At 42.7% G+C, this 288358-nt stretch overlaps 2 protein-coding genes across 6 annotated transcripts; one reads left to right on the top strand and one right to left on the bottom strand.

Annotated features, from left to right (window-relative positions):
• The first annotated feature begins 74550 nt into the window (after positions 1-74550).
• NFKBID (NFKB inhibitor delta) lies at positions 74551-103710 on the top strand. The gene is made up of 8 exons (XM_033962910.1): positions 74551-74684; positions 74880-74985; positions 85529-85675; positions 85896-85950; positions 91136-91293; positions 92163-92279; positions 96676-96840; positions 103575-103710. The coding sequence occupies exons 1-8, from the start codon at positions 74557-74559 to the stop codon at positions 103638-103640; spliced, it is 942 nt and encodes a 313-aa protein (XP_033818801.1). The 5' UTR covers positions 74551-74556; the 3' UTR covers positions 103641-103710.
• Positions 103711-114471: 10761 nt separating this feature from the next.
• Positions 114472-278638, bottom strand: NPHS1 (NPHS1 adhesion molecule, nephrin). Of its 5 annotated transcripts, XR_004536509.1 has the most exons (31): positions 278508-278638; positions 267831-267936; positions 263365-263562; positions 255296-255418; positions 252068-252199; positions 251057-251138; positions 246971-247074; positions 243843-243964; positions 237092-237263; positions 234720-234877; positions 225889-226030; positions 221965-222089; positions 220358-220526; positions 213122-213251; positions 208718-208890; positions 203980-204120; positions 198864-199004; positions 193630-193751; positions 186209-186374; positions 185661-185817; positions 173990-174141; positions 164722-164833; positions 160476-160657; positions 156282-156338; positions 148572-148694; positions 147525-147549; positions 138003-138114; positions 133450-133564; positions 123734-123891; positions 115907-116064; positions 114582-114719 (listed from the first exon to the last, which is right to left on the bottom strand). XR_004536509.1 is itself a non-coding variant. In XM_033914958.1 (30 exons), the coding sequence occupies exons 2-30, from the start codon at positions 267910-267912 to the stop codon at positions 114585-114587; spliced, it is 3810 nt and encodes a 1269-aa protein (XP_033770849.1). In that variant the 5' UTR covers positions 267913-267936; positions 278508-278638; the 3' UTR covers positions 114472-114584. The 5 variants fall into 5 exon arrangements, 3 of the variants coding, with proteins under 3 accessions (XP_033770849.1, XP_033770850.1, XP_033770851.1); XM_033914958.1 differs by lacking the exon at positions 115907-116064 and having other exon boundaries at positions 114472-114719; XM_033914959.1 differs by lacking the exons at positions 115907-116064; positions 251057-251138; positions 252068-252199; ... (2 more) ...; positions 267831-267936; positions 278508-278638 and adding an exon at positions 250260-250297 and having other exon boundaries at positions 114472-114719.
• Between the last annotated feature and the right edge of the window lie 9720 nt (positions 278639-288358).

Below are 288358 nucleotides of genomic sequence, written 5' to 3'. Positions count from 1 at the left end.
GTAGAAGGACCGAGGTTGAACTAGACACTAGAAAATGACATGGGATTATTTCCCGCAGTTATCCGCGGGGACGGGAACGGTGATGAATTTTGTCACCGTGTCATTCTCTAATCAGTATCACCACTCGGCAGAGCTCCGTTTCGCCACCTTCTTCAGGAGCGGAGATTGCTGGACTTGTAAGGGCAACAGAATATCATTCAATCCGTCAGCACCGTCCACCAAAGCGTGAGAAAATCAAACCATCGCATCGGAGGAAGCAGAAAGCATAATGGTGTCTCGGGAGTTTAAAAACGCCCAGAGGATCCAGCGATGGTTTGATTTTCTCACGCTTTGGTGGACGGTGCTGACGGATTGAATGATGTTCTGTTGCCCTTACAAGCATGATTTTCCAGCAGTCTCCGCTCCTGAAGAAGGTGGCGAAACAGAGCTCTGTCGAGTGGTGATATTGATTCTACAGGCAGCACATCCTTCTTACAAAGATTTAGCTAAGTATCTGTGTGCAAGTAGTTCCGGATGAAATTCTACATACAATATTATGAATTACTACAAAGAATATGAACTTTTAATAGAATAGAATTATTTTTGACCCAATGTACGAACGTTGTGAACTGCATATTTGTTTATTGATCTATTGAGTCTAGAACTTTCCATTTCACTGGGCATCGATTTTTATATGAACTGTTTTTATTGGTTTTTGCACTTAGTTTATTTAATAGTATTATGAAATTTCTATTATATTTCAGACCATTTTTATGAAACACATGTTTGACAACCTTCTGGCAACACAAGCAGCAAAACTCAACCATACCATCTCCAATCTGCTGACAACATCGGACGACTTCAAAACATTCCGAAAAGAAATCAAAACCCTGCTTTTCAAAAAATTCATCCAAATATCTTAACCATTCTTCACCTACCTCAAGATATTACGTCCCCAAATAACCCACCTAAACACCTTCCAAGCAAACAGACCCCAAAAATTAGATGGTAATCTTACCTACTCTAACAATATTCTCTTTGTCCATATCACACAGTTCGGCACTGTCATTTTACTATCCAACCCCTAAATCCCCTTAGGAATCTATCCAGCTATCTCTCCTCTGTCAAAAAAAAAAAAAAAAAATTGTATCTTCACTGGAAAATGTCCAGTCAAATCTTTTGTAATCCGCCTTGAACTGCAAGGTATAGGTGGAATAGAAATCCGTAATGTAATGTAATGTAATGTAAGTAGGATACAGTTTATTGTACTGTTTCGGCATGAAATTTTCATCAGCATTTGCACTTGCACTTTAAGCTTTTTAAGGCGCGCTTTCAGCACTTCAAGGACTTCTAGCACTTTTACTTTATGAAGTTTTGGGAGTCAATTTATTCTTTTTGTCCTAGTAATTTTTCTAGTTTTATGAATTTCTCTCCTGGTGTGAATGTTTGCAAGTGATTCAAAGTACACACAGGACAATATGATGTATGAGGCAGTTCTTATTTAGGCTTATGTCTGGTGCTGGTCACCAATGAGTTACTGCCTCAGCCAAAAATCCCTCGTGTTTAATCTGAAGGGCTCATATTGATGTCCTTTATTTAAAGTTTTTTACACCAAACATCCCCCCCAGGAGAACAAGAGTGTTAGCCAATTCTCATTTGGATTATAGCTCGGACATTATTGGCAGCAACAGGGTCCAAAGGGAAAAGGCCGTTTCATGGTACAAAACCACTGCTTCAGGGCCTTACAGCAGCAAATCAGGCTAACCTACAACGGAAAAAATTCCTGTCAGTAAATGTTCCAAAACAAATCAATAGGGAACAAGAGTAACTTTCCTTTATTCATGGTTAGACGAACCAGCTGCCACTTACTACCGCACAAACACATGCTCCAGAGCGGTGAATAAAACGCATCATACACTAGACAGGCCAATCAGGGCAGAGGGAAATGCTCATATACAAAACATATAATGAAAACCTAGGCACTACTATAATTGATTTGAATGAAGAATATTATCATATATCAGTCAGCATCAGCAAGATGTTATCTTACCGATTTGCCAAACTTCATTCTATCTGGCTTAACAATATTTTCAGGTCCTCAGCGGGCCACCACACACTCAAACCATCTTTACGCTCCCACTCGTCATCGGACCAAGTATACGTATTATAAATATTTTAAATAATTTTTTAAGAATTTTATAATATATGCTATAAGTACTTAGCTTGTAAATTCGACTCTAATCGGGAGGGTGGAAACATCAATCGCCAACATGTTTCGCCCGTAGAGTTCAAAGGGCTTTATCAAGGCTCCCTCTCCCTAAATAAATATAAAGCACATCTAAGTCTCCATAGATATCCCTATCCATCATATATTTCTTAACACACTTTAAACCTTTCAACAATAATATTCTGATTTACTCTTACCATTCACAAAGCTATCTCCAACCATTACATCCAAAACGAAATGGCGGTCACGCTCTTGATCAGCTGATTTATACGCACCCCAGACGTCGACGTCCCAAAAAAGGGGGGGCGTCAATGTCTGACGTCAAAATAAACTTGTTTTATATATATATATATATTTATAAGTCTGTGGTGTTAACATCGGACCAAATGGAAGTTTTGCAATTTGGATTGGGGTATGTCATCCAAGAAAGACCTGACTTTTTCCAACTTAAAATAGCATTTCATAAATTTATTAGAAAATTAAATATTAAGTTATTCTTCCAATCCAATCCGGAGATTCCAAATTATGATGATTTTTCTATCATCAAGAAAGAATCAAAATGGGTCCCCCCAGGATTGATGGACCCAATACTTACTACCTTTAAGGACTTAGTCCTTGATGGGATAACTAAGTATGAAAGATCTGTTAAATCCTCCAATATCCAATACAACCTTTCTTACCGACATCATCAGGCGTTATGACAACTTAGGGATATGGACCATATAATATTATTATTAAAGCAGACAAGGGTGGTGCTATTGTGATTCAGGATGTACAACAATATCAAGGGGAAGCAGAACGACAACTTAGTGACACGATAGCATATAAAGTGTTACCTGAGAACCCTACGGTCCCGTTGATAAAGGATATTTTCAATTTTATCACTCAACATTATGAACTGGGCCAGATTACCCTAAAGGAATACCAATTCCTGTTGGAAAGATATCCTAGGACCCCCCAGAATCTGCTTTGTTCCCAAAATCCATAAAAGTATCATCAATCCACCTGGCAGACCCATAGTTAATACCAAGGATAGTCTGCTAGAACTGCTGTCCAAATTTTTGGATATTTTCCTGAGAGATGAGGCTGTAAAAGTTAAATCGTATCTTAAGGATTCTTCTCACCTCCTTAGGACCCTCCAGGATGTAATTGTCCCCCATAGAAATGTAATTCTAGTTACGCTTGATGTGGTATCGTTGTACACTAAGATACCCAAAATGAGGCATTATCCATTATTGAAGAGGTGATGAATAATGGGGTGGAACATCTAAGAATACCTACTCCTTTTTTGATAAAGCTGGCCCAATGGGTTTTAAAGAACAGTTTTTTTGAATACAAAGGGACTTTTTATCAACAAATATAGGGTGTGGCTATGGGTGCCACTTTGGCACCCTCTATAGCCACACTTTACATGGGCAAATTTGAGACGGAGATAGTGTATCCCTCTGAATTTTTTCAATTCTTCCCCCTATGGAAGCAGTTCTTGGATGACATTTTCTTCCTATGGGAGGGCACAGAGGAGGGTTTGAAAAAGTTTTTTGTCTGGATTAATTCTATGAATTCTAATTTGCAGTTTGTTCCCCATTTTAGTATAAATGAGATTGAATTTCTAGACATACTTATAAGCAAGGAACACATGAAAATCGATACGACCTTGTTCAGGAAACCGGTAGCTCGCAACACCCTACTTCATTTCGATAGTTTCCACCCCTATCATTTAAAACATAGTCTCCCCATAAGCCAATATTTGAGAACACGGAGGGTGTGTTCTACGCTAGATGAATTTAAAAAAGTTGCTAAGGATTTAGAAGGACTGTCCCAAGAGAGAGGGTACCCCAAAAGTTCTATTAGGCAGGCCTATTTACGGGCACGGTATGCTCAAAGGGAGCTGTTACTTATTGATAAACCTCGAGTTCAGGAAGAAGGCCGGTTGATTTGTGTTTTGCCCTATTCTAAAGCTTTAGGGGTTTTGATTTCTCTGATTAAACAACACTGGCATATACTTATCTTGCATGAGGGTTTTTCAGAGCTCCCTTTATTTTCGTACCGTAGGGGTAAGACTATTGGACAGGCTCTTATTAAATCAGATGGTAAAGGTATGAGGGAGATACTTACTGGACACACTATATGCCACCAATGCCAGTGGTGCAGTCTAGCGTTGGAAGGCCCCCAATGGGTTGACCCTCAATCAGGTTACACGGTCAAGGCTAGGGCTAACACGACCTGTAAGACAGCTAGACGGAAGAAGAGAGAGATAGGAAGGGAAGGGAAGACATGGAAACATAGATTTTGAAATGAAAGCAGAAAAATTGAACATTAAGTTAATGCCAAAGATGGATGCAAGGCAGAAAGTGAAGACGGAGAGAAAAACAGTCAAAGGACAAGAAGGCCCTGGAAACATAGTTGAAAGCACAGAAAAATAAAGTCACCAGACAACAAAGGTAGGGAAAATGATTTTATTTTCAATATAGTGATTGAAATGTGCCAGTTTTGAGAAAGAAAAGATATTAAACTTTAAATGTGAGGGCTGCAGAAAAAATAGAGTACTTGGAGGGCCGCAGAAAAAATAGTTAATGTCTTATTAAAGAAATGACAATTTTGCATGAGGTAAAACTCTTTATAGTTTATATATCTTTCCTTTTAACTGTTAAAGGAAAGTTTTATAAACTATAAAGAGTTTTACCTCATGCAAAATTGTCATTTCTTTAATAAGACATTAACTATTTTTTCTGCGGCCCTCCAAGTACCTACAAATCCAAAATGTGGCTCCGCAAAGGGTTTGAGTTTGAGACCAATGGTCTAGTAGCACCTATCCCTTCTCCTCCCTTTCTGCCAGGTTCAGCAGCACCTCTTCTCCCTTCCCTTTCCCTCTCCCCTTGTCCAGCAGCACCTCTCCCTCTCCTCATGTCCAGCAGTACCCCTTCTCCCTTCCCCATGTCCAGCAGTACCTCTTCTCCCTTCCCCTGGCCTTTCCCCATCTCCAGTAGTACCTCTTGGCGTCTTTGCTAGGCTGGCCCACCTCCGACGAAAGAGGAAGTTGTATCATCAGAAGTGGGCCAGCCTAGCAAAGGCCCCAATGCTGCCTGATGAACCATGGCTAAACTAACACTAGTGGCAGCTGTATGGGGAAGTTAAAAGCACACAGTGAGCTGCTTCTAGGGAGAGGTACTGCTGAGCTGTTGATTCCATCAGGCAGTCTCAGGGCCTTTGCTAGGCTGGCCCGCCTCCGATGATGTAACTTCCTCTTTTGTCGGAGGTGAGCCGGCCTAGCAAAGGCCTAATGCTGCCTGGTAGAATTGCCAGCTGAACTAAAGCTAGCGGCAGCTGTTAGGGGAAGTTAAAAGCACATAGTAAGCTGCTGCTGCTGGTCTGGTAGGGAGGGAAGGGAGTATGGGAGAGAAGAAGAAGAAGGCAGGAGATACATGATGGCAGAAGGACGTTGGGAGACATATAGCGCTGGTGCCTTGTACATGCAATGGCAGACGGATGTTGGGAGACATACAGTACAGCGCCATCGCCATGTACACCCTGATAATGGTGCGCGTAGCCCCTAGGGTATGCATGCTGCGTGTTGAGAACCTCTGCATTAGCTAGATTGTGAACCCACCAGGACAGACAGAGAAAAAATGCTTGAGTACCTGAATAAATTCATGTAAATCATTCTGGGATGCCCTGGGTGAACGGTATAGAAAACTGAATAAATAAATATCCCCTTCTCCCAACAAACACACCTACCCTGCTTTAGACAGCTCTTTGTGTCTCTGCACCTCACACACTCCCCAGTCATTCCCAGAGCAAGATGGCCCCTCTTTAGGCATCCTCCCAACAGCTATAACAAAAATAAAGGTACTTAATTATATACAGTAAATATATGAAAAAACATTCAAATAAATACCCAACTTTGATAAATCCAATCACACCACTCTTTTCATATATATGCATTTTATATAATAAATCATGCATTTAATACATATATATTGTTTAAGTTGTCACCCAAAAATGTTTCATACATGAAATTCATCGATATTTCAATTATTTTAAAGTGCTTGTGTAAATTTGTGCCATTGCTTTAAACATAATTATACCAATACCAAGCACTAAGTGGCATTGCATTATTCCTTCATAATCCTACTGTTCACTTATTAATGCTGTCCTTCATGAGTTATAATTATCCATTAAACTTTCTCTTTATATTGTACATCTGTTGGCTGTGATTTGTCCAGTTTATTACACTATGTGCAAACCCATGATCAAATAGTGAACTGGTAACTTGAAACACAGCTTTGAAAAAGTGGGCAGGATTTTCAACTGTATAAGGGAGTGGACAGGGAGCCAATGAAGCAACTTCAGGATGGGGTAACATGAGCTTAACAACACCGGTGAAATATGAGGCGTGCAGCAGAATTCTGAAGGGGGGAGAGATAGGACATTCGATGAAACTGCAGGGAAATACTTTTAAAACCAATAGGAGGAAATATTTTTTCACTCAGAGAATCGTTAAGCTCTGGAACGCGTTGCCAGAGGTTGTGGTAAAAGTGGATAGCGTAGCTGGTTTTAAGAAAGGTTTGGACATATTCCTGGAGGAAAAGTCCATAGTCTGTTATTAATCATGGGAGAAACCTCTACTTGCCCTAGATCGGTCATGGAATGTTACTATTTGGGTTTTGGCCAGGTACTAGTGACCTGGATTGGCCACTGTGAGAACGGGCTACTGGGCTTGATGGACAATTGGTCTGACCTAGTAAGGCTATTCTTATGTTCTTATGAGGGAGAAATGGATTAGTGGGAGACCTGCGAGAAGCATGTTGCAGTAGGCCAGACGAGAATTGACAAGAATATGGATAACTAGTGTTTAAGCCCATTAGATTAACGGGTGCTAGAATAGATGTGCAGACTTAACAGTTAAACAAATTTACTGAAAACTTACCGTGTTGTCTGTCTCCTTGGCCGCTGTATGTCTGGCTGCTGTCTGTCTGTCTTTTTTTGCTGTCTGTCTGCTTGGCCACTGTATGTCTGTTTGTCTTTTATTGCTGTCTCTCTCCTTGGCCACTGTATGTCTGTCTGCCTTTTATTGCTGATTGTCTCCTTGGCCACTGTATGTCTCCTTGGCCACTGTATGTCTGTCTGTCTTTTTTTGCTGACTGTCTCCTTGGACGCTGTATGTCTATCTGTCTTTTTTGCTGTATGTCTCCTTGGCCACTGTATGTCTGTCTGTCTTTTATTGCTGACTATCTCCTTGGCCACTGTACGTCTGTCTGTCTTTTATTGCTGTCTCCTTGGCCGCTGTCTGTCTTTTTTTGCTGACTGTCTCCTTGGACGTTGTATGTCTATCTGTCTTTTTTGCTGTATGTCTCCTTGGCCATTGTATGTCTGTCTGTCTTTTGTTGCTGACTGTCTCCTTGGCCACTTTATGTCTTTTTTTGCTGACTGTCTCCTTGGCCGCTGTATGTGTGTCTTTTTTTCTGTGTGTCTCTCTCTCCTTGTCCGCTGCCTGTTTTGTTTTTTTCTTTCAATCTCTCTCCCTGGCTCCCTGTCCTTCTGTGTGTGGCTTTCACTGCCACCTTTTCTGTCAGTCTGTCAATGTCCCATCTGTTTGGTTCCCTGTCCTTCTGTGTCTTCCACTGCCACCTTTTCTGTCAGTCTGTCAATGTCCCGTCTGTTTGGCTCCCTGTCCTTCTGTGTCTTTCACTACCACTTTTTCTGTCAGTCCCGTCTGTTTGGCCCCTGTCCGTGTGTGTGGAGATGGCAGGGGGATGTCGATGGAGGTCCGTGATGTCGGGGGAATATTGAGGATGTAAATTATCTTAGGGGAGATATAAATTATTGCGCGCCTTCTCCCACCTACCTTTTTTTTTTTTTTTTTTAATCAAGCAGCAAATGGCAACCGGCACAAAATAACCACTGCTGGGAGAAGTAAACCACCACTCATAGAAAATGGAATGTGCGCACCTCACACATCATAAGCACTGCGCATGCATGCGCTCGCGCACACTTTACCAACTTTCTGCTGCCCTGTATAATTTCTCTGCTGGCTATGGCGCGACAGATGCACGGAGCCACAAACATTGAAGTGCGCATGTGCACTAAGGGTATTATTATTATTGATGGTCCTGGCAGCATGTCAGAAGGGAAACTCCAGATTTTAGCAGCGTATAAAAGAAGTTTTGGTGGTTTGTTGGATATGAGAAAAGCTACTATCCACTTATTGCAATGCGCTGTCGCACAAATCTCAAATGCACTCTTGTACAACAATTCTTAGAGATTAACCGGGATCTCAAGTGCTCACAGCCATAGTATTGAGATATTTTTCAAAGTCAATGGCCGATACCGTGAGCTATCATTGAACCCTTATGTATTCTCTATTTTCTCTATCTTTTTATTCTGTGCATTTTATTTTTTCTTTTTTACTGTTATAAAATATATAAATATATAAATTTTTTGCTTTGCTGTTCCATATAGTGTAGGATCATAGTAACATATAGTAACATAGTAACATAGTAGATGACGGCAGATAAAGACCCGAATGGTCCATCCAGTCTGCCCAACCTGATTCAATTTAAATTTTTTTTTTTTTTTTTTCTTCTTAGCTATTTCTGGGCGAGAATCCAAAGCTTTACCCGGTACTGTGCTTGAGTTCCAACTGCCAAAATCTCTGTTAAGACTTACTCCAGCCCATCTACACCCTCCCAGCCATTGAAGCCCTCCCCAGCCCATCCTCCACCAAACGGCCATATACAGACACAGACCGTGCAAGTCTGCCCAGTAACTGGCCTAGTTCAATCTTTAATATTATTTTCTGATTCTAAATCTTCTGTGTTCATCCCACGCTTCTTTGAACTCAGTCACAGTTTTACTCTCCACCACCTCTCTCGGGAGCGCATTCCAGGCATCCACCACCCTCTCCGTAAAGTAGAATTTCCTAACATTGCCCCTGAATCTACCACCCCTCAACCTCAAATTATGTCCTCTGGTTTTACCATTTTCCTTATCTTTTTTTCTTTATATTTCTCCTGATGTCTATTCACTTCAATATTTTGTTCTCACTTCCTTTACTTCAATGTTCTACGGAAGATCTCCGTTTCGCACCCAAATTTTACCACGGGGCTTCGTCAGGAAAGCGGTAACTTTCACTACAGAAAAAGTAAATTCAATTAATATTCTCTTTAAAAACGGGGTTCAGCCTTAGCCCCCACCTCTTTATTTCTTTGCGCTAAACTAAGTAATGTGGTGATAGCTATTGGGAACAATTTTTCTCTACTACATCTTATAAAATATATGTTCTTCTTTACATTATACTCTAAACTTACTTATATATTAAATTACAAAACACACTGTTTTTCAAAAGCAAGACTCTACTCTTCCGTTTTACACAAATTCCCTCTACATCCCTTTCGCATCAAAGTTTCACAATAGTTTATTGAGTGGATATGAGAAAAGGACAGAGATGAGTCAAAGATAACCCCAAAGTTGCAAGCCAATGAAAAAAGGAGAATGATTGCATTATCCACTAAACTTCCTTTCTAGTTCAATTTAATTTAAAGGGTACATATTAACAGATTCAGTGCCCTCAAGTGGCAAACATAACAAATACCACTCCTCACAGTGACATTTTCAATTTAAAGGATGTATCGCCCTTATGTGGCGAACCTGTTGAACTTCAAAATCAATAAAATTTCCTATGATGCCCAAATGCATAATATCATACAATAGGCCATTCAATTTCTCTATTTAGACTATGTGAATACACTGTCTTCCATGTATAAATAAAACATTGTTCTATATAAACCAAAATACATGCATAATCTCCCCCTTCCCCTAAATAAATCAACCTGTAGTAATATCACAAAGTGTAATTCTGATAATAAATGGTCTTGTTAAAATGGAGCCTCCATTTTAACATGGTCTAATGTTGCTTAAATATTCAACAATTCACTTTTTTATCTTGCATTTCGTTTTGACCAATATAATATATCCCACATGGGCATATTATGCAGTATACCATCCCAGAGCTACTGCAATCTGTTCGAGCCTTCAAATGAAATATATCATCACTATGTGGAATAGGAAGAACTGCAGTTTCTAATGCATATTTACAATAAGCGCACTTCCCACATTAGAAGTGACCTGGGAATCTTTCATATATTTAACATTTCAGGTCACGGTAGAAACCTCTACCATGGCTTAGTAAAAAAGGGTCTATGTTATTACAGTAATATAATATGATTTAGATGAGTAAGGAAGCACACATGTAGGTTTGTCATCACCTCTTTTTTCTAAAAACATATTATTCTTTTCTCATTCACTACCCAAACATTAAGCTCACTTAAATGCTCTTTTTCTAACATTCTTTGGGATAACCCCTTTCTTGAAATCTGTAGGACATTTTCCTAGCATAATAATTAAACTCGTGATTATCTGCACATATTCATCTGCAATATTCACATATTGGGCACATGGTTGGGTTGGGCCCATGTGCCTCAGGCCCCACCCCCAGGAGGGACCTAAGGCTCCCGGGCCTATTCTGATTGGCCCAGGCGCCTTAGGCCCCACCAGTAGGCGGAGCTTTGGGACGGATGGGCCAATCCGGCCTCATTCCGTCGTTGGCTGACTGCCGGACAGGCGGGTTTGGCTCCCGTCTGTCCGGCCAACTACACAAAGGTACAGGGAAGGGGGGTGGGGGTGTCGTGGGGGTCAGCCAGGGGGGTCGCGGGTCGGCTGGGGAGGCGGTCGGAGGTTATTGGGGGGGTGGTCATTGGGGGGAGGGGGGTTTGCGTCGAGGGCAGGAGGGCCTGGGATCCCTCCTGCACGTAATGTAGTGTGGGGTGGGGGTAGGGGGTCGCCGTGGCCAGGAGGGTTTGGGCTCCCTCCTGGCCTGAACAACTAGCGGGGGGGGGAGTCGCCAGAGCCAGGAGGGCTTGGGCTCCCTCCTGGCCCGATATTGTCGGGGAGTTGGGGAGTCGGCGGGGCAAGAGGGCTTGGGCTCCCTTTTGCCCTGATCGTGTCGGGCAATCGGAGGGCAAGAGGGCTTGAGCTCCCTCTTGCCCCGATCATGTCTGGGGTGCCGCGGTTGGCTGGGACAAGAGGCTTGAGCTCCCTCTTGCCCGATCGTGTCGGGGGTGCCGCGGTTGGCTGGGGCAAGAGGGCTTGTGCTCCCTCTTGACCCGATCGTGTCGGGGAGTCGGGGAGTCGGTGGGGCAAGAGGGCTTGACGTCAGAGAAAGGGCGGGACCGCCAAGAGGAAGCAGCAGGACACCGGTAGGAGCTTCTACATGATGGGGGGGGGTCGGGAGGCTGTGGGGGTGTGAGCGGTCCTTCAGGGTGGGGGTGCAGGTGCGTGCGAGCGGTCCTTCAGGGTGGGGGTGCAAGTGGTCCTGCGGGGGTGTGAATCGGACGTCGGGGGGGCATCAGGCTTTCAGGGTGGGGACAGGACTTCAAGGGGGAGAGGAGAGTCGGGGCGGGCGAAAGGAGAGTCGGGGTGGCCAGAGGAGAGTTGGGGCGGGCGAAAGGAGAGTCGGGCGGCGACGGGAGAGTCGGGCAGCATGCGCGGTATATGGTTGTGCGCGGTATATAAAAATTTCTGTACATAAATTTGTGTTTTCCGCGCGCTATACCCGTGTGCGCGTTTTACACGGGTGCGCGTTATCTATGTGAAAATACGGTATTCCAGTGATTTTTTTTTTCTTTATAAGCAATTCAAGATATTTAATATCATATAAGAAGGAGAGCTAATACAACTAAAAATTTAAAACCAGCATAAATATTTGCCAAAATACCCTTAGGTTTCAGAGAGTGTTCGTTTATATAAGAAGCATGACTGGACGGTAAATTCTTTCTACAAGAAGGGGGCCTTCCCCTTTTTTGGAGTTTCACATCTCTGAGCATACCTTATAAAATTGGATCACTCTGTGTAGACAGGACTCTTATTAAAGTCAGTTCCATTTGCATTTCACCAAAGATGGATGTAGGGCAAAAAGTGAAGGAGAGGAAGACAGCAAATGGATAAGGCAGCCCTGGAAACAAAAGGAAATGCAGACAGAAGGAAATGCAACCAGAGATCGGGAAAAGATGAGTAGAAAAATAAAATCACTAGACAACAAAGGTAGGAAAAGTGATTTTATTTTCAGTTTAGTGATTGAAATGTCATTTTTCAGAATTTACATATCCTGTCTATATTTTGCACTGTTTCGGAAGAAATGCATTTCTTTCTATTTCTCCTAGTCTGGCATCTCTCCCTTCCCCTCCATGGTCTGCTATCTCCTTTCCTTCTTTCCTTTCCCTCTCTCCCTCCCATGGACTTGGCATATCTTATTCCTCTCCTCTCCCTTCCCTGGTCTTCCTTCTCCTTCTCCCCAATTGGGTGTAGCAGCATTTCTTACCCCCCCCCCTCTTCCATGTCTCACACAGCCATCGGCAGTGCAGCATTCACAACTCGCTGCTTCTGCTTGCTTCAGGCCTTTCTCACTGCCGGGTCCTGCCTTCATGGAAACAGAAAGTAGATGGGCCCAGCCCTGGAGCCACGGCCAATTTTTGGGGAGAACACGGTCCCTATGGCTACCCCTGTTACAACACCTATGTCTCTTTATAACCCCTTCATCCTGTGGGGGTCTGGTAGCTCTCCCTCTTCCTCCTCCCCTACTACTGATAATACTACTCAAAATTCTTATAATCATATGTAGATTATTTATTCTTTTGAATTTGGATGGCAGCCTTGCTATTGAATATTGACCTCTTTATCCTAGCATGATTGGAAAAAAAAGAATTGCTGGCAAGAACAATATACTCTACTTCAGCTTTATACTGTAGGATCAAGTCACACTGCAGAAATGTTTCTTAGCTGTGATTAAGTAGCATATGCTTCCGTAGCATTAGGGCGACCTGATTGAGCAGCTCATATGCTTTATATAGAGTTAGGCTTTTCCTCTGGCATGCATGCTAGTACTGTAAGGCATCTATCCCCATCTTCCTCCCTGGTCCAGCTACCGAAGTCCTTCTATCTAAAAAGATGAGACCATGCAGAGAGAAAGACCAGGGCAGCTGGAAGCAGCGTGTTTTTAGCGTTGCCCACTATTCACTGCTGGGCGAGGACAGTAGTGGGATGGGAAGGGAAGAAGGAAAGCTGCTGGACCTGCAGGAGGGAAGGGAGGGAGGGAGCAAGGAGCCAAGGTGTGAAATTGGGCCCCGTAAGCATGTGAGCAGGAGAAGAGGCCCGCATGTGTGTGTCACACGCTGAATGCTTGTGACTTCTGAGAAACCTCTGGCACATGACACCAAGTTTCATGCTGCTTTTTCTGAATAGCTGTTATTAATATTACACAGGGTGGGCCAAAAGTTGTTATATAGTATTTATTATTATTTCTTATTATACAGGTGTCACAACATTTGTATGAAGTTTTTGTATCAGTTAACATTGTTTTGTTTTTACTTGATTATCGTTCAGTACTGTATTATACCTATTCAATACCTGTATAATAAAAATAAATAATGAATAAATACTGTCACAAGACATAAACTAAAGGCTCAATAGCTGAGCTGAAAAGAAATACTGGGCGGCTCCATTGAGATTATAGAACAACCACACTGCCATCTAGAGGCTCTGACTTAGAAAGGTTTAGGCAAAATCATTTCAGCCATCGTGGATTCTATCTACATTAAATGCTCACAGCTGGATTGCAAAATAATAGGCATAGATTATATCATTTTAATTATCTATTCCCCACATTCTATAACAGGGCATCTAAATTTAAGTGCTATTTGCACACTAAATATCACTGCTGCTGTCATTCAAGAGCATAAGTGTACATCACTGTGTCGCAAACATTTTTGAGTCACACACTAAACTCGGTGCTGCAGCTGGAGGGCCTCCGGCATAAGCAGATGTTGACAAGATGACATCACATGCTTGTGTGATACCATCACGACATCTGCGCATATGCGGAGGTCTTCAACATCATTTCCTGGTCAGTTTTCATTAAAAATAACAACTGAATATCATCAGCAAATAAATGAAACTCTATTGGCCTCTTTTACAAAGCCGCGCTAGCCGCTGCGCTGCGCTAATGGCCCGGAAGCCCATAGAGATTTAAAGGGCTTTGGGATTGTTGCCACGTGGCTTTGTAAAAGAGGTCGTATGTTCCAATTAGCCCACAATGTGACAAGTGGAACCAGATACAAGTTGAACAGTAGTGGTGATAAACAGGATCCTTGAGGGACCTCCCTTATTAACCTTCTTTCACTAGACATCTGTCCATCCCACTTCACCAACTGACTTCTGTCTTTCACATAGGACTCAAACCAATCCAAAACTGTAGATCCCAACCCTATCTGGGATGCACCGGGGAGGGGCCTATTGGTGGAATCCAGTCTGATGAGGATGTAATACATGTGTTTTGGTGATAAAGTTAACTACAGTTTCTGTCAACTCAGGAACAGTAAAACTCTTTAGCTAGGCTGCAGCAGCATGAAGAACAATTTTAAAAAAGAAACAATGAGGCCTAGTGGAGGCTTCCAGCACCAGTTTATAACTGGTTCCAGACATACCTTTCAAACAGACAAGTTTCACCCATAACCCTTCTGAAATACAGATTGAAAGGGAAGAAGAGCCTGTATATCTGAAATTCTGGCCTCTGCCATCCCACTGCTCAGGTAATAGGCCTGATGGGCCACCGTGGGAGCGGACCGCTGGGCGAGATGGACCTCTGGTCTGCCTCAGCGGAGGCAACTTCTTATGTTCTTATGTCTGCAGTGGCAAGAAAGGATGGAAACTATGTGCTTTTGTTCACTCACCCACTGCCTTCCTAACACCGTGACCGCATGCAAACCAAAATGAGGTGCGGAGCCATAGCTTTGTGTGTACCAGTGGTAGCTTTTGCCTGTCCTGCCTCCTGTGATATAATTTCCTATTTTGGAGGGGCAGAACAGGTAAGAGCCACCAGCAGCACACACAAAGCTATGACCCTGCACATCATTTTGGCGCTAGCTGCCATGATATGAGGGAGACAGTGGCTGAGTGAATGAGCAGATGGCAGAGAAGGGAAAATGCAGTTTCCATTTCTTCTTGTCACTGCCTTCCCATGAGCAAGTGGCAGCATGGAGGAGAAGGCAGTGGTGAGTCAGTAAATGAGTGAGTGGAAGTGTCAATGAAGGAATGAGTGACCGGGGGATAGGAAAAATATAGAGAGAAGGGACAATGTTGGTAGTAGAAGAGAGAAATGGACACTGGTAGTGGCTTATGGGGGAGCTAGAGAGAGAGGATGAGGTGATGCTGAATAGTGAGGGATAGGAAGAGAGAGAGAGTGGTGGGAAGGGAGATAGAGGAATGATGCTGGATGTGGGGGGGGGAGAAAAATGGGTCAATGTTGGATGGTGGGAGGAAGGATATGGGGCAGTGCTTGATGGTGTCAGCACAGGGGCAATGTTGGATAGAGAGAGAGAGAAGGCTGATTTTGGATAGGGCGCAGGGAGACAAACAGAAGATGCTGCAAAGCCAGAAGAAGATAGAGAGAGACACACACACACAGCCAAAGAACATACTACATGACTGGGAGAAGAGAGAGACACACACACATATAGAGGAGATACTGCATGAATGGGAAAAGAAAAAATACTGCATGGTTATAGGGGGAGAAGACAACAAAACCAAGACAGTGGGAATAATTTTGAAAGAAATTAACCCAGGATAAGCAGAATAGTCACTAATCAATAAAATATATTTAACAATAAATAGAGTCTTCAAAGAAGTCATTAATAGCTTAAAATATCAGTGTCTATTTTGCAAATCCTGGGTTGATTTCTTTTGAATTTATCCCCACTGTTTTGGTTTTGTTTTTTATTCCTATGTGGTTTGCTTCCAGTTTGTTTGTTTGTTTCTCACCTGCCCTTATCCAGGGCGAGTTACATATTAATGTACAAAATAAAAATTTACATTTATCGTACAAAACGCTTCAGAGACACACTATAACAAATTACATACTTACATATCAAAGCAAATTGCATATAACATACACGTCGCATCAATGACAAATATCATTTAAGACCAAAACTAGCCAGACTCACACATACATCAAAATATAAAATTTCATAAGTCATACAAGATGCCTCAATAACAGACATCAATAAACCAAATAAAACAAACCAGACCATCAAACACCTCCATGACCAGCACTCAGCATTCAAGAGTCATCACTCCTACTCCCTCAGTTTGCTTGCTTTGCCTTGTAAGGGGGAGGAGGGGAGAGAGAGAGAAATACACAGCGAGGGGAGATATTGGGAATGGGGAAAGATAGAGACACATAAAAGGGAGAGAGAAGAAATGTCAAATGGACAGAAGACCCTAGCAAGAATGTTTAGAGAAAACAGAGGAAAGCACAAATCAGGTAATGGGACCAAACTGATTAGAAAAACAAAATGTCCAAACAACAAATATAGTAAAAGTAATTTTATTTTCTCTTTTGTGATTAGAATATGCTAGTTTGGAATGTTCATCTGCCAGAGCTGATCAGAGCTCAGGGATACCCAAATTAAATCTCTCAGGGGGTAGGTACTTGGCATGAATGTAATGTAATGTAATTTATTTCTTATATACCGCTACATCCGTTAGGTTCTAAGCGGTTTACAGAAAATATACATTAAGATTAGAAATAAGAAAGGTACTTGAAAAATTCCCTTACTGTCCCGAAGGCTCACAATCTAACTAAAGTACCTGGAGGGTAATAGAGAAGTGAAAAGTAGAGTTAGAGGAAAAATAAAAATAAAATAAACATTTTAACAAGTCAGCATTGATCTAAATACTTTGGAAGGTAGAAGAGAGGAGAGAAAGGAATAGAAGCAGAAGGGGGAGCCGTTGAACAGTAGAATTCTGGAGAAATTTAAATGATAGAAATAGAACAAAACAAAGACAAAAGGCAAAACAATAGATAAGATTAAAGATAAATCATAAGCTGGAAAGAAAAATAAAATGAAGAAGTTGGGAAACACTGCTGTAGAACAGCAGGGGAAAACAGGCAGGATAAGCTTATGTACCCCATCTACCAGTGCTCCCTTCTTTTCCTGCAGCCTATTGGCTGGCTGAAGGGGAGGCGGGCACAGCTATAAACTAGTAGAGACCAATAGGAAGGAGAAAAGCAACAGAGACACATTGAGAAAAGAAAAAGACTGAGTCACATAGCTTTATTGGCATGGCAACTTATTGTATGTGCTGCCAAAAGTAGTACATTTTGGCAGTTAAGATAAAAAGATAAGCACTGGGACTGAAAAAGAGGATGAGGTGAAGGAATTTTTAAGGGGGTTATTGGAAGGGAGAGAAAATTCTATCCTAAGAGCTGGAGGTAGCAGAAAGCAGCTGTGAGAGGAAGAGAGGAAAGTGACTGGGCATGCTGATTAACCGTTCCCCTTAACTATATCCATGACATCCTGTTTGTCTGTCTTGCCTGTTTCGATTGTAAGCTCTTTGGAGCAGGGACTGATTTCTTATTCTTTGTGACTTTGTGCAGTGCTGCGTGCGTTTGGTAGCGCTATAGAAATATACCCACTATAAGAAAAGAAATAAATACTTCTAATTCATCTATTCAGAAAATTGTAAAGGAAATTATAACATCAAAGAGACTTTAGTTAAAGATAATATTAACCTAAGGAAGAAAATTGAAATGCTTGAAAGCAACTCATGTCGTAATACTTTAAGGTTAATTAACTTTCCAAGACTTGATTTGGTAACACCTAGAGATATGCTTAAGAGATATCTAGTGGAAATTTTGGAGATATCTGAAGAATTGTTACCACCACTCTCACGGGTCTATTATTTGCCTGATAAAGGACAAAACCAACAACAAAAAGAAAAATCTTCAGACCAAGAACCCTTAAATATTTCACAAATCCTAGAGACATCTGAGAAGGACTTAGCATCATCAGCCACTATGATTATTACTTTAGCCTTACCAATTGATAAAACATGGTTGTTAAAGTTTTACTTTAAAAACAGACAAAAAAGTTTCCTTGGTCACAAAATACAGATGTTTCCAGATTTAGCAAGGGAGACGCAAAAGCACCGCCGTGAATTTCTTCTTTTGAAACCTGGGGTTATATCTTTGGGGGCAACTTTCTATTTGAGACATCCATGTAAATATATTGTGAGTTACCGTACTGTTAAGTATGTGTTTTTTGAACCATCTCAATTGACAAACTTTGTGGCAATATCTCGTCTGAATGGAAGTAATCTTTGAGCCCTATAATTTGATTATTGATGACCTCATTTCAGTGCTATAGCTTTCAGTTTCTTGTGTAATTATTGGCATTTTCCTTTATGTTTCGCCATTTTTGATTCTTGGATCCTAAGTTGAGGACTTGAGCATAAATAGTAAATTCTATTAACTTATGAGCTTTATTTATATTGTATTTAATATCCATGCTATTATTGCTTTCTGTACAAGTGTGATACTTGAAATTTAAATTGAAAATCAATAAAGATTTAAGAAATTAAAAAAAAGAAATATACCTACTATAACCTCCCCAACCCTGAAATGTCCTGTCTAAATTAGATTGTAAGCTCTTCTGAGCAGAGACTGTCTATTGTATGTTAAAAGGTACAGCATTGCGTACTCCTTTCAGCGCTATAGAAATAGTAAATAAACAGTAGTAGTAGTTATAGTGGTAGTAGAAACAGGCTGTGAGGGTGAGAGAAACCCAAAGAGCAAGGGCTGTGGTGGCGAATGGAGCTGGGAGAAGGAGACATGATCTAGAGAGGACAGTGGCGTACCTAGGGTATGTGGCACCCGGGGCCCATCATTTTTTGACACCCCCCCCCCCCCCATGTAAAAAAAATTTTTTTTTTTTTTTTTTTTGCAATAACCATGAAATGGAATAAATGGTCAGAATAGAAACAGGCAGTGAAAATTTTCTTTTATTGAACCTCATATATGTAACCATTATTCCAAACATAACATAACATAAATTATGTCTAAATTGTCATGACATTAGAAGTACATATGGAGTAGTTGCAGATGAGGCTTGGGACAGTTCTGATTGTGTTAGTTCGGTTTTATGTGTTTTTTGAATAGAAGGGTTTTTATTTCTTTTTGAAGGTTTTGCAGTCTGTGGTTGATATCAATTGGTTGTAGAGTTGGGGGTCGAGTGTTGCAGCTCGAATGGCTAGGAGGTTGTCGAACCGTTTTTTTCTTTTGACGTTTTTGGTTGGAGGGTGTGTGAATGGTGCACAAGTTCTCCTATGTCTGTTTGAAGTGGATTGAATTATTTAGCTGAAGAAATTAGTTACCCCCCATTCCACACACATTAATTCTCTTCCATTTTTGTTCCCATTATAAAAAACACATTGACACGCTGCCACCATCACCACTAGGAACACCTCACTGGGTAGGCCAGCTATGCTATAAACTTTATAAAACACATTATTATATTTTCTTATAAAGCACATATTTTAACTGACCTCTCTGACATCCTCAGCCTTTCCATTCACAAAAATAGAAGGAAGAAAAGTTCCCATTTCCTGCTGTCTCATGTCCCCGGCCTATACAATATTTTTTTTCTGCAGACCCTTCAAAAGTCTGACCAAATCCTCGTTTCACTTGCATTATAAAGTACTGAGGATGCCATCTCTCCCCAATCCCAGGTCCTAAAGTCTAAGACAGTAGCGCAAACTAATGCTGCCAGATACAGGAAAAAAAAATTTTGATTCGATTCAGCCCTATTGAATTGGTTTTTCAATTCGATTTTCCTGCCCAGTTGGGTGATTTTTTTTCAAAACTCCTGGTGGGTTTTATAGCTTTTTCACCCCCTTTGGCTTCTCCTAACCACACTGGCGCTGTGGTGTAAATAAAATAAAGAAACAAAAAGGACTTTTCCTCTTTCTGTTAAATCCTAGCTCACGTTTGCAGTCCAACACCAGCTCTGGCAGGATACACATTTCAAATCTGACATGTTATAATCACAAAACAGAAAATAAAATTAATTTTTCTACCTTTTGTTGTCTGGTTATATTTCAAATCTTGTTGGTCCAAGGCTCTGGTTTTCTTCTGATAACTTGCTTGCCAGGGTCTCCTTCTTTCTGCATGCTAACCATCCATCTGCCAACTCTGTCCTCCCTTTCCATTTCCCTTCCCTTCCCAGGAAGTCTGGTATCTTTCCTTTCTTTCATCTCCCTCCACAGATCCACCTTTTCTTAAATACCCTTTCATCCGGCATCTCTCCCTCCTTCCCCACCATCCCAGAGTCCACCATCTCTCCGTTTCTTTTCCTAATTACCCTACTATCCAGTATCTCTATCCCTCCTCCACACCATCCCTTGTGTCCAATTTCTCTCCCTTTCTGTTCCTTCCCTCCCTAAATCCCATGGTCCATCATCTCTCTCCCTCTCCTCTATTTTCAGACCCATTATTTCTTCCCCCCCCAAAGTTTGGCATATGCATGTCTCTTTGAACACCCCCTTCCCTCTGTGTACTTCTAAATCATGGTCCCCCCCCAAAGGCCTGTCCCCCCTTAAAGGTCTGCCTGTCCCACCTTGAAGGCCTGCACCCCCCTTGAAGGCCTGTCCCTTCCCCTTGTAGGCCTGTCCCCCCCTTGAAGGCCTGCCTGCCTGTCCCCCCCTTGAAGGTCTGCACCCCCCGAAGGCCTGCACCCCCCGAAGGCCTGTCCCCCACTTGAAGGCCTGTCCCACCCCCTTGTAGCTTCTCCCCCCCTTGTAGGCCTGTCCCCCCCTTGAAGGCCTGCCTGCCTGCCTTTCCCCCCCTTGAAGGCCTGCACCCCCTTGAAGGACTGCACCCCCCCCGAAGGCCTGCACTCCCTTGAAGGTCTGCACCCCCCCGAAGGCCTGTCCCCCCCTTGAAGGCCTGTCCCACCCCCTTGTAGGCCTGTCCCCCCCTTGTAGGCCTGTCCCCCCTTGAAGGCCTGCCTGCCTGCCTTTCCCCCCTTGAAGGCCTGTCCCCCCTTGAAGGCCTGCACCCCCTTGAAGGCCTGCACCACCCCCCTCGAAGGCCTGCACTCCCTTGAAGGTCTGCACCCCCCCCCGAAGGCCTGTCCCCCACTTGAAGGCTTGTACCACCCCCTTGTAGCTTCTCCCCCCCTTGTAGGCCTGTCCCCCCCTTGAAGGCCTGCCTGCCTGCCTTTCCCCCCCTTGAAGGCCTGCACCCCCTTGAAGGACTGCACCCCCCCCGAAGGCCTGCACTCCCTTGAAGGTCTGCACCCCCCCGAAGGCCTGTCCCCCCCTTGAAGGCCTGTCCCACCCCCTTGTAGGCCTGTCCCCCCCTTGTAGGCCTGTCCCCCCTTTAAGGCCTGCCTGCCTGCCTTTCCCCCCCTTGAAGGCCTGTCTCCCCCTTGAAGGCCTGCACCCCCCTTGAAGGCCTGCACCCCCCCTTGAAGGCCTGTCCCCCCCCCTTGTAGGCCTGTCCCTCCCCTTGTAGGCCTGTCCCCCCCCTTGTAGGCCTGTCCCCCCCCCCTTGTAGGCTTGTCCCCCCCTTGAAGGCCTGCCTGCCTTTCCCCCCCTTGAAGGCCTGTCTCCCCCTTGAAGGCCTGCCTGCCTTTCCCCCCCTTGAAGGCCTGCACCCCCCTTGAAGGCCTGCACCCCCCTTGAAGGCCTGTCCCCCCCCCCCTTGTAGGCCTGTCCCCCCCCTTGTAGGCCTGTCCCCCCCTTGTAGGCCTGTCCCCCCCTTGAAGGCCTGCCTGCCTTTCCCCCCTTGAAGGCCTGCACCCCCTTGAAGGTCTGCACCCCCCCAAAGGCCTACACCCCCCCCTGAAGGCCTGCACCCCCCTGAAGGCCTGCCTGCCCCCCTTGAAGGCCTGCACCCCCCCCCCGAAGGCCTGTCCCCCCTTGAAGGCCTGCCTGCCTGCCTGTCACCCCCCTCCCCCTTGAAAGCCTGCTTGCCTGCCCGCCCGCCCCACCCTGAAGGCCTGATGCCCCGACCCACCCCGAAGGACCGCTCGCCCCCCTGGCCTCCCCGCACCACCTATGAACAGCCGCAGCAGGATCGCGAAGTCAGCGTCAGCGATCCCTGCGCCACGGTCCCGCCCCTCCTCTGACGTCAGAGGAGGGGCGGGATCGCGGCGCAGGAAGCAGCGCAGGGATGCTGACGCTGACTTCGCGATCCTGCTGCGGCTGTTCATAGGTGGTGCGGGGAGGCCAGGGGGGCGAGCGGTCCTTCGGGGTGGGTCGGGGCATCAGGCCTTCAGGGTGGGGCGGGATCGCGGCGCAGGAAGCAGCGCAGGGATGCTGACGCTGACTTCGCGATCCTGCTGCGGGCTGCTTCACAGATGGTGCAGGAAGGTCAGTGGGGCGAGCGGTCCTTCGGGGGTGGCGGGGGACTGAACGGCAAGGCCGGGAACACCCCCTTAGGGCTGGTACCCGGGGCGGCCCGCCCCCCCCCCGCCCCCCCTAGGTATGCCACTGAGAGAGGAGTAGAAGAAGAGAAGAAAAAAGGGAGCACAAGCTGCAAAAGAAAGAGTATCTAGAAGAGATGGAGAGTAGCTGTGTGAGTTGGGAAGGCAGGGACTGAAAAAAAGGTGAGAGGAGAGGTCATATTGGAGAGAAAAGATATGAAAGTGAAGAAGGGTAAGACGGGACATGAGAGGATGAGACCAGAAGAAAGTGAGATGAGAGAAAGTAGAGAGGCAGGTTTTGGAAAGGCAAACATATGAAGAATAAAGAAATGAGAGAAGATCGGGAAGAATTTATAAAAGAGAAGAATAAGCAGAGACAGATGATAGAAAACTACAGATACAAAAGTTGGAAATTTGTTTAAATTTAGTAAAGGTTTCTGTGCTAGCAGAGCAGGTTCAAGGATGGGAAGTAGCTGGTATTTTGTCCTTCTTCTAGCCCTATGGTTACCAGGATAAATAAGTTATTTTACTGGAGGGAGTTGCGGCTTATATGATACCAGGCTCTGAAAAATTTTCTAAAAACCACTCCTCTGACAGCTCTGTATGGGGTTTAACCTATAGTGAAGTCAAACATTGAAAGAGGAATGGAGAGGAAAATCATTTCTCTTTTTCACAAAAATAAAACAAATCATCCCTCCCCGTTACATCTCATTGGTCACAGAAAGGATGGATCATGTGGCACATTACGCTGCATCGGCACAAAGAAATAGCATGGCAGAAGGAAGAGGTGGCAGGAGAGATAGGTGGAGTTTGGAAGGGTGCAAGAGGTACTTTGCCTCCAAACTATATGTGTTTCTTGGTTTGGTTTTCCTCTTGAATCAGCTCTTCCTTTTTCACTCCTAGGCCCAGATGCACTAAAGAGAATTGGTAAGACCATGTGAGTCTGCTCCAATCCGATTTTTGGCCAATTCAAAAAGAGCTATCTTTATAAAGATGCATATGAATCTTAGATTAGATAATTTTTTTTCTCTTTTTATGATCCTCCTACTAACTCTTAGATTAAGCTTTCTTTTAAATATGTATTTTAGACCAAATTTCACAAAAAATCAATGTTTTGTTTTTTTTTACCCTTCCTAATGTTGTTCTTCCCTAAATGTTTTTTCTTTTGTTTTTTTATTTTAAACAAATGTAGTTTATCCTTGTATTCCTTATGGATATGTTTGTATGTTTATTGTTCAAATGGTTTTATTTATTTCCCCGAATTTATTTTTTGTTATAAGCATTGAAAATATTTGATATTGCGTTTAAATCAAAATCTCAATAAACTTGAAACCTGAAACTTAGCTATTCATGCACTAAAAAGTTTGCAAGCAAATGATTCACGTGGTGGAGATTTGTCGTAATCCACAACTCTGCCATCCAATTCATCACTGTGAGAGTGACTCTCACACATGCACAGAGTTGGCAGGAGAAGCCCGAACAGGAGAGAACAATATCTGCCCCATTAAAAAAAAAAGAACAAAAAAGCCACTCACCCAGCCGATGACTGCCCTTCCTAATGAACAACGATGAATGTGGCACCAAGAATCCCCCCATGCTAGTGAAAATTGAAAGGTGGGATGCCTCAGATACCCTGTCCTCCCTGCCCTTTCCACCATCTCCCCATCTGCCATTATTAATGCACATAAAACAACTTCTTCACACACAAAACACAGACAGGCTTTTACCAACTATAGAACAAGGTATCACAGAACACAGGATCACAAATAGTAGTTAAACTGGGAACCCCCAAGAAATTAAACTCAGGAAGTACTACAACACTGGAGAAATAAAAAACAAACTGCACTTTTTTGTACTGAACACACAGGGGTCCCGGGTCCCCCAAAATTAACCAATTGCTATGCTATGGCTGATGGGAATTACAAAGTCCTGCCAGTTGAAGACCACCTCCTCCAGTCTGGCAGTCAGAAATCTCTAAGCTCTGAAGCTAGCAGCAGTGTCCCTGAGCTGCCATCAGCTGCAGAGCTTGGAGAGTTCTGGCTGCCAGACTGGAAGAAGAGGTCTTCGAGGCAGAGCTTTGGAATCCCCACCAGCTTAGGTATTTATAGCTTGCATTTATGCAGGGGGTATGTTGGAGGGTGGGGAGAAAAATTGGTGCCCACTCATTATGGGCTCAGGGTCACTACCTGCCCTTCCTCCCCCCACTCCACCCCTACCCACCCCCATTAGCTGTCTGGTAAGCCATTGAACACAATACAAAAATCTGTGATAAACATATCCCAAAGCTAACATATTTCAATTAATAAATTTAAAATATAAGACTTTTGTCCTTTGGTGTCTAGACATTTTATTTTTCAATCATGTTGGTCTTATTTTGTGTCTTCTGCTTTCCAGTGTCTTCTGATAATTCCCTTTCCAGTGGTTGCTGTAGCTTGCAGATCTAGGCAGTTTACAATATTAAAATAAACACAAAATCAAAGCATGAAAAGAACTACAATTAGTCAAGACAACAAATATAAAAAGAGAGAGAGAAGAAGGGGAAGGTATAGGGTTCCTTCATGATAGTGGGAGATATCCAATGGGGATTTGAACACTTGTGTGAATAGCCAGATTTCTAAAGCTATTTTAAAGTTCTTTAGTGAAGGCTCGACACGAATATGTAATAATAGAGAATTCCAAAAGAATGGGGCTGTAAAGAAAAAAAACAACAACAATACACTAAGGCTGGGAAGAACCAATCTGTAATTATTACTAGAGCATAGAATACAAGGTGGTGAGCATGGAATGGTAAGAACAAAGTGATATTGTGGTAAACTCATCTTAGAAATATACAAAAATGAAGGCAGATAAAGGTGGCCTATCTAGTCTGCTTAACCAAGCCATCTACTATCCCTTCTTCTCCCTTAGAGATCCAACATACAGTACTTGTCTTAAGCTTTCTTGAATTCAGATACACTATTTGCCTCCACCACCTTCACTGGGAGGCCATTTCAAGGATTCAAAACCCTTTCTATGAAAAAGTATTTTTTGAGGTTACTTCTGGAAGGAAACTCTGCAATGAGAGGGCATAGGATGAAGTTAAGAGGTGATAGGCTCAGTTGTAATCTAAGAAAATACTTTTTTACAGAAAGGGTGGTAGATGCATGGAACAGTTTCCCAGAAGAGGTGCTTGAGACAGAGACTGTGTCTGAATTCAAAAGGGCCTGGGAAAGGCACGTGGGATCTCTCGGAGAGAGAAAGAGATAATGGTTACTGCGGATGGGCAGACCAGATGGGCCATTTGGCCTTTATGGGCCAATCTCTCAGGCCCCACCCCCTCACTTTCTTCCCCTTACTTTTCCTCCCCTTACTACCCTTTTCTTCTGTAACATTCCCCCTCATGCATTTGTAATTCGCTGAATGTCCAGTCTTCTTTCGATGTGAACTACCTAGAAGTCGTCTGACTATGGTGGTATAAAAAAAAATAAAGTTATTATAATGTTTCAATGTTTCCAAAATGTTTAGCAAACAAAAAAGTTTTCAGAGCTTTTTGGAATAAAGCAAAAGAACTTACATTTCTTATTGTAAGCGGTAAAGCATTCCAGAATTCGGTTAATTTAAAAGCAAAAGAATGACTAAATCTCTTGAAGGTTCTGTTTTTACCACTAAGAGAGGGAAATGTAAGTTTTAATTTTTGAGAACTTCTGGCGAGATGAGACCAATGCACATTCCAGTCTAAAGGAATCAAAGTGATGAAAATGCCAAATAAGATCTTAAATGCAAAATAAATGCACTCTCTCTCTCTTGCATCCCTCCCCCATACAGCATTCTCTCCCTTCCTCCCTTTCACTACCATATCCAACATTTCTGTTTCTTTCCCATTGTCCATCTCTCTAGTTTGTGCCCTGGGTCAAACTCTATCATCCATGCACCATTTCTCCTTTCCTCCCTCCATTATATTATGCAGCATTTCACCCTCTCCCCTCACCATGCATAATCCCTCCCCCCCCACAATGCTAGCATCTTTCCTTCCTCTCACACCTTCCCTCCCCAAATGCCAGCAACTGTCCTTCCTCTCACCTCACCCCTCTCCTTCCCTTGTGGCAGCATCTTTCTTCCTCTCATCCCTCCCATCCCCATGCCAGCATCTTTCTTTTCTCTCACTCTTTCCCTCCCCCTGTCCTAGCATCTCTCCTTCCTCCCCCTCCTTGTACTCTCTTCTCCCTACTAAGGCTTGCTTCAGGGGGTTGTGGCTTCAGCAGTGATTTCCACACACTGCCTGCCACTAACCTGGAATCCTCTCCTCTTCTGCAAATAGGCTTCTGGGTTAGCAGTAGGCAGCATATGGGAATTGCTGCAGTTACTGTGACCCAATGAAGCTGACACCATCGTTGAAGGGGAATTCTATGTGAAAAACTCTTTGGTTAAATTAGGGACTTTATTTTATGTCTTTTCTCCTTTCTCCTGTCTTGTTTCATATCCTCACTACACCTGTCTTTTATAAATTGATCATTCCTTTTTAGCTTTTCCAACCCTTTTTTTCTTTCTGCCTCTCTGTCCACTCAATTTTCAGCCTTCTTTTTACTTTACAGCTACCTTTCTCATGCTTTCCCATTTCCTATCTCATGCCTTACTCAACCTCCTATTCCCTTCTGTCTTTCATCTACGCCTCATTTTCTGTATTTTCTATCCTCCTCTCATTCATCTCCTTGTCTACCCTCCCACATGATTCCACAATTTCCAGTATCTCCCCTTCCTCCATTCTTGTAACACAGCATCTCCTGTCCCCTTCCCCCTCATGCCTGCCATCTCCCTGTTCCTTTTCCTCTACCATATTCCTGTTCCCTCTCTCTTCCCTCCTGTCCCTCTCCCCACAGTCCATCATTTCACCTCCTCTCTCTCTCTCATCCCCCTCATGGTTCAACATTGCTCCTGCTCTCTTTCTTGCTGTTCTTTCCTCCTCTCGCCCCATGATCCAGCATTTCACCCACCCCCAGGTCCAACATTGCTCCTTCTCTCCCTCCTTCTCATCCCCTGCTCCAACATATTTCTCATTTTTCCTGACTGCCCTTCCATCCAGCATAGTCTCCTCCCTGGGCTTGCCTTCCCTGGGTATAACATCTCTGCTGTTCTCTTATCTCCCTCCATCCCATTGTCCACTATCTCTCTCTTTCTCTCCCTCCATTGCCCCAGGTACCAAAAACTTAGATTGTGAGTGCACTAGAGACAGAGAAAGCACATATAATGTGGACAGGGAGGAGAGAGAGAGGAGAAGAGATGCTGGGTTACAAGAATGGAGGAAGAGGATACATTGGAAATTGTTGAAAACACATATAATGTGTACAGTGCTGAGTACATCCAGTAGCACTATAAAAATAATTAGTACTAGAAAGAAGACCAGGAAGGTAAGATGAGGGGAAAAGAGGGAGAAAACCTGGACAGCAGGGCAACCTGGAGCTGTGGGGCACAGGCCAGCTGCCCTTTTTGCCTGCCCACCCAATGCCAACCCTGAGTATTATCAGCAATCTATAAAAGTGAACTAGAACATGAACTAGAAATTGTTACCAGAAAGTTTGAAATATTACATGGCATATTGCAAGTGCCAAGAGGGAAGAGGAAATTTAGATCACCTGTTCTCTACAGTGGTCAGTTTGCTGGGTCCCCAGGTAATAGTGTAAATTATTTGCTGTAAAGGTTGTACTGAAGCTCTACTGCACAGCAAAGTTTACAGATGGAATTCCTGCTGGAGATTCTTGTCCTTTGAAAAGAGAAACAGCTTGACCAACCTCAAAGTAGAGAAATGTCAGTTTAAACAGATACAGCAGCCCTTAGACAAAGCCCCAACATCTTCTGACCTGCCAGTGACAAAACCACCTCTAGAGTGACTTTGGAACAGCTGTTAGTACCTGGTGGCAGTGGCGTACCAAGGAGGGGGTGTGGGGGGCGGTCCGCCCGGGGTGCCAAGCTCTGAAGGGGTGCTCCCGGTCCGGTTTCCCCCCCCACCCCCCGTGCCGGGTGTCGCGTTTGGAAACAGCCTGCAGCAAGATCGTGATGCTAGCGATCTTTACCTGCTTCGGCTGTTTTCGCCGCCACGGTCCCGCCCCTCCTGTGACATCAGAGAAGGGGCGGGACCGCGGCGGAGGAAACAGCAGAAGCAAGCAAAGATCGCTGGCATCGCGCGATCTTGCTGCAGGCTGTTTCCCCAGGGACTGAAGCGTGGAGGCCGGGGGAATGAGCAGTGCTTCGTGGTGATGGGGCTGAGCGGTCCTTCGAGGTAGTGGGGGGGGGGGCAGCAGGCCTTCAGGGTGGGGCGGGCAGGCAGACCTTGTTGAGGGGGGGGAGACAGGCCTTCAGGGGGGGACAGGCCTTCGGGGGGGGACAGGCCTTCAGAGGGGGCAGGCCTTCAAGGGGACAGGCAGGCCTTCGGGGGGGTGACAGGCCGTCGGGGGGTGCAGGCCTTCAAGGGAGGGCACAGGCCTTCAAAGGGGGGACAGGCAGGCAGGCCTTCGAGGGGGGTGCAGGCCTTCAAGGGAGGGCACAGGCCTTCAAAGGGGGGACAGGCAGGCAGGCCTTCAAGAGGGGTGTAGGCCTTCGGGGGGGGTGCAGGCCTTTGGGGGGGTTGCAGGCCTTCAAGGGGGGGACTCAGGCCTTCAAGGGAGGGGACAGGCCTTCAGGGGGGCCAGGCCTTCAAGGGGAACAGGCAGGCAGGCCTTTAAGGGGGGGACAGGCCTTCGAGGGGGGTGTAGGCCTTCGGGGGATGCAGGCCTTTGGGGGGACAGGCCTTCGGGGGGTGCAGGCCTTCAAGGGGGGGACAGGCCTTCAGGGGGGGCAGGCCTTCAAGGGGAACAGGCAGACAGGCCTTCAATGGGGGGGACAGGCCTTCGGGGGGTGCAGGCCTTCAAGGAGGGGGGACAGGCCTTCAGGGGGGCAGGCCTTCAAGGGGAGCAGGCAGACAGGCCTTCAAGTGGGGGACAGGCCTTCAGGGGTGGGATGCAAACATTTAAGGGGAGGACAGGCCTTCAGGGGAGGGGGGGGGCCCTGGGGTAGAAGTACACGGAGGGAAGGGGGAGGGGTTCAAAGAGACGTTCATATGCCGGACTTTGGGTGGGAAGAAATAATGGGTCTGAAAATAGAGGAGAGAGAGAGAGATGATGGACATGGGTTTTAGGGAGGGAAGGAACAGAAAGGGAGAGAAGTTGGACACAAGGGATGGTGTGGAGGGGGGATAGAGATACTGGTTAGGAGGGTAGTTGGGAAAAGAAAGGGAGAGATGGTGGACCCTGGGGTGGTGGGGAAGGAGGGAGAGATGCTGGATGAAAGGGTAGTTAAGAAAAGGTGGATCTGTGGAGGGAGACAAAAAAAGGAAAGATGCCAGACATCCGGGGGAGAGAAGGGAAACGGAAGGGGAGGACAGAGATGGCAGATGGATGGTTAGCACGGAGAAAGAAGAAAGAAGGAGACCCTGGCAAGTAAGTTATCAGAAGACAACCAGAGCCTTGGACCAACAAGATTTGAAAAATAACCAGACAACAAAAAGGTAGAAAAACTAATTTTATTTTCTGTTTTGTGATTACAATATGTCAGATTTGAAATGTGTATTTTGCCAGAGCTGGTGTTAGACCGCAAACGTGAGCTAGGATTTAACAGAGAGAGGAAAAGTCATTTTTGTTTCTTTATTTTATTTACACCACAGCGCCAGTGTGGTTAGGAGAAGCCAAAGGGGGGTGAAAAAGCTATAAAATAAACCCACCAGGATGTTTGAAAAAAACACCCAATTGGCTGAATCGAATCGAAATTTTTTTCCTGAATCTGGCAGCACTAGTTTGCGCTACTATCTTAGACTTTAGGACCTGGATTGGGGAGAGATGGCATCCTCAGTACTTTATAATGCAAGTGAAATGAGGATTTGGTCAGATTTTTGAACGGTCTGCACTCTGCAGAAGAAAAATATTGTATAGGCCGGGGACATGAGACAGCAGGAAATGGGAACTTTTCTTCCTTCTATTTTTGTGAATGGAAAGGCTGAGGATGTCAGAGAGTTCAGTTAAAATATGTGCTTTATAAGAAAATATAATAATGTGTTTATAAAGTTTATAGCATTGCTGGCCTACCCGGTGAGGTGTTCCTAGTGGTGGTGGTGGCAGCGTGTCAATGTGTTGAGAGGAAGAGATGATCTGGGAAATTCTGCTGAGCAAACTCCGGGCCCATTTCCACCCCCTAGTTAGTCCACTCCACTCAACTGGTTCACACACTGAGTGGGTCTTTGGGTGTTGTTCCTGGGTAGTTGTTTTGGGATCTCTTCCAGTGGTTTGTCAGTATCTCCTTCTGGTCCAAGGAAGGAAATTTTGCTAACCTTAGTACTGATCTACAGAATATGTTTGTAACAGCGCTGCTTGTGTGGCATTAGTCTATGTAGTGATCGAAAGAAAAAACCAGACCTTTGCACATTTTTGCACTATATGTGCATTTTTGCACTATATGAGGAGATTCACATTTCCTGCACAGCTAAGTCCGTGTGAAGTTACCTTGTGCTGTATTTGACATCTAGCAAAGTCTCTGTTTGGAAGGAAAGATCTCAGCTTAAAAATGAAGTGGCCAGAAGTTATGGTAAAAGCAGATAGTGTAGCTGGTTTTAAGAAAGATTTGGACAAATTCCTGGAGGAAAAGTCCATAGTCTGTTGTTAAGACATGGGGGAAGTGTCTGCTTGCCCTGGATCGGTAGCATGGAATGTTGCTACTCTTTGTGTTTTGACCAGGTACTAGTGACCTGGATTGGCTTCCATGAGATTGGGTTACTGGGCATTGAACCAATGGGTTACTGGGCAATGAACCATTGGTCTGACCCAGTTAGGCTATTCTTATGTTATGTTCTCATCTGTAGGGGCCTTTGTTTTCACTTCTTATTTTAATGTATTTTTTTTCTGAGAACTTATCAGTGTTTTTTATAATGGGAACAAAAATGGAAGAGAATTAATGTGTGTTGAATGGGTGGGGGTAACTAATTTCTTCAGCTAAGTAATTCAATCCACCTCAACCAAACATAGGAGAACTCAGGCAACATTCACACACCCTCCAACCAAAAACGTCAAAAGAAAAAAACTGTTCGACAACCTCCTAGCCATTCGAGCTGCAACACTCGACCCCCAACTCTACAACCTATTGACCTCGACCACAAACTACAAAACCTTCAAAAAAGAAATAAAAACCCTTCTATTCAAAAAACACATAAAACCGAACTAACACAATCAGAACTGTCCCAAGCATCACCTGCAACTACTCCATATGTACTTCTGATGTCATGACAATTCAGACATAATTTATGTTATGTTATGGTATGTTTGGAATAATGGTTACATATATGAGGTTCAATAAAAGAAAATTTTCACTGCCTGTTTCTATTATGACCATTTATTCAGTTTCATGGTTATTACAAAAAATATTTTTTTACATGGGGGGGTGGGGGGGTTGTCAAAAAATTATGGGCCCCGGGTGCCACATACCCTAGGTACGCCACTGTCTGGTGGGATCTCTTTAAGAAAGGCATGGCATTGGCTCAGACGGGGCAGGTGAAATTCACTCCTGGGGAGTTTGGTGCCCCTGTGATCTGATAATAAAAGGCAGCTGGCTAGGTTGGCAGACATGACAGCGTGTACAGACTTGATAAAATTACAGTAAAATGTTTCACAGAGCCCTGGACGAGGTTTCACTGTTCAAGAGCTACAGGTTTAGCAAAGATGTTCTAGTTCATTGTTATTTTGAGAGAAGTTCCCCTAACTGCTCCTTTCTTTAGAATGTTGCTCTTCAAAAGGGTTTCTCTTGTGGTTTCTGAACCTGATAAGTGTGAGAGTTTCAGCTTCACTAAAAGACTGTTCTGGCCAAAGGCAGAGCCTTCCAGCTACTGGAGTCTCAGATTGGGAGGGGGGAGGGGGCATTGGATATGTTTGGAATTGGTTCATCTATAGAGTTTATGAGGTGTGGTGTGGTGTTGTTGTTGTTTTTTTAGTATTGAGGCAGGAAATAGATTCCCCCAGTTTGAGCTCTCTCTTTTGAGGTTTTGCTTTTGTGAAAGGGGAGGAGTGAGCTACAGTTCCTCTTCATTATAAACGGGGGATTACTCTCAGTGTGGTTTTCCAATACAGCACAGCTCCTCGGCACAATCTCCGGCCTTTCTCAAGACTAGACAGACGAGCCCAGGAAGGGTGGCCAATCACAGTGGGGACAAGCACAGCCGGGAAGGCACCCAGCCTGGCATGCGCTTGCCAAAAGGTAAGTGGAGCTTGCACCTTCTCCCTCAGCCAATGGAGGGAAGGGTCAAACTACAACCAGCGCCCAGGGCTCCGGTTAGAGCTCTCTTGGCAGAACAACAAGATTGAAAACATTTAACATATATTTCAAAGTATTTCTTAAGGCTGAAATGAATAAAGCCACGGCAGTATTTTTATTGGTAGTACGTAAGCAGCGTGATATTTGTTGTCTGTCTACCAGAGAGGAAGATAGTTTCTTTGCTACTATATGTATATGAAGCAGAGTTCTCCATGTATAGAAGACTAGGACAAAAAGGTATTGACAGGCGAGCTCTATATTAATCGCCTTGGCATATTTGGAGGATCATTTGGGCATGGTCTGTATAGACTGGTAAGCTGTCTAAAAGCAGGGATTTTTTGGTGTTGTATATCAAGGACTAGGGCATAGATATTTCTAAAGACAAGAGAGCTGTATATTAGTCACTTTTCATTGTATAAGGAGGGACTGGTACAGCCTGGTCCTCATAGACAGACACATATGAAACTCTATTCATTGTTGTATCTATAAGAGAGTGAGCTGTAGAAAGGTTGTTTTGGGGTTGTTGTTGTTTTTTTAACTTTCTATACAGAACCAGAATGGAGTGGATCCCGTGAATATGTGAGATACAGAAAAGTGGGTTTTTTTTTTGTTTTTTCAGTTTACTGCATATGGTGAAAGGAGAGAGTGGGCTTTATAGGCACAATATTTATAGAATAAACCATTGAGATGTATTGCTAGCTATATGTGGATTCAGTGGTGGGATTAGCAGGTGCATTGGCAGAACTGTGGAGTCTCAGTAGGGAATAAGCAGGATTGCTGCAATGTAGAACTGAGGTACAGTGGAAAGACCGAGCACTGAAATTCAGGAATCAGGTGGGTTGGCAGAACTATGTATGTAGGTTTTGACACTGGATTAAGATCATCAGTGTAGAATGAAAATACAATGATTACAATGACAGAAGCTAAGTACAGTGTACAATGTTCCTTGGTGTCAGGCATTACTTTCAGTGGATATGGAGAACTAGAACTGAACTGTATAAAGGCGGGGGGGGGGGGGGAGGGGGTTAATGTATGTAGAGGATCAGGGTAGTACAGGTGAGTTGTAGTTCTACTTTTCAGTGTATGTGAAAGTTCAGGACAGCGAAGTCTACAAACGTGTCAGTTAAATAAAGGCATTTTTTTTCTGTTTATGGAGGACCAAGAAAAAACGGTCTCTATGGACAGGTGAGAAACCTACAAAGCACTTTTCATCCTCTATGAAAGACCAGAAAAGTATGGTCTCTAAATAGAACAGCTTTATAGAGACAGTTATTTTTGGTGTATACAAAGGATCAGACCGGGCAGTTTCTATAGGCAGGTGAGATGTCTATGAAAGACCAGAACAAAGGTAGTCTATAAACAGACCCGCTGTGTAGAAACAGACTTTTCACTCTATATGAAGAACAAGAACTCAGTGCTTTGTGGTGAGCTCTTTCAAGACAGTTTTTTCACCTGGCTAACTCTCCAAGTTTGGGAATCTCTTTTCTTTGTGCACAGCAGGGGCTACACATTAGTGAAACCCATCACTGATGTGAAATTGGCATGGTATTTTTCTCTATATGCAAATTGTCACATATTTCAGGGGAAAGGGCCAGTGCTTATATGACTGTCCCATGAGACAGTCAGTATTTCATCATTGTGAAATAAGTGGGAGCATCTGTGCCCTGGGTTTTATCATAAGTGCAAAACTTACAATAAGCCTTTTATCTTCAGCATTTTTAGGCTGCTGGTTTCCCACATCATCTTCTTTCTCCATCATTGTGTGCAGGCAGTTTTTCTGTTCAAAGGGATGTATATGATGACTGAGATCCATTAAAGGTGTATGGTCCTTATCTGTGGATTTTTAGCAGTACTATAATTCAACCTTTCTAACAGTGCTGCATGATCTAGATCAGTGGTCTCAGACTCAAACCCTTTGCAGGGCCACATTTTGGCTTTGTACGTACTTGGAGGGCCTCAGAAAAAAAAAGTTAATGTCTTATTAAAGAAATGACAATTTTGTATGAGGTAAAACTCTTTATAGTTTATAAATCTTTCCTTTTGGCTAAGTCTTAATAATAATATTGTAATTTATAGCTAAAGAGACATACGATCAAGAAACTTTTATTTTACTTTTGTGATTATGATAAACATACCGAGGGCCTCAAAATAGTAATTTAATTTAATTTAATTCTTATATACCGCTAATAACCGTGAGGTTTCTAAGCGGTTTACAAAAATGATGCATTAAAAGATACAATAAATAAAAATAAATAAGATAGGTACTTGGAAATTCCCTAACTGTCCCAAAGGCTCACAATCTAACTAAAGTACCTGAAGAAATAATTTATGAAAAGTAAAGATAAAACTATAAAGACAGAGGTAGAGATAGAGATAGAAATGAATATTCCAACAAGATGGCGGCCAGTTAGGTCATCTTCTGTGCTGTCTCCCTTGTCCTGCTTTTGTTTTTGTTTTATTTTGCCTTTGTTGATTTTTCTTTTAAATTTCTTTTTCTTGGTTTTTTGTTCTGTCTCTGCTGTTTTCATTTGGGACTTCCAGTTTCGTTGGTGTTTGCTTCTTTTGAGCTCACCTACCGATTTCCAGTTTGACAGTTGCTCCGATCTGGCAGCTGAGGGAACCTAGCGGGCTGCATGTGGCCCCCAGGCAGCGAGTTTGAGACCACTGATCTAGATGGTGCTGGTGTAAAGTAAGGGTATTCCATCTAACTATACACATAGCCCCTTCCTTCCTGCCTGCCTTCTGAACACCCTTATAATAAAAATAATAACAGTTTATATACCACAGGACTGTGAATTTCTATGCGGTTTACAATGATTAAAAGATGGTACAAGTTGAGTGAACTTAGCAGAGTTAAAAGCTAGTGATTAACAGCTCTAGGGATCAGTTATTGTGGAGAAAGAATTGTACGGGTCAGCTGCCTAGAAACTTCAGGAACAGATATGTTTTTAGGCGTTTCCTAAATTCCCCATAAGTAGTAGGTGTAAGCAATTGTTCTAGATCTTTACCCCATAGTGCTGCCTGATGTGAGAAAAGGTGTTGATGATGTCTTTTGAGTTTATATCTTCTAACTGGAGAGGAAACAAAGTTTAAATGTGAGTTTCTCTTATGTCTGTTGGCTGAGAAAGAGAAAAGGACAGTTATATATTTAGGGGCTTATCCTTATCCCCCTCTCCTCCCAAAATAAACCCCTAATATCCCAGCTAAAGGCCTGGGTTCGTATAGCCTTCTGCTAACCAGAAGTCTTATCCTAAGATTTTTAATTTAAGCTGGCAAAAAGGCTGTCCTAACTTGAATCACTTAGCTCTACAGGTAGCAACTAAGGGCTCCTTTTATCAAGGTGCGCTAGTGGGGTTATCGCGTTGGACATTTCATCACGCACTAACCCCCGCGGCAAGCCAAAAAACTAACGCCTCGTCAATGGACGCATTAGCGACTAGCAGGGCAGGTGGCTTAACACGCGGTATTCCACGCATTAAACCCCTACCGCAGCTTGATAAAAGGACCCTTAAATGTTTGAGGTGATGAGTGGTCCAGTGGTAGATCAATCCCAGCGCTGCTCCTTGTGACCCTAGGCAAGTCACTTAATCCTCCATGGCTCCAAGTACAAAATAAGTATTTGTACATTTGTAAACTGCTTTGAATGTATAACCACAAAAGGCAGTATATAAGTCCCACCCCCTTTCCCGTCTCCTTATCTCAAGAAAGATATAGTGGCGCTAGGAAAGGTTCAAAGAAGAGCGACCAAGAAGATAAAGGGGGTGGAACTCCTTTCGCATGAGGAAAGAGTAAAACGGCTAGGGCTCATCAGTTTGGAAAAGAGACGGCTGAGGGTAGATAGGATTGAAGTCTACAAACTCCTGAGCGGAGTAGAATGGGTACAAGTGGATCGATTTTTCACTCTGTCAAAAATGACAAAGACTAGGGGAAACTCAATGAAGTTACAGGGAAATACTTTTAAAATCAATAGGAGGAAATTTTTTTTTTCACTCATAGAATAGTTAAGCTCTGGAACGCTTTGCCAGAGGTTGTGGTAAGCGGATAGCGTAGCTGATTCTAAGAAAGGTTTGGATAATTTCCTGGAGGAAAAAGCCCATAGTCTGTTATTGAGAAAGACATGGGGGAAGCCGCTGCTTGGCCTGGATCGGTAGCATGGATTGTTGCTACTCCATGGGTTTTGGCCAGTTATTAGTGACCTGGATTGGCCACTGTGAGAATGGGCTACCGGGCTTGATGGACCATTGGTCTGACCCAGTAAGGCTGTTCCTATGTTCCTTTCCCCTTACTGCTGCTATATAACTGCCAATGGTGTGGTGGCACTGAATATATGTGTGTGTTTTTGTATCTTACTGACAGTTGCAATTGTATTTCAACCTAGATATTCTCTGTAGTTGTGCTACCTGTCATGTAGAGTGTATATGAACTTTCAAGACCATGCTGGGTACCATCCTTAGAGGCACATTGGAGGAAATGGCCTATCACATATCTGAGCCCTGGGGTCCATGTGGTCTGAAAATCTTTTGAATAATTCTTTCATTGCTCATTTAAAAATGTAATGTAATGTAATGTAATTTATTTCTTATATACCGCTACATCCGTTAGGTTCTAAGCGGTTTACAGAAAATATACATTAAGATTAGAAATAAGAAAGGTACTTGAAAAATTCCCTTACTGTCCCGAAGGCTCACAAGCTAACTAAAGTACCTGGAGGGTAATAGAGAAGTGAAAAGTAGAGTTAGAGGAAAAATAAAAATAAAATAAACATTTTAACAAGACAGCATTGATCTAAAAACATTATCTATAAAGGATCTAGCCCCCCCCTGAAGATAAACGAGGACTGGATAGGTCTTGAATTCCAGGCAGCAAGGATGGAAAGAGATCTCATTGAAAAGTTCAGCAGTAGTAACCTGTCTCTCCTGGTAATGTTTCAGGCAAGTATGTCTCTGAGGGCCTAGAGAGGTTGTCCCTCGAATGATATCATCGGAGGAGACAGTAGGGATTTCCCAAAGACTGACAGGGTCAATGAAATTCTGCAGCCACTGACTCATTTACATGCCCAGCTGTTTCCAGGTTAACCCCTTATTTACATCTGCAACTAGAGTCCTGCTGAGGGATTCCCTCCTCCCACACAATCACTCTCTTTTCTCTTTCCTCTTTCACTTGTGGACAGGCAGGGAGTTTTATTTCCTCTTTTACAGTTTTCTTTCCTGTCATCTGTAACGAGCAGAAGTAAAATGCATCTGTGGAACTTTAGAACCCAATGCTGTATTTAATGCCTTCATTCGCTGAATTCTGTTTGCAGCCTGTATTGTACCTGCTCTGCGTTGGGGGCAGTGTATGAGAGGGTACTGGAGGAGGAGTCTACTGGTTAGTGCAGTGGACTGGGGAACTGGGTTCAGCTTCCACCATTACTCCCCATGACCCTGGGCAAGCCCACCCAACCCTCCAATGCTCCAGGTACAAAATAAGTATCTGTCTATAATATGTAAACCACTTTGATTGTAACCACATAAAGACAGTCTATCAAGTCCCATCCCCTTTCCCCATGTGAGTGGAGCTGTCACTGCTATAGTCACCTGTTCTGGGGTAGGCACTATATGTGAGTGATAGATGCCTGGGTTGCTGCTACCTCTGCTTGTTGTGAAGTGGGAGAGTGTACATTAGAGAATGACACGGTGGCTGTTACCCACGGCTAGCCAAAACGGGGAATGAAAAGAAGTGGTCAGTCGCGGGTATGGGGAGAAGGCCATTCACCGTCCCTTGGAGCGGTGAATGGCCTTGTCTCCGCAGTGAAATGAGGGAACTCGCGCAGTCACCGATTGTGTGGTCCAGCAGGCCCCCCCTCCCTTCTTCCTTTCAACCTCCCTCCCTGCCTTCCTTCCCCTCACCTTATCTCCCAGCGGCGCGAGCGAGCATTTCAACTCATTGCATGTGGCTGCCCCCAACCTCTCCTCTGACAAAACAGGAAGCTGCATCAGAGAAGTTTGAAGCAGCCACGCGCGACCCACTTAAAGATTTGTGCATTGAAAGGTACTGAATTTTTAAAGCTTTTTCTAGGAGGGGGTTAGGAGGGGTCTGCAGGACTACCAGGGTATTTTAAAGCTGGAGGGGGGGGGGCATGAAGGGATCGGGAGGGTTCCACATCTTCAATGTGGAAAAATTAGAAAAGCTTAAAGAGGGAGCCTAGATTGTAATTCTTCATGTGCAAAATGAAGAGCTCAAATAGGAATATAGTAATCCGTTAGAAAAAAAAGTCTTCTGGTCTCAACAATAAAGTTGTAACATAATGCTAAAAAGACTGATTTTAGATCTATCTGGCAGACTGTAAACAAAATCAGTGGCAACAGTGGCAGTGCACTAAGACAGCTGGCAAACACTGAAGTGATTAAAAACTTAACATAAGAACATAAGAACTGCCATCTCCGGATCAGACCTTCGGTCCATCAAGTCCGGCGATCCGCACACGCCAGGTGTACACCTGTCGTAATTTATAGTCCACCATATCCTTATATGCCTCTCTTAAGGAGATATGCATCTAGTTTGCTCTTGAAGCCTAGGACGGTCGATTCCGCAATAATCTCATCTGGGAGGACATTCCAGGTGTCAACCACTCTCTGAGTGAAGCAGAACTTCCTGACATTAGTCCTGAACCTGTCCCCCCTTAGCTTCATTACATGTCCTCTAGTCCGTGTCAAATTGGACAATGTAAATAATCTTCTCTGCTTATTTCTGACTCTCAAAATTTGTTTGCCTGGGAGGGTCCGATCAACATTTGACAATTGTTTTTAATTTTGACAGCAGAAGAATACTGCCTTTAGTTTATTCTGATGGATCATTTTCATTTCAAAGGGAGCACATTTTGTATGTCAGAAATATTTCTAAGTGGGAACTTTCCAATGCCATAATATTAAAAAGAGAAGGGGGTATGTAGCCCTTTCATACACTAGTAAATAGTTCTTTATAATGCAAAACTTTCTGTTGATAAACATTTAAAAACAAAGCCCTGCCAGCTGAAGATCTCTTTCTCTAGTTCAGCAGCCAGAACTTTGATTTATAAAATGACAATTGCACAGAATATTGTTTTATTTTTATACTTTAATAAAATAATTTCAATATAAAACTATTCGAGGCTTCTGCGGATAGGATCAGATGGTTTGTGAGGGCGGGGATGCGACGGGGATGGGGGACCAAGCTCACGGGGATGGGGCGGAGACGGAGACAACGTTTTCCCCTGTGTCATTCTCTAGTGTACATGAAAGAAGTGTAGACAGTTGTATTCTTATTTAGAACTATTGCATTGTAATTCTTCGTTCTCAACACCCTTGTTTCGCACAAACAAACTGCCCACCTAAACTCATTGACGCCATGTTTGTAACAGCTCTTATGCATATTCTGAAAAATTGGAAATCATCCTCGCTACTTGACTACACCTTTTGGTGGAACTCTCTGAGCATGTATCACAAATTTGAATCTTATGCATATGAGAAAAACATGATTTCTCGACTCTCCAGAAACATGGTGCGAAATAAATCACCTTGGTCATTCTTAGATTCATTTGTTCATTCTGACCAGTAGACACTTCTGCCTCTCTATCTCTATCTATCTATCTCTCTCTTTTTCTTTTTCTCCTTCTTTCTTTCCCTCTCTCTTATTTCACTCTCCCTGCTTTTCTGCCTCTCTATCTCTATCTATCTATCTCTCTCTTTTTCTTTTTCTCCTTCTTTCTTTCCCTCTCTCTTATTTCACTCTCCCTGCTTTTCTGCCTCTCTATCTCTATCTATCTATCTCTCTCTTTTTCTTTTTCTCCCTCTTTCTTTCCCTCTCTCTTATTTCACTCTCCCTGCTTTTCTGCCTCTCTATCTCTATCTATCTATCTCTCTCTTTTTCTTTTTCTCCTTCTTTCTTTCCCTCTCTCTTATTTCACTCTCCCTGCTTTTCTGCCTCTCTATCTCTATCTATCTATCTCTCTCTTTTTCTTTTTCTCCTTCTTTCTTTCCCTCTCTCTTATTTCACTCTCCCTGCTTTTCTGCCTCTCTATCTCTATCTATCTATCTCTCTCTTTTTCTTTTTCTCCTTCTTTCTTTCCCTCTCTCTTATTTCACTCTCCCTGCTTTTCTGCCTCTCTATCTCTATCTATCTATCTCTCTCTTTTTCTTTTTCTCCTTCTTTCTTTCCCTCTCTCTTATTTCACTCTCCCTGCTTTTCTGCCTCTCTATCTCTATCTATCTATCTCTCTCTTTTTCTTTTTCTCCCTCTTTCTTTCCCTCTCTCTTATTTCACTCTCCCTGCTTTTCTGCCTCTCTATCTCTATCTATCTATCTCTCTCTTTTTCTTTTTCTCCTTCTTTCTTTCCCTCTCTCTTATTTCACTCTCCCTGCTTTTCTGCCTCTCTATCTCTATCTATCTATCTCTCTCTTTTTCTTTTTCTCCTTCTTTCTTTCCCTCTCTCTTATTTCACTCTCCCTGCTTTTCTGCCTCTCTATCTCTATCTATCTATCTCTCTCTTTTTCTTTTTCTCCCTCTTTCTTTCCCTCTCTCTTATTTCACTCTCCCTGCTTTTCTGCCTCTCTATCTCTATCTATCTATCTCTCTCTTTTTCTTTTTCTCCTTCTTTCTTTCCCTCTCTCTTATTTCACTCTCCCTGCTTTTCTGCCTCTCTATCTCTATCTATCTATCTCTCTCTTTTTCTTTTTCTCCCTCTTTCTTTCCCTCTCTCTTATTTCACTCTCCCTGCTTTTCTGCCTCTCTATCTCTATCTATCTATCTCTCTCTTTTTCTTTTTCTCCCTCTTTCTTTCCCTCTCTCTTATTTCACTCTCCCTGCTTTTCTGCCTTTCATATATCTTTTATTAGCAGTTACACATACCCTGGATTCTTTTTATTAATCTGGTTGTAAGTAAATGATTATAGATATGGACTTTTTCTATACCATTGTGTCTTATTCAGATTTTGTGTGTTTGAACTGCTTTCTGTAAATTTCTTATAATATTCAATAAAAACTATTGAACTAAAAAAAAAAAAAAAAAAAAAAGAACTATTGCTGGTGTTTTTATCAGAGTGATCACGGTGGTGTTTCCCAGAACACGTCAGGCAAGTGCTGTGGCTCTGTCTAGCATTTGCCATTCTTCTAGGAAAATGTTATTGAATTTTTGTGAGATCATTTTTCACATAGAGTTTAAGTATGCCATTTAATCTGTGGCTCAGTAAATCGTATATCAGATCAGCAAGCTGAATCACTGAGCTCAAGTGATGCAAGATGTCTCCTACCTGTGCACGAAAGCCACCTCTGTGGAAGATATTGAAAAGCAGGAAGCCAGATGTGCCTGTGTCTGTCTGTCTTCTGGCGCTCTTTATTTCAGCATTTGTTTCCACAAGTCTTATCAGTCACTTCCTCTTTACAGTATCTGAATGTTCCTGCTGTGGCTTTCTCTTGAATTTCTTATTAAAGAGACAAAGACCTTAATTGAACTTATAAATTAATAATATTTTTGTTTTAATACCACAAAAGGTGAATATAACTTTATAAATGCACCAAATCCCAGAGCTCTCCTGTCCTAAAGGTCACAGGCTCAATATACTGTATTTACAGTATGTTGGTATCCAGAGTCCTTTAGTCCCTTTTATCCATGTGCCCATCCCTTGAGTCCTCAAGTGACAGGCTCTGGATCCATGTACCCATCCATCCCCTGACCTCCCAATCTTTAGCTCACAGGTTTTATATCCCTTTGCCCATTCTCTGTCTGTCTGTCCAAATTAGATTGTAAACTCTTCTGAGCAGGGACCATCTATTGTATGTTAAATGTACAGTGCTGCATATACCTTTCAGCGCTATAGAAATGATAAATAGTAGCAAAAGTAGTTCTCTCAGACCTTTGTTGTCAGACTCTGATTCCCTGTACCCATCCCCCAAGCTCTGGGTCCTTAGATGACAAGCTCTGGTTCCCCATACCCATCCCCTGAGCTCTCAGCCCTTAGGTGTAGCAGGGAGGAAGGTACCTGGGATGGTGGTGCCTGGTATTTCCACACCATGTGTCCCCCACACTCTACCCTGCTTCCCCACCCCCTCCATATACCTCTTCAAATCTTTGCCAGCAGTGAGCTGCATCTCCTACCTGCTGTTCACGCCTGCCTCAGCTCTCCCTCTGATGTCACTTTATGGTCCCGCAACCAGGAAGTGACATCAGAAGGAGAGATGAGGCTGGCACAAGTAGCAGGCAGGAGATGCTGCTCGCTGCCAGTGATGATTTGAAGAGGTGAGTGGGCAGAGAGGAGGAGCAGTGCCAGTACCCCCTCCCAGATGGCACCTAGGACGATCCATCACCCCTACCCTTCCTCGCTGAGCCACATCTTAGTTGACAGGCTCTGGTTCCCTGGGCCCATCCCCTGAGCTTTCAGTACTAAGGTGTCAGACTGGTTTTCTGTGTCCATCCCCTGAGATTTCAGTGTTTAGGTATCAGGCTCTGGTGTATGAAAGGGCTACATACCCCCTTCTCTTTTTAATATTATGGCATTGGAAAGTTCCCACTTAGAAATATTTCTGACATACAAAATGTGTTCCCTTTGAAATGAAAATGATCCATCAGAATAAACTAAAGGCAGTATTCTACTGCTGTCAAAATTAAAAACAATTGTCAAATGTTGATTGGACCCACCCAGGCAAACAAATTTTGAGAGTCAGAAATAAGTTCCCTGTATTTTATTCATTCATTCATTTATTTAATTTTTTTTTTTCTATCCTGTTCTTGCAATCTCCCCAAAGAGCTCAGAATGGGTTTCAGGTTCATGTACATAATACACTGTTAACAAGTTATAATTTGTTGTAGTTACAGTAAAAGTTTATTTGATATATGGTTTTATCCTAACTCGACACCTACTAGGGATCTAATATCAATATACATAATATGTATACAGTTTACAGGTTAGATTTGCTATAGTTACAGTGGGTGTAAATAAGGGTGCCTTTTTTTACTCCCGACACTCCAGCACTGTATCGGCAGGCGCTCCTGCCCTTCCTTCGCTGGACAGCTGCAGCGAGGATCTAGGACCAATAAACATTTCTATGTAATCTGTCAGTCATGGCCAGGGGAGTTAGGTGCAGTGGTCTAAACCCAAACTGGTTATTATGAAATAATTTATTTACCTCCAAGTACTGCTGAAGATACATCCTAACCTAAAGCTTAATCACTTTACCCAAAAGGACAGGTTTGAAATTAATTGAAATTGACAGCAATCAGCTGGATCAGCCCTAGATTTTTTTTAGTATCTTTTTCAGGGTATCTAGCATCAAAACATCCTATTTATGTATTTATCTTGCAATGTACTATGACCAGAAGACTGTGTTAGTTTTCTCATTATTATTTGTTGCTTCTATCCTTGAGTATCGATAATATTTCTTATTGTGATATGATGTACTGAAGGGAGCTGTCACTTGGTTTTTCTTGTTAGGCTTCCTCGGAAGCCTTTGTTGTATATTTTCTATTCTATAACTATGAAATCAATAAAAATATTTTGAACAAAAAAAAAAAAAAAAAAGAAATCAAAACCCTGCTTTTCAAAAAATTCATCCAAATATCTTAACCCCTCCTCTTTTACCTCCAGAAGATTCACCTACCTTCAGATAACCTTCCCCCAAATTACCCACCTTAACACCTTCCAATTAAACAAATACCATAAATAGATTGTAACCTACCCTCTCTAACTGAATTCCATATGTATTTTTCATACAGTTCTTCACTGTCAGTTTAATTTCCATCCTATAAGTTCACATAGAATTTTTCTTTTTTCAACCATCTTTATTTTCTCTTCTTTATTAATTTCCAGGTACTTTAGTTAGATTGTGAGCCTTCGGGACAGTAAGGGAATTTTTTAAGTACCTTCTTACTTCTCATTTATAATCTTAATGTATATTTTCTTCAAACCGCTTAGAACCTAACGGATGTAGCGGTATATAAGAAATAAATTACATTACATTACATTACTGTAACATGATGTCAGATAAAGGCCAAATGACCCATCCGCAGCATCCACTATCTCCTCCTCTCCCTATTGGCTAAGGCTCTTTACCCCTGCATTGTGATGTCATAGAACTTTATCGCTATAGAAACATGATGGCAGATAAAGGCCAAATGGTCCTTCCGCAGCATCCACTATCTCCTCCTCTCCCTATTGGCTAAGGCTCTTCACACCTACATTGTGATGTCATAGAACTTTATGGTTATAGAAACACTGTAATTTAATTTCCATCCTATAAGTTCACATAGAATTTTTCTTTTTTCAACCATCTTTATTTTCTCTTCTTTATTAATTTCCAGGTACTTTAGTTAGATTGTGAGCCTTTGGGACAGTAAGGGAATTTTTTAAGTACCTTCTTACTTCTCATTTATAATCTTAATGTATATTTTCTTCAAACCGCTTAGAACCTAACGGATGTAGCGGTATATAAGAAATAAATTACATTACATTACATTACATATCAATCATCAAATGATGAGTTTACAATAAGGCCTAGATAAAAGTGCAATAACCTGACAAGGAGGCAACTGGACTTCAATCAATTACAGGTATCATTGCAACTGTTTTATCAAGGGCACAAGTGCTTACCAGCTCATTAGTGGTGATATCAAAGACCCAGTATTTCTCTAGGCAACCGGAAGCCTCTCCATTTTTGATTGAAATTGAGTTGCAAAATGTGTTTGCTGATAGGAGTCGGTCTCTCATATTATATCTATTTTAAGAAGTCATAAGAACATAAGAATAGCCTTACTGGGTCAGACCAATGGTCCATCAAGCCCAGTAGCCCATTCTCAAGATGGCCAATCCAGGTCATTAGTACCTGGCCACAACCCAAAGAGTAGCAACATTCCATGCTACCGATCCAGGGCAAGTAGTGGCTTCCCCCATGTTTTTCTCAATAACAGACTATGGACTTTTCCTCCAGGAAATTGTCCAAACCTTTCTTAAAACCAGCTACTTTATCCATTCTTACCACAACCTCTGGCAACGCGTTCCAGAGCTTAATTATTTTCTGAGTGAAAAAAAATTTCCTCTTATTGGTTTTAAAAGGATTTCCCTGTAATTTTCCCAACTCAACCCTCCCCCCATGGCCCCAAACCCCAAGTGACCTCCAAGACTTACTTGCAGGTTAAAATTGGCATTACTGTCCCCTAGGGGAAATCAGATGGGGGAATTTGAGACAAAGAGAAGATCAGAATGGAGGGATAAAAATGGAGGGTGGTGGATTGGGTGGCACTACCACCTATATACCTATCATGTTGTCAGTGCACAGGTTGTGTTACATGTCTAGACCAATAGTGCAGAGGTCCTGAGCTATCTGTCAAGGCATGTAATATGGTACCAAGGCAGTAATTGTCTTCTCTGTGAGTGAATGCAGGGCATGCCTCCTGCATTAACCATACAAGCTTTGCAATTACCTCACATTAACTTTTGCTGTTAATATGCAGTAAGTACTAAACCCTTCCGCCTTTACTAAAAGAGCCCCTTAGTTGTTTATGCTGTTCCATAGTACTGTAAGAAATTATTTTGTTGTACAGTTATAGAAAGCAATGTAAAAATGATATAAAAATATGGACCGGCTCAGCTTGTCCCTAGTCTCCTTGGACCCATCTAGTGACCCCACACCTTTAATAAAAAAAAATCAGTAGGAGGTGAAAATGAGCGAGTTCTATCTTCTAAGGAAACCCCTGATGACTCGGCTAAAGCCATAGGCAGGCCTTTCCCTCACTGACAGAGTTAGTTCTTCTTTACTGCTGGGCTGATGACTCATGGCCCAGATAGGAGTTTAATTTGCTTATGGGTAATAAAAGGATATCAACAGGCAGAGCAATTGTGTACAATAATAATAATAATAACTTTATTCTTCTATACCACCACAATCCGACGACTTCTCGGCAGTTTACATTGAAGAGAGCTGGACAATCAGCGAAGTACAAAATACAAATAGCAAAAGTACAATATTTCTTAAGGATAATCAGAGTAGAATTATTGCAATTATTAAAGAATTATTACATTTTGTAATTTCTATTTAGGAAATAAACCTATCAAATAGTATAGTTTTAGGTTTTTTTCCCGAAAAGCGCCGTAAGTCAACCTGGCTCCACTAATGTAATTACCAAACCAGGACTGCTGTTTACTTGCTTGAAGCATAAAAGTCCTATCCAAAAATAACCTATAACTACAACCAGTAATTTTTGGATAGGCAAATAAATTACAATTTCTGGTTCTCCTCGTGGGGTTATATAGCACAAAATGAGACAGAAGATAGGTGGGGGCCAGTCCCCAAATCAACTTAAAACAAATACAAGAAAATTTGAATATTACTCGTGCCTCCACTGTAACCAGTGCAGCAATCTATAGTAGGGACTGACATGATCTCTTTTCTTCTGTCCAAATTCTTAAACTTTTGCTGAATAGGTCATTGAGGTATATTGCCACAATATGGGAAAAATGGGGGCAAATGCAAGGCTGGCTGGAAGTACATTGGCTGAACTATATGGTATGTGGCAGGGAGGTGGGGGGGGGGGGGGAGAGAGAGAGAAGCCCCAGAATGAAATAATGGGAAGTTGCTGCAGTGCTGAACTGAGTAGCACTGGCAGCGCTGCATGGGAGAGGCTCAGTACTGCAGCTGCAGGGGATGTTATGGGCAGGAGTGAGGTACATTTGCAGAACTATGGGAGCTCAGTAGTAGGATAGCAGAGGCTGCTGCAGGGCAGCAGTGAGGTGACTTGGCAGAGTTGTGGGTCTCAGGAGTTAATCAGTGAAAATGCCATGCAGAATTGAAATGCACTGGCTGAGCTGTATTGAAGGAACTCCATACTGCAGTTGCAGAGTTAGGTAAATTGGCAGAGTTAATGTATATAGGTTTCAGGCAGTGGAGTAAGACCATCAGAGTCTGGAATGGAATGAAAATAAAATAGAGACAATCAGATGCCCAAAGCATGGCAGAAGCTAGTGTAAATTTCCTTGGTGTCAGAAATGAATTTTTATTGAGATTTATTAACCACTTTTTTTCATGGAGAGATTCACCCAAAGCAGTTTACAATACACTGAATAGTAATCAGATTGTAACAGCACAAGCAGGGTTTAGGTTTGGGTCTGTGCCCATGCAGCCAGACCTAGACTTAACTGGTAAAGAAAAACTCTTCATTGATCCAAAGAAATGAAATTCTGCACCCTGTTACTTCACATGGACAGGTGTACAAGTAGTAGTCTCTTTGTTCATGAAGCAAAAGTCCTGGTATTTCTTAGGTCTTGTGACTGCCACGCCCAGACATAGTCTGTAACAGACCTCAGAACAAGACTCATAGGTTATTCGGCAAAGGAATAGGTTGGCTTACCTCAGCCAATCAGAGTCTCTAGGGATTGTAGTCCAGATGCATAAAGGAATCATGTTTTCCCTGGGCCTCCTGACCTGGCTCTGGCCCTACTTTTTTATACTTCCTGATTCCTGTCTCCATGACTCCTCCTTCTAATCTAATCTAAATCTTGGATTTATATACTGTGTCATCTCCCCAAAAGGAGCTTGACTCTTTTCACATCAAAATCAATAATCGAAGTGAAAGTAGTTAGATTAGAGAGAAAATAACTTATTAATGAAGACCCTCATCCGACATCCTAGAGAGAAGATGACTAATTTTCCTTAGGACAGTTTTCTAAGAACTGTTGAAATAACAATGTTTTCATAGATTTACAGAAAATCTGGAAAGAGAGAAGAGTTCTAACACAAGAAGGAATCCCGTTCCAAATCATTGTAAAAGTATATGAGAAAGATCGAGTAATATTACCAATAGATTTTATTCCTTTTAAAGATGGAAAGGATAGTTTAAATTTCTGAGTTTCTTGAATCAGATATCTGATTATTCAAAGATAGAGGAATCAAATACTTCCCCTTAAGGAAAAGCTTTCTAGATTAAGGTAGCTCTGAAAATGTGAGGGAGTATCCAGCAGGGAGAGTGGTAGCATCTTGTAGACTTCCTCACACACCCTCCCCATCAGCTCAACTATACCTGATTGAATGTCTGCCAGATAAGGGTCCACCGCCCATGATAAAAAGCCAGTATTCACATTCTCTTGGCCCGTTTGATATCACATTTCAGAATCAAAGTCCTGTAGGCAGAGGAACCACCTCATGAGGCGAGCATTGGAGTTCTTGTGGTGAGCCATCCACAGAAGGAGAGTGTGGTCCGTGACCAACAGAAAGTGTCAACCTAGTAAATAGTACTGGAATGTATCTAAGGTCCATTTGACAACTAGGGCTTCTTTCTCAAAGACTGCATAGTTCCTTTCTCTGGGTGAACAATTTGCAGTTATTGCTCCCCTTGCGTTTCCTGAGCCATGATGGCCCCAAGTCCCGCCTCTGAGGTATCTGGCTATACCACAAAAGGTCAGTTGAAGTATAGGCCAACCAGCACCAGCTCCCAGCTATGAGGTGTCATCCTTCAAAACTTGAAATGCCTTGTCCAGCTCCAATGACCACAGTACTTTATCTGGGGCGTTCTTCTGTAGCAGGCGGGTCAGGGGTTCCGCCTTGTCTGCAAACCCTGGGATAAATTGCTTGTAATATCCCATGAGCTCTAAGAAGACTCGCACCTGCTTCTTGGTCTGGGGAACTGGCACATTGGTAATGGCTTCTACCTTCTGGGGTTTCACTAGGCCATGCCCAACCAAGTACCCTAGATATTGACCAACCTGTCTTCTAAGAAAGCATTTCTTTGGATTGGCCATCAATCAAGCAGTCTAGAACTGCTTCTATTTGAACAAGATGAGTCCTCCAGTCTTAGCTTGACTAAGAACTATGTACTGTATTTGTGCTTTTTACATATTTGTATCTCATCACTGAATGTCCAGTTCTCTTATTTGTAAACTGCCTAGAACTCTTGGGTGTTGGCGGTATAGAAAATAAAGTTATTATTATTATTAGCTATAGACAGCTGTCATCTAAATAGGTGGTTGTATAGTCCCTTAATGACCTGAGGAGGTAATCAATCAAGTGTTGAAATATAATTCATTATTTTTTGTATTTTTACTTTTCTATTGATGATGGAGCTCCTTTCCTTTTGTTTAGTATTATGTAAACCGCTATGATGATGTTTTGAACAGCGGTCTGTAAATGCCAATAAACATAGTGGTGGCTCCATGAAAGCCAAAAGGTAGCACTGTAAACTGGAACAAACCCTGAAGTGTGGAAAAGGATGTCTTCTCCTTGGCAGTTAGAGTAAGGGGTCTTTCCAATATCACTTTATCAGGTCCAGTCTAGAGATGAACTGGGCACCAACACAATGGGGGAGGACTAGCTACTTGCCAACTCTTCAATAACACCCAGTTCCAGCATGCTGTCGAGTGGCTGGGATCTAATAGGGCCTTTGACTCCTGGCTCAATGACATCATGAGTTCCAAGGTGAGTCCAGCCTGGCTTCCCTGAAAAAAAACACAGCTTGGTTTTGCAGTACCAACTATTCCAGGTCATCTCTCTGTGGAGGAGAAAGCTGATCAATAAAGGGAACTTGTAGGGGTTCTGGCTCAGTCATGACCTCAGGACCAAAGTCATCCCTCTGGACTAATGCTGTCAATACCAGAACCCATTTCTTTAATAGACTGACATGGAAGTCCTTCACCTTATCTGTCTTGTGAGGTTGGGTCACCTTGTAGTTAACTGGTCTGGTCTTTTCCACTATTTCATACGGTCCTTGCCACTTACTTAATAGCTTGCTTCAGAGGATGGAAAGAGGGCTAAGACTATCTCCCAGCTGGAAGGCTCTCTCACACAGGTACTTTCTCAGCATCTTGAAAACTCCCTTACAAAGGTACTCTTAAGTATTTTCCCTATCTGTCCCAGCAGATTCACAATCTAACTGTTGTATCTGGGGCAATGGAGGGATTAGAGAGAATTACTTTCAGGACAGAAGAGCTCAGGTTTCAGGGAAGTGTATTACAAAAACATAAAACAGAAAGGGTGTGAGGTAGCTGAACAGCATAAGAAATTGAATTTAAAAAATCAGATGAGACAGAAAGAGAATTAGAGAAGATGAATAAGACAGAGAAATTCAGAGAATCTGGAGATGTGTATTAAAAAAAATGTAAAATCCACTACTCATATAGCTAGGGCTGATCTTATTCTTGTGCCCAAAACTACACAGTTGGATTACCTAGCAAAGCCATTTTACAAGAAATGGTCTGCTAAGATAGGGGTCTCTGCTCTATGATTCACTCTGGGGTTGCCCCCAGGATTCAGACAAGACATCTGTAGGTGGCAGAAGTTTGCATTTTCTATTCATGCACCATTATGAGTTTGTCTTTGTGTAATATTCCTTCCTGTTAAGAATGTGGTTCTCGTTCCCTGTGTCCTTCAGTATAAGTGGCAGCTTCTATATCCCTGCCTCCATCCTCTGAGCTACCCTTTTCTCAGGTAATAAGTTTTGTATTCCTGTACCCACCTTCTGATCGGATGAAAGTGTGGGAAGACTCTATATCACTGCATCCATCCCTCATTCCTTCAGCCCTGCAGTCTCTTTATCCTTGCCTCTATCTCCTGAGCTATCCTGTCCTCATACCCATCTTGTGATCCTTCCAGTCCATACCCTGATCAAGTTTCAAGTTTAATATTCATTTGATGAATCGCTTATAACAATATCTAAGCGATGTACATTTTAAAAACCACAAGGATGTGGTAATACAATTAGAGTAACAAAAAATTTTAAACAAAAGACAAATAACATTGGACAGACAAGAAAGGTTGGGGAGGAGGGGAAAAGTTACAATTTTTATATTTAGAATTTAACATCAATGGGAAAATACATTGGGTAGTAGCGGGTTTTAATAGAAAAAAAGAATATGGAAACCTGAAGTATTACTTTTCATGCATCAAAAGCATCTTGAAATAAGTATGTCTTTAAAATTTTCTTAAAAGAGACAAGGTCTGTTTCATTTTTAATAAAATTTGGAAGAGAGTTCCATAATGTAGGGGCTTTCACGGAGAACATATCATTGCGTCGTGTGCCTATTATTCTAAGCGATGGAATAGAGAGCAGTTGTGATGAAGAGGATCTTAGGGAGCGAGATGGTCTGTATGGGATAATCATTTTTGCTATAAATTGGGGTTCGTTGAAGCTCAGTGTTTTGTATACCAAAAATAAAACTTTAAAAGTTATTCTATGAGTTATGGGGAGCCAGTGTGATTTGATAAGTAAAGGAGTGACATGGTCGAATTTTTTTGCATTGTGAATTAACTTGACTGATCTGTCAAGTTCTAGAGGTGACATGGTCTGATTCCTGTGCCCATCCCCTGAGCCCTCTAATCCTTGAGGTGACAGCCTCTGTATTTCTATGTCCATTTTCTGAGCTTTTCAGTATTAGAGAGAAAAAGATGGCAGAAACATGATGGCAGATAAAGACCAAATGGCCCCTCTAGTCTGCCCATCTGCAGGAACCATTCTCTCTTTCTCTCTCCAAGAGATCCCACATGCCTATCCCAGGCCCTCTTGAATTGAGTCTTGCCCATGCTCCAATTATTCATCTTGTAGTAACCTAGAAGTAAATAGTTCAAGTTCTCTGTCCTGCAAATGTGAAAAAATCCCTGGTTTAATTTGAATAAGAATATGTTTGTCTGCCACTGACCAAAGCCTTGTCAGTAGCAGAGAGGCTTTAATTAAGGCAAAGTTAGGCACATTCTTAGTTATTTATAATTGCTTTTTTTTTCCCCCCTCTTCATATTAAATGTTAGATCTGAGTCATGACCTCTGCCCTTAACAGCATTTTGGCTGTGATTTAACACTGTGTTAAATAGGTTTTAATGCTCTGCTGCCTGACCCCGTTGGAGGGATGAAACTATGTTAACCCTGACTAAAAGGAGAGGATGAAAATTGTTCAGTACTCTCAGGATTGTGCATGTGTGTTGTGTGCCAGTTTACATCTAGTCACTAACTACCAATGGTCACCAAGCCTCAGAAATTTTAAGTTAAGACACTTTCTTCCTTGGTTGGAGACTGTCAGCATTTCCATCGTCAGAGAGCAGACGAGGTTCTGAACGTGGAAGCAGACATTTTACGTAAAACAGTGCAGAGCACGAAGTGACTAAAGTAGTTCCTAGGTTGGAAAAGCAGAAACCTCATAGCATAACGGAGAGAGGCAGGGCACGCTATGTGTGATGCACTGCTCTCTGAACTGCCTCCTCCACTTCCTGCCTTCCACCCATCACGGACTGTTGGCTTCACAGCCTCTCACCTGTTTCCGTGCAGAAAAACTATGTCACTCCTTCTTCCCAAGGTGGAAAGGCAGAAGGGAGGTGGTCAGGAAGCCTGGTTATTACACACACAGAATTTGTAAAACACCGAGGATGTTTCCAAGAATATCTGCTTATAGAAGAGTTATTTTTAAGCACCACACAGGTAAGTAAAAAAAAAAAGCTTTTAAAAGAATCGTGAAAACCGTATTCTTATGTCATGGAAAAACTGTAAGGAGGATTCCACTGAGAAAGTTCCTCCACTGAGCATTTCCTTTGGTGAGAATATTCCATTTAATGGAACAGCCCTGCAATACAATTTGGTTTTATGGAGAGTGCTTTTATTTTTACTTCTTTAAAACATGGCTAAGCTGCTGTATAAAAAAATTTCACAGCAATTTACAATTAAACAGAATTAGACATTGCTATAATGTATCCAGAATGAGCACAATTCTATATAGTAACAGTAAAACACAATAACCGACAGGCCATTCCACTAATTCACAGTAGGATCCACTCATAAGCAGCAAAGATGTCTGTAATCAAACTGAACCCTCAAATCTGCTTTAAGATCATTCCACTTATATTGCTTGGACAATCTACATATAGAAGTTTTTACCAAAAAATTCATTCCACATGTAGAATGCTCTGCTGAAATAAGCTCTATATATGGAATGTTCTGTTACAAAAAGCAGTCTGTTTAGAAGAAAGCAATTCTAAATACATTTCATTTTACTCCTCTCCTTTTTTCTGTTTCTTTTCCCTTCTGTCCGATGGAGTCCAAAGAAATGTATATGGGTACTGGATCCTGGTACGTGTCACATTAGGGTAAAATCTTGAATTGAAATTCTTCCATGGTAACTATGAAAATTTAACCTGTGTCAAGTTACATAGAAACACAGGAACTTAGAAACATGATGTTAGAATAATAACTTGTATTGAAAAACTTGTACTGTAAAGATAACTGGCAAATTGTAACCTATAAACTGTATATTAAGTATACTGGTATTAGACCCGTGGTATACAACAAGTTAGGATAAGATACTTGTATCAAAAACTGTACTATAATTACGGCAAATCATAACCTGATAACTGTCTTTTATGTATGTTCAACCTGTAACCTGTTCTGAGCTCGAGGACAATGGAATATAAAATGAATTAAATAAATAGAATAAATAAATATTCCTCTTCCTCCTGTTCATATTTCCCTTTCATGATCTCCTCTTCTTTCTCCTCTGCGGAGGAGAAAGAGGAGAAGGCCATGAATTGCTTTCTTATAAACAGACTGCCTTTGTAACAGAACATTCCATACTAGTATTTTAGCCCGTTACATTAAAGGGTGCTAGAATATATGTCTGGCTGTCTGGCTGTCTCTCTCTCCCTCCCTCCCGCTGTCTTTGTTTCTGTCTGTCTCTCTCTCTGGCCACCTTTGTCTCTCTGTCTTTCTGTGTCTCTCCCTGCACCTTTGTCTTTCTTCTTTTCTTTCTGTCTGCCTTCCTCCCGCTGTCTGTCTTTCTTCCCCCCCCCCACACTTCCATGTGCAGCAGCAACAGCAGCATTCCCTCCCCCTCTATGTCCCTGTGCAGCAGCATTTCCCCCCACCCTACTTCCCTATATGAATGGGCTTTAGAAAGGTGGATGTGATGCCCACGTAGCAGTGCATACTGACTGTGTAGAGAGGTCTGTGTTGGTGTCTCTTAGGGAGCACATGTCACTGTGCGTCCGTTGCGTTTAGGAGCACGTCGCTCCGTGTGCACGTGGAGCTGCGGCGCTTCTGCTGGCGGCCGCGGGGTGGCACTGTGACCCGGGCTGCGGCCAGGCTTCAGGCAGGGCCGCGGCTCCGTCGATCAGCGAGCGAGACCTGGCCGGGCGGCGGCGGGCTGGGCCTTGCGGCGCACGGAATTGCAGAGCGGTGGCTGCTGCAGCTTCCAGCCCAGCCCCGAGATGTCCGGCAAAATTGAGAAAGCAGAATAGTCATCGGTAGTGTGGGGCAGTTGTAGGCGCGCATGCGCACTCCTTCCTCCACGGACAAACGGATCAGGCAACACGCAGGTAGGAGTGCGCATGTGCGCTTAGCATTTTATTATATTAGATATAGAATTTATTTCAGCAGAGCATCCTACACATGAAATTTTCTGGCAATTAAATTATATATGTGGATTGCCCGGGCAATATAAGTGGAATGATCTTATAACAGATTATGGGGGTGAGCAAAATAATGCACAAAGAATTAAATACAATAAGAGCAGAATATTGTAGTACCGGTACTACAGAATGAAACTAGCAACTACCGTATAAGAGGTTGATGATCCCTTGATGGAATAGCATCACAGTTCTGGAATTAGGGCTCTTTTTATCAAGCAACAGTAGAGCCTTTTACCGCAGGACAGTAAGGTAAATGCTCATTCAGTTCCTATGAGTGTTGGAGCATTTACCTCACGGCCCACAGTAAAAGACTGTACCACTGCTTGATTAAAGGAGCCCTTACAGCCTGTTTTACAAAGCCATGCTAGCAGCTGCCACACGGCAACAGCCCCGAAGCCCTTTAAATCTCTATGGGCTTCAGGGCCGTTACCACGCAGCAGCCGCTGGTGCAGCTTTGTAAAACAGGCCCTTGGCTTCCAAAGGTACTTAGAATAGAAATGAATATTTTTAGGAACATGGTTTTTCCCAATCACTAATCATGTTCAGATGACATGAGAATCAGAATATTTATATTTTGGCATAACTTCCATGTAGAAATATGTTAGTTCTGATCTGCACCTGTTAGGGAGAGATTGGATTTTTGTGGATGCAAAGTATGTTTGCATTTAACTCATAAGACCTACCATACTGTATCAGCCCAAAGGTCAGTGAGGGTCATGTATACAGTATGTCACATATGCAAGCATCGTCCATCAGGTGTGCTCCAACTGAAAAAAAAAAAAAAAAGTTGAGAAAACCTGCCCCAAGATTATTTGGTTTTTATTATTGCTAATTTTTTATGATAAATCTTTGATTTTTTTTTCTGTCATCTTCAGGAAATGTGCATCTCTGATGCCTTTTGTATTTTGCATTTATCTAGATTTCAAACAAGACAGGTCTTGCTGCCCTGCCCCTCAGACAGTAAAAAAATTACTGGAGCAGAAGCGTCAACGTGAGATTAGTCCTGGATATGCAACTACCTCTCAGGTAAGAGATAGTCCTCCTCCCCCCACAAACGCTGTCACTGGTTGTTTAGATTTACACTCAGATCCAAGCCAGGACATTCAATGAGGGGATTCTCTCCAATCATCTTCACATACAAGTAAATTAGCAAAAGGATTTATTTCCCAAACAGTCAGAAAACAAAGTTGACTGCAGCAAAGAAAGACCCACGTACAGGCAGTCGAAAGAATTGTGCCCTTCATACCCGTTCCCCAATTACAAGGCTTCAAATGGGGGACGGAGAGTCTAAAAATCTTAGTCATTAAATAAGCAGAACTTTAGAGTCTCAGAGAGTTCATTTAGTCTCATGAGTCCTGTCCACAACAAAGTCTTCATCTCCCATAAAGGAGCAGAAGGAAGCCACCTTCTCCTATCTCTGATACTTGCCTCTTCCTATCTGTCAGTGCAGCAGGTGGCTTTCACTTTACAAATCAACATTTAGAAAAATATAAGAACATAATAAGCTCCAGTGTTTTCTCTATCAAGCTTGATAAATCTTGCTCCTGTTAATATATTATTCTTTCCTCTTCTCTACTTTTTTTCAAGACGCCAACCAAAATTCTGGATAAGATCCATTTTCTTCCATCTTTAATTGTTAAAAACAACCGCTTTTTAAGAAGCAAACCACCTCCCCTCCCCTATTCATTCTTTCCCTTCCCCTTCCTACCTATCTTTTATTTTTATTTTTACTTCAATGTAGTTTTGAATCTTCCCCTTCCCCAGTCCATATCTTTGTCTTTGACTGTTTTTTTTAATGTTACCCTATTTTACTTTTACTTTTATTTTTATTATTATTTTTTTAAACTCAAACTTTAATCATTGTAAACCATCCAGATATTTGTTTGATGGTCGGTATAGCAAACTGTAAATAAACTTGGAAACTTAGCAGAGCTCCCCATTCAGGGAGTCTCTGCAGAAGAATCAGTGGCTTGTTCAGCTACGGGAGGTAGATCGAGCCAGACGGAGCGCCATGGAATTTCTTCTGATGGTGAGCATTTTTACACTCAACAACCTATATTTTGGGAAAAGCCCTCTCAAGTGACCCTGGAGTCCTTATAGGACCTGGTGGCAAACTTTGGTAAGACTATTAGCCCCAATTTCCAATATATTGAAGGTAAACTGGTCGAACATACCAAAGAGCTTAAAGATTTAAAAGAGGACATGTTTGTCTCTAATTCTTCAGTTCAGAAGCTTGAACAGGACTTATCATCTTTTAAATAACTTCAAAAGTCTCTAATTAAAAACAATGTGAATCTTAGAAGGAAAGTAGAAATGAATAGGAGGGAATAGATTTAGTAGATAAAGACAGACTGTTCACACTCTCCAAGGTAGGGAGAATGCAGAACTTAACAGATCTCCATCCCTACAGGAGAACGAGAGGGCACTCTCTAAAGTTGAAAGAGGATAGATTCCATAGAAACGTAGGAAGTTCTTCTTCACCCAGAGAGTGGTGGAGAGCTGGGACGCTCTTCCAGAGTCTGTTGTATGGGAAAACACCCTCCAGGGTTCCAAGACTAAGCTGCACAAGTTCATTTTAAACTGGGACGTATGCAGGTGAGGCTGGACTCATTTAGAGCACTGGTCTTTGACCTGGGGGCCACCGCGTGAGTGGACTGCCGGGCAGGATGGATCACTTGTCTGACCCAGCAGCAGCAATTCTTATGTTCTTATGCTTGAGAATAACTCACATAATAATAACCTGAGACTGATTAATTTTCCTAGGCTCACCATTTCACATTGCACCACATATAAAATCTTGCTGCTGGCTTTTAAAATCAAATATACGCGTTCACTAGCTATTCTTGATAAACTTATCATTCCTTACTCTTCTCCATGGACCCTCAGATCAGCTGACCAGAACTTACTAACTGTCCCCCCAATCAAGGAACTTTATTACACTAGAAACACTATTAGTTGGAGCAGTTCAGCCATAGCCCCTTTCAGTTCCTTGATTACCCTTGGATGGATGCCATCCAGTCCCGGGGATTTATCATTTTTAAGCCTATCAATCTGCCTGCATACCTCTTCTAGACTGACCGTCAACCCTGTCAGTTTCCCATCTTCGTTTCCTGCATATAGCCTGTCGGCTTCCGGTATGTTGTGTATATCCTCTTCAGTGAATACAGACGCAAAAAATGTGTTCAGTTTGTCGACAATGGCTTTGTCCTCCTTTAGCACTCAATTTATTCCATGGTCATTCAACGGCTCCACCGCTTCCTTTGCAGATCATTTCCTCTTAATATATCAAAAGAACGGCTTGAAGTTTTTTGCCTCATTGGCTAATTTTTCCTCGTAGTCTCTTTTGGCCCCCTGCTTTGATGCTGTTTGTGCTTTTTCCAGTTTTCATCCGTTTTTGACCCTTTCCATTCCTTAAACAATCGCTTCCTTCACTGCTACAGTGAGCCACACCGGTTCCTTGTTCTTTTTCCTCTTGAATCCCTTGTTGTTATGCAGTATATAGAGATTTTGCTCCTCGGTGACTGTGTCCTTAAAAAGGGACTATGCTTGATCTAGTGTTTTTACAGTGTTAATCCTCTTCCTAATCTTCTTCCCCACCATGAGTCTCATCCCTTTGTAATTCCCTTTTCAGAAGTTCAGTGCCGTGGCCATCGTTCTGGGTCAATGTTTTGCCCCCGTGTCCAGGTTGAAGTGGATAATATTGTGATCACTGCTTCCCAGCGTCCCTTCTACTTTTATACCTTGCATTGGTCCTCATAGTCCATTTAGAATTAAGTCCAGAACTGCATTTCCTCTTGTATTTTCCTTGACAAGTTGTTCCAGGAAGCAATCGCCTACAGCATCCAGGAACTTGGTCACCCTACTCCAGTCTATCCCCGGATAATTGAAGTCACCCATGATAACTGTGTTGCCTCCCTTGAAGTTGCGTTTAATCTCGTCTGTCATTTCTCCATCAGTTTCTTTGGACTACCCTGGGGGTTGGTAGTAGATGCTGATCTTCATTTCCATTCCATTTGTTCCTGGAATTTTGATCCATAGAGACGCTACCTTTTTCATTTCCAGCGTGTTCTCTCCGGTAGACTCAATTCCCTCTTTGATGTATAGGGCTATACTCCCACCTTTTTCACCTACTCTGTCTCTGCTGTATGGCTTGTATCCCGGTATCACAGTGTCCCAGATGTTTTCCTCGTTCCACCATGTTTCCGTGGTGTTGATGATGACAAGGTTATCTTTTTGTGCCATAGCTTCCAATTCCCCCATCTTATTCCGTAGGCTCCTTGCTTTAATGTACATACACTTGAGTTTACGGCCTGTTACTTTCTTGCATTTCCTTCCCTCTTGTGTCCCTTTCGATCCGTCAGGATTTCTATCTTGCCTATGATCCGGTGAGTCTTCCCCGCTGTCTTCTTGCATGGTATCCTCTGGGTATACCGTTTCCCGAACCATCGACTCTTGGTCGACTGTCGGCTTTCCCCTTCTTCCTAGTTTAAAATCTTCTCAATTTCTCTCTTGATATTGTTTGCAAGTAGCCTCGTTCCGTCTCCGCTGAGGTGGAGTCCATCCTTCCTGTATAGCTTGCTCTTCCCCCAGAACGTGCTACGGCTGGTAGCGCTCTAGAAATAATAGTACAGTAGTAGTAGTAGATCCTCAAAAATGTTTCAGGGAGAAATGGAAAAAAATTGTTTAATTGGGTAATGTTGAATTATCGCCTGCGGATTAGTTATAAAATTGTTTTTCTTTGTATTCTGCTTCATTTGATCTTTGTATTGTCACTGTCCTTATAGTTTGGGTCTCAGGAAGTATAGATAGTTTTTCTTCTTTTTTTTTTTTTCATTGTTACTTTTATTGCAAAGCCAAATTGTCTTTTCCTCTGTGTTACATAAGCAAGTGGATACTTGTGAATTGACAATTGATTTGTCAACATATGCATAAATAAAAATACATTTAAACAAATTTTTGCCAGCTGAAAAAGGTCAGTTTATTACAGGAAACTGGCCAATGGAAGTCAGTACACAGATTAGCACAACATGACATTGCAAATCAGCCTGTGTGCCTTTTTATATAGTTTACAAAGAAACATTTGTGATTTTTAATTATAGCAGAAAAGCTACTGTCTTATCAGTTTTTCTCTTTTCAAAGCTTATTCTTTGTCATGTATACCATTATTTCTGAATTCAAGCTTTCATTTTTTTCCCTGTTTCTAATGTATTTCTGTGGCCTTTAGGCCAACTCCATTTAACATTTGACTAGAGGCAATTTTCTCTATTTTCTTAATAGTTCTGTTTCCCATGGACACTGGGGCCTAAATTCACTTTTACTTTACTTTCCAGTTCATATAGTCTGCAGATACTTTAAAAGCTCAATGCGAATAATACAAAGAGACTCAGAACCACCCAGGAAGTACAAAAGTACTGCTAAAAAAATTAACTACAAGAATAAATAACAATCAATGCAGCATGCCCTAAACAGAAAAGTTTTGACTGCTCGCCTAAATAAAAAATAATAATCAGTCAAACCTCTAACTTCTGTAGGAAAAGAATTCCAGATTTGAACCATGCAATGCAATAGAGAAGAGTTAGCATATTTCAGGTATTAAATACCTTTTGCAGTAGGCCAATTTAATTTCATTTGATATCAAAAACTGTACTGCAAATTAATGTGAGGTAGTGAGATGATATCAAATAAATATGCAGGGGCCAACTCATTTAAGAATTTTAAAAACAATTATACAGACTTTGAATTTTACCCAAACCTCAACACAGGGGTCCTTAAAATATAGGTAGATAGATATGAGGCAGGTTTGAAAAGTCTGGTAAAAAACAAACAAACCACAAGTTAAATATATTGTAAATTTTGGCAAAACCTATGTTTCCGATAGGTTGAAAAAACTGGATGCTTGCTGGACTATGTTGTGAAATATAACTGGTTTTTTAAAATATATATTTGTTTAACTTCTTGTTGTTTTTTTTACTGAACTTTTCAAACCACCCTCGTAGTTATAGGTATATGCCTGCGTTCAAAGATCTGTCAGTGATACGCTATAATGAGCAGCTTCCAAGGCTAGCTACTTATCGGAACCTCCCCACAGTGTATCTCAGTCCTCGTCTAGTTATTTTTACTGTCCATAGGACTACATTTAAGGATCAGACAAGATCTCTGCAGAGCAGATTTGCTGCACAGTTATGAGATGATCCTACTAAAGATTTAACTTATGGAAAGGAAAAGACTTTCACAGAGAAAAAAATGTACAGATTAAATGTTGTCCACTGAACACTATGGAATATTTTCTCCATCCCAAAGGCAAAAATCTGCACACCTTTTATTGTGCAAAATTTGTCTCCATCCCAAAGGCAAAAATCTGCACACCTTTTATTGTGCAAAATTTGTCTCCTTTTATTGTGCAAAATTTGTCTCCATCCCAAAGCACCTTTTATTGTGCAAAATTTGTCTCCTTTTATTGTGCAAAATTTGTCTCCATCCCAAAGCACCTTTTATTGTGCAAAATTTGTCTCCTTTTATTGTGCAAAATTTGTCTCCATCCCAAAGCACCTTTTATTGTGCAAAATTTGTCTCCTTTTATTGTGCAAAATTTGTCTCCATCCCAAAGCACCTTTTATTGTGCAAAATTTGTCTCCTTTTATTGTGCAAAATTTGTCTCCTTTTATTGTGCAAAATTTGTCTCCATCCCAAAGCACCTTTTATTGTGCAAAATTTGTCTCCTTTTATTGTGCAAAATTTGTCTCCATCCCAAAGCACCTTTTATTGTGCAAAATTTGTCTCCTTTTATTGTGCAAAATTTGTCTCCATCCCAAAGCACCTTTTATTGTGCAAAATTTGTCTCCCTCCCAAAGCACCTTTTATTGTGCAAAATTTGTCTCCATCCCAAAGCACCTTTTATTGTGCAAAATTTGTCTCCATCCCAAAGCACCTTTTATTGTGCAAAATTTGTCTCCTTTTATTGTGCAAAATTTGTCTCCATCCCAAAGCACCTTTTATTGTGCAAAATTTGTCTCCTTTTATTGTGCAAAATTTGTCTCCATCCCAAAGCACCTTTTATTGTGCAAAATTTGTCTCCATCCCAAAGCACCTTTTATTGTGCAAAATTTGTCTCCTTTTATTGTGCAAAATTTGTCTCCATCCCAAAGGCAAAAATCTGCACACCTTTTATTGTGCAAAATTTGTCTCCTTTTATTGTGCAAAATTTGTCTCCTTTTATTGTGCAAAATTTGTCTCCTTTTATTGTGCAAAATTTGTCTCCTTTTATTGTGCAAAATTTGTCTCCTTTTATTGTGCAAAATTTGTCTGTTTCCAAGTTGTTGGAAATTAAATATTTAGGGCTCCTTTTACTAAGCTGCGCTAGCGGTAACAACACCATTGAGCTGGCATTAGTTTTTACGCATAGCATGGGGGTTAGCATGTGCTTTTCGACAGCATGTGCTGAAAATGCTAGCACAGCTTAGCAAAAGGAGCCCTAAGAGTTCCTTTTACAAAGCCATGGTAGAAGTTCCCACTGCAGGCCGGCAAGGTAAACGTTCTACTGCTCATAGGAATTCTATGAGAAACTTCTACCACAGCTTGTAAAAGCCATTGATAAGTAGAAGGTGGACTGGTGCAGAACATTGCTTCAGGGTTGTATACTTTGTTGCTACGTGCTTCAACCTGGCCCTAAACTATATCATAGAATTCAGATGCTGTGTAAGCCAGAGCCAAGAATTAGTAGGGTGGCCGGATTTGAGCCAGATAGTGTTGTTTTCTCCTCCTTCCTCTTCCTCCCCAGATTTCCTCTTCCTCTTGCCCAGCAAAATGATGCACAAGGGAAACAGCAGCCACAAAGATCAGAAGCGCCATTTCTTCTGCATCATCATGGGAGCCACTTCACACTGTTCTCCCTCTTCCGTCATGGTGACAGCAATGTGCAGACACTTTCTTTTGCTAGTCCGGAAATGTTTGCACAAGTCTTTCAAATTTTCTGCCATAATGGAATAGGTAGAGTGCGGTGGAGGGGGCGGGGGGGGGGGGGGGGCAGAGAGAGGAATGAACATTTTTGGTGCTGCTTAGGAGGGGATGTCTTTGGAGAGCTGAGCCTAGAGTGGGGCAGGAAAAGAGGGAATGAGCCTTGCAAACATTACATAACATAACATCATACTTCTTAACCGCGTAATCATGAGTTCTACGTGGTTTACAAAAGATTATAAATTAAAAACAATTTAAGAATGACAAAAAGAAATTATTTGACCAAGTATTTTGAAAAGAGATAAGTTTTCAGTTGAGTTCAAAAATATTTATAAGAGCAAGCTCCAAGCAATAACAATCAAAATCCTCTGTCATGTGAAGCTGCTTGGAATGCTAAAATATGGTCCAGAAATTTCTTACTTTTACAGCCCTGTACTTACAGGAAGGTGAATAGGGCATAAGACTTTCTACTATTTTTATACGATGCTAGAGAGAATCTATTAACCATATAAGACGGAGCGGTACCATACATAACCTTATAGCAAAAGCAACCCAACTTAAACAAAACACGAGCCTCCCTTGACAGCCAATGCAATTCACAATAAAATGGAGTCACATGATCATATTTTTTTTTTAAGACCGTGGAGCATTCTAACCTGCTGTATTCTGAATCAGTATGAGTTGAACCATGTCTTTCTTGGGAATTGTTAAATACACAATATTACAATAGTCCAATGGTCCAAAATCTGGAATACCATACAATCTATCACCAACTGCTCAGAAGAGATTTCTATGGACATTATAATCCTTCGATCTCAACAGCCCTGTTGTCCTCCTAAACTCATTGATACCATGTTTGTGACTGCTCTCATGCATATTCTGAAAAATTGGAAATCATTTTCGTTATTAGATTATACTTTTTGGTGGAACTCTCTATGTATGTACCACAGATTTGAATCATATGCATGTGAAAAAAAAATTTCACTCCGTAAATCCATGAATTGGAAAAACAAAAAATCACCCTGGTCATTTTTAGATTTATATGTACATTCTACTATGTAGACACTCCTGTCTTCTCTTCTCCTCTCTTTAAATTTTTATTTATTTTTTTTCTTTCTCTTCTTTTTTCCTCTCTCTTTCAATTTTTACTTTGTCCTATTTCACTTTCTATTGTCATACATCACCACAAACAAATCCAATACTCTGAGCTTTTCTTAATAATATGGGCCTTTATAAATAACTATATATTAATGCAAAATGTTATACTACTTTTATGTATTTGAATTGCTCCTTGTATTTTTTAAAATACTGAATAAAAATTTATTGAATTAAAAAAAATATTACAATAGTCCAAAAGACTCAATAATAAAGGTTGTACCAGAAGTTTAAAAGCAGAAAACTCAAAAAAAGGTTTCATGGTACGCAAAGATGAGAATGCCTGAGATGTAAGAGAGTGGTGATCTGAGGAGTCGTGATTGAGAGTGAGGCATCTGTGAGATGAGGAAAAGGAATGGCAACGGAATCCTTTGAGAGGAGACAGAATGGAGAGGAAAAAAAAAGAGTAGGAGGGTGAGATTAGCCAAAATGGAAGAATAGAGGAGAGACTCAGACGTCACATCCATCAAAAGAACCACACCCACTCTCACTACCCATGCAATGACATACACACATCTCCAAATTTACTCATTCAATTAAACATACCTTTCCCCCATTCACTCACTGACATTCTTCCCAGTTACATATTTGCAGACATTCTCTACTCAAAAAGCACTCTGCACCCACTCATACCCTTACCCACCTACTCAGACACATCACACAGTCATACACACCCCTATGATTCCACTCTCACCCCACCCCCGTCCACAGCTCCCAAATCCAACCTGCTATCCGTTGCACCTACAGCTACTCCCAAAATGCAAGTTTAAAAATCCTAAGAAGGGAGATTGAGGCCTTGGGAGATTCAACAGGCGGCACCTGAATAGGTGGCTAATCAAGGGCCTAAGGGCTCCTTTTACGAAGGTGCCCTACAGGTTCTACCACACGCACCGGATTAGTGCATGCTAGCCAAAAATCTACCACCTGCTCAAAAGGAGGCGGTAGCGGCTAGCGCACGTGGCATTTTGGCGCAGGCTATTCCGTGCGTTAAGGCCCTAGCGCGCTTTTGTAAAAGGAGCCCTAAGTTAGTCTAATAACAAAGGTATCATCTTATTTTTGTTTTCTTCTGTTTTACTCCTACCGCATTTAACATTGGGTAAAATAAACATAGCCGGCATCTTGTACTTATTGTCTACATTCTCTTTGGTTTTCTTTTTGCTTGCTATTTCTGTACTGCAAACACCTGTTGGATTTCTTTTGTTGTTTGCCTTTTACTCCTATTTATTACCTTTAAAACAGACTAATATGATAACCACACTATTTTTTTCTTGCCTTGGTCAGAATCTTTTACAATATGGTGATTTGCATGTCTATATAAATTGCAGTATTGATTAGTATTATATGCAAATGTTGTCCTCATTTTTGGACGTAAGTAGCCTTCTGTTGTAGTATCTCATCTCCCCTGTGTGCAGAACACTGACTGGCTGCATGTACTTAGGGTTTCTCACAATGGAAATATTCCAAAAGCTAATTAAAAAAAAAAAAAAAATCTCTCTTAACAGGCTCCCACATCTGTTGCCCAAGCTCCTCAATCAGGTAAGCTGAATTGCATCAAATTTTATTTCTGCAAACTCTATCAAATGGTACGTAATGCACAGAGTATATCAAAGTGCCCTGGGGCTTTGCAAACAGATTTCAAAGTTTCTCACCTGTGACTGTAAGAAAGTCTGGGGAAGGAGGAGGCTCATTTGCCAGTGCATATAAAGACTTAGTTCAACTTTCAACTGCTAGCACATATCGGCTTCTGTATTTTTCTCAATCATTTTGTCATAAGTTGACTTTCTTTGCCACTTTTTTTGTTTATGGCTGTCGTTATCTGTATTTCATGCTTGCATTTTATATCCTTTCCTTTTCTTGCATCCTGAATGTCTTTCAGTTTGCAGTCACCTCATCTGTTTTATCTTGCATTCTCTCTGTCTCTCTGTTTTTCTTGTTATCTTGTACTGTCTTTCTCATTCTCTTTATCTGTTTGGTATCAAGCTATTGTAATGCCTCTTATTTATTTCCTTCTAGCCAGTAACCTTTTCTCTGAGCCCCTGGCCTCCACCATGTCTACATATCCAGCCTCTTTTGATACCTGGCCTCCTGCAGTGTCTCACCGCAGCACCACTCCATCCGAGTATCAGTGCCGTTTCTTATCAGGAGGGGGCTATGTCACTGCTCCTGACTCCCTATATTCTACCACAGTACCATATCCTGGCCTGGAGGGCTATGGAGCCACGCATTCTGATACAGAAGTGGACTACAATGTCATGCTAAGCCCACCCAGTGAATTTGCAGTAAGCTCTTCTGATTTCATCCAACTCTCAGATCCTTAAAGGCTAAGATGAAGAAACGTTTGGCAGGACTGGTATAATGCTGTTATGGAGTTGGGGAAAATAGATCAGAACTTCCCCAGGACTGTTGAGTCTGGAATCCAATGTACACAGAAAAGAGAAGGCAGTGAAGCTAATCTAGAATTATCACATAATCATGCAATGGTGCAGATCACCCGGGGCAGATCATTATTTAGCATCCCCTCCTCTATATGACAAAATTGAATGAGTAATAATAATGGTCAGAAAAGAAGCACAGATAGCTTGACCAGATAAAATTTTTTCAGGAAGGGGTATTTCATTATTGACATTGTTTAGAATTACCAGTGCATGGTAATAATAAAAAGGCAGTGGCATGTGGTGACATTTACAACAGGGAATTAAATAAATATGCCAAATGGCCCCAACACCATAGAGTATCAATACATCTTTTGAAAAAACTGAACAAGCCAAATTACTTCAGATCATTAAATAGAAAATTCATACTCATAGAATAGCAGGCCACAATTGTACAAACAGAATACAGATACCAAATACAGAATAACTGACCACAAACTAGAAATAAAAATATGAAGACAGAAATTAAACTGAAACCCCAAGAAGCCAGCCTTGTACAATACCAGAGAAATAGAAAGAGATGCATTTCCTCCTTGCTGTACAAAATATAAAGACATCAGATATCAGGAATGGTATTTAGGGGGGGGGGGGGTGCAATTAGGGCAATTGCTTTTGACCCTCTGACCAAAAAGGTCCTCAAGCCTGCCCAAACCTGAAGAATGCACAGCTTGGCAGTGGGCTTTTGGATCCCTAAATACCTACCCTGTACCCCAGCTATGCCCAACACCAGCTCTGACTGATATACATTTCAAAAACTGACATATTTTAATCCCTAAATAGAAAATGTAATGTGATGCATGCATAATGTGACCATACATCCCGTTTAGAATGGGACCGTCCCGTTTTTAGATCCCCTGTCCCATTGTCCCCCATGCACAGCTTTGGGATGCCGAAATGTCCCGTTTTCAGAGACAGAATCCTGAACCTCTGCTAGGGACAATGGGACAGGCAATCACGGAGAATGGGCTCTCTCCCTGCCGCTGTAACTACAGGAAAGGAAGGTCCAGGCGCTGGCCAATAAGCCGTCTCCCTGACATCAATTCTGACATCAGAAAGGAAATTCCAGGCCAGCCAATCGCTGCCTGGCTGGCCAGGAACTTCCTCTCCCACATCATAATTGATGTTGGGGAGAAGGCTTGTGGGCCAGCGCCTGGACCTTCCTTTCCTGCAGTTGTGGCGGTGAGTGGGAAGCAGCAGTGGGCGGTGGAGGCGGACCGGGGGTGTGTGTGTGGGGGGAGCGGTGTTGTGAAAAGAATCAGTGGTAGACCAGGCTTGGGCACTGGAGAGAGGGAGGCAGGCAGGCTGGCTGGCTGGATTCAGGGGCAGGGTGAGACAAAGGCTGGAAGGCAGTGAGGGGGACATAGAAAGGAAGGAGGGAGGAAGGATGGAGAGAGAGAGGCAGAGAAGGGGGGAGGGTTGTAAGCAGAAGAAAGACTAGAGAGAGAAAGACCTGGATCAAAGGGGAAAGACAGGAGGCAGATGCTAGACTATGGGAAGTGCAGACATTGGGGGAGAGACACTGAAGAAGATCAGAGAGATGGTAGATCATAACAGAGGAGGAAGACCTGGAACAAAGGTGGTGGTAGGTAAAAAGGAGAACTGACATTGGATCTAGGGAGGGTAACAGAGGGAAAAGAGAGAGAGACCTGGACCCAAAGGGGATGGGGATGGATTGTGAAAGAAATGGATGCGAGAGAAAGATTAGATGCACAGTCAGAAGGAAGTACAACCAGAGACCCATGAAATCACCAGAAAACAAAGGTAGGAAAAATGATTTTATTTTCAATTTAGTGATCAAAATGTGTCAGTTTTGAGAACTGATATCTGTTGTCTATATTTTGCACTATATTTGTCTATTTTTCTATAGTTACTGAGGTGACATTGCATATTTTATAGTCATCTGCCTTGACATCTTTGAAAAAAAACTGAAACTTGTAAATGATAATTAACATTTTCTCTGCGTAGTGTGCTTTGTGGGTTTTTTTAATTTTTTGGTTACCATTATGAATTAGTAAGATATTGTGTGTACATGAAAAATGAATGGAAGAAATTGGGGGTGGGGTTGGGCTGGGGCGGGGCAAGGGCGTGATTGGGGGTGGGACTGAAAATTAATAGATGTCCCGTTTTGATGAAAAAAAAAAATGGTCACGTTATGCATGCAAGTACTTTCTGTGAACTCACTGGCCTGGGCAAATGCAGATAAGAAAGCAGAAAGGTTTAGACCTTGGGAGGGGGGATAAGTAGAGAAAGTAGAAGGGATTAAGCCCTGGTGGGGGAGGAGATAGTGGAGAGCAGAGGAGCTCAGTTGTGAATAAGTGAGAGAGTGAAAGGGATTAAGTTTAGAGGAAGTGGAGAGAGAGGGTGGACAGGCTTATGATTCACTGGTACATTGTACTTCTAGGGAAATTCTACAGAACAGTAATAAAAATTCTGCATCTTCTGAGAAATAAGTTTTCTGAATTGAATTTTAAACTAATTATCCAATGACCATGATTTATATTGCTAAATAAAAGGTATGCAAAATTTTCAAAAATTTTTGCACAGAATTACCCCAGGCTCAGAAATTGATATTGCAAATTTTAGTAGTAGCTCAACTTTCCATTGTAAATGATATATTGCTTTTGAAGCAGTTTAAAGTGGAAGGTATCTGTGTCCTCCCCTTCCCCCCATGATCTGGCATCTCTCTCTCTCTCTTCTCCCCTTCCTTTTCTTCCCTTTCAATTTATTTTCTGCCTCTGTCTAGATCAAATTCTTCCTTACTATCCAGTCCTCAATTTCCCTCTTTTCATTATGTCTACCTACAACTTGCTACCTCTTTCCCTCATCCCTTCCAGTATCTAATTCTAACCTCTTCCCCCAATCTAGCATGTGTCCTTTTTTCTCTCCCCTCACCACTTCCATTCAGCATCTGCTCACCTCTCCCCCCCCCAGCTTCCATCCAGCATCTGCCCCTCTCTCTCTATTTCTATTTCTCTCTCTCCCATTCAGCATCTGCTACCCTCTCTCTCCTCCCTACTTCCTTCCAGCGTTTGCTCTCCTCTCTTACCCCCCCCCCCACACACACATACTGCCATTCAGCATCTGTCCCCCTCTTTCTCCACACAACAAACCTAAAGCATCACTCAAACTCTTCCCCTTGTCGGACCATCTCTCTCCCTTCCCCTCACTTTCAGGGACGCTTTTCAAAACCATATTTTCTCTCTGAGGAGCCCTGACACAGCAGCTGTTCTCACCAGTTACACGCATCTGCCCCGAAGCTTCTCCTCGGACACAGCTTCCTAGTTCTACCAGATTACATCAGAGGAGAAGCTTCGGGACAGCTTTGTGCAACTAGTGAGAATGGCTGCCATATCCGGGTCCCTCTGAGAGAGAAACTTTGGTTTGGAAAAGCACTCCTTATTGTTCCCCGTACCTTTTAAACTTCTCTGACATGAGCAGTATGCCTGCATCGGTGTTGGCTCACCCTTTGAGATCACTTCCTAGGTGCGGGACCCAGAAGTGAGGTCACTGAGAGCGCCAAAGCCAATGTGGGCAGCAATGTTGCTCATGCCAGAGAAATAAGAAAGGTGCGGAGGAAAGCTAGGGGCATTTGCAGCAGGGAGAGGAGCGGGGAGTGGAGAGGAGGAGGGGTACCTGTGCCCCTAGCAAGATGGCACCCGGGGTAGACCACACACACACACTTCCCTTTACTATGCCACTGCCTAGGGGACCCTCAGACAGTCAGATTTTCAAGATAACCCTAATGAATGTGCATGAGGCAGATTTGCATGCCTGTCACCGTAGATTGTAAACATGTTTTTAGTAATGCTTTTGGTATGTGTCTGTTTTACCTGGTTGGTTTTCTGATATTTCTCTCTGCTATTTTGTTAGCTGAAAAATTATCTTTGATATTTTCTTATCTCTAAATAATTATGAAAACAATCATAAATGACAAACTTAAAATTCAATTTTTTTAAAATAAATCTTTATTGAGTTTCTAAAGCTAACAAAAATGCAATACAATATCTATACAAATAATACTAATCATATATGCACTTATAATCAATCAGAATCCATATAATATAAAAAAACCCACCCACAATTTTCATAAGAGAATAGAACCATACAAAAGAAATACCCCCTCCCACCCTCCCTCCCCCTGGGTGTGTGTGTGTGTATTATACCAACAGAAATAAAGGAAAATACAACTATAATGAACCCATAAAATACGTCAATGGGCTCCAAGTTAACTTGAATCTCTTAGCATGCCCCAGCATATCCGCATTCATCTTTTCATACCTATAACATAAACATAAATTTACTTCACTTCACTTTTTGGTGGGCAAATATTTTTATAAATTGATGATTAGCATAAAAAGAAAAGAGTAATTAAGTATAACAATAGCAGTTATTGCAATCAAACAAAAAGAAGTGAAAGTATAGATGTACAGAAACTGTATCATTAACAAAAAGAGTCCAATAATTTTACTTATTATGATTATTCTGTAGGTTAAACTAAGAGGTTCCCAAAACTTCTCATATGTGGCCACACTGTTGTTGCTTTCAGTAACATTTCTTTCAAACTTTGATGTGATACAAACTGTATTCCACCAAAAGTTACAGTTAATAGAAGATACATCTTTCCAATTACTGTATGTAATATCATCTTAATGGCTAAGTTTAATTGTAGTTTTTAACAATTTAGATTTAGATTTTCTCTGTAACTGCTCCTTCTATTTGGAATTCCACTCCACAGGATCTAAGGGAAGAACCATCATTGGATCGGTTCAAATCTAAGAACATAAGAATTGCCACTGCTGGGTCAGACCAGTGTTCCATCGTGCTCACGTGGTGGCCCCTAGGTCAAAGACCAGTGCCCTAACTGAGACCAGCCCTACCTGCGTACGTTCTGGTTCAGCAGGAACTTGTCTAACTTTGTCTTGAATCCCTGGAGGGTGTTTTCCCCTATAACAGCCTCCGGAAGAGTGTTCCAGTTTTCCACCACTCTCTGGGTGAAGAAGAACTTCCTTACGTTTATACTGAATCTATCCCCTTTTAACTTTAGAGAGTGCCCTCTCGTTCTCCCTACCTTGGAGAAGGTGAACAACTTGTCTTTATCTACTAAGTCTATTCCCTTCATTATATTGAATGTTTCTATCATGTCCCCTCTCAGTCTCCTCTTTTCAAGGGAGAACAGGCCCAGTTTCTCTAATCTCTCACTGTACGGCAACTACTCCAGCCCCTTAACCATTTTAGTCACTCTTCTCTGGACCCTTTCGAGTAGTACCGTGTCCTTCTTCATGTACGGCGACCAGTGCTGTACGCAGTATTCCAGGTGAGGGCACACCATGGCCCGGTACAGCGGCATGATAACCTTCTCCAATCTGTTTGTGATCCCCTTCTTAATCATTCCTAGCATCCTATACGTCCTTTTCGCCGCCACCGCACATTGCGTGGATGGCTTCATCGACCTGTCGACCAGACAATGCTTGTGAGGAATGAAGTGTACGCTTTGGTATGTAACAAATAAGATATTGATCATGAAAAGGAGTGTGAGTTTGTTGGATCTTGAACACTAGTAGAAGAATGTTGTATAGTAGTCTGTGTAATATAGGAAGCCAACGTGAGGATTTTAACAGAGGTGTTACATGATGGAACTTGTGAGCACCTATGATCAATTTAATAGAAGTATTTTGGATTAATTGTAACTTTTGAAGTTCTTTATATGTTAAAAAGCAGCGTTCCTAGCACAGACCCCTGGATAACCTCATTATCTACTCTTCTCCATTGAGAATATTGACCATTTAACCCTACTGTCTGTTTTCTTTTAATTAGTTCTTAATCCATTATAGGACATTACCTCCTATCCCATGATGTTTTAATTTCCTCAGAAGTCTTTCATGAGGTATTTTGTCAAATGCCTTTTGAAAATCCAGATATACAATATTGACCAGCTCACCTTTATCCACATGTCTGTTTACCCCTTCAAAGAAATATAATAGATTGGCGAGGCAAGATTTTCCTTGTTGGCTTTGTCTCATTAATCCATGCTTATGTATAGGCTCTATAATTTTGTTCTCTATAATAGTCTTTACTATTTTGCCCGATACCGACATCAGACTCACTATTCTATAAATTTCTGGATCACCTCTAGAATGCTTAAATGGCATTACATTGGTTACCTTCCTTGTCTAGCCTTACTTGTTATAAAAAGGCAGTTAAACTTATTTTAAAAATATGTTTTGTTCTAATTCTATAATGTACTTTGTGAAATACTATGTAACTTCCTAAATGTATGAATAAGTTTACTCTTGATTTAATCCACTTAGAACTTCTACGGTAATTAATGGAATATAAATACAGTGGTGCCTCGCATAACGAACGCCTCGCACAGCGAACGCTGCACACAACGAACTTCATGTCTTGATTCATACAACGAACTTCGTTTCACACAACGAAGTCGCCCGAGCTGCGTTACTCACTGCGCTTAACTGCCCTCTCTCACAGCCCTTCGCCTGGCTCCCTGTGCAGTGGCGGACCGTCGGCTCGCCTCCTTTTATGGAGGGGCCCGGCGCCTACTGCTGATGCGTTGGGGGGGGGGCGGAGCTACTCTCGCCGCTTCCCCGATGCTAGAAAAAAAAAAAGAAAAGTTAAGTCCCAGTTTTTGCCGCTGAGACTCTGCCCTCTCTCACTGTATACAGTCGTCCTTTTAAGATAAACTCAATATTTTTTATATATCATGGCTTCTAAAAAAAGCAGGAAGGTGATTTCTGTTGAAATGAAACGGGAAATAATTAGAAGGAGTGAATGTGGGGTAAATTTATCTTTTTTTATGTCATCTTAGCATATTATATGCTACAGAACGAATTATTTTTTTTAACATGTATTGTTATGGGAAAACGCGTTTCACATAACGAACTTTTCGCATAACAAACTTGCTCCTGGAACGAATTAAGTTCGTTGTGTGAGGCACCACTGTAATTTTAACTGTAACTGTACAAGCCACCACCCAACACGCAGAGTTTTTGAGTTTAGTGATGCATGGGATGAGAATAAAGGGCCTGAATAATAGGGAAGTAAAAGTAGAAGCAGAAATCCAGTTGAGATTCCAGTATTGGAAGAAAAGATGGACAGAGGCTTTGTTTCTATGGTGCTGTCTCTGTGTTCAGCATGTTTTCCTCATACCTTCCCAGACAGTGTCCATTCATCGCCTGCCCTACCATGGCCTGGTTTTATAACACACCTATCACAGAAGTCCCAAAAGTGCCTATTTGAAACTTATTTTATAAAAACAATATAGGTGCCTTTATAAAACTGCCACTCAGTAAAGTACAAATGATAATGCACACATGGAACTTGTTCTGAACCAGGGTAAATGTGTGTGTGCACTCTACTTGTGTATTCATGTATTTTATAAAACACATGGCTGTAGGCACCACACAAACAAATTCTTCAGGAACGTTCATCCACATGCTAGCTGCATATAAGTACACATCATTTTGTTAGCATACGTACTTAACATGTGCATACCATAGGGTAGTGGAGATAGTGTATGCAAATCTCTCTCATGAATATTCATTATGGATATCCTGAAAATCTGACTGGCTGCGGTGCCCCCCAGAACAGGTTTGGAAACCACTACTATAGGGAAATTTTTGAATGTGGAAAAGCCTTCATATAAATATAAATTCCCAGAAACTGGAACTCGTTATTTTTGTTCCCATAGACATCATCAGCATCTCCAGGACCACCTCCACACAGTATTTTTGGGGGGTCCCAAGGTTCAGCTTCCTCCTGGTTGGAACTGCCAGGCCTTTCCTGCTCTCTCCCAGGACCCATGTGTATCACAAATCCTGAAATGACCTTGGTCACAGACCTGGATCCTGCACTGCTGGAGCAAGCCAGGGCTGAGATCCGCAACATGGATGTTGTACAACTGCTTCACCAGGATGGGGATGGCGACACGTGAGTTTGGATCGCAGCTAACATATTTTTTTTTTTGGGGGGGAGGGTAAGATATTGAGATCTCATGTGTGTACATTTGATCATGCCTTGCAGTTTCACCGTAAGCTTTTTTTAAGGTAGGGACATCAAAGCATTGTCAATTACTTTGAATGCATCCACTTGCACTATAAAATGTTCTTGTTTTTTATATCACAGGATTCTTCACCTCTACGCAGCCATGGGCATGCGCAGCCATGCCTATGCAGTGGCAGAGCAATACCAGGAGCTGGGGCAGCTGGATGTAAAGGAACACAAGGGCAAGGTGAGAGATTAAAAGTGGATGCAGAGGTGGATGGTTTGATAGAAACAAGGAAAAGGATGGCATCTCATGAGGAAAGCCCCACACACATATGCATAGATGGCATTTTCAAAAGACAAAGCTAGTACCTAAAACAAATAAAGATGGAAATGGACCTACACTTTAAAGAGAATTCAATAAACTTGGTATTTGATTCACCAGTCCTGCATTGTATCATACCCTACTGTAGTAAAACAAAGCTAAGGTACAATTACTGTAAGGAACAAGTGGGTGAACAAGAAATGGAGTGTGTTACTAAAAAGAAATTCCTTGCAAGCTAATACAAGCTATGAAACAGATAGAAAATAAATGTTTTACTGTAGATAAATAGGATCAGCACAAAATAATGCTAGCAAATCAAAAATATTTCTCTTTGGCAACAATTTCAAAATATATTGTATATCTGAGCTATTACAGTGCACTAATGGTCCCTGAATGGATTACAAGTGGATAATTCCTAAAAGTAAATATCACAACATATCACCAGATATAATTATGTACCCCACACCAGTTAGCCAGCTTATCCTTTTGCTTGACAAAGACCAAAGCAAATTAATGGAAACACTTTTAAAACAGAGAATGGTCAAGTTTCTGGAATCCTGTGGATTACAGGACCGGAGGCAACATGGATTCACTAGAGGTAGGTCTTGTCAGACAAATCTGATCAATTTCTTTGACTGGGTGACTAGAGAATTGGATAGAGGATGTGCGCTAGATGTGATGTATTTAGATTTAGCAAAGCCTTTAATAGTGTTCCACACAGACGTCTAATAAATAAACCGAGTGCCCTCAGGATGGGTCCCAAAGTGATGGGCTGGGTCAGGAACTGGTTGAGTGAAAGGCAACAGAAGGTAGATCGCTCTCAGGAAAGGGTTATTACCAGTGGTGTACCTCAAGGTTCTGTTCTTGGGTCTTTTCTTTTTAACATTTTTATAAACAATATTGCTGAAGAGTTGTCAGGTAAGATTTGCCTCTTTGCGGATGACACAAAAATGTGCAATAGAGTAGACATGCCGGGTTTTATGAATAATATGAAGAAAGACCTGATGAAGCTTGAAGAATGGTCTGAAATTTGGCAGCTAACATTTAATGCTAAGAAATGCAAGGTCATGCATTTGGGCTGCAAAAACCCGAGGGAACGGTACAGATTAGGGAGTGAAGAGCTTATGTGCACGACAGAAGAGCAGGACTTGGGTGTGATTGTATGTGATGATCTTAAGGTGGCCAAACAGGTTGAAAAGGTGATGGCGAAAGCTAGAACTATGCATAGGGTTGCTAGGTTGCATAGGGAGAGGTATGGCTACTAGGAAAAAGGAGGTATCGATGCCCCTGTATAAGACTTTGGTGAGACCTAATTTAGAATATTGTTTACAATTCTGGAGTCCTCACCTTAAAAAAGATATAAAAAGGATGAAGTCAGTCCAGAGAAAGGCTACTAAAATGGTGTGTGGTCTTCGTCATAAGGCGTATGGGGACAGACTTAAAGATCTTAATCTGTATACTTTGGAGGAAAGGCAGGGGAGGGGAGATATGATAGAGACGTTTAAATATCTACGTAATGTAAATGCGCATGAGTTGAGTCTCTTTAATTTGAAACAAAACTCTGCAATGAGAGGGCATAGGATGAAGTTAAGAGGTAATAGGCTCCAGAGTAATCTAAGAAAATACTTTTTTACAGAACGGGTGGTAGATGCATGGAACAGTCTCCCAGAAGAGGTGGTGGAGACAGAGACTGTCTAAATTCAAAAGAGCCTGGGATAGGCACATGGGATCTCTCGGAGAGAGAAAGAGATAATGGTTACTGCGGATGGGCAGACTATGTATATCTAGATTTTCAGAAAGCTTTTGATAAAGTTCCTCATGAAGGGCTCCTGAGAAAATTAAAGTGTCATGGGATAGGTGACAAAATTCAGTTGTGGATTAGGAATTGATTATCGGATAGAAAACAGAGGGTAGAGTTAAATGGTCATTTTTCTCAATGGAGGAGAGTAAACAGTGGTGTGCCGCAGGGGTCTGCACTAGGACTGGTGCTATTTAACTTATTTATAATTGATCTGGAAATTGGAACGACGAGTGAGGTGATTAAATATGTAGATGACACTAAACTGTTCAAAGTTGTTGAAACGCATGCGGATTGTGAAAAATTGCAGGCGGACCTTAGGAAATTGGAAGACAGGGCGTCCAAATGGCAGATTAAATTTAATGTGGACAAATGCAAAGTGATTCACATTGGGAAGAATAACCTGAATCACAGTTACTGGATGCTAGGGTCCACCTTGGGGATTAGTGCCCAAGAAAAGGATCTGGGTATCATTGTACACAATACGATGAAATCTTCAGACCAATGTCCAGTGGCGGCCAAAAAAGCAAATAGGATACTAGGAATTATTTAAAAAGGGATGGTTAAGAAGACTAAGAACATAAGTACATAAGAAATGCCTCCGCTGGGTCAGACCTGAGGTCCATCGTGCCCAGCAGTCCGCCCACGCGGCGGCCCAACAGGTTCAGGACCTGTGCAGTAATTCTCTATCTATACCCTTCTATCTCCTTTTCCAGCAGGAAATTGTCCAATCCTTTCTTAAACCCCAGTACCTACTCTGCCCTATTACGTCCTCTGGAAGCGCATTCCAGGTGTCCATCACACGTTGGGTAAAAAAGAACTTCCTAGCATTTGTTTTGAATCTTTCCCATTTCAACTTTTCCGAATGCCCTCTTGTTCTTTTATTTTTTTAAAGTTTGAAGAATCTGTCCCTCTCTACTCTCTGCATACTTCATGATCTTGAAAGTCTCTATCATATCCCTTCTAAGTCTCCTCTTCTCCAGGGAATAGAGACCCAGTTTCTCCAATCTCTCCGCGTATGAAAGGTTTTCCATCCCTTTTATCAGACGTGTCGCTCTCCTCTGAACCCTTTCGAGTAACGCTATATCCTTCTTAAGGTACGGCGACCAATATTCGATGCAGTATTCCAGGTGCGGGTGCTCCATGGTCTGACCTCATCTGGAGTATTGTGTTCAATTCTGGTCTCCTTATCTCAAGAAAGATATAGTGACACTAGAAAAGGTTCAAAGAACAGCGACCAAGATGGTAAAGAGGATGGAACTCCTCTAATATGAGGAAAGGCTAAAACGGTTAGGGCTCTTCATCTTGGAAAAGAGATGGCTGAGGGGAGATATGATTGAAGTCTACAAAATCCTACGTGGAGTAGAACGGGTACAAGTGGATCGATTTTTCACTCTGTCAAAAGTTACAAAAACTAGGGGACACTCGATGAAGTTACAGGGAAATACTTTTAAAACCAATTGGAGGAAATTTTTTTTTCACTCAGAGAATAGTTAAGCTCTGGAATGTGTTGTCAGAGGTTGTGGTAAGAGCGGATAGCGTAGCTGGTTTTAAGAAAGGCTTGGACAAGTTCCTGGAGGAAAAGTCCATAGTTTGTTATTGAGAAAGACACGGGGGAAGCCATTGTTTGCCCTGGATCGGTAGCATGGAATATTGCTACACCTTGGGTTTTGGCCAGGTACTAGTGACCTGGATTGGCCATCGTGAGACCGGACTACTGGGCTTGATGGACCATTGGTCTGACCCAGTAAGGCTATTCTTATGTTCTTAAAAGGTGATTCTGCAAAGGATGTCTATCAAAATAGACACACTTAGATTCGCTCAGCACCACTGAGCAAGATTCTCTAGTGTGCATCTATGTGGGAGTATGTGGTGCAGTGGTTAGAGCTACAGCCTTGGCACCCTGAGGTTGTGGGTTCAAATCCTGCACTGCTCCTTGTGACCCTGGACAAGTCATTTAATCCTCATTGCCCCCAGGTACATTAGATAGAGTGGGAGCCCACCAGGACAGTTAGGGAAAAATACTTGAGTACCTGAATAAGCCTTAGAACATAAAACTCCAGCCTTTATATTTCGACTTTTAATACCTTATACTACCTCTAGATCTCTTAGATCTCAAGACCAGCAACTACTAGTAATTCCTTCATTAAAAGTTATTAACACTAGGCGTAACACAATTTTTTCCATAACAGCCCCTCAATCTTGGAACAATCTTCCACTGTACCTAAGACAGGAAAAAAACTTAGCAAAATTTAAGTCTGAACTTAAAAGTTTTCTATATATAGATGCCTTTACTGACTAATTTTCCTTCTTGCATTTTGAATTTAAAAGGTCAATTGTCTTTGTCTCCCTCCCTATTGTTTTTCCCAGGAATTAAATATTTTAAAATTGAACTAATGATTTTAACGCTGAATGTAACCAGTAAATAATTTTCCTTTTGTTTCATTTTAATTTGTTGAAATACCCTTTAAATGTAATGTTATATTTGTATTTTAGATAATCGTCTGTTTTTATTTAATAATTGTAAGTGTGTTATCAAAAATTTTTTATTAATTTGTACATCGCCTTGAATTTTGAATTGGCGATTAATCAAAATACCTAATAAACTTGGATAAACTTGGAATTGTAGGATATGCGGAATATAAATTATTAAATTATATATATATATAATCACGCTCAGTATTCTGCTCCTGGATGTCTAAATGACACCTAACATTTAGACAGTCTTTACAGAATTTGTCTCCTAACTTATGGTTTAATTCCAATCATTTTTATTGAGCATAAAAGAATAATACAAAAATATAAATGAAAACAGCAAATATCAGGCTCAATTTTCAGTTTTAACTACCAATCCTTACCCCACCAACCCACTTCCCACCAATTTCCAGAACAAATGAATGTAAAAGTACAACCATTATAATGATATGTCAATGCATAATTTATCAACAAAACATACATTACAATAATATAATCATTATAAATGTAAACATTGTAACAATACAATATTAAAATATAATCAACCCCTTCCCTACATCATCTTCCCTGCCCTCTCCCAGAACTGCTAATCCGCTTTAATAGAACCCTTAGCGCGCATGTGCACTTCAATCTCTGTGTTCTGTGCCCCCGTGGCGGTGTGCTGCGCATGCGCAGTGCCTGTCTCAGCTGACTTCCTGCCCTGATCTCCAATGCCGACTGACTTCTTGCCTTCTGACTATGCTGCCGCTGTTGGGACATCACTTTTTCTCACCCCAGGACCAGCAGCAGCAGCAGACGTGGTTTCATGCAGGGCATTTGCTAGACTGGCCCACTTCAATAATGCGAGGCGGGCCAGCCTAGCAAAAGCCCCGAGGCTGCCCAGGCTAGCAGATGCTGGACAGGGGGAGCAGGGAAGGGGTTCTGCTAGACAGGGGGAGGTAAAATGATGGGAAAAGGGCTACTACTGGACAGGGGGAGCAGGGAAGGGGTGCTGCTGGACAGGAGAGAAGTAAAAGGAAGGGAGAAGGGCTACTTCTGGACAGGGTGAGCAGGGAAGGGGTGCTGCTGGACAGGGGGAGCAGGAAGCAAAGAAAGAAAGAAAGGCCTCAGTGCCCCATTGTGCTAAAAGTTTACACATCTATTCTAGCACCCGTTAATGTAAAGGGCTTAAACACTAGTAAATAAATAAATCAATAGTGATCCATCAAAACATGACTTCTTGCTGTTGGAGATAATGTGTTTAAAAAAGGTTGACAAAGCGTGAACAACACTCGTCCATTCAGAAAGAGACATACTTTCCATTATTAAAAGATGAAGCATATTAGAACGCCAGTGACTATAAGTAGGATATAATGGTTTAATCCAAAGAGAAAGAATGACCTTCAAACCTGAAAGCATGGCTCTTTTTAGAAAACCCTTAAAATACCATTTAGTATTCCACATTACTCCAACTCTAAAAAAAATTATACACCAAAATTTATGCACCCAAGGACAGAACCAGAACATATGGGATAAATAAGCTTTAAGATGACCACATTTTGGGCAAGAACCTTCAGTGATGAGTGTTGCACGATAGACATGCCAAGGCACTATATATAAACAACATAACAATTTATATTCCAATTCGAAATACGATATATCAGGTAATAATCTATATAATAATTTTAAGAAACGATGTATATTGGGACCATGTAATGTGATTTGTAGCTCCTCACTCCAAGACTGAGCCACCAGTGGTGAAGAAAAATCCATAGGAACATAAGATTTGCTGCTGCTGGGTCAGACAAGTGGTCCATCATGCCCAGTAGTCCACTCACGCAGCGGCCCTGAGGTCAAATACCAGTGCCCTATTTGAGTCTAGCCTTACCTGCATATATTCTGTTCCAGTAGGAACTTATCCAACCTTTTCTTGAATCCCTGAATGGTGCTTTCCCCTATAATAGCCTCTGGAAGAGTGTTCCAGATTTCTACCACTCTCTGGGTGAAGAACTTCCTTACGCTTGTACGGAATCTTTTCCCTTCTAACTTTAGCAAGTGCCTTCTCGTTCTCTTCACCTTGGAGAGGGTGAATAATCTCTTTTTCTCTACTAAGTCAATTCCCTTCAATATCTTGAATGTTTCGATCATGTTCCCTCTCAGTCTCCTCTTTTCAAGGGAGAAGAGGCCCAGTTTCTCTTGCCTCTCATTGTATGGTAACTCCCCCAGTCCCTTAACCATTTTTGTCGCTCTTCTCTGGACCTTTTCAAATAGTACTATGTCCTTTTTCATGTACGGCGACCAGTATTGGATGCAGTATTCCTGGTGGGGTCGTACCATGGCCCGGTATAACAGCATGATAACCTCTTCAGATCTGCTTGTGATCCCCTTCTTTTTTATATATTTATATATATTTATTGAATTTTCAATATAATAAAGCATAACTTGTACAGAGAGGAAATTAAGCAAGAAAATAAAAGAATAGACATTATAATAAAACATCAAACATCAAATATAAGCTTAAATCTCAACTCAAGTCCTCTAGAGGGATCCAAGGTGGATGATAGGTGAATAATAATAAAGGAAAATTAAGTTACAAAGATATTAACTAGTTGACTGAGGTTAATACACCCTTTCTTAAACTTAGCACTCATGTTCCATCTTTCTCCAAACATGAAGTTGAGAGAAAGTTTGTCAGTTGAGATGGCTCAAAGAAAACAAATTTATATGAACGATAATTAATTACACATTTACATGGATGTCGCAAGTAAAATGTGGCCCCTAGAGCTATAACACCAGGTTTCCTTAACAAAAATTCACGTCTCCTTCGCTGGGTCTGTTTAGCCAAGTCTGGAAACATCTGTATTTTACAACCTAAAAATTCTTTTTGTTTATTTTTAAAGAAAAGTCTCAGCAACCAGTTTTTATCTGGTGCGAGAGCTACTGTCAAAAGTAAAGTTGCTGGGGCCACTAATTCTTTATCAGATGTTTCCAAAATATTAGATATGTTCATTAATTCATGTCCCAAATTCTGTTGTTGTTGTTGTTGATCCTGTGTATTATTTGGAAGGTAATAGACCTGTGTGAATGGAGGTAATGTTTCTTCAGAAAGCTCAAATATTTCCATCATATAGCGTTTCAGCATTTCTCTAGGGGCTACCATAGGCACCCTGGGAAAGTTAATCAGTCTAAGATTATTATTCCGGGAAAAAATTTCCATTGCCTCCATCTTTCTTCTTAAGTTAGTATTATCTTTAATTAATGTCTCAGTAACTTGTTTAGAAACCTTTAATTCTTGGTAAACATTCTGTATTGAAGTCTTAGAGTCCTCAATTCCAATTTTCAGATTTTTAATCTCAGTTTCATGGTCATTAAATTTATTTTCCAGTTGTTGTAATTGTGAATTTATAGATTTTGCCAGATTAGCCACAAGATCCCACAGGGAGTCCAATGTTACCTCCCGGGACTTCTCTATTTGAAAAGAGTGTAGATTAAATTTACTTAGCTCACCCACTGGCAACATATCTCTTCGAACATCCTGATGGGCTCTTGCTTCCCCCTCCGCTTCCTCCTCAGTCTCCACATTCAGGTTTCCCTTCAACAGCAAGGAACCCGGCAGCACAGTTCCCCCTTCGATCTCCTTAGCCTCCGGGAGGAGGTAAACTCCGACATCCGGAAGTACCTCTGCTCGCGGGGAACTGGTGAACTGAGGGTGTGGGGGAAGTGCTCTCACGTCGGGGCTTAGCGATGTCTCTAGCCCTATGGAGAATGGCACAGATTTGCCACCACTGCGCAACTCCTGCAGGGAACTCCCCGATGATATCGGCGTTTCCTGCATTCTCCTCACCAGCTCCTCAATATTGCTGAAAACGGCCGTCCTGGAGCGCTGTGAGGTTCCAACAGCGCTTTGTCCTCTCCTCTTCAGCATATTCTAAGTAGGTAGAAATCTTGCAAACAAATGAATTCGAAAGGAGCTTCAGGGAGAATGTAGCTCAGACAACCTAGCATGTGGCCATCTTGGATCCCCCATGATCCCCTTCTTAATCATTCCTAGCATTCTGTTTGCCCTTTTCACTGCCGCCGCACATTACGCGGACGGTTTCATTGACTTGTCTACAAGTCTCTTACCTGGGGGCTCTCTCTGAGTATAGTACCGGTCATCCTGTATTCGTGCATATGATTTTTGTTACCGACATGCATCACCTTCCACTTAGCCACGTTGAACCTCATTTGCCATTTTGCAGCCCAGTTTGCAGCCCAGTTTAATGGCTTTAACAAACAATCATTGCTAATTGGTTTAATAGATGTTAATTAGTTCTAATTGGCATTAACTAACCTTAGTCAATATTCCATAAACTGGGCATGCAATTTCCATAGCATGCAACTGCAAAGGCATGGTTCTAGGAGGGCCATGGGTGTGTCGGGGAATGCCTAGAAGTTATAGATGAATACTAAGATTTAGGCAGTTGTCTCCAGTTAGACACAAACAATTACACTAACCTTGAGCTAGCTTAAGTGCTCATGCCTAGCGTTAGGTGTGAAGATGTGGATTTATGTGGAGCTGCTTAGCACATATCATCCTTGTACCTAAATTTCAATGCCCTTTCTTGAATTTACCCCATAATGGAATGAATATCACCACTATCTGAATAGTGGTTGCATACTTTGCTTTGCTCACTATCTAGATAGCAGGGCTGAATATACTTGGCTAATTTAAAGACCAACTACAATGTTGAAATATTGACCAGTTTATTCCTCAGCTTCTCACTGCCACTAAGCTCAACTGCAGCAGGTATTGTAAGAAGTGGTGTAGTGGGGTCACCTTTGTAGGCCTGAGGCCTACCCTATACCCTAAACCAGGGATCTCAAAGTCCCTCCTTGAGGGCCGCAATCCAGTTGGGTTTTCAGGATTTCCCCAATGAATATGCACTGAAAACAGTGCATGCACATAGATCTCACGCATATTCATTGGGGAAATCTTGAAAACCCGACTGAGACCCCTGCCCTAAACCATGCTCTGAATTATACTGTCATGGTTTTTTGCAAGATTCCCTAACTTATTGCTTTTTGGGAAGATGTGCTGAGCCATCAAGGATGCACTGTTTGTCTGAAGACCAAATACTATCTTTGTCTGTTGGTCGCTGTGGGAGGTGAGAGGGTCCTAGCCATGGATGGCTACATTGTATCTATTCTATACCAGTTCTACTCAGAACACAGGGAAGAACATCTGGACCACGGAAGAAGAATTTTTCTTTGTTGTGCTGCACTTCTAGACTACTGCAACATAGTGCTGCACTTCTAGACTACTGCAACATAGTGCTGCACTTCTAGACTACTGCAACATACTCTATCTCCCCTGCCCCGCAACCATGACAAAACAACTGCAAAAAATTCAAAACACAGCGCTAAGACTTATCTATTCACTGAGGAAACACGACCACATCACGGCGGCATTATTGAGGTTATTTATGTATTCAAAGTTTTGTTTACTTTGCAAATCTGCAAAAGTAAAAATTACTCCTTATGTATTTTTACATGACCCAGTCATGCTAAAGGGCATCATTTGGATGGAGTTGCAAATTACAAGTGTTTACGAGAAATGGACATGTACATTTGCATCTATTCCTAAGGAGATATAAATGTATACAGTTCATTCATATCTGCAAATTCTGCAGGTTTTATGCTAGTATTTTATAAAGACATTTGTATACATGACTATTTGTTTTTATGAAACAGGTGCCTATTTGGCTTCCCACCTAAGTGATCGGTCGTAATATTAATCTGTGTAGGTGACTTTGTAACTTGCCATGAGCTTGGTTATAGAAAAGTAAATAATTAGATCCAAAACTTGAACCTGAGCACTAGCGATTAGCCAATTTTAAAATCTGCTACAGGGTTGATCTGGGAGGAGGGAGGGGAACTTCATTAGGAATAGTGGACTTTCTTTCTCCAACACACAAATTTTATTATTTTTTTAATGCCTTGTGGTGTAATCTGACAATCAAGCAAACTCAAAAGTGTGCTGTGAAACAAAACTCTGGATTAGAGTTCCATTGTACATAAATGACACTGATGCCATCTTTATTGACATTTTAATGGAGAGTTGCACTGTTTTGCATTCATTCCTGATCCTGGGTGATTCCCCTAGAATGCTTTTCTTCTACAGAGGATCACTTGCAGTTTTGACTTCTTTTTTTTTTTTTTTTTCTTCTTCAGACTCCACTCTTGGTTGCTACTGCAGCTAATCAGGCAGAAATTGTCCATGATCTCATTGCTTTTGGGGCAGATGTCAATGCTGCAGATCAGAAAGGGCAGACGGCACTACATCTGGCAGCGACTTATGGCTTCCCGAACATTATTCAGGTGATTATTCCCTACTTTTGAGGATCTTCTACTTAATGGCTCAGCAAATGTGATGAGGATAAAAAAAAGAAAAAGTAATCACTTGTGAAAAATTTGACAAATGAAATAGTGAGAAAGGGTCTCAGGAACAGTCCCGGTGCTGCCATCAGCACTGTATTGCAATACTTCTGTTTTATAAAAATATAATTTCTGAAATCTTTGTGGTTTCTTTTGATTCAAGGTTATTTTTGCTAGTGGTCTGAACACTGTGAATGTGGAAGCCAGAAATTTTGAAGGTAAGGCGACTATATAAAGGAAGCTACTATCATCCTCCTATAGGAGGCACTGTAGGGATTGGCACAGGACTACTAGCTGTAGGGAAAGGCCATAGCTCCTGCAGTGCAGAGTCATACATTCATGGGTTCAGAAATCCAAAGGAATGGTGGACGGTGGAGTGATGTGCACTGACCAGAGACCTCTGTGTGATAGTATATGATAATCTCAATGTAGCAAAACAGGATGATAAGATAGTGGCCAGAGCCAGAGAGATGGTAAGATTCAGAGGGAGAACATTATACAAAGGTTTAATAATGGTACTCTGCAATAACTTTAGCCACTCATATATATTAAATTTTATGGAATAACAGGTTCATCGGTTGTGGATCCTGTAGACATTATAAGAAGGAAAAGGGAACTATAAAGATGAGAGGGTGGGGGAAACATTTGTATATGTGTGTGAGTGTGTACTTTTGTTTGTACTTTTAGATCCAATCTATTTTTGATGGAGTTTTTTTCATATTATTATATTTGGCATTTGTGAACCGCTTGGACCGGTCATAAGATCAAGCAGTTATAACAAGTTTTAATAAAGCCTAAAACATATGTTATACAGAGCTTATAGCCCACAGATACCAGTAAAGTTCACTGCAGGTCACATAATCATTGTTGAACCAATTGTTCATCAAACTTAAAAAAATTATATAATCAGAAAAACAATTGATAACAATTCATTTTCCATCAAGTAAAACAAAATTTACAAAATAAGAAAGTATAAAGTATAAAATGCTATTCTAATTTCTAATGCTACAGAATTACATAATGAAACAGCCTGATATGATAAGGAAGAAGACAGAAATTTTAATGACGTGGAGCAGAATAATAATTAAAAAACCTATCTAAGTCTGTTTTGGGACTAGGCGCTAGTTGCCCGAAGTCGAGAGCATCTAAAGTCCATTCTCGAAAAATACGTCTAACATAATTTTTTTGAGAATCATCTAATTATACGTCCAGCCATTTGATCGTCCAGACTGCCAAGTCATCTATCTTTATACCGCATTCTCATCCAAAAAAATCATCCAAGTCCAAAACGCCTAGAACTAGACCTTTTGGATGTGGGAGGAGTCAGCAAAGTGATGGACTGGCCACCCAGACATGGCAACAGAGTAGTGGGGCACCTTAAAGCTGTTAACTTCACAAAAAGGGTGCTACATAAACATCTCATCAGAACTCCCTTGCAGGTCATGGTGAGCCCCCCAAAACCTACTAAACCCACCTATCTACCACCCCAATAGTCCTTATGGCTGCAGGTGCCACCTATATGGCAGTATAGTAGGGTTTGTTTATATTTTGGGTGGGCTCACATTTTTCATCATGAATGCATTAGAGTGGCTTATGGGCCTAGATCCTCCTCTCTAAGGTTCATTAGTTCCCCCTCCCCCGACTACTTAAGCAACCTCTGTGCAGCTCTACTAGGCTTTCCTATGCCAGGTGCTGATGTTCTGGAGGTAGGTATGTATGTTTTTATTCCAATTTTTATGGCGGTATGGGGGGGGTCAGTGATCACTGGGGGAGTGTGTGGGGGGTCTATACTTTGTGTCTGCAGGGGTTATCTGGTCACTTTGGATACCTTCTGGGCACTTATACCTGGTTTTAGATCACCTAAATCACAACATATAAGCTCCGTCTAGGCAGTCTCGTCAAACTTTCAATTATTGCTGCAGGACAACTAAGTCTAGGTCGGCCCACGTCCTGCCCTCACCACTCCTCCAAAAACACCTTTTTTGCTCTGGATGCACAGCTGCAATCAAAAGGCCTAAGATACCTCTAGATACGTCTAAAACCTGTTTCGATTATCGGCACTTGGACAACCTGTCTTTTAGGTCATCCAAGTACTGATTTAGGTGTGTTTTTAGACGTATTTTCATTTCGATTATGTACCTCTTAACCTTTTTTACAGTGGGATAGCATAGTAATACTTGATCATGCACATGACCAGATTTGTGGCCTAATAATAAGTTTATTCTACTAACTCACTTTGTAATTCTAAACATTATCAATTCATTCAATCAACGAATAACTGAAGTTATTTAGTGAACACTCAGACCCACAGCTGAGGTCTCAGTGAAAAAATTCACGGAGCAGCTGTTAAAGAGACCATCATCGTTGTTCACAGTCTCACCCTCCATACAACAGCTAAATAACTGCACAAAGATGGTAAAACAAAACCAACTTAGCTTTGAATGGAGTGGGAAATCAATATAGCTGCTCCGGGAAGAAGCCAGTTGGCGAAACCTGGGTAGGGGGGTCGGCAATTGTAATGAATGCAGTCACTTGAATAAACAGAATCCCGGAGCAGCTATATTGATTTCCCACTCCATTCAAAGCTAAGTTGGTTTTGTTTTACCATCTTTGTGCAGTTATTTAGCTGTTGTATGGAGGGTGAGACTGTGAACAACGATGATGGTCTCTTTAACAGCTGCTCCGTGAATTTTTTCACTGAGACCTCAGCTGTGGGTCTGAGTGTTCACTAAATAACTTCAGTTATTCGTTGATTGAATGAATTGATAATGTTTAGAATTACAAAGTGAGTTAGTAGAATATATTTAAGTATATCACTTTGGATAATTAAATTCCCTTGAGATATAAGATATTATCTAATAATAAGTTGCCATGAAAGTTATACACACATATTAACACGAGGTGGAGGATTTCTGCAGAGCCACATTGTACAACCAGCATGGCTGGAATGAAAAAGATAAGTGTTACTTAAATGCAGTAGTGATTGCAAGAGAGAGTTAATTACCAGCTCTGGTGATTATAGTAAAGATCGACAGATATAAGTACAAATGCACCAGCTAAGGGATTCATAAGTGTCATGATGGTCCTGAAATGATCTCGCTGTGGCTCCAGTGCGGGAGATTGGGCACTGAAAACATATATATTAAAAAAATTTCAGTATCATTTATATTCACTTACACATTTGAAGAACAGAAGAATTATTTGTAGAAGATAACAGACCAGTTATTTTTTTGTATTTATACTAATAATAAGTTTGCCAAATATATAAGATGGAGCCTCTCCATATAAAATTTTAAAAATCATAAACCCGAATTTAAATTGAACCCTAGCTTCAACTGGGAGCCAAAGCAGTTCCAACTTGAAAGGCATCAATGTTGAATCTACCTAGAATCTACTTAGATCGATCACTTTAATCCCAGAATAAACTGTTCTACGGGAATAAACCCAAGTAAGAATGAAAGCATAAATAAAAATGTGAAGTTCTCATTCTCCAAAACAGATTTAGCAGAACAAATTTGCTGTAGAACTAGAAAACAGGATCTCAAATGACAGAGACTTTAAAGACAATGAGTTAAGGCAGATATCTAGGGGGCAAGTCTATAACAGTTTACCTGTATTTTGATAATAATAATAATAATAATAACAGCTTATATACCGCAATACCGTGAAGTTCCATGCGGTTTACAAAGATTAAGCAAAGGTACAAATTGATTTGACTTTAAGAGGGGAGGAAGAAAGAGGGTTAATAGGACAGGAAATCCATTTTTGAGGAGAGAGTGATCAATAGAACAAGTTAATCGCTCTAGAGGGGAGAGAGAAGAGAGGATCAGTTGTCTAGATACTTTAGGAACAGGTGTGTTTTCAGACGTTTCCTAAATTCCTCATAAGTAGTGGGTGAAAGCAATTGTTCTATGTTAAGTGTTATGTTAGAAGAAAGATTTTTTTAAAAAAAAGCTATTTATAAAATAATTTTCTTGATTGTTTAATTTAAAAAGAACCTTAGATGAAGTGACAACAGCATATCCAGATGTTTAGGCCCAGGCTAGGGTTGTGGGCTGACAGCAGCTCTTCCTTTTTGAAGGAGTATCAGAACTACAAGCCCCTGCATGCAACAGGAGTAAAACCAGGACTGGATTAATAAGGTGGCAACTATATCCGTTAATTAAAATGGAAGATTTGTCACTTCAGTAAATTCAAAACCAGAACAGAAACTAACAAGGAGAGACTAAATGAACAAAGAGGTTACTGACTTTTCTCTCCCTGCCTCACCCCTCTAGGGTTACCCTAAGGACCCAGAAAAAGGACGACGGATTAAGACATCCTGGTTTCATTTCCATTGCTTTCAATGGAAGTTAAGCTCAGATGTCTATCTGTCCTCCTTATTTCAATTGTTTTCAGTAGACGTAAAACCCGGATGTCTCAATCCGCCCTCCTTTTTTTTCTGGAGCCATATGGGTGCCTATTCTATAAAGGTAAGTAGGTGTCTCATATGTGCTGAGGCACGAGCACTTACGTCAGTCATAGCGCTAGTGAAAATGCTTGTGCCTATTTGCCAGAAATACATGTGCAACTTATATTAGTCTTATAAATTACACGTGTAAATTTGCTTCATCCACTCTCCAACCATCAAATACAGGCTTATTTATTTATTTATTCAATTTTCTATACTGTTCTCCCAAGGGAGCTCAGGTTTACATGAATTTATTCAGGTACTCGAGCATTTTCCCCTGTTTGTCCTAGTGGGCTCACAATCTATCTAATGTACCTGGAGCAATGGGGGGGATTAAGTGGTTTGCCCAGGGTCACAAGGAGCAGCATGAGTTTGAACCCTCAACCTCAGGGTGCTGAGGCTGTAGCTCTAACCCCTGCACCACATTCTTCCCCTATACATAAGATATGTATATACTTCAAGACTAGCAGTTAGGTCAATTTTTGACATTTCCATGCATATGTGCCAGTATTCTAGACATATGCATACCTAAATGTAAATATAGTCTTTATAGAATTGTCATGCTAGAATAGTAATACTATGGAATGTCCACAGATGGTAGGGGCCAACTGGAGATGAGTTAACTTCCTAGTGTCCAAAAACTTCAGAGTATCAAGGAATGAGAATAAATCTGTTTTTCTTGAATCAAACATTTATCTAATGGTCAAAGATCCGAGGAAGTAGATCAGAAAAGGCTATAATTTGTATATCAGCCACATAAGAAAATCCATACAACCCCTCACAAGAGTAATTTGAGATGCAAAAAGGAGATTAGAGACATGAGCTGACACTGAACCTTACAGATCCTTTGAGAATAGAGGAAACAAGAGTGACTGTAGATAATCTGTTATAATGCACTGTATATTTTAAGGAGAATTGTCTGTCTCATTCTTGTTTTTAAATTCTTTTTTCAGGTCTAACACCTTTGCACTGTGCCGTCATTTCCCAGAATGCTACATTTCGGAAGCAGAGTGCCTTGTGCCCATTGCCAGAGTCAATCCTCATACGAAACCAGGAAAATCAGCGCTGCATCCAGCTGCTTCTTCAGCTGGGAGCAATTTACACCAGCCAGGTGTGTGCAAAGTATTACTGACTATACACAGCTGTGATCTGGCCTACCCATACACCTCCAGCATCCTCTTCCATCCCTGCCCAGTTACACTCCACCTCTATTCATGGTGACCTTACCCTGCCAATGACTACTCTGCCCCATCTCTAGCATTCCTTCCCATCCTACTGATACTCCATTCCACCGACCTGTGCCACAATCATCATAACTAATTTGTCTGTTTAGTAACATATTTGTCTGTCACAGATCTCTTTACACAAGTTCTGTGAACAGCTCTTTGCCAGTCCACTCTGCCCTCCATGCAACCAGCTCTAGTGTATCCATACAAGTCCAAGCAACATTGATTCATCATTGATCCATCCCATCCATTGAACCATACTGCTGTGCCCCACATTCTACCCTATCAAAACACTACTAATGCTCTATAATTCAGCCTATATTATTGTCACCCTATAGCCAAAATTTTCTTACCCCTGCTTACCTTCTTAAGTATAGCTACATTGCTATTTCTTATGCTTCACCTGCCCAACCACAACCAGTAATCTCTATAGCAGTCTACCCATACTTAGTTACAACCTGCCCCCTTATTTAAATTAATTTGAAAAGCATAAGAAGAGGCTTTTACAGTGGAGGAAAATAAATACAGAACAGACTTTAATTCTCTCCCTCCTCCCTGTTCCAAATTGGTTTTTTGACACTTCTAGCAGCTCTTGACTATGTAGAATTGGGAAAGCACTTTGAGATCAAAGGCTAAGATGTCAGCTTGACCTTGGTATTACCCTATTCTCCCTCCTGAAGAGATGACTAATCACCAAATCTCTAGTTTGCTTTTGAGCTTAGTTATGTTTTTTTTTATTTTTCTATTCCACTAGGACATTAAAAGCAACAAAACCGTTCTCCACTTTGCCGTCCAAGAAGGGAATTTTCCATTGGCCAACTTCTTCTTGGAGCTACCCAATATGGACACCAAGATGTTTGTGAACATGAAGGTGAGTGTGAGGGAAGAAGGGTGCTGAACTCCATATTGGTGGGACATTTTATTGCTTTGATGTTTATTGAATCTTCAAAAATGGTATTGATCCCTAAAAGAAGCAGCCATGTAACAGATCCAAGTGCCTGACCATTAGCATGTAGTACTCTAATAGGGCCAGAGAAAAATGGATTCGTGCAGAACCTATGTGGTCTCAAAAGTCTTCATTTAGCATCTGTAGATAATTGTTGTCTTGGTCCAATAAAAAAAATGTTAAGGTCAAAGAATCCTGGCTCCAACTTGCACATACTAGAGAAGCTGCACAATAAAATGTAATATCTATTACAATAAAATATTATTTATATCAGCTAGTAATCAAGCATCAAACAGAATTGTATATACATCATAAGATATACAAAAAAGTAATCCCTATAGTTGTATAGTTGTATAGTTCATTAGTCATCGTACATACATATTACTGTTAAACAATATTTAATTATCTTAACTATGTTAATGTTACTGACATTTTAGCACTACCACCTAGCAATTTTTATGCATTAAAAATGTTTGCGCTAAAACACAGTAAAATAACGTCATTTAAATGATACGATTAACAATGTGTCAAAATTTTGCAGTCACTGTAAATGCTCAAAGTGTCCACCTTTAGGTTTAACACAGGCCTTCAGTCAATTTGGGAAGTTTTTAATAGCCTTGTCGATTGGTCTCTATGGCAGGCTGTCTCAGATTATCTGACACCTTGCCCATGATTGCTGTTCTGATCTAAAATGCTACATAACATAAGAACATGAGTTGCCATACTGGGACAGACTGAAGGTCCATCAAGTCCAGTATCCTGTTTCCAACAGTAGCCAACCCAGGTCACAGTTACTTGGCAAGATCCCAAAGAGTAGAACAGATTTTATGCTGCTTCTCCTAGGAATAAACAGTGGATTTTCCCAAGTTCATTTTAATAATGGCTTGTGGACTTTTGTTTTCGAAAATTATCCAAACCTTTTTTTTAAACCATTCTAAGCTTTTAAAGAAATTATCTGTAAATTATCATATTATCAAATACAAATTATTCAAACTCAAATTATTTTTGTACAAAAGTCTATGACACTATGAAATCATTAATGTTGAGATGGTACCCATTTTTCTTTCAAATAATGGTAGGTTTACAGTGCATATATGTAAATTTTATACGTATTGTTAGATATAGTTATTAGCAGGGGCTCATTCAAACTGCATCCAACAGAAGCATTGACGTCACTTAGAACATATAGAAAATCAAAACAATAATAACAATGACACGGAGAAAAATAAACCTCAATTGTGAGAGGTTGGGACTACACAAGTACCCAGCCCTTAACACATCATCACAGGTTTATAAAAAAAACTCCGTCTACAATTATATAGATAAGATTTTCGTTCATTCAGAATCACTTTTTTTCAAACACTTTTTTATATAAATAGAGCAACTGTAAGTATGTCAAAAATTCATGATATGAACCCCAAGCTTAACTAGATTAGTGATGAAGGCTACAGCTCAATTTCAATTGTGCAAGAATTTTCATTAGGGATTAGGAGCTGAAAGTCTCTCTGGAATTTTTCACCTCTTCAGATGAGTGGTTTTCTCCCTTAATTGCGTTTTTTTTGCATTCTGTGCCTCTGAAAATTCTTGCACAATTGAAATTGAGCTGTAGCCTTCATCACTAATCTAGTTAAGCTTGGGGTTCATATCATGAATTTTTGACATACTTACAGTTGCTCTATTTATATAAAAAAGTGTTTGAAAAAAAGTGATTCTGAATGAACGAAAATCTTATCTATATAATTGTAGACGGAGTTTTTTTATAAACCTGTGATGATGTGTTGAGGGCTGGGTACTTGTGTAGTCCCAACCTCTCACAATTGAGGTTTATTTTTCTCCGTGTCATTGTTATTATTGTTTTGATTTTCTATATGTTCTAAGTGACGTCAATGCTTCTGTTGGATGCAGTTTGAATGAGCCCCTGCTAATAACTATATCTAACAATACGTATAAAATTTACATATATTGATTATTACGATTGTATTCCTGAAAAATTGCTAGGTTTACAGTGCAAACATTTTTAAATGTGCAAAAATCACTGGGTGGTCACTAAAAAGTCTGTAATTTTGCCATGTTTAAAGTTAATCTCATTCCACTTGGCACGTAAACATAGATAGTAATAACAAATAAAGATGTAAAATTTCACTTTGAAATTCCAAGCAGTTGCTTAAAAAACAGCCCAAAATGCTAGGGGATTACTTTTTTGCCTTACCCTGTACAGTAAAAGAGGCCCAGTTTAAAGTGGTCTTGCAAAGTAGAGCCTCCTCTAGATTGCTCATTTATTTTCACAATTCATCTTTCTCTATGTCCAAACTATACAAAACCTTAGAACCTATTCAAGAAGTTTGCAGTCCCAAAGAAACTGCCTTTTTTTCAAATTCTCCTGTGCTACACCATATCTCTCCACTTCAATCTTTTCAGAATACTGCTGCATGTCTCGTATTTGGCCAGGATCATTATACCTACATTACTCTCCTCTTCACCGGCTCCCAGTCCATCTCCGCATAAGATTCAAACTCCTCTTAACGTTCAATAGTACTCGCTCTGCAGCTCCTCAGTATCTCTCCTCTCTTGTTACTTCCCTATACTCCTCTTTGGGAATTTCACTCATCAGACAAGCCTCTCCTCTCTCTAGCTTTCTCCTCTACCACCGACTCCCGACTCCATCCCTTCTCCTTTGCTGCATCGCATGCTTGGAACAATCTGCCTGGCTCACTTACGTCAGGCTCCGTCTTTGGCGGTATTCAAAACCAGACTGAAAACCCACTTATTTGAAGCTGTGTTTAAACACTGACCCAACCGACATATATGTGTGTCATTCCTTTAAATCCCCTTCCACCTTTTAGCCCCCTCTTTTTGTCTGTCATAATTAGACTGTAAGCTCTTCTGTTCAGGGACCATTTCCTGAATGTACAATGTACAGCGCTGCATGCACCTGGTAGCGCTATAGAAATAATAAATTGTTGTTGGTGTTGGTGTTTGTTGTTGTTGTTGTTTCTCTCCCTGTTTCCCTTTATTTCTTTATCATGACTTGCTGTTCTATTTCAAGCTTGTTTTCTCTTTTCTCAGTTCTTCTTTTTACTTACATGGCAGACTTCTTTCTGCTTTTTTGTATCTCCAATTAATGCAATACTAGAGCTGAGATCTGGCCTTCATTTGCATCTGCTCGGGGATTTATTCCCTTTTTTTTAACCCCTTCTCTCCCAGCATGCACAAAATAATCACGCACTATGGCACACGCTAGAAAAATTATTACCGCCTGCTTAAAAGGAGGCGGTAGTAGCTAGCAGGTGCAGCAATTTAGCGCATGCTATTCCGCGCGTTAAGGCCCTAGCGCACCTTTGTAAAAGTGTTATTCTTATGCAATAACTAAAGCTCTCTCTCCCCCTATTTGGAAAATCTGAACACTGCCCTCACAGCATCTCCTCCCTTACTTGGAGATCCAGTCAACTCAGGAATTAAGCTGGGGTCCTTTCGCTGGACCAGCAAGCCACCCACTCCCTTCTTTGCTATCCATTTTTCTTTTATTTTCTTCTTTAGTCTTCTCCCATAAACACACACATATGTCTCCCATCTCTAGGATCTAGCAGTGTACTGCATTGGATGAAGGAGATACAGTGGTGCCTCGCATAACGAACGCCTCGCACAACGAACGCTGCACACAACGAACTTCATGTCTTGATTCACACAACGAACTTCGTTTCACACAACGAACTTCACACAACGAACTTCATTTCACACAACGAACTTCGTTTCACACAACGAACTTCACACAACGAACTTCGTTTCACACAACGAACTTCGTTTCACACAACGAAGTCGCCCGAGCTGCCGATGTATTGCATCCTTCCGCGCAGGCAGTCGTTAGTCACTGCGCTTAACTGCCCTCTCTCACTGTATACAGTCGTCCTTTTAAGATAAACTCAATATTTTTTATAGATCATGGCTTCTAAAAAAAGCAGGAAGGTGATTTCTGTTGAAATGAAACGGGAAATAATTAGAAGGAGTGAATGTGGGGGTAAAACAGTGTGACCTCGTCAAAGAGTTTGGCCTCGGCAAGACCACCATTTTCACCATTTTGACAAATTTATCTTTTTTTATGTCATCTTAGCATATTTTATGCTGCAGAACGAATTATTTTTTTTTAACATGTATTGTTATGGGAAAACGCGTTTCCCATAACGAACTTTTCGCATAACAAACTTGCTCCTGGAACGAATTAAGTTCGTTGTGTGAGGCACCACTGTATTATAAAAAGACCTATGGGTTCATTTTTATGCACTTCCTCTAGTCCCATAAATAACATATTTCTCTTTGTTGACAGGCTCATGGGAACACTGCTCTTCATATGGCTGCTGGCCTCCCTGAGCACCCATATCAGGAGCACATCATTCGACTGTTGCTGAGTCATGGTGCAGACCCAACTATCCGCAATCTGGAAAATGATCAAGCAGTACACCTACTGCCACCAGGAAAGGCAGGAGAACAGGTAGGATATTGACATACCTACTTTTTCATTGCCCCTTTATCCATGAAAGGCAGCGTATCCCCGCAGTGCCCTTTCTCCATGGATCAGCAGGAAAGTCAGTCCTATATGTGAGATGACATCATCTATTCTAGTAAATCGTACTCCACACCACAGATCTTCTATAGCTTGAAATATTCTTAAATATTCACTGCAATGTGTGTATCCAATCAGAACATACATCTATCATCTCAAGCTTCTGAAATTTCCACCCACAACCTCAGAGACACCACTCCAGGCTCACATAGTTCATAGCCTTAAGCTTGACATGTCAATTCTTCACTGGTTCTTCTTATAAAATGAAGAGAAACAAATCACCTGACAAGATGGTATATTCAAAATAAAATTGTAGATCAATTATTAGTAATCTGTAATCGATCATTAAAAGTTTCATAGTACCCGAAGATTGGAAAGTGGCCAGCACAACACTAATTGATAAAAAGGGTTCCAGGGATGATCCAAGAAACAGCAGATCAGTCAGTCTGATGTCAATGCTGGACAAGATAATTGAAAATATTCCTAGGAACAAAATTAGTAGAGATAAACATGATTTAAGCCTCCTTTTACGAAACTGCAATAGCAGTTTCTAGCATGGGGAGCCTCGCTGAATGGCCAGCACTGCTCCTGACGCTCTCAGGAACTCAATGAGCGTAGGGAGCCGCGCAGGCCTTTCAGCGCGGCTCCCCACCCTAGAAACTGCTATCGCAGTTTTGTAAAAAAGGTGGGTTAATGTCACTAAAATCATCCATAGTACCTGAAGATTGTAGGGTGGCCAATGTTACGCCAGTTTTTTAAAAGGATTCCAGGGGAGATCTGTGAAATTACAGACCAGTAAGCCTGACTTCAATGCCGGACAAAATAATGGAAACAATGATAAAATATAAAGGGATGCAGCAAAAAAAATTGAACTGGCTGCTAGGAATTATTAGGAAAAGGAATATAAAAGCAAAGATCAGATTAGAAAGTTATGTAGAAAACTAGGGCATAGCAGATCCATTTCCATAATTGAAAATTACATAACACTTATAGCAGGGGTAGGGAACTCCGGTCCTCGAGAGCTGTAATCCAGTCGGGTTTTCAGGATTTCCCCAATGAATATGCATTGAAAGCAGTGCATGCGAATAGATCTCATGCATATTCATTGGGGAAATTCTGAAAACCCGACTGGAATACAGCTCTCGAGGACCAGAGTGCCCTACCCCTGACTTATAGAATATTCATACAAAAAAAACACTGACTTTATTTACATATTCAATAAATTAAAAGCAGCATTAAAAAAATAGATTTCTCTAGACCAGCATCCAGCAACCCTTTGATACAAATACTTTTGCAGCCTAACGCGTTTCAGTATTCTGCCTGCACAAGGGGCTCTTTCCTTGCACTGGTCTGGTCATTTATGAACAGCAATATACTGCACATGGAACAGATGTCAACAGTCACTTTCCAGAAGATTTGCATAGAAACATTATAGTGGATAAAGGCCAAATGGCCCATCTAGTCTGCCCAGTCACAGCATCCACTATCTCCTACTTTACCTAAGAGATCTCATAGGCCTGTCCCACGCTTTCTTGAATTCAGACACAGTCTTCATCTTCTCCACAACCTCTATCGGGAGACTATTCTATGCATCTACAACCCTTTCTGTAAAAAAATATTTCCTTAGATTACTCCTGAGCCTATCTTCATTCTATACTCTCTCAATTTGGAGCTTCCTTTCAAATGAAAGAGACTCATCTGATGTGCATTTATGCCACATAGGTACTTAAATGTCTCTATCAAATCTCCCCTTTCCTGCCACTCCTCCAAAATATACATATTGAAGACCACCGACCATTGTAGTAGCCTTCCTCCAAACTAACTCCATTTTGTTTATATCTTTTTGAAGGTGCAGTCTCCAGAATTGCACACAATATTCTAAATGAGGTCTCACCAGAGTTTTATACAGTGGCATCAATATCTCCTTTTCAAACCTCTTGCTATGCACCCTAGCATTCTTCTAGCTTTCACCATCACCTTTTCAACCTGTTTGGCCACCTTCAGATCATCATTTACCCAAGTTCCACTCTTCTTCCATGCACAAAAGTTCTTCCCCCCTAAACTGTACAGTTCTCTTTGGTTTCTGCAGCTCAAATGCATGACCTTGCATTTCTTAGCATTAAATCTTAACTGCCAAATTTCTAACCACTTTTCAAGCTTTGCTAGGTCCTCCCTCATGTTATTCACACCATCAGGGGTATCTACTCTATTGCAGATTTTGGTATCATCCGCAAAGAGTCAAATCTTACCCAACAGCCCTTCAGCAATATCACTTACAAAAATGTTAAAAAGAACAGGCCCAAGAACCAAATCTTGAAGCACATCATCCTTTTCCTCAGAGCGATCCCCATTAATCACTACCCTCTGTCATTTTACATGCAACCAGTTCCTGATCCAGTCTGTCACTTTTTGATGCCCAAACCAAGGGCACTAAGCTTATTTATTAGACACATGTGTGAAACATTGTTGAAGGCTTTGCTAAAATCCAAATACACTACATCAATCACACTCCCTCTATCCAACTCTCTGGTCAAAGAAATTGACCAGATTTGTCTGACAAGACCTATCTCTAGTGAATCCATATTGCCTCAGGTCCTGTAACCCACTGTATTCCAGAAATGTCACTGTTCTCTTTTTTAAAAGTGTTTCCATTAATTTACTTTCCATAGAAGTCAGACTTACTGGCTTGTAGTTCCCTACTTCTTCCTTACTTCCACTTTTATGGAGAGGGACTACATCCACCCTTCTCCAGTCCTCCAATACCATTCCCGAATCTAAAGAAGCATTGAAAAGGTGAGGCAGTGGAGCTACCAGAACTTCCCTAAGTTCCTTTAGTACCCTTGAATGTACATCATCTGACCCCATTGCTTTGTTCACTTTTAGTTTAGCTAGCTCCTCATGAACACAATCCTCTGAAAATCTCTCTTCTGACCACTGTATCACGCTAGCCACTGGTGCAGTCAATATCAAAAACAGTGAGTTCATTTACTTTGCTACTCAGGTAAATGGGCCTTTTAAAAAAAAGCTCACCCTCCATACTGGTAAAAATATATGATAGTTTTTTGAGCTAGTCTGACATCAACTGATTCATTTCTGCCCCCAGGAAGGTTTTACCCCTAGAAGTCATCTAATCTGTCTAATAGCCTTAGCTATGGTTGTAGCCTCAGTTCAGTTAGAGATTATTGTGGTTCTTTTTATAAGGAGATCCTGTTTTCACTGTCTCATACAAGCTCATTTCTCAGGAGTCATTTAATTTCTGAGAGGGACTTGTCTCCTCCACATCTTCAAATGGTTTCATTGAGGGACTGATCTAATAGAAGATAGACTCATTAAACACTCACCAGCATGGACCCTGTATGGGTCTGGCTCTGTATCAGAGCATTCTTAGAAGATGGACCATGATTCCATGGAGCTACAGTTTGACAAGATTATTTTCCCCTATATATGAGACAGTTGATCTCATTATGCATAACTACTCCACACTGTAGGCATTATCCCATGCAAGAGATCATCCACTAACAACATAGAGTTTTAATGTCTCTGTCCAAAAGTGTAAATTCTGTTATCATGAAAGGAGGTATGTCCCTCAGTCTCAGTGTTGTTCACCTTGGAAAAAGAGGTTGAAACTAGTGTAAATTTTTTTTTTTTTTTTTTTTTTTAATATATGGACTTGATTTCATAGTCAAATCCACCTTTTTTGACTTAAAGAGCAATGTAAATGGCCTAGTTTCAGGATAAATTCAAGGTGGTGACAGGCATGCAAATCTGCGTCATCCATATTCATTGGGGATATTTTGAAAACCTGAGTGGCTGGGAGTCCTCCAGGACAGGTTTAAGAACCACTGGTATATTAGGTATGCTGTTACCAAGTTTTCTATAATAGAATCTAGATGCCCAGATGCTGTTACAAAATAGGCTCTCACAGCATCAGGGCACCTAAATAGAGGTATCTAGTTATAAAATTGTTCCTATACCGCCAAGGAATATATGAAATCTCTGTTCTTCTGGGCCAATTTTATAACATAAATGCTAATATTGACATGATCATTGTGTACCCAACTGCCACCTAAGTACTATTCTGTAAGTACCTGCTTAACTTACATAATGTGGTCAGTTCCTGCAGTTACAAGATATACAGCGGTGGAGTGGTGGGGCTGAGGCTTCCTTGCTAAAAGCAAGATAGATTGAGATAATAAAGCAAATATGTCCAGCACTGACCACATTCTAATGAGATACTAATATATGGTGGTTGGAATAACTTTTTATAGCCAGAATATATAACTTACATAATGGGCATTTCCAAGTGGGTATACCTTTGGGTAAAGCTTGGGCAGAGCTCAAACTTACACGTGGAACTTGAAAACTACAGTAAATTATTTGAGCATCTGCAGCAATTATGCACTAACTCACCAGCTCTCTGTTTGACCTAGGTACTCATGCTTAAATGCCTATACATTTAGTGGTGCCTCACACAACGAACTTAATCCGTTCCAGGAGCAAGTTTGTTATGTGAAACGTTCGTTGTGTGAAACGCGTTTTCCCATAAGAATACATGTAAAAGAAAATAATTCGTTCTGCAGCCCTACATTTCCCTCCCTCCACCTCACCTTATATGCAGAGTTTGCCAGCTTTCTTTTTCACCCAGCCGCACGCTTTCAAAAAGCTGTGCACGCGCAGCTGCTGGAGTTGATCAATGTTCTCCTCTCCTGCAACTTCCGGTTTCCGGTTGCGTCAGAGGAGAAGATTGAACAACAGAGCATGCGCGCATGTGCTGCTCTTTGAAAGTGTGTGGCTGGCCGAAAAAGAAAGCCGGAAAACTCGGCATCTAAGGTAAGGTGGAGGGAGATGATGGAACACTGCATTCAGACAGGAGGGTGCTGCTGTTCCCGGCTTCGGCGAGAGTAGTTCCGCCCCCCCCCGGGCCCCTCGGGCGACTTCGTTGTGTGAAACGAAGTTCGTTATAGGGAGCAAGACAAAAAGTTCGTTATGCGCAGCGTTCGCTGTACGAGGCGTCCGTTATGCGAGGCACCACTGTACCTCGTTTTGCTAGTATTCTGAAATGGAAAGAAAGCACCTAGCCCTCCTTTAAGGAACAGGCTCCCACCATTAATCTTCTTGATATCTAACTGTAGACATCCTGTTATGGAAATGACCTTTCACATCACCCTAATAGACTCAGGTTATCTATCAGAAAATTGCAAACTTGAGCTCTGAAATGAATGCCTAGCAGTTTGCTCTGATAAAGCAGGCTAGTCCTGTATAAAGACATGCCGAAGCCCACAACATGAGAGCTATGGCTTCCACAACTCATCATGAATTAACACTTGGGAGATCAGTGCATTTCATTGCCTCAGGTATAAAAATTTGATTATGAGCCCTCCAGGGACAAGAAAATACGTGTTGTACCTGAATATAATTTACCTTTAGCTACTACTGAACAGATGTGAGCAAATCCGACTAAAAAAAAAAAAAAGTAGGACAACCCTGAGCTTAGGATTTCACATACATGGGACTGACTTTCCTACTTTCCTGTAACTGATGTTCTCTGTGAGCAGCTGAATAAGCCAGTCACATTCTGCTTCCCATTTTCCTTGAAGTTGCAACAAAATGTTCTTATGCACGGCTCAGCAAGCCTGGCATGAGGTGTCCTTCACATATATGCAGAAGAGTCAAGATATTGACTAGTTATTGCTCAGTTCTGTTGGAGACATCATTCCATGTATGTAACCGATTTATCCTACTGTCTACAGAGAACATCAACTACCAGCAAACAACTTCATTTTCCTTCCTTTGGGAAAGACAGGACAGCAGAACATACCCCCCCCCCCCCAAACCCTTTTTTCTACTCACTCCTTTCACTTGGCAGAGATGGGAGTGAGTAGCAAGTCCACACTGACGATACACCCCGCTTCTCAGGGTTCAATAAATGGATGGCTAAAGGGCCTTCACAACCATTTAAATCCACACTAAATATGTGTTTCCAAATTATATGGATAAAATTGTCCAACTTAGGTCCTTACAGTTGCCTCCTTGTTTAATGTAGCTTATTGCTAACTGTTGATTTCTAATTTAATATTCGTCAAAATGAAATGAAAAACAACAGAAAGTCTTTTCTTTACTTATCTTTAATATGCATACATGCTAGAGATACTGCATATTAAAGATAAATAAAGAAAAGACTTTCTGTTGTTTTTCATTTCATTTTGACGAATATTAAATTAGAAATCAACAGTTAGCAATAAGCTACATTAAACAAGGAGGCAACTGTAAGGACCTAAGTTGGACAATTTTATCCATATAATTTGGAAACACATATTTAGTGTGGATTTAAATGGTTGTGAAGGCCCTTTAGCCATCCTTTTATTGAACCCTGAGAAGCGAGGTCTATTGTCAGTGTGGATATTTCCAGTTTACCTCACTTCATCATCTTCTGCATCCATTTAGTGATTCAGTGAGTTGCAAGTCCTCATCTTTGGTTTTTTACCCACTTTTCCCAGGAGATTTTGCCTGATACATACTCACCCTGATATATGTATGTACACACTAACACAGATATATAGATGCACAATAGACATGGAAGCACAGTCACTCCCATCTTCTTTATTAGCTTGACTATAGAATTGCTTTTTTCTAATAGGTTAATGTTCTGTTGTTTTTGGCAGATGAAACCCTTGTTGAAAAGGGGTCGTGTGATGTCTTCCTCTCGAAACCCATCCGTCTCCTTATAGGAATGTAACAGACCTGGACTGCTTTTCTAGTCCCGAGTATACTGCTTCCACCAGCGGAAGGATACTGTACCTCCTACAATGGAACCTTTTATATTTTATTCTTAGCAGATTTTCTTTTCTGCATTTCATTTCTGTACACTTCAGATTATTTAAATTTTAACTCAGCTAATTTATTCTGTGTTCTTGGGAACTGTTAGCAATAGGTTGTTTGAATCAAATACAGTGAAAAATGTCTACTTTGCAATGTGTGAGTGAAATTAGATGAAAAAACAAATTCACCTCTAAATCTTTTATAAATGGTGGATTCAAGAACGCTTACCATTGGGGAGAAATAACCCAATGGTAAGCATTCTTATGTCCTAATCCCAACCCAATCGTAAGCGTTCTTGCAAATCTTTTATAAATGGTGGATTCAAGAACGCTTACCATTGGGGAGAAATAACCCAATGGTAAGCATTCTTATGTCCTAATCCCAACCCGATCGTAAGCGTTCTTGCAAATCTTTTATAAATGGTGGATTCAAGAACGCTTACCATTGGGGAGAAATAACCCAATGGTAAGCATTCTTATGTCCTAATCCCAACCCAATCGTAAGCGTTCTTGCAAATCTTTTATAAATGGTGGATTCAAGAACGCTTACCATTGGGGTGAAATAACCCAATGGTAAGCATTCTTATGTCCTAATCCCAACCCAATCGTAAGCGTTCTTGCAAATCTTTTATAAATGGTGGATTCAAGAACGCTTACCATTGGGGTGAAATAACCCAATGGTAAGCATTCTTATGTCCTAATCCCAACCCAATCGTAAGCGTTCTTGCAATCCACCATTTATAAAAGATTTAGAGGGGAATTTGTTTTTTCTATCTATTACCCTCTGGGACATTTGATTTTCGTGTGAAATTAGATGAAGGCAGCCACGTGACAAGCAACAAAATCCTATACTGATTGATACAGTAACACATAAATGCACACATGAAATAAATGATTTTTTATTTCATCAGAAATTGTGGAAGAAGTTAGGGCTTTATCTTTCTGTGGAAACTTTGACCTAGAATTTAATACCAAATTTCTTAGACAAGCAACTGATATTTGATGAGCAGTATAAATGTTTTGCAATGTCATAATACATTATATATAATATAAAAATATATGGAGTGTTATTGTACATCCCCAGTCAAGAAGTCTAGCCTTGTATGTGTTGAGTTATCCATCGTTCAAACACTCACTCATGATGAATCACCTGATTTCTGTGAAATCACACCTGATGATGCAATAAGCAAACTGATTTATCATTTCTGTGAAATGAAACCCTCAGCAAAATTGAGTGCATTGCTTTATAGCTTTAGCATTGTCTCTCTTTAAGGGAATGAATCATATTGATTCCGGAGGTGCCTCTAACCCCTGAGGCCCTCACTTCCTCCATTCTATGGATGGGCCCCTCACCAAGATCAGGATAGCGGTCTAGTAACAGATTTCACCTCTGAAAGGGTGTGGTGGGGTAGGGTAAAGCCAAAAAGAGCTTATTTTCATATATAACTCCACTCAATAAGTGAGAGTAGAGCATTTTTAATGATGATTGATGAGATTATAGGCATTGAGAGGGCAGCTCTATAATGGGGCCCCTGTATTTAAACACCTAGAAGGTGCCTATTTATATGGAAAGTAGGTGTCAGTTTTCTTTATAGAATACAAGCATGGCAGTGCTGATAGTCACCTATATTTTAGATTTGAGCACATTTGCCAGTCATAGAGCTGGTATAAATGTTCAAACCTAGACTGCCAAGAAATGTATATAAATTATAGGGTTCAGTATTCAAAACAATTTAAACAGCAAGGAGATGCTCCTGGCTATTTGTTTGTTCAGGGCTATCTGGGAATATTCAGTGGCACTTAACTGGTCAGTGCTCCTGAATATCCCTTATAACCAGTTAGTTTGAGGGTATTCCAGAGACAGAAGAAAGACAGAGCGATTTTCGGTCCACTAACCAACTGAGCAAAACGGGGTCAGGTCAAAAGCACGCCAGGACAAAGGCGCGCACAGACAACTGAACGCAACGCGGAGGTGCGTGCCGAAGAAAATGACTGTTTTAAAGGGCTCCGACGGGGAGTGTGGTGGTGGGGGGGAACCCCCCACTATACTTTATACAGATCGCGCCGCATTGTGGGGGCATTGTGGGGAGGTTGGGGGGTTGTAACCCCCCACATTTACTGAAAACTTCACTTTTTCCCTAAAAAACAGGGAAACAGTTAAGTTTACAGTATAATGAGGGCGGTTACAACCCCCCACAATGCCACCACGATCTGTATTAAGTAAAGTGGGGGGTTCCCCAACAAAAACCCTCGTCGGAGCCCCTAAAAACACTCTTTTTCTTCGGAGCGTGCTTCCATCTTGCGCTCAGTTGTCGGCGCGTGCCTTTGTCTTTGGTGGTTTTGTCTATGAACCGAGCAAAACAGCTGTCCTAACTGTATGCAGTGAGTTAGCTGGTGACCAGTCTGAATATTGGTTGGTACCCAGCTAACGTCCAGGGCCATACCTAGATATTCAGTGCTGGGAAATGAGCATTGAGTATCCAGTGTGTTCAGCCTGTGGGCTGAATATTGGCCTTATAGTGTTCCATAATTTACATGCAAAATTGTGCACCCCACCCATGTGCCACTCCTCTGTAAGCCCGCCTTCAAACTATGTACCATTGCATTTATAAGCACCAGGTTGTTGAATAGTGTATAGTCAGAGTATGTGCAAGTATTCAGGTCATTTATGTATTTTCCTGGTGCCAAATCTTGCTTTCTTTTTAGAATTATCCCCTTGATGGTACAGTATGGAGTTTCCCTTTCACAAAGTGCCTGGCTGCTGAGTATCATGGGGAGGCAGGTGTAGAGATTTCTTAATGAAACCCCTTCACTTACTTCTACTAGTCCATTTCAGCCCTACCACCAGTGCCACCCATTTTGCCCACCAAAGACCTAGGGCAATTTTTAAGGGTATTTTTTCCACAGATAAGCCAGTATTTATTGGTGGAAATCTCTTTGTAAATTGCCTTTGTTATTGCACGATCAAGCTATCTGGACATCTGTCTGTAAGCAAAGTGGATTGTAACTCACTGCAATACAACCTGAATACAAGTCCAAATTATACACATGAATGTTGTTGCCTCGAATCTGGATGTTTTGTAAGCAAGTGCAATGTTTGAAATTCAGACAGTAAAAGAATATTTTCTTAGTAATAAACTAATTTTTGTTCTGATTAATAAATGTATTTTAAACAGAGGCTTAGGTTGTGATTGGTTCTTTCATAGCTGGAATGATTGTGAAAATTCTGGGGAGGGAGAAGGGCCCAGATACCTAACTACCTTTTAGATCAGAGGCTTCCTAGGAGATAGAAACATGGACTCACACTCTCCACAGCCCTGTTTATTATCTGGAACCTGAGATGAGTCACTGTATCAAAGCAGAGAAGCTAATGATAGAAAAAGGTCACTTGGCCCATTAAGTTTGTTAATTTGTATCCCTCGCAATGGTGTCACTCTAGTCACACAACTCAGATCCTGGAAAATAAGAAAGCTCAGGTATGGTTTGGATTTAGAGAGTGACCACCTGAGAAGGCTGGATACTTTGGGTTATAGAGACATGATGGCAAGTCAGTATCGCTATTATGCTAAGAAAATAACAACCAAACAACAAGAGTCCAACAGGACCAGAACCCACAGGTTCAAGAACAAACAAAACAAAGTGGGATTGGGCAATGAACACTCAAAGATCAAAGGATAATAAAAACAACTTGTTTATTTCAAAAAAGGACGAATATCAACATCTTGGAGTGTTCATTGCCCGATCCCAATAAAATAACAACCACACAATATGAACTGTAATCACCAAAGTCTGTGAAAACAGATACAATACACTTGTATCTTCATACTATGCTGTCAAACATCTTAATCCATCTCTTCTTCCTCCCCAAAACCAGCTTTCTGGGGTAAATTTGGGAAGCCTTTTCTACATATAAAAAATGTTACACATGCAGAAAATAGCTTTTGTAAAATTACACAAGTGTACATATTTTTGTCCAACAAGCTCATCCTGATACAAACAATGAATTACATCGACAAGCAAGGAGGATGGACATCTTCCTCTTGTGTCTAGAAGGGGACATGCATTCTGTCCCATTCATCTCATCCCTTTTCAGCTCACCGGCTTCTGTGAATGGCATCACCCGCATGTGAGAATATATGCCTGCTGTCCTCAGAGAACACTTGCTACAGGTAAGTATCTTTGCTGTCTTGTCAACTGGAAGGGGATGAGGTGAATGGGGCAGAACATCTGTCCCCTTCCAGACACAACAGGAAGGTGCCCAAACTCCTTGTTTGTTGATGTGTAACTCATTGCCTATATCAGGGTAAACTTGGATGCATATGGCCAGTAGGAAAAAGGCAGTATTGATGCCCCTGTATAAGACTCTGGTGACACCTCATTTAGAAGCGGGTATACATTCAAAAATTATGAAGATTTTCAAATATTTTCAAAATATGCTGATTGTAAAATATCACAATAATATTTTAGGAAGGTGGAAGGACCTCAGACTTCCCTTCCCAACTCACAACAGAGCAGCATGTGCTGGTCTATTCAATGGGTGTCTTTTCAATCATAGGTCTACCACCCCCTCCATTTTTAAGTTAAATGTGCAATAAGTCCAATTTTTAAAATATCAATCAATAAAGACAGGAACTTAGCTTTGATCAATAAACTTCTAATCTCTGATGTCAAAGGAGCCTGTTTCATCTTGAGCTTCTTCAGGAGACCAGCACATGTTGCTCTATTGGAGATGCCATTGACCAAACAGAGATAGTTCTCATGGTAACAAGAGCTCTGAGTTTGTTACGATCTGGGAGGATGTTATTTGACGCTTAGGGCTCCTTTTACGAAGACGTGTTAGCGGTTTAATGCGTGTAATAGCGCACGCTAAACCACCAGCCATGTTAGCCGCTACCGCCTCCTCTTGATCAGGTGGTAGTTTTCCGGCTAGCGAGGGGGTTAGCGCATGATTAAAAGTTACGTGCGTTAAACCCGCTAACGTGCCTTCGTAAAAGGAGCCCTTAGTGTGGCCCAGGTAGTATGCTAAAGAATGTCTGCAGTCCAATGTGTGAAGAATTGCTTCTCCAGGATGGGAATGTGGCTTTGGAAAGAAAACAGGCAAAACTATGGACTGGTTGAGGTGGAATTCTAAAACAACTTTAGGGAGGAATATTGGACACTCTGCCACGGTAAAATTTTATGTAGGGAGGATCTGACACTAGACCTTGAAATTCACTGACATTGTATGCAGAGGTGAAGGCAATGAGGAAAACAACTTTCCCAAGTGAGAAGTTTGAGAGAGCAAGTTGTAAGTTGCTCAAAGGGAGACTTCATAAGAGTAGATAATACCACATTAAGATCCCAAGCAACAGGTGGAGGCTTGATAGGTGGTTTAGTGTAGTAAAGTCCTTTCAGTAACCTGGATTCTAAGGGATGAAAAGACAGAGGTTTCTTGTCCAAGGGAGAGTGAAATATATTGATAGCGCTGAAATGTACTTGTACCGTGTTGTATTTTAGACCAGAGTTATAGAGGTGAAGAAAGTAGTCCAGGATGGATGGAAACAGACATGTGACAGGTTTAAGAGAATAGGAGTGCACACCAGAAAGAAAATTTCATCCAATTGAAATGGTAACAGCACTGAGTAAAAGGTTTTCTGGACGTTTCAAAGACTGCAGATATGAAGCCAAGAGAGATAAAATATTTTCTTGTTCAAAAGAAACCATGCTGTGAGTGCTAATGATCAAGGGTTAGAATGAAGGAGGGATCCCTTGTTCTGTGTTAGTAGCACTGAGAATGTTTGCAATTGGTACAGTTCCTGGATTGAGAGCTCTAGTAGTGGAAACCAAGGTTGACGCGGCAAGTGAGGTGCTTTGGGAAACATGTGCCTTGATCCTGGAAAAGTTTGAGTAGAATCTTCCCTATAAGACGTAACAGAAGAAATGCATAGAGGAATTTTGTCTTCCCAGTGAATGAGGAAAGCATCTAACTCCAGGTGATTGGTGGCATAGAGTCTAGAGCAATGAGCGGAAGTTTTTGGTTGTGGGGGGAAGCAAAGAGATCTATATCTAGAGTCCCCCATTTGGAGAAAATCTGACATAAGATAGTTGTGCTGAGAGACCATTTGTGAGGTTCAAGGAGTCTGCTCAATTTGTCTGCTAGTACATTTTGTTTCTCTGCTAGATAAACTGTTTTGAGAAATATGCCTCGAGCAGCCACCCAAATCAAAATCAGGATTGCTTCCATGCAAAAGGAATGAGAACCTATGCTCCCTTATTTGTTGAGATATGGTGACTTAATTATTTGATCAACAAGAACTACTTGTTGGAGGCGTTGGTCCTAGAATTTTTGAGAGCGTTGCCTATTGCTCGGACTTTGAGGAGATTGATAATGAGGGTTTATTCTTGGTGAAACTACTCCTTGAATGTGCAGACTGTCCAGATTAGCACCCCATCTGTGGTTAGGATACCCAGCCAAGCATTAGGGAACCACACTAACCAGGGATGGTGCTAAGCTCTAAAAATGCTCCTACAGGCTGGCTAATAGGTATCACAAGGAATTGACCTATTAGCTACAGACCACCGTCTGCTTCTTTTCCTCACATGTAGAGCTGGACCCACAAACAGGGAAGCTCCAAGCACCAAAAACTGAAGAAATCCAAAAGAACTCAAATAAAATAAAGAAAAAAGGCAAAGCAGAACAGAAACACTCCTTCAGGCTCATGTGCAGAAGGGAAAAACTGTAGATGGCTATTAGGACATCCAAGTGCCGACTTAGACAGGTTTTGGATGTTTTAAAGTTTTGATTATGCCCCTCAATAGCACTGACAATTTAGATGCAAAGCATTGATAAAGAAAGATAAAAGGTAATATGAAGATAAACTTGTCAGAGACAAAAACTCATAGTAACAACTTTTTCAGATACATCAGAAGCAGAAAACCTGTGAACGAATCCGTGGGACTGTTGGATGATCAAGAAGCAAAAGGAGGTGCTATGGGAGGATAAGGCCATAGTGGAGAGACTGAATTAATTCTTTGCTTTGGTCTTACGGAAGAAGATGTAAGAGATCTACGTGAACCGGAAATGATTTTCAGGATGATGTGGAGAAATTGAAAGAAATCTCGGTGAACATGGAAGATGAACTAAGCCAAATTGACAAGCTAAAGAATAATAAATCAACTTGATCGAAGAATATTGAAAGAACTCAAACATGAAATTGCTGATCTACTGTTAGTGATCTGTAGCCTATCATAAAATCATCCATAGTACTTGAGGATTGAAGGGTGGCCAATGTTGCCCAAATTTTTTTAAAGGATTCCAATGGAGATATGGGAAATTACACTTCAATATACCTGATTTCAGTGCCGAGCAAACAGTGGAAACAATTACAAAAAATAAAATCGTGAAATACGTAGACAAACAATGATTTAATAAGACAGAGTCAGCATGGATTCAGCCAAGGGAGGTCTTGCCTCATCAGTTTACTTGTTAAAACACATTCAGGCTTTGATAAAATCTAAATACACCACATCTAGCGCACATCCTCTATCCAATTCTCTGGTCACCCAGTCAAAGAAATTGATCACATTTGTCTGACAAGACCTATCTCTAGTGAATCCATGTTGTCTCCAGTCCTGTAATCCACAGGATTCCAGAAACTTGACCATTCTCTGTTTTAAAAGCGTTTCCATTAATTTGTTTACCACAGAAGGCAGAATTACCAGCCTGTAATTCTCTACTTCTTCCTTACTTCCACTTTTGTGGAGAGGGACCACATCCGCCCTTCTCCAGTCCTCCGGTACCACTCCTGACTCTAGAGACTCATTGAAAAGGTCAGTCAGCAAAGCTGCCAGAACTTCCCTAAGTTCCTTCAGCACTCTCGGATGTACACCATCCAGCCCCATTGAAAACCCTCTGAAAATCGATCAGAGTCTATTACTCCTCCATCCATCTTCTGCAGTCCCGCTCCCAGTGCTTCAACTGTGAACATAGAACAGAAATATTTGTTAAGCAATTTGGCCTTTTCTTTATCAGCTTCTACACGGCGGCATTTTATTTTTTCTATTACAGCTCCTCAAACTTGAAACTCCCTTCCTATTTATTTAAGAGAAGAAAATAACTTAGATAAATTTAAAAGTAAACTTAAGAGCTTTCTTTTTAAAGATGCCTATGATGCTTAGGAGTCCGTACCTACCGCTGTAAACTCTTACAAGGTTACTATCTTATTCCCCTCCTATTGTTTTCTACCATAATTATTCCTCTTTCTATCATCAATATTGTATTTCCTTACCCATTCATTCCTTCTATTTCTTCTGTTATTGTTTATATTGTTAGTTACTAATCTGTTATGTTTGCTTAGTGTCTACTTGTTTTTAATAACCCTAGTGTCTACTTGTTTTTAATAACCCCAGTTTTAATCTGTAATTTGAAAGATTTGTTCATTGCTTAGAAATTTGAGTAAGCAATTAATCAAATACACAATAAACTTGAAACTTAAACTTGAACATATTCTTCCCCTGGGTGTTCTGACCTCTTCTTCCAAGAGGTCTTCTCACTGGCTCCTCTGCTGTCATTTTACAGTAGTTCTGCATCTCAGACACTTTCCTACACACCAGCTATTACTAACATAGGAATTCTATGAGCATTGGAGCAACGTTGGAGTATTTAGCACTCCGGGCCATGGTTGACACCTCTACTGCAAATTAGTTGTTCACTGGTGCTCAGTCAATTTTCTTTTGGTCTGTGGTAAAAGTAAGATATAGAAGTAGACAGAAAGAAAGCTTCGCTACAGCACTGCTGATCATGACTTTCAAATTCATGTGCAAATTGAACCACAATGTTGTGTAATATTTTATTGCCAGTATTTGCTAAAGATTTTTCTCTAAACAAAGGGTAGAAAGTTCAGATATGAAAATTAAAGTCTTTATTTTAATATCTTACAATCTAGAAAATTATTTGGAGACAACAAATGTGCTAGTCTAGTTCTACTATGGGGCAAGGTGAGATCTAAGAGGTTAAAGCATAGAAATATAAAATGTAACTCATGGAATGTGAATTCAGATCCTGCTTCCAACTACAGACTGTCCATATGGTCTTAGAAATGTCACCATATCTCTCCATTTCTCAGTTTCCTAAACTATGGCAGGGTAGTAATCATAATCACTTGGGCCCAGATACACTAAACAGGGTTGGTAAGACTGCGTGGGTTCCCCGCAGTCTGATTTTTGGCTAATTTCAAAAGAGTGACTGATGCTCAAACAAGTTTGCATGCAAATGATTTGAACAGAAGATTGTCATAATCTTTGTCCAATCCCGCTGATGAATCGCTATGAGAGTGACTCTCACACTTGCGCAGAGCCAGGAAAAGAAGCCCGAACAGTTGAGAGGTAGGAGAAGCCCCGAAGCAGCCTCCTGCCACTCAGCTGTTCGGGACAGGAAATGTTTTTTCTTTTTTAAATAGACACAGATGTTGGGCATGTTATCCATGCACTCTATCAGTCATGCCGGCACCCCCTCCCAATGACAACCGCAGGTCCACGACCCCCCCCCCCCATGACAGCCACCCCCACAACAGTGAAGCACCCAGAGAGACAGAAGGGATGCCCACTCTTCTGCCTCAGAAGCCTGGTTATGCATCTGGGCCACCTGGAACCCCCCCCTCCCGATGCTCCCCCCTGACTCTTCCCCCGGCAGTACCCCACGCTCCCTCTGACACACACACACACACACCACTCTACATGAAGATCCACCACCCCACCAAGATGACCCCAAAAGACAGGCCTGGTAGTATGGAGGGTCAGCTCAGAACCCCCCCCCCCCTCAAGTAACCTTCTCAGCCCCCTCAAGTAACCTTCCCAGCCACTCCATATCTCATTGTAGAATCCGGCAAGAGGAATGCCCACTCCCTCTTGCCAGCAGGCCTACCTATTCAAAATGGCTGGGCCTTCCCCTTCCTGATGCACCAGGGAGAGGCCCAAGGCCCTGGTTGGCTAGGATATCTTAATCCCTTCCTATGGGAGGGGCCTTAGATATCTGGGCCAATCAGGGCCTTAGGCCACCTTCCCGGTGCATCCTGGTATGCGCTGAGGAGGGACCTAAGACTTCGATTGACCAGGGCTGTCTTATTGGTGGAGTGGTGGGAGGGGGGATCTTCATTTAAGTTGGGAAGTGTCAGGGGGGACCATGGAGGGGTTGCTGAGGCAAGAGGGGGTGGCAATCATTGTTGGGGGATTTGGGGACCTGTGTTTGTCATAGGGGTGCAGCAGCTCATCATTGGGGGGCTCAGCTCATGTTTTTTTGTTTTGGTTTTTTTAATAGGGCAGATATTGTGCATATGTATGCCCATAAAAAAAGGTATGGTAAATGTTATAAATATATTAATTTCTGGGCTGAACTATTGGTAGGACAGGTAAGTACCTGATATTGACCAGTCACTTAATTCAGATCGCTAAAAGTAATCACTTTTTTTGTGCCTCACAAAGTGATGTTAGAGCATCAATCGCTCGGCTAGTTTACATGGAATTTCAATATTAATGACCTTATTTGCATAGCTGGATCGGAGAATGAGCGATGAGGCAGAAAACCACGCAGTGAGCCGTTTTGAGCATCAGGTCAGCAAATCCGATTGTCGCTAAACTACTCGAAACCTGTTTAGCAATGATAGACGATTACTGGCTTTAGTATATCTGGGCCTTGGTTTCTTTTCTCCTCTCCTTTCATGTAGAAATTTCATGTAGTCTCAGAAAGCTTATGCTAGGCCTTATAGCTCAGAAGTGAAATTAAGCTTTAAAGCACTTTGAAGTCATGTTTGGATTAAAGGTGCTACATAATTTTGATAGTTTTTGCAATTACGGCAATCTTTTCATCTTTTGGGTGTTTTATACGAGCTGGCCCCTCATCTCAAAAGGCACCTCATAATCCTGGCTCAAGGGTGAGAACTCTGCCACATTTCCATAGTGTCTCATTGGTTCTCTTAAGCCAGCCAGTGACTTTCCTTTCTGGTGATAGACTCCCTGAAAGGAAGAGAAAACAAAAACAAAGCTGTGAGGTTGATTATTAGCTTCTATCAGATATATATATTTTACTATGTTCACCATGTATAATATAGCATGTTATGTTTGCCATGCTTGTAATACTTTTCTTATCATGCTATTCTATGCTTGAATATATGACTAGGTCTGCCATGCCAAGCTGCCATCCTATGTTTGTCATGCAATGATTGTCATGCTCACTGTGCAACATTTGTCATGTTATATTTTACTAGTCTTTGTTATATATGTATACTTGTAACCCATTCTGAGCTCTCCTGGGAGGATGGGATATAAAACCAAATAAATAAATAAAAATAACATTTGCAGACCCCCCACCCCAATTTTCCTCATAGGGTGTAACAGCCATATCACTGACCTGTGCTGGCAATATGCTACAGCCTGCCTCAGCTCCAACGGTAGCTGAAACTGGGAGAATAAATCACTGCCCCAAACAGAACATCCTTCCAGCGCTGAGTTTTAGGGTTTCAAGTCTGACCGGTGTCTGACTGAGCTTCCAACCCCCGCAGACCATGGACATGCAATAAAGGGGGAGGTGAAATGCAAATGGCATCCTGCGAGACCCCACTGAGCCCCTTAAGGATGCCTACTAGACCGCACTCAAACCCCTGCAAGCAGTAAGTGAGCAATGCTATCAGGGGGACAGCCCTAAGCTTCAAACAGGTTTCTGCAGGCTGGCTTACAGGTACCACAAGGGATTGGCCTGTCAGCTGCAGACCTGAGTCTGCTTCTCCTCCACACAGGCAGAGCTGGACCCTAGATTAGGGGAACTCTTAGCACCGATGAAAAAAATATGTGAAAAAAACTGAACAAAAATAAATAAATAAGCAGAGCAGATCAGAAACACTCCTTCAGGCTTGCATGCAGAAGGAAAAAACTGTACAGGGCAGCAGAGCCCTTGGTGAAGTAAGAGTGATTCAAAATCTGGAGTTGATTCCTTCTGTAAGACTCGCAAGCACAGGGATATAATCCGCTCAACCAGAATGACACACCTTTTACAATAGAATACCCATTTAACAGTACAGAAAAACTGGTATTTTTCATCTCTTCCCCCTCACCTCTTCCCCCTCTTGGCAACATCTGGGATCAAGATTCAAAGTGATTTCACTAGGAAAGGATCCTGCCTAGTTAAGGGAAGATTAGGTACTTACCTTGATAATTTTCTTTCTAGTAAATAGGCACATTATTCTGGAACTTGTAGGAAGCTACCCTCTGATTGCAAGATCTGGTGTAGAAAGCCTCATTTACATTTTCCCATCACTCAGCTGTCCTGTAAATCCTCAGTTTATCTCAAAGCAGATGGTCAGCTCTAGAGAATAAACATAACAGGGAGGGGTTCAGGGAGACTCTTCGAGAAACAAATCTGCTCTGCTCATATCACAATATTTAACACAAAAATAATAATGAAATATTAAAACATTTAGCCATACATGAGGTGGAATGAACAGGCTACCACTTGTACCTGAGCGCTACCATACCATATTGTTTCTTTTACCCCATAATTGTCAACAAGGATTCATTGCGGTTAACAATAACATTTGAGATCAATCATTACAATTACAATAAGATTCTAGAGATCATTGTAGGATAGCAGTCAGTCAGTTACAAGGAAAAGAGATAGTTTTTAAAACATTTTTCTAAAGTTCTAGTACGAAGGGGCCTGATGCAGATTCCAGGCTATTCCAGAATTGGGACCCTGGAACATAGTAGATTCAAATAGCTTTTTCCATTGAACTTGGTGGGAGGAAGGAAAAAAAAAATGCCATAAATAAAAGGTCAGCTTGAGGTGTTGTGTCTTTCTTGAGTTATGGAAGGAGCAGGGAACCTTGACGCAACCTGCACTTCTTGGAGTTCTGAAAGACACCCTCTAGTCTCTTCAAAATGGAGTGTTTCCTTTATCCTTAACAGTGCTGGATGGAGGAAAGAAACAAGGCATCTAGTAATATGGACAAGTCTGAGACAGCAAGCAGGCTAATGAACATCTGATAGGGCAGGCTTCAAGAATGATGTGCCTATTTACCTGAAAGAAGATCAAGTACCCAATCTTCCCTTCTAGTGAAATAGAAACAATTTGGAACCTATTGGATGTATCAAAGCAGTCCCCCATTATCTAAGGCAGGACAGATGAGCCTGCTGAAAGTACTGAAGATCCAAAAAATATCTAATTTGGCCACTACATCCACCCTATAAAAACTTTGTGAAAGTATGGAGGGAAGACCATGTGGCTGCTCTACAAATTTCCTCAGGGGAAACTAATTTGGACTCTGCCCAGGAAGAAGCTACACTCCTAGTGGAATGGGTCTTTACGTCTACTGAAGGTCACTTTCCACTGCTGATATAAGCTGAAGAAATGGCCAAATAAATCCATCTAGAAATGTTCACTTTTGAAGCCAGCTGAGCCACCAACATAAAGAGATAATCCGACAGTCAAAACTCATTCATCATTTACAGCTAATGAAGCAATACTCTGCAAACATCCAGTAACTTAAGAGCTTTGTCACCCTTCTTGGACCCTGAGGGCATGAAGGCCGGCAACCATACTTCCTGGTTGATGTGAAAACTGAAGACTACTTTCAACAAGAAAGAAGGGACTGTCCTCAGTGAAAACCCCATCTCCAAATCTCTGAGAAAAGGTTCTCTGCAGGTAAATAATAATAAATAATATAATAATAATTTATTTTTATATACTGCCATACCTAAGAGTTCTTGGCGGTTTACAACAATCAATCACAGTACAAATAATGCAATAGATACAATACAAATGCATGCATCGGATTAAAATCTTTTAAAGATTCTGCATGATAAAATGTTAACTATATTAAGAAATACAAACAATTTAAAAGAATAAAAGATAGATTTAAAAATAACAACATTAAGATCCTAACCTGTTAAATAGATATGGGGTTCACGTTTTTATCTGTTTCCTAAAGTCAAGCTAGGAGGAAGCTTCTAAAACAAATGTAGATCTAATCAATAAGGCACAGTTCAAACAAACAAAGCAGGCCTACCTGCCAGGCCTTATTAGGCACCTGGGCCTTTATCAGCCTCTCTCTTTTTTTATGCCAAAGAGGCAAAAAAAAAAAAAAAAAAAGAAAGAAACAACAAGCCGAAATTCCAAAAAGGAGAAACGGAAACACTCAGGCTTGCCGCCTGGTATACCCCAGCCGATACCTCCCCTCTTGACGACATAGTTCTCAACAAACAAGGCACAATTATTTGTAGGCAAAAAACAACAATAACAAAAGGCCCATAGGTCTCGGGTTACTTCCCGGTCACAGCAATATCCTTGCCTGTAGCTCAGACAGTCATCAAGCTGATGTGACCGCCACTAAACACACTATTTTAACTGTCAGGTCCATCAATAATGCTGGCTCCAAAGGCTCATACGAAGCTCTACCAAGAGTCCGCAGAACAACATTAAGATTCCATGTTGGAAAATGTTTTTGTATTGGAGGTTGCAGTCGTAATGCTTCCCTCACATCTGGGTGACAGGCCAAAGTCCTTCTATCTGTACTCTGAGAGAACCTACCTCTAGTCCTTTCTCAAGCCCTTCTTTAAGGAAAGCTAGGATGAGTGACACTAGTGCTGTAACCGGGTCCTCACTCTTCTGGGCACACCAGCCCTGGAAGCTTCTCCATTCCTTTGCATAGGCAACCAAGGTTGACTGCTTCTTGGACTTTAGGAGGGTGGCAATCACCATCTCTAAATAGCCTTTTTGCATTAAGGCTGTGTGCTCAAGAGCTATGCCATAAGACCAAAAGTGCTCCAGATCCTCCAGGGTGATTGGGCCTTATGAGATCAACCCCAGATGACAGGGAAATTTGAGGCCTTGGACACTCTTTAGATGGACCAGATCTGCATACCATGGATACCTTGGCCAGTCTAGTATGACAATAACTACCAACCTTGGATACCACATTATTTTTCGCAGGCCCATAGCAGGAACATTATAAAGAAGTCCTGTCTATGGCCACGGCTGAACTATGGTATCCAGACTTGCACTTCCTGGCTCAGAAGTGGATGAAAGAACTTAAGCTTGTACCCTTCAAGAACAATGTCCAACATCCAGCGGTCTGATGTGATTCTCACCCATGCTCCCCAGTAAGCCGACAACCTCACTCCTATCCTCAGAGGTAAGGCTCCTGACCTGACTCTAGAACTGAGCATCTTAGAACAGTTTCCACAGCTAGCATCATGCTTGTTGCAGGTTTTTGGGTCTCACTCTGTCTTGTCAAGTAGAAACCAATGTTTCAGCCATCATGCTGTCGTTTTCTTCAGGGTATGTTATGAGGTCTGCAATTTGTCTTTGTAAATAGTGGGTCCACTAACCTGATTGGTAACAGGGCAGTCTATTGGTCGTCAATTTGAATTTTGGTGGGAAAGTCAGTTGGTCATACATTACCATTTGTCAGAGTCATCAGACATTCCTTTGTTTCACAGTTCTGTGCGCTCCCTTTTGGTTTTGCTTTGGCCCCTGGCACCTTCTTTAAGGTGACTATGGTAGTAGTGGCAATACTGCAAAGGGAGGGAATCTCGGTACTTCCATACTTGGACGACTGGTTGGTTTGGGCAAAGTTGAGGCTCAAGAGCAGTGTGGCCTTGGAATGAGTGCTCAGCTTGCTGCAATCCCTACGCTGGGTGGTCAGTCTATAGAAGAGTCAGCTTCTCCTATCCTAGCAATTAGAATACTTGATAGTGTTCTTTGACAACAGTCGGGGGCATGTCATTCTGACTGAGACATGGATTCAGAAACTACAGAGGCAGATTCGGAGCCTCCTTCAGATCAAGTGTCCTCAAGCTGTGGTGAGAGCTATTTTTCTTTTACTACTGATTCCCAGCACAATAGTATGCAAATTATAGGCATGCTATAAGTGTGGAGAATCAGTGGTAACTGGGTGGAGGAACTTTGCCTGGCGCTTGCTCAGAAGAGCAATTGCTAGGCACAGATTCTCCCTCCTGTCAAGCTGCTCTCCTTGCCCTGAGCTGCAGGACTCCCTGAAGCTGCCAGCAGCTTCCCCTGTGGTTCAAGGCAGGAAGAGTAGCTTTTGGGGGGGGAGGGCTTCTGAGGCTCCCTGGGGCTTGCCCATTCTCTCTCCCTTTCAGGGCTTGCTTGTTGCTTCTGCTGTCCTCTCTCTTCTCAGCCCAGGCCCCCTTCTGCTGACCAGGCTTTCTCTCCAGGCAGCTATTTTCTCACTTCAGGGCCCACTTGCAGCTCTTTTCTTTCCTGCAGCCCTGTTCTCCTCCAGCCTCAAGAGCTCTCTCCCCTCAGCACTCACCTGTTTGCAGTGTTGTCGCCACTACCAACATCACCTTGAAGAAGGTGCAAAGGGCTAAAGCCAAACCAAAAGGGAATGCATAGAACTGATAGTGCTTCCCCATAACTATGAAACAAAGGAATAATAATAATAATAACAGTTTATATACCGCAATACCGTGAAGTTCTATGCGGTTTACAAAAGATTAGAGAAGGTACAGAATAATTGGACTTGAGAGCGGAAAGGGTGAGTGAGTAAGGGGGAGAACAGGTCAGTTGGCTAGGTATTTCAGGAACAGGTATGTTTTTGGACGCTTCCTAAATTCTTCGTAAGTAGTGGGCGAGAGCAATTGCTCTAGGTCTTTACTCCATAGGGCCACCCGGTGTAAGAGAAGGTGTTCGTGGTGTTTTTTCAGTTTGCAACCTCTAACTGGTGGGGAAACGAAGTTTGAATATGTGCTTCTCTTGCGTTTGCTGGTAGAGAAGCAGAAAAGGTCCGATATGTATTTAGGGGCTAGTTCATAACAAAGGAATGTCTGATGGCTCTGATGAATGGGAAGTGGAGATATGCCTCCGTAAGATCCAGAGAAGAGAGGAATTCCTCTGGTTACACGGCCACTATCACTGAATGCAAGGCCTCCATTCAAAAGGAGGGCATTGTGAGGATGTGGTGGACTGCCTTGAGATCCAGAATAGGTGGAAGGACCCTTCTTTCTTGAGCACCACAAAATATATGGAATAATTTTTGTGCCAAGCTCAATGGAAGGGATCGACATGACTGTTCAAAGCTGAATCAGATGTTCTAGGGTTATTCGGCTATCCTTATCCTCTAATGATCCCAACAGGAAGAAATGACAAAAGAGTCCAACAGAGGTTGACTGAATTCTAGGGCATACCCCTCTCAATCTCTAGAGCCCAATGATCACCAGTAATTTGGGTCCAGCCCTGGTAGAACTGCTGCAATCTTCTTCCGATGGCCAGCAATGGCTGGATCCTGAGACTTTCTTTAGGCGGAGCAACTGGGACCTGAGGTCAAGAGACCAGAACCTCTGCTCCCATGATGACCCCCTTGAAAGGATTGAGATCTCTGGAAAACATGACACTGCTGAGAAGCTCCACCTTGGCCGTGCCTGTATCTATGGACCTCCCAAAACTGCCCTCTACTAGAAGAACTGTGCAATGTAGCCTTCAGCTTATCCCCTGGCAATCTCAGAATCTTTATTTCATCTAAACCATGGACCATCTTATCCAACTCTTCTCCAAACAAGGAACTCTTGAAAAGGAACTTAACTAGCTTCGATTTAGAGTCCACATCCACTGACCAGCCTCAAAGCCATAAGCACCCTTCTAGCCACCACATTTAAGACCATAGCAGATGTCCTGAGAAGGTTATAGAGAGCATCACACAAAAAGGCAGAACCCATCTCAAGCTTTGCAACCTCCTAGTTAAACAGAGTCCAATCATCTCCAGATCTATCCAGCACCCGCTCGGACCAAAGAAAACAAGCCCTAGCCACCAAGCTGCACACACTGCCATCTGGACTGCTCAGACCACAATTTCAAAATTCTGCATCAAGAGAGCCTCCATCTTGCACTCCTGAGGATCCCTCAAGGTGGTACCTCTTCCAACAGGAAATGTGGTCCTCTTAATAATGGCCAAGACTACCTCATCAACCACTGGAAGCCGGAGGGAATCCTTATCCTGCTCAGGTAAGGGGTACAAACGCACCATGGACTTAGCCAAGTGAAAAGGGGCATCTGGAGAATTTTACTGGGCTTGGATAATGTCCCTAATATCCTGGTGCATAGGGGAAGAATGCAAGGACTTCCTGATCCCTTTAATCAAAAGATCTACCATACGAGGAGCCTCTGGGGAACTCTCCTTAAACTTTAAAACTGCAAACACTTGACTAATAATTCTGAGCTTCCTGGAGGACGGGATAGAAATAAAAAATAAAAAAATAAAATCAATCAATCTCTGTGAAACACACGCACTACAAAAGGCTCACCCTTCCAAGCTTCCGAATCCTGCAAATCCAGAAGATCTTCCAACTGTCCCCTCATATCTCCTGGCTTCAAAGGTGGGGAACCAGACCCCAAAGGGTCTTCATCTTCCGAGTCCAACCTCAACCTCTGAGGACCGAGGCAGAGGATGACGAAGATGGATAGACCCCCCCTTATGTCCCCTAAAGCCAAATCCTTCTACTGTTTGTGTGTACAAAATGCAGAGTACATTGCTAGGTTGAAATCTGGGGAAAAATCACAAACCACTTCCTGCATTCTATGATTGCTACTGCCAGAACCGCAGAAAAACTCATGGTAAAGAACCTTGGCTGGTCAGCGGCTGATAATGCAGCAGACATGGCAGACATTCCCACCAAAACTGCAAACTCCAAAACCGTGGCGATACTGGAATTCAGGGCCTCCTCATGTGATTCCAACTGCTGCTGCCCCGAAACCAACCCTACTACTGCTGCAGACTTCCCTACAGATCCTGTCCCCGAACTGCTGAACTTACAGACTCCAGACAAATCCACACCATGGAGGGAGCAAAAGGAGCACTTTTTTTTAGCCATTTGCAATCTGCAAGATCTCCGCAAGATCACTTTATTTTATTTAGAGAGGAGAAAATCAAACGGTGCTGTGGGGGGAAGAAGCACTCCCACCAGACTCCCAGCACTGCACCTGCTCTTTTCACTATCCTCTTTTTCTTTAAAATGCAAGAATAAACCCTACCAGCTCTCTAGGCTGGCTGTCTGCCACGAAGGAGAGAAGCACAGCAGAGGCACACCACACTAAATCCCATAGGTATGTGGGGGTAGGGGGGAGGGACCTGGCCATCCAGGTTTGATACCCCCAGGGCTTAAGAGACCTCGTTAGTCCTCAACCTCAATCCAGCGCCAGATTCCAAAAGAGAAGCTGAGGTTGGCATTGTCTAAACAACAAAACCAAAAAACCTCAAATGGGGCCTGAAACTGTACCTGACTTGGACTGCACAGATATGTCCACCACCTGCTGGCGACTGTACAATTGGGATAAAGCCAGGATGCTCTGTTCAGTTTATTATCAGTCTCTACCTGCTGGTCGGGGTGCATATACCCATCTGTGCTGGTCTGGAGTGATGCAATGGAAACCAAGAATAATTCAGTTGCCACTTTTAACATGGAACATCTTGGCAATTCTGTCAGTTGCACAAGAATTATAAATTGTATGATCTGGTATTGCTTTTTATATGCAATTTATCTTGAGATGCTTCTTTTCTCCCTTAGTAGAGACTCTTAAAATAAAATCAAAATCAAAGCATTCTGCCTGAGCCCTATGTCTACAGTGGCTTTGGTTTGTGTTGGCCTTTAACAGTACCTTAATCTGAATTTGCCTTGGCTTATCCATGTTTAGCCTCAGTTCTTTCTTCTAGAACAGGAGGATGATGTTCATTCTTTAGACCAGTGGTTCCCAAACCTGTCCTGGAGGACCCCCAGGCCAGTCGGGTTTTCAGGATAACCCTAATGAATATGCATGAGAGCGATCTGCATTTAATGGAGGTGCCAGGCATGCAAATCTGCTCCATGCATATTCATTAGGACTATCCTGAAAACCTGACTGGCCTGGGGGTCTTCTAGGACAGGTTTGGGAACCATTGCTTTAGACCCTAAAAGAGGTCCTCACAGCGGATGTAAGAAAAAAACAGAGGAAGAAAAGAGGACTTGGAGTACGTATATCTCACCAAAAAGTTCTCATCTGGCCAGTGGGTGCTGGCAGCATAAGTGGAAGTGAGGGATTGTGGGTAAGGGTTGCCAACCTCTTCATAGACAGCATAATCAGCCACTTCATCGTATTCATGAGGGTCCAGTGAGTCTGACCAAGTGGATTTCAATGCCCTGCCTAAATCATGAAAGAGAAGGGAAAGACTTACATATGCCAGTAACTTTAAAGCTAATTATATATAAAACTAATGACCCAGGGAATACCCCCTACAGAATTGGAGCTGGTAATTAATGAATTACATTCCCTGTCTTGTAAAAGTTTTCACCCAATTCTACATTTTTCATATTCCATTATAAAAAAAAAAATCAAAATGAATTGAAGAAAGTGTTTGATTCATTGATCTAAATGACATGGAGGGGCAAAATAAAAAAAATGTCTAAGTCCTCTTTTGGCCTAAGGCATTAAACGTTGAAAGTAGAAGCAGGGAAAATGTTCATTATCAATAAAGACATCCAAAAGGAGGGTTTTTTTTTATAATGGCCTGCCTCTACGTTCAGCTGTTTGAACGCACAGACCACCACTACGTCTAAACTTATACCATATAATCAATCTAAAAAAGGCCTAAGCCCCACACGTCCAAAACAAGGGCTTTTAGGCAAAGGAGGAGCCAGTCCTTCACCTCAAAGCTGGATTCTGTAACCGGTGTCTGTCAAAAACAACACCGGTTACAGAATCCACCCCCCCCTACAACGATCCAGGCAGAAGGGAGTCCAAGCCCTCCTGCCCTGTCAAACCACGATCCCCCTCCCCCCCGATGACATCGGGGCAGGAGGGAGCCCAAGCCTTCTTGCCCCGTGGCACCCCGACTCCCCGATTACGTTCGGGGCAGGAGGGAGCCCAAGTCCTCCTGCCCCACGATCCTCACCCCCCCCCACTGAGAGTCCGATGGGGCCAGGAGGGAGCCCAAGCCCTCCTGGCCCGGCGACCTCCAACCCCCCTCCCCCCCCACACGATCCGGCTAGGAGGGAGCCCAAGCCCTCCTGGCCCGGGGACACCCTCTAACTCCCACCCCCCCACTAAAATATGGGCAGGAGGGATCCTAGGTCCTCCTGCCCTCAATGCACACACCCCCACGACCACCCCCCGAACCTCTGATTGGTCCCCCGCCGACCCCACAACCGCAATCATTGATGTAGGGGGTAGGCAGGTTGCTGGGGCCGATGAGCTGATCGCAGCAGCCACGATCAGCTCAGCGGCCCCTTTTCAGCACTTATACCTGTTTTGACTTGGTCTAAGTCAAAACGTATAAGTGCCGACTAGGCAACCTGCCTAAAGTTTTGGTTATACCTGCTGCATGCCTAGGTGTAGGTTGGCCCACCGCCCGCCCTTTCCTCTCTAAAAACGTCTCTTTTCTCTCTGTGCGTTTAGAGGCAGGGGAAAGGCCTAAGCTGGTTTTAGATACGTCTAAATCCAGCTTTGATTATGGGTACTTGGATGATCAGGCTTTTTGATCGTTCAAGTACCCATTTAAGCCACTTTTTAGACTTTTTTTTGTTTTGATTATGAGCCCCATACTCTATAATTATCAACATGAAGGAAATGGGGAAAGCATGCCCAGCATAGTTTATGAATGCTTTCCAGCATGTGTATGTGTTGTTGAGGCAATTACATTGACTAGTTTTTATGTTAGGTCAGATTGCAGGGATTATTTTTTTCTGAGTAGGCTCAATTTGTATTTTTATTTTTTTTATCAGCCAGTACTAACTGAACAGCAAAACTGATTACCTTTTCTCATACCCTGAAGAAAGCCACAGCACGATGGCTGAAATGTCAGATCCACTTGTTCAGATGTAACAAGACCCAGACAAATGCAACAATCAACCTTTTCTCACACTTCTTTTTTTGACTAATAGACAAGTTATGCCAGCTCTCACTCCAAACCTTTGCCAGTCACTGAGAGCCATAAAACCTGCCATGGCTCTTTTATTCAGTGTACCTCAGTACTCACACTTTCACAAGTTTTTCCTATTTCCATTTTATCAGAAAACATTTCTTGCAGCTTTCCTTTTTCGCTGCCTCATTAACACTCAAATACATATTCACCTTTTTGGTTCCTTATATTATTTACCTCAAAATGCACGCAAGTAATTCACACACATTCATACACATCTTATTCTTTCAGACAATCCCTTTCAACTGCTCAATAAGGTCATTTTAGAATATTGAGATGTCTATGGCAGGTGAAATGAGCCAGCTCATGCTGATGCCACAAGCTGCAGCCACCACTGCCATTCACAGCAAAGCATACCCAAACAAACAACAAATAAACCTTTTTCTTTTACCTTGCCTCCACTACTTTTTCTTTTATCCACCTCTACTACTTCCAAGGACCAACCCTATGGTACTGCTGCACCTCGAATATGGTGTACAATTCTGGTCACCGGGCAGAGGGTAATTAAGGGTAGTTTTCGGAAGTGGGGGCAATTTTGAGATGCAGATGGTGGTCCATTGCCAAAGGGGGGGAAGATTTTCGGGGTGAGGTACTTTGGGGACTTAGAAAAGCAGAGAATTATGTTTCACTATATTTAAATTTCTCTGCTACAAAAACTGGAACTTCTCCCATAGAAATGCATTTGGGCCATTTTTGTTGAGAGGGGGGGGGGGGAGACATATTTCTCTAATGCTCCTATTCTGATTTGGCCCATTTTCACAGTTTTTGCCATCCATACCAAGTTTAATCCCATTCTGTTAAATTTATAAGCCTTTCCAGGGAGGCAGGTTCAGTTGACAGCGAAGCTGCTGAGGAATTTAAAACGTACCTGCTAAGTGTAATTGAAGAAAAAGGGTATGTGCCAGAGCAGGTCTTCAATGTGGATGAAACTGACTTGTTTTACCAGCAGACTGGGAAACACATATTGTGGCTACTGCCAGTGTGTCCTCATGAACGTTCACTGGCAGGCCACTGTATTTTCCACAAACTTGAGCAAAGACAGATCAGAGTTCATCAAAGTTTTTATTATTATTTTATTTATAAATTTTGAAATTACAATTCACAAGTATCCACTTGTTAAAAAAACATAGAAAGGAAAAAAACCCACAACCTTTTACATCCAATAGATATCCATTAGAAACAATATACTTTTCCTATAATAGACAACAACAAAAGATCTAGGAAGGGAATCATCAAAAGACAAGTTAATCCAGTAATAGTAATATTTCTTCTTCTTCTTTTTTTTAAGTAAGGCTATAACAAGCACCATCAGTAATTTTTATATACTGTATACCAAAACCCTGCAATGTCCTCGAACCTTAAGCTATTTTCTTAAGATCTATAAAGGCTTTCAATAGTTCAGGAATAAAAAAAATATATATTTTAGACCTCCTAGGGATACCAAACATTTACAAGGATAAAGGAGCCTGAATATGGTTCCTAAATCCAAAGTGTCTTGTCTATAAGCAAGAAAGGATTTATGATGTTCCTGTGTTGTTTCTGAAACATCTGGAAAAATCCAAATTTTTTGACCAAAGAAAAAAGATTTATCCCCTCTTCTACAAAACTGTGCTAGCAGTTTCTAGCATGGGGAGCCATGCTGAATGACCCGTGCTGCTCCTGACGCTCGTAGGAGTTCCTATGAGTGTCGGGAGCAGCGCAGGCCATTCAGCGCGGCTTTCTGCACTAGAAACTGCTATCGGGGTTAGAGTTACGTAAATAAATTTTCATATGAGTATTTAAATCCTGCTCAAAGACAAAGGAAACAGTTAAAGTAGCCCGCTGTGTGGTTTAATTAATTGATTGCTCCAATATAGCTGACACATTTTTTAAGTCCAATCATTGTACTGAAGGTTGAAGATGTGTTTCTGAATTATCAGCAAGGGGTTTTTTTTGTGTTTTTTTTTTTTTTAAAACCTAAATAAAATGCCTTGTTTAACAGAGGAATCATTTGAGAGGAAAAATGTAAAACATCTATAAGGTATTTTTTGAACATATCAAATGGTAGAATCACTTGATCCCTGGGAAAATTCAGTCTTCTGTTGAAATTCTCCAATTGTTTTAGTTTCCTTCTAAACTGTGAATGATCTTTAATTAAAGTACTTTGGACATTTTGAAGAGATACTATATCAATTAGGAGTTCTTGGTGTTTTATAATAGTGTCCTGTTTAAAGTCCTCAAAAGTTTTAACCATCTTTTTTTTTTTATTATTTTTTTTAGTTCAATATTTTTTATTGAGTTTTTTGAAAAAATATAAGAAACAGTTCAAGTACAAGATATCAAAAAATAAAACAAAACATTTAGTATAACAAATATTCAGTTACAGTGTGCAATGTAGAATTGAATCGTTTTAAAAGATCCAAAGTACTAGGACTGTTCATGAAAAAATAATAAAAGAAAAGATAAGAGGAAAGAGAAATTGAAGGAAGAAAGAAAAAGAATAAAATGAGGAAAAAGATGAAGGTAAAGAAAAAGAAGAGGAAGAAGAAGAAGAAGGAGACAGGAGTGTCTATGAAATAGATTGAACATATGAGTCCAGGAATTTCCAGGGTGATTTACATTGTATCAAACTTTTGGAAAGTCGAATTATATTTTTCTTTTCATAAGCATATGATTCAAATTTATGATACATGCTCAAAGAATTTCACCAAAAGGTGTAGTTTAGTAATGAAGAGGACTTCCAATTTTTCAAGATGTGCATAAGGGCAGTCACAAACATTGCATCAATCCAGAGTCTCACAATCAATGTTCTTCATTATGTGCAATGCGGTATGGACACCCTTTCGGATGTGGAAAGCTAACCTAAAACAAGACTCTATATGTTGGAATTGTATGAAAGAAGCTGGGACTCTTGATCACATGCTTTTCCACTGTGCTCAAGTTCGTTCCTTTTGGACGTGCATTTGGGACACCATAAAGTCTATTACCAATTGTTCAGAAGAAATTTCCTTTGACATTATAATTCTCCGATCTCAACATCCTTGTTTTACACAGTCAAATTGTCCTCCTAAAGTTTTAACCATCTTATCCATTTTTTAAGTAAAAGTCATTACCTCTGTGGTTAATTTCTCTACCACTGCTTAACTCATACATAAGGAATCGTATGTTGTTTGCACAGGAATAGGCAGTTAGCATGCAGTAAATGCAGTATGTTAACTGCCAAATGCCTTCCATATCCACTCTTTCTGTCCTATCTGGTCTTTCCTCAAACTTTTCATAAACGATCCTCTCAAAATCAAAGTTTATACAAATACTGTACTACTTTTGATGTATAAAAAGCTGGCCCAACTGCCAGAAACTGTCAGTGGAATCCTATAAGCTGTTCCTCCCTGGACTAATGTGGCCAATCAGAGAAAGCGAAGTTGCTTACCTGTAACAGTTGTTCTCCGTAGACAGCAGGGGAATGCAGCCACACTTGATGGTGAAGTTCCTGAATCTGATAAATGCAGCCAATCGGGGAGTGGTGCCGGACCAGGCAGGAACGGGAACAGCACGCACCTGCCTTCTGTGCCGCTCTGCTCAAACAGAAGAAGAGCCGTCCAGCGAGGGAGACAGGCAGGAGCAGGGAAAGCTCCAACGGACTTTAAAAAAAAAAGGTACCGAGGGGGGCTGCCTAAGGGAGGTTGCCTGTGCTGCCTATAGGGGAGGGGGGCTATGCTGCCTATGGGTTTTTCGCTCTATAAGACCCTGTCCTAGCCTACCACTAGACCACCAAAGGGGGTACAGGGCAGTGTGGTGGAAATTTTTTTTTTCTTGCATTTCCTACTCTACAAGTGGGTGCATCTTATGGTCGGGTGCATCTTATATAGCGAAAAATACGGTAATTACTTTATTTATTTAAAACATTTCTAATACGCCTTTATCCAAGGTAGCTCACAGTATTACATTCATATTTTAGGATTTGCACAACATAAAGATCCCATACATCATAAGATTATACCATCTCAACCTATAAATTACATCTCAACCACTCATGTACTACATTATTTCATTCAAGATGCATAAATCTAATAACTTGCAAAAAAGATGATATTCAGAAAGTAAAATATTAACTCAAGAAGCAGAATATTTGCTTAAAAAAGTTTGAACAAATGGGTCTTAAGCAACTTTCTAAATTGCAATAAATTTCTACAAAACTATAAGGTACCAGACAATGCATTCCAAATAAATGGTCCAGCTATAGAGAAGCAACAATTCTGTGACCTCAGCATCCTTGGCAGAGAACCGTATACTGTATAGTGTTAAGCATTTTGCCAAATAATTTGGTAGAATGTCATAAACACTTTGACCTAAAGATGACAAAAGATCAGATCTAGCCAAATTCTGTGAGCCCAACCAAAGAACCTTTCCTCCTCTTTTACGAAACTGCAATGGCAGTTTCTAGCGCAGAGAGCTGCGCTGAATGGCCCACGCTGCCCCCGACGCTCACAGGAACTCAATGAGCATCGGGAGCAGCGCAGGCCATTCAGCGCGGCTTCCCGCGCTAGAAACTGCTATCACAGTTTCGTAAAAGAAGGCCTTAGTTCCATCTATTTTTATCTTCAAGTTATGGGCTGTTACCCAATGCTCCACACTATTAAGAACTAAATTTAATACATTCCAATCTGAATCATTATTACAAAAGGGTAAAAGGATGCTAATGTCAGCTTCATAGATGTAACTAAATGTATTAAAATCTGCTAATACCTTACCCAAGGATTGCATCATAATGTTGAACAATACAGGGAAAAGGGGTGAACCTTGTGGAACCTCACAACCTATTTTTCAACTAGTGGATAGAAGGCTGTTCATTTTAACCTGTTATAATCATTGAGATAAAATCCCATCTAGCCAATTTAGCACTTGAACCTCTATACCCCAATTTTGCAATATTTTGTTTAAGCAGATCATGATCAACGAGGTCAAAAGCAGTAGGGAGGTCAAATTGTATAAGTACAACATTCTGACCCCAGCCAAGTATAGATCTATCTTTGGCCACTAAAAAGCAGATCTAAGTCTCCGTACTGTAACCTGCTCTAAATCCTGACTAAATCAAAAGTAACAAATCAAACTGTTCCAAATGCTTAAAAAAATGTACAAGGGTTTAAAGACTATTTGAAGACACTATACTGTATATCAGTGGTTCTTAACCTTGTTGGAGGTACTGAACCCCACCAGTTTCATATGCGTGTTCACCGAACCCTTCTTTATTGGAAAAATAAAATATGATTTTTACAAATTCAAAACATAGGTATACAGTGAGGGAAAAAATAATATCAATTTTGAAAACAAAAAAGTTCTCCTATATTTCGAATAATAATAACATAATAATGAAATTTACTGCAAATCAGTGTGACTTCTGCTGTTGCCTCTCAGAGACCAGTTCAGAAATGCGCGGCTTTATCTTGGCAAGTGCCACTCTCGTGTCATTTTCGCAACAAAGTCTGTTCCTTTTCTTCGTTTTTATGTCCAGCATCCTCGAAAAGGATTGCTCGCAAAGATATGTTGTAACAAACGGTATGAAAATTTCCAGAGCTTTCTTAGCAATAACAGGGTACGTTACCAAAACATTGAGAGCGTTGTTGTTCTGAAGAGTTGCTGTTGAACCTGGCTCTGCTGAATTTCAATAATTTCATCGAGGTATTCATCATTGACATCTGTTGTCTCAACACTAAACGTGAACGGCTGTCTCACCCATGCTGGATATGACTCTCTTGTAGGGAAGTATCCGTCGAGAGACTTTGCAAGCTCATCTAAGTGCGTGGCAATAGTTTGCTTCAGTTCCGCGGGTACAGAAATGTCTCCGATTCCAGATACATCTTCGATTTTACTTACACAGTTGTCTAGCAGGGGAAAGTTTGCGAAGTTATCGTTTTCTGTTCGTTGTTTCCATAATGGTAGCTTTTTTTGAAAAGCTTTCAGGTTTTCTTCCGCTTCGATGATGTTGACTCCACCACCCTGCATCTGCTTATTGAGATGATTGAGAGCTGCAAAGATATCAGCCATGTACGCTAAAATGAGAATGAACTCAGAATTTTTGAAGCAATCTGCATGACAATGTTGCTGCTCTTGCAAAAACAGAGCTAATTCCACACGCATGGCAAAAACACGATTCAGCACCTGTCCCCGGGATAACCACCGAACGTTAGAATGGTACAGAAGTACCTCGAATTCAGATCCCATTTCTTTACACAGCTCCTTGAAGATGCGGTGCTTCAGAGCATTATTTCGCACATAGTTCACGCATTCCACAACAATTTTTAAAACTTCTGCCAGTTTTGGAGGCAAGGTTTTTGTTGCCAACGCATGCCTGTGCAGAATGCAATGCGTAACAATGATGTGTGGTGCATCGGCATTCACTAGCGCACCAAAACCGGACTTTCTTCCGAGCATGGCTGGAGCTCCGTCCGAACAAACTGCAGAAACCATATCCCACGAAAGATTGTTGTCTTTGAAGAAGTCATCCACAAGTTTCTTCACATCAGTTGCCTTAGTTGTTGTTGTAAGAGGTTTACAAAATAAAAAATCTTCCTTTATCACGTCGTCTTTCACATAGCACACGAATACTGCAAGCTGGCTTAGATTGGAAACGTCTGTGGTCTCATCGAGTTGAACGCTGAATTTTGCCGGACTTGAAATCAGATCTGCAATTACTTGAGCCAAGATGTCTTTGCTCATGTCCTCTATTCTGTTGCTGATGATGTCATTTGAAAGAGGAATTTCAGATAACTGAACTTCAGCCGCTTTTCCCAGCATGATATTCGCCATCTTCAACACAGCTGGTTTTATGAGTGTTTCACCGATGGTGTGTGGTTTGCCCTGCTTTGCGATCAGGTAAGCAACTTCGTACGATGCTGTGAGGATCGGTTTGTTGATGGGTACAAAGCCGAGAATAGGCAGAGTAGCCTTTTCATCGAATCTTGCTCTCTTCACCTTGAATTCAGCGAGCGTTGTGTTCTTGTATTTTCCATCTCCATGCAGCTTAAGGAAGTGTTCCATTAGTTTTGCCAGAGCTAGACTAGAATTACTCAACTTGGCATTGCAAATCATGCAATTAGGACGCTGACTCCCATCACGTTCCGTTATACATGTGAATTCATATTGTACATATTCGTCCGACCACTTTCGTATTTTGCTCGACATAGTTAGTAAGGGATTAAAATATTAAGATAGGTATCACACGACGTACCATCACAACAGTTACAATTCGACTACTGTGCGCATCAAATCCCCTGCAGCACAGATAGGCCAAGCGATGTTGCGTGATCACCTGCAGCCAATTATGGACAAGCGGGGCGTATCATCACGAATCATAAGTGCTTCGGTCACGTTCAATCATCTATCAGTTAAATCACAAATTTTGATCAGGAATTGATTGATGTATATAAGGCGTTAGTTACAGATTGATAGATCAAGAAACCGAGTACACGATCAGTCTTGATCAAAATCACTGAATAACTGATAGATGATTGAACGTGACCGAAGCGCTATATGAGTCAGAGGTGTGTTTTGACCTCCGCTGAACCCGCGAGACTGACTCACTGAACCCCTGGGGTTCGGTCGAACCCAGGTTAAGAACCACTGCTGTATATGATGTGTGAGACTAGGACAACTAACAAATAATTCTGCCTTTCCCATTAGGAACCTGTCACTATCACATCTGCTGAGAATTTTCACTATAAAACATGAGCTATGGCCTGATCATGATCTGTTTTCTTGGATAAGTCTAAGTTTTTGAAGCTGTTGCATAAAATCTGGTCACCAACCTTGGAAGCTCTGGGTGTCATCTGTTTCCCCCTCTGTCATTTCATGATGAACCATCAAAGAAGGCTTGTAATCTCTTATGGGATAGTAATAAAGCCCAGCATCTGATGAGCTGTCCTGAAAAGAGAACAGTACAGGCAGCCTGAATAAAATGCTCTGATTTTCATTGACTTCTCCATCCCAGCTATTCTTATGCTATATACAGTCATTACTAATGTGTACTCATCTTTTCTACTGGGGCTCAAAAAGTACACTTATAAGTCATCAATGGCAACCAAAAACCTTTTAACAGGGAAAGGACTGAGAAGTAAAATGCAGGGCCATCAGTACACACCATGAAGATGCTTAATGAGTATGCATATACAGTATTAGTTCACTGTCTCCATGGCAGACCTGCTGCCATGTCTATTTGCATTAATTTTGAAGAGGTGTTGAGTGAGGATTTGCTAAGGGGAAGAAAAACTCCATTGCATTCAAACTTGAGAAAAGGTACAACTTGGGCTTCAGTAGGTTATTTTATTGTCCTTCTCTTTTAGTTTTTAGTTCAGTACTCTGCTTTTACAGAAAAGTCAGTTTAGGCAATAGTGTAGCCTTTAGAATCTCTGTTAGGGTTTTTATATAAAAAGTGTTTTAGTCTAGATTACCGATAGTATTTTAGGTTGCATTTCAAAGCATAAAATAGGATCAGATTAGGGCACAGATAGCAGTTGAGAAAAGCCTTTCTTTAGTGTTTAACTCCTGCCCACCCTCCCCAGCCCCTACACATCCCTTGCCTGATCTCACATTTATAGTTCCATGAACTATTTAAAAGGCTAAAAAAGTAATTAGCTAGTAATTAGCTCTTAACAAATAGTCTAGGAAATTCTCGGGGGTAACCTACCAATTACAACATTACAAAATAATAAAAATTAAACATTACCATAACATAACTAGCAATCCTAGGGGAACTCAGGGACTGATTCTATAAATGGGCTTCCTGAGTGTAGGCAGCAGTAGACGTCCTACTGCTGTCAAGCAGTCAATCGGGATGCATGTTGTTGTTTTTTAAAAACCCCGAGGCAGGCCTACTACACTGTAGGCGTCACGGTTGAGAGAGATGCATCAGAACACTTAAGCTCGCCCAAGGCTGGGCATGGGCATGGATTCGCCAGGAAGTGGCTTTGGGCAAGCTTAAGCAGCCCAGGCATCTCCCTAGGGCTGTGACAAATGCCTGAAATGTAGGCCAGCAAAATACTAGCCTACATTTCAAACAGATGTGGCCGCTGAGCTGATCGCCGCAAGGAAATCTTTCTGTTGCAACCAGTTGAGCAGCCGTGGCAGGGAACCTTTCAAACGAAAGAGACTTGACTAATGCTCATTTACATTATGTAGGTGTTAAAACATCTCTATCATATCTCCTCTCTCCCGCCTTTCCTCCAAAGTATATAGATTGAGATCTTTAAGTCTGTCCCTATGCTCCTTATGATGCCCACTCCCTCTCGCTACCACCCCCGAACCCCCACCTGACACTGTACAGTGTAAGAAGGATGCCCACTCCCTCCTGATGCCAACCCTGTTGATCCCCAAAACCCCTGACACTTCCGACACCCTCCCCCTACATTCAATTGGCAAGAAGGATGCCCACTTTCTCCTACCACCGACTCCGTCGATCCCCTGAACACTGACACTTCTAACACCCACCCGACACTCCGACACTCACCTGATATTCCCCAAAACACTGCAACATCCCCTGATACTTCCTTACACCCCGACATCCCCCTTGACACCTCCTGAACCCCTCATACCTTTAGGAGATGGCCGGCAAGAGGGATGCACTCTCCCTCCTGCCGTTAGGCCCGCCTCTTCCAAAATGGCGGGCCTTCCCCTTCCTTGTACATTCTGGGATGCACCAGGGAGGAGCCTAAGACTCCAATTGGCCAGATACCAAAGGCCACTCCCATGGGAGTGAAGGTTTAAAATGGCTTTTAAAAGATGACGATGACATCTTTAGTAACTAGCAGTGAAGGACGGCTGAAGATGCTAGCAGTTAAGGGTTTTTTTTTAACATAGTCTGTTAACATTTTCATGTTTTGAAGAAGGATTTCTGACTGGATATTGTTTTTGTTTGCAGGGGATAAATCTTGAGACAGCAATTATTGTGAAACATGAGTCATGTCAGTTATCATGTCACCCAGAGAGTGGTAGAAAACTGGAACACTCTTCCAGAGTCTGTCACAGGGGAAAACACTCTCCAGGGATTCAAGACAAAGTTAGACAAGTTCCTGCTGAACCAGAACGTACGCAGGTAGGGCTAGTCTCAGTTAGGGCACTGGTCTTTGACCAGAAGGCTGCTGCGTGAGTGGACTGCTGGGCACGATGGACCACTGGTCTGACCCAGCAGCGGCAATTCTTATGTTCATATGTTCTTATGATATCCCCGATCCAAATATGATTCACTACGTCTTATGAAATGCTAGTTCTACTCTTCAAAGATAAATGTGTTATAACTACTTTTTTGAAATTTGAGAATATTTATTAATGAAATTGATATTGTGAAATATGAGCTAAGTTTAGTGAGACCTGTGACAATTTGATACTTAAATCCCAATCAAGCAATGAAGTTTTGAGCCGACACAGGTAGTATCACTGAGGTCTCTGAAGATTTGTTTTGAAATTGATAGTTAAGTAGTATTACTGTGATTATGTTATCTTTGATGGACTACTTCTAAGTTTTTGGAGAAGCCTGTTTGAGTCGGATTACATCAAGTACATTTCTTGAAGCTACTTGTAACCCTTTTTGACATGAGGGAAAAACAGCCAAGGCAGTCAAAAGGCTCAATGGCCCAGGGAGCTCAAGTGAAAAATATGCCCAAAACTGTTAATGCTCCATAGGGCGAAAAAGGTCTCGAAGTGGCTCGAAAGCCAAAAAATAAAAAAATGAAGACTATTTAACCAAATTTAAGAGAAAGATTATAAAAAAAGAAAAATTAAGAATTATTTTATTTTTAGTATTTATAGCTTAAGTCAGGGGTGTCCAATGTCGGTCCTCGAGGGCCGCAGTCCAGTCGGGTTTTCAAGATTTCCCCAATGAATATTCATGAGATCTATTTGCATGCACTGCTTTCATTGTATGCTAATAGATCTCATGCATATTCATTGGGGAAATCCTGAAAACCCGACTGGATTGCGGCCCTCGAGGACCGACATTGGACACCCCTGGCTTAAGTGGTTTACATTCAGGTACTTGAGCATTTTTCCCTATCTGTCCTGGTGGGCTCACAGTCTATCTAATGTACCTGGGACAATGGGGGATTGAGTGACTTGCCAGGGTCACAAGGAATAACATGGGGTGCTGAGGCTGTGGCTCTAACCACTGCACCACACACTTCCCAAAAAAATGCACATGGGAAGGCACAAAAAGATTTCAAAGTTTGATGCACTGAGGAGAAACTAAAGACTTCTCAACTCCATGGAAAACTAGGAACTGATAGTCATGAGCCAACATTGGGCAGGAAGGCACCAGCATGTATTCAGTATGGGCACGGCCTAAATATTTAAAATGACAGTGCATTTTGCAGTGTCCTTACCAGGTTCTGTGGATGATGTCACCCATATGTAAGAATATTATGCCTGCTTGACTTCAAGATTATTTATTTACATGCAGAAAAATGTGTAACTTGTTCTCTCCACACGGCAGGAATAAATAAACATACAGTCACTTCTTATAGTCACAAGCTTTCCCTTCTGTGGCCTGCTCCTGTAGTCCCACAGCACACACTTGATCACTCCTCCATCAGGCAACCTGACCACCTTATATCTTCCTGGCATTCCCACCTTTATAGCTTCAGTACTGTGTTCCACACTGAGCACTGCTTGGCCCTAACTTCCCAAACCACACTATCAACCAGGTTGTAAGATAAGCTTATTTTGCCTCAAATCCACTTCTGCTCTGTCTCTTATGGGTAAGGTGACCATACGTCCCATTTTGAATGGGCAGTCTCTTTTTCACATCCCTGTCCTGTTTTCAGAGAGGGTGTCCCAAAGCTGTGAGTGGGGACAATGGGACAGGGGATCGCAGCCTCCTATCTCTCCCTCCCGACCCTCCCAGCGAGTTGACAACCTCCCTCCAGTAGCGTCAGCAGCCACAGCAAGCTAAACAAGCGAGAATGTCAATATTTTAAAGTTAAAAGGGGGGGTCACATGACCTCCAGATGATAATGAAAACAAATTAGCAGACTGCAAATCTCTACTTCCTCCTCCCCCCACTTATCCAAAGCATGAATGCAATAGCAGAACTTGTAGCAGTTAGCATAGGGCCCCCGTACTCTGCATGGGTTTCCAATCTCATAAGAAGTCCACAGGAGAAGGAGGTAGGAACTTTTAATGTTCAAGGACTCTCACAGCCCATGCTGACTGTCACTACTGTGCATAGATCACAGTGGAGATCCAAAGGGAAGGACAGCAACCCTGTTCCTGTGACCCCAACCATTGTTTGAGAACTAATGTCTTCCACAACACACTCGCTGAGCCATCAAGCCAAGCCAACCCTCTTTCATTTCGGTCTGTTTCTCTTTACCTGCTCATAGCTCTCATACAGACTGGAGCTCCTCTCAGAAGTGCTGTCAATCAATAAAGTTTGCTTTGCTCCCACATTGATTAGTTCTCCGTTTCCATATTCATTCAAAGAACTGGATTTGGGACAGGGAAAAAGAAGTGATGATAGAAAATAAATGGAAAATCACCAACTGGGTTTCAAATAATTTGGGGATTTTTTTCAGAAGTTTAAACCAAGAGAAATGTGCCACTGAAAGCCAAGATATCATGTACTAAGACAGTGATATAGAGCCTGTCTGCAAACAGTGTTATTTTACATGTTGACCACTGTGGAGTTTTTATCTTATCTTATCTTATATATAATAAAAGGCTAACTCGCGCATGCGCACTCCTATTTGCGTGTTCCGTGCGCTGTAGGTCTGTGGTCGCAGGAGTGCGCATGCGTGAGTCCCCAGCCTTCTTCCCAGCACCTACCTTGGCTGTCAGCAGCGGCGCCTCATCTTCTGTGGGGACCTAATGTGTGCTGTGTCCGTCCGAGGCCGCGGCTTGAGGCGTATGCGCAAGTTAGGTGCATCGGGCGACAGGAGCAGCACTGGCGGCAGATGATGGGAGGAGGGCTCATGGTCCTGCCGCCGCTGCCGCTCCTGTTCACAGCGGCCTGCACCTTGCCGACTCCCTCCCCCCTTGCCGCAACAACCACTACTGCTCCTGTTCAAAGCGGCCTGCTGAGGTTCGCGGCCGGCTGTATCGAACCTCGCAGGCCGCTCTCCACATGGTAACACGATCCCTCTGACGCGATCGTGTCAGAGGGAACAAGCTACTGAGGTGGATAGCGGCCTGCGAGGTTCGCTACAGCCGGCCGTGAACATGAGCAGGCCGCTTTGAACAGGAGCGGCAGCGGTGGCAGGAACCATGGATGGAGGGAGGGGAAGAGGAAAAAGAAGGGCCATGGAGCAGGCAGGAAAGGGGGCTGTTTTGGTGGAAGGGTTGTGCTGAGTGCAGACAGCAATCATGGGGGGGGGAAACAGAAAGGGGCCATGGAGCAGGTAGGCATTGCAGAACAGGGGGAGAGGGAAAGGGGGCTGCTTTGGGGGGAGAGGTGTGCTGGGGGCAGACAGCAATCAGGTTGGGGAGGAACAGAAGGGGGACATGGAGCAGGTAGGCATTGCAGAACAGGGGGAGAGGGAAAGGGGGCTGCTTTGGCAAGCAGGGGGGACAGGGAGACAGAAAGATGGACAGACAGGGGACCAGGGAGAGACACAGACACAAAGAATGACAGAAGACAGCGTCCAAGGAAAGAGAGACAAATAAAAAAAAACAGACATACAGACATCTACTCTGGGCGGTGGGAGGAAGGCAGTGCGGAGCGCTGCTGGCAGTGGCTGCCGGAAGGAGAGCTTCGAGCCGCAGAAGACTGTCCCCAAAGCCCCTGCGGAGAGTCGGCCCAACCTCTCCTTCCTCACCGACACCGAAGAAGCTGCAGCTGGGGCAGTCGGGGCCTCCCCCACCACGCCAAATACACCTAGGCCCTGCTCCCTCTCACGCTCTGAGCACTCACGATTGGCTGAAGGGTGTCGTGCAGGTGCTGCAGATACAGGGGGCTGCTTTTGTTGGAGAGGTGTGCTGGGGGGCAGACAGCTTTGCTCGGAGAGGGGGGAGACAGAAGGGGGCCATGGCAAGACAGTCAGGGAGAGGGAAAGGGGGCTACTTTGGGGGAAAAGGTGTGCTGGAGGGCAGACAGCTTTGCTCTGCGGGGGAAGACAGAAGGGGGCCATGGCGAGACAGGGAGAGGGGAAGGGGTATGCTGGGGGCAGACAGCTTTGCTCTGGGGGGGGGGCGGGGGAATGACACAAGGACACAGACACAAAGAATGACACACAAGAGGCCAGAGAGACAGACAGAAAGGAAGACAGACAGCCAGCGTCCAAGGAGAGACAGCCAGCATCCAAGGAGAGACAGCCAGTGTCCAAGGAGAGAGAAACAAATAAACATAGACAGACAGACAGCGGCCAAGGGGAGAGAGAGAAAGAAAGAAAGACAGACACACACATCTATTCTAGCACCCGTTAATGTAACGGGCTTAAAGACTAGTACTATAATATTCAGGGTCAGGACATACATGAATCGACTGTCTACTTTTTCAAAAAGTACAGCGATTAGGGGACATTCCATGAAGTTACACAGTAATACTTTTAAAATGACTAGATAAAAATATTTTTTTCATTCAATAAATATAAAGCTCTGGGACTCACTGCCGGAACAAGTGGTAAAAGCAGATAATATAGCTAGGTTTTTAATAAAAGGTTTGGATAAATTTCTGAAGGAAAAACCATAAACCACTATTTAGGTAAACCTGGAGAAAGCCACAGATTATCCATTGGCATTAGGTAGCATGGGATTTTGCTACTATTTAGGACTATGTCAGGTGCTTGTGACCTGGACAAGCCACTGTTGGAAGCAGGGCCCTTGATCTGACCCAATGTGGCAATTCTTATGTTCTTATAACTGGGTCATTCCATGTCAAGTAGTACAATATTAAATATTCCCACTCAAGTTCCGCCAAATTGAATAAAATTTTGGGTTGATGTTCCCTATAGCCTCAAATGAAATCATGTACAATTTTTCTGCTGGATCTCTATTGGTTTGAGACCTAGAGGCTGTCGAATATAGGTCACTCTCGGAGTACTGTGCTCTGTGTAACACAAAATAGCAACTTTGTTCAGTCACTACAGCCCAACAAAGCCTCCAATAGAAATTAAATTTTGTGGATTAATACAACCCCTAGCACTAACTTCATGTGCAAAGTATGGAATGTAACATTATTTTACCTCCTCTTTTATAAGCCAACACAGTAGGCATAAAATGTTATAAAATAAATGTAATGCCTATTTTGACTCCTCATTGCTCCTGACCTGTATTTTGATTCAAGTTATAACTGTACCAGCAGCCAAGGTACATGTCATGCATATAGGATTTGCATTAAGATGTTTTGCAGCCAATTGGAAGCAACGGTATAATTACACAAAGAAATTATATTAGTGATTTATGCAAATTGTGGCCGTTTTATTGGTGCAAATATTTCAACTGTACATCAACCAATTTTTTTATTTTTTATATCACTTGAAAAAGCATCTTTTTTGTTACAAAAGCCATTACATTACATTAGTGACTTCTATTCCGCCCGTACCTTGTAGTTCTAGGTGGATTACAAAAGAAGCTAACTGGAACATATCCAGGAAAGTTACAATTATGGATTTAGGATTACAAAAGATAAATGGACATTTCCAGGAGAATTACAATTTAGGGAGCTGTTTACATGGTTAAGACTTTGAAGAGAAAAATTGCAAGAATAGAAGAGACTTTGAGGGGGAATTTACAAGGGGAGGAATGACAAGGGGAAGCGTTAAGATATCTGGATAAATTTTTTGAATAGCAGGGTTTTGATTTCTTTTCAAAAAGATTTGAAGTCGCTCGTTGACGTCAGCAAGTTGGAGATGGAATGGTCTAGTTTCGCTGCTTGCGTCGGTAGTAGGTGATCAAACATCTTCTTGCGCTGAGTGCCTTTGAATGGGGGGTAGGTAAATGGGGTCTGAGTTCTCCTTATATAGGCGGTTGTTTAGGTAAGTGGGGGCAGTGCCATTTATTGCTTTGAATAAAAGACAGAATAATTTGAATTGAATTCGTGCTTGTATAGGTAACCAGTGTGAGTCTAGGTAGGCAGTGGTGATGTGGTCAAATTTTCATAGTGAGTAGATCAATCTGAGAGCTGTGTTTTGTACAGTCTGTAATTGTTTTATCATGTTTGCAGGGCATGGTAGGTAGAGGATGTTGCAATAGTCCACTAGACCCAAGACAAGGGATTGGACTATGAGCCTATATTGCTCTTTGTCAAATAATTTTCTTATTTTTCGTAAGTTGTGCATGATTAAAAATGCTTTCTGGGTAGTCTTGTTGATTTGGATTTGCATTGTGCAACATCTATCTATCATCACTCCTAGGAGTTTAAGAGCCATTCTGTTTCATATTTGACCCAGCTTTACTTTGGCCAGAAGTTAGATCTCAAATGTATGTATTATTTACAAACATATACATGCAGTAGTAAAAAGGACATCTTTGCCATCCTATTGTATCATATGCAAATGAGCAAGAGGTGTGAAATTGCATAATGCAGCTAAGCTTGTTGAGCTTGCCATGCTAACTCAGGTTACGACATCCACTGCTTTCACATACTCTTGTAAATAGCCCATCAAAATGGGCATTTTGTTGTTTAATAAAGATTCCTAGCTCCACATCTCCAATTTTAATAAAATGTAGTAACCTAGTAGCCCATGACCTAAAACCTAACTGGCCAACTTATTAGATATCAATGTGCTTTGGTTTACAAGTTAATATAGTCCAAATAATCTTATGATTCATCCACAAGGCCCTGCTCGATCCATTCATTGGCCCATTAAAAAAGATACTGTTTGGGTTTCAGAGGAACCTATGGTTCTTGAAGCTCCAATGACAACCTCAAAAGGAAGGCAATACCTGTACAGCTATTCACAACAAATTCAAGGCATTGTACTCAGGCTAGCTGCCTATATTTTAAGTGTTTGTGAAACACGATTTGTCTTTGAAATTGTTGCTCTTCCCTCACCATACTGTTCTTTGATCATGCCGCTGTACCGGTCCATGGTGCGCCCTCACCTAGAGTACTGCATCCAGCACTGGTTGCCGTACACGAAGAAGGACACGGTACTACTCGAAAGGGTCCAGAAAAGAGTGACTAAAATGATTAAGGGGCTGGAGGAGTTGCTGTACAGTGAGAGATTGGAGAAACTGGGCCTCTTCTCCCTTGAAAAGAGGAGATTGAGAGTGGACTTGATCGAAACATTCAAAATACTGAAGGGAATAGACTTAGTAGATAAAGACAGACTGTTCACCCTTCTCTAGGGTGGGGAGAACAAGAGGACATTCTCTAAAGTTGAAAGGGGATAGATTCCGTACAAACATAAGGAAGTTCTTCTTCACCCACAGAGTGGTGGAAAACTGGAACGCTCTTCCGGAGTCTGTTATAGGGGAAAACACCCTCCAGGGATTCAAGACAAAGTTGGACAAGTTCCTGCTAAATAGGTGAGACTGGACTCATTTAGAGCACTGGTTTTTGACCTGGGGCTGCCGCGTGAGTGGACTGCTGGGCAGGATGGACCACTGGTCTTACCCAGCAGCAGCAATTCTTATGTACTTAATTTTTGTCCTAAAAAGAGATCAGGTTCTTACCTTGCTAATATCTTTTCTAGCAATGAAAAAAACAAACTGCAGAAACAATGTACAAAGCACATGATCTTTTTATTGAAGTAGATGCAATGTAGTGATACCAATGGGGCAGGGAAAGAGGAAGAAAAAGTTGGTGGAGGGATTGAGATCTGGAGGAGAGCAAGCATACTGGAGGCTGAAAGAAGGGAAGATATATTGGATGCACAGTCAGAAGAAGAAAGTGCAACCAGAGACTCATCAGACAACAAAGGTAGGAAAAATGATTTTATTTTCAGTTTAGTGATCAGAAAGTATCTGTTTTGAGAATTTATATCTGCTGTCTATATTTTGCACTATGACCCCCTTTTACTAAACCGCAATAGCGTTTTTTAGAGCAGGGAGCCTATGAGCGTTGAGAGCAGTGTGGGGCATTCAGCCTGACCTGGCTCAGGGAGGCAGGAATAAAAAGATTGCCAAGGCAACGCGATCGACTCACATTGCCTTTGCGATCTACTGGTCGATCGTGCTCGATCATTTGGGCACCCCTGCTGTTATGGTATCCTGTCCTGATCTGAGGAAAGGGGTTTAGTCCCCCAAAAACTGCCTTATTTCCATTTCCTATTTATAAACTTTAATCAATAGATACAATACTACTTTATTCTACGTAAAGAAACAAAAAAATTTTTCTCTACCTTTTGTCATTTCTGCTTTAATCATCTTGTCTTCACTCTTCTTTCTAGCCAGCATCTGCCGCTCTGTTTTCCATGCAGCATCAGCCCTTTCCATCCACTGTCCGCCCTCTCCCCATTCCATATGGCATCTTCCCTCTTTTTATGCTCCTTCAATAAACTGTCTATCCTGTGCCCCTTCTCTTCTCCTTTGTACATGATTAATTTCAGCTCTGCCACCTCTCCATTTTTCTCTCTCTGTCAACACCCCATCCCCTATGCTCTGGCAACTCTCTCTTCTCCTTTCTTTCCTTCGGACCCCACAGTCTGGCATCTTCCCTTCCCTGATTCTCTGGCATCTCACTTCTTTCCTTTTCTTCCATCTCTCCCTCCCCCTCCATGCTCTGACATCTTCTCCTTCCTTTCCCCCTTCCTTTCCCCTTGGTCTGGCATACTTTCCTCCTTCCTTCCAATCCCTGGCATCTCGTTTCATTTCCTCCCTCATCTTCTTTCTCCCTCCAGTTGGGTGCAGCAAGCCTCTCCCCCTCTGCTCCCTTTCCTCCTTCTGTCACCCAAGGCCTGGCGTCATGAACTTCCTCAGGCAGCAGCATTCACAATTCGCTGCTGTTGCCAGCTTCGGGCCTTCTTCTCTGTCGGGTCCTGCCTTCATAGAAACAGAAGTTGGCAGGACCCGGCAGAGAGGAAGGCCTGAAACTGGCAACAGCAGTGGATTGTAAATGCTGTTGCTAGCCGAAGAAGCTCATGATGCCAGGCCGAGCACCCGAGGCAGACTGCTACTCTCCCCCCCCCCCATGACCCTCCTATCTCTCCCTCCCTCTCATCACGAGACTCTAAACAGCACTGCTCTACTCTAAGCAGGCTGCTTCAGGGCTTTCTCCTGCCGTGATTCCCTCTGGCATGTCACCGATGAGGGAAGGAGGGAGAGATAGGAGGGTCGGATCGGGTTGGGGGGGTGCCCGGGATGATGATGAGGCTGCTGCTGCTGCTGCCAGCGAATCCAGCAAGGGTGAGGCTCCAAAGCACAGCACTGGTGGGCCCCTCTGACCATTTTAGGCCCTAGGCCTGTGCCTACTGGGCCTATCCTTTAATCCGGCCCTGCTTCTCCCCCCCCCCCCAATATGCCCTGACATCTCTCTCTTCCACTCCATGGTATGGTATCTCCTTTCCCTCCCTCCCATGGTCTTTGCATCTCTTTCCTCCTTTTCCTGATCTTCCTTCTCCCTCCTTCCCTCTCTCTCCCCAGTTGGGTGCAGCATCATTTCTCTTCCCCTCCCCCCATTGGGTACAGCAGTATCATCAGCATTTCTCTTTCCTCCCCCAAATTTGGTACAGCAGAAGCAGCATTTCTCTTCACCCTACCCCCTAATTGGGTGCAGCAGCATGACTCTTCCCCCTCCCCCTATTGGGTACAGCAGCAGCAGCATCAGCATTTCTCTTAACCCCCCCCTAATTGGGTACAGCAGAAGCACCAGCATTTCTCTTCCCTCTCCCCCTCTAATTGGGTACAGCAGCATTTTTCCTCCCATTCACCCCCCCCCCCCCGTCTCACACACACGGCAGATTCGCTACAGACAAAGGCAAGTTGCAAGTTTCCCTTCGTCGCTGACCTATCTCCCAAAGGTCAGCGACAGAGGGAAGCTTACAACTTGCTGCTCTTGCTTACAAAGTAGGCAGGACCCGGCAGCGAGAAAGGCCTGAAGTAAGCAAGAGCAAGTAAGCTTCCCTCCATGACTGGCCTATCTCCCATATGCTCCGGAGCTCTAATGATCCACACCAGCTTCTCTTCCCTATCTCCCCCCCCCCCCCCCAACGTAACTTCCGGTTTCAGAGGGAAGCCAGGTTCGAGTCGCTTGCTGAGTTTTGTTTTGTTTAAAGTCCGGCGGGAGTCTTTCGGAGGCTCTTCAGGCTGTGCGTTAAGCAGTGGTGGCAGCAGGATTCACCAGATGACAGCCGGGCGGTAATCTAAATTTGCTGGGCAGAGCGCCCGGCTGAAAAGCATTGGGGAGAACACTGTATGACATTAAATATAAGTAGCAAAAAGAGAAAACTGCGGAGCTGATGTTCGTGTTGCAGTGATTTATTGTATCACACAAAGATCAGATGTTTATGCAATCAACAGTATCCACATTAGCTTGACAAGTACGGACCCAACACAGGCCGTGTTTCAACTTAACCATCTTCCTCAGATTAAACATGGATCTTTTTAGAGAGATGTTGTGGAAAAATTATAAGATAAATGAGTGAAAGTGGATGAAAACATTATGAGCAAAATGAATGAATGTGGATGAGAAACAACACAGTGAGTGTGAAATGTGTAGAGAATAAAGAGTGATAAATACAAAATGAGTGAGGAGTGTGAGTGTTTGAATGTGAAGTCAAGTGACAACAGGATGTGCATCATCAGTAAACTGAAGAATACTAACCAAAAGACGTGTTTTTAATACGATCAGAAATGCACAGATGAGTATCAGTGCTCATAATAGTAGATAAGTATCTGGTTGAAGGAAACGTGTTTTAGGTTCATTCCAACTTCTTCATTGTCCGGGGACAGCAATAAAACTTGCAGGGACGGGCCAAGGAAATTGAGTTCCTGTGGGGACACTAAAAAACGCTATCACGGTTTAATAAAAAGGGAGGGGGTATATTTGTCTATTTTTGTATAGTTGTTACTGAGGTGAGTTTGCATAAAGTCATCTTCCTTGACCTCTTAACATTTTCTCTGCATACAGTGTGCTTTGTGTTTTTTAAAATTTTATTGTTGGTAGATCATTTTGACTTGGTCATTTTAAAAGTAGCTCGCAAGCCCATAAAGTGTGGGCACCCCTGAAATAGACCCTTATCAAAAGGGATCTCTGAATTCATGAAAAAGAGCATGACCAGAGCGAAAAAAAACCTGCAAAACTATCATAAAATAGAAATAAACCAAGCAGATCAGCAGACTCCTGGGAGAAGAAGGAGGTTTCAAAAGCTGTGATTGCCATCTTTCTGCACTATGCTCACGAGAATGGACAAAGTACCCTAAAGTTCAGCATACCATTCTTACTGCACTGTAGATGCAATTTACATCAAAGATAGGCACCAGTACTGTAGGTCTTCAAAATCGTGGCCTACATTTCCGGCACCTACTTTTGACATTAGCCATGATTCTGCAAACAGCACCATAATGTGATTGATAAGCAACTGGTGCCGTTTTTGTAGGTGCCAGCTGATTACTGTGCAGTTTACAGAATCTGGCCCTATATGAAAAGCTGACTTCATTGACAAATTCATATAAGTTGGTTCTAGAGGTCATGGACATAGTCCTATTAACTGATTGTCCTAACCTTTACACTTAATTTAGATTTCACAGTGGCTTGATTCATCTTGAATTTAGTCTGGTCTCTGAAATCAGGTGGGAGTAACTGTATGGTAGCTTGAGTACAAACCACATTTTTGTGAAGGCAGGGTGTTCAGGGGTGTGTGGCACAAGAGGTTTTAAAGGGTACAATAAGTTAACTTGCATGTTATGTTCTTTATTTGTTGTCCTATTATGATTATTTTCCTCTGTGTGTGAGGAGGAAAGGGTGAATATTTACTTATACTCTATGCTGAAGACTAGAAGTTCATGATTTACTCACCTGTCTCCCTTCTTCATGGCATTACCTGTAGTTTGGAGGAAAACACTAGAATCATTCAACATGATTTTGGAATCAGAAAAAAATATCTTATATTTTCAGAATCTTCTAAAGGGCCACTGGAAAGAGAACAGGTTCCAGAAACTGTATGCCTCCCCCTTCCATCTTTCCCTTCACTCCCCATTGGTCTGGCATCCATCTTCTTCCCTTCCCTCTTCTGGCATTTCTCTCTTCTCCTCTGCTTCCCTTCCCTCTCCCATACACCCATGGTCTAGCATTTCACTCTCTCCTCTCCCTTTCCCTCACTTCCATCAGCATCAGCCCCCCTTTCTTTCCCTCCAACCCAATTCCATCCAGTATCCTTCCCCCTTTATGTCTTCCCTCTTTCCCTGCATACCAATTCCATCAGCATCTGCCCCCTTTCCCTCCAACCCAATTCCATCCAGTATCCTTCCCCCTTATGTCTTCCCCCTTTCCCTGCATACCAATTCCATCAGCATCTGCCCCCTTTCTTTCTCTCCCTCCACCACCCTTTCCACACGGCAACGGTACCCCCACCCAGCAACATCAATGGGCCCCCTCCACGGCAACGGGCCCCCAACCGGCATCGATGACAACAACAACAACACCGGCCCTCACCCCCCCCCCCGGCATCAACAGCAATACGGCCGGCTCTGTTCCATGAAGATCCTGCAATGGCTGCATCCGCCGGAAGAAGTAAGTGACATAGGAGGGGTATGGACCCACAGACACATTCAGTGTGGGACCTTCTTGGAGCAGCATTGGCTGCATTGCTGTTGATGCTGGCGGAAGGCCGCGTTGCTGTCCGTCAATGCCGGGTGAGCCCGTTGCCGTGGAAGGGGGGCTGCCCGTTGCTATTTGGAAAAAAAAAAGTTGGCATATTGATAAGTCGTCCTTCAGAGTGCCCCCCTGATTATTTCAGGCCCTAGGCACGTGCCTACAGGGCCTATCCATTAATCTGGCCCTGATAGTAGTATAATTTGTTTTGTGGATAAGATTATCTTTATTATAGCCTTAGTGATACAGTACCTGCCACAGGATGGATGCAGCGCTTCCTGATGAACCACACCAGGAAAGAGGCATTGGAAAGAATAAGGATGCCCCCAGCTACAGATAGGATGGCAATGAGGTACAACGGCAGCACAAATGCTTCTGGAAAAGGGAAACATTAAAAAGAGAAATCAGTCCCATCTTAGATCTACAAGGTTACATTTTCAGTATGTGTCTAACTTTAAAGGTATATATATATATATATGTGAAAGCTTGAAAACAGGAAATTTTCAAACATGAGTAGTCTGGGTTTGAAAATCAGATTGCACTGCTGTCACAGGATATCTTCTAGTTGTTTAAATTGCTTTGTCGGGGCTAAGCAGAGCTATTCAGCAAATGTTGACTTTTTGGAGGTAATTCCATAAGGAGCTAGCTTAAGTTAGTTAGCATGTACATGCCTACATGCCAGTATTTTAATTATCTATGTACATGTGACCATAAACCCATGTGAATAATAATATATCTATGTAAGACTGTTTGTGTGTGCATATCTTTAAAAACACGTGGAGGGACATAATCGAAAGGGACGTCTAAGTCCATTTTTGTCTAAGTCACAAGTCGTCAAAAGTAAAAAACAGCCTAGGACACATTTTCAAAAAATACGTCCAAATTGTTTTTCTTTTGAAAATCGTCTAACTATACGTCATGCCGATCTGATTGTCCAAGCCGCTAAATCATCCACCTTTATACCACATTTTCGTCCAACTTTTCATCCAAGTCAAAAATGCCTAGAACAAGCCCTGTTGGACATGCGAGGAGTTTGCAAAGTGATGGACTGAACACCCAGACATGGCACCTAAATACTGGGTACCTTACAGGGCACTGCTGTGAACTTCACAAAAAGGGTGCCATGTCTACATCTCACTACAGCTCCCTTATATGTCATGGTGAGCCCCCCAAACCACCTCCAGAATCCCCTAGACCCACTTATCTACCACCCTAATAGCCCTTATGGCTGCAGGAGCCACTTATATGCCAGTACAAAAGGGTTTTGGGGGTGTATAGGGGAGTGAACATGTTTAAGTATCAGTGCAGTGATTGCAGTGGCTTATGGGCATGGGTCCTCCTCACTCTATAGGTCCTCTCTACATAGAGTCCTCCTCTCTATATAGGGACCTATACTCTCTATAGGTCCCTAACCCAACCCCAAGACGACTTAAGCCGCTTCTGTGCTGGACGACTAAGCTTTCCTATGCCAGGCGGCCAGGTGATGATGGTCTGGAGGCTGAATTTTAAAGGTGTGATTAATATTTTTATGGGGGTGGGGGGGGTCAGTGATCACTGGGGTAATGCGGGGGAGGTCTGTTTTATGTGTTTTCAATGCTTATCTGGTGACTTTAGGTGGGTTTTTGTGACTTAGACTATGTTTTATATGGTCTAAGTCACAACGTCCAAGTTCCGTCGATCCTGGGCTGTATAACTTTTGGTTATATATGCTGTAAGTCTAAGCCAGCCCACGTCCCGCCCAACTACCGCCCTCAACAATCCTCCCAAAACGCTCCGTTTAGCTTTGGTCATTCAGCGGCACTATGTAGGCCTAGGTCGTTTAGAAATATGTCCAAAACCCGATTTTATTATCGGCACTTGGACGTATTTGGGAAATGTTCGTCCAAGTGCCGACTTAGGCCGGTTTTTGGACATTTTTCTCTTTTGATTATGAGCCCCATACTTGGTAACTAGGGGTTCATAATCTGGGTGGTGCATGGGCAGGGTACATGTTTACCACATAGGCCCTAATTTTATAAATGGCTCCTAACTGCTAGGTGCCATTTGGCATGGTTGTCAATCAACTGCTAGACACTATTTATAGAATCACTCCTAGAGGTACCTAAGCATTTTTAGGTGCCAGTAGGCGTTAAATTCTTAGGGTTTTCTTGGCCTAAATGAGTGCACCTACGGTAGATACCTAAATTATACTATGCTCAAACTCAGTCCTGCATTCTCCCCTGATCACACCTACTTTTTGTATAGTAGATGCCTATCTCAAAGTGGCTACCAGTAGGTGGCTACCAGCAAATTAATTTTTGAAATAATTTTTAATTGGTTTTTAATGGTGTTTTCACTTATCAGTGCTGATTAAGCCAATTAAAAAAATGAAAGATTAGGTTTTACCTGGATAATCTTTCAGTTAATCTTATCAGGAGTCTGTACATTACATGATCAATCCATTCTCATGAATTGGGTTTTGAAAGAGTGTGTTATTCACAACTTTCAACACCTCCCACATTGCCACTGGAGTGTAGTGCCTCCTTCAGCATGTTCCAAAGCAATTGATCTCCACTGGAATAAAATACAAAGAAGGAGGGGTATAGGGAACTTCCCCTCAGACATCATACAATTTTCTCAGGGTTTCGGCAGCTGGTATTGTGCTTGTTGCAGGTTTACGGGGCTCACTACAATTCTGTTCTGCTCTGAAACTTAGAACAATTATCAACAGGAATTTATAACATAGCAGCAATAGGGAACAAACCTGCTGTGTGTATCAAGCACTAATATCAAAGGAGCCAGAGGCTGAGCAGTACACTTACTTATACAGGACTTCTTTACATTTAGTCATTTGGCTGACAGAAGAACTCCAGACCTGGAATCTAGAAAAGTCCGAGGCAGAAAGCAAGTGAAACAGGATATTCTGAGGGCGGGCTATACAGACTCCTGAGAAGATTAAAAGAAAGAAGATTATCTAAATAAGAGCCTAATCTTTTATTCTATTAAATCTGCTCATGAGTTTATATGTTAGGTGACATATCAAAGCAATGGCTGGCATCCAGGGTAGGGCAGAAAAGGCTGCCTGAAGACTGAAGACCCAAAGGTGGCATCCTCATAAGTCACCACATCCACTCTGTAAAACCTTGTAAAAATATGAAGAGTAGACCAAGTAGCTGCTCTACAAATCTCCACCTATGAAGATGCAACACTCCTGGTTGAGTGCACCTTGAAAGAAACTGGCAGCTGCTTACCACAGGTGATGTACACCGAAGAAATGTTCATGTGAATCCACCTAGCTATAGAGGTCTTGGACGCTGGTCTGTCATACCTTGACTGGCTGGTTAGCACAAACAGATAGTCAGATAGACAAAAGTCATGAGTCCTTTTCAAGTAGTGAAGAAAAACTCTTCACACATCCAGTTTCTTCAAAATCCTATCCTGATTGTCCGAACCTGTAGGTTGAAAAGCAGGCAGACGAACCTCCTAGTTGACATGAAAATCAGTTATGATTTTTAGAAGGAAGGAGGGAACAACCTGGAGAGCTACACTCCCCTCCGTGATCCAGAGAAAGGGCTCTCTACAAGAGAGCTTTCAATTCAGAGATATGTCTTGCCGAGATGACACCAGGACCACTGTTTTGACTGTGAAATCCAAAAGGGATGCATCCTTGAGTAATTTCTATGGGGCTTTACTGAGGCCCTTTAGGATGGTGTTAAGACTCTTTGACAGGAAAAAATGCCTTAGTAAAGGCCCATTACTTATTAGGAATCTGGTCATATCTAGGTGAGCTGTCAGCAAAACTTTACCACTTTGTGTCCGGAAACATTAAAGGCCTGCCACTTGCACCTTGAGGGAAGCTACCGCAAGACCTTTTTCCAGACTGGCCTGTAGGAAAGCAAGGATAACCAGAATGGGAACTCAGCTAGGTTTCACCCAGTCTCTTTCACATCACTGTTGAAAAGCTTTCCAAGATTTGGTATAGGCCACCATAGTAGAAGGTTTCTTAGCCCAGAGTAGAGTGGCAATAACCATGTCTGAATATCCCTAGTGAACTAGAGCTGTGTGCTCAAGAGCCATGCCATAAGATCAAAGTGCTCTGGATTCTCCATGGGGGTTGGCCCCTGACTGAGAAGCTCGTGATGACGAGGTAGCTTGAGGCTCCCGTCCTGCTGAAGGCATACTAGGTCTGCATACCATGGTCAGTGAGGCCAGTCTGGGGCCACTAAGATCACGAGTCCTAGATGAATTATGATTCTGCACATGACATGGCCCACCATGGGCCAAGGTGGGAAAACATAAAGGAGTCCTTGGCTGGGCCAGGGCAATCATAAGCTTCCTGGTTCTTCTCTTCAACTGAAGAAATGCTTCATTTCAAGTTTTTCCACTATTAGCCTCTAAGAAAATGGCTATATTTTCTTATATTAGTTTACCGGGATCAGATTTCTAAATGTACTATAACCATACATAGAAACCGGTATGGAGTGTTTTCAAATAGCTTCAATAGAGTATAAGTATGCCTCAGCCCCACCACTCCACCGCTGTGCTAGCTCTTGACTGCGGAGAGATTTATGTGGCACTTCATCATTGGCTGCTCATAATCATTTTAAACCTACTAGTGCTATTTTTTTCAAAATCTTTTATGTATATGTTTTTTTTGTGTTTTCTTATGCATATCTATAAAAAACTTCTTAGCTGTAAAACTCAAATGTGCTTAATTGTACTTAGCTTATATTGCATAGCTAAATCCAGCCAACGCCGGGGAGTTTAACCCAACATGTTTCGCACCATACAGGCGCTGTGTCAAGGGTCTCCCTAAAAAATAAATAATAAAGAGGGACGTTAGAATGTATTTTATCCTAACAGTCCCTCCTTAAAATGTTCAATTTGTCTTAAAGCCAAATAATTCGGACTGTCCTTACCAAGGTGCAGCGTGTCATCCGACTCATTTAGTGTCTAGAGTAGAATGGCCGCGGTGTTCTCCTCAGCACTTAAATATCCCTACTGTCTCATATTAAAGATCCAACCCCTGGAGGATCATTGGCTAAACTTCTTACCAATCACAGACATCCACTCTATCTCCCCATTCAACCCATACGGTTCCACTGTATTCAGTGAAAATATCTGTCTCTGTTCAGTGAGGTTCAATTTCTTGTGATCTTATTCATTTTTTAGTCGGATGACACGCTGCACCTCGGTAAGGACAGTCTGAATTATTTGGCTTTAAGACAAATTGAACATTTTAAGGGGGGACTGTTAGGATAAAATGCACTCTAACGTCCCTCTTTATTATTTATTTTTTAGGGAGACCCTTGACACAGCGCCTGTATGGTGCGAAACATGTTGGGTTAAACTCCCCGGCGTTGGCTGGATTTGACACAGAACATATAGAAGGGGTAGGGAGGGAAAACTATTGTAATATTAATATGATATAAATTCTGAAAAAGGGTTTATTTAATTCACATTGTAAGCATCTGCTCCTTCAAAGGCAGTCTGCTTAAGGTTGCCTTGGATGCTGAGTTGCCCACCCACTGCCTGATCCAGAGCATTCTGTGGTCAGAGACCGCATACGCCAATACCTTGCTCATGACCCTGATAAATAGGGCATCTGACACATAATCCACCCCTTCTAGCATCATCTGGGGGCAAATGTCCTCCTCTACAGAGGGTTTCCATCTCAATCTGGCGTGACAGGCATGTGCAGCAAACTAAGTTGCCACTACTGCTTTGATTCCAGAGCGCCAAATTTTCTCTTCAAAACCATGCCCACCTTACAATCTTGCACATCTTTCAGCATAACTCCTCCCTCACTTGGGAGAGCCATGTGCTTGGTTATCTGAACCACCGCAGAGTCTACCATCAGCTGATTAAACAGCTGCTGGAACTCAGGTACCATCGGGTAGAGTCTGGACATGGCTTTTGCAATCCTTAAGGATCTTCCAGGGTCTCTCACTGCTCAGTAACTAGGGCAGTAATGTCCAGATACGCTAGAAAAAGGAGGTCTGAGCACTGGAGCTGCTCATGACTGTGCACAGGGAAGTAGAGGGCTGCTCTTCCAGCTCCAACTCCTTACTAGCATCCGCTATATAATGGTGGACAGAGACCAATTTGAATAGCCAGTAAATCAAAAGATCATCTCCCTAGTTAAGTGCCAGAGAAGCATCTTGGTTGCTGGACCCAAACAGGGAACCAGATTCATCTAGGACTGTCTCCGAGCTCTGAGATAAAAGAGGCATGGAGTCTGATCTCCAATACTGCCAATTCGGCTCTGAGTGGTCGCTGGAGCTGGGGGCCGGCTTGCTTATCTGAGGAGAAATCACAGGATGCAAATACGCTCCTTGGACTAACAGTAGTGTGCTTTCAGGCTGCACCGCATGGCCTGGCCCCATTAAAAATGTTCTCCACATGAGCTGGGGAGAAGCCTTGTGCAGGGGAGATAAACAAACCCTGCAGAACCTCTGACTGAGCTTTTGTGAGTTCCACGGACTCTATGCATTTGCCCTTCATGCCTACACAAAATTCAAGCTCCGGACTGGACTTTCTACCCATTTCCTGGATCCACAATGGTTCCCCAGCTCTAAAGGACATGGATGGAGCTATGCTCAAGGCTCCCGCCCCTCCCTCATGCACACTGTGGCACGCAGTATATGGACACTCCTCTGCCAGCTATCCGGCAAAATTACACCCTGAGGAGTCCATCCTTGTTGAGTTTTCTACAAATTGAGGGGTTTTGAGGCAGATAGAAGCTTCAGGAAAAAAAAATCCAAGATGGATGCAACATAAAAAAATCACACCAAAAACAGCCTGTGGAGACTAAAAAAAAAATTGCTGAAATAGAGATTTTGAAAGTGAGGGACCTGAACCCTGATCTCAGAAACCCTCAAAAATGAGGTTTTTGCCCCTCTCCCCATTTTCCTATAAGAAATAATGGGACTGTTCTTACAGTTCTGTGAAAATGACTGCCTTTCAGCATTCCTTGCAGCTGGAAAAGATGGAAAAGACTTTCTGCCTCAGAAACTTCAAATAACGACTCCAAACCAGGAACTCTTCGGACTGCCAGTCGGACCGACCCTGTCCAAGAACTCCACCCATGGAATCTTGAAGTGTGATGGGGGGACGACAAAATATGAAGTGGGCTACTGATACCCTGAGGGTTCTTACTCAGGGAGCCCACAGCCTGCGCTCAAGCTTCTGAAAAATTCAGAAGGCGAGCTGGCTCTCAGGGGAACAGACCTCGAGCCATGAAGTAGCACACAGCAGGCTGGCTCCAAGTCCACCCAAAGGTTTGGCCTGCGAACTACAGTCAGGCTCTGCGGAACCTGAATTCTTTCCCAGGCAGAGAATCCTCAAATATGGGTCTCAGGGCACCAAAGCCTCAGAAAAATACAAACTTATAACCAAAAATAAGAAAAGCTAAGCAGAGCAGATCAGAAACACCTCTGCACAGTTCACTTGCAGAAGGAAAAACTGAAAGGGGCAGTACACTCCACTGGCAATGTGGAAGGTGCTGAAGCTGGCAATGTGGAAGGTGCAAAATCCAGTTTGCGGGAATGGATTGATCACCTAACATACGGACTCCTGAGAAGATGTAATAGAAATTAAGTTAAGTGCCTAGATCGGCTAGGCACATCAATCTGGCCACTTAACTTTATATGCCATTTATAGAATCAGAGCCATAATTTATACAATGCTATAAGCACACAAACAAACAAACAAGGCAGAAAGAAACTGTAACACGTACACATTAATTAAAATGCTTATAGTGTCCTTCTGCAGATCACAACCTCTCTTGTTCTTTATCTGTATAAAATAGGCTCCAAATAAGCACCCTCTAAATGCTGAAATATGGGCACTTCTTTATACAACTGCCCTGATTATGTCTGAGGCTGGTAGGTGGTGTGGCCCATCCCCACTACCTTTTTCCTTTATCTGCTTTCACTGAGGGGGGAGGGCGGAAATTGCATAAAAAGTGATGCATGACCTCACCTGGTTGGGGTAAAGTAGGAGCACCAGGAGTCACCCAGATCTCTGGCATTATTTTCTCTGGAAGAGATGATTATATTATCAGTACAGCAAGTAGAGCGACAGTGACCTTCCCTCGACAGAACAGGTTCCAAGACTTGCCAGAGTTTGAATCAGGGGGCTGCAAAGTACTGAGTGCAGGTGTTCACTCTTGTTAAGCCAAAGAACTGGTGAACATAACAACATAGTAGATGATGGCAGATAAAGACCAAAATGGCCCATTTAGTCTGCGGGTCAAGATTATAACTGCCACTCCATGAAGGTTACTCACCCATGTCTCCATTTATGATTTTCGACATGGCATCTTCAATGGGTGACTGACTTTTCCTCCAAGATGAGGAACTTTGACTGGCCAGAACATGAGAGGTCCCTGACTGCAGTGTTCTCCCTAGGGCCTTTTAGCCGGGCGGTCCGCCCAGCTAATTTATATGAGCGCCCGGCTATCATCCGCTCATGAATTCTGCTGCTGCCCGCTGCTCAACATTAAAAAACAAAACAAAACAAATAAAAACCGCTTGGAGATTTCACGCCTTAGCCCGTAGCGAACTTATGCTCCAGGGCTCTAACGTGTGCGTGCCGGCTTCCCTTCTCTTCCCTCCAAAACCGGAAGTTATGTCCAAGGGGGGGAAGAGAAGGGAAGCTGGCACGCACACGTTAGAGCCCCAGATCATGCGTTAGCTACAGGCTAAGGCGGCACTAGCCTGCAATTTGTATTTGGTGTGTGTATGCGATGGGTGGCTCCCATTCCCGATCAGGAAGACGGGCCTGGGGAGGTAAAAAATTGCTTTGGGGAAACGCAGCGCCGGCATGCTTCCTGCCTTCCTGCTGCCGCTGTCATTTTCTATTCTCTATACTTTGGACTAGCAGCAGCACCGCTCTCTCCTAATAAAGAAAGTAACACCCCCCCCTGAAAAAAAACAGGCGATTTTCAAACCCTCCCCACAACACTAGCCTGCAATTTATATTTTGTGGGTGTATGCGCTGGGCGGCTCCCTTTCCCAATCAGGAAGACGAGCCTGGGGAAGTAGAAAATTGCTTTGGGAAAACTTGTTTCAAGGTAAAAGAATGTGAAAACGTCACTTATCAACTCGAGGCTACTTCCGTAAAGGAAATTAAATGTTTCCAGTGTGGTGCCACGGTGATTTGGATCGCCTCTCCTTGGCACTTTTACTTTGGCATGCGCCTCCCCCTCCCCCCATGATATAGTTCTTCTTCACGTCTTGAGAGGCCAAACGTTTTTCACCCGCCCTGGCTTTCTTGCGTTTACCTGCTTGTGAAGTAAATCTTAAAACTAGTGCCCCTTGCTTTCCCAGGCAGGGGAAAAAGTTAAAAACCAATGATGAGGAACTGTTTGTATGCTCATTTTCAGTCCCTTAGTACAGAGGTTCCCAAGAAGTGATATGTAGCGCCGGCAAGCTTCCCGCCTTCTTGCTGCCACCGTTATTTTCTATTCTCTATACCCTGGACTAGTAGCAGCACCGCTCTCTTCTTATTGTAATTTGCCTGACAGCTGCAGTAGTGTTATCGAATCGATTCCCTTCTGCAGCCTCGGGGATTTTGCTAGGCCGCTCCACCTCCAATGATGTAACTTCCTTCTTCCTCGGAGGCCCCGAGGCTGCTGGAGGGAATTTACTCACTAAAGCTACGGCAGCAGTCAGGCAAGTTACAATAGAGCCTGTTAATCGGGAGGGAGGAGTGGTGCCAATGGACCTGAGAGATAAGAGGGAGGGGTGCTGATAGAAGAAGACGAAAAGAGGAGAGGAGGGAGTGGTGCTGCTAGACCTAGGAGGTGAATGGGTAAGGGAAGAGAGAGGAGCCCTGCTAGTCCTGGGGGTGGAAAGGAGAGGTGCTGCAGCTAGTCAGTGGGGGAAACGGGAGGGAGAGGTGCTGTTGGAGCTGAGTGGTGGGGGGAGGTGAAAGGGAGAGGTGCTGCTGGATTGAGAACAGAAGAGAGTGCTGCTGGACTTAAAATGGAAGAGGGAAAGCTGCAGCAGGACTGAGAGGAGAGCAGTGGAGGAGGAGAGTGGATAGGGGAAGGGGGAAGAGCAGTGGAGGAGGAGAGTGAGAGGGAATGGGGAAGAGAAATGCTTCTGCTGCACCCAACTGAGGAAAGAGAGGGAAGGAAGGAGAAGAAAGACCAGGAAGGGAGAGGAGAGGAAAGAGAGATGCCAAAACCATGGGAAGGAGGGAAAGGAAAGGCGATACTAGACCATGGAGGGAGAGATGTCAGGGCATGGGGGGAGGAGGGAGATGCCAGACCAGGGGAAAGGAAGGAGGGAGGTTGAGAAGAGATGCCAGATAATGAAGGGGGAGAGGAGAGAGATGCTAGGGCAAGGAGGAGGGAAGGGAAACCAAGGAGACAAATGTCAGACCAGAGGAAAAGGAAGGAGAGGAGGTGCCAGAGCAGAGAGGGAGAAATAGGAGAGGAGAGAGATGCTAGAGCATGGGGGGAGAGGGAAGGGAAGGAGATAAAGATGCCAGACCATGGTGTGGAGTGGGCAGAAAGGAAGGAAAGTAGAAGAGAGAGATGCCAGAGCATAGGGGAGGGAGTGGAGACAGAAAAATGTAGAGGGGATGAAGCTGAAATGAATCATGTATAAAGGAGAGAAAGGGCACAGGATATACAATTTATTGAAGGGACATAAAAAGAGGTAAGATGCTGTATGGAAGAGAGAGAGGGCGGACACTAGATGGAAAGGGCAGAGAGAGGGTGGACAGTGGATGGAAGGGGCAGAGAGAGGGTGGACAGTAGATGGAAGGGGTAGAGAGAGCAGAGGCTGGGTGGAAGGGGCAAAGATAGAGGGCAGATGTTGCATCAAAGGGAGAGAGGACAAACCCTGTATAGAAAGAAAAGAGCGAAGAGAAGATGATTAAAGCAGAAACTACAAAAGGTAGAAAGAGATAGAATCAAGTAGTATTGTAACTGTATTGATAAAACTTTATAAATAGAAAATGGAAATAAGGCTATTTCTTTTGGACTAAACCCCTTTCCTCAGGTCAGGACAGGATATCATAACAGCTGCATACTGTACTGTCTTGAAGAAAGATTTGGCCTCTGAAAGCTAACTGAAAAATGGATTAGTCCAATAAAATTGTATTTTCTTATTTCTTGTTATTTGTTTTATTTCTATTTGGTTTTTAAAGTGGTGATTGTTATGTATCAGTTTTTTTCAAATTTACATCTACTGTCTTTATATTTTGTACAGTATTAGGGGACATGTGTCACTGTTTCTGTGGTGTTGCATTAATTTAACTTTTGTCTACATATTTCTATTTTTAATTTGTGATTATTCCATATTGGGTGAGGGTGTTTCTCTGTTCTGTGTGTATGAAAAGGACATGGTTTTCTGTTAGCACTGACTACAAAATCAATTGACTGTGCAGGATCTGACTTGTTTAGTTTTACAATTCGTGTGTTGGTGCTCTAGTGCAGTGTTCTTCAACTGCCAGTCTGTGGAACGGTGCCGGTCTGCAGAAATTTTCTGCCAGTCCGCAGGGCCGGCACCTCCATCGGGCCCAAGACAGTATTTTGTAGCGATCAACACGGCGTCTTCGGGCCGGCTCCCTGGGTGCTGCAGTGCACAAAGCCGTGGGAAAAGGTTCCTACCCACATCCTACACCTCAACCGGAAGCCTTCTCTCTTGTCATATACTAGGTACACCACTGGATTTAATGACCCTATTCTAACCACCAAATTTCCCTGTCCCACCCCACGCGACTACTTTTTCATACTACCCGGCTGGAAAAAAATTCTGGGGAGAACACTGCTGACTGGAGGTTGAATATGAACCTACCAGCTGCAAGGGCCCATTTCTGGTACAAACAGTTCCTCCTGAGATCTTGCCTTTCTCAGCCTCTGTACTGACACCTGTTGTTTGGACCTGGTATTCTCCTGGACCTTAATTTTACCTGGGGCCTCAACCTGAAAGCAGATCTCCAGCTCCCACATGCACTGTAGGCCTTGCCCTGCTCAAGAACATTTGATGGATTATATGGGCCCTGGATTTAAGATATCTATTACTATCTCAGGTACCCAAATGTCTCCTAGTTATCTAACAAAGGCACAGAACCACTCCCCATAATTTCCTTCTCCCCATATGGCCTCCTTCCCCTATAGCTTTTCCACTCAGCCTCATCCCCTTACAGATTCTCAGGTACCCTGTGTTGTGACTGTCAGCACAGCACCACCATCAGCATAGTCACTGTCTCCGAGGACATTGATGGCATTGACAGAGAAGTTGTATGGTGTGTCTGGATTCAAGCCTGTGATGGTGAAAGTTGTAGCTTGTGGTGGAAACACATCAACATACATGAAACTGGGAGCCTCCTTCCAATGGTACCTGAGGAAGAAGAAATATGTGCAGATAACAGATATCTCCATATAGACCCATCTAGATTTTTCCCCTTATACATGCACTATTTCTTAGACATACTCTCCTGCTATTCTCTTCCCATACTTGGCCTCTTACACCTACCCCCACCCAAGCAGCAAAACTAGATAACCAGATCTCCAATTTACTGATAACTATCCCAGAGTACAAGATATTCAGAAAAGAAATGTAAACTATACTCTTCAAGAAATTCCTAAAACAGCTCTAACATCACAAATACCCTCCTCCCTCCTGCTACACAGATACTACATACTTTAACTTCTCTAGAAGCGACCAATGATCTTCCATTATAACCCTCCGTTTATAACTCTTTTGTAATCCGCCTTGAACCACAAGGTAATGGCGGAATAGAAATCTCTAATGTAATGTAATCTTAAATAATAAAATGCTAGCCGCGCATGCGCACTTGCCTCGTGTGTTCCCTGATCCCTTTTCTGTCGGGATGTGGCAAGACAAGTGCGCATGCGCACCCTTCCCTGCTCTCCACCTCACAATACGGCCCTACCGGCCAAAGTTTCTAAAGGCAGTACGGAACGGCGGCTTGAGGCGAAAGGTGGTGCGGAGTGGCGGCTACCGGCCGCTAGCACCCCCTGCCCTCTCCGTCGCGGCCCAGGAGAGACTTCCTGTGTCCGGAGCTGGCTCCCATGGAGATGTTGTTTTTCTGTTTGGGGCTGCGGCGGCGGCTTCTCTCGGGAGCCGCACCAGCGTCGGACACCTCTCTGATGTCACAACGTCAGAGACAAGGCTTCCGACGCTGGTGCGTCTCTTGAGGGAGTCTGCCGCCGCGGCTTTGGACAGAGGGGTAGCATTTTCTTTGGAGCCGGCCTTCAGAGAGGCTTGGGACACAGGGACGGATGCGGGAGGGGCTGCCGCTGTGAAGGGTTTTGGTGGGGGAGCCAGCCAGACCGCGAGTGTGGGGCCGTTGTAAGCGCGGATTGGTCAAAGAGCTGCCGCTGCCGAGGCTTTGAAATTGCTCTCCCACCATCACTCCCTCCCACCCCGGCTCTGTCTCTGCCACAGCCCAGGTTCAAAAGCAGGAAAGGCGGTCAGCCTGCACTCCCTCTCTCTCTCTCGCTCCTAAATCATGGACGGACTCAAGAGTTACATTAGACAGCTTTCATCGCCCTGAGCCCCCCCCCCCCTTTTTTTTTCTTTCCACTCCCTAGATCGAGACTGTGCAATGAGTTTCTCTAAAGAGTCCAGATTGTGAATTTCCCTCTCTGGTGTCTCCTTCGCTACAAAAATACAGAACATGGCAGGAAGAGGTGCTGATGGACAGGAGGAGCAGGAAAGAGGTGATGATGGACAGGGGGGAGGTAAAACAAAGGAAGAAGGCCTGCTGCTGGATAAGGGGAGCAGTGAAGGGGTGGTGGTGGACACAGGGGAGGTAAAAGGAAGTGAGAATGGACAGGAGGAACAGACAAGGGGTGGTGGTGGACAGCCAAAATAAAGACAGAAAGAAAGAAAGACAAATACAGAAAGCGGCTAAGGAGATAGAGAGAGAAAGAAATAAAGACTTCTACTTGTGTGTTCCGTATGTCCGTGGCCTGAAGAAGTGCGCATGCGCGACTACAACTGCCCCACACTCATGGCCCTGTTTGCATTCCAGTGGCAGCAACTGAGTGATGGAGAGCAGCCCCGCTCCACCCGTTGACCCTCCACAAACCTCCCGGCTCCAGCAGCGTAGGCAGCACTTTAAACACGCTGCTTCGTGCCCTTCTACTGCCGATTTCCTCTGCCGTGTCTCTGATGACATCATCGGAGACAGACGCGGGAGAGGAAATCGGCAGTAGAAGGCTGCGAAGCAGCGTGTTTAAAGTGCTGCCTAAGCATCTGGAGCCCGGAGGTTTGTCGGCGGTGGGAGGGTCAGGAGCAGGCCAGATCGAGCAGGACAACGGCAATTAGTGCCTGTTCTTAAATAAAATTTCTTACCCCCTGTTTGAGGAATTACCACTTTGTCAGTGTTGAGGACATGAGGGCAATACACACACTGATGACAACGTACGTGAGGACCCTCTCTGTTCTGTTGGACAGGGTCACGATGTTTCAAAATCTGACCTAAATTCCGGCCCCTAGTATGGGCAAATAAAGGGCTGTCGTTCAAGCTCTCATGTACCTGCAGCACTGGCCAGTGTTTCAAAATGATTTTTCTAATTTGTTGACTTCGATTGGAATAAGGCAATACACATACCACGGCTCCACTATTCTCCCTTTGTTTTATTTAAGAACAGGCACTAATTGTTTGTCATCTGCAGTAATATATTGCATTATTTGCCCTTGTAGGCTGTATTACATAGGACATACCCGGCGTGCTATTAAAATCCGCATTGCCGAACACTTGAGCAATATAAGATGCAAACGTGTAACTGCCCCCCTGGTGAGCCATTGGATTGAGCAACAACACTCTATTGAGGAATTACAATATACTGTTCTTATGTGTGCTTATAAAGAATCTGGAAATATCACTCAACATCTTCTTTATTTGGAGCAGAAGTTTATATTCCAATGGCATACCTTGGCCCCCACAGGATTAAACAATGATATTGAATGGTTTCAATTATAATCAATCATGATGTCAGAAGTGATGATGTAGTAGGTAGTAAAAGGGGAGTGTATTTAAAGCGTGGCCTGCTGGGAAGTTCTTCTTGTCAGTAGTGCGTGTGTGAGCAGTATGGAGTGTTTGTGCCGGTAAGTTGTAGAGAGAGTGTGTACATTGAGTATTTCAAATGTAGTGTTTATTAGTTAGCAAGCTGTGTGGTGCAGTGTTGATTTGAGTTATCTTGTAATTGTAGTACCCCTCCTGAAGAAGCCAGCGGGTGAAACCTAGGTTGGGGGGTCGGTATTGTGAATAAACGGAGGAGCCCGGAGCAGTTATGTGTACCATCTACACCATTCAAAGTTAAGTTGTTGTGAAATTTATGATTTTATTTTTATTTAAGTTTTATTTTCTGTTATTTAGTCTTTGTTTGGTGGAGGAGACTGTGAACAACTATGATGGTCTCCTTAACAGCTGCCCCGTGAACTTGTTTCACCGGACCTCAGCTGTGGGTCTGAGTGTTCACTTAACCACATCAGCCTTGTGTTGAAATTAGTGCTTGAAGTAAAACAAAGGTGATTAGTACAACAGTGATTTATAAGCATCACCTTGGATAAATATATTCCCTTGCTGTTTTTTGGTGTATATAGAAACACAGAAATGATGGCAAATAAAGGCCATATGGCCCATCTAGTCTGTCTATCCATATCATCTGCTATCTCTTCCTTAGCCTAATAGACCCACGCAGTTATCCCATGCTTTCTTGAACTCAAATACTGTCCTCAACTTCCAGCACTGGGAAGTCATTCTATATATCCATGTAAATCTTCATTTAAATTTGCTTTCATGATCAGTTAAAGGACTTACAAATTGAGCTTTATAATAGTGAAGTACTTGTTCTGCTTGTAAAAATGGAAAAAAGACAGGAATGTTAATTTCCTCAAACATATCTTTAGTAGAGTCTCTTAAGAAAAAATGGCTAATCTAATTAAATAAATAGCTTAAGCAGGATATTGAAGCCTGGGTAAAATAAAGGGTTATGCAGAGGATAGATAACTATAGAAACTAGAAATAAATTTGTAAATCTTATCCTGCCACATGGAAAGGAATAGGAAAGAATTTTATGAGATATTCTCTGTATGCTTTCCCCACTTATTCTACTGAGAATACCGTACCTCTCTATGTATTCTAGCATGCCTATAGCTCTCACAAATGCTTTATCACATTCTCTTGCAGCCTTGAGATCAGGAGACACAAACACCCCTTGCACACTAATGCCTCATTCTGCTCCCCTTTTTTTGGCTTACTTAATCTTAAAAGCATAGCTCTATACCTTCGGTTTTAAATCTTAGTTACTACATTCTTGACTATTCTTTAGGTTCCTGTAGTTTTGCATTGTTTTCAGCTTTTCCTGTTCATTTCTGTTGCAGATCTTAAGATTATCCCTATCAACAATGAATTTGCTCTCTTCACTCACCGAACCCGAAACTTCTGTTCCAGGCCCCCATCAAAGCCTGCACTCCATGCTAGGGTCACAGAATTATGGGTAAAACTGATAACTTCTAAATGCGTTGGAGGGTCAGGGCGACCTGTTTATTGTATAAAACAGAGAAGACAGTAGTCAGTTCAGTGAAGTAATCAGATAACTCTAGCTCAGCAGATAAAAGATAAGCTGGTCCTAATTTTGCTCTTGCATCCTTCAACTTATAATTCTTGCTTTTGGTAGAGTAACTTGAGTATAAGCTGAAAAGCAGGACTATCCTAGCTTTTTCCTGATGACTTGAAACAAGCTGATGAGCCTCCACTAAAGCAAATGTCAGTGTTACAAACTGAACTCCACAACATCATGAAATGTTAATCCAGTCCTGATTTTTAGTGCCTATATTCAGACATCCTGCTGATGGGAGTTACAAAATGAGGACACAGAGAATTTGAGTTTGAGCAGTAGATAATGGGTTGTGTGCATACAGTTATGCTGTCTAAACTGGAATCTATATACGTGAGATGTCCAAAGCTCTCTCGCTTTCTTAAGATCTGGCAATAAATGAATAACTATAAGGAATGTTAGGACAATCTAAAGCACTTATCTGAATGGCAGCCGCTACCTTGCAAAAAAAGTGCCCCATCCCTCAATATTCAGAGGTATTATCTAGTTAATGCTGAGAAAAACACTTACAGACTGACTCATCACTATCTGGATAGCACCAGGATGAATTAAGGGTGGGACATTGGTGTTCCATGTCTAAGAGAGGGCAAGAGGGGGCATTCTCTCCTCTTACCCTGGACATATTTTTCAGTACCAACCACCACTAAAGAAACTAACATAGTGGAGAGGTGACCCTGAGTTTCTGGGATAGCCAATCTGTGGCTTAGGACCATTGGGAGGCAAGAGTCCACTGAGGCTTTCTGAGGTAAAAACATATCATAAAGCCTTGGTCTTGTTAATGGAAATGGAACTGTGGGATGTGTGGAGCCCTAGTGAAGTGAACCCATATGATTTGTGGACAGGGAATCTCAACAACAGATCAGATTTCCATATCAACATTGACTACCAAGTCTGCATCATCTGTCTTGCAGTAATAGTATGGAGAGTAAACACGTGTTTGCAGAGGTTTCTAGCCTCTGTCAAGAGAGATAAGCACGAGCCTGAGTTCTGTCCAGTAGAGCCCCAATGAATTCCAGATTCTGGGTTGGTTGGAGATGGGATTTCTAGTAATTGACTGCAAAGCCTAGAAGCTGCTAACTGAGCAGCTTAAGGTGATAAGGGAATACATGAAAGCCGTGAGAGCAGAGTGTTGCAGCCACTACAACAGGGTATTTTGTGAATACCCTGAGTGCTAATGCTAGGCCGAATGACAGCATCTTGCGTTGGAAGTGTTACATTCCTAGTGAAAAGTAAAGATACTTTCTATGGGCTGAAAGGACTGGAATATATGTATATGCTTCATTGAGATCCAGAGAGCATAGTAACATAGTAACACAGTAGATGACGGCAGATAAAGGCTTGAATGGTCCATCCAGTCTGCCCGTCCTGATTCAATTTAAATTTTTTAAATTTATTTCTTCTTAGCTATTTCTGGGCAAGAATTCAAACTTCTACCCGGTACTGTGCTTGGGTTCCAACTGCTGAAATCTCTGTCAAAAATCACTCCAGCCCATCTACACCCTCCTAGCCATTGAAGCCCTCCCCAGCCCATCCTCCCCCAAATGGCCATACAGACACAGACTGTGCAAGTCTGCCCAGTACTGGCCTTAGTTCAATATTTACTATTATTTTCTGATTCTAGATCCTCTGTGTTCATCCCACGCTTCTTTGAACTCTATCACCATTTTCCTCTCCACCACCTCTCTCAGGAGCGCATTCCAGCCATCCACCACCCTCTCCATAAAGTAGAATTTCCTAACATTGCTCTTGGATCTACCACTCCACAATCTCAAATTATGTCCTCTGGTTTTACCATTTTCTTTTCTCTGGAAAACATTTTGTTCCATGTTAATACCCTTCAAGTATTTGAACGTCTGAATTATATCTCCCCTGTCCCTCCTTTCCTCTAGGGTATACATATTCAGGGCTTCCAGTCTCTCCGCATACGTCTTCTTGCGCAAGCCTCCTATCATTTTCGTCACCCTCCTCTGGACCGCTTCAAGTTTTCTTATGTCCTTCGCCAGATAGATACAGTCTCCAAAACTGAATACAATACTCCAAGTGGGGCCTCACCAACGACCTGTACAGGGGCATCAACACCTTCTTCCTTCTACTGTCTACGCCTCTCTTTATACAGTCCAGCATCCTTCCAGCAGCAGCCACCGCCTTGTCACACTGTTTTTTCGCCTTTAGATCTTCGGACACTATCACCCCAATGTCTCTCTCCCCGTCCGTGCATATCATCTTCTCTCACCTCCCAGCATATACAGTTCCTTCCGATTATTAATCCCCAAATGCATTACTCTGCATTTCTTTGCATTGAATTTTAGTTCCCAGGCAATAGACCATTCCTCTAACTTTTGCAGATCCTTTTTCATATTTTCCACTCCCTCTTCGGTGTCTACTCTGTTACAAATCTTGGTATCATCCGCAAAAAGGCAAACTTTTCCTTCTAACCCTTCAGCAATGTCACTCACAAACATATTGAACAGTATTGGCCCCAGCACCAAACCCTGAGGGACTCCACTACTCACCTTTCCTTCCTCCTAGTGACTTTCATTAACCACCACCCACTGGCATCTGTCCAACAGTTTCTAACCCAGTTCATCACTTTGGGACCTAACTTCAGCCCTTCAAGTTTGTTCAAGAGCCTCCTATGAGGAACCGTATCAAAGGCTTTGCTGAAATCTAAGTAAATTACATCTAGCATATGTCCTCGATCCAGCTATCCGTTCACCCAATCAAAAAATTCAATCAGGTTCATTTGGCACGATTTACCTTTTGTAAAGCCATGTTGCCTCGGATCCTGTAACCCATTAGATTCAAGGAAGTACACTATCCTTTCTTTCAGCAACACTTCCATTATTTTTCCAACAACCGAAATAAGGCTCACCAGCCGGTAGTTTCCTGCTTCATCCCTGTGACCACTTCTGTGAATAGGGACCACATCCATTCTCCTCTAATCCCCAGGAACCACTCCCATATCCAGAGATTTGTTTAACAAGTCTTTAATAAGACCCGCCAGAACCTCACTGAGCTCCTTCAATATCCTGGGATGGATCCCATCTGGTCCCATCGCTTTGTCCACCTTCAGTTTTTTAAGTTGCTCATAAACACTCTCCTCCATGAACAGCACAGAATCTACTCCATTTTCTCACATTACTTTGCCAGACAATCTCGGTCCTTCTTCAGGATTTTCTTCCGTGAACACAGAACAGAAGTATTAGTTTAGCACGTTTGCTTTTTCCTCATCACTCTCCACTTATCAGTTTCCGCATCTTTTAGTTTAGCAATTCCATTTTTCATCTTCGTCCTTTCACTAATATATCTGAAAAAAATTTTGTCTCCTTTTTTTACATTTTTAGCCATTTGTTCTTCCGCCTGCACTTTCACCAGATATATCTCTCTCTTGTCTTCTTTCAGTTTCACCCTGTAGTCCTTTCTGCACTCCTCTTCTTGGGTTTTTTTTATATTTCATGAACGCCAACTCTTTTGCCTTTATTTTCTCTGCCACTAGTTTGGAGAACCATATCAGCTTCCTTTTTCTCTTGCTTTTATTTATTTTCTTCACATAAAGGTCCGTAGCCATTTTTATCGCTCCTTTCAGCTTAGACCACTTTCTTTCCACTTCTCTTATGTCCTCCCATCCTAACAGCTCTTTCTTCAGGTACTCTCCCATTTCAATAAAGTCTGTATGTTTGAAATCTAGGACTTTAAGTATCGTGCGGCCGCTCTCCACTTTAGCCGTAATATCAAACCAAACCATTTGATGATCGCTACTTTCCAGGTGAGCACCCACTCGAACATTAGAGATACACTCTTCATTTGTTAGGACCAGATCCAAAATCGCTTTTTCCTCATGGGTTCCATCACCATTTGTCTGAGCAGAGCCTCTTGAAAGGCATCCACAGTCTCCCTACTTTCCGATTCTGCAGACGGAACATTCCAGTCCGCATCCAGCAGGTTGAAATTTCCCAACAGCAGCACCTCCTCTTTCCTTCCAAATTTTTGGATATCCACAATCAGATCCTTATCAATTTGTTGCAACTGAGTCGGAGATCTGTAGACTACGCCCATGTAGATAGAAGTTCCATCTTCTCTTTTCAGAGCGATCCATATCGCTTCTTCCTCTCCCCAGATCCCTTGCATTTCGTTCGCTTGGATATCGATCTTTACATAGAGAGCTACTCCTCCACCTTTCTGACCATCTCTGTCCTTCCTAAAAAGATTATATCCCGGTATGTTTACATCCCATCCATGGGATTCACTGAACCACGTCTCTGTGATAGCGACAATATCCAGATCTGCCTCTAACATCAGGGTTTGCAGATCATGAACTTTGTTGCTTAGACTGCGAGCATTTGTGGTCATCGCTTTCCACCTATTTTTCAGCTGTAATCTCCTTTTTCATATAGATTTTTGTTTCATTTCACTTTCCTTTGCAATGCTAAGAAGTGAGTTGCTAATATTGTTTACGTTGCAATCTTTACTACTATCACATCTTTTCTTTTGCCAGGGGTGGTCTCTATAATTGTCCTTCATACATACACCACCCCCACCTTCTAGTTTAAATGCCTAGAAACGTATTATCTAAATTTCTCCGCAAGGTTTCTTTTTCCTGCTGTAGTAATATATAGCCTATCAGTGCAATATAGCTTCTTATCCTTCCACATTTTCCCCATTCTCCTATGTACCTAAAGCCTTCTTGATGACACCAGGCTTTGAACCATCTATTAAAGTCCTCTGTGTTTTTTACTCTTTGCTCTCCCTTTCCATATGCAGGCAGTATTTCAGAAACAGCTACAGTCTTTACAAAAGGTTTCAAGCCCTCACCAAGCTCCTGAAAAGCTTTCTGTGCTGCAAGTGTGGACTTGTTGGTCAGGTCATTTGTTCCCAGATGGCTAACAACATCAGTGTTAAAATCTGTGGAGGGACATAATCGAAAGGGACATCTAAGTCCATTTGCGTCTAAGTTGCAAGTTGTCCAAAGTAAAAAAACAGCCTAGGACACATTTTCGAAAAATACGTCCAAAATTTTTTTTGTTTCGAAAATTGTCTAATTATACGTCCTTCCTGATTGTCCAAGCCGCTAAATCGTCCATCTTTATACCACATTTCCGTCCAACTTTTTGTCCAAGTCAAAAACACCTAGACAAGCCCTGTTGGACATGGGAGGAGTTTGCAAAGTGATGGACTGAACACCCAGACATGGCACCTAAATAGTGGGGTACCTTACAGGGCACTGCTGTGAACTTCACAAAAAGGGTGCCATGTCTTCTCTTCACTTATAGGTCGCATTGAGCCCCCCCCAACCACCTCCAGAATCCCCTAGACCCACTTATCTACCACCCCAATAGCCCTCATGGCTGCAGGAGCCACTTATATGCCAGTAAAAAAGGATTTGGGGGGTGTATAGGAGAGTGCACAGGTTTAAGTATTAGTGCAGCGATTACAGGGGCTTATGGACATGGGTCCTCCTCTGCATGAGTCCCGAACCACCCCAAAGACGGCTTAAGACACCTCTGTGCTGGATGACTAGGCTTTCCTATGCCAGGCAGCCAGGTGATGATGAGCTGGAGGCTGAATTTTAAAGGTGTGATTAATATTTTTATGGGGATGGGGGGGTTGGTGATCACTGGGGTAGTGTATGGGGGTCTGTTTTATGTGTTTTCAGTGCTTATTTGATGACTTTAGGTGGGTTTTTGTGACTTAGACCATGTGTTACATGGTCTAAGTCACAACGTCTAAGTTCCTTCAATTGTGGGCTGTATAACTTTTGGTTATACATGCTGTACAACTAAGTCTAAGTCGGCCCACATCCCACCCAACTCCCACCCTCAACACTTCTCCTGAAATGCCCAGTTTAGCTTTGGTCGTTCAGCGGCACTATGTAGGCCTAGGTCATTTAGAAATACGTCCAAAACCCATTTTTATTATCGGCACTTGGATGTATTTGGGAAATGTTTATCCAAGTGCCAACTTAGGCTGGTGTTTGGACATTTTTCTCTTTAGTTTCTTCCTTAATTATAGTCAGTACTTTGCTGGTAGCTGAAGATCCTGGAAGACATTTCACTATTTTGGTCTCCTTGCCTTGTGTTCTAAGGTTAATGCCTCTAATGATGGAATCCCCCAACAGCAATAGTTTTCTGTTTTTGGCTTTTTTATTTGTGCTTAGGGTGTTCTTGTTCTCTCGAGTTACCTTCATTGGTTCCATTCCCACCTCCCTTCTGTTTTCTTGAGTGTCGCAGTGCACTATTGGAGCGAAGGAATTCTGTAGAGGTAATATTTGTGAAGGTGGATGTTTCTGTGTTACATGTCACAGTTTTCCTGAGCTTACTGTGACCCATTTATTCCTGGGCTGTTTTATTCTTTGAGGTAGAGGTAGAGATGGTAGGTTGGTATGATTTTGTGGAGTGATGGAAGCTGCTTTAATTGTATTCAATTCCTGTTTAAGTTTGCAGAGCTCCTCTTTAATACTAGCAAGTTGAAGACAGATGGGGCAAGCCTTAAGCCTCCAAATAGTGTGTCTTGGAATTAAAGCACCACAGTAATTGCATAGAATAAAGGTCATCTTGATTGGTTATGAAGTGACTTGATTTGAGTAGTCCTGATTATTTGGTTCTGTATATATGAGCAATGCCAGTTGTCTGTGTCCAAAAGTAGGAATAGGGTTCCCAGAGACAGCATCTGAAGTTCTCCTTCACCAAATACTTGTTGAGAGTATGAAGATCTAGAATTGGACGTAGACCCCTGGTCTTTTTTGGTATGAGAAAATATTTGGAGTAGAATCTCTGGTTCAATGGACTTGAGGAGTTCAATCTGCTGGGAAATAAAAGAAGGCTCTTTTGAAGAATTTTTGGAGGTATGCTCTGCAGGTGAAGAGTATATCCTTGTTTTACAATTCTGAAAACCCAGATATCTGATGTAATGAGAGACCAACAAAGATGGAAATGTATGACAGTATCCAATTGGTAGAGTGGAAGGGGGAGGTTGTAGAATTCTGGCTAAGCTCTCCAGAAGCTGGTCAAATAGACTGTTGTGCTTTTAGTTGCAGCTGGGGTTGGGTCTTCTAAGGTTTCTGCTGACTAGATCTCCTCTATGTAGAAGCTCTTGATGTAGTTGAGGATGAGACATATCTCCTTTTGTTGTATGAGGAGGAAGATATCTAGGATGAAGTACCTTTTGGGAGGCTGAGATCTGGAAGCTTTAAAAGCAGAGAGAGTAGACATTTTCTGCTCATGCCTGGTGATTTTTTTGGGGTAGCCTCCTTGATCTTCTCCCCAAATAACTCATCTCCAAGGCATAATATGTTGGCTAATTGTTTTGCACATTCTGATCGAGGTCCATGACCCACAGCCAAGCTTTCCTTTTCATGGCAATAGAAAGAGCTGATACTTTAGAAGTTACATCAAAGGCATCGAAAACCGATCGGGCTATAAACTTCCTGGATTCTAACAAATTTTTAGAGATGTGAAGGAAGTTGGCAAGTTGGTCATCAGGCATAAATGGTACAAATTGAGCTAACTGTTGGATTAATGACTTCATGTAGAAGGTCAGGTAAAAATTATAACTAAGGATCTGGCTGATATGCATGGAATTTGAAAAAGATGTATCCCAGACTTGTCCAGTGCTCCATGGAAGAGTGCTAACATAAGCTCTGGAACTGCTAGCTTTCTTAAGTGCAGACTCCACCAGGAGGGATTGATGTTACAATTGAGGTTTATCAAATCCTGGACAAGATTGTACTCTAAAAAGGGAATCCGGATTTCTGGGAGCCACTGGGACCAGGAGTGGGGCCTCCCAATTTTTAAACATAGTGTATTTCATGAGGTTATGAGAAGGCAATTTCAGACAGTTTTGCGGAATCTGGTCAAAATCCAAAGCTTCAGAGTTCTGCCCTGAGTTCAGACTCTGACTCCATTTTCACTGGAAGAGCCTGACCCATCAGATGGATGACACGTGTAAAACAGAGACTCTCTGGAGGTGATCTCCTATGGGGTGGTGGAGATGGGTCAGAGGATAGACAATATGATTCCTCTGCTGAGGTGCTTTTATTATTTGCTATGTTAAAACTCAATGTCCATTATTCATATTTGGCCCAATAATATTTTTTATTATTTGTATTCAGCCAAATAGTAAAATATACTATTTGTTACAGCTTTAATAGTGACTAAGGGCAGATAGGCATGTAACTGCAAACTGATGCCAATTAGTGGCAATTACGGCCAATTCTAGCCAATAATTGGCTGTTATCTCTAATTAACAGCCAACTATTCAATTAAGCTACACATGCAACTGACCTTAGTCTGTATCTTGCGCAATCAAATTTGCATGCTAGTCAGAAATTTAAGCATGTAAATTTATAGAATTAGGGGGACAGTATATCCTGGAGACTTGCTGGAGAAACTGCTGGAAAGGTACATTTCATTACATGTGGTGAGAGTATTTGATTGTGCAGAACTTTGTAGTCAATATTGATATGGAAATCTGATCTTTTGCTGAGATTCCCTACCCATAAATCATATTGGTTCACTTCACTAGGGCTCCACACATCCCACAGTTCCATTTCCATTAACAAGAAGAGTCTGGTGTATTTCTTTAGCTGGCTGCATGCGTGGTGGCAGTAGCGCAGCAGAAAGACCAGTGCCACTCTTTCCTTCCTTCCTTATCCATTCCATCACTTACCAATCAGTTGAAATATCTTTGTATCAAAAAATGACTAGCCTAGTCAGAATGCAGACAAAGTATCTTCATTGACATCTTTGTATCTATGGCAAATCTTAATTACTTTCTTTCTTTTGTTTTTGTCTTTCTTTACCCTTCTGTTTCTCTCTGGTTCTAAAGTTGCTTTTTGTGTTAATAATTGAGAAGTACCATGGACAACTGTCAGCTTATTGTTTTAAACAGTATGCGTTGGTGTGTCCAATCACATACAAGTATATTGTCTGTCTATATTTTAGAATAAATGATGTTTGTAATAAGAACTGTAACAATCTAAAATCTGCTGAAGACACAGAAGTAATTGTCAACAGGACTATCTCCTCTTTACCAGACTGATAACACATCTTTCCCACCATCCCCCATCTCAAACCCTTCTTACTGGTACTGACGAGATGGATATCGAAGCTATCCACACCCAGCGGGTTGGTGGCAGTGCAAGTGAAAAGGGCATAGTCCAGCACTGCACTGACGTTCACAATGGTGAGAGTGCTGGTGTGAAGGGAGCTCTCATGCAGGATCTTCATAGAGTACCTTTGAGCAAGGACAAAATCCATGAGAAGGCATAAAAAAAGAAGAGACTGTGGCTCCCATCCGCCCCATCTAGCAGTTACCCACAGGACAGTAATATTACCAGATTTACTATATGGTTCCATATCTTCAAGAACTGGTTGACCCAGTACACGTCTATTGTACACTTATACCTTGGTCTTCAGTACTAATCGAGGGCTGCCAATGGGTCAGGTATGCATAAAAGAGATTTGCATGCTTATTGCCTCTCTCAATTATACTCATTAAATATATCCTGAAAACTTGATATATTAGTGGCTCTTCAGGGCTAATAGTGAGGACCAAGGCTTTATGGCCTTGTACCAGATCGCTTTAAGAAAAATGAAGTGGAAGTGGAATTCTTCAATTACAACATATTTTTTTTCTAAACTTTTATTTTAAAGTTGCAAAATACTTTATACTTATAATATAGCTAAACATCATCATAGTACAGTCATTATTCCAAATTACCTTTCCCTTCCGCAACACTCCTACCCCCCACCCTGGAATACAGAAGTGCACAAGCATTCAGTTTCCAACAAAGTACAGTGGCCTAAATATAAGACATCAAAACAATATTAGTGCAATAAGCATAAGTTTCCCTCTGTAAATGCTCTAGGGCAGGGATCTCAAAGTCCCTCCTTGAGGGCCGCAATCCAGTTGGGTTTTCAAGATTTCCCCAATGAATATGCATTGAAAGCAGTGCATATTCATGCATATTCATTGGGGAAATCAAGAAAATCCAATTGGATTGTGGCCCTCAAGGAGGGACTTTGAGATCCCTGCTCTAGGGAAATGCGGTTTTCTAAGTTTTATATATGCTCCATACTTTAAGAAACTGGGCAATATGTCCATGCCTTAAGAGGGGGTAAAATCTAGTTTGAAATTTTGAGTCAGTCATGAATTTTGGGTGCCAGAGAGATTTTTCTTTCTCACCAAACTCTGGTTTTGTTTTGGGGGGTTTTTTAATCAATTTCCCTACTTATATTTGCTCTACTTTCATGTTGGAATATTTTTATTGAAGAATTACCACATAAGCATGCACAGCAAAAACAACCAAAGTTCACAATACAAATACAGCAACACCCCACCCACCCAGCCTCCCAACCCCCCACCCAAAATCCCCACAGAAACAAACAATCCATCTTCCAGAATGCATAACTAATCATGGGTTCAATAAATGACTGCGAGCTTTATGAGTCAGTGTGAGCCAAAAGGGCTTCCAAATGAAACAAAACAAACATCCCTGCGGTGTATCCAAAGATGGAAAGGAGAGACGCTCCATAGAAGCCTGATGTATCATGAGAGTACGCCAATGGGACAAGGTGGGGGGATCTGGTATAATCCAGCACTGCAATATGGTTTTCTTCCCAGCAATATGGCTCATTCAAAAAAAAAACGGAACCCCTTCGGGGACACACAAGGGAGTTGTTCCAAAGTAAAGAGCATCTCTAGGCAGTTAGTATAGTCATGGTGCCACATGGAGATAATATGTTGCCGCAGCTGAGTCCAAAATCCCTGGACCAAAGAACAGGCCCAGAATTGATGACCTAAAGTAGCCATTTGCTGATTACATTTAAGACATGTATCGGTAGGAATAAGTTTGGCTTGATGAAGATAAGCTGGTGATCTATGGAGTCTGAGAAGAAATTTATAGTTCATTTCAATCAAAGTCACCTGAGGTGTGATGCTAGAAGTACGCTTAAGTCCTTTCTGAATATATGAGCCAGTAACCACACAAGATAAGTCCCCAGACCATTTGGCTGCATAAAAATCATAAGAAATGATCCCCAAGTTCTCATGAAGAAAGCGAAGGTGAAATTTCAAAGGGATTTGAGTTTGAGCAGATAAACATAACGCTTCCGAAATGGCCTCCTGGCTTTTGTTAGTAAGGCCATCCCGTGGAATAGACCGCACATAAGAAGCCATCTGTGAGTACACCAACCAGTCAGTGGAAGTCCAATTGTAATCCGTTTGCATCACTGCAAAGGAAGGCATGGCACCCTGGGAAGTGACCACCTGAAAAATATATTGCATATTAGTAGTTCTCCACACCGAAAAAGGAAACTGGGAAGTCCCTGGTGGAAAATCCTTATTGTCCAAAAATGGCAAATAAGCCGTTGCTGTGTGAAGAATATGCAAATAAGTACATAATTTCCTCCAGACTTGACATAGAGGTTTAAAAAAGATGTCACCTACAGATGTGGGTCCACTCGGAAGACGCTGCATGTGGAGCAAATAGCTGAAATAGTACGGGTCACAAAGAAGAAGTTCTGAAGCAGTTGCTGAAGAATGATGTGTACCCCGAAACCAATCATTTAAATGTCGCATCTGACATGCCTGTGATAACAACTTGAGACTTTGCAGCCCCAACCCCCCCCCCCCCCCGATCTCTGGGGCGCATTAAAGCCAATCTTGCCCGTTTCCCGTTCCACAAGTAGGAAGTCAAGCATTTCCCAACTTCCTTATCATGTTTAGCAGATAACAAAATAGGTAACATTGAAAAACATAAAGCCATTGAGGCACTAACACCATGTTATACAATGCTATTTTTCCCATCAAAGACAGTGGAAATTCCCTCCAAGTTTGCAACTTTTGTTTAGTAAGAGTCAGGAGTGGCAAGACATTCAATGGATACAATTGTTTAAGGTCCATGGGTATCCTAATCCCCAAATAAGTCAAGTAGTCAGGCGCCCATCGTAATAGAAAATGCCCCCTCCAATGACGAGGGATGTCCCGTGATAAAGGCAATACCATAGATTTTTGAAAATTAAGGACTAAACCAGAGTACATACTAAACTCGTCTAAAATAGCCAGGGCTCTAGTCAAGGATGGCTGGGGATCCGACAAGGTCAACAACATATCATCTGCAAACGCCAAAACACGCAATTGTGAATCCCCTTCCGGAAGACCCTTCAAGGCATCATTCTTCTGGAGTGTACGCAAAAAGGGGTCAAGATAAAGGAAAAATAACAGAGGGGAAAGAGGACTGCCCTGTCTCGTCCCTCTTGCTATCAGAAAGGACAGAGTTTGTGTGCCGTTAACCAAAATACTAGCCGTAGGGGCTGCATACAACACCAGAATCATGTCTTGAAACCAGCCCGTAATACCCATATGGGAAAGAACAGTAAAAAGATACGTCCAGTTGACCTGATCAAAGGCCTTAGCCGCATCAAGGCTAACAAGAATGCCAGCTGTATGTGTGACTTGAGTTCTATGTATAGCTTTCAACAACCTTCGGACATTTAAAACGGTGTGCCGGTTTTGCACAAATCCCACCTGTTCAGGTACTATTAATTGTGGTAGAAGGGATGCTAACCTATTGGCCAAAACCTTGTCCAAAATTTTTTTGTCTACATTTATGAGAGATATAGGGCGGTATGAATCAATGTCAGTTTCCAATTTCCCCAGTTTCGGGATTAACGTAATGTATGCATGATTAGAACCCTCTGGAAAAGTATCCTCCAACAATGCCTCGGTGTAATAAGCCTCCAAAGGGCCACAAAGATGTGGAAACAACAGTTTGTAACCACCAATTGTAGTTCTTTCCCCTGGATCGGCCTGTTCAGAGAAGAGCGCATAGGGGAAGACAACCTTGGTATCCTGGCATCCTCCAAGTAATCACGAGCTTCGGGACCCCTATCCCCTTCCACTGAAGAATAAAATTGCTTATAGTGGTGAAAAAAACAATCCGCAATATCCGCTGTTTTAGTCACCTTGGAACCATCAGGTAATTTTAAACAAGGAATATAGCGATTAGGCCTCCGAGGTTTAATTAGGGTGGCCAATAACCGTCCCAGTTTATTCCCATGTTTGTAATAATGAAACTTAGTATAGTATAAATGTTTTTTAGCACGCTCGTGGATCAAAATATTAAGCGCAGCCTGTGCAGAATCCAGACGCTCTCGAGATTGAGTCGTGGAATGGGTTATATGTTGTTTCTTAAGTGCCAAACATTCCCGCTCCAACCGTAAAATTCCCTGCGCTATTCTCTTCCTATAGGCCACCACATAAGAAATGAAATCCCCCCGGAGGACAGATTTAGCCACCTCCCAAAACAAGAGCGGCGTCTCCTGATGTTGTGCATTAAAACAGAGATAATCCTCCCATTTCTCTGTAATGTATTTAACAAAGTCAGGATTATCAATCAAGTAGGCATGAAAACGCCACTCCCGCATGGAAGGGGAATCCCCCAAAAGGACATCCACCCATATTGGGCAATGATCTGAAACAGAAAGAGGACCAATTTCAGAGGATTCAATCGAAGAAAAATAAGTAGTAGAAACCAAGATATAATCTAGTCTAGAAAAAATTTGGTGTTAACAAGATTGGTGAGTAAAATCTTTCTCCTGTGGGTGCAAGGAACGCCAAGGGTCTATCAAATCCAAGGCGTCACACAAATATGGTATACCCCTACCCGGTACAACCCTAGATGAGGACCCCGGCCCTGTTCGATCTTGTAAGGGGTCAAGGACCTGATTAAAGTCTCCCAAGACTATCAGGGGATGTGTCAAATCACGTTGACCAAGTCGAACCAAGGAGGTAAAAAATGTGTGATCATATTGATTAGTGCCATACACTATTAAAAGATTAAGCACCTGGCCTGACAGGGTAACACGGCAGAGAAGAAACCGTCCCAAAGCATCAGTAGTAAGTTGTTCCACCCTCCCCGGGAATCCCTTGCGCACCAGGAGTGCTACACCCCCATGTTTATTAGTGGAAGAGGCAAAAATAATCTGACCAACCCATCCCTTCAATAATTTAGAATGTTCCACACTAGTCAGACGAGTCTCCTGCAAGCAGGCGAGGTCCGCCTTATGATGTTTTTATCTGTTAAGAATCTTTGTGCGTTTCACGGGGGATGTTATTCCACAAACATTCCATGATAATAATCTGAAGGTCCTACCACTCAGCTAGCCCACAAAAATAAACCTGCCTCAATTGCAATCCCAGTAGACCCCCGGGCGCCCAGCCTTTGCCCAGGGGACAACCAGCAACAAAAAAACAAACAATCCCATGTTCAAAACCAAACATACATAGCTCAGACACTCTGGAAGACAAATCATAGAATTCCCCCATCCCATCCTCCAAACTCCTACCCACCTCCCCCCCCTTCCTCCCACACCACCCCCAAATCCCTAGTCCCTAATTACCCCCCAAAAAACAAAGGGCCATCCAGCAACCAAAACGGACACTGGAAAGCAGAGCACATCTCTGGTGCGATCATAACCCGTCCCTCCAAAGAACACTAAACTAAAACAGAGTGAGAAAAAACAGCTCAGTCAGTAGTAGAAACAGCCAAACCCCAATCAGCTACCACAGCTACAAGTCAGCGAAGCTCAAGGAGGTGCCGAAGTAGAGGCCCCCAATCTGTTGATAAACTCTCCAGCCAAGATGTCTGAATCAAACACGTGCCATTTGCCATCCAGTTGGATTTTCAGTATAGCCGGGTATAGAAACATAAAACGACGTTTAAGGTCCACTAACTTCTTGAACAGGGGATAAAAGGCTTTCCTCTTGTCTATTATAGCTGCAGAATAATCCTGCTCATTCCGAATCGGAACTGCATCATACTGCAAAGCGTCCCTCTTTAGCCAAAATTCCCGAAGGATTTCCACCTTGTGTCTATAATTATGTAGTTTATCTTTCACTACCCTGGGCCGCTGATCTTTCCCATTGCGAGGTCCCACTCTGTGTACTCTTTCAAAGTGGGCCGGGCCCAAGGAAGCAGGCATAGGCAATTCGCTGGCAAGCCAGGATTCCACCATGGAGAGGAGTGCAGAATCTGCAATAGTTTCTGGGAATCCCATAAAACGTAAATTGCCCCTGCGGGACATGTTCTCCGGGTCCTCCAATTTGTCCTGTTGCTGACGGAGCTGCGATTTCAATTGAGCCACCTCAGTATCCATGGCATGGGCCTCATCCTCCACTTTGGAGACCCGCTCCTCCAAAGCAGTAACGCTAGTTGAATGATCTTCCAAGAGGGATTCCAACTTGGTAAGTTGTGCTGATAGCTGCTCCATACTGGGAGTTAATGCCTGAGCGATAAGTTGTTTGAGCTCCGCCAGCATCTCCGTTATAAATTGCTTAAGCATGCCACATGGAGACTCCGCCATTTTCTCCTCTCCAGGCTTACCCTTCTCCTTATCTTTTCTCGTTGATTTAGTCGACATAGCTAGCTGATTCTTGGCCAAATATTTGTCCATAGAGTAGCCCACCAGTGCTGAATGAAATCTCCAAGCAAAAGTCGCTGTAATTCTCGCAAGCAACAAAAGGGAGGGACAAGGTTCCGGAGCTGGCAAGCATAGCTTCTCACCGGCTCACAGCATCACGTGATCCCTTTGCTCTACTTTTTTAAAATTCTTTATTCATTTTATAATTCACAACAAGTGTACAGTAAATATCAAACAATTAGCTCCTTTGCTCTACTTTTATTGAACATTTTGCTTTTATTTTTTCTTACTTTTGACCCTTTACTTTTCTTTTCCTTTTTTTCTCTCCTCTCCCCCTTTCTTTTAGCCTGCCATTCTCTACCAGTTTCTCTGGTAATTACATGTTAATCTAGACTAGAGATAGACTGACAGCAATGTTATTGCTAACCTTCTTTCTTGTAAACAATATCAGTGAATATTTACCCTCTTTTACTGCGAAGACTGTAGAGAGCCTAATTCTTCTGCTCCTTCTCCTCTCACTCTGGGTAGTGCTGGATTTCTTCAGTCTGTATCAAAGCAGTTTGTCAGCCCTAGAGTGGGTACAGAAAGAGACAGGGGACTAGAGAGTGACATAAGTGTTTGCAGCTTGTGCAGATGAGGACAAAGCTTGCAGGGAGGGGGCAGTGACAGGGACAGAACTTGCGGGAATGGGACAGGGATGGAGATAGATCCTGCATGGATGGGGACAAATTTGTCCCTGTGTCATTTTCTACTAGAAACTACCTTCAGTAAGAAAGAAGGTACCATTCATAGTGAGACACCAGTCTCTGAAATCTTGAGGAAGGGTTCCCTGCAGGACAGAGCCTGCATTTCTGATACCCTTCTAGCTGAAGTCACAGCCACTAAAAACGCAGGGTTGACTGTTAAGTCGGTGAGTGAGACCTTCTCTAAAGGCTTGTACAGAGGCTGAGCTAGTGCCTGCAGGATGAAATTAAGATTCCATGATGGCGCACAGGAGGGCAAAGATGCAGTGTACCCTTTAGAAACCTGGACACATCTGCATGAGAAGCCAAGGATCACTGTTTGGTCTCTCCTCTAAAACATGAAAGACCTGCCATCTGTACCTTGAGTGAACCCTTTATCGAGCCCTTCCTGAAGAAAAGCTAAGACAATGGCAATTGGGGCCTTGGTCAGATCGGTATGCCTCTGAATGCACTAGCTCTGGAAACACTTCCAAGCCTTCATATAGGCTGCCAAAGAGGACTGCTTCCTAGATCGTAGCAGGGTGGTAATCACCAAGTCCGAATAGCCTTTGCGTACTAAGGCTTCGCACTCAAGAGCCAAGCTGTAAGACCAAAGCAGTCTGTTCCTCCAGGGCAATGGGGCCTTGTGAGAGGAGTCCCGGATGACAGGGAAGCCTGAACCCCTTGCCCTTCTTTAAACGCACTACAGAAGGTCTGGGCCAGTCTGGGGCAACCAGAATTACTCACCCTTTGTGGGTCCTTATCCTTTGTAGGACTCTTCCTATCATCAGCCACAGAGGAAACAAATACAGAAACTCTGCTTGAGGCCAGGGCTGGACTAAAGTATCCAGGCCATCACTTCCTGGCTCATATTTTTGACTGAAGAACTGAGCGGCCTTCTAGTTGCTGGCTGATGCCATGAATTGAACGAGTACTGACAAAAATGCTTTGAGCCATGAAAATTTCCCTGATCGGACCCTCATGGGGCCCTTTGTCTACTATCTAGTAAGGACTTTGGCTTACGATCTGCCACAATGGCCATCATATCGTCAAGACCATTGCCAAAGAGCAATTGCCCTTTAAAGGGAAGTTTGTTCAATGACACCTTAGCACAGGGGTGTCAAATGTCGGTCCTCGAGGGCCACAATCCAGCCGGGTTTTCAGGATTTCCCCAATGAATATGCGTGAGATCTATTAGCATACAATGAAAGCAGTGCATGCAAATAGATCTCATACATATTTATTGGGGAAATACACTGAAAACCCGACTGGATTGGCTGGTCCTCGAGGACCGACATTTGACACCCCTGCCTTAGAGGCTGAATTTCCCAACCATTACCTGATCCCAAGCAGAGATGGCATATGCCAAGACCTTACTCAAGACCTTAAAAAGTTCATACAGCGCATCTGCTACATAATCAATCCCCATCAGATGCAAATGGTGGTCATTGCTGTCATCTGGGTCTCCCACCCAGCTGAGCTTTGAATGGCAAATGATACCGCTTCTGCCATTTTTAGGCCTAGCGCCATGGCCTCATATTGTCTCTTAATGATAACATCCAGTCAATGGTCCTGGGAGTCCTTCAGAACCACTCTACCTTCACTGGGAAGGGAGGTACATTTATAAACTAGTGCCACTAAGGAATCCACCTTTGTTGTATTAAATAGCTGCTGTAACTCAGCATCCATCAGGAAGTGCTTTGTCTTAGATCTAGCTACCCTCAGGGGCCCCTCAGGGACCTCCTAGTGGTCAGTTAGCATCCTGGTAATATCTGGATGCGAAGGAAAACTTGTCACCTGTGCACCTCGTGAGCGAGCACACCATAGCAGAGGTCTGGGGTGACTCCCGCTTTAATTGCTGGAGGGATCCTATAATGATTCCCTGCACAGTGGATGGTTTAAACAGCCTGTGCACCTTTGGGTTTTCTCAAAGTCCAGGACTGCAATCTGATAGTGGTCTAACCCATCAAGCTGAAATGCTGAATCTCCAAGCACGGAGTACCCCGACAGAGAAAGCAAAGGTATGGGCATCTTCATCCGTATTCTGCACTACCTGAGTCCCCAACACTTGAGCATGGCTTTGACTAGGAAACCCTTTGTGGGAAGCAGCTCAGATACCACTCTCACCGAGACTCCCAAGGGGCCAGGCCAACTTCTGCTGCAGTTCGCTTGATTTTTGACTTGAGGAAGTATAATCATGTCAGTCCCTTTCACAGAGAATTGCAGTGGTTGCTAAATTTAAGTTTGGGTGTTTTTGTTATAAAGTTCTTTTTGATATGACTTCCATTTATCTTCTCAATTCATTCTCCATTGTTAGATCCAAACATCAGTGAAGTATTCATGGCTTGTTTAGCTTTCCTTCAACTAAAGGATGTCGGTATAAAAAATTTCATCATTGTCTGCTTTCTTACCAAGCGGCTCTTTGGGGCAGGGAACTAAAACCTCTGCTACTTTGTTCTAAGTCTTATTACAATTTTAGAAAGTAATTGAAAACTCATCTGTTTAGTATTTAATCAATCTGATCCTTTTGTATGGTATTTTTAAAATTTATGTAAACTGCATTGAGCCTCTTGGTTATGCGGTATAGAAATGAATTATATTAGTTTAGATTAGATCATACATATGAATTTGGGAGCGAAGCACTGCGCAAATTGCCCAGAGGGACCTGGCAGGACCTCCCATGGTGTCTTCTGGGGTCTGTCCACTGGTTCACAGCTGCGCTTCACTGGGGACGCAATCTCTCCATTTTCCAGCTTCAGATGAAATTCCTGTCCCAGGAAACATTTCATGTGGGCTCCAATTCTCCCAGAGGCATGAAAAGGGGTGAAGCTCAAAGCTCCTGCCTCCCCCCCCCCTTCATGTGCCGCACCACATGTGGAACAATGACCCCTCCTCAGACATGTGTTGCAAATCTGGCATAAATCCAAAGGATCTCCACCTGAGGAGTCGATTTATGCCCTTTTTAATTAAAAAAATGAGTGGGTTTGAAGTAGATGGAGGCTTTTAAAATGAAATCAGGAAATCCAAGATGGCCATCACGATAGCAATTTTAGCGCTCAAATGGCCCAAGGAGGCAAAAGTGAAACACAAAAATTTCAGGGAAGGGGTTTTTGGAGGTGGAAGCCTCAGAAACTTTTAATATTAACTTTTATGGACCCCCCTCCCCCCAGTGTTCCCAAAAGCTGTAACAACCTTGCTCACTGTGCCATGCTGGATACTGGGAGCTGCTCACAGATAATCTCTAAGAGAAATGAGAAGATTTCTACCTCAGACAAGCATGACAAAGAGAAACTGGCTTGTTTCTTCGAACTGCCATTCAGTCTCCCCATAGGACCAAACAATCAGACCCCAACGGAGCTCGCAAGATGTTGGGGGTGGGAAACGCAGTTGGCCCTGATCCTGATGCAAAACTGCCACGGAAGCTGCACAGCCTGCGCTCAAGCCCGCTGTGGACAAAATCTGAGGTGAGCTTGCTTCCAGATTGTTAATGCAGTCATTAACACAGGCAGTGGTGTAGCAAGGGAGGGTGACACCCAGCATCATCGTGCCATGTGACCCCCACTCTTCCCCACCGCTTAGGCATCCCCCTACTCTTTCCCGCTACTTAGGTGCCCCCTGGCTTCTGCATATCTTTTGAAATGTTCACTGGTGTAAACAGCATCGTCCACCTGCTTCTCGTGCCAGCCACAGCTCCCTTCTGATGTCACATCCTGGACACATGACCAGGAAGTGACATCAGAAGGGAGCTGAGGTCAGTGCAAGCAGCAAGTGAAAAAATGCTGCTCACACCAGCAAACATTTGAAGAGGTACGCAGGAGGGCAGAGAGGAGATGCACTAGCACCAGTGCACACAGGATCATGCATAGCATGTGCCTGCGTGCTATAGACCTCTTCCCTGAGAGTTTGTATCTTCGTGCAGCCAGAGGTGTCTCGGGGAACTGAGGGCTTCTGCAGTACCAAAAAGCCTCACTTTTAGGAGAAAAAAACGAAAAAGAAAGAAAATAAACATGAGCAGAACCAAGAAGCTCTCACTGTAGAGAGCAGAACCAAGAAGCTCTCATTGTAGAGAGTAAAACTGAGGAAATCCAGCAGAGCCCAGAGTGAGAGGAGGAGGAGAAGGAGAATATGTATATTAAGCCGTAAAAGAGACAGGGATTCTCCCTCAGTAATGATGTTATTCAGTCACTGGGCAGCAGAGGGTGCTGGCCCAGTACTGTGGAGACTACAGTTCCCAGGATGCACCAATCCTGCTGAGTCGCAGAGCAGTCCACAGGTAGGCAGGAGAATATATGCATGAGCCTGGGATCATCTCAGAGGTCCCTAAGAGAGATGAGAACTGATTTTCCCCTAGACATCATGAAAAAAGGACTGATGCCTGTACTGCTTGTCTGAGGTAAGCCAAACTAAGTTTCTGTAAAATGTGAGGCAACCTATTAAGAATAAAAAGTGTTTTGTTCATATGAGACTGTGTTGTGTCCTAACCTCTCCCCTCCAGCACATGTGCTTCCTTATCACATAGATTCTCTACAGACTTCACAGTTGCACTAGAATTCTACTTTTTAGAGAGTCATGAACATGCTCAAATTCTTCCAAAGAAATATATGATCACCTGGGACTTTGGGGGTCTAGGGCTACCCCTTTCTTGGACCAGCTGAACTGAACATTAGGGATCCCCTCTGCTTTGCACACAAGAACTGCAGCACTGGTCCCATCTCCAGATGCAGCGACCTTACTCAAGTGGACACCTTTCTGAATCTCTGGCTTAACTGGAAACAGAAAGGGAAGTAATTTTAATGTTTTCTCTCTTTGCTAGGAAAAAAACTCAAAATCATAGGCTTGGTCACAGAAGAAAAGATTTATGTTAGACATTAACAGAACTTTTTAACTGTGAATCCTGGAAAAAATATTTATTTGGGTTCCTTCAGGTACAGTACAAGTCCTCCTGGAGGAAAGTGATAGAACAGATTATCCACTGAGGTTCCATGCAGCCCTCTCTGAGTCTAGATGGTCTTTTGAGGGTTTCCACCCATTCTAGCTCTGCAATACAATTCTATACATTTAGCATGAAATGGCTGCAACCATTTTTGGATGCTACCAAGTTCTACAAAATTGAATCACTCTAAAATGTGTCTTGTAAGAGCAACAGGTTTTACACACAGCGCACAATGAGTTTGGCATCTCTCTTGACAGATGGTGCAATGCCATTGTCCACGGAGCACTCATATCTCCCTGCATCACTTCTCTTGGCATCTCTGATGATCAGCTTCCCAGTTGCATCATGTGTCACCTCCTCATATGAATCCAGTTCCCTTTCGTCATCACCCTGCCAACCAAAAAAAGTCAGAGGTTAAGGAGTAAGGTCATAAAGACTGTAGAAAAAATAGTGGTGCCAGGGACAGAATCAGGAAAAGACAGTGCAAGAAAGAAAGATAGATAAAAGGTCAGACAGCAGGATAAAGAAGAATAAGGAAGTAATGTAGAGCTGGAAATATAAAAGTAATGAAAAGGATGACTGGATGAGAGCAATAAGAGTTTACTGAACAGTCAGCTTCCTGAATGTTTAGAAGGGGAGGGAGGGAGATGGACAGAAAGTGAAAAGATGCCTGGACCATGGTGTCCCCTGGAGCAGTTTTAAGTTAGCACAAGGGTGGGGGTGGAGACAAGGAGGGATGAGAGCAGAGGGAAACACAGACTGTGGTGTGGGGGGGGGGAGAGAAGGAGAGAGAGATACCAGTTCATGGGAGAGGAGAGAGATGCCAAACTATGGGAAGGAGAGGAGGGGCATTTTCAATTTCACATCCAAATCCGATTTTGGACATTTTGCAAAAAAATGTACAAAAATCCACTGGCAAACATAAAAACATGATGGCAGATAAAGGCCAAATGGCCCATCTACAGTAACCATCATCTCTTTCTCTCTCTCAGAGATCCCACATGCCTATCCCAGGCCCTCTTGAATTCAGACACAGTCTCTGTCTCCACCACCTCTTCTAGCAGACTGTTCCATGCATCTACCACCCTTTCTGTATAAAAAGTATTTCCTTAGATTACTCCTGAGCCTATCACCTCTTAACTTCATCCTAAGACCTCTCATTGCATAGTTTCATTTCAAATGAAAGAGACTTGATTCATGTGCATTTACATTACATAGGCATTTAAACATCTCTCATTTCTCCCCTCTCCTGCCTTTCCTCCAAAGTATACAGATTGAGATCTTTAAATCTGTCCCCATATGCCTTATGACGAAGACCACACACTATTTTAGTAACCTTCTTTTGGACTGACTCCATCCTTTTTATATCTTTTTGAAGGTATGGCCTCCAGAATTGTACACAATATTCTAAATGAGGTCTCACCAAAGTCTCATACAGTGGTATCAATACCTCCTTTTTCTTACTGGCCATACCTCTCCCTATGCAACCTAGCATCCTTCTAGCTTTCACCGTCACCTTTTCAACCTGTTTGGCCACCTTAAGATCATCACATACAATAACTCCCAAGTCCTGTTTTTCCATCATACACATAAGTTCATCACCCCCTAAACTGTACCATTCTGTCGGGTTTTTGCAGCCCAAATGCTTGACCTTGCATTTCTTAGCATTAAATTTTAACAGCCAAATCTCACACCATTCTTCAAGCTTCACCAGGTCTTTCTTCATGTTATTCACACCATCCAGCGTGTCTATACTATTGCAGATTTTGGTATCATCCACAAAGAGGCAAATCTTACCTGACAACCCTTCAGCAATATCTTTTATAAAAATGTTAAAAAGAACAGACCCAAGAACAGAACCATGAGGCACACCACTGGTAACATCCCTTTCCTCAGAGCAATCTCCATTGATCACTACCCTCTGACGCCTTCCACTCAACCAGTTCTTGACCCAGCCTGTCACTTTTGGACCCATCCAAAGGGCACTCAGTTTTTTTTATTAGACATTTGTGTGGAACACTGTCAAAGGCTTTGCTAAAATCTAAATACACCACATCTAGCACATATCCTCTATCCAAATCTCTGGTCACGCAGTCAAAGAAATTGATCAGATTTGTCTGACAAGACCTACCTCTAGTGAATCCTTGTTGTCTCTGGTCCTGTAATCCACAGGATTCCAGAAACTTCACCATTCTCTGTTTTAAAAGTGTTTCCATTAATTTGCTTACCACAGAAATCAGACTTACCGGCCTGTAATTCTCTACTTCTTCCTTACTTCCACTTTTGTGGAGAGGGACAACATCCGTCATTCTCCAGTCCTCCGGTACCACTCCCGACTCTAGAGACTCATTGAAAAGGTCAGTCAGCAGAGCTACCAGAATTTCCCTTCAACTCCCTTGGATGTTCACTATCTGCCCCCATCACTTTGTCTACCTTTATTTTAGCTAGCTCCTCACGAACACAACCCTCGATCAGGGTCTATTATTCCTCCATCCGTATTCATGTTTGTCTTCTGCGGTCCTGCTCCCAGTGCTTCAGCCATGAACACAGAACAGAAATATTTGTTAAGCAATTTAGCCTTTTCTTTATCAGCTTTTACATATTCCTCCCCTTCACCTTTGAGTCTCACAATGCCACCTTTGCACTTCTTCCTATCACTAATATATCTAAAAAAAAATGTCTTTGCCGCCCCGTTTTACCATGTCAGCTATTTTTTCTTCCATTTGCATCTTTTCTTTCCTGACTACACAACCAGCCTCTCTTAACTTTTCCAGATTGTTTTTCCTGTCTTCATCTTTCTGTGATCTTTTGTAGTTTATGAAAGCTAACCTCTTATTCCTTACCTTCTCAGCTACTACTTTTGAGAACCAAAGCGGCCTCCTTTTCCTCTTACTTTTACTTACTTGCCTTACAAAAAGGTGTGTTGCACTTACAATCGCTCCTTTTAGTTTTTCCCACTGCATTTCCACTCCTTCCAGACCAGACATTCCCATCCAGACAATAATTCCTTGACGTAAACCCCCATCCGAACAAAATTAGTTTTTTTAAAGCCTAGAACCTTTGCTTTTGAAAGAACCCTCTCTATACCCATTTTAATATTAAACAATACCATGCAGTGATCACTGGATGCCAGATGATCACCCACTGTAACATCAGAAACACTTTTCCCGTTTGTAAGCACTAAGTCTAGTATGACCCCATACCATGTGGGTTCCATTACCAACTGCTGGAGCAGTTCTTCTTGTAGAGAAACCAGGATCTCCCTACTTTTAGAAGACCCTGCAATAGGGATACCCCAATCAACATCCAGCATGTTAAAATCACCTTTTAGTAAGACTTCCCCTTTTTTAGATATATTCTGAATGTCTACTAGTAAATCTCTATCCACTTCTTCCGTCTGTGAGGAAGGCCTGTATATCACACCAGTGTAAATATATTCACCATTCCCTCTTTCTAAATTGATCCACAGAGCCTCTTCCTTAGCCTGCAGATCCTGCAATTGTGTGGCTTTAATATGATCTTTAACATATAATGCTACTTCCTCTCCTTTTCTTCCTACCCTGTCTTTCCTGACCAGATTATTGCCCAGTATAACTACATCCCAGTCATGGTCAATTTTGAACCAGAAAAATGTATCTTATTGGTTTGAAAATTGCCCCATTTTAGATATTTTTGTACTCAGCGCATCTTTCTTTAAGGGAGGAGAGTATGGTGCAGAGGGTAGAGCTACAGCTTCAGCATCCTGGTGTGGATTCAAACCCTGCGCTGCTCCCTGCGACCCTGCAGCTCTGAAATCTCAGTATTACATTACATTACATTAGAGACTTCTATTCCGCCTGTGCCTTAGAGGAGGGGCGGGACCGCGGCGGAGGAAACAGAGCCAAAGCAGCCCAAAGATCGGTGGCATCGCAATCTTGCTGCAGGCTGCTTCCCCAGGTAAATGGTGCGGGGAGGCTGGGGGGATGAGCAGTCCTTCGTGGTGGTGGTGGTGGGGGTGGGGGGGTGAGCTGTCCTTCGAGGTGGTGAGGGGGCGAGTGGTCCTTCGGGGGGGGGCAGCAGGCTTTCAGGGTAGGGCGGGCGGACGGGCAGGCAGGCCTGGGGGGGGAGGGAGACAGGCCTTCAGGGGGACATGCCTTCAAGGGAGAGACAGGCCTTCAAAGGGGACAGGCAGGCAGGCCTTCAAGGGGGGACAGGCCTTCAAGGGGACAAGCAGGCAGGCCTTCAAGGGGGGGGGGGACAGGCCTTCAAGGGGGACAGGCAGGCAGGCCTTCAAGGGGGGGGACAGGCCTACGTGGGGGGGTGCAGGCCTTCAAGGGGGGGACAGGCCTTCAGAGGTGGGATGCAGACCTTTAAGGGGGGGAGAGGCCTTCAAGGGAGGGGGGCTCTGGTGTAGAAGTACACGGAGGGAAGGGGTTCAAAGAGACGTGCATATGCTGGACTTTGGGTGGGAAGAAATAATGGGTCTGAAAATAGAGGAGAGGGAGAGAGATGATGGACCATGGGTTTTAGGGAGGGAAGGAACAGAAAGGGAGAGAAGTTGGACACAAGGGATGGTGTGGAGGGGGGGGGATAGAGATACTGGTTAGGAGGGTAGTTGGGAAAAGAAAGGGAGAAATGGTGGACCCTGGGGTGGTGGGGAAGGAGGGAGAGATGCTGGATGAAAGGGTAGTTAAGAAAAGGTGGATCTGTGGAGGGAGACAAAAAAAAAGGAAAGATGCCAGACATCCGGGGGAGGGAGGGGAAACGGAAGGGGAGGACAGAGATGGCAGATGGATGGTTAGCACAGAGAAAGAAGAAACAAGGAGACCCTGGCAAGCAAGTTATCAGAAGACAACCAGAGCCTTGGACCAACAAGATTTGAAAAATAACCAGACAACAAAAGGTAGAAAAACTAATTTTATTTTCTGTTTTGTGATTACAATATGTCAGATTTGAAATGTGTATTCTGCCAGAGCTGGTGTTAGACCGCAAATGTGAGCTAGGATTTAACAGAGAGAGGAAAAGTCCTTTTTGTTTCTTTATTTTATTTACACCACAGCGCTAGTGTGGTTAGGAGAAGCCAAAGGTGGGTGAAAAAGCTATAAAATAAACCCACCAGGATGTTTGAAAAAAACGGAAAATCGAATCGATAAACCAATTCAATAGGCTGAATCGAATCAAAATTTTTTTTCCTGAATCTGGCAGCACTAGTTTGAGCTACAGTCTTAGACTTTAGGACCTGGGATTGGGGAGAGATGACATCCTCAGTACTTTATAATGCAAGTGAAACGAGGATTTGGTCAGACTTTTGAAGGGTCTGCAGAAGAAAAATATTGTATAGGCCGGGGACATGAGACAGCAGGAAATGGGAACTTTTCTTCCTTGTTGTGAATGGAAAGGCTGAGGATGTCAGAGTTCAGTTAAAATGTGCTTTATAAGAAAATATAGTAATGTGTTTTATAAAATTTATAGCATTGCTGGCCTACCCGGTGAGGTGTTCCTAGTGGTGGTGGTGGCAGCGTGTCAATGTGTTGAGAGGAAGAGGTGGTCTGGGAAATTCTGCTGAGCAAATTCCAGGCCCATTTCCACCCCCTAGTTAGTCCACTCCACTCAACTAGTTCACACACTGAGTGGGTCTTTGGGTGTTGTTCCTGGGTAGTTGTTTTGGGATCTCTTCCAGTGGTTTGTCAGTATTTCCTTCTGGTCCAAGGAAGGAAACTTTGTTAACCTTAGCATTGACCTTCAGAATATGTTTGTAACAGCGCTGCTTGTGTGGCATTAGGCTATGTAGTGATCGAAAGAAAAAACCAGACCTTTGCTCATTTTTGCATTATATGGTGGGTGTATGAGGAGATTCACATTTCCTGCACAGCTAAGTCCGTGTGAAGTTACCTTGCGCTGTATTTGACATCTAGCAAGGTCTCTGTTTGGAAGGAAAGATCTAAACTTAAAAATGAAGTGGCCAGAAGTTATGGTAAAAGCAGATAGTGTAGCTGGTTTTAAGAAAGATTTGGACAAATTCCTGGAGGAAAAGTCCATAGTCTGTTGTTAAGACATGGGGGAAGTGTCTGCTTGCCCTGGATCGGTAGCATGGAATATTGCTACTCTTTAGGTTTTGACCAGGTATTAGTGACCTGGATTGGCTACCATGAGAATGGCCTACTAGGCATGATGGACCATAGGTCTGACCCAGTTAGGCTATTCTTATGTTATGTTCTCATCTGTAGGGGGCCTTTGTTTTTACTTCTTATTTTAATGTATTTTTTTTCTGGGAATTTATCAGTGTTTTTTTTATAATGGGAACAAAAATGGAAGAAAATTAATGTGTGTGGAATGGGGGGGGGTAACTAATTTCTTCAGCTAAATAATTCAATCCACCTCAACCAGACATAGGAGAACTCACGTACCATTCACACACCCTCCAAACAAAAACATCAAAAGAAAAAAACTGTTCGACAACCTCCTAGCCATTCGAGCTGCAACACTCGACTCCCAACTCTACAACCTATTGACCTCAACCACAGACTACAAAACTTTCAAAAAAGAAATAAAAACCCTTCTATTCAAAAAACACATAAAACCGAACTAACACAATCAGAACTGTCCCAAGCATCACCTGCAACTACTCCATATGTACTTCTGATGTCATGACAATTCAGACATAATTTATGTTATGTTATGTTATGTTTGGAATAATGGTTACATATAAGAGGTTCAATAAAAGAAAATTTTCACTGCCTGTTTCTATTCTGACCATTTATTCCATTTCATGTTCATTACAAAAAATATTTTTTTACATGGGGGGGTGTCAAAAAATGATGGGCCCCGGGTGCCACATACCCTAGGTACGCCATTGCATTGGTGCATATGTTAAAAAGAAGTGGTCCCAGCACTGGGGAACTCCACTGTTTGCCCTTCTCCATTAAGAATATTGATTATTTAACCATTCTTTTTGTTTTCTATCTTTTAACTAGTTCTTAATCATTAATAGGACATTACCTCCTATCCCTTGACTTTCTATTTTCCTCAGAAATCTTTCATGAGGCACTTTGTCAGATGCCTTTTGAAAATTCAGATACACAATATAGACCGGCTCACAGTTATCAACATGTTTATTCATCCCTTTGAAGAAATGTAGTAGGTTGATGAAACAAATTTCCCTTGACTAAATCCATGTTGGCTTTGTCTCATTAATTCATGCTTATGTATATGCTCTGTAATTTTATTCTTTATAATAGTCTACCGTTTTTCCTGGCAGCAAATTCAGCTCATTAGTCTATAATTTCTCAGGTCATCTCTGGAACCCTTTTTTTAAAAATTGGCATTATGTTGACCACCCTCCAGTCTTCCAGTACCATGCTAGATTTTAAAGAGAAATTACTAACAATAGCTCTGCAAGTTCATTTTTCTATTCTATTAGCACTCTGTGATGTATACCATCAGGTCCAAGCGAATTAGAAGAGATGGTGAAAGTGCAAAAAGAAGAAATAGGGAGCGAAACAGAGAGAATAAGAATGAAGAGAATGGACTTAGGCAGAAATGGGGATAGAAACAGAGAATGAAAGAAGGCAGAAAGCTTGAGAGAAAATGATAGAAAGCAGTAGAAAAGGAGCAACAGAAATAGAGGGCGAGGGCGGGGTTTAAGCATCTTCATGCTGTGTCTTACCAGCCATTTCCACTGAAACATGGAAGGAGTGACTGGATTTGCATCGGCAATGCATATTATCTCCGCTATCCCCCCAATGTCTACCTCCGTCGGATCACCAATGCTCTTGATGGATGGTGAATCTGCCAGAAGAAAGCATGGGATCATTCCTTCAGCAGTATTATTGCAGCCTTTGGGTTCCTTTCTGACAATTCATTTTTACCAGAAGTTGAGGAGGGACAGGATGGGTTGATCATGTTATTGGAGAAACTTACTAATATTAATGATTAATAGTATTAACCTGCTAGTGCTGAATTTTTCTTCAGATTTTGTGTCAAGGTTTAGTATAATATGCTGTCAAATTCCTTTGTTGATCCTAAACAAAGGAGATTGTTTCTATGTACTACTAGAGTTCCCTCTGTGATGACTTTTAAAGAATAATGAGCCTCCAGTGTGGACCTTTTTTATGTGAGCTCTGCACTATGGAATAAGCTCCTGAAAAAAAGGACTTCCTGAGTTTGAGTGTTTGAGGTCAGGACCAGGCCAAGAGTATTGGATACCCTAGGCCAGTGGTAGGCAAACTCATTAGTCAAAAGAGACAAAGATCAGCAGTACAACGATTAAGATTTCTTTTGAGAGTCAAATTTGTTTTCAAGAACCATGTTTTTAGGAGTCGGTTTAAACTAGCTACTAACATTAAATAAAACCAGATATCATAATAATAATAATTTTATTTATTGATAAAAAAATCTTTTTCTACCTTTTGTCATTTCTGCTTTAATCATCTTGTCTTCACTCACTTCTTTCTAGCCAGCATCTGTCCTCTCTCTGTCTTCCATATAGCATCAGCCTCTTCCATGTCTGCCCTCTCTCTCTACCCCTGCCATCCACTGTCCGCCCTCTCCCCGTTCCATATGGCATCTTCCTTCTTTCTATGCTCCTTCCATAAACTGCCTATCTTGTGCCCCTTCTCTTCTTTTTACATGATTCATTTCAGCTGTGCCACCTCTCCATTTTTCTCTGTTACCACCCCCTCCCTTATGCTCCGGCATCTCTCTCTACTCCTTTCCTTCCCACCCCATGGTCTGGCATCTGTCTCCTTCCCTTCCCTGATTCCTTGGCATCTCTCTCCTTGCCTTTCATCTCTCCCTCCCCATCCATGCTCTGACATCTCCTCCTTCCTTTTCCCTTGGTCTAGCATACCTTCCTCCTTCCCTCCATGTCTTGATATATCTCCCTCCCTCTCTTCCCTCATGCCCTGGCATCTCTTCCTCCCTTCCTTTCTTCCCTCCATGCCCTGGAATCTCTTCCTCCCTCCCTCCCCTCCATGACCTGGCATCTCTTCCTCCTTCCTTCCCTCTCTTCCTTCCTACCTAAAAAAAACGTGAGAAAATTAAGAATAGTTCAAAACACTGCAGTCCGTCTAATTTTCGGACTAAAGAAAAGTGACCACATTAGTCCCTCCTATAGACTGCTGCACTGGTTGCCAATAGAGGCACGTATCTTATTCAAGTTCTCTTGCTTCTGCTATAAACTAGTGTGGGGATTGGCCCCCAACTATTTACTGTCTCATTTCGAATTCTACTCCCCCGCAAGGATAACCAGAAACCACAGCCTCTTTGCCTTCCCGAAAATCGCAGGTTGCAGATACCGAATCTTTCTGGATAGAACATTCAAGTTTGAAGCTGGTAGGCAGCAAACTTGGCTAGGCTACCTCATTGATGGTGCCAGGTTGACATACGGCGCCTTTCGGAAAGAAATAAAGACCACACTATTCAATAAATTCATTTCCTAGCCAGACTTCCCCCACCCCCCTTTTTGCAAAGCAACCGTTTATCATTAGTGAATCCACTTTTCCTCATTTATGACACCCTGTACTCACTGTCTGTTCAATTTTCTCCTCTTAAATTATATCCAGCTATACACTGGCTTTTTTTACAACCATTTCAATGTAAGTTTAAAAAAAAAAAAAAAAACCCGCATATATATATATATATATATATATATATATGTAGTAGCATAAGTATTTCTTTCCTCTTGCCAATTTGCATTCTACAATCACTGACCGCCCAGTGATCTCTCCTTAATTGCACACTGTAATTGCTGTAATTTCATCTTTATCTGTATACTGTAATTCACTGTCTGTACAGCTAATCTTCTCTGTGAACCGCCTAGAAGTCGCAAGATTATGGCGGTATAGAAAAATAAAGTTATTATTATTATTATCTCTTCCTCCCTCCCTTCCCTCCAAGCCCTGGCATCTCCTTTCATTCCTTCCTTTCCCTCCAGTTGGGTGCAGCAATTCTGTCCCACCTCTGCTCCCTTTCCTCCTTCTGTCACCCCATCCCCAGTCGGCAGTGCAGCCCCTAAGTACCATGCTCTAAGGCCTGGCGTCATGAACTTCTTCAGGCAGCAGCAACAGCATTCACAATTTGCTGCTGTTGCCAGCTTCGGACCTTCTTCTCTGTCGGGTCCTGCCTTCATAGAACCAGGAAGTTGGCAGAACTCAGCAGAGAAAAAGGCCCGAAGATGGCAACAGCAGCTAATTGTAAACGCTGTTGCTGCCCGAAGAAGTTAAAGATGCCAGGCCTTGGAGCACCCAGGGCAGACCGCTTCTCTCCCTGTAACCGGGGCCCCTCTGAAAAGGAACATTTAACTCTACCTCCCATGCGAACTCTGCCGACCCACCGCGAGACAACCGACAAACCTCCCTCCAGCACTCGTCGGCAGCCGCAGCACTCTAAGCCTTCTGCTGGTGAGTCCCTCTGCCGTGTCACTGATGATGTCATCTCCATGCTAAGCTAATAAACAGGGCCGGTTTTACACATTCTGGGGTAGGGTTATCAGATTTTACATTAGTAAAATATGGAGCCCTATCCTGCCCCCAGGTCCGCCTAGTTCCACCCATCCCTGCCCTGTAATGTCCCAGCTCCATCTTCAGCTCTACCCCAGCCCGCCCCCCACCCCCTGCTGCCTGTTCGTTGGGCAGGAAGGCATCTGCGTATGTGCGGATGCCTTCTCCCGATTTGATTTCTTTTCAAAACCCGGACAAAGTGATAGGTTTTGAAAAGCTGTCTGGACCCCCGGACATGTCCTCAAAAGGAGGACATGTCTGAGGAAATCCGGACATTTGGTAACCCTATGCTAGGGCCCTTGATCCCGTCTCCTCTCTGCACCCCCCACCCCCTGCCCCGATATCCCCACCTCCCATTACTACCAAACATAAAACAACTTTAAATGACTTCTTTACACACAAAACACAGACAGACTTTTACCAAAGGAACATAAATAGAAATTGAACTGGGAACCCCAAGAAATTAAACTCAGCAAGTTATTACAACACTAGAGAAATAAAAACAGATATGCTCTTCTTTCTGTACTGAACACACAGGTATCCCAGGCCTAGATCTACCAAAAATTAGCCATTTCCCTTGCTGTGGCTTGGGGGGTCCGAAAACCCTGCCAGTTGAAGACCACCTCCTCCAGATTTATATCCAGTAACCTCCAAGCTCTGCAGCTAGCACCTATGTCTTTGAGCTGCCACCAGCTGCAGGACTTGAAAAGTTCTGGCCGCCGAACTAGAGGAAGAGATCTTCAGCCGGCAGGGCTTTGAGAAGCCCATCAACTTAGGTATTTACATTTTGCATTTGGGTAGAAGGCATGGGGCATGGCGGGAAGAAAAGTTAGTGCCGGCCATTTTACTGGACTAATACATTTCTTAATTAGTTTTCATTGGTCAAAACCTTTTTCTTCAAGTCAGGAAAGTACAGTATCTGCTGCTGTTACAGTATCCCTGTCCTGACCTGAGGAAGGGCGTTTTGGTCTCTGAATTAGTCAAAAATTGGTCCAATCACCTTATTTCCATTTTATATTTATAAACATTTATCAACTCAGCTACAATTCTACTTTATCCTAAAGCAAGCAATAAATAAATAAAAGAAATAGAAATTTTTTTTCTACCTTAATTGCCTGGTTTCTGCTTTCCTCATCTTCTCATCATTCTCTTCCATCTGCTCTCTCTGCTTTCCTTATGGCATCTGCTTTCTTTTTATGTCTCTTCTAGAAATTGTCTGCCTCTCCCTTCCATCTCTCCCTCCCCCCATTGGTCTGGTATCCATCTTCTCCCTCTGCTCCCCCCCCATGGTGTAGCATCTGTCTTCTTCCTTTCCATATCTCTCTCCCTCCCTCCCCCCATCCCCAGCAGATTTTAGCATCTCTCTCTCCTTTCCTCCCCTCAGATCTGGTATGTCTCCTTCTTCCTTTCCTCCCCCCAGATCTGGTATCTGTCTCCATGCTCTGGCATCTTTCTCTCTCCTCTCCCTTCCCCTTCCTTTTCTTCCCTGATCTTCCTTCTCAATTTATTCTTTGCCAATCTAGATTAAATTCTTTCTTACTATCCAGTCCTTAATTTCTCTCTTTTTATTGTGTCTACCTACAGCTTGCCACCTCTTTCCCTCCCCTCTTCCAGTATTTAACTCTATCCTCTTCCCCTAATCCAGCATGTACCCTTTTTTCTCTCTTCCCCATTTCCATCCAGCATATGCCCTTTTTTCTCTCCCCTCACCACTTCCCTTCAACATCTGCTCCCCTCTCTCTCTCCACTTCCATTTAGTGTCTGCTCCCCCTCTCTCTCCCATTCAGCATCTGCTCCCTTCTTACACCCCCCCCCCATTTTCTCCACACAATAAATCTAAAGTGTCACTCAACCTGTTCCCCGTGTCAGGCCATCTCCCTCCCTTCCCCTCAAAGTTTTCTCTCTTGGAGGGGCCTGACGCAGCAGCCATTCTCACTAGTTGCACACGGATGCCCCAACGCTTCTCCTCTGACGTAATCCAGCAGTAATGGGAAGTTGCATCAGAGGAGAAGCTTCGGGGTACCTTCGGGCAACTAGTAAGAATGGCTGCTGTGTCAGGGCCCCACTGAGATGTAAAATTTGGTTTGGAAAAGCATTCATGACGGTGAGGGAGATGCCCTGACAAAGGAAAGAGATGCCCCGAGGGGAAGATATGCTTGGACTGCGGGACCCCCTGGAGCTGTGGGGCTGTTTGCCCTCCACTAACATTGACACTAATAACTGTGATCATTCTCCCCTGTAAAAATAAATCTGGTTATCAGTGTCTTTTGCAGTATGAATATTTCTGTTGACATTACCAACATTCTTGTCTTGACATTATTTATTTATTTATTGCAAGTGCTTGTATATTGTCCTTTGTATGATAGTGCTGCTAGGCGGTTTACAAATTCCAATTCCTTACACTGAATATCCAATTTGATGGTGGTCTCATTCTCTCCCTCATCATTCATGCAGTGGATCCTGTAGTTGCCTGAATCAGAGCGGGTCAGATTCCAGATCTCCAGGCTACCTCCATCCCGCAAGTGATGCTTGGGAGCTCCCTCTGTAATCCAATAGGACATCAGTCATTCAAGCATATTAGTTTGGTGGTCAAGTCTTGCCATTAAAGATTCCACATAATTCAGTCAGTCTCTAAATTCCTAGAACCCAAATCAATAAACATATTAATCCATTCTCTAGTGATCTCAAAACTAGACTATTGCAACTCGCTGTTTAAAGCTATTACGCAAAGGGAGATTAGACGTCTGCAGATTATTCAAAGCACAGCTATCAAACTCATCTCTAAAGCACCTAAATTTGATCACGTAACTCCTCTTTTGATAAAAACGCATTTACTGCCAATCAGTTACAGAATTACTTATAAAATTGCTCTCCTTTCATTCTAAAAACTAATGTACCAATCTTTTTAGACAAATTGTTGACTCCCTATGCAACTGTTTGAGGGCTTGGATCAGCTGATCAATCATTACTTTCCATTCCATCTTTGAAGATAATTAGTACTAAATGCCCCGACATCTTTTCAGTTACAGCACCCAAATATGGAATGTGTTACCTGCCTATATTAAAGAAGAAAAAAAACGGAGGAGAAATTCAAAAGCAAACTAAAATGCTACTTATTTAAAGATGCTGTCAATCTACTTTAAATTAATAGACAGATTTGCTACCTTTTCCTTCAAATTATTCATTTCTATTCTCTATCTATATTGTATTTTTCCTTAAGTGTCTTCCTATCCTATTATAAAATGTATTTCTTCTCCCTTTCCTCTCGGATCATGTAAATTGTTTTTTTATTAATTTGTGTTAATTTATTTGTATATTTTATTATTTGTTAATTCCCTTTTACTGCTTGTACATTTCTTAGGATTTGGATAGGTGATTTATCAAATTTTAATAAAAACTTGAAACAAAAGAGACACGCTAGAAGGAGACACATCATCCCCAGACAAAGACTGAGAGGCAGAATACTGCAATTCTCCTTCTTATGGTCTTTTCTGTAATTTTATATTTCCATATTTTTCTGTCTTTATTTTAACCACTTTGTTCATTAAGGTCTTTTCCCACAGAGACAGAATGGGAGAAAATCCTTTGTGAATCAAGTTCTCATTTATTACTTCCGGTTGCATCAGAAGAGAAGCTTCCGCCTACACACACACGCTACTGCTTGCAGGCTCCGACGGCTTTGAAGAAGTTACTCAAAACGCACCGCGAAGGTAAAGGGGAGGGAGATAGATAGATAGATAGATAGATTCGGGTAGGTAGGAAGGAGAGAGGGGGCTGCGCGAGGGGTGCCGAAGGGCGGTGAGGTGGCGAGAGAGAAGGGTGGTGGAGGAAAGAAACAGACGCTGAAAGGAAATAGGGAACAGATAGTGGGGAGAAAACGCTGAAGGGAATGAGGAAGAGAGAGTGGGGAGAAGGCACTGAAGGGAAATGGGGAAGACAGAGTGGGGAGAAGACGCTGAAGGGAAATGGGGAACAGCCGCTGGAAGGGAAGAAGACAGAGATGCCAGACTATGGGGGAGCGGAGGGAAGAAGATGGGTGTCAGACCAATTGGGGGGGGTGAAGGGAGAGGCACAGTAACAGAGCAAATGGAAGACGCAGAGAGAAGACATACAGTGGATGGAAGGAAGGAATTGAATGAGAAGATGAGGGAAGCAGAAACCAGACAACAAAGGAAGAAAAAGAAAATTTCTATTTATTTATTTTCTTTTTTTTTTTTGTTTGTTTTAGGATAAAGTAGTATATTAGTTGTGTTTATAAAAAATTATAAACAAAGTCCTGCCAGCTGAACCTCTCTTTCTCTAGTTCAGCAGCCAGAACATTGATTTATAAGGAAGGAATAAGCTAAATATTGCAGTACTGAGGCTTTTATGGATGCTGCGGGGATAGTAGTCACGGGGACGGGAACGAAGCAGGGACAGTGGTCACGGGGACGGGGCGGGGACAGTGGTTGTGGGGATGGGGACGGGCTGTGTCAGGGACAGTGGTCGCGGAGACAGGGTGGTGACGGGGACAAATTCTCTCATATAGAGTCTTGCTAAAATAAAGTAAAGGAGTCCAGACACTAGTCTACACTGGGAGCAATATACCACCATGATGCACAGTCCGGAATAAAAAAGCACATTGAAGTTACTGAATGCAAGGACTATATGCTCTGAAACATTACAATCAATACATAAATTATATTTAATATATAAAATTCATTTCATTGTAATATTTCCCTATTAGCACTGTAATATGCTTGACTAATACTTGTACTTGAAAACACAGCAGGTTCCTGTCTCACAGAATCTAGCTTCTGCATGCCACAAGTATGGTTAAAATGCTGCATCTTCATCATACCCAAGTGAGGTTCAGATTGCTATCAGGGGGGTACCAGGGAGGGGGCAATGGCCCACTAGACCACCAGGCTTGGTGTGGTAGGAGGTTGTCATAGAGGAGCTGGCTGTTGGGGGGGGGGAGGGGTTCCCCAAACCTGCGGCAGGAAGGAATGGGCATCCCTCCATCCAATCATCTGCCTGGGATAGGGGGCATCGGCAGGGGCGACAATGGAAGTGGGAAGACACTAGACCACCAGGCTATTTTTGGGTTCCATTTAGGAGGAATCGGGGCCATTCATGGTGGCAGGTCTGAGATGCTTTATTTTCCTATCACTGCCTGAGCAAATCAGCGCTCAGGCACTGACAGGAAAGTAAGGCCATGACAGCTCAGACACTACTGGTAAATATCGATCTCGATTCCTCGTAAATGGAGTGGTGCTCCTTTCGAGAATCACCCGGAGAGATCATTTTAATATTAATGACCTCGTTATATTACAGTGTTAAAATTAAATACCTCATTGTACTTCATTTGCAGAGTAAATCGGAGGCTGCTAGAAAGCACGGAAAAAACCATAACGAGCTGTTTTAATACATGTATTTAACGATGGTTTAGTGCCATCATTAAATGTACAGTGACTTTAGAGAATCCGGCCCAGAGCCTGGAAATTGTTTAGAATTATCCATGCCAGGATATATATAATAATTTAAATAATGAAAGACTTTATTTTACCTCCAAGCAAAATAGCCTCTGCACACATAGATCTCAGCTAATGAAAACAAATTAAAAGCCATAGTGCTGACAGCTGATATTGTATCTCCAAAGACAGGCTAATTCCTAGGAGATTATCATCCCAAATTTATGGATTTAAATTCCTGCTTAACTTTTGTATTAAAAGGAGTGATACCCAGTTGCTCTTGCCAATGTCAGCTCTACTCTCAAAATGGCTGCCGTGACCTTTTGTGACAGTCTCACAAGATTGCCACTAGAGGCCATGGCAGCCATTTTGAGAGAAGAGCCAGCACAGGTAGGAGTGACTGGGGATCACTCCTGTCTTGACTACTCCTGTCTTGTGTTACATTTGCACCTAATAGGACCCCTGATGAAGGTTGTCCGAAACACGGCCCGTGTTGGGTCCCCTGTTTGGTAAAAAGGTTTTTAAATGTACTTTGGTTGTCACAATAAATTTTGCCTACATCGTTGTACACATCTGCAGTTTCGGTTTGTTTGTACACTCCCAGATCACCAGGCATTGTAAGATAAGCTTGAAGGGGCACCTACAAGTGGGCAGGGAGGGGGGAGGGAAGGAACTCCTGTTTGGAGGGAAGGGGGAAGGAAGGAGACAAACATGACAAAGCATACATTTTCGGCTTCCACCAAAAACATATGGTCAGTTTCTGAAATCAGGCATAAAAATGATTTGGGTCCAGTTTCAGTGCCATAACTGTAACTGAATCTGACATTTGGTTGGCCATTACTTGAATATGTATAAGCTAGAATAAAGGAAAAAGAAAGAGGTAATATGATACAGATATCTAAGCACTTGAAAGGTATTAATATTTAAACAAACCTCTTCCAGAGAATAGGGGCAGTAGAACTAGGGAAAGATTGCATGAAGGTAAACTTAGGAGTAATGCCAGGAAATAATTTTTCAAAGAGAGGGTAGAAGACATCTGGAACGCCTTTCCTTGATAGGTGATAGAGTCAAAAATGGTAAACAAATAAAAAAAATGTGTGGGATAGACACAGGGGAAGTCTAAATAGAAACAGATGGAAATACAACATGGATTATAAGGTGTTATTTTGGGCAAGAGTAGTGAGAACTGAGGCTACTGTCAGACAGACATCTACAGTCTGTGTCTCACAAATGGGAAAAGACTGAAAGAAGTTTAGTTAAATAAAGCATGGGGGAAATGAAACTGATGCCAATTCTGGACAGACTTCTATGGTCTGTGTCCTGCAAACGGCAAAAGACTGGGACCCAAAGCCAATTCTGGACAGACTTCTGTGCAAATGGAAAAAGAGGGGGGTGCTTTTGGAACTCTAGTGTTGTAGATCATTTTATTAAAACATGCTGCGAATGAGGGTGCTGTGCAGCTCAGGAAGAAGAGGAAAACATCTTGACTGTAAGTTGAATGCTATCAGTAATGCTTGGGGATAAAATGTGGGTATAACCAAGACTTCATCATGTTTGGCTGCCTATATGGTTGGCATGGTGAAGACTTGACAACCAGTGTTTAAACATGGGTTACTGGGGCCTGCACAGAGTGGTAGGCACAGCTCTAACCACCTTGTTGGACAGACTTGATGGACCGTGTTGGGTCTTTATGTGTCATCATTACTGTGTTATTGTGCAACATTTGTAATATCTTTATATTACTCTTGTGCAGTTAAGCTGTTCTTTTTTCTCCTGGGGAAGTTTCTCTCAACGCTGCTGCCTCTCCATCTTCAGGGATGCACCGAACTGCCTAAAACTCCAATTTGGCAGGATATAAAATTGCACATAACATTCCTTTTCTTTATTTCTTTTTTCGCACACTGAGTTTATCATTTTTCTATGTGACCATGCCTTTTTTGTCCTCTCATTCTTTCCCTCTTCTCTGTCTCCTCTTTCTCTTATTGTCTGTCTCTCTTCAATACTCCTGTGGCCTTCTGTAGCTGTTTTGCAGCTGGTTCTCATTTTTTTGTGCATGCATCTCACCTCTAATCAGCATTTCCCCTCGGAAGCTCCAGGTATACGTGATCTCAGTGGGGTTGGCAGAAACAAGGAGAGGGATCAGCACAGCACCATATTCCACTGCCTGCACCACCTTCAACTGCTGCTCCGAAAACTCAGGTGGAACTATGACCAGAGAGAAATACAATTATCAAACACTCAGGAGGACAGAGGGCTTCTCCCCATGGACAGAGTTTCCACTTCAGCTAATCCTGGTTCTCTGATTAGCAGATGACAGCCTGAGGAATTCAGCAGTGAGGAGTGTTTTACTCCTGGAGGAATTCTGTGCAAAATTATTTGAAAATTCTGGAGTGTTTTTATGCAGAATTATCCCATCATAAGGCCTGAAATCCCTTTCTGCCTTTTCCTTTCTCAGTCTTCAGCTTCCCCAATTCTCTGTCCCTCGGGGAGCAGACAGAATTAGGGGTCTTGTTGGGAGTTAAAGTCTTTTCCCGCATGTTATACCCCCACCTCTCATTATTTCTTAGGGTTACCAGACATCCGGATTTACCCCGACATGTCCTATTTTTGGAGGACTGTCCGGGCATCCGGATGGCTTTTCAAAACCCGGCAGTTTGTCCGGGTTTTGAAAAGCTGTTCAGATCGGGGCCGAGTATGGAGTGCATCTGCGCATGCATGGATGCGACGCGATGACTTCACATGCATGCGCACATGCATGTGATGTCATCACGTTGCATCTGCGCATGCACAATGCACTCCAGGCACAGCCCAAAGAGATGAGGTTTGCGTAAGGCTGGGATTGGGTGATGGAACAGGGCAGGGCTGGGGCAGATTGGGGTAGGTCCAGGGGTGGAATGGGGCGGGGCCACGCATCCTCTTTTTCCAGATGCAAAATCTGGTAACCCTATTCTTTCTCCTCCCTTCCCCAGCTATCATTGTATCTTTCTTCCCACCCTCCCCCATGGCATTCCATCAGGTTTGATTCTCCCACCCCATCAGTATCTCATTTTCAGTTTGCTGCGCCTAGCCCCATTTGACCAATCTTAACTTTCTTTGCCCTCCCAATCCACTTATCCCACTCACCCCCTCCCAATCTAGAGTTACCATAAGTCCGGATTTACCCAAACATGTCCTCTACTTAGAGGACTGTCTGGGTGTCCGGACAGTTTTCTAAAACCCAGCAGTTTGTCTGAATGTTGAACTCTCTATAAGTCCAGCCTAACTTTGTCTTGGCTATCTAGTAACCTCAGTAGTGTTGCTCTGATTCTTTGAGCTTTTTCTGGCTGGCCTGTTGGCAAATCCACAAACCAGTCGGTGAGAGGGTACGCAAACTCTATCTTGTAACCCTCTCTGATAATGTCCAGGACCCAGTGGTCAGATGTTATCTCTTCCCAAGCCTCCAGATTAGCACATTGCAAACTGTGTGCCACGGCACAATAGTGTGCCTTGGTAAGATTCCTGATATGCCGCGAGAGACAAGTCATGTAGGTGAGTCAGTTTGCCAGTGCCTCTCCTCCTCGCCGGCACTTCTCCTGCTCTCCACACCTCCCTACCATAGTAATTTTACAGTTAACAAGCTCAGGACCCCATCTGGATGGTCCATGCATGCTTGGACGTTGACGTGATATTGTCACAAATGTAGGCGATGTCATCATGTTGATGTCTGCACATGTACGGCGATCCTCCTGCCATGGCCTTGAGTTTAGTGTGCCATGGCTTGGAAAACTTTGAGAGACACTGCTCCAGATAGTCCAATAGCTAACCTCAAATCTTCAAAGGAGTGGTGGGAGGACTGGCATCACTGTGGTTTCTTGGCTGGTACTACAAAGTGGGAACATGAACCTTGGTTCCTCTGGATCCTGGAGAATTTCTGTCTTGAGCCTGGAAAGGCTCTCTGTATAGAGACTTCTGTGGAAAACTAGCGAGAATGCCTGGATTCACGAAAGGACTCCAGTTTTGGCCTCTAACTGTTCTTAGTTTGCTGTCTGACAAAGATTTTGGCCAGTGATCTTACACATTGGCCATAAGATTATCCAGGCCCTTGCCAAACAGCATCTGTCCCCTGAAAGGGAACCTGCTCAGTGTTTCTTTAGAAGTCAAATCGCCTGCCCATTGCCTGATCCAGAGCATACACTGGGTGGTGATCGAAAATGCTGAGATTTTCCCCATGATCCTGATAATATCATAGAAGGCATCAACTATATAGTCTATGCCCCCTGTTGAAGCAGGGGCTCAAGGTCCAGCAGGCTCTGACTTCTGAGCCTAGATTGACAGGTGCATGCCTTGAAGGAGGCCAAACTGCAGCCTTTTAACTCCTAAGGCTAAAGCCTCAAACTGCCTCCAGAGGACCATATCCACTCTCAGTCTTGCAGATCTTTTAGAATTACTTTTCCTTCACTTAGTAGGGAAGTGCGTTTGGTCCCCTGGGCTACCAGGGAGTTCACCTTTGGCAAAGCAAACATTTGCTGGAGTTCCTGATCCATGAGATACAGTTTAAACTGGTCTTAGCTACCTGCAGGGAGACTTTAGGGATCTCTCATGTACAATCTTCTGGGTTTTAAATACAGTGATAAGTGTTCTACTATTGCATTTATCTCCGACAAGTTAATGCTTACAAAGTTAATTGTTTTAATAGAGAGGAGAGGCCTCAGATCCCCATGTGTTGTCAGTAGGTTAACTCAACAACCACACTAGATAGGGAAAAAATCTCATCGGCACTCTCCTCCTCCTGCCTATAGTACCACAAAAATGCTTAGAAAATTCTTATATGATTCATATAAAGAACTTAGCTCAATCAGGCAGGGTTTCTTATTATTTTGTTCTTCTTGTTTTGTCTTTGCCTGGTCCGTCCCCGCCCAGGGCTCTGTGACTGGGATCCTCATGTCCAAGTGCCATGGAAAAGACGTGGGCTAAGCCCAGACCTCATTCAGAAGAGAACACTGGGGAGACGTAGTTTGCAAAGGGTCTATTTTCAATTCTCTGAGGGACTCGGTAATGATCATTAGTAAATGAGAGGACTTAAAAAGTCGGCGAATGGAGGGATCCTCTCCCTGACCTATAGCCAACACCTCCTGGTCCTCAGAGTGAGAAGCCATTTCTCCTATCAGGGCAGCCTCACTTTGGGACAGGAAAGGGATCAAATCCAATCGCTCATCCTCCGAGTCCCTGTCCGATGGACCATCAGAGTGTCTGTATTGAAAACCATCTCAGAAAACACTAACTCCATATTATAATACCATTACATAAGCTCATGTAAACTGCTCTGAATTGACTCCCCAGTCATTAATAATGGTATAGAAGCTTTCAATAAACAATAGTCCAACATAGCCTCCACTTTCAGGGAAGAAGTGCTCTGAGTCTCCAGGGAAGATTGCATGCTGGTCTGCTCAGCCGCAGATCTGACCTTGTGCATAAGCCTGCCTGAGAAAATTAATGAACTCTGGGGTAAAGGCCTGAAAGGGCAAGTCTCCTTGTCCCATATGGTGGAGCAAATGCCTTTTCTTGGCCTGGGAAGCTTTTATGCCCTTATGGTGCACAGAGCTGCTGTCCTTGGGTTCCAGAAGGTGCTTTATTCCACCTGATGGGACCATCTGCCTTTCTCCAACCCTAGAGGCCTGTGGAGAGACTAGGCCTGAAACTTCTACCCCTCCATCTCATGCCACACAGCATATGGCATACAGGTGCTTTTCAGCCGCTCTTCCAGTGCAAATAAGACATGATATAAGGGTATTAAAGTCGACTCCATCTCTACCAATTTTGAGGCACAACAAGGTAGTTTTAAAAAGTTGGAGAACTTAGAAAAAAAAGTGGAAAATCCAAGATGGCTGCTGCAGCACCATTTCAGTGCCAAAAAAATGGCTTAAAAACACTTCAGGGATGACCAAAAACTGTGATTGACATTTTCTGCAGAATGCTCGAAAGCAGGCATAGACAACCCTGTCGTTCAGCATACCATCCCTATTGCACTGGAATGATCAATAGGAGACACTAGCCACTAGCAGAATCTTCCTCTGACTATAAAATAGAGACTCTCCATAGGAGCAATGTCTTAGAAGGTCAAAGGCCTGGGAGATGTAAAACTGAAGGGCCTTCAAAGGTTGCACATGGATTTCCTACCCTGTCAACCATGGATTTTTCTTTTTCTCTGCAACACTCTCCCATTTTCTTATTTCTCTCCTCTCCACTCCACTAATCACACCTGCATTTCTTTGTGTACTTCTATGCAACACCCTTATTATTTTCCCTGCTCTTTTACCTTTACTTTTGCCTCTTTTGTCCCATTCATTTGTCCCCTTTCCTCACTCAAATCTTACTTGGCAATAAGATTACTATTTCGAATTATCCCTACAGCTCATATCAATTCCTTCACTCAGGAGTGGAATCCTTAGAAAATCTCAGCATAAGCCACAAACTGGAAAAGGCCAGGAAAGAAATTATCTTATAATGCATCTTTCTACTTTTCTCTTTGTTTTCTTTAAAGTTTTATCTTTTAATTGTAAGTTAATTTTTCTCCCTCCAGTTTCTGTTATTTATTGGCTACCCGACACTTGTTCCTTTCATCCCTCGTAGTGGCAGAAAATCTTGACCTGGATTGCTGCCAAGCCCAGGATGCCAAGCAATTGGTATCTGAGATTTTTCCTTTCCTGTGCTCATCTCACCCTTCCTTTGTCACTTCAATACTTTTGGCTATCATCTCACCCTCTTCCTTGGTTCCTTACCCTATTCATGCTCCTTTTCCCCCTTCCCCTTTCCAAGCACTCACAGAGGATATTGAGTTTGTAGAAGGTGTTGACAGCTTCATTCAGCACAGCACTGTACGCCTGGCATGTCACACGTCTTTCGTTATCTGCAGATGAGGCCACAAGAGTCACCTTACTGAAGGTAGACACCCCTCCAAACTCTGTGTTCCTCCTCCCCAGATCCACGCCCTTCAGCCTATGAGGCAAAGCAAAAGTAAAACAGATAGAAGTCAGGGAAGGATATGTCATGTTGTGAGGGAGACAGCTAATGACATGGATCCATTCATGGCAATTTAGAACTGCTTAAAGCTCCTCATCATGGTGAACAGCACACACTACACAAAACCACAGAGCCATGTCACATGCTGAACCAAGATGCACAGTCTCATCACTTACAACATGTAAATGCACAGTTATGTCTGTTCTCTGGAAAATCTCCTATTATCCAGAAATATGAAGGGAGAGAGTCCATTGTCTAAAAATATTCACTATCCAAAATTAGTTTGACTATATTGGGGCCAATTTTTAGACTGTAGGAGGCAATTAACCCTGAAATTCAATGTCAGGCTTTATCTGGCAACAGGCATTGAATTTCCAGTCTATTTTCAGCCGTATAGATGTAGCTGGCCAAGCCAATATTCATTGACTGACCAGCTAAGTTATAGCAGCCAAAGTCAGATCTGCTATTTAGGCAGGCCTATCTGACTGCTAACCTTAGCTGGGCCATAACAAGGTCGCACAGGGTGCAAGACAGGCAGGGATGCTAAAACTAAGCATAGGCTGCAGCACAGAGTGCCTCACTGCTTCCCTTCTGTCTCTTCCCTCTGCACATAGTGCAGAGTCTCTATCTATCCCTTTCCTGCCCCCTCTCTCCCAGGGTTTCCCTCTCTTCAAGACTTCCATTTGTGGGTTAGGCACCATGTTCTGCAGGTGCAGCGGTGCTCTGTGGAGTCTCCTACTCAGGCATGCTCCAGGTATTGATGAGTCCCAACCCTTTTGATGTGCACTTCCTCTTCCTGTTGCTGTGTACTGTGTAGTCAGGACCTGGCAATGCCTGGACATGCTTGAGCAGGAGGTTCCACAGAGTGTTGCTGTGCTTGCTGACATAGTCTTTTGCCTGCAGGTGAGGGGTTTGGAGAGGGGTGGATTCCGGAGGGGGGTGGGGAGAGGAAGGTCGGATGGAAATGTTGCATTGTGTGTTTGGGTAAGGCAGGAGGGAAGTATAAATGTTTTGACTGATAGCTTTTTTCCATAGAGCAGTTTTTCCTGCTTGCTTTACTCCAGGACTACACCTGAATATCGAAGTGCTCAGATAAGTGACTTCTATTTTTGACAATTGTTGTTTGAAGAAAAGTTTAAAAAATATATAAAACTATAAGAAAATATATAAAACTATTAGAAAATTAGAATAGAGGTTCACTTACTAATTGGGAGTTTTTCTGACCAAGGATGTGTCTGCTAGGATTAAATTCTGTTTAAAACTAGCCTGTCTATATGGGAAGCTTAAAGAGCCCCTATTAGACACTGAGGTCTTTTCTCCCTTTTTGTAAAGAAAGGTGACTTTTTTGCCCTGTATTTTGGAGGGTGCAATTTTTTGTGATTTATTTTGGGCATCTCTCCTTTCCTTTTCTTCCATCTTTCCCTCCCCCTCCATGCTCTGACATCTCCCCCTTCCTTTTCCCTTAGTCTGGCATACCTTCCTCCTTCCCTCCAAGCCCTGGCATCTCCTTTCATTCCCTCCCTCATCTTCCTTCTCCCTCCAGCTGGGTACAGCAACACTCTCCCCTCCAGCTCTAGACTTCCCCACACCTGATCCCCCCCAAATTGCCGATGCTTCGGTTACTCTTCTTTCTTCCTCCCTTCCCCCCCCACCCCACGGGACCCTGCGGCACCATCAGCTCTTATTCCTACCTTTGTTGTCTGGTGATTTCATGAGTCTCTTGGTTGCACTTCCTTCTGACTGTGCATCCAATCTTTCTTTATTTTTGCATCCAACATTTCTTTCACAATCCAGCCCCATCCCCTTTGGGTCCAGGTCTCTCTCTCTTTTCCCTTTATTACCCTCCCCAGATCCAGTATCAGTTCTGCTTTGTACCGTTGTTCCAGGTCTTCCTCTCTCTCCCTCCCTCTCTGTCTGAACCTCCCATAGTCCTGCATCATTTCCTATCTTTTCCCTTTCATCCAGGCCTTTCTCTCTGTAGTCTTTCTAATCTGCTTACAACACCCCCCCCCCTTTCTCTGCCTCTTTCTCTCCTTCTTTCCTCCTTCCCAGCAGATTTTAGCATATCTCCTCCTTTTTTCCCCTCAGATCCAGCATCTGTCTCCTTCCTCTTTTCCTCCTCCTAGGTCTGGTATCTGTCTCCTCACCTTCCCCCCTGCTCTGGCATCTCTCTCTCCGTTCTCTTCCTCCCGTTCTTCCCTGGTCTTCCTTCTCAATTTATTTTCTGTCTCTGTCTAAATTCTTTTTTATTATTCAGTCCTCAATTTCCCTCTTTCACTGTGTCTACCTATAGCTTGCCACCTCTTTCCCTCACCCCTTCCAGTATCTAACTCTATCCTCGTCCCTCAATCCAGCATGTGCCCTTTTTTCTTTCTCCTCCCCACTTTCTTCCAGCATCTGCTCCCCCTCTCCTTCACACTTCCATTCAGTGTCTGTCCTTCTCTTTACCCCTTCCATCTACTGTTCATCTTCTGTCTCGCCCCTTCCAGTCACTGCCCTCTCTGCCCTTTCCTTCCAATGTCTGCCTTCTCTCTCTCTCTCTCTCTCTCTTCCATATGACATCTTCCTTCTTTCTATGCTCCTTTCATAATTATCTATCCTATGCCTCTTCTCTCCTTTGAACATGATTGATTTCAGTTCAGCCACCTCTCCATTTTTTTCTCTCTGTCACCACCCCATCCCCTATACTATGGCATCTCTCTCTTCTCCCTTCTTTCCTTCGTACCCAACAGTCTGGTATCTTCCCTTCCCTGATTCTCTGGCATCTCTCCTTTCCTTTTCTTCCATCTTTCCCTCCCCCTCCATGCTCTGACATCTCCCCCTTCCTTTTCCCTTAGTCTGGCATACCTTCCTCCTTCCCTCCAAGCCCTGGCATCTCCTTTCATTCCCTCCCTCATCTTCCTTCTCCCTCCAGCTGGGTACAGCAACACTCTCCCCTCCAGCTCTAGACTTCCCCACACCTGATCCCCCCAAATTGCCGATGCTTCGGTTACTCTTCTTTCTTCCTCCCTTCCCCCCCCCACCCCACGGGACCCTGCGGCACCATCAGCTCTTATTCCCTCTAACTCTGGCCCTGCAACTCCGGACTTCCCCACACCTGCTCCACACTCCCCCCCCCTCCCCACCCCCCGGATCGCTATTATTTTAAATGTTATGGCAGTCGCGGCGCTGTATCCATCAGAGGATACTTCTAACCTCGGCCTGCCCCGGAACTCTTCCTGCAACAGCTACCCGCCTAGATGGGAACAGGAAGTCGTTATTGCAGGAAGAGTTCTGGGGCAGGCCGAGGTTAGAAGTCTCCTCTGATGGATACAGTGCCGCAGCTGCCATAACATTTAAAATAATAGCAGTCTGGGGGGGAGCAGGTGTGGGGAAGTCCAGAGCTGCAGGGCCAGCATTAGAGGAAGTGAGAACAGGACAGCTAAGCGTGCCGGTCCAACGTCGCCTTCAAAATCGGGAGGGGGGGTTTGAAACGGTAGTAGGCGGCAGCAGCGGGGGCCAGTCCGGGGGGACAGGCTTTGGCGCTAGAGGGAGGGGAAGTGATTGCCTGTCCCGTTGTCCCCATGGACAGCTTCGGGACACTATCCTTGAAAACGGGACATTTTGGCATCCCGAAGCTGTACGTAGGGACAACAGGACAGTCGATCTAAAAAGGGGACAGTCCAGTTCACCTTAGGTAAGACTGCAGCGGCGGGGACCGGGGGAAAGGAAGGAAGTGCTGAGGTGCAGGTCCAGTTGCACAGTAGGGCAGGAGGACCTGGAACTGGCCAGCTGTGCACCCCACCTCCCCCCAAGGCGTGCACCTGGTGCAGATCTCCCACCCCCTGCTCCCCCCTTGGTACGCCACTGGCTGAGCAGAATATTTAGTGGAAGATAGCCAGCTGTCTCCCGTTGAATATTAACAGTTAGCCAACTTAGTGCTATTTAGCCTTCCAGGAGCCATTTCTGGTCAGCTAAATAGCATTGAATCAGGCATATTGGCTTTTCTGTGTTTCATCTATTAATAACATGACCATAAAAATATTTTCAGTGTGATCTGTCTATGTGTATAAATTCTTTCTAACTGAGTATCTGTCTAGAAATTAATGAAAGTAATAATAATACAGGCCATGAGGATGGTTGGAGAGTGGCAGTGCCATGTACAGGAAGTAAGTTTGCTGAGAAAGTGACTTCATTGATGAAATCCCAGGGCTCAATTATATCTTACTTTTCTCCATCTTTCAGCCAGGACACTGTGGAGTAGGGGTTACTGCTTCCTGTGGCACAGTTCAGTGTGATGGACTGTCCACGTCGGATATCGTCTGCTGTGGTACTGATCTTCACATGGACTGCTGGGACTGTGAGTGAAGAAAACAATTATTGGAACTGAGGTAGGAGCTTTATGCTTACTATTACCAAATATATCCTATCTCGTACGTGCTGGATCTTAGAAACCTTCCTTCACCTGTTTCTAGTAAATCTGTATACTGCTGAATATCACATTTGGGAAATATGAGGTCAAAGTTGCTCAAGGGCCACTACTCGGACTGGAGGAGGGTCATGAGTGGTGTTCTGCAGTGGTCGGTACTCGGACCGCTGCTGTTCAATGTATTTATAAATGATCTAGAAACAGGGATGAAGTGCGAAGTAATAAAATTTGCAGACGACACCAAACTATTTAGTGGAGTTAGGACTAAAGAGGACTGTGAAGATTTAGAAAGGGATCTGAACAAACTAGAAGAGTGGGCGAGAGATGGCAGATGAAGTTTAATGTAGAGAAATGTAAAGTCTTGCCTGTAGGAAACAGAAACCCGAAGTACAGCTATACGATGAGAGGGTTGGTAATATAATTTTAATTTTTTTTTATAATTTTATTTTTTTTGTATATCGCTATACCAGAAGTTCAAAGCGGTTCACAACATGAGAATACATACAATCTATAATAATAAAACGCTAAGCGCGCAGGCGCACTCTCACCGCGTGTTCCCTGAGATCTGATCTGTCGGGATGTGCCGGCAAGAGTGCGCATGTGCGCTTACTACGTATGCGAAGGTGCTTGTATCTGTTTTAAACAAGTCTGGGGCCTAGCACCTTCCTACCTGCAAACTCACTTCATTCTGCACAACCCCACACGAACAACCAGAAACAAAAACATCTTTGCCTACCCAAAGATCTCAGGCTGCAGATACAAATCCTTCCTGGATAGAACCTTCATGTTCCAAGCGAATAGACAACAAGTCTGGTTATGAAACTGCATAAATGAACCCAATCTGACTTACAATGCATTCCGAAAAGCAATAAAAACCGCCCTATTCGACAAATTCATTGACTAAAACAGACCTCCCTTAAACGAAAACAACCCCCCCCCCGTAATCACTATTCAATCTCTCAGGAAGCTCCATTTTTTCATGAATTCTTTACCCAGGGAACTTAAATTAATATGTAACTTGTTTATGTAACTTTTCTATTTTAGGCTCCTTATCATTCGCTAACTGTCCAGCCTTCTTCTAATGTGAACCGCCTAGAAGTCGCCTGACTATGGCGGTATAGAAATATAAAGTTATTATTATTATTATTATTTAGAGGCAGCCACAGAGGGGGAAAATAAAAGTGTACCATAGTCGTCAGAGGGCAAGGGGCAGCGGTCCGGGAGTGACAGAAAAGGAGAAGCGAGAGTTGGTGTTACTCGGAGATGGCTGCTGCAGCCCCTGTCACCGCCTAGGCCTTCCGGCTACTCACACGCACCCTCCGAAGGGCTAGGGCACAAAGAGCGCCTCCTGCCCCCGCCCCTCCCCGGGACGAACCGAGAAACATAGAAACATAGAAATAGACGGCAGATAAGGGCCACGGCCCATCTAGTCTGCCCACCCTAATGTCCCTCCCCTACCTTTGCCCTGTGAATAGATCCCATGTGCCGATCCCATTTGGCCTTAAAATCAGGCACGCTGCTGGCCTCAATCACCTGTAGTGGAAGACTATTCCAGCGATCAACCACTCTTTCAGTGAAAAAGAATTTCCTGGTGTCACCTCGTAGTTTCCCGCCCCTGATTTTCCACGGATGCCCTCTTGTTGTCGTGGGACCCTTGAAAAAGAAGATATCTTCCTCCGCCTCGATGCGGCCCGTAAGATACTTGAACGTCTCGATCATGTCTCCCCTCTTTCTGCGCTCCTCGAGCGAGTATAGCTGTCATTTGTCAAGCCGTTCTTCGTATGGAAGATCCTTGAGTCCCGAGACTATCCGGGTGGCCATTCTCTGCACCGACTCCAGTCTCAGCACATCCTTGCGATAATGCGGCCTCCAGAATTGCACACAGTATTCCAGGTGGGGCCTCACCATGGATCTATACAATGGCATAATGACTTCCGCCTTACGACTGACGAAACCCCTTCGTATGCAGCCCATGATTTGTCTTGCCTTAGATGAAGCCTGCTCCACTTGATTGGCAGACTTCATGTCCTCACTGACGATTACCCCCAAGTCTCGTTCTGCTACCGTTTTTGCTAGGATCTCGCCATTAAGGGTATAAGACTTGCATGGATTTTGGCTGCCCAGGTGCATAACTTTGCATTTTTTGGCATTGAAGTTGAGTTGCCATGTCCTAGACCATCGCTCCAGTAGGAGTAGGTCGTGCATCATGTTGTCGGGCATTGAATCTTCATCTGTTGTGCATTTGCCCACTACATTACTTAGTTTGGCGTCATCGGCGAATAATGTTATTTTACCTTGAAGCCCGGCCCAACCTCCGCGACAGACCCGAGGAGCCCAGCAACTTTCCGCCCCGGCTCTTGCGCTGACCCCGCTGCCCGGGACCCAAGTCCTTTGCCGCCCCCCCCCCCTTCCCTTCCCGCGGTCCCGACTACAAACCTGGCGATTCCAGCAGCGTGTGCAGCAGTCTTCACACGCTGCTTCGGGCCCTTCTACTGCCCTGATTTGCTCTGCTGCGTCTCTGATAAGGCGAACCGCAATATTCTGAATCAGTCTCAGTTTTTTGAGTATTTTTTTATAAGCTCCCAAATAGATAATATTGCAGTAATCTAAGAGGCTCAGAATGGATGATTGCACCAGCAAGCGGAAAGAAGGTTCGTCAAAATTTTTTTTGATGGTGTTCAATATTATATTCCTGCCCATTCACGTTAATCGTAGTTTCTTTTTTTTTTTTTAATTCTTTATTCATTTTTACACATTACAACAAGTGTATAAGAAAAATCATTCGAACTTATAAATATACACTTGATTAACTTTCATATATCATTAAAAATATAACTTTTCAGCCAATACCTATATTCTATAATATTTTGAATTTTATGAACTATTCCTAGTATCTAAACAATTGATATCAAGTTAGAAAAACCTCCCAACCCCTCCCTCCCCTTACAAAAGTTCCATTCCCAATACATCAAAAACAGTTAAATACTCTTATACATTATATGATTTAATATTTATTACCCACCCACAACCCTCCTTGTCAAATATCTTACTTTGGGAAAATGTTTTTACTCATTACAAAAATCTGTTAATGGTCACCAAATCTTCTGAAATTTACCAAAATATCCTCTTTGTGTTGCTATTGTGTGCTCCATTTTATATATACGATACACAGAATTCCACCAGAAACTGTAATTTAATCTGCTATGATTTTTCCAATTGAATGTAATCTGTTGAATAGCAACTCCAGTCAATATAAATAAGTTTGTTATTATTTGAAGAAATCTGACTCTTCGCTCTCATTGACATGCCAAATAAAATAGTATCATATGTCAAGGCTACCGGATTCTCTAACATCCTATTGATTTGAGGCCAAATTGATTTCCAAAATACTAATATAAATGGACAATAGAATAAAAGGTGATCTAATGTCCCAGCCTCAAGATGACAGTGCCAACATCTATTAGATTTAGCGCTATCTAGTTTTTGTAAACGAACAGGGGTCCAAAAAACTCTATGCAAAAGAAAGAACCAAGTTTGTCTCATAGATGCAGACACTGTACATCTCATCCTCCAAGACCAAATTTGTGGCCATTGAGACGCATTAATTTGATGCTTAATCTCAATGCTCCAAATGTCCCGAAGACCAGTTTTTGGTTTTTTATTCACAAATCCAGATATTAATTTATACCACTGTGCGGCCTGGTGCCCCATGAAATCTACCTGAAAGCATAAGAATTCCAAACTATATTGATTATTAAGAGTTTTCCATTCAGGGAACCCCGCCTAATGGTAAGCTGCTTGAGTTTTCACAATTGCAACATAAATTTGGTCTCAACAAATCACAAAGTTTTAGTTTATTTTATTTTATTGTTAGGTGTTGCTAGAAAGAATTTGGTTTTTTCAGTATTTAATTTTAATTTGAAGGCAGACATCCAACGCTCAATCTGATTTATAATGTTTGCTAAGGCGTTAATAAAATCAGGTGACAAATGGGTTAACGGTATGACTACAGTGATGTCATCTGCATAAATGTAGAAGTTGAGTTTTAGACTTTGCAGCAAATTACCCAATGAAATAAGATACACATTAAACAGCATAGGGGATAGAGGGGAACCCTGCAACACCCCGCAAGTGTTGTCCCAGCTATAAGAGAGGGTGTCATCCTTACACACCCAGTAGGACATTTCCTGCAATGTCGATGGATTCCAGGCAATTCAGTAAGATGGTATGGTCTACTAAGTCAAAAGCACAGCTCAGGTCCAACTGCAAAATCATAGCGCTTGTGCCTTGACTGAAGAGGGAATGTAGATAATTTAATAGCGAGGCCATAACTGTTTCAGTGCTGAAACCCGACCTGAAACCAGATTGGTTATTATGCATTATAATGGGTGAAAGTACCCAAGAAAAAGACTTGGGGGTAATAGTGGACAACACAATGAAGCCATCGGCACAGTGCGCAGCGGCCTCTAAGAAGGCGAATAGAATGCTGGGTAATATCAAGAAAGGTATTACAACCAGCACGAAAGAAGTTATCCTGCTGTTGTATCGGTGCGCCCGCATCTGGAGTACTGCATCCAATATTGGTCACCGCACCTTAAGAAGGATATGGCGATACTCGAGAGGGTTCAGAAAAGAGCGACACGATTGATAAAAGGCATTGAAAACCTTTCATATGCTGAAAGATTAGAGAAACTGGGGCTCTTTTCCCTGGAGAAGCAGAGACTTAGAGGGGACATGATAAAGACTTACAGATCATGAAGGGCATGGAGAAAGTGGAGAGGGACAGATTCTTCAAACGTTCGAAAACTACAAGAACAAGAGGGCATTCAGAAAAATTAAGAGGGGACAGATTCAGAACCAATGCTAGGAAGTTCTTCTTCACCCAAAGGGTGGTTGACATCTGGAATGCGCTTCCAGAGGGTGTAATAGGACAGAGTTCAAGAAGGGGTTCAAGAAGGGATTAGATAATTTCCTGAAGGAAAAGGGGATAGAAGGGTATAGATAGAGGATTACTATACAGGTCCTGGACCTGATGGGCCACCGTATGAGTGGACTGCTGGGCATGATGGACCTCTGGTCTGACCCAGCAGAGGCACTGCTTATGTTCTTATGTTAATATTCTAGAGAAAAATCCAGCTTACTGTAATGGTAAACTGGCATAAGGCCATGGATTCAGTATCCTAGACTGTTTTTCCTGCTCAGTGCGCCTTTAAATACACAATGATCAGAGGAGATCCAAGATGGCGATTTGAGACAGGACGCGCTGAGCTGCGTGTCCCAGGACTGTGCTTTTTTCAATTTTCTTAACGGTAATTACTTACCGCGATGCCGAAGAGACGGGGCCGGAGTGCCGCTTCTGCCTCGCGGCGTCCTGGAGCCCCGGGTCTCGGGAACATTCAGGATTTACTGCGGCGCATGCAGGAGGTCGCAGTGACGTCGGATGGCGGCCCGCTGACAACACAGGGAGGCGAAACCAACGTGGATGTTCCTGGGCCCGACACTACACTGAGCCCCGACGTTAGGGCACCGCCCCCGCAACCCCAGACGACCAGCTCTCCCAGGGGCGGGGAAACCCCGGATTCATTGGTTTTCTCCTCTCCAGAGGCAAGGGAAGAGTTACTGGAGAGCTTGGAGACTGGGGCCCACTTTTCCAGGGCCCCTATGGAGGTATCTGGGGGAATATCATCTCAACATGAGGGGGAAGGGCTGAAGAAACCCCCCGAAGGACTTCAGAACGGTGAGCACTCTACACCTACACAAATCTCAATTGAATTGATTAAACCTGCAGAAGTGACTTTAGACTCTATCTGGGACTTATTGGCTGGTTTTGTTAAAAAAATTACTCCTACACTCCAACAAATTGAAGGGAAAATTAAGGAACATGATAAAGAATTGAAGGATTTAAGGAAAGAAACGAACATTTCTAATTTATCTGTTCAAAAAATGGAAAAAGAAATTGTATCATTGAAACAAGTTCAAGAGGCTTTAGTTAAAGATAATATTAACCTAAGGAAGAAGACTGAAATGCTCGAGAACAATTCACGCAGTAATAACTTAAGGTTAATTAATTTTCCAAGACTCGAGTTAGTAACACCTAGAGAAATGCTAAAGAGATATCTAGTAGAGAACTTAGAGATACCCGAAGATTCATTACCACCATTTTCACGGGTTTATTATCTGCCTGATAAAGAACAAAATCAACAACTAAAAGAAAAACCCTCAGATCAAGAACTTCCAAATATATCGCAGATCTTAGAAACATCTGAGAAGGATTTAGCATCACCAGCCACCATGATTATTACTTTAGCTTTGCCAATTGATAAAACATGGTTGTTAAAACTTTTCTTTAAAAATAGACAAAAAAGCTTTCTTGGTTATAAAATACAAATGTTCCCAGATTTGGCACGGGAGACGCAAAGGCGTCGCCGTGAATTTCTTCTATTGAAACCTGGGGTTTTATCTTTGGGAGCAACCTTTTATTTGAGACATCCGTGTAAATGTATTGTATATCACCGTACTTTTAAATATGTGTTTTTTGAACCATCACAATTGACAAACTTTGTGGCTATGTCTCGCCTGAATGTTAACAATCTTTGAGCCCTATATTTAGGATATTGTGACCTCATCTCAGTGCTATAGTTCTCAGTTTCTTTTACAATTTTCTTTTTAGATAATTTCGCCAATTTTCAATAATTCTTGGATCCTAATTGTGGACTTGAGCATAAATAGTATATTTGTTTAATTTAAGATTTATATTGCTTTGTATTTTATATCTATCCTATTCTTGCTTTCTGTACAAGTGAAATACTTGAAATTTAAGTTGAAAATAATAAATAAATTAAAAAAAAAAAAAAAAAAAAAAAAAAAAATACACAATGATCACTAGCTGATATAATGAAGGAAAGAAATACAACCCAAGCTGTACAACCTGTTTCCCCTAAATTTCATCACAGTAAGAATTATTTTTCAACCCTGTTTTTCTTCCAAATATTTTGTGGGTTTTTTTAGGAGAGGGGAGTGGCATAACACACTCACACTGGATATGAAGCTTTGTGTGCGTGGTCAGTGCTGGAGTTTTGGCATCATTGCTGGCATTGCAGCGATATGTGGCTAGGTTGTCATTGGGAGCTGTGATGATGACAATCTCCTTTGACACAATCTTCCCAGATGTGATTTGGGTCCCGTCCCTCAGAGCCTTGTTCTCCTGGAAAGCAAAAAGAGAGAAAATGACGACACAAAACATCGTTCAGATCTACAAAGCCACAAGACTATCTTAAAGTTGCTACCTGACTCCAGGTCAAGAAAACAGGCTGATTCAGTCCAGGTTTGACCCTACTACATGTGTGATTCTTTCATAGAAATGAGCAGTAAAACAGAGTCTATTTTAGAACAATACAAACTGATACAGTCTAATCCTAGGGAGAGCCATGTACCAACTTAGTTCCCTTTCCAAAAGAGAACTAAGACAAAGAATCATTCTAAGCAAAAATCAAACAAAAAAGTATTATTCCCCCTTATCTATTGGATGTTCAATTGGGCATGCATCAGAGGTGTAGTCAAACATGGTACTTTGGGTGGGCCTGAGCCCAAAGTGGGTAGGCACACAAGTCCCTGCTCTCTCCTCCTCCCCCCCCCCAACACACTTTCCCTGCACCAGCAACTCCCAACAAATAAAATAAATACTTGAGCTGGCAGAGGTCCTAGTTGGTTACACAGGTAAATGATTCCTGCCGAAAATGCTAAAGAATAAGACAAAAGGAAAAGGGAGTGTAGAAAAAGAAAACGAATTGATAGGTTAAAGTTTGAAATATGAGAAAAAAGCTAAACGAAATAGTAATAAAAGTAAACATAAATGAAGACAATAAGAATATTTTAAGAAATAAAAAGGTCTGAAAATATGTTATTGTATCTCACTGTAGCAGCTACGACTGAACAGAAGGCAGCAGGCCTGGGAAGAGGAAATTATATAGAGTGGGGGGTGGGGGAAGAAAGCTAAAAGATGCCAATCTGATGGTAGAGAAATCCCTCTCCTCCACAAATCTGAGCCTCTTTCCCTTGCTTCCCCCTCGCTCACAAAACAAAGCATGCAAACTACACATATAATAATTACCGTAACTATATAGGAGATGGGGTGAGGAGAGATACACAGGTAGGTTACTGGTAATCACAGTGGGTGTAAATAGGAGATGGTTTGACGAGTGATATGCAGGACAGATTACTATAGAGAGAAGATGGGATGAGGAGGGATACATGGGACAGTAATGATAATTACTATGGGTAATCCCCAGTGTCTGCAGTGGTTAAGGAACCCTGAGCATCCCCATCGCCCACAGCCAACTCACCCTTCGCGGCTGCCAGGAAGTCTCTTGTGCCACGAGAGGGACAGAATCATGCTCCCCCACAGAGGAAGAGGCCTGCCCGACCTGTTCCTGCCTCTCCAATCTAGGCAGGAACTCCTGAGAAGACAGCCAAAATGGCAGAGTTCCTCACCAAAGAAGAAAAGTCTGCTAAAAAAAGGCATCCCATCCATCTGTGCCGGTTTGGAGGGACGCTAAAGAATGATGATTACTGTGGGTAAAGATGTTAGAAAGATACAGATCTGAGCCCTCTCCTTATTAACTTCTGAATGAATAACTTCTGACCTTGATCCATGTAAGTCGAGGGGTGGGGTTTCCACCACTGGAGAAGCACGTCATCTTCACTGGGGTTCCTGCCCGAAAATACTTATCACTGGGTGGAGTCTCAAGCCACACTTTTTGAGGTGGGTCTAGGAACAGAGAACAATACTCCATCAGTTAAACTACTTGTCAGAGGACCTGCTACCCTCCTTTCTTCTACCTCTTAACATTTACCCTTTATTCTTTCCTTCCTTTACTAAGTTGTTATGCTTCCTTTTTTACTTATTTATTTTAAAAAATTTATAACCCGCTTCATCCAACAATTCTGTGCAGTGTACAATAAAACATACATAAAATATATAACAGAGCATCATTAAAAAGAGATTAGGTTCTTACTTTGCTAATATCTTTTCTACTAGATAGGTTTAGCTTTCTGGATGGATGGGTAATATCCCCATGCTCGTGAGCTGTGCAGAAGGAATCCACTCCAGCTTTTGAATCCCTCCTCCTTCACTAGAGGGCCCTGCTGCCCCCTTCAGGCGACAGCCCCATATAGAAACAGATTGGAAGGAGGGGTACAGGGAAACTTCCCAAACTACAACTTTTTTCTGCTCTGAAATTATAACAAACTAAACTATAAACTCCTATACGTTTGCCAAAAGGTGCTTAAAAAGATACAAAAAAGAAGGCAAAAGATGTCAGTAAGGACTCTATGAGTGTGTCTATCAGCTAATCACTACTAACAGACCAAACCACACAAATACCAAATGTCAATTGAGGAGTAGGGACGCTCTCAGTGTGAGGTTATTAGCGACGGGAGAACAAACTCCAGCGCTTCCACTACAAAGACGGAGGTGAATCACCCCGCCTGCACACCATCATCGGGCGTCCCTAGTGTGCAAAATCAACTGTGCAGAATTAATAACAATAAATAAGTCACAAACAGTGAACTAGTGAGAGAGTGGTACGCTGTGTCACAAGCCCGATGCCCATATCAGCCTTGTGCCAGTTAGGAGACACAGAAACCTCCCTGTTAAACTGGTTATGGCTGATCAATGTATCTCTGCAGGGCAGAAGCAGAATTATAGAGATCAAGCTGAGCCCCAACTGAATTCAGGTCACAGTATACTTCCTTCACTACAGTTCACAAAGCACAGGCAGGGAGAACAGGGTTATGCCCCTTTAAGGGCATCCATTTTGAAAATGCTAGCAAAACAGGCTGACAGGTAGTCAGAGCTGAGCAGGGACCATCCTCCATGCAGGGCTGGGTGTGGCTCTGCAGGATTTAGATGCCTGGAAACCACAGTCAGTGAGGCAGCACGGAGAAGCTTCCAGGCTGGAGGAGCCTCTGCAGCCCCAACTGCCAGAAGACATTGACATGGTATGTCCTGAGGAGGACAGTGAGCTGGCAGGGCAGAATGGGTCCGAGGCCATGGAGGTGGGAATCATGCCTAAACAACTATGGTGGAAGCCATGGAAGTATTGCTTGTGGTTTTGGAAAAAAAGAAAAAGATTTATTTATTTAATAATTTATATAACACATAAAAACTATGTGGTTTACAAAATTACATATATACATATTAAAAAGGGTTTTTTTTGCTTTGTAACTTCTAGCTGAAGCCAGGACTCTGGACTAAGCTGAATGAATGAGAACTGATAGTAGGCTTAGTAAAGGGAAAGTTTTATTTTCAACTTTCCCAAGTAATGGACATTTTGAGTTTATGTCTGTTTCTTGGCTGGGAGTGTTTTTTTCCTTGCCCAAGATGGCTGCCGCTGTAGGCAGGGGTATGATTTGAGTACTCTGCTATAGCCTGGACTGTATACAAGAATTATAGAGATTGGGGGGCTGGATTTGCCTGTCATCTTTGTGTAGGGTTTTGAGGGTTGAATTTTGTTCTGGCAAATTGCCGAATTGGCAGATACACCAATCTTGATCTCTTTGCTAGCATTGAGAGGAGAGAGAATTCTCAATGCCTGAGCGGGAATGTTTTTTGTTTTTTTGCTAAAGAACTGAATGATGGTGATGTTTTGATTCTTGATTTGTTTGTTGTTTGAAAATCACCAGAACTTACCTGGGACATGGACTGAGTAGTCGAGTTTTTTGCTAGACCAGGGTGGCTGGAGAAACGTTGGGTTTTTGTATTGTGGGTGTACTCCAGGACCCCGTTTATTATGAATTCTCAGTTAAACCTGAATGCAAAATAAATTGTTTGTTTTCGAAAGCTTACCTGTTTCATGCCATTCTGACTGTTGTAAGCAGGGTAAGCCCACCGATACAGGGACTTCCTCCTATTTGGGGACGTACGCCGGGCCTTTATCAGTGGCATCTGCCAGTCCCTGCCTTAGCCTAAGGGACAGCCATGCTACAGCTACCAGATTTCTTCTGGGGATCTTGTCCATCCAGATAAGCTCTCCATAAATTCAGGAGTAAATGCCGTATTAGGCAGCGCAGAGTCCCCTTTAGATGACTTTGGCTTACATCTCTTGGGCTCCATGGCCTCCACTCCTGTGCTTAGAAGGACCATTGTTCCGGGAATCTGGAAGGGATTTACTCCTAAATGATAGACCCCCCTGACCATTCTTCAGCCCTAGAGAGCACAGGACAGGCTAAACCGACCACTCCTGCCTCCAATTCATGTGCTGCATGGCACATGGCACAAGGGTGCTCTTCCGGCACCCATCCAACATAATTCTGGCATGATTTGAGTGTAAAAGGAGCCAGAGGACTCCATCCCAGAAAGTTTCAAAGCAAAATGAAGTGATTGAAGGTTATGGAGAACATTGAAAAAAAAAATTGAGAAATACAAGATGGCCACCATGTCAGCATGTTGGCACTAAAAAACGACTCCAAAAAGATTTAACTAAAATAAAAAAAATCAGTGATTTTAGAATTTTAGAGGTGGGGAAACCTAAGGGAAGGGGCAGAAACCTTAAAAAAAACCTTTAAAAAAAGGTTTCTTAAAAAAAAAAAAACACTATTCCTCATAGGCTGTAACAGCCTTACTCACTGTGACCTGTGCTGGTAATGTGCTGTTGCCTGCCTCAGCTCCAAAGGTAGCTGGATATATCACTGCCTCAAATGGACCACTCCTTCAACACTGAATCTTTGGGGTGCTAGTCAGACTGGTATGTGACTGAGCCTCAAACCCCCGTAAACACAAAAGGGGGAAAGCGAAATGCAGTCGGCACCCTGCGGAACCCCACAGAGCTTGAAAGCCTGTGCTCAAACCCCTGCAACACAGTAGGTGAGTAATGCTACAAGGGGAATGAACCCTGATCTCCAAAAATGCTTCTGTAGACTGGCAGAGGAATTGGCCTTTCAGCTGTAGACCTCAGTCTGTTTCTCCTCCACACAGGCAGAGCTGAACCCTGAGCACCAAAAGTCGTCAAAAATTTGTGAAAAGAACAGAAAAAGACAAAATAAAGTAAGAAATATACAGAGCAGATCAGAAAGGCTCCTTCCGGTTTGTGTGCAGAAGGAAAAACTGAAGGAGGCAGCAGAGCCCTCTAGTGAAGAAGGAGAGATTCAAAAGCTGAAGTGGATTCCTTCTGCATAGCTCACAAGCATGGGGATATTACCTGTCTGTTCAGAATGACACACCTATTGCACTAGAACATAAAATAAAAACAAATTTCATCAAAGAGATGTTCAGTTAAAAATATTGCTGATAAACACATTCAAACAGAATTGTTTTCAAACATTTTCTAAATTGCAAGTCCCTGATTTCTCCTCTCCATACATCTTCTCCCTCTGTAATATATAGCACAGCGCAGTACAGTTTATTGTCTTTGATTCCTTTTTCCCTCCCTCTCTGTCTATACATGTCTGTTTCTCTTTTCCCCCAGATTAGATTACACCCTGGAGGGCTCACTCTACCCTATTGTCTGACCGAACCAAGATTTTATTAAAGTTTTATTAAAATTTGATATTCCTCTTGGTGTCCTCACACTGCACATTGATAGTCACAGAGGATGTCTTGGTATATAAGATGGCCTCATTGAAGGCCTCACAGGTTAGGGGCAACCCATTGTCCTCTCGCAAGACTATGTGGGTCAGATTGGACATTGTCACCTTCCCTCCGTAGGATGCCTGTAGAAGAGATGACAGGTTAGCAATCTGCATAATGCATTTCTTAGTTATTGATAACTTGGCTAGGTGAGAGGTATAGTGTTATATTTTGTCTTATTGTTCGATTACAAAACTGGGATAACATCAAAGGCACAGGGCGACGAAGTAACTTGTATGAGGGTTAAATGAAAATTAATGGCTCCACTTCCATATTTCATCAACAGATGGCAACACTGCCATGTTACATATGTTCACTTTTTCTTTGAAATCTCATCCTTCGCCTCAGATGGCAAGAAGAAGTCTTATGTGAAGAGGCTGTTTTGCTTGTGACATGGAAGCACACCACACTATACATTTTTCTTCTATACCTCAAGTTTCGACTAGGATTCAATGCAGTTTACAATAAGATTCTCAATCAGGGGACGTGAACATTGAATGAAAGTTAGGTGGGTAGACTGCTTAGTTTAAGTTATTGGTTCAAGGAGAAAAGATGAGTTTTTAGCTTTTTCCCAAAGACGTAGTACGTGTATGTTTATCGCAGGTGAGCACTCATAAGAGTTCCCAAACTCACTGCTGGCCAAAGGTTCATCAGGCCCAGTATCCGGTTTCCTACAGTGGCCAATCCAAGTCGCAAATATCTAGCAAGATCCCAATAATAAAACTGATTTTATGCTGCTTATCCTAGAAATAAGCAGTGGAATTTCCCAGGTCCATTTTAGTGGTGGCTTATGGACTTTTAGAAAATGATCTAAACCTTTTTCAAACCCTGCTAAGCCAACTCTGGCAACAAATTCAAGTTTAATTACACACTGAGTGAATAAATGTTTTTAGTCGCTTCATTAGGTGTCCCCTAGTTCTTGAATTTTTGGAAAGTGTAAACAAGTGATTCATATCTATCCACTCCACTTAGTAATTTATAGACCTCTATCATATCTCCCCTTAGCCATCTCTTCTCCAAGCTATAGAGTCCTAGTCTCTTTAGCCTTTTCTTATATGGAATCATCCCATCCCTTTTATCATTTGCATTGTTCTTCTCAGTATTCCATTCCCTTCCTAACAATTCCTAACATTCTATTTGCTTTCTTAGCTGCCAGTGCACACTGAGCAGAGCAGGGCCGCCATCAGAAATTTCTGGGCCCCTTACTGAGCAATCCCCCACGCACCCCTTCCCCCCCCACCCCGATGCCCCCCTTCTTCCATGGGCCGAATACACACATACTTTTCTGCTAATGCTCCACCTAAGCCAGTCCCTTAAAATCTTCTCACGTCCGTTGGGTGATTTGGCATAGAGGAGATATTCATAAAAAGAACGTCCGTCAAGATCTTTACTCATAGACTGTGCCATTTGCTTTAAATCATCTTCCATCATTAATCCAAATTGCACAATTCTTTCTCTGTCTTTGTCCTGAATGGCATCTGGCCACATTGCTGGATCCTTCCAGTCAACAAATTTATAAGCAGGCGCGGAGAACGCATTTTTAAACAAATGTAGTTTATCCTTGTACTCCTTATGTAATTTTAATCATATGGATATATTTGTATGTTTATTGTTCAAATGGTTTTATTTATTTCCCCAAATTTATTTTTGTTATACGCATTGAAAATATTTGATATTGCGTTTAAATCAAAATCTCAATAAACTTGAAACTTGAAACGAGTGCCCGTGAGATTGTGGGAGGGTTAAATACTCAAAACTTAGAAGAATAACAATTTACTTAAAGTTTTTGCTATGCCAGCTTTCTGGTATCTTTACATACAGTGGCGTACGTAGCATATGTAACACCCGGGGCCCATCATTTTTTGGCACCCCCCCATCTGTAAGAAAAACATGATTTTTAGTAACAAACCACACGTCACACATGAGTACCTAGGAAAAGGCAGCATCTTACATATTGCAGTGAGCAGTAGATCAATACACCCATTGTAAAACTAAACAAGCCAGACCAGCACAGATCAATCCTACACCGTCAAGCCTAACAGAAAACCATGTCTTTCGAACACACAGAACACAGAAAACACCTTCGCCTAGTATGGAATATGTCATCACAAACTGACCCCTCACCCTTTTACAAAACTGTAGTGTGGATTTTAGCCACAGTGGTAACAGCCCTGACGCTCATAGAATTCTGAGCATCAGAGCTGCTACCACCACGGCTGGCGCTAAAAAACGCTTCACAGTTTTGTAAAAGGGGGGATAAAATAGAAATACACAGTTTCAACGCTCTAGCTCAGAGGTGCCCAAACTTTTTGAGCTTGTGAGCTACTTTAAAATGACCAAGTCAAATGATCTACCAACAATAAAATTAAAAAACACAAAGCATACTATACGCTGAGAAAATGTTATCATTCCTATTGTGGGTTTTTTTCAAAGAGGTCAAGGCAGATGACTCTATGCATTGTCACCTCAGTAACAACCATACAAAAATAGACAAATATACCCTCCATCCTTTTTATTAAACCACAATAGCAGTTTTTAGCACAGGGAGCTGCGCTGAATGCCCAGCGCTGCTCTTGACGCTCATAGGCTCCCTGCGCTAAAAACCACTATTGCAGTTTAGTAAAAGGGGACCATATTGTAAAATATAGACAGCAGATATAAATTCAGAACTGTGCATAGTAAGTGAAGGGAAGTTTTCATCTCTGGGAATTTACCCAGTTAACCATTAAGTTATTTGGGCAAATTCCTTTGAAAACTGTGGTAATACTGCCTCCACTTTGCTAAATTTAAAATAAAATTATTTTTCCTACCTTTGGTGATTTCATGAGTCTCTGGTTGCACTTTCTTCTTCTGACTGTGCATCCAATCTTTCTTTCAGCATGTATGCTTCCTCTCCTCCACACCTCATTCCCTCCCCCAACTTTTTCTTCCTCTCTTCATGCCCCCTTTCTTTTTTTCTGTTTCTCTTCTTTCCTTCTGTTTCCCTGCCTGCCCCCTTTCTTTCTTTCTCCCTGCCGTTCCCCAAGCCACTGCCACTGCCGCTGCCATCGGGGAACAGGCCCCAAAGCTGACGCCGACGCATGCTCTCCCTGCTTCGGGCCGACCAGCATTCCTCTCCCCGACATCAATTCTGCCGTCGGAGAGGAAGTTCCGCCCAGCCAGGCAGCGATTGGCTGGCCCGAACTTCCTCTCCGACTGCAGAATTGACGTCGGGGAGAGGAAGACTGATCAGCCCGATAGATTAGATCGCCAAGACAAAGTGAGTCCTGGGTGATCGACTCACTTTGCCTTGTCAAGCTACTGGCGCCCCTGCCTTAGAACACTCCCTGGGGGAGCCCGGGCCCCCTGTCAGCTCCGGGCCCCTGAATGCAGGACTGGTAGTACTGCCCTGATGGCAGCCCTGGAGCAGAGGGTTACAACATACAATATCATCAACAATGACACTAGATCCTTTTCCTGGGCAATGACTCCTAATGTGGTACCTTGCATCACATGGCTATAGTTTGGGTTCTTCTTTCCTCAATGCATCACTTTGCATTCTCTCACATTGAGGACTAGATTCTCTAAAAGTGGCGTTAATAACCGACAGGCCACTGTCGCAGCTGTTATAGTAGCGATTTTAAAAAAGCGAGTCATTCTCCAAAAAATGCTTATGCAAATGAGGTTGGCGGAGAGTAGCAAAGATTTGCTAAATTTGTATGTGCCCATCGCTGGTAATAGCAATGGGCACATGCACAGAATAAAGGCTTAAAAAAAAAAATCAACAAAAAATTGAGCCGCAAGTAACCCTCTACCCGACAGCAAGAGAGATGCCCAATCTGTCCTGCCGCCAAGCAACAGAACACTCAACACCCCCTTCAGCAGCAAGAGAGATGCTCAAACTCTCCCATTGCCAACCAACAACCCCAACCCCCCTCGGCAGCAGGAGAGATATCCATACTCTTCTGCTGCCACGCAACACCCCCTTCTTCAAAATGGCAGATTTTCCCTCCCTTGTGCATCCTGGGATGCACCGGGGAGGGGCCTGAGGCTCTGATTGGCCCTGGTTGTTTAAGGCCCCTCCTATGGGTGGGGCCTTATGCATCTGGGCCAATAAGTGCCTGGGCCCCTCCCCAGATGCATCGAGAGGAAGGCCCTTCATTTTGAAGAGGCGGGCCAGCTGGCCGGATGGAGTAGGCATCCCTCTGGCCATCCATCTGAAAATAAGGTAAGTGGTGAGGGCGGGGGTCATCGGAGGCATGGAGAGGGTGTTGGCATCTCTCCTGCTGATGAGGGGGGTTGGGGGTATCGATTGGCTGCGGGAGAGATTGGGCATCTCTTCTGCTACCGGGGAGGGGGTATTAGTTGGCGTCAAGAGAGATTGGGCATCTCTCTCACTACAAGGAGCAGTATCAGTTAGCCTCAGGAGAGATTGGGCATCTCGTCCACTGCCGATGGGGGCTATAATACACATGCTCAAAAAGCATGCTTTTACTACTCCCGTTTTAAAAGAAAAAAATAGACAATTTATGATTTTTCCTGTAAATTTTATATTATTTTCATTAGCCACAGTCAAAACACACGCCACAAGATGCACTTTTAACATTATCTATTCAATTCAAGGTCCTCTTGAACATATACAAGAGACTGCTAAAAAGTTCTCAGCCCAACCGACAAAGCTGGGGCAGTCTCCATCAAGGCCTATACACGTAGGGCCTGAATCTGAATAGGATGCCTGTCCCAGCGGCCACCTAAGAAGTGGCTGAGAATCATGTGTCAATCACGCACCAGCTTCCTATGCAGAATCGTGTCTATCTTAAAGAATACACGAATTATCCCCCCCAATTCTCTAACCAGTATCCATATCAACCGGCCCCGGTTAGAGAATCCCTCTGCCTGATTGCAAAAATAGGCCCAGCTACCTATCTTTGCTGAGGGATCCCTTGATATCAGGTGATCGTGGCACGGGAATCCCCAATCAGCGGAACCAGCAAGACTCCCTGAAACTGTGGCTTTGGGGAATCCTGCTGGCTCAGATGATTGGAGATGAAAATAGCCCTGCCTTGATCAGCTGTGGCAGAAGACCCTTGACAATCATCCCCCAACTATCGGCAGGAGGAATGCTCACTCTCTCCTGCCTGACACCCCCAACACCCTACATACACAAACACACATCTGAGATCATCAGGAGGGATGCCAACTCCCTTCTGCTTCGGGTCTCCTCCGACACACCACCCCAACACACCACCCCGAACCCCTGACACCCCAAATTTCCTAACACCACACCCCGACACCAATATCCCCCTATACTTGTAGCAGAAGACAGGCAAGAGGGATGCCTACTCCTTCCTGCCAGCATGCCTGCCTCTTCCAAAATGGCAGGCTTTCCCCTTCGCACCGAGGAAGGGCCTAATGCCCTGATTGACCCAGATACCTAAGGCCACTCCTATGGGAGGGTGTCGGGGTGTTTGGGGTATCAGGGGTTTGAGGAGGCCTGATAGCAGGAGAAAGTGGGCATCTTTCCTGCCAATCTTGGATGTGGGGGGGCTTCTGGGGGGGTGAGGCAGGAAAGAGTTGGCATCCCTCCTGTCGATCTCAGGGGGGGAGGAGAGGGTGTCAGGCAGGAGGCATCCAATCATAGGGGATTACCGTGCTGCGATCAGCTCAGCCAGATGCATCTACTTTTAAACCACTTTGATATAAAACGGTATAGAAATTTTAAAAAATAAAATCTGTTATGGCTCTAGGGAGATGCGTAATGATGCTTAAACGTGACTAAGACCACTTCCGGGCGAAACCACACCTATGCCCCACTTTGGGCAAGCTTAAGTGTCCCTATGCATCTCCCTTGACCCACGACAAATGCCTACAGTGTAGGTATTCTTCTTTGCCTGAGTTTTTTCTAAAAATGCACGTCCCTATTGGCTGCCAGATGGCTGTTGGACACCTACAATCGGGACTCCCATTTGTAGAATCAGCCTCTTAGTCCAGAGATTTTTCATTTTTTCGTTCTCGGAAATCACTGGACTAAGTGAATAGCCCTCGATGGAGACTGCTACAATTTTGTTTGTTGGGCTCTCTTCAGCAGACCCTCATAATGCTACCCCTCCACCAATTTGGTCCATTCTATCATTGCGATACAATTTGTACCTTGCTATAACAGTGTCCCACTGGTTATCTTCCATTCACCAGGTCTCAGAGATGCCTATTATATCTATCTTTTCATTTAGTGCTATATATGCTCCCATTTTTTTTCTTAGGCTTCTGGCATTTGTATACAGACATTTCAAACAGTGTTTATTATTCCTATTTCCAACTTGCTGAACAGTTGACAGTGCAATTTAAGCAACATGCTGTGACAGAATTTCTGATTGTTGAAGGAGTCCCTTCAATTGACGCTCACCACTAAATGCAAGTGATGACTGTGTGTTGCTGGGCCAAAATATGTAAAGACTAGTCGTTAAGCCCGTTACATTAACGGGTGCTAGAATATATGTGTGTCTGTCTGTCTGTGTTTCTTTATCTCTCTCTCCTTCTGTCTCCCCCCCCCCCGAGCAAAGCTGTCTGCCTCCAGCACACCCCTCCCCCCAAAGCAGCCCCCTTTCCCTCTCCCTAACTGTCTCTCCATGGCCCTCTTCTGTCTTCCCCCCAGAGCAAAGCTGTTTGCCCTAAGCACACCCCTACCCCCAAAAGCAGCCCCCTTTCCCTCTCCTTAACTGTCTCTCCATGGCCCCTTCTGTCTTCCCCCAGTGCAAAACTGTCTGTCCCCAGCACACCTCTCCCCCCAAAGAAGCCCCCTTTCCCTCTCCCTATCTCTCCAGGGCCCCTTCTGTCTCCCCCCAGCACACACCTCCCCCAAAGCAGCCCCCTTTCCCTCTCCCTGTCTCTCCATGGCCCCTTCTGTCTCCCTCAGCACACCACTCCCCCCAAAGCAGCCCCCTTTCCCTCTCCCTCTGGCCCCCTGTATTGATTCCCCTGCTTACCCTCCCTGCATCCCGGCGTCTTCTGGCCTGCTCCAGGCCGTGATCGTGGTGGCCGACCCCAGTGAACCTCACAGGCCGCTCCCCAACCCGGAAGCACGCTCCCTCCCGACGCGATCCCGTGCGTCAGAGGGAATGTGCCACCGAGGCCGGAAAGCGGCCCGCGAGGCCCGCCAAAGCAGCCACGATCACAGGATGCCCTGAAGAGAAGGATCAGCGGCAGCAGCAGCGGTGAGCGAGGGCGGGAGGTGAGGTGCTTGCTTCCTGTTGGTGAGGAGCTTGCTTCGGATTGGTGAGTAAGGAGGGGAGTGGCCAGAGTGATCCCTGGCCGCGTTCTAAAATGGAACGCGGCCACGGATCAGAAAACACGGTGCCAGGGATCACGATTTTTCAAGAGCACATGCGCGCTCTAGGGTTTTATTATATAGGATTGTGGACCAGGAAGGACTGATTTGTGTGATCAAAAATGAAGTGGATGACATTTATTAGAGTGAGGATGTTATGTTTACATTTAGACCTCTGTCTCCTTTTGCTCTTGACTGTGACGTGAATTTTAAGATTTTTTGTGTACTCTAAGATTGTGTATGTTAATTGTGAGCCACTTTGGCTAAAAGCAGAATGCAAATGTTTTAAATAAATAACCCCACAAGTTTCCCCACTAGAAAGGTTGAAAAACCTGTAAGGTATAATCAGAAGATCATTCAAAGCATTACCCTGCAACCTTGAAAATTTTGAAAGAACGATTGAGAAGAGTTTGGAAGCACAAGAAAGAATATGAGAACACCAGGCCTCACACAGCATAGAACACCAGGCCTCACACAGCATAAAACACCACAGAGGCAATTGTGAAGATGGGTCTCAAAGTCTAATCCCATCTGCCATAAAGCCTAGACTTAGCACTATGCTATTTCCATCTTTTTTCAATAATTGAAGGAATATCTTCAGGAGCATCTCTTCGATTTAAATGAAGACTTGGAAAGGACTATGAGTAACTGGTTGAAGAGACAAGATGTATAATTCTTTTGTGGTAGCTTTCAAAAACTTGACCTTCATTGGCAACAATGTGTAGTGAATGGTAGCAACTATATATAGAAAGTAAATTTATATAAAAAAACGAGCAAGTTTCAGCATTTTTTGCTTTTTATTCTTACAATATCTTCATTCAAACAAAAATTAAGGAGTCATTACTTTTCATTTAACCCTAGTACATGGTCACATATTGTTTCTAGTGACTCCATGGATTTTTTGTTCTGTACATGCTGTATTTTTCTGTCATCTCTGGCCTGCTCTGTAATGGAGACTTCTATCTCACCCCCCCCCCCCAGCAAATCTCTACCAGGGCTTAGTTTGACTGAGGTGATAGCCCATGCAGTGGCGTAGTAAGGGGAAGCAGTCCGCATCAGGCGCCATCTTGGTTGAGGTACTGGCATCCCTCCTTCCCCCTCCTCCCCCCGCTGTGTGCGCCTTCACTTCATTCCCCCTCCCCCCCCCCCCACTGTACATCTAGCTTTTCACTGGCACGAGCAGTAACTCCAATCTGCTGCTCACGCCAGCATCGGCTCTTCCTCTGACATCACTTCTGGGCTCTGTACCTAGGAAGTGACATCAAAGGGAGAGCCAATGCCAGCGCAGGCAGCAAGCTCATGGTGCTGCTGGCACCAGGGAAGTTAAAGAGGTACGGGGAAGGAGTGTATGTGGTGGGGGGCAGGGAAGGAGCACGAATGGCAGAGAAGAGGACAGGAAAGGAGTGTCATTGCACTGGGCGCCTCTCACCCTCGCTACGCCACTGGGCTCATGCATGTCCGGTACTTACATCTGTAATGGCCACTTCGGTTGTGATGAGCTCTCGCCAGCCCAGCCACCAGCGGATTTTCACTGGAGGGTTGCTGGCTGCAGTGAAACAGGACATGGAAATACTCTTGTTCTCTTGAACGCTGGCAGAGCCCAGAATTGTGACTTCCGTTGGAAGGACTACCCAAGGGGAGAGAAGGAAACAAAAGAGAGAGAGAGGAGAAAAGGAGTTACAACAGTACATGAAGAGAAGTTGCTCTATCTAGTTTCAAACTGGGAAAAGGGTTTCAGGGAACTGGGTTAACATAAACAATGAAGGAGCTAGATAGGGACTGGTGCAGGAGTACTGGTTGGGGGAAAGCTCACAGCTGCTGAAGACCAACCTTTACCAGCAGGAGGCACTGTAGGGAACAGTATAGGAGCCCTCCTTGAAAAACTTTAGGGAACAGCATAGAAGTACTACAGTCCGTTCTCGTTATTTGCGTATTCCTGATATGTGATTTTGCATATCTGCGGTTGCATCCAACGTGACCGATATTTCCTATTCATACTGCTGTTTCTGCGAATTCATGGACCTGCACTTTAAAAAACAGCTTTCTTTGCTTTTACTTTCACCTTGCGGTCTGATGTTTACTTCCAGATATGACCCTCATGTACTCAGAGCGTGAATTATAAGCATCTACTGCAGGGGTGCCCAAAACGTTGATCGCAATCTACCGGTCAATCGCAAAGGCAATGCCGGTAGATCGCAGAGCCAGTATTCTCCCTAGCGTATTCCCCCCATGGTCACTCTCTCACCTTTACAGTAATTACAGCAGCCTGCAGAGCGAACGTAGCAGGCTGCCGTCAGCCTCTGTAGCACATTCCCTCTACCGTGGTCCCACCCCTGATGTCAGAGGAGGTGCGGGACCGCAGCAGAGGAAACGTGCTACAGAGGCCAATGGCAGCCTGCTACGTTCGCTCTGCTTTAAACTGTGGTAGGCCCAGAGGGAAGATCGGAGGCAAGAACTGCTCGATAATCCAGTCTGAGGGAAGCAGCGGAGGTAAGGCTCCGCACATCGGGGTAAGACTTTGCCCGTCGTGAGGACCCCGGTGGGATGGGAGATGCCTTAGAGACGCAGAATTGGGGGGGGGGAGACAAAAGGACCTTGAAGAGAGGCGGGAAAGCAGCCTTGAACCAAAAGGGAGGGGGAAGACAGGGCAGATCCTGAACTACTAGAGGGGTTAGAGAATGGAAACACCCTGAACCAAGGAGAGAGAGATGCCAGGCCCTGGGGAAGGGGAAGACAAAGAGAGTGAGAGAGACAGAAAGACATGGATCAAAGGTGGGAGGACTCAAAATGTTAGCAGAAGGACAATAGAGAGAGGGAGAAACCTGATGCAAAGGGGAGGCAGAAGAGAGGGGGGCAGATGTAGGACTATGGGAGGTGCAGACAGAAGAGATAGAGGGGAGAGACCCTGAGGAAGAACAGTGAGATTTAATATCATAACAGAAGAGGGAGACATGTTGCCAATAGGGGTGGAGGAGAGAAGAAGAAAAGTTGGACTCCTGGAGTGACAGAGAGAGATATTGGTTGGGGAATGGTACGAAGTCTGGAGGACAGAAGAGGTGCACTCGGTATATATAAAAATAAATATGGGGGTCTTTTACTAAGGCGCGCCAGCCAATTTAACGCGCACTAAATGCTAACGCGTCCATAGAAAATAATGGGCGCATTAGCACTTAGCGTGCGCTAAATCAGCTAGCGCACCGTAGCAAAAGAGGGGGGTATATGTTTAGTGTTTTTATTATTGGTAGATCATTTTGACTTGGTCATTTTAAAAGTAGCTTGCAAACCCAAAAAGTGTGGGCAGCCCTGACCTACTGGTACTTCAAGTGCTGTCCCGTGCGGGAACCTAACCCTATTATCTCAACAGGATCCATTGTTCTCTTTCCACAGTTTTGAGGTGCAATGTATTCTGCTGGAACCTAACCTCCATTCCCCCATAGGCTCAGAGTTTCATTGTTTGCAATTTCATGAACATTTATAGGAACCATACTTCTGTAAATAACAAGAACAGACTGTAGCTGTATCAACTCTTTCCAGCATAAAGCTTTACAGGCTGTAGGAAATGGTGAAGGAGCATTAGCGGTGGGGAGCTCAAAGCTCCTGCACTGCCAGCCTTTCCCAGCAGAAGCTCTGTAGGAACAGCATACAGCCACTGAGAATACAAGTGCATCAGCTGTCAGAGAGTTCACAGCTCCCATATTCTTAGCCTTTCATAGGAGCAAGCTCTTCAGGAAGATGTAGGAGCAGTGTAAGTAAAAGAAAGATAGGAAATGGTAGAAGAGCACTGACTATGAGTAGGGGAGAGGGGAATGTTGTGGAGTATAGTATAAAGGTTTGTACTTACAAACAACGTTCAAGGCAATGCTGGTTTTGAGGGCTATAGGAGTGACCTGGTTGAGTGCTTCACAGCTCAGCACTACCATGTTATCTTCTGGTTTAATATTCAGAGACAAGAGGCTCCGGGATGACCGGAGAATGTCATCCGTCTCCCAGTTAGTGGAAATGACACTTTCATTCTATACAGAAAGAGATGTCTGCTGTGAGAGTAGACCTACACCAGTGGTTTTTACTTCGTGTTTGGGCTGGCCAAAATTCGGGCAGCTTTTCAGAATATCCATAATGAATACGCACAAGACAAATCTGCATACAGGGTAGGTAAGGCACATTATTTGTAATCTATCTTGTGCGTATCCATTTAAGGTATCCTGAAAACCAAACCTGCTTACAGCCTCTAAAGACCATCAGTGAAAATCATTAATCTTCCAACATGAATCATCACAGTTTTACATCTAGAATCCACCTCAGATTAGCCTGCAAAAGATGTTGAAATCCATCTAGATCAATAAATAGATAGGGCTGCTAGGAATCTTAAGAGTGAAACCAGGCCCACCATCCCTCAACATATGCCTGAGTAGAGTGTGGCATAGTGGTTAGAGCAACAGCCTCTGCACCTTGAGGTTGTGGGTTCAAACCCCACGCTGCTCCTTGTGACCCTGGGCTCCAGGTATATTAGATAGATTGTGAGCCCACCAGGACAGATAGGGAAAATGCTTGAAGTACCCGTATGTAAACCGCTTTGAGTGTGGTTGTTATGCAAGATCCAATCCCTTTCCCTTTCCTTTCCTGATACACCCGATGAGAGAATTTGAAGGACCAGGACTCTCCTACCTCACAGACCTTATCAATGAATCATTACAGTCCGGACATGTTCCACCTAAATGGAAACTCTCAGTCATCAGGCCCATCCTGAAGAGTAAAGAAAAAGACCTAGAAGATCCCTCCAACTGCAGACCGATAGCCAACCAACTGTGGATATCTAAACTAATAGACAAACTAGCCTGCCCACAAATATCAGACTTTCTAGAAAAATCATTGAAGCTAGACCAGGGTCAGTCAGGTTTCAGAAGATACCTGGGCATGGAAACCGTGCTAGTAGCAGTACAGGACTCAGTCCTCAAACACCAAGCAAAATGAGAAGACGTACTACTGGGGTTCTTAGACCTCTTGGCAGCCTTCGACCTAGTCCAACACACACTGCTAAAATCAAAGAAAAAGTCATGGCATGGATAGAGTCCTTTCTACCCAAAAGACTAACAAGGGTAGAACGGCAGGGGAGCACAAGCAACTGGAAAATAACAGATGAAGGGGTACCACAGGGTTCCTCTTTGTCACCCATGCTGTTCAATTCAGTATCTTCCTCCAATCGCTGTGGAAATTCATCAGAAAACTGGGATGGGAATGCTACATCTATGCAGATGATGTTTAACTGGTCATCCTGCTGAAGAAACAGGATGCAAAGACTAAACGGTGGATTAAGATAGGCCTAGATAAAATCTTTGATGGTTCCAAACAAATGGACTAGTAGCTAACAAGAATAAAACAGAACTACTTCTAATTAACAAATGGGGAGGGAATAGCCCAAGATACCAACTAACTCTGAACGACAAGAATTTAAGAGCAAATGGGATGCCCAGTGGGATCCCTTAGAGGGTTAAGCCAAGGGAACCTGTCACCAGGAATGGGATCCCTAGGATAGTAGACTTGGGGGTGGGTCAGTAGAGTGGGCAGACCTGATGGGCTATGGCCCTTATCTGCCGTCATCTTCTATGTTTCTATGTTTCTATGACAATACCATAAAATTATCCACAGAAGGAGTGAGGAACCTAGGAGCATGGCTGAACCCAAACCTAGTCATGATGTTACAGATAAAACGCATCGTGAAAAATGCTTATAACAAACTCTACTGAGTTAGAGGACTTAAAGCCTACCTCACCTATCAAGCAATATCCAACGTAATAATAACCCTGGTACTTTCAATCTTTGACTACTGTAATGCAATCCTGATGGGTGTACAGAAGTACATGATCAGGCAGAGTCAAATGGTACAAAATGCAGAAGCAAAATTTCTGCTGGGAAAATTGAGGCAGATGAGTACCACCCCGCTACTGAAAGAGTTACACTGGCTCCCGATTGAAAACAAAGTGAAATTGAAGATCTTGTTGCTTGAACACAAAATCATTCATCTCTCAAAACCTCAATATCTAGATGCCAGACTACAGTACCATACACCAGCATGCTCCCAGTGCTCAAGCCAAGAATACCTGTTGGAAATATTCTCCTTCAGAGACATCAAATCCAAAAGCATTAGGGTAAGAATGCCCTCAGTGATGGCTCCAAGATGGTGGAACTCCCTTCCGAAGGAATTAAAACTAGAAAAGGACATCAGAAAGTTCAAGAAAGGGATAAAGACCATCCTCTTCACAGGCTACTTTAACTAATAAAGCAACATAGAGGAGATAACTGGCTAGCCCCGATTAGGGACACAACACAGAACATGATACAAGTATATTGTGTGCAAATATGTAGGATTTAGTATGAATATAGTACACGATACTAGGTATTATATGGTTATATACTGTGACAAGGATCCCGCCAGCCCTGTCTTAGATTCAGGAAAAGAGCAAGTCAGCCCTATTAGGAACACCAGAGTTAAAACTCAAACATCTCATCAGACTGTTGGGTGCTCGAGATCATTCAGAATGCTTACAAGCTTAAATTTGCCCAGCCCCTAACGGACGGGTTTGTAGACTCCCTGACAGGGCAACCAGAGAAAGCAAGCAAGGTCGCAGTTACAGTTCAGAGGCTTTTAGACATTCAAGCCTTAGAGTTTGTGCCACCCAAAGATTCAGGCTTGGGAAGATACTCTGTACTTTGTCATACCCAAGAAAGGCTCCGAAGTGGTTTACAATACAGTGACTAGTACTCTAAGCATTTATCCTATCTGTCCGGGTAGGTTCACAATCTATTTACAGTATCTTTGGCAACTTGCCCAGGGTCATAAGGAGCAGTACTAGGATCATACCCACAACCTCAGGGTGCTGGGGTAGCAGCTCTAACCACTAGGCCACTCCTTCGCTTCACTGCTGACTGTGGTTATACCCAGATTTTCAGTGGCATTATCTGGTTAATGCCACTGAAAATCACTGCAGACCACCCTGTCTATCTGGATGGAGTTAGCATTGACCTGGAGACCTGTCCTGATAGATGGATAACTAAGGACAGTGTAACTCCTGGTCTACTATGTTTATGTTTATTGAAAGCTTCTATACCGCTTCTAAAGATTGGGGAGTCAATTCAGAGTGATTTACATGAGCTTCTATAATGGTGTTACAATACATGAGTTTCTGTAACGGTGTTACAATACAGAGTTAGTGTTTTTTAGATGGTTTTCAATACAGACACATTTATACCATAATCAATCATCCTACTTATATGTACACATTTATACTATAGTCAATCATCCTAAGTATTGTGACAGGATCTTGCCTGCAGGGGGGAGGCAGGAGTAGTAGCTGCAGAGAAACTGTTTTTCTTCCTGCTTTCCCCTGTTGATCTACATTGGGAAGATTTTTGCTATGAAATCTAGGCTAGGGTTACCAGATGTGCCGATTTACACGCACTTTGTCCAGATTTTGAAAAGCTTCCCGCTTGGGACCACATTGGGAGGACATCTGCGCATGCACGGATGCAACGCGGTGACATCACGCACATGCGTTCATGCATATGACGTCATCCCTTCACACCTGCATATGCGGAAATACCCTCCCGACGCAGCTCTGAGCATAAGAAGAGGATGAGGGGGGGGCGTGGCTGGGTGGCAAAGCTGGGGCAGAACGGGGCAGGACTTGGGCAGAACAGGGTGGGGCTGAGTAGAACTGGGTGGGCCTGGGGGCGGAGCCATGAGTCTGGATTTTACAATAGTAAAATCTGGTAGCCCTAGTCTAGGCAGCACTGGAAAGATTATTGGGGGTGCACTAGCACCCGCAGAGCTGACGCCTATGGTCCAGACTCTGCAGCTGCCATGGGTTGTTTCTCTGTGCAGTTTATGGTATGGGTTTGTTTGGGGAGGGTGTTCTTAGCAGCACTTGAATATTTGTTTCCTGTGTTTGTATATGTTCTATTCTATTTTTTTTGAATAAAAAAGATTTAACATAAAAAATTCAAGACATTTTGCAAGCACAGTACATCAAAGAAGCCTAGAGGCATGAGCTACTATACTGAAACTCAGGAATTGCACTTACATGTGTAAGCAGGTGATTTTGCAACCTATGCATGCAGTTCTATAAATCAGGCACTACAAAGAGCTGCACTCAGTGATAATTTTGTAGTGGCGCAAAGGCACGCCTAAGCTGTTGTAGAATACAGGCATAAAATGGCATTAACACACCAAAATATTAGTGCGGCCACTTATGTCAACTCAATGACAGGTGTAAGTGGGTATGCCCAAGTGCACTACTTTCATCAGGGGTGTCAAAGTCCCTCCTCGAGGGCCGCAATCCAGTCGGGTTTTCAGGATTTCCCCAATGAATATGCATGAGATCTATTTGCATGCACTGCTTTCATTGTATGCTAATAGATCTCATGCATATTCATTGGGGACATCCTGAAAACCCGACTGGATTGCGGCCCTCGAGGAGGGACTTTGACACCCCTGACTTACATGATTACATAAGTTGCACATGTCGCTAGGGAACGTCCCCATAACAAGTCCTTGCTCCATCCATGTTAACATTGCTAATAAATGGAACAAATCACGGGCATAAGTGCTATTAGTCTATAAACATGTGTGCGTTATTAGCGCCTAAATTTAGGTGCACTTTATACAATTGCCCTTTTTGTGTGTAAGTGCCAGATTTCATGATATTGGGAATCCAGAGGAGTGAGTTAAAGAGTTGAGGTAGAAAATGCGATGACAGTCGTTCTGTAACTTGTTATTTCCAGTAAGGCATGCCAACACTGCACACTGAGAGCCAGTTCTATAACTGCTTTTGTGTGCCAAGATGTCATTCTAGAATACTAGTGTAAATCTGAACTAGCATGCCTAAATTTAGATGTGATCCTATGAGCCAGGTGGAAGTCTAAGTGCAATGTGCAGAACTTGTAGTATTCTGTAAATTGCGCACATATGTTGGAGACATACCCATGCCTCTCCCATGCTCTGCCCACATGTACATCCCCTTCCAGTTATATGCTGTAGCACTTACATGAAATCTTATAGAATATTAAATATCAGCCAATATTGAATCCATGGGAGGCAAGCCAGCAAATACTGCAGTCGGTGTTGACTGCAGCTATTCAGTGTTGGGGTCACTTCTGGTGACCAGCATTGAATATATATCCAGTTAATTTTTGGCTGGCATAACCAGCTAAGTCAATATTCAGCACTGGCTGGTTAAGTTTATAGCGACCATAGATAGGACTGCTATTTGCAAGGCCCGATTTGGCTGGTCAGCACTGAAAATTGTCAGTTATCTTGTGATATAGCTGGTTAACTTTTTTTTTAGATTATTATTTCAAATAATTGTATTGTAGTATAAAGAAAAGCTGGTTAACTTTTAGCAGTTAACCGTTAATAGTCCGCAGAGATAAGTGGTTATTTTGTGCTTAGTGTTTGGTTAAATAGTGCTTAGCTGGTTAAATGCAGTCAGTGCTGTTTCTGGCCTTTTCAATAGCTCTGAATATTGGCCAAATAGTGGACATATATCTGAAAATGGCACCTTTCTGTACTCATACACTCACAAGGCACACATAACTACATACACCCAGATATAAAATTGACTTTAACCCTTTCAGGACCAAGGGACATATTTGTTCCATAACTTTAAAATCCTATAAATTTTGATTGGGATAGTCTACAGTTCTAAATTTGATATGTACGGATTCCATATGATACTGCCTTTATGTAAACAAACTGGTTCCGACATTCATTCATTAGCGTCGTTGCTAGATTGACGAGAAGATTCACTTGCCACACTGTCCATAAGCCAGAAGTGTGATTTTTTTAAATAAAAATAATGATATTTCACAAAAAAAATCAATTTTTTGGCATCTGCAAGCCCTTTTTACCATAAAAATGTCGTCAAAACCACAAAAATTGGCCTACGATCCTTATGGTCCTGAAAGGGTTAAGTTTTGGATTTTTGTGATGATTTTAAGCACCAGAGAGGTAAAAACAAATTCCCTCTCCTCCAAAGCTTGTTGAAACCAGTGATTAGCTGACACTTCTGTGCTGATAGGCATATTAACAAAGTATGGGTTCATTGCTGATGCAAAATTGGAAATATTCATACACCTAACTGGCCCATCCAAACAGTGCCCAGAACCAACTCCCTTCAAATCTATGCATGCTATGGATACATGTATACACATGTAGAGTAATGGCTTGAATAAACTAGCTGATAGCCCATATGTCCAGTTACATGTGTAAATCTATTTACATGTACCAATGCCATATAAAACTTTAAAATAGCCTCCCAATTGTCACAGACGTTTTCATATAATTTTCAAGCAACAGCACGCCCCTGTGTATAACTTCCCTGAAATGAGGGTTTGTAACCCACAAAGAATCCAAGCTGAAATTTGCAGGCTATAAGAAACAGACTAGAATAGTATATGTCATTCTCTCTGCTGTCTGACACACTCATGATATATGTTACTCAAATTGCAAATGTCACGTCTGAGAGTTATTATGTTCATGTTTATTATGAATCTGATATACTGCTCTATTCTCACTTTCCTACATCTTCCAGCCTTACCTTTGACCACTGCAGGGTGGCTAGTGGGTTCCCACCTTGGGAGATGCATCTCAGCTTAAGGATCTCTCCAGCTTTTACCAGGGGCTGATTATAACCTTCAATGATGGGGGCCAGTGGTGGGACTGTACAGAAAGAAAAAAAAAAGGGACTTTATGGTTCAGAGCTTCCAGATTGGCTCAGGTCAGAAGAGATAAGTTGAGTTTCATGATTTGCCCACTTTAACGCTGTTTAAAATAATGGGACCTATTTTATGGGTGTGCAATAATAAAACTTAGTTCACAAATAGGCCTAGAATAGGCCTATAAAATAATCATGCCACAGATATGTAGTGTAATATTTCTTTTAAACTCCACTTAATAAATGTACTTCAAAACATATCCTGGAGAGTGGGAGCGCTTGGACCAGTGTGTCATTGAGATGCTGTTAAATTGAAGTACCTTAAATCCCCAGTATTGTATATGGTCTGGATATTACCTCAATTTTTTCAACAAATATAATATTGAACAAGACGCCTCAGCCCCACCACTCCACCACAAAAAGTTTCCTTTAAATCGCGGGAAGTACCATGTGGTGCTTCATCATTGGCTGTCATTCATTTTATAAAAAAAATTTTTTATGTAAATTTTTTCTTTTTCTTTTCTACTTTTTACATTGATCCTTTATATTAATATTATATCTCTCAATTGCATTTGTATAAATGATATAATATATATAATATTAATATAAAGGATCAATGTAAAAAGTAGAAGAGAAAAAGAAAAAATTTACATAAAAAAATTTTTTATAAAATGAATGACAGCCAATGATGAAGCACCACATGGTACTTCCCGCGATTTAAAGGAAACTTTTTGTGGTGGAGTGGTGGGGCTGAGGCGTCTTGTTCAATATTATATTTGTTGAAAAAATTGAGGTAATATCCAGACCATATACAGTACTGGGGATTTAAGGTTTATCTGTGTTGGCTGGATGAAGATTATTATTAAGGCCAATATCAATAGGTGCGTTAAATTGAAGTAAGCATCTCTGTGCACGCATCACATCCAACAGTGGAGATTTTGAGCATGCACCTTAAACTGACAATACAAATAGCTTAAGTTCAGCACATGCAATCTTTTCCTGGCACCTATTGGGAAGTTGTTTGTAGACTTCGGTCTGCAATATCGCATCAATGCAGATGATCTGCAGTTTCTGTTTGAATTTCCAGCATCTTGCAAACAGGGCTTCCAGTTGTCGTTGCATTATATGGATGAGATTCAGCAATGGATGACTATGAACCATCTTTGCCTAAATGTTTCAAAGTTTTACAAAGCCGCACAGCAACAGCCCCAAAGCCCTTTATATCTCTATGGGCTTCGGGGCCATTACCGCGTAGCAGCCGCTAGTGCACTTTTTTTATTTTATGTTTTATTTTATTTTTATTTTTATTTTATTTTATTTTATTTTTTTTTTATTTTTTATTTTATTTTATTTTATTTTAAGATTTTATGGCTTTCCTCCACTGGTATCGAAGGTGCTCCAGTGTATATGCTGGGGTTACCATTTTAATACAGCAGGAAATTAAGAGTTTGGGAGTAATCCTTGATACCTCATTAATTTTCGCAGCCACATTGCCTCAGTAGTTAAAACTGTTTTCTTTAAAATAAGAATGGGGTTAAAACTAAGGGATTTGCTGTCAGCTACAAACTTTAGATTGGTTATGCAGAGTTTTATTTTACCACATCTAGACTATTGTAATTCTGTTTTTTGGGGCTTGCCAAAGACTTCACTCAGAGCGCTTCAGGTGGCTCAAAATATCGCTGCCAGGGTAATAGCTAGATTGCCCCTTTATTCCCATGTTACACCTGTGCTGGCCGAACTTCACTGGTTGCCGGTTGTTTGGAGAATACAATTTAAGCTTCTAACCTTGGTATTCAAATCTGTCCAGGATCTATTGCCCAAGGTAATTACTTCTCTGCTGCAGACTTATGTGCCTTCTCGTTCTTTGGGATCACAAGACAGAGCTTTTTAGGCTGTTCCCACTCTATGTTCCGTCACCGAAGTTGCAAATCGATCACGTATGTTCCAAGTAGCTGGACCTTCACTATGGAACTTGGTTCCAGATTCTATCCGTCTGACCTCTGGCATTTTGGAAAATTTGAAAGCCTATTTTTTTCAACTTGCTTTTTCAAATTTGGATACTTTGTAATCTTGTAATGGCTTGCTTTTTATTTTAAGGCATATGTGTACATAAGAACATAAGAAGTTACCTCTACTGGGTCAGACCAGAGGTCCATCGCGCCCAGCAGTCTGCACCTGCGGCGGCCCATCAGGTTCATGACCTGTCAAGTGGTCCCTGACTCTTCCTATAACCTATCTCTACTTCTATCCGTACCCCTCAATCCCCTTATCCTTCAGGAATTTATCCAAACCTTCTTTGAATCCCTGTAGTGTAAGTGGTTTATTGTATGCTATTATTTTAATAATCTGTTATATTTTGTTTTATTATGTATGTCATGTTTTGTTTTAATTATGTATATATTGTTATCTACATAGATCAGGGGTAGGCAATCCTCGAGAGCCACAGGCAGGTCAGATTTTCAGGATATCCACAATAAATATGCATGAGATAGATTTGCATCTCAAGGAGGCAGTGCATGCAAATCTATCTCATACATATTCATTGTGGATATCCTGAAAACCTGACCTGCCTGTGGCTCTCGAGGACCGGAATTGCCTACCCCTGTCATAGATGGTTGATATGCGGGCTACGAGTGTTTTAAATAAATAAACATGATTTTTGGTGTATTGAATTTAATAGTCTATCTTTCATGTGGAGCAGAGCAAGGCAGTTAACCATTAATCATCATATACAATAAAGATGAAAGGAAGGCCATTAATAATAGAACAGAAATAGAAAGCTAGCAGGATGCAGAAGGGACAAGCAGGCAGAAGTCAAAGCCCACTGCCATAGGATTATTGCAACATGAAGGCTTGAGCAAAAAGTTGGGCTTCTGATACTGATCTTGTTACCAGTTGATTGAACTGCCCCCAAAGCATTTTTCAGCTGTAGAGAGGCAAGATCAATATACCATGTTCATTCCCTGCTAGTTGGTGGAGTTTGCTTTCTCACCTCGGTCTACAGTACTCACACAGCACATTCAGGATGAAACTGGTCACTGTTAGAGTCAAAGTGGCAGGGTTTGCGGCCCCACACTCCAGGAGTTTGCCGTTATCAGTGCTTTGAGGGATGACTCTGATGATGGAAAGAGAGAAATGTATGAGAAACAGCTTGAATGGAGGGAGCAGGAGACAGGGAGGGAGGAGGGAGCATGAGGGACAGGACAGGACAGAACGACCACTCCTGGTTTTTTTGTTTAACGTTTTGTGCACTGTTCAGCCAATATTCAGCGGCAGTGGTCAGTATTTTTTTAAACACTAACCATGGCCAGCTAAATTAGTCCCAGATATTCAGTGCCAAGATATGTGCAGGCATTGGCACTGAATATCCAAGGCTAAGTTTCTTGTGCAGGCCACCAGAGTTTAAGCAAGTCCCAGTTGATATTCAGTTGGAGCCCCACAGAAGACAGTTATGTGGGCCCTGGCTGAATATTGGATTGGACCACATAACCAAAAAAGACTCCACGGCCCTTAGATTTTGCATGATCAGGGGAGAGGAGTTTAACATAAGAACATAAGAATTGCTGCTGCTGGGTCAAACCAGTGGTCCATCCTGCCCAGCAGTCCGCTCAGGCGGACCAGTGCTCTAAATGTCCAGCTTAGTCTTGAAACCCTGGAGGGTGTTTTCCCCTACAACAGACTCCAGAAGAGCGTTCCAGCTCTCTACCACTCTCTGGGTGAAGAAGAACTTTCTTACATTTGTACAGAATCTATCCCCTTTTAACTTTAGATAGTGCCCTCTCGGTCTCCCTACCTTGGAGAGTGTGAACAGCCTGTCTTTATCTACTAAGTCTATTCCCTTCAGTATTTTGAATATTTCGATCATGTCTCCTCTCAGTCTCCTCTTTTCAAGGGAGAAGAGGCCCAGTTTCTCCAATCTCTCACTGTATGGCAACTCCTCCAGCCCCTTAACCATTTTAGTCACTCTTCTCTGGACCCTCTCAAGTAGTACCGTGTCTTTCTTCATGTACGGTGACCAGTGCTGGACGCAGTATTCCAGGTGGGGGCATACCATGGCCCGGTAAAGCGGCATGATAACCTTCTCCGATCTATTCGTAATCCCCTTCTTTATCATTCCTAGCATTCTGTTCGCCCTTTTTGCCGCCGCAGCACATTGTGCAGACAGTTTCATCGACTTGTCGATCAGAACTCCCAAATCTCTTTCTTGGGAGGTCTCTCCAAGTACCGCCCCGGACATCCTGTTTACATGCATGAGATTTTTGTTACCGACATGCATCACTTTGCACTTATCTACGTTGAATCTCATTTACCATGTCGATGCCCATTTCTCGAGCTTGATTATGTCACTTTGTAGATCTTCGCAATCCCCCTGTGTCTTCACTACTCTGAATAACTTCGTATCATCCGCAAATTTAATCACCTCACTCGTCGTACCAGTGTCCAGATCGTTTATAAAGATATTGAAGAGCACGGGTTCAAGCACCAAGCCCTGCGGCACCCCGCTGGTGACACTCTTCCAGTCCGAGTATTGTCCATTTACCCCACTCTCTGTTTCCTATGCTCCAGCCAATTTTTAATCCACGTGAGTATTTCACCCTAGATTCCATGGCCTGCAATTTTACGAAGTTTTGGGTAGTATGACATGGAGAGGGGGCATCTGAGTCCCAGGACCAAAGAGGAAGGATCGGGCCTGGAAGGGAGTAAATCAAAGGGCTCCTAGATTGTTATAAAGATCCCAGCTGATATTCAGGCAGGACTCACTTAACTAAGCCCAGGAATTTAGAACAGTTTTTGAGCTGTTTTAAATTCACCCACTTTAGATATGCGGGAACCAGCACTGAATACTGCCTGCACCTGCATATCTGCCAGCTCGTCCCCAACACTGTCCACTAAACTGCCGCTAACCTGCCCACTTTTATTCAGCGGCACTGCCTAGTAAAGTGCTGCTGAAATTCAGTGGATGGGCAGCCCTGAGCAATTTAAATGGGCAGAAGCCTCTTCTGCCCTCTTAAATCGCTTTGAACATTGGCCTTGTGTTTGGTGCACTTACCAAAACACCTGGGGAACAGGGTAATAAAAATCCAGGGCAGGGCATTAATACTAAGTAAAGTGGACTATTGCAATTCTCTTTATTTGGGAGTTACTAAAGTGAAGATGAGGGCACTGCAGATGTTAATTAACTCTGCTGCAAGATTGATTACTGGGGTTTCAAGAATGACTCATATAAGCCCAGTGTTGAAACAATTGCATTGGTTACCTATGCAGCAGAGAGTACAATACCATAAAAGGTATTTCCCATGTAGGCAAACTTGGGTCATCCCTCCCCTTTAGAATCACTGAGATCTGGAATAACCTCACCTCCCCTCTCCGAACCTCAAGCTCCCTCCAACTCTTCTGCAAAAACCTAAAAACCTGGCTATTCTCAAAACTGTAACACTTCCCCCCTCTTAGGCCTCTCACCTTCCCCCTTTACACCTAACTCTTTAATCTCTCCACTGTAGTTCCTCTCTCATCTTTCTTCCTGTAAACCGTGCCGAGCTCCGCATTCATGGAGATGGTGCGGTATATAAACCCAAGGTTTAGTTTAGTTTACAATTTATGATTCTTTCAATCATACAGCAAATCTTATATCACATTTCCCCAAGGGCACTAAAGGAGTTTTTTTTTAATCTATCAACCCAGAAAATGTTTGAGATCAGAAAATAGTACGAAACCGAATTTGGAGGGTAAGATGTTAGTCTCTCATGTTAAGATTGGGTCAACAATGCTGTCTGTAGCTGGCGCCAAGTTCTGGTATTCTGCGATTCTGCGATGGGAGATTGAACTTTAAGTACATGTTGAAAACGCAATTATTTGTCAATGCCTTCCTGTGCTAATGCTATTCTGTGTTAATGCTTTCCTGTCCTGTAAATGATTTTATGGGATCTTGTGCTTCCATCTTGTAGGATGAATTTAAAAGAAGATTTTAATAATGATACCATTAGTTAATGTCTTCTTGTGTTTGTCTTGTTGAAACATGTTTAGCATTTCTTAAAAATGTATACATGTAATTTTGTATACCGCAGTTATTAAGCGGTATATAAAATTTTAAATAAACTAAATAAAAAACTAGGGCTGTGCAGGTACAATTTTTTTCATCTCATATTGTTTTGTCTTGTTAGTCATTTTTGTTTTATATTGTATTAAACAGCATTACATTATTACAAAACAATAGAAAATGCACACAGCAAGAGGATCAAGACGGATATTAAGACATCAGAAAGCATATGTCAGGATGAGGGATAAGACAAAAAATAGAACCCTAAATTTCTTTCCTGCTTCATTCACGAACTTGAGAGTCATCGAGCAGTGCGGTTCCTGAGGAAGGGGGTTCACCCCCGAAACGGAGTCCGTTGGACATTCACTTCATTTACTGCTTATGGATCACCATTTCCATTACACACGGAGAAGCTAAGTCCTTACAGCCTGTGTATTTTTGAGCTTGGTTGGATTTGGACACTAACTTTCCAGTTTGGCCCCCAGCTTAGGGGTAAGAGATGAATTCCTTCTTTATTTTGATAATGTGTGTTTTTTTCATTTGAGTTTTTTCACACATTGCACATTTTGCACTAGTTAAGCACCACAAATATTATCCGGAGCAAGCCCGGGGATGTTTCGCAGTTAACACCTTCCTGGGTGTAAATCCGCGACAGCTTTTCCCTGGAGTTTCCAGAGGTTGCTGTGTGACTGAGGGCTTGTCCGGTTAATACTCTTAAATTAAATTATAGAATTATTTTCATTCTTTGCTCAGTTTGGAGTTGGACTTCATCTCTTTTCCTTAATCTTTGTAGACTTCTTGGGGTGAGGGAGGTTCTTTCATTTGTTAGGATGAGGGATAAGGCATCACAGAAGAGGCTCAGGACAAAGCTACAGATCAAGGCCTGCAAAGCTTGGACCGAGCTGGGATGCTTGGTTTAAAGATGGAGGCAAGGCCTGGATTCTATAGAAAACATCTTGGTCAAGGGACAATCTGTCAAAGCACAGGAAATATGGAAATCTCCATCAAGACAGAGCCTGTAAATGAAAATGGAAAAGGCTTCAGAAATTAAAGACCCTACTTCACAGTTGCCTGAGTACTGGATAGCTTCTCACTGGAACCAGATATGACATGGGATATCACATTGGAGAGTTCACTCCCACCTGCAGAGACATGAAAACAAATGATAGTAGCACTGAAGTGTGTTGTTCTCACTCATTCTAAGTTGTCCATAGATCTCAATAAATAAACCACAGGACTGGCCCAGTAACACAATAGCAAATACTGTGCACTGCCATGAAGAAGGATTTGGGAAGGGTTGTTACTGAGGAACAGAGGAAGGAATTTCTCTCATTTGCACAAAGCTGATATGGAGAGTAGTTCTATAAAGAATTGCATACACTTTTAAGCCATTCAAATACCAGCATATGTGCACATACTCATGCTGTGGCGGCTATCTCCTGCTGAATATCTGGCTTAGCGGATTGGCCGGTGATCAGCTATGTGACATAGCCAGTTGCCACCAATATTCAGCGGCTCGCTGGCTAAGATCGACAGCCAGATAGAGCCAACTTAGCCAGCCAGCTACTGATTATCACTGTAAAATGTTCAAGTGCTAAGCCTGCCCTAATCCCACCCAAAATATGCCTCCAACACAAACCCTTAAAATTTAGATGCCCTGAAGACAAAACGACCAGAAAGATATCTAAAAAGTCAGTTTCAAAAATGCCCACTTTTTGACTAGTAAGGCTTCCAAGTGCCGGTTTATGCCACCTTTTGGACATCTTTTTTTGAAATTGAACCCTATAACCTACAAAGGCAACCAATGCAAATCCTTCAAGATTGGTGTAATGCGCTCAAACCATGACACGTGTGCAATAATGAGCGCTGTAGCATTTTGAGCAAGTTGCAAAGCCTGTTTGGCTTTGTTTAAACAGCTTTAATTAAATCCTTGATTGTACTCTACACTAGAGTTGGCTCTTACTCTGTAGGCTTTTTAACCTGACATAAAGGCAGGCCACCTGATTCCTTAGGAAAAAGTATCTATCATCCTCCCTTCCCCACTTCTCCAACAGTATAGATGCAAACTCACTTTTGATGAATGTGATATCAGAGGGAGGTTTTGAGTCAGATGCACTGCAGGTCACGCTGTATTCCAAACCTGCTACCCAGGTCACCACACTGTTTGCCTCGTACTCTTCGATGCGTGGCTTCTTTGGAGGAACTGAAGGAATGAGAATTATACTTTGAAATCTTGCTGCTCCCTTAAAGAACTAGAGCATGATTATTCATTATGACACTGATAGAGAGGTAGTGAGCTGGCAGGATGGAGAGATGCATGTAGAAGCAGAAGGGCTCTATAAAAAGATAGATTAATCTTTTAGTGAACTGTAAGCAACTAAGTGATATACAAGTGGTATAGTGACAGGTGTTCTTCCCTAATAACATTCCTTTGCTGATGGTGCAGTTAAGCCATCTTACAGCAGGTGGCACTAAAATACTGTGTCAAGGGCTGAGTCAGGCCAGGCTGAAATTAAATGCTATGAGTCAGTGTAGAGAAGGGGAGACCCAGACTGTAGAGGCTTCCAGGAGGGAGGTCCTAAGGGAAGAGCTATAGCATTCTAAGCTGAGCTATAGTATCTGAGGAGAGGATCATGGAAGCAGAGTGGCTCAAGCTTAAAACTCCCAAGCCTTTGTGTGAAGACTATCAAGGTAGGAGATAACTTTGAATTGTATTCAGAAAATACTTGATTTTGGTGTGTGTCCAGAGGGGACCCAAAAAGGATGCCTGCCCTAGGAAAAGAGTGCTGACAGTGATATGTGAAGAAGCAGAGAGAAGTAAAGAGACTTTACTACTGCTGCACTAAAACCTGTAAAGTAACATGTTGAGTGATAACAATAAAATATTTTCCTTTTGCTTTGCAAACCCTGCGTTTATGGCTGTGATTGTAACAGATCCAAGACACATCCTCAGTCACGTTACCACATGAAAGCATAGCATAGGTGAATGTAAGTGGAAAAGTGACAATACAAAGGATTTCAACCATAGATGGATTTGTAAAGATGAAGAAATGGCTGGATGAATGGCTAGAAAGTCCTTTTTCATGATTTACTCACATAAATACTGGCCTTTACATGTGTATGTTGAATAAACATAGACAACCCAATTTTAGAAAGCCAGAATTTGCACATGTAAATCTGAAATGCATGCCTTTGGCAAGGAGGCAGGGTTTGGGAAGGACTAAGGAGGAACTAATGAATCCATGCATATCACCCTTTCATAAGGGTACCATATATACTCAAATATAAACCGATCCGAATATAAAACCAAGGAAAAACTGAAGGGGACAGCAGAGCCCTCTAGTGAAGAAGGAGGGATTCAGAATCTGGAGTGGATTTTTTTTGCACAGCTCACAAGCACTGGGGTATTACCCGTCCATCCAGAATGACACACCTATTGGACTCATTTGGAGCACTGGTCTTGGCCTAGGGTTATATAAAGATAGCGTAAGCGGACTGCTGGGCAGGATGGGCCATAGGCAGGGCCGGATTTTCCTATAGGCTAACTAGGCTTCAGCCTAGGGCCTCAAGATCAAGAGGGGCCTACATTCAAATTGTTAGCAAAATTAAAATTACACTATTCTAAAAACAGTGAACACTAAAACACTGAACCGAAAATAAGGAGAAATTCTATGCTTCGGGATCGGAACCAGCTCCGGCCGCAACGGGGTGCCGACTCGGCTTCTCCCTTTCTTTTTCTCGCCCTGGGAGGAGGATCGGGGAGGGAAAGACGTCAGTCCGGAAACAGCTGGGCAAAGGCCAGCCCCGCGGGGAGAGAGGCAAAACGGGGAGAGAGGCAGGACAGGGCGGCCCAGACTGGCATTGGGGGGGGGGTTCAGTGGAAGGGTGATGGGAGGCAGGCAGGCTGGCATCGGAGGGGGGGTGGGGGGTTTAATGGAAGGCAGGCAGGCAGGATGGCATGGGGGTGTTCAATGGAAGGGGGATGGGAGTCAGGCGGGCATCGGAGGGGGGTGAGGTGAGGAAGGACGCACTGGGGGCACTATGGACATAGGAAGGGGCAATGTTGTGTGTTATGTTTGATTAGTTATTGTTACAAGTACTATATATGGTGCTGAGAATAAATGTCCAAATAAGTGTTCTCGACTTTTTTTTATTTGTTATCCGTGTCACATTTTTTATAAAGATTAGTACCAATAACAACATGTTTCATTTAACATATTGATATATATCACAGTAATGATGTATTTTATTATCTCTCATGTAATTTACAAACTTAAAAATGGGAGGTGAAAGGGCCTCATAAGTGGAATAGCCTAGGGCCTCTTTTCATCTAAATCCGGCCCTGGCCACAGGTCTGACCCAGCAGCAGCAATTCTTATGTTATGAAGATAAAACTGTCACCAGTAAACAGGGCTAGTGTTAGGAGGGTGCATATAGGACACTTGCCTTGGGCCCTCATGCCAAGTCTGCCTAAAAAGACAGACTTCTGGCCTCCTTTGGAATTTTCCATCCATATCCCCAGCATGTTTAACACTGGTCCTGCCAGGAACTATAGCAAAGTTATTGATTGCTTCTTGATAAGAACTTTTAACATTTCTCTAATGGAAAGAAGAATGAATGTCTAAGGGGGTGGGCAGGTGAAAGATGGATTAATGGCTAGAAAGATATATGAATGTGTAAATGAGTTGTCAGTGGTGGCTGGTGTTAATAAGTGATGGTGTAATTGTACCATCACAATAGCCATCTGTCTTAAAAGGAAGGAAGGCTATTTTGGGGCTCTCTTTGGAAAGCTGAAGTAATGAAGGCTCCTCAATTCTAAGGTTACCAGATGTCCAGGAAAACCCAGACGTCCTCTTTTTAGAGGACAGTCTGGGTACCTGTGGGAATTTCCAAAACCCAGAAGCTGGTTAAGGGTTTTGGAAGGTCTCAAGCATGGGGGCCACGTCTGGAGGGCTTCCGAGCATGCACGGATGCGATGATGATGATGATATCAACACCTCGCATCCACACATGCTCAGAGACCCTTCAGTCGCAGCCCTGAGCTCAGAGAAAAAGAGACAAAGTTCTTGTAGGGGCGAGGCTGGGGTGGAACGGGATGGGTTGGGAGTTGTGTGTGTGTATGTGTGTTAGCGAAGAGGAATGGGAGGTGGAGGTAGAGAGTAATGGGAAAGAGAAAGTGGGAGAGGGGTGGAGACCATATCCTGTCAGACCACTTTTGTTGTAAGTTACCAGCCACTACTATGAAATGGTAAAAAAGAGACAATGTATAATAGATGAATGGACAGAACAGTTCACTTACTGAGCACATTGACCAGAACTGTGCGGGAGATGATTCCATAACTGGTCTCCGATCGCCCAACTTGACACTTATAGTCTGCATCATCCTGCAACATGCAGCCCTCTATCTGTAGGTGATTTTCTCCTGGAAAGGCCAGCAAAGACCAGAGGTTAGAAGTAATCATGTTCAGCAGCAAACTCATGGCAGAATACATTTTGAGAGAGAAGGGCAGAGTGCTTAACTTAGCCAGACATAATTTGACCAGTTTAGTTGAAATGTGATATGCATGTCCCACCTTCCAGCAGGGCAGCAAACTGGTATACAATTTACAGAATTGCTAAACAAACCATAAACATCAGACTCTGACGTATGACTTAGAATACAGTATAAAAATTGGGGGTGGGGGTGGGGGGGTGGAGAGACTTGAGTTGAGTGACTAATTCATTAATAAAAAAACAAAAAAATCCAGCTGACTACATTTGTGGCTGAAAATTCATTTTTTAGACAGTCTCTTTCATAGTTGCTAGTTTTCAACTGACCATTGCAACCCCCAGGTGAGCTAACCTTCATCCCCTGACCTCACTCCACCCCTGGACCACTCAGATTTCAAATGCTACATGTAGTCGCTCAGCATCAGCTCATTTCCTTAGATGCTGATCTTATCTATTTGCCAGTGACTTTGACTGTCAGCCTCAAGGAGACTCAAAGGATTGGGCACTAGTAGAGATGTGCGTTCATTTGAAACAAACCAGCCATATAAGAAAATGGTACCATTTCATCTGATTTATATAACTCTTTTCTAATTGCAAAATTGTACACAAAAATCAACCATACCATACCATCTAATATAACACTATACACAATGGTAAATACACACTTAGGGGTTGACATTCAAAGCAATTTAACTGGACAGGAGAGGCTCCTGCTCAGTTAAATGACTGGCCAGCCCAATTACTAATACTCAGGAGCACTTTCCAGAAAGTACCACTGCCACAGTACTCTCCAACAAGTGCCAGGATGGTCCAGGGATGGTCCAGACACTGCTGCTATTCAGATAATTATCTGGTGTTAACCTAGGACAACAAAATGGCTCTGCTAACTAGAGGCTAGATGCACTAATTGTCTAACGATCGTCACTAAACCGGTTTGCATGGTTTAGCAGTGATCATATTTGCCGACCCGATGCTCTAAACGGCTCACTGCATGGTTTTCCATGTGGTCGTGCATTCTCCGATCTGGCATGTAAATGAGGTCAATAATATTAAAACCAGGCTAGATCATAGTAACAAAGTAAATGATGGCAGATAAAGACCTGAACGGTCCATCCAATCTGCCCATAAGTTATACCCATTAAAAAATACATGATTAAATTAATTTGTCTCTTCTTTGATATTTCTGGGCCATAGACTGTAAAAGTCTGGTATTGTCCTAGGTTCCAAATGCTGAAATTGCATCCAAGCTCACTCCAGCCTATCCAACCATCCTGTTGTTTGTAGGATATATACCATAAAGTCTGGACAGTAACATCTTCATGTTCCAAGTTAGTGGAGTTCCATTGATGCCCACCCCAGCCCATCCTACATCGAATCACCATATATGGGACACAAACTGTGCAATCTGTCCAATACCAGCATTAGTTCTTTAATTTACATCCTTTGATTTCTAATTAGAGATCTTCTATTTTTATTCCACGCTCTTTTGAATTCTATCACCGTTTTTCTCTTCACCACTTTCCTTGGGAGGGCATTCAAGGTATCTGCTACCCTCTCCATGAAGAAGAATTTCCTAATATTGCTTCTAAGTCTTCCTCCATGCAACCTCAAATTATGCCCTCTAGTTTTACCATTTTTTCTTCCCTGGAAAAGATTTGGTTCTATATTCATAACTTTCAAGTATTTAAATGTCTATATCATATCTCCCCTGTTCCTCCTCTCCTCCAGAGTATACATATTTAGGTCTTCCAATCTCTTCTCATACTTCTTTTTGTTCAAACCCTTTACCATTTTCATTGCCTTCCTCTGGACCATTTCAAGTCTTTTTATATCCTTCACCAGACATGGCCTCCAAAACTGAACACAATACTCCAAGTGTGGCCTCACCAATGAACACCTCCCTTCTTCTACTGGTTACACCTCTTTCTATACAGCCTAGCATCCTTCTGGCTACAGCCACTACCTTATCACACTTTAGATGCCTTTAGATCAGTGGTCTCAAACTCAAACCCTTTTCAGGGCCACATTTTGGATTTTTAGGTACTTGGAGGGCCGCATAAAAAAATAGTTAATACGCCGGCGCCTCTCTTCCTGCCCAGAGTGTGAGATTGGGTACAAGACCGCGGGCCACAAAATATAGGTATTGCTGGACAGGGAAGGAGGGGAGCAAGGTAGGGAGAAGGGGTACTGCTGGACAAGGGGGAGGTAAAAGGAAGGGAGAAGAGGTACTGCTGGAAAAGAGGCAGGGGGGTGGCATGGAATTATTTTTATGGGACAGATTTTGTGCATGTGTAACACAAGCTCATCATCTGTGCCATTAAAAAAAGAAAAAATCCCCGAACAGCTGAGTGGCAGGAGGCTGCTTTGGGGCTTTATCTGCTGCTCAGCTATTTGGGCTTCCCCAAACTGGCTCTGCGCCTGTATCAAAGTTGGTCTCAGAGCGACTGGTGGGTCAGGATTATGGCAAACCTCCATGCAAATGATTTGCATGGAAACTTGTTGGAACATCATTCGCTGTTCCAGAATCGGACCAAAACGCGGCCAACAGCCACTCGCACGGTCATAGCAACCATGTTTAGTGCATCTAGCCCTAGATGACTATCCAGGTACTTCTACTGAATATCAGCAAAACCCAGGTGATTCCCAGCAAATTGCTGAGCACACAGATATTCAATTACACAGATCGGGGTTGGCACTGACTATTGAGGAATAATTCAGCTGGCAGTAGCCAGTGTTTTAAAAGTTGCTGACCGCTGCTACTAACCACTAACCAGTCAAATAAAAATCATTCAGCCTCAGGTGTGCCAGTGTCATTGTGAGACAAGGCACCAGTGGGACAGGATGGGAATCACTGGCCTTGGAGATCCAAATGACTGCAGTAAGCCAGGGAGAAGAGACTTGGAGGGTCCAGGGGAGGTGAGGGAGATAAGGCTGAGGACATTTATGAAATTTGGCATTTTCAAACATATTAGTACCTACTATTTTAAAATAGCGCATACTAAAATCTTGTTAGTCCTAAGGCAGATGCAGTGGCTCTGAAAAGACAAAGGGGAATGCTGTGAAGATACTAAAAATTAATGCATTCTCATATCCATCCATATGGAGTTAAATTCTAAGGTACTTTGTTCGTGCAAGGTTTTGAAGCAATATCACAAGAGCAGAGATATGACTTTTAAAAATTTCTTTCTTTGGAATGCATGTTTTAGGATTCTTAGGTGCTCATTTTCAAAGCAGATGGATGCCTCAAAATGTCTTTAAAAAAATCCAATTTCCAATTTTGGAAAGTCAGAATTTGGATATTTCATCCAGCAAATCTGAGACATTTTAAGTGTTTTTAAAATGCATTTTAGATGACAACACTACTTAAACATCTCAAGATAGTTTTATGATGGTTTTCATTTTGAAAAAACCATCAGGAATCCAATGAGTGCTTACACTCAGCAATGACTCAGACAGACCTTTTTACGTGATAGCATTATTTTAAACTACATTCTTCCAGTTTTTGAGAAGATAGAAGATTATCACAGCATTCTATTAATAAGATAGAAATTAAGAACATAAGAATTGCCGCTGCTGGGTCAGATCAGTGCTCCATTGTGCCCAGCAGTCTGCTCCTGCGGTGGCCCTGAGGTCAAAGACCAGTGCCCTAAATGAGTCTAGCCTTACATGCGTAAGTTCTGGTTCAGCAGGAACTTGTCTAACTTTGTCTTGAATCCCTGGAGGGTGTTTTCCCCTATAACAGCTTCCGGAAGAGCATTCCAGACTTCTACCACTCTCTGGGTGAAGAACTTCCTTATGTTTGTACGGAATCTGTCCCCTTTTAAATTTAGATAGTGCCTCTCGTTCTCTCTACCTTGGAGAGGGTGAACAGCCTGTCTTTATCTACTAAGACTATTCCCTTCATTATCTTGAATGTTTCGATCATGTCCCCTCTCAGTCTCTTCTTTTCAAGGGAGAAGAGGCCCATTTTCTCTAATCTCTCACTGTACGGCAGCTCCTCCAGCCCCTTAACCATTGTAGTCGCTCTTCTCTGGACTCTTTCGAGTAGCACAATGTTTTTCTTCATGCACGGTGACCAGTACTGGATGCAGTATTCCAGGTAGGGGCATACCATGGCCCGGTACAGTGGCATGATAACCTTCTCCGATCTGTTTGTGATCCCCTTCTTAATCATTCCTAGCATTCTGTTTGCCCTTTTTGCCGCCACCACACATTGCACGGATGTCTTCATTGCATTTAGTTTTAACTTACTTTATGTTCTTTTTACAAAGCTGCGGTAGAGGTTTCTACCACGAGCTGGTGAGGTAAATGCTACAACACTCATAAGAATTCTGAGTGTTGGAGCATTTACCTTGTTGGCCTGTGGTAGAGACTTCTACCGCAGCTTTGTAAAAGCCAGCATTGATTATTTATTTTTATATATGATAGAACTGGCAATGCTTGTGAGGTATCTAACCACCTCCTTTTATCAAGCCGCGCTGCCGAGCAGAGTGAGCTAAATGCTGAGCCACCCACAGGAATAGAATGGGCCAGTGGCATACCTAGACTATGTGACACCCAGGGCCCATTATTTTTTAACACCCCCTCCTATATATGAAAAACATGATTTTTAGTAATAATTCACACATTGCACAACAAGAGTGTACCTGGGAAAAGAGCATCTTACATACTGCAGTGAGCAGTAGAACATCTTCCCTCAAAGGTACCTTGTCAATAACAGAGAGGGAGCCACTTGGAGGAAGCAGCTTCATTTCTATGGGTACCTAAGTGGAGGGTTACCAGACATCCGGATTTTCCCAGACATGTCTTCCTTTTGAAGACATGTCCGAGGGTCCGGACGGCTTTTCAATACCCGGCACTTTGTCCGGGTTTTAAAAAGCCTCCTCAAATCACATCAGACAGGGAAGAAGTCCGCGCATGCGCGGATGCCACACGATGATGTCATACACACACGCACGTGGGCGTGAAATCATCGCATTTCATCCGTGCATGCATGGACTTCCTCCCTGCCTGACAAAAGCAGGCAGCGGGGGATGGGGCTAGGGCAGGACTGGGAGCAGGATTAGGGCGGGCCTGGGGGTGGGTCTAGGGTGGTCCAGATTTTCCAATTGGAAAACCTGGCAACCCTACCTAAGTGGGTCCTAGAAGGGAAACTGGAGATGGAGTGGTCATATCTATTTCTCAGAGTTTTATTTTTTTATTTTGTATGTGTGTGTGTGTGGAGGAGGGGTGGGGGTTGTAAGTGAAGTGGAAAGAAGAACTGTCCAGTCTGGTGGAGAAAAAAGACTGAAGAGAAGGAGGAAGAGGTATGAAGAGTATGGGAACACCTGCATATGCTCAAGGGCCTTCAAAAAGATTCTCCAAGTTGAAAGAAGAGCTCTGCATACAGGATCAATCCAGAGGATGTCACTAGTAAGTATTCCAGTATATCCCATTTGTTGATGGAGAATGTTAGAGATGGCTTCTGTCAACCATTAAATAGCTGTATATTCAAGGCCAGTATCCAGGTATAACCCAGTGCTGAGTATCTGTGTACATAAAAATACACCGCAGGCAGAATTTGCATATACACTGTGAACCCAAAAAAAAAAAAACCCACACCAAAATGTTTTTTGTCATATCTTCCACAGAACTCGGCAAATTCTTATGAAATTTTGTGCATTGTCTGGAATGAAGCCAATATAAAATGTAAATATTTCCCACCACACCACAACACTACCTTGTGAAAATGAATTGTGAACTGAATAAAAACATCAAGAAGTTTTATGACATATCTTGCAGAAAAATGTAAAGTCAAAAAGTCTTGTTTCAATTAAGCAGGTGTTTGGCAGTGTTGTTGAAGCCATGTATAGGTGAGAATTCTGGGTGTTAATCGGTGGAGCTACTGTAAATATCTTTTCATTTGCAAACCAGATGAGGCTGATGCTATGCTCTGGGTACTTGGTCAAAAGCTGTTTGAACCTTTTCAGGTGTGTGTCTTTGTTGTGTAAAGTTAACTCTTGGGCACAACGCTTTTTAAGACACTTTAATTTCAAATTGTCATGAATTTTCCTAACCACAGATGTCTGGCTTATTTCTGCTTCTTTTGTTATTTGGCAAGTTATTCGGTGTATTTGTGGCATGTCTTTCTGGCTCAGTTCAAGATCACGTACAACGTCAATGTGCTCTTGTGTGCAAATCGAGCGCGGTCGTCGAGTGCCTGGCTTACGATCCACAGTGCCCATTGCCAGTGGTGTAGCAAGGATGAGAGGTGCCTGGGGTAATGACGCCCCTCCCCTGCCCTCTTTTCTGCCCCCGCTCCTTCCCTGCCATATGCGTGTACCCCTTCCCTACCCCAAACCTCTTAACTTCCCTGGCATGAGCAGCATCACCAACTCGCTTCCCATGTCAAGATCAGCTCTCCCTCTGACATCACTTCCTAGGTGCAGGACCAGGAAGTGATGTCGGAGGGAGAGCCAACACTGGTGTGAGCAAAAGGTTGGAGCTGCTGCTCGCACCAGCGAAAAGATAGAGGTACAATGGGGGGGGAAGTGAAGGTGCGCATGGTGGGGGTAGAGAGGAGGAGGGATGCTGGCCCCTCATCAAGACAGTGCCCAGGGCAGACCGCTCTCCTTTACTATGTCACTGCCCATTGCTTGGATCTTGAATGGCAGCCCATCAATGTCTTTCTGTTCCAACCCTTCTGTGGGAACTCTTTCAACAATCATCAGCTGCTGTAACCTTTTAACAATACAAAGTTCTGTAACAGAATTCAGTCTTCAGCAGTGAAAACCATTTTGATACAGAGACTGTGTATAAACTATCATCTGCTTCTGTGCATATCCCATACCAACAGATCGTCTTCACAAGGTAGTGTGTAGTGTGTGGTGTGGTAGAAATATTTACAAAATTTTACATCAACTTCATTCAGGACATGACGCACTAAATTTCATAAGAATCGGCCGAGTTCTGAAGAAGATACGACAAAAACCACTGTGGTGTAGTTTTTTCAGTTCACAGTATATATACGCAATATAACATAATATACATTAACCTATTAAGCTGCGGTAAGTCTGCTTACCACAGGTTAAAAACCACTATCGTAAGTCACATTCAGACATCCCAAGATAGTTTTGTCATCTACACATGCTTCCCTTCTGCTAAAAAATATGTGTTTGGAGGCGGAGAATAGGCATGTTCTTCACTATTTGGTTAGAACAGCTACATTGCCACATGCCAGCCAATTGGTATATGATTAGCATGGAAGACTTTACTGCCTAGAAAAGAGGTGTTGGTACGTGCTCCCATGCCAATGAGGAAATTAGCACATGGCCATTAATTGAGAAAAATGCAGCCATTTTACAGCCATGCAAAAAGTGGCCTCAGCACACTGGAAAACCCTGTGCTACTGATAGTGCCGGCCACTTTTTAACACAGCATAGTAAAAGGGCCCCAAATTGTGTTCAATTGATTTGCATACATTAAAAAGTTGTAATGCATAAATTTGTATTCAAACTAATGTATTGTATGTATATATATATAATGTATTGGGAAAAAAAATGCCTGCAAATCAAGATAAAGGCCCAAAAATCTAAAAGCAAACAGAAAATGTTTTGCTTGTGCATATACCTAGAGAGCTGCCATTTCTTCAGGCTGAAAACACACATTCTACCTCCACATATGGTCAAATAGTGACTTTTTGTAAGATGGGGCACCTTTACAAACATGCACAACATACAGTATATTACTCTCCTTAAAAGCATTAGCAAGCTTGTAATTTCTTTTCTAGGATGATAATGTAGGGTGGAATGGATGATACATCAGGTAAGTGGAATGTGTAAGTACAGTCTATACAGTGGTATCATCAGGGTAATTTTTGATTATGGAATTCTCTCCTACCTTTATCAGCATCCCCAGTCATAGTGTAGCGAGGGAAGCTTGGGATTGTTCTTTCAGGTCCTAGCAAAAGCCCGTCCTTTACCCACTGGACCACCCCAGAAGGATTCTCTATCTCACACAACAATACAGCTGTGCCTCCTTCCAGCACTGTCACATTGTCCGGCTGGATTCGGAATGCCTGCTGTTGGGACCATGAGCCTATGAGTTCAAAACATTGGACGTAAGTACTAGAACAATTTCTGGACAGATTTTCAGATGGGACAGACCAACAAATTAATAAGTACTGTACTCAGAGAATATAATGAAAAATTGAAAAGAAGTGGTATGTATGGACAAATTAGCAAAGATGTAAAGAAAGCAAAGTTGCTTACCTGAGCATATGTGGTTCTTTTTAATCATAGTTTCAACCAACTGATGCCTATTTTTGTTTGTTTGAGGGAAATTTGCTACTTATATCAGTAAGTTACTAATGTCTTTAAGGTTGGTAAAACAATTTTTTAAAATAGATTTTTCATATGATCCACGTTTTTTGCAATGTTTTTTTTTAAGTGTGCATTCACATGATTCATAGTGACCACAAGTTTCTTACTTGGGTGCTTACTTTTTCAGATGTCCTGACTTGCGTCCATATTTGCAACCATTGATCCCAGCACCTGCAAAAAATGCCAGGCCGTCAGAGCAGTCTCACTTAGAAACTCCCGTATCTGACTCATAAGCTTCTCTCCGTGGGCTTCCGGGAGGAACACCTTCTTCTCCTTTGTGTGGAACCAGATTCCCAGATACTCCAAGGTCTGCGTTGGCTCCAGGTGGCTTTTCTGAAAGTTGACTGCCCAGCCCAGCTTCTGCAGCAGCTGAATCACTCTTTGAATCGCTAGCCTGCCTTTGAATTCAGACTAGGCTATTTTCAGCCAATTGTCTAGATATGGTTGTATTTGTATATCCGCTCTACACAGGTGTGTTGCAACTACAACAATCACTTTGGAGAAGACCCGTGGTGCCATGGCCAGTCCAAAGGGTAAGGCCGCAATCTGGAAGTGCTGATCCAGCACATGGAAATGAAAAAACTTCCTGTTCTCTGGAAAAATAGGAATGTTCAGATAGGCCTCCGTCAAAATCAGAGAGGTGAGAAATTCCCCAGACGCCACTGAAGCAATCACAGACTGCACCATCTCCATCCGGAAACAGGATATCTTGAAGGCCGCATTTACTGCATTGAGATGTAGAATTGACCTCCAGTCTTCTGGACCTTTCTTGGGCACTATGAAGTATACCAAGTATCTGCCAGAGCCCAAGTCTTCCTCTGGTATGGCTCTATGGCTTCTAGATCCAGTAGTATTTGTACTTTTGCTCGGACTTTGGTTGCTTTTTCCAGCTTTCCAGCCAGAGAAATGTCCAGGAGGGGACAAAAAAACTCAAGCTTGTGCCTTTCCTGTATAATGTCCAGCACCCAGTGGTCTGTAGTGATCTCCGCCCATGCTCCCCAATAGACCAATAACCTTCCTCCAATGCGTGGAAGATCAGCTGATGGCTTGGAGTCATAACTGCTTCTTGGGAATTGTAGCAGAGTGGGATCCTGAAGATTGGGGTGCCTGACCCCTCTGAATCTTTGTCCGAGACTTGAAAAATTCTCTGTACTGAATGCACTCACGAGAACTGGCGATATAGTCTGGAGGTATGAAAATTACTGTAACCTGACCCTCGGGGGTGTCCAATGTCGGTCCTCGAGGGCCGCAATCCAGTCGGGTTTTCAGGATTTCCCCAATGAATATGCATTGAAAGCAGTGCATGCAAATAGATCTCATGCATATTCATTGGGGAAATCCTGAAAACCCGACTGGATTGCGGCCCTCGAGGACCGACATTGGACACCCCTGCTCTAGTGGTTCGAGGTAAAGACTTTGGCTTGTGATCCTGCACACTGGCCTTAAGATCACCCAGACCTTTCCCAAAGAGTAAATGTTCCTTAAATAATAATTTACTCATGGTCACCTTGGAGGAGGAATCCCCCGCCCACTCTGTGATCCATAGCATCGTGCGGGTAGAAATGGAATAAGCAGACATTTTGCTCATGACTCTGAATAGATCATACAGAGCATCAGCTACATAATCCATTCCAGACATTAGAAACTGGTGAGCCCTCCTGGCATTGCGTCCGGATCACAGCACAACTTGGAGTGACAAGCTTGGGCAACAACAGGCGCCACTGCAGCTGCTTTTAACCTGAGGCCATGGCCTCAAAGAGCTTCTTATGAACAAAATCCAGCCTGTGGTCCCGGGCATCCTTTAATATCATGGAAAGGCACACTTACACTTGGTAACCTGTGCCACCAGTGAATCCACTTTCAGTGGAACAAAGAGCTGGTTAAATTTAACATCCATTGGATAGAGCCTTTGGCCACTTGAAGGGGCCCCTCCAGAAACTCCCAATGATCCATGAGCATTTTTTATAATGACTTGGTGAGAGGGAATCAGGTGGCCTGTGCTTTTGAGCACTATGGAGAAGAGGACTATGGGGTCTCTATCTTTAATTCCTGGAGGGATTCCATGATCACCTCCAAAAGTGCTGAAGGCTTAAACAGCCTACACACAGATGGGTCCTCTCCGAGATCAGGGGCTTCCACCAGATAAAGCCCCCCTAGAGATGAAGCAGCATCTCCTGCTAGAGGACCATGACTGGGAGAGTAAAGGCATTGTCCTAGTCTTCCTCAGTCTGGATCTCCCCATCTTGTGCTTGGCACTGTTGCTGGGAATTGTGCTCTTCGGGAGGGTGGGGGGGGGAAACTCCCTATGCCAGTATAGCCACGATCTCCAAGAGCTTCATGCAACCCTTATTAATCATGTAAGTTTCAAACATCATATTGATGAATTCAGGGGGGAACTCCTGTCTAGAACGTCCAGACAGCCCCTGCAGATGCTCATGAGCTCCTGTCTGGGGTTTTGCGGCAGCGCCACAGCTGCACTTCACTGGGAATGCCCTTGTGCTGCTTCCTTGCTCAAACCTGGACTCTTTTCCTGGCTATTGCACCATCTAGACACTAACACCCTCCAAGGAACTAGGGGAGGCTAAGCCTGCGGCTCCCACCCCTCTCATATGCCGCATGGCACATGGGACACAGACGATCCTCAGTCGTCTAGCCATTGCAAATTTGGCATGAATCCAAGGTATCCTGGCCTCAGGAGTCCATCACACCTATTTTTAATCAAAATCGAGGTATTTTGAGGCAGATATTTTATTTTCAATGCTGTGGCATCGATTTTAACACGGGAAACTACACTAGGGTCCAAAAACTAGCAATTTGGGGATTTTAGAGGTGGGGGATACTGACTCGTACTCCCAAACCAAAAAAATGATTTATGTTTAATAATTTTTATTGAATTATAATAATAAAGAAAACAATACATATAATAGATCTTACAAATAATATTATACCAACATAGTTAATACATATGTACGGAAGAATAATAGAAATCAATAATCAGAGAAAAAATTATTTTTAAAAACCTCTGATTTTGTTTTTCAGGCTGTCAGCCTGCTACTCACTGTGCCACGCTGTGTGCTGGGAGCTGCAAGTGGTAAAACTTACAGGGAGAACTTCTGCCTCAACAAGCCTGAAATCCAGACTGCTTGTGCCTCTCAGGCCCAAAAAACTGGCCAGAATCCTCAAACTCTGCTGGACATCATGCATGCAAATGGGGGGAGGAAAGCAGTTGACTCTGATCCTTGAAAAACTGCCATGGAGCCACTCAGCCTGCACTCAAGCCCACTGCAAATGAACCTGGGGTGAGCCCTGCTCCCGAGGGTTCATTCCCTGAGCCCCCAGACATTAAGTGCAGGATGCCCAAGTGTGTGCACTGCAAAGCAATCTGCCCCTTGATAGCAGACCTTCGACCTTAGAGTCTGTGCTCTCCCACAACCAGAGATGTTCTAAGGTTGTGGTCTTCTGCAGCACCATAAAGCCTCGCAAACGGTAAGAAAAAGACAAATTTAATTAAAAAATAAACACGAGCAGAAAAGACAGGCTCCTACCATCTCACTTGTAAAGAGACAACTGAGGAATTGGAGGACAGTCCAGAGGGATGGGAGGTGGTGCAAAAGAATGCTAATGAGGCTCTCTACAAGAATTCTTGCAAGAATGGATTGACAACCCACAGATTCAGGAATAAAGTGTCTATTGTACTAGAAATGTAAATGTATGAGAATATTAGACAGGTTGAAATGGATTGAAATATAATGTGATGACAGGATTCAGAACAATATGTTGCTAGAAAGGGTCTTACTTTCTACTGGAATGACAATTGTTTAATTAAAAAATGATAATTGGGAAAAGACAAGGAAAATGCTTTAGTTCCTGAATAAATCCATGTAAACCGTTCTGATCTCCCCTGGGAGAAAGCTATAAAAAATTGAATAAATAAATAAAAAGAAAATAGAAAAGCAAGCAATATAGAACTTCTGGATCTCTTACCCCTCCAGAGGAAACCAAGCAGAATGCAGACAGGAAGGATAAACGTGTTGTCAAAAGCCATTCTCACCCCCGATTTTCGCATCACGTCACGAAGTGCATTAAGAACCTGAAACAAAGAAAAGATTTCTGATAAAAGATGCTGATTTCTAACTCCCCCACATACGTATATTTCTTGGCAAGGAATTTTCACCTATATATAATCTGTGCTAGGACATATGTAAGGATAAGCAGCATAAAATCGGTTTTATTACTTGGGATCCAGTTCGGTTCTTGGGACCTGGGTTGGCCACTGTTGGAAACAGGATACAGGGCTTGATGGACCTTCGGTCTATCCCAGGATGGCGACTCTTATGGTCTTAACCCCAGCCAAACTACAGATTTTCCATTCCTCTTAAATATCACCTACAAAAAATGATTCTGAAATGGGTATCTTCTAGATCTACACGTTGCTTAAAAAATTTTAGTTGTGTTTAAAGGCGGGGCATAGCCAGCAGGCAATGGGCACAGGAGAGCCACAACATTTCCTCTCCCTCTCCACCCCCAAAGAAATCCACTGTCAATGTCATCCCCTTCCTCGTACTGCCTCAGAAGCAAGAAAGTCAGCGAGGTGGCTCCAATCACCAATGCTGGTATTCTCCAAGCTTGCCCAGTTCATGCACATACTGACTATGCTTGGGAAGCTGGAGGCATGCCACTGACTTGCTCCTGCATGAATATGAGGAGGAAGGGGGCAACTCAGACAATGGATTTATTTTGTTGGCAGGACTTCAGCTTACCCCACAAGCAATTGAACAGGTTCTCCAACTTTGGAGCATACCTGAGCCCAAAGCAGACCCAGGTCTTCAAGTCCCTCAACACCCCCCCCCCTCCCCTTCTGATTAAAGGCCAAATATCTTCCTTTCTCTTGTCACCAGCTCATAAGTACATAAGAATCGCCATACTGGAACAGATCAAAGGTCCATCAAGCCCAGTATCCTGTTTCCAGCAGTGGTCAACCCAGATCCAAAGCACCTAGCTAAATCCCAAGTCTAGATCTCTTTCCCTCTCCACTCTACTCCCAAGTCCATTATCTCTCTTTTTTCCCTCTCTTCCAAATCCCCCCTCCCCCCCCCCCGATCCAATACCTCTCTCTTTTTCTTCCTTCCATTCCAGGTCTTTTTTTTCTCTCTCTCTCTCTCCCTCTCTCTGTATTTTTAAGCCCAACATCTCTCCTCCCTCCACTTCCCTCCCTTCATCTTTGTCTCCCTCAGTTCAATATCTCTCCCTATTTCCCCCTCTTCCCCAATGCACAGTTCAGCATCTCTCCCTCCTCTCTTGGCCCTGGCTATGATTCTCTCTCAATTACCTCCCCTTCCACAGTCCAGCATCTCTCCCTCCCCTCCCTGCAGTTCTCACTGAATTCCTGTTGGGAAAGAGAGGGAAATTTAAAGTACCTGATTAGATTTTTGGCCATTACTTAAATCAATTTAATTGTTTTGTAAACCTCTTCAAATCCTTTGGGAGATTTAGCAATATATAAGACACCACATTAAATTAAATAGAAGATTGTGCGTAATTTTAGGTGTTTGATGTATAGGCCTAGCTTTGCTGAGTTACAATTCCCTTGGGTTTGGAGGGGACTTCAGTGTGCCTTCCAGCCTGTGTTGGAGGCATCTGTTGTGATAGTGAGCTGAGGCGGAGGAGGTTGAAAAGGGTAACCCTCTTTAAGAAAAGGAGAGTGGATACACCATTGAAGAGACTGCATGAGTGAGTTTGTTAGTGGATCTGACATGAGAATGATTGAGTCCATTGATTCGAGTGCAGTTTGAGGTACCATTATGAAGGCCATATGTGAAATCTTGCATGTTGTACAGGAGAAAGACACGCTGATTTATCCCTATAGGCACAAGATCTGGCGTGCAGATAGGTGAGAGGATCTTCTTAGTTGAAAGCAGAGAGCTTTGATGGTGTGTTGTCTTACCTCGGGTAAGTAGACCTGGGCTGTGATGGTGTCTATATCCCTATGAATGTAAGCGAGCGAGCTAGAAATCAGGGATGATTTCCTAAAGCTGATGATAACCAGGGACTGAAGGCTGTTTGGATCCTGAATAGTGAGAAATAAACATTCTTGTGAGTGCGCAAACAGGAGCCAGTTATCTAGTTATGGAAACACAAAGTGGTGTTTCTTGCATAAGTGCACTGCTAGAACAGCTAGGTACTTTGTGAAGATCATGATGCCAAAGCAAAACTAAAGGATAGTACCTTGAACTGAAAATAGCAATTGAGGAACTTGAAGCGAAGGTTATTTCCAGTGCTTAGACCAGGGGTCCCCAGAGTCCCTCCTTGAGGGCTGAATCCAGTCGAGTTTTCAGGATTTCCCCAATGAATATGCATTGAAAGCAGTGCATGCACATAAATTTCATGCTTATTCATTGGGGAAATCCTGAAAACCCGACTGGCTTCGGCCCTCAAGGAGGGACTTTGGGGACCCCTGGCTTAGATGGATGGGGATGTGAATGTAAACATCCTTAAGATCTAAAGTGTCTAGCTAGTCATTGGGTCTCAGAAAAGGGAGGAGGGGGGGTGAAAACATCTCATACTTTACTTTTTTGTTGTTTTGTTATATACATTTTTTTTTTTGGGGGGGGGGGGATTAGGAAGAAAGTTGAATAGAAGCCTTTGTTTTTCTGATGTTCAGATATCTTCTCTACTGTGTTGCTGTGAATGAGAAGGGACAGTTCCACTGCCAGAATTGGAGTGTGATGATGAGGGGTAGTCGTATGAGCCCCCACTATACTACAGTGGGTCCTCTCTACCCAAACTACTTTTCTTCTTCAGGTAAGAGGAAAAATGGTTAGGGGGGGTGGGAGGATTTATGGCCTTTAGATGGAGTCTGAGGCTGGCTGGTGGAGGGAGAAGATCTGAGGCCAAAACTGGGCTCACGAGAGCATTTCCTGATGTCTGTTGATGGCTTAATTCTTCTGATCTTAGAGATATATTTGTTGTGCATTAATGTATATAATAAAATGAAAAAAGAGTTTGAGGAAGAAAGGGTGGGGGGAGGGATAGGTTAAAGTATGATTAATTGTATTAAGGAAGAGGGATGTCTAAGTATGTATATGTTTGGATAGATTATTTTATTGATATGGGAAGGGATGGGAGGTGGGTGGGGGGAATTAAAACATGTATAATAATATTATGTAAGAATGTCAAGTGAGTTATGTGAATTAATTGTAATAATATTGTACACTTGAGAGAAATAAAAAGGAATAAAGATATTTAAAAAAAAATAAATAAAAAAAAAAAGAGAGAGATATCCTGGCTGATACTCTATGGTTATGTCTCATCTTGTGTTCATACTTGTGAGCCGGTTCATGTTGTGTATTTAGATTTTCAAAAAGCATCTGACAAAGTTATTCTTGAAAAACTTCTGAGGAAATTAGAAAGTCATGGGCTAGGAGGTAATGTCCTTTTATGGACTGAGAACTGGTTGAAAGACAGAAAACAGAGAGTGGGTTTAAATGGTCAATATTCTCAATGGAGATGGGTGGGTTCTGTGCTGGGACTGCTGCTTTTTAACATATGTATCAATGATCTGGAGATGGGAATAACTAGTGAGATAATTAAATTTGCTGATGACACAAAGCTGTTAAAAGTTGTTAAATCGTAAGAGGATTGTAAAAAATTGCAAGAGGACCTTTTGAGACTGGAAGACTGGATGTCAAAATGGCAGATGACGTTTAATGTAAGCAAGTGCAAAGTAAGGCATGTGGGAAAGAGGAATCCGAACTATAGCTATGCGATGATGCTGAGTTCTTTATTAGGAGTCACTGCCCAGGAAAAGGATTTAGGTGTCATTGTTAAGGATACATTGAAACTAGTGGCGTATCTAGCATATATGACACCCGGGGCCCATCATTTTTTGACAACACCCCCCCCCTCCATCTGTACAAAAAACATGATTTTTAGTAACAAGCCACACGTCACACATGAGTACCTAGGAAAAGGCAGTATCTTACATACTGCAATGAGCAGTACATCAATACACCCATTGTAAAACTAAACAAGCCAGACTAGTACAGATCAATCCTACACCATCAATCCTAACAGAAAACCATGTTTTTCGAAGACACAGAACACAGAAAACAACTTCGCCTAGTATGGAATATGTCATCACAAACTAACCCCTCCCCCTTTTACAAAACTGTAGTGTGGATTTTAGCCACGGTGGTAACAGTTCTGATGCTCATAGAATTCTGAGCACCAGAGCTGCTACCACCACAGCTGGTGCTAAAAAACGCTCCACAGTTTGTAAAAGGGGGGATAAAATTGAAACACATAGACAAAGGTTAAATTGAACCAGCAAGAAGCTGGACTCTGCATACAATGCAACACCACAGAAACAGTGACACATGTCTCCTAAAGAAATAAATAAATAGAAAATTTTTGTTCTACCTTTGTCTTCTCTGGTTTCTGCTTTCCTCATCTTCTTGTTACTCTCCTCCTTCCATCCACTGTCTGCCGTCTCTCTGCCCCTATATGGCATCTTCTCTCCTTCTATGCCCCTTCCAGAAACTATATGCCTCCCCCTTCCATCTCTCCTTTCACCCCCATTGGTCTGGCATCTCTCTCCTCTCCTTCCTTCTCCCACACCTCTCTTCTGCAATCCTTTTCTTCCCTCAATTTCCTTTTCAATTTATTTTCTGCATCCATCTAGATTACGTTCTTACTACCCTCTCATCAATTTCCTTTTTTACTGTCTATCTACAGCTCGCCACCTCTTTCCTTCACCCCCTCCAGTATTTCCCTAACTCACTCATTTCCCCCCCCCATCATGTGCCCTCCTTTTATTTATCCCCTCCTTCCATCATGTGCCCTCTTTCTCTACCCCTTCTATCTAGCTAAAGAAGCACTGCCTGGGCTTTGCAGTCCCCAGTTATGTCTCTAGCAGTATATATATTTCAAATCTGATATATTCTAATGAAAAAATAGAAATAAAAAAATTATTTTTCTACCTTTTGTTGTCTCTGGTTTCTGCTTTTATCTTCTTTTTACTTTTTTCCTTCCAGCGTCTGCCCTGTCTCTTCAATCTAGCATCTGCCCGTTTCATCCACTGTCTGCCCCTTCCAGAAACTGTCTGTCTCCCCCTGCCATCTCTCCTCTAGACCCTCCCCCCCCCTTTGGTCTGGCATCCATCATCTTCCCTCTGTTCCCTCATGGTCTGGCATCTTTCTCCTTTCATCTCTCTTTCCCTCCCCCCTGTGATTTTTAGCATTTTTCTCTTCTCATTTCCTACGCTCAGATCTGATATCTCTGTCTCCTTCCCTGTTCTCTGGCATCTCTCTCTCTTCCCTTTCCTTCTCTGGTCTGGGAACCTAGGAGCTGGAGAAGCTGCTTGTAAGGGCTTGGCACTGACATAATTTGTAGGAGATGCCTGCATGTTTTTGCCCACGGCCCTGAAGCAGTGTACTGAGTGATATGTCCACGAAACGCTGGCCACGTCAGAAACCTTTGGCAACCTACAGGCAATCCTTGAATTAAATATGACAACGTCTAAGATAAGTACAAAGTTGTCAAACTCTCTTGCAAACTAATAGAGAGATGTATTCATAGTTCGTTAAAAAGTTATAGTATACATAAAGGTTCTAAAAAAGTTTTAAAAAAGTTAAAAACTTATATTTATTGAAACCTGGAGTAGACTGTGCTGAATATATCCTCAGGTGTTTTTAGGCCAATGATTGGAGCAAGGAGTAGTTACGCTGAAGTTTTAGTCCATGATAGGACTTTGCGTAAGCTCCTATTCTGAGGCCTTTTCCTGAGTAGATATAATCATTGTAGAACTAATTTTGAACACATACTCTCTGGAAGTGGTATTTTGTATCATTTTTGTATTTTGTGTTTTGAACCACTTCGGGTGAATATATCTTGGAGTTTACACACTGCAATATAAATTAAACATTTACAAACTGTGCAACATAACAGTGTAACATAATATACATTAAACAGTAACAATTAAATATCATTCAAATGTCAAATCATAAACTAAAACAAAAATTTTAAAAGCATCTACCAAAAGTATTCTCTTCAAAAATCCAGATTTTCAGGACTTTATGAAAGCCACGATAGCTAGACACAGAGCCAGAATAGTCTGCAATGATCTGGATAGTCACTGTAAATCACTGCCAGTCTCTGTTGCATGACATTTTTCCGGAGAGCAGGTACAGATACTGTAGGTGCTTTTAAATATCAGGCCCTATATGTTTCACTACTGAAGCTCAACAGCCAAGCAGCTATTTGTTAAGCTTTCGTACATCACTTCTTATTGTACCTGAAATATTTCATCCTGTACTGGAAACTAACACCAAAAGGGCATAGCAAGGCTGTGGACAGTTCAGGAAAGAGGGTACCAAAACAGTGGAAAACCCCTATGAGATGAGACGTCCTTCAGCTAGAAGCTGATGCTGCATATTATTAGAGGGAGTTGGAGTATTTCAGTTATTTCTTTTCCATCAATCAAGTAGATGAAGTTCTCCATTCAGCCAACTCCTACACACAGAGAAAAGTGCCAGCTGTTCTTAGAAGAACATCTTACAATCCCCTTCCTGTGTAAACAGTACCAGTAATTTCAAATCTTAAAACAGGCAGTAGTCACTATGGGGTAATTTTATAAGAAGGATACTAAGAAAGCACAAAAAATAATCTGAATACCAGCATTTACATTTGTATGTGCACAGATAGACACATAAAATGACAATAATCAAACAACACAATATTATATAAAATGCACTGGTGTGTACTCTGCAGTGGGCAGAGCACACATTTATGCACTGGTGAAAGGGATCACACCTAGAATATGGGCATATTAGGATCTAAATGTATGTGCGTGTCTCTTATTTTCATAGAAACATGACGGCAAATGAAGGTCAAATGGCCCACCCAGTCTGCTCATCTGCAGCATCCACTGTCTCCTCCTCTCCCTAAGAAATCCCATGTACCTGTCCTTTCTTGAATTCAAACACAATCTTTGTCTCTACCTCCTCTACAGAGAGACTATTCCACGCATTTCCTTAGATTATTCCAGAGCCTATCACCTCTTAATTTCATCCTATGCACTCTTATTTTGGAGCTTCCTTTTAAACGAGACTCGCCTCATGCACATTTATGCCACATAAATATTTAAATGTCTCTATCATATCTCCCCTCTCCCACCTTTCCTCCATAGTATGCTTATTGAGAACTTCTAGTCTGTTCCTGTATGTCTTATGCTATAGACCACTGACCATTTCAGTAGCCTTCCTCTAGACCAGTGGTCTCAAACTCGCAGCCCGGGGACCACATGCAGCCCACCAGGTACTATTTTGAGGCCCTCGGTATGTTTATCATAATCACAAAAGTAAAATAAAACAGTTTCTTGATCATATGTCTCTTTAGCTATAAATGACAATATTATTATTAAGACTTAGCCAAAAGGAGAGATTTATAAACTATAAAGAGTTTTACTTCATGCAAAATTGCCTTTCTTTAATAAGACATTAACCAATTTTATTTTTGGTTTACAAAACATTGAGCTTCAATGAACCTCAACATATTGCAAAAATGATTGTCCCACACAAATCTTCTCGTTCTTTAAGATCCTCTTCATTAAACTTGCTCTCAGTCCCTTCGCTAAGAATCATAGGCACAAGACGTAACGATATATTCTCTGTGAAAGCCCCTACACTGTGGAACTCCCTTCCAAATTTTATCAAAAACGAAACAGACCTCGTTGCGTTTAAGAAAATTTTAAAAACATATTTATTCCAAGACGCATTTGACTTATGAAACAAAGTCTTTTTAGGTTACCATATTCATTCTTTTTTATCTTAACCCAATACTACCCAATGTGGTTTACCCTTTGATGTCAAACTCTAACAGATAACAAAATTGTAACTTCTTCCCTTCCTTCCCACCCTTCCTGTTCGTCCTCCTCTGTCTGTCTTTTAAGCGATCTTTGTCAACTAAATGTATGTCTGTCCTTTAAGTGATTTTTGTAAACTAAATGTATTACCACACTCTGATGGTTTTTAAACTGTACATCGCTTAGATATTGTTATAAGCGATTCATCAAATAAAGGTTAAACTTGAAACTTGAAACTATTTTCTCCAAGTACCTCCAAATCCAAAATGTGGCCCTGCAAAGGATTTGTTTGAGATCACTGCTGTAGACCGACTCCATTCTGTTTATATCTTTTCGAAGGTGTAGCCTCCAGAATTGTACACAATGTTCTAAATGAGTTCTCACCAGAGTCTTATACAGGGGTATCAATAACTCCTTTTTCCTACTGGCCATTACTCTTCCTTTGCACGCAAGCATCCTAACTTTTACTGCTGCCTTTTCAACCTGGTTGGCCACCAAGTCCCGCTCCTCTTTCATGCACAAATGTTCTTCACTAAACTGTACCGTGCCCTCAGGTTTTGCAGCCTAAATGCATGATCTAGAATGTCTTAGTATTAAATCTTAGCTGTCAAATTTCAAACCATTCATCAAACTTCACTAGGTCCTTCCTTGTGTTACTCACACCATTGGGGTATCTATTGCACATTCATAAGAGTATTTAATGCTCAAATTAGGTATATGACAACTGAGCACCAGGCTACCTGTAAAAAAAAAACTTTTCTGGATTTCAAGAAAAGATAGTATATAGATTTGAGAAATTAAAAAAATTGGCTTCCAATCCCAGCAAGAATACAATTTAAATTCTACTGTCTATTATTTAAGACTTTATACAGAGACAGCCCAAACTACCTGAACAACCGCCTCATCCACACCTCAACCAGACATAGGAAAACTCACACCCCATTCTCATACCCCCCCCCCCCCCAATTAAGGAGGTCAAACAGAAAAAACTATATGATGGCCTCCTGGCCACTCAAGCAGCCAAACTAGACAACTAAATTGCCAATCTACTGACGCATCCCCAGACTACAAAACATTTAGAAAAGAAATAAAGAGCATACTCTTCAAGAAATCCCTGAAAAAGAAATAACACCGCAAGTTTCCAATACCGCCTCTCACCCCAAACAACTAGCCATACTCATTTCTTACTCTCTTTGAAAATGACCAGATATCTTTTTGGTAAGATCTTTTTGTAATACATCCTTGATAATTCTTTTGTAATCCGTCTTGAACCGCAAGGTTTCCAAGTTTCCAAGTTTATTAGTTTTTAATATCCCGATCATAAAATAAATATCTGACCGGTTAACAATAAAAATTTTAATATAGATTTGAAAGAAATAGTGGGGGTGTGTATGAATAATTAGAGTAAACATATATGACACTTACAGACAGACTAGACAGTGAGGGTAAGTTGGGAGGAGTAGAAAAGTTACATAATTGTTAGAGGAAAATGAGATAGGGGAATGGGGAAAAAACATGAAGGATAAGGATGCATGGAAAAAGTGATGCATACTGAATAAAGTTAGTTTCTTAAGGTAACTGATAAATTAAGATTTGTCGAAGGCATCTTGAAATAGATAAGTTTTAAGATGGATCTTGAATTTGGGTAGATGAAGTTCATCACGAATGTATTGAGGGAGAGAATTCCATAAAGTGGGAGCTACTATAGCATAATTAGTTTTTCTGGTATAATAGGAGTCTTTTAAGGATGGAATGTAAAGAAGTTTTTGGTCAGTGGATCTTAAAGAACGAGGCGAGCTTTGAGGTATCAGTAATTTGTCAAGAAATAAAGGTAATGGCAGAATAGAAATCCCTACTGTAATGTAATGTAATGTACAATATAATAACATGGTTTTGCTAGTTTCACAGCTGTATAACTTCTAAAATGATTAAGGGGCCCTTTTACAAAGCTGTGCTGAAAAGTGTCTTGTGCTATTTTTAGCTGAGGTTACTAAGCACAGCTCTAAAATGGTTGCAGTTTGTTTTTTCCTATTAACAGCTTGCACTAATTTCAAAATTAGTGCGTGGCTATTAGTTCATGATCCCTTACCACCACCTAATAGCAGTAAGCATACCACCTTTCCACCCCCAAACACACTCCCTGCACTAAAAAAAGAAAAATCTGTTTTTTAGCATATGGGTAGTGTGCGCCAATCTCAAAATTACCGCAGTATGCTTGAGCAGGACTGCGGTAGTACCTTTTTAACCTGCCATAATGTCCTCTGGGACCTTCTTATTCTGATAATAACAGTTTAATCATAATAAGAGACTTTTTAAAATTGTCTTATTTAAATTTAATGTGGACAAATGCATGGCGAGGAATAACTCTAATTACTGTATATGCTATGATGCTAGATTACTCATTGGGAGTCACCACAAAGGAAAAGCTCCTGTAGCGACCCCTCTTTTTTTAAAATTGTATCTTAATTTTAGTAATGTACACCGATCAGATACTTGTCAATGGTCGGTATATCAAATATAAATAAACTTGGAAACTTAGCTCCTTGTGACCTTGGGTAAGTCACTTAACCCTCCATTGCTCCAGGTACAAAGACAGATTGTGAGCCCACTCAGAACAGAAAAAGCATCTGCATAAAATAAATGTAAACCACTTTAGTTATACCACACAAAAAGGTGGTATATCAAATTCCATTATTAAGTACTCAGTAAATTTAGAATTTTTTTTTTTGCAATCAAGAGGCTCCTCTCCTGATTCCTCCAAGTTTGGATTTCATTAGTAGCAGAGAAAGGTGTTCACTAACCTGGCTATAAAAGGTCCAGAGATACCTCCCAGCCTTCTTTTTCGTTACCCGCAACACCGTTTTTCTGGCTTGATGGAGCCCTTCCCTTGTCTGTTCCTTCCCCCCCCCCTCCTCCTATCTCAATGCTTCTGTTGAAAGAAGTTACTCCACACCAATCTGTGACCAATCTTACACTATCACTGGCATGAAAACTGCAAATCTTACAGCTGGAAAAACAGAGGAGGTTCCAGCAGCTGCTCTGAGCGGAGTCATGTAGCAATAAGATATTGTTTGTTTAACTGTCCATAACTCTCTGTCATCCTAGATTTAATTAAAGTGAAACCAAACATTTGGAGAATTGAAAGTCCTGTTATTGTTGACAAATTGCCAACCATGTTGGCAGAGATTAAGACAAGGTGCTGAGTAATATTACCTAGATCTTTTTCATGGGTGCTGACTCCTAAGGTAAACTCGAGCTTCAGGTAACTATGATTTGGATTATTCTTCCCAATATGCATCACTTTGCATTTGTCCATATTGAATTTCATCTGCCATTTGGATACCCAGTCTGTCACTTTCCTAAGGTCTTCCTGGAATTTTTCAGGCTGCACATGTTTTAACAACTTTGAATGGTTTTATGCCATATTCAAATGGCCTCACGTGTCATTCCAATTTCCATATCATTTATAAACATATTAAATAACACTGATCTTAGTAATCAGTTACAATGCTTTCTATCTGCACTGATAAGGGCTCAATTCCACATTACTCAGTGAATCAATAGTCTAAAATAATCATGTTTACTGTAGAAAATGTACTTTACTGTAGAAATGCCAAAATTTGTAAATCTATCTCAGAGACAGGTTTAAAAAGTAATTTCACAGGGGCGCTGAAATCATTGTGCCGATTTCACCCTGTTTCAGAATGGTAGAATGGTGTCCCTACATTTTACTTAAATCATCTGCCCAATATGCCAAAAAAGCAAAAAGGATGCTAGGAATTATTAGGAAAGAGGTGGAAAATAAGACCAAGAATGCCTCTGTTTCGCTCCATGTTATGACTTCACCTTGAGCATTGCATTCAATTCTGGTCACCATATTTCAAAAAAAGATGGGAAGGGGCATTTTCGATCCGACGTCTATGTCCGAGTTTGGACGTTTAACAAAGACGCACAAAATATCCTGGCAATAACGAGAAATTTGGCCAAACTATATCCCATATAGTGAAAATGGGCAACAGAAATGTCCAGCAAAAGTAGAAACATAGAGCATGACGGCAGAAAAGGGCCGATGGCCCAACAAGTCTGCCCACTCAAGAACCCTCCCTCCCTTGAGAATCCATCTATTAAGCATTCCTCTTAAGCGACCCCACCAGTCTGTCCCATCATCCCTTGAAGTCGAGCGTGTTACTGGCCTCGACTACCTGTCCAAAGTCCGGGTTATTGTTTGTCATAAAACATCTCCACATCTTTAAAAATACTCTACGTAAAGCATCCATCCTATAATCGTCTATGGAGCACATCAGTAGTGATGTCAGGACGTTCCTGTAGTGGTGAGACAACGTCCCCGTGAACATCCTGTATGTGTCAATATAGCAATGCACATGGAACATCGCATCTGATAGTGAGGAGATAGAGAAAAGAAGTAGATACAGAGAGCTAGACAGAGCATTGAGAGAGGAGAGAGAAGTGAGAGAGGATGCTCTCAAGAGGAGAGTGAGGCACTTATCCTCCTGTGCCTCAGATACAGGAGGCACATAATGAAGTAGCACCACCACACCCCCACACCCCTCATTGTCGCCATGAGGGCATGGAGACACGTACCGGTGACTACTAAAGTCTAATCCCTCACTGCAACACTCCTGTGTAGCCACTACACACAGGCTGCAATACATTGAACTGCTCGTGTCTTCAGTAAGAGAAACAAAAAAAAGGGCTTTTAAAAAATTGAACAGCAGAACATATGCATAACTTAACTGTTAGACTGAGTGTGTTTCTTTTCCACAGGTTTGGGCAAAGTTTCTGACTTCAGTATTTTGATCTTTTATACTGAACTACAATACTTTCTGACCTCTGGTGCAGGCAGAAACGCTGAAGCACGGCCTACAGCGGGTCCTTCAAAGTAGAATTACCTAGAACTTGAAGGCCCTTTGTGGGGTTTGTTGTGTTGCTTTGTGGTTTGTACTCTGAATTCCTCTTCTATGAGGGTCATTTCGTAAATAATGAACAGATTGGCAACATTGGGGAGTGGATGATGCAATTGCAGTAAACCTTGTTTCACTTTCACTTCAGTGCTTGAAGCAGCAGGACGTGTGCTTAGGAGCTCTGTAGTGTACATAGCTTTGACAAGTGTGGGAAATGGAGGCTGCAGGTGTCTCGGGTACTGTGTCTGTTGATAATCAGAGGTTGTACATTAACATTGAAACTCTACGTGGCAAAAACTTGACAGAAATCCACAGTGTGTTATGTGAAGTTTGTGGTGGGTTAACAGTGGACCGTAGTACAGTTTCTCTTTGGGCAGCTCATTTACGAAGTAGTCGTTTGAGCATAGATGATGATGCAGGCAGGAAGGCCGAAATCAACAACCGATGAACGATGTGTGAAACTCGTGGCTGATGCTCTTGAACAAGATCATCATATGGCATGCGAGGAACTTTCTGAAACCACAGGGATTTCACTGACATCAGTATACCGCAGAAAAATGCATAGAACCCGACCTCAGTTGCTCTTGGCTGGGCCACTCATTCTTCACGACAATGCTCGCCTGCACATAGGGAACATCGTCATTGAAAAGCTATGCGAATATGGCTAGGAGGTGTTATCTCATGCTCCCTACATAGCTAAGTGACATAATCTGGCTCGAGGAATAGGCATCGACAAGGCAGATGAGATTCAACGTGGATAAGTGTAAAGTGATACATGGCAGTAACAAAAATCTCATGCACGAATACAGGATGTCTGGAGCGGTACTTGGAGAGGCCTCCCAGGAAAGGGACTTGGAAGTTCTGATCGACAAGTTGATGAAGCCGTCCACGCGGTGGCGGTGAAAAAGGGGAACAGAATGCTAGGAATGATAAAGAAGGGGATCACAAACAGATCGGAGAAGGTTATCATGCCACTGTACCAGGCCATGGTGCGCCCTCACCTGGAGTACTGCATACAGCACTAGTCGCCATACATGAAGAAGGACATGGTACTACTTGAAAGGGTCCAGAGAAGAGCGACTAAGATGGTTAAGGGGTTGGAGGAGCTGCCATGCAGCGAAAGATTAGAGAAACTGGGCCTCTTCTCCCTCGAACAGAGGAGATTAAGAGGGGACATGATCGAAACATTCAAGGTACTGAAGGGGATAGGCTTAGTAGATAAGGACAGGTTGTTCCCCCTCTCCAAGGTAGGGAGAACAATAGGGCACTCTCTAAAGTTGAAAGAGGATAGATTCTGTACAAATGTAAGGAAGTTCTTCTTCACCCAGAGAGTGGTAGAAAACTGGAACGCTCTTCCGGAGTCTGTCATAGGGGAAAGCTCCCTCCAGGGATTCAAGACAAAGTTAGACAAGTTCCTGCTGAACAAGGATATACACTGATAGGGCTAGTCTCAGTTAGGGTGCTGGTATTTGACCAGAGGGCTGCCGCGCGAGCGGACTGCTGGGCATGATGGACCACTGGTCTGACCCAGCAGTGGCAATTCTTATGTTCTTATATTTATAAGTGATATTGACTTTTAAACACTTTTCACTATTTAAAAATTGACATACAATTAAGAAAAAGCTAAAAAGTGTGAAGGACTGAGTGATGATTGGATGATGAGGTGGTTGGGGGTCCACTCCTTTATTGCCCCTCCGTGTCTCTGAGCTAAATCCTACCATATGTAAAGCTTTCTCTGAACAGTACTTATATTTATAAGGGAGGAGTTTTCTCTGATTTTTATCTACCCTGTGGAGACAGAATGGAGAGTCAAATAGTTCATATTCCAGGTGTTGAAGATAAACTGTGCATGACCATCCCAGGGTGTGGACATTCAGGTGAATCAAAGATTCAAAAATAGTAATTAAGGGTCAGGATCTCCTAAAGACATTTTACTGATTTGTCCATAATCAAAACTGATTGACAGACATGTCACAGGGTGGTGGTTAATGGGGAATTTGCTCGGAGGAAGGAAAGGTGAGTGGTGGAGTGCCTCAAGGATTAGTGCTAGTGCCAATTCTGTTCAATATGTTTGTAAGCAATATTGCCAAAGAATTAGAAGGAAAGGTCTGCCTTTTTTTGGATAATACCAAGATTGGTAACAGAGTGGACATCCCAGAGGGAGTGGAAACCATAAAAAAGGATCTGCAAAAGAATGGTCTGAAGTCTGGAAACTAAAATTCTAATCTAATCTAATCTAATCTTTAGGTTTGTATACCGCATCTTCTCCACGTTTGTAGAGCTCGGCGCGGTTTACAGTGGAAGAAATAGGAAGGAACTACAACAGAGGGTTAGAGGTAGTAGTGTGAAGAAAATTTAGAGGATTTGGGATGCCAAGATATAAGAGTTTCCTAGAATTCCTAAGTTGGAGGGAGACTTACATTTTTGTGAAAAGCCAGGTTTTCAGATGTTTGCAGAAAACTTGGAGGGAGCTCAAGTTCCGAAGAGGGGAGGTAAGGTTGTTCCAGAGCTCAGTGATTTTGAAGTGGAGGGAGGTCCCTAGCTTTCCTATGTGGGAAATATCTTTTAGCGAGGGGAAGGATAGTTTTAATTTGTGGGAGGATCTGGTGGTATTAGGGTTTGAGGAATTCCAGGAAAGAGGGATAAGGGGAGGGAGGATACCATGTAGGATTTTGAATGCTAAACAGGCGCATTTATAGTGGATCCTGGCGATAATCGGAAGCCAATGGAGCTTGGCCTGGAGCGGGGAGACATGGTCAAATTTACTTTTAGCGAAGATGAGCTTGGCCGCAGCGTTCTGAATCCGTTGGAGGCTGTGGAGGTTTTTCTTAGTTAGGCTTAAGTAGATAGGGTTTAATAGTCCAATCTGGAAAGATTGGTGGATTGGACAAGGAGGGTAAAATGTTTTTGATGGAAGCAGGATCTAACTTTCCTCAGCATGTGAAGGCTGAAAAAGCATTTTTTTACCAAGGATTGGAGGTGGTCATTGAAGGACAATGTGGAATCAATGATGACGCCCAAGACCTTGCTCGAGAACTCAAGCTGTAGAGAGGAGCCAGAGGGTAGTGGGATGGAGGTGGGTAGGTGGTCTAGTTTTGGGCCGAGCCAAAGAAGTCTTGTTTTGGACTCATTCAATTTCATTTGCACAGTGTGGGCCCAGGATTGTAGGTTCATTATACAGGAGGATATGTTCTTAGACAGATCAGTGAGGTTTGAATCGGTCTCAAGGAGGACGAGGATGTCGTCTGCATAAGTGTAAATTGTTTCAAGGGGGATAGGTGGAGGAGTTTTAGGGAGGACATATAGATGTTGAAAAGGATAGGAGATAGTGGAGAGCCTTGCGGGACTCCACAATTCGATATCCAGGGGGAGGATGAGGTGCCATTGATGTTAACAATGTAAGAACGAGAGCAGAGGAATTTAGAGAACCAATCTAGGACTGTGCAGTTGATGCCTATCTCAGAGAGTTGATAAACAAGAATATCATAGTGGACAACGTCGAAAGCAGCGGAAAGATCGAATTGTAGGAGGACGGCAAACTTGTTTCGAGAATGAAGTTGTTGAACCCTTGAAATCAGGGAAGACAGTAGGGATTCGGTGCTGAAGTTAGGACGAAAGCCATATTGATAGGGTAGAAGAATAGAGAATCTCTCTAAGTATGATGAGAGTTGGGTAGAAATGATGGTCTCTAGCATCTTGGTTAGGAGAGGGATATTTGCAATTGGGCGATAGCTGGATGGTATGGAAGGGTCAAGGTCAGATTTTTTCAGTAGTGGGGTCAAGGCGATATGACCCATTTCTGGGGAGAAATGGCCCGACTGAAGGGCGGAGTTTATGAGATTGGTGATAGAAGAGATAGCCTGAGCAGGAATGTTCTCGTATAGGTAGGAGGGGAAAGGGTCCAAGGAGCAGTTACAGGATTTCAGTTTGAGGCAGAGATTGAGGACCAGGGTATCAGAAACGCGCTCAAAGGTGGTCCAGGATCTGTCAGCTGATATAGGGTTGGAGACCATTAGGGTGGGGGTGGAATCGGTGGGCACTAGGGAGTTGTAGGAGACTGATGGAGGGAAGGAGCATCTCAAGGAAGAGACCTTATCATTGAAGAATTTTGCTAGAACGTCGGCTGAGGGAGAGGAGAGGAGCACGGCTGGGTCTCTTTTGGAGGTTAGGGAGTGCCAGATGTTGAATAGTGTACTGCTCTGATTGTTGGACCTGGAGATTTTGTCACCATAGAAGTTCTTTCTTGCTTTTTTTAGCGTTGTATTGTACAGCTTGATATTGACTCTCCAGGACTGTCTGTCTATGGGACATTTTGATTTTTTCCATGTGCGCTCCAGAGCTCGACATTTCTGTTTTAGCTTTCTGTGATATGGGAGGTACCAAGGGGCCTTGCGGGGGTAGGAGATGGATTTAGTGGAAAGAGGGGCGAGGGAAAGATAGGTGAGTTCAGAGAGGGCGACCCAGTTATGCCAATTAGTACCTGAATCAGCAGGCTTAGGGGCAGAGGAGAATAGATTGAGAAATTCAGACCAGAACAGATCGCTTGTGATTTTTTTTTGCGAAAGGTAATGGGATTGGAAGTGCGGGGTGGAGCCCCAAGGTGCAACAGAAAGATGGGGAGACAGAAAGCCCCAAAGAAGTGGTCAGACCAGGGGACATGTTCCCAGCGAGTGTCATCAACTGATGTCTTGTGAGCGGTAAGATCGAGGAAGCTAATGAGGTCGAGTGTGTGCCCCTTTTCATGGGTAGGGGATGGTGCGGGGGGAGGCCAAGGGAGGTGAGGAAGATAGTAAGTTCAATCGTGTCCTTGCTGGTGATGTCGTATAGGTGAAGACTGATGTCTCCGATGATCAATAGCCTTTGGAACTTGAGGAAGGCGTTTGTTATAGTCTCAAGGACGAGTTCGGAGGAGTTGTTCCAAGGGGTAGGTGGGCGGTATAGGAGCAGGATGCCCAGTGGATGAGGGTGCAGTTCATCGTTAACGGAAGCAAGCATGTATTCTAGTGAGGTGTGGCAACCCCTTTCGAGGAGCTGAACATTGAAAAAGGATTTGTAGAGAATTGCCAGGCCACCTCCTTTACGGTTAGATCTAGGTGAAAAGAGACCTTTGTAGACATGGGAGCAGAGTTCGTTTTGTGTAAATAGGTCATCTTTTTTAATCCATGATTCCGTGATGCATAGGAAACTTGAGTCAGAATCTTCGAGTAGGTCCTTCAGAATTTGAAGCTTGTTGCAGACAGATCTTGCGTTGCAATAAAGTGTTGGGACTGGGGTGAGCAAGTCAGAAGCAAGGTTGGAGAGATTGGCAGGGGAAACTGACTTTAAAGAAGTATAGTTGATTCTTCGGGGGGGGGGGGGTTTTGGGAGGATGTGGTCTGGTGCGAATCAGCGTAGGGATTTTGAAGCCAGGGCACATATTATTGGTATTCGCGGAATTGAGAAGATCTGGAGAAGGAGGTATTACGCAGAGGGTGGTGTTGAGGGAAAAGCAAAGTAGGAGGAGAAAGGGCCACGAGGGTGGCTTCATGGTGAGAGGGTGGTGAGCCTTTGGTGAGCTTTTGGGTTGTGAAAATATTTTTTTTTGGGGGGGGGGGGAAGTTAGCCCTTGGTGAGCTTTCGGGTAGTATATATATATATATACTGTATATATATATATATATATATATATTTTTTTTTTTTTTTTTTTTTGTATGTGCTGGGAGGTGAGAGATTGATATGCATAGATGGGGAGAGGGACCTTGGGGGTGATAATGTCTGAGGATCTGATAGCGACGAAGCAGTATGACAAGGTGGTGGCTGTAGCCAGGAGGATGCTATGCTGTATAGAGAGAAGAGTAACCAGCAGAAGAAAGGAAGTGTTAATGCCGCTATACAGGTAATTGATGAGGCCCCACATGGAGTATTGTGTTCAGTTTTGGAGGCCATATCTGGTCAAGGATATAAAAAGACTTGCAGTGGTCCAGAGGAAAGTGACAAAAATGGTAAGGGGTTTGTGCTAAAAGAAGCAAAGACCAATTTATCCACAAGAGGGCACTAGATAATCAGCTTTAACATACTGTTTTTAAATCATATGTAAGAATTCAGGGGTTGAGTTTTTACAAAAGAAATTTTTCAGCTTAATCTCCTGGATCAATACAATATCAGTCTTTTATGGGAATCTTATAAAAACAACCTTACATGGTGAAATTCTCGGTTGCACATCCTAGATAAGGAATAGGATAATCTAGAACTGGATAATTTAGCAGACAAAGAATTTGGAAGATCAACATCAAATAATGTTTTCTCATTCAATCCTTTCAGAATTAATACATACAAAATATAATTACAACAAAATAGCCAGTAGACAAGCAAGTCATTCTGGCCTTCTTTTATCAAGCTGTGTTAGGGTTTTTTTATCGCCGGCCACTGCGGTAAAAGTTCTGATGCTCATAGTAATTCTATGAAGCTTTTACCGCAGTGGCCGACAATAAAAAAAACCCTAACACGGCTTGATAAAAGGGGGCCTATATTTTAGTACAAAATTCTGGGAAATACACTGGTGAAAACAAAGCCAGTAAAATGCTTGATCAATATTTAAAACAAAAAAATTAACAAAATAATGCAATTAAATATTCTAATTCAGATATCCTAACCAAACAAATTGATATTGAAAATGCTTTTGCTGACTTTTTGGGCCACTTATTTCAATCTAAATAAAAGTCTACAAATGAGGACATTGAATCTGTTTTAATAATTTAGACCATCCTACCCTTACCACTAATCACAAGCAATGCTAGGTAAAAAGATGTCTGAATAGGAGTACTTAATACAATTGTGCACCATTGTCTGGGCGGGTTTGTCCACGCACGATTGTCTCATGCACTTTTGACTGGATACAGCCCTTTATGATCTCATTCGAGTTCTTAGTAAGGTCTCGGCTTATGCAGTGTCTGCGATCCAGAATCTTTGGTCATTGGGCTGGGGATGCTGCCTTCAAGGTCACTTTAAGCAGTCTTCCTTTCAAGGGCCAGCTTCTTTTTGGAAAAGGTCTGGATGACTTCATGACCAGTGTTGCCAATTGCTGCCCTAAGTCTCTCCCTGTGAACAAGTCTTGACAGGGTTTGGGAAGGAACCATAGTAATTTTCATTCCTCCCGCAGGTTTCATCATGGATTCATGGGATCTTCCTCCAAGAGACCCCAATGACCCTCCCCTACCTTTCTCTGTGAATAGATCCCACGTGTCTATCCCATTTGGCCTTAAAATCAGGCATGCTGCTGGCCTTAATAACCTGAAGTGGAAGACTATTCCAGCGATCAACAACCCTTTCAGTGAAAAAGAATTTCCTGGTGTCCCCGTGCAGTTTCCCACCCCTGATTTTCCACGGATGCCCCCTTGTTGCCGCGGGACCCTTGAAAAAGAAGATATCTTCTTCCACCTCGATGCGGCCCGTGAGATACTTGAATGTCTCGATCATGTCACCCCTCTCTCTGCGTTCCTCGAGTGAGTACAGCTGCAACTTATCCAGCCGTTCCTCGTACGGGAGATACTTGAGTCCCAAGACCATCCGGGTGGCCATTCTCTGGACCGACTCCAGTCTCAGCACATCCTTACGGTAATGCGGCCTCCAGAATTGCACACAGTATTCCAGGTGGGGCCTTACCATGGATCTATACAATGGCATAATGACTTCAGGCTTACGGCTGACGAAACTCCTGCGTATGCAACCTATGATTTGCCTTGCCTTGGATG

Source organism: Geotrypetes seraphini, chromosome 11 (genome assembly GCF_902459505.1).
Source record: "Geotrypetes seraphini chromosome 11, aGeoSer1.1, whole genome shotgun sequence".
NCBI lineage: Eukaryota > Metazoa > Chordata > Amphibia > Gymnophiona > Dermophiidae > Geotrypetes > Geotrypetes seraphini.
The sequence above is the reverse complement of the archived record's forward strand: the minus strand, read 5'-3'. Positions and strand labels throughout refer to the sequence as shown.

Excerpts from the sequence above, each read along its gene's own strand:
- NFKBID (XM_033962910.1), top strand. The coding sequence starts at position 74,557 with ATGTGTATCACAAATCCTGAAATGACCTTGGTCACAGACCTGGATCCT. Across the intron at positions 74,685-74,879 it reads CAGGATGGGGATGGCGACAC|GATTCTTCACCTCTACGCAG; the intron begins GTGAGTTTGGAT and ends TTTATATCACAG. Across the intron at positions 92,280-96,675 it reads AGATGTTTGTGAACATGAAG|GCTCATGGGAACACTGCTCT; the intron begins GTGAGTGTGAGG and ends CTTTGTTGACAG.
- NPHS1 (XM_033914958.1), bottom strand. The coding sequence starts at position 267,912 with ATGCGAAAATCGGGGGTGAGAATGGCTTTTGACAACACGTTTATCCTT. Across the intron at positions 251,139-252,067 it reads TGATATCACATTCATCAAAA|GTGGGAGTGAACTCTCCAAT; the intron begins GTGAGTTTGCAT and ends ATGTCTCTGCAG. Across the intron at positions 213,252-220,357 it reads CACAAAGCTTCATATCCAGT|TCCCAGCAGTCCATGTGAAG; the intron begins GTGAGTGTGTTA and ends CTTCACTCACAG.